The 285,489-nt window shown below is 40.8% G+C and overlaps 14 protein-coding genes and 2 long non-coding RNA genes across 41 annotated transcripts; 10 read left to right on the forward strand and 6 right to left on the reverse strand.

The window, feature by feature from the left end:
• The first annotated feature begins 388 nt into the window (after positions 1–388).
• cnr1 (cannabinoid receptor 1) lies at positions 389–22,030 on the forward strand. 3 transcript variants are annotated; one of them, XM_058057521.1, is made up of 2 exons: positions 389–2,162; positions 19,478–22,030. In XM_058057521.1, exon 2 carries the CDS (start codon positions 19,518–19,520, stop codon positions 20,919–20,921), a length of 1,404 nt encoding a protein of 467 aa, XP_057913504.1. In that variant the 5' UTR covers positions 389–2,162; positions 19,478–19,517; the 3' UTR covers positions 20,922–22,030. The 3 variants fall into 3 exon arrangements, with proteins under 3 accessions (XP_057913504.1, XP_057913501.1, XP_057913503.1); XM_058057518.1 differs by lacking the exon at positions 389–2,162 and adding an exon at positions 17,215–18,637; XM_058057520.1 differs by lacking the exon at positions 389–2,162 and adding an exon at positions 17,215–18,632.
• Positions 22,031–23,436: 1,406 nt separating this feature from the next.
• Positions 23,437–27,071, forward strand: LOC131107034 (akirin-2-like). Its single transcript, XM_058056666.1, has 5 exons — positions 23,437–23,940; positions 24,092–24,223; positions 24,973–25,122; positions 25,204–25,275; positions 26,580–27,071. Exons 1-5 carry the CDS (start codon positions 23,769–23,771, stop codon positions 26,588–26,590), a joined length of 537 nt encoding a protein of 178 aa, XP_057912649.1. The 5' UTR covers positions 23,437–23,768; the 3' UTR covers positions 26,591–27,071.
• Positions 27,072–27,745: 674 nt separating this feature from the next.
• Positions 27,746–43,795, forward strand: rars2 (arginyl-tRNA synthetase 2, mitochondrial). 2 transcript variants are annotated; one of them, XM_058056926.1, is made up of 21 exons: positions 27,746–27,912; positions 28,044–28,117; positions 28,188–28,290; positions 28,468–28,551; positions 28,617–28,717; positions 28,785–28,840; positions 28,905–28,988; positions 29,056–29,132; positions 30,427–30,585; positions 30,662–30,768; positions 30,846–30,941; positions 31,034–31,094; positions 32,205–32,281; positions 32,370–32,494; positions 32,652–32,719; positions 32,789–32,898; positions 33,010–33,105; positions 33,861–33,935; positions 34,029–34,092; positions 34,278–34,360; positions 43,762–43,795. In XM_058056926.1, the coding sequence occupies exons 1-21, from the start codon at positions 27,877–27,879 to the stop codon at positions 43,778–43,780; spliced, it is 1,755 nt and encodes a 584-aa protein (XP_057912909.1). In that variant the 5' UTR covers positions 27,746–27,876; the 3' UTR covers positions 43,781–43,795. The 2 variants fall into 2 exon arrangements, with proteins under 2 accessions (XP_057912909.1, XP_057912910.1); XM_058056927.1 differs by having other exon boundaries at positions 27,852–27,912; positions 28,192–28,290.
• Positions 33,435–38,944, reverse strand: slc35a1 (solute carrier family 35 member A1). The gene is made up of 8 exons (XM_058056931.1): positions 38,764–38,944; positions 38,394–38,574; positions 37,098–37,257; positions 36,857–37,009; positions 36,718–36,784; positions 36,474–36,650; positions 36,255–36,389; positions 33,435–35,607 (listed from the first exon to the last, which is right to left on the reverse strand). The coding sequence occupies exons 1-8, from the start codon at positions 38,771–38,773 to the stop codon at positions 35,474–35,476; spliced, it is 1,017 nt and encodes a 338-aa protein (XP_057912914.1). The 5' UTR covers positions 38,774–38,944; the 3' UTR covers positions 33,435–35,473.
• Positions 39,329–42,157, reverse strand: LOC131107175 (protein yippee-like 5). The gene is made up of 3 exons (XM_058056934.1): positions 41,962–42,157; positions 41,019–41,167; positions 39,329–40,464 (listed from the first exon to the last, which is right to left on the reverse strand). Exons 2-3 carry the CDS (start codon positions 41,157–41,159, stop codon positions 40,243–40,245), a joined length of 363 nt encoding a protein of 120 aa, XP_057912917.1. The 5' UTR covers positions 41,160–41,167; positions 41,962–42,157; the 3' UTR covers positions 39,329–40,242.
• On the forward strand, positions 43,762–58,855 carry LOC131107522 (phospholipase B1, membrane-associated-like). The gene is made up of 41 exons (XM_058057632.1): positions 43,762–43,815; positions 44,074–44,134; positions 44,205–44,239; positions 44,664–44,748; positions 44,808–44,859; positions 44,959–45,024; positions 45,656–45,715; positions 45,792–45,853; positions 45,961–46,036; positions 46,858–46,955; positions 47,051–47,156; positions 47,247–47,318; positions 48,180–48,254; positions 48,359–48,419; positions 49,162–49,220; positions 49,294–49,367; positions 49,454–49,497; positions 49,577–49,685; positions 49,829–49,880; positions 50,506–50,586; positions 50,665–50,730; positions 50,815–50,915; positions 51,175–51,256; positions 52,255–52,359; positions 52,439–52,534; positions 52,632–52,703; positions 52,798–52,875; positions 53,521–53,581; positions 53,668–53,726; positions 54,766–54,833; positions 54,902–54,945; positions 55,024–55,123; positions 55,308–55,359; positions 55,426–55,506; positions 56,061–56,126; positions 56,216–56,310; positions 57,252–57,333; positions 57,415–57,519; positions 57,986–58,081; positions 58,156–58,230; positions 58,326–58,855. The coding sequence occupies exons 1-41, from the start codon at positions 43,785–43,787 to the stop codon at positions 58,632–58,634; spliced, it is 3,252 nt and encodes a 1,083-aa protein (XP_057913615.1). The 5' UTR covers positions 43,762–43,784; the 3' UTR covers positions 58,635–58,855.
• Positions 58,856–59,008: 153 nt separating this feature from the next.
• LOC131107176 (uncharacterized) lies at positions 59,009–60,836 on the forward strand. The gene is made up of 3 exons (XR_009120219.1): positions 59,009–59,117; positions 59,185–59,249; positions 60,126–60,836. It is a non-coding gene; the product is annotated as an uncharacterized LOC131107176 (long non-coding RNA).
• A 563-nt stretch (positions 60,837–61,399) lies between these two features.
• foxo3b (forkhead box O3b) lies at positions 61,400–108,615 on the reverse strand. 2 transcript variants are annotated; one of them, XM_058056925.1, is made up of 4 exons: positions 108,461–108,615; positions 107,620–108,326; positions 65,751–67,209; positions 61,400–64,726 (listed from the first exon to the last, which is right to left on the reverse strand). In XM_058056925.1, the coding sequence occupies exons 2-3, from the start codon at positions 108,172–108,174 to the stop codon at positions 65,758–65,760; spliced, it is 2,007 nt and encodes a 668-aa protein (XP_057912908.1). In that variant the 5' UTR covers positions 108,175–108,326; positions 108,461–108,615; the 3' UTR covers positions 61,400–64,726; positions 65,751–65,757. The 2 variants fall into 2 exon arrangements, with proteins under 2 accessions (XP_057912908.1, XP_057912906.1); XM_058056923.1 differs by having other exon boundaries at positions 61,400–64,827.
• A 481-nt stretch (positions 108,616–109,096) lies between these two features.
• On the reverse strand, positions 109,097–136,185 carry afg1lb (AFG1 like ATPase b). Its single transcript, XM_058056928.1, has 13 exons — positions 136,045–136,185; positions 135,634–135,905; positions 131,561–131,615; positions 131,325–131,426; positions 130,965–131,092; positions 126,442–126,541; positions 123,126–123,184; positions 113,044–113,126; positions 112,463–112,533; positions 112,002–112,102; positions 110,864–111,076; positions 110,211–110,775; positions 109,097–109,712 (listed from the first exon to the last, which is right to left on the reverse strand). The coding sequence occupies exons 1-11, from the start codon at positions 136,139–136,141 to the stop codon at positions 110,930–110,932; spliced, it is 1,215 nt and encodes a 404-aa protein (XP_057912911.1). The 5' UTR covers positions 136,142–136,185; the 3' UTR covers positions 109,097–109,712; positions 110,211–110,775; positions 110,864–110,929.
• Positions 136,186–136,722: 537 nt separating this feature from the next.
• snx3 (sorting nexin 3) lies at positions 136,723–150,302 on the forward strand. Its single transcript, XM_058056933.1, has 4 exons — positions 136,723–136,923; positions 145,563–145,658; positions 145,920–146,044; positions 149,591–150,302. Exons 1-4 carry the CDS (start codon positions 136,762–136,764, stop codon positions 149,694–149,696), a joined length of 489 nt encoding a protein of 162 aa, XP_057912916.1. The 5' UTR covers positions 136,723–136,761; the 3' UTR covers positions 149,697–150,302.
• A 75-nt stretch (positions 150,303–150,377) lies between these two features.
• On the reverse strand, positions 150,378–160,959 carry nr2e1 (nuclear receptor subfamily 2, group E, member 1). 2 transcript variants are annotated; one of them, XM_058056930.1, is made up of 9 exons: positions 160,406–160,959; positions 157,842–157,987; positions 157,378–157,465; positions 157,053–157,288; positions 155,618–155,764; positions 153,007–153,103; positions 152,775–152,924; positions 152,597–152,702; positions 150,378–151,309 (listed from the first exon to the last, which is right to left on the reverse strand). In XM_058056930.1, exons 1-9 carry the CDS (start codon positions 160,461–160,463, stop codon positions 151,147–151,149), a joined length of 1,191 nt encoding a protein of 396 aa, XP_057912913.1. In that variant the 5' UTR covers positions 160,464–160,959; the 3' UTR covers positions 150,378–151,146. The 2 variants fall into 2 exon arrangements, with proteins under 2 accessions (XP_057912913.1, XP_057912912.1); XM_058056929.1 differs by having other exon boundaries at positions 152,775–152,927.
• An 18,494-nt stretch (positions 160,960–179,453) lies between these two features.
• Positions 179,454–184,531, forward strand: ostm1 (osteoclastogenesis associated transmembrane protein 1). Its single transcript, XM_058056901.1, has 6 exons — positions 179,454–179,887; positions 180,055–180,169; positions 181,066–181,163; positions 181,249–181,359; positions 182,752–182,917; positions 183,315–184,531. Exons 1-6 carry the CDS (start codon positions 179,540–179,542, stop codon positions 183,371–183,373), a joined length of 897 nt encoding a protein of 298 aa, XP_057912884.1. The 5' UTR covers positions 179,454–179,539; the 3' UTR covers positions 183,374–184,531.
• A 4,776-nt stretch (positions 184,532–189,307) lies between these two features.
• On the forward strand, positions 189,308–196,564 carry drc1 (dynein regulatory complex subunit 1 homolog (Chlamydomonas); the record flags this gene model as incomplete). The annotated part of the gene is made up of 13 exons (XM_058057633.1): positions 189,308–189,453; positions 189,522–189,705; positions 189,769–189,906; positions 190,620–190,706; positions 190,802–190,924; positions 191,393–191,514; positions 191,584–191,718; positions 193,305–193,608; positions 194,095–194,181; positions 194,269–194,346; positions 194,415–194,539; positions 194,609–194,761; positions 194,825–196,564. Coding segments are annotated over 13 exons (1,782 nt in total), but the record flags the coding sequence as incomplete, so codon positions are not given.
• Positions 195,081–247,571, reverse strand: otofa (otoferlin a). 15 transcript variants are annotated; one of them, XM_058055966.1, is made up of 49 exons: positions 247,231–247,571; positions 242,376–242,434; positions 234,492–234,580; positions 231,076–231,175; positions 229,335–229,534; positions 220,616–220,689; positions 219,777–219,903; positions 219,637–219,691; positions 219,201–219,332; positions 217,894–217,956; positions 217,735–217,819; positions 217,493–217,652; positions 215,327–215,513; positions 214,968–215,154; positions 214,222–214,445; positions 213,460–213,568; positions 213,201–213,387; positions 211,490–211,610; positions 211,132–211,232; positions 210,937–211,027; positions 210,721–210,837; positions 210,075–210,227; positions 209,798–209,990; positions 209,590–209,714; positions 209,374–209,505; positions 208,481–208,642; positions 208,166–208,237; positions 207,687–207,806; positions 207,459–207,620; positions 207,212–207,374; positions 205,886–206,052; positions 205,722–205,751; positions 205,457–205,594; positions 205,311–205,386; positions 204,708–204,853; positions 204,342–204,476; positions 204,127–204,264; positions 203,933–204,060; positions 202,887–203,057; positions 202,652–202,812; positions 202,435–202,577; positions 202,237–202,325; positions 201,302–201,400; positions 201,028–201,126; positions 199,892–200,133; positions 199,644–199,822; positions 197,990–198,090; positions 197,601–197,788; positions 196,052–196,201 (listed from the first exon to the last, which is right to left on the reverse strand). In XM_058055966.1, exons 1-48 carry the CDS (start codon positions 247,310–247,312, stop codon positions 197,608–197,610), a joined length of 6,255 nt encoding a protein of 2,084 aa, XP_057911949.1. In that variant the 5' UTR covers positions 247,313–247,571; the 3' UTR covers positions 196,052–196,201; positions 197,601–197,607. The 15 variants fall into 15 exon arrangements, with proteins under 15 accessions (XP_057911953.1, XP_057911956.1, XP_057911963.1 ...); XM_058055967.1 differs by having other exon boundaries at positions 204,708–204,823; positions 209,371–209,505; XM_058055965.1 differs by having other exon boundaries at positions 209,371–209,505.
• LOC131106693 (uncharacterized) lies at positions 207,232–213,636 on the forward strand. The gene is made up of 2 exons (XR_009120117.1): positions 207,232–207,389; positions 213,147–213,636. It is a non-coding gene; the product is annotated as an uncharacterized LOC131106693 (long non-coding RNA).
• fndc1 (fibronectin type III domain containing 1) lies at positions 223,081–277,254 on the forward strand. Of its 7 annotated transcripts, none has more exons than XM_058055981.1 (25): positions 223,081–223,207; positions 223,503–223,561; positions 224,214–224,284; positions 227,207–236,996; positions 250,302–250,490; positions 254,226–254,420; positions 256,130–256,198; positions 258,278–258,526; positions 258,707–258,802; positions 258,880–258,997; positions 259,075–259,262; positions 259,686–259,793; positions 260,180–260,368; positions 260,443–262,566; positions 262,654–262,763; positions 262,864–262,975; positions 263,044–263,379; positions 264,830–264,997; positions 268,420–268,656; positions 270,662–270,770; positions 273,405–273,484; positions 273,704–273,733; positions 274,656–274,817; positions 275,291–275,413; positions 276,344–277,254. In XM_058055981.1, the coding sequence occupies exons 4-25, from the start codon at positions 236,849–236,851 to the stop codon at positions 276,457–276,459; spliced, it is 5,256 nt and encodes a 1,751-aa protein (XP_057911964.1). In that variant the 5' UTR covers positions 223,081–223,207; positions 223,503–223,561; positions 224,214–224,284; positions 227,207–236,848; the 3' UTR covers positions 276,460–277,254. The 7 variants fall into 7 exon arrangements, with proteins under 7 accessions (XP_057911964.1, XP_057911967.1, XP_057911969.1 ...); XM_058055984.1 differs by having other exon boundaries at positions 254,229–254,420; XM_058055986.1 differs by having other exon boundaries at positions 227,207–227,268.
• The last annotated feature ends 8,235 nt before the right edge of the window (positions 277,255–285,489 follow it).

A 285,489-nucleotide genomic window follows, 5' to 3' on the forward strand; every position in this document is an offset into this window, starting at 1 on the left:
TTTTAGAGACACGTTTTTATTGATTCTGTTGGTTTTCAAAGCACCTAAAATGTATAAGTCGGTAATGAGACAGTGAAAAGACTTTTTAAATGGATGTACACAGGAAAGTGCCTCTTTATGTCTCTGGTGTGCAAAGTCTGGCCTTGGGGTCACTGGCGGCCTGCAGCTTGTTTTTTATTGAGTCAAGTCTTATTACAAAAAAAGAAATGAAACATGGCCCACATGACAACATTTCAAAGGATGACAAAAGATGAAAATATAAAAGGTTATGAGATGTTAAAATATTAGCAGTTTCTCTAGTATTTCAAATTGGAAGGGGGGGGGGGGTTAAAAAAATGTTTCTGTCCCATGGGGGGGTTGTGACACAAAATAATTGAGAAGCACTGCATTACTGTAACACTGCATGGAGTCAGCCATGGCACATCTCCGACATGTTAGCGTGAAAAGAAGTTCTCCTCCCATTCCATGTGGAAGTGGTAATTTTTTTTGGCTTCTTTGTCCTTTTCTTTCTGCTTCTTTGTCTGTTTTAAACCCTTTTTTACGTCTAGAATACAGTAAATAAGTTGGATGATAACTAATTCCTGGACGGATGTACCAAGGTACCACTGTATCATAATGGTCAGGATGAAGTACAGTAAGTTCTCCTCCCATTCCGTGGGGAAGTGGTACATTTTTTGTTTCTTTGTCCTTCTTTCCCACTCCGCTTTAAACCCTTTTTTTACATTTAGTATACAGTAAATAAGTTGGAGGCTAACTAATTAGCTCGCAAGCTTGCTAATGGTTAAAGCCATGGTTGTCTCTTGTGTCCCTGCACTCTTATGTGCATGCACAACTTGTAACACAATGATAACAAGGGTGTAAAGGTGACTATAGGGGTGTTATTTCATGTCTAGAGGACTCTAAAAACAGGTTTTCTATGCGGTAACAACAAGAATATTTCATATATTAATATTGAATCCTACTTTATGGAAAGTTCTTATTTAACTTAGGTACATTTTTGGCTTCTTTGTCCTTCTTTCCCACTCTGTATTCAGCCTTTTTTTACATTTAGTATACAGTAAATAAGTTGGTAGCTAACTAATTAGCTCGCAAGCTTGCTAATTGTTAAAGCCATGGTTGTCTCTTGTGTCCCTGCACTCTTATGTGCATGCACAATGTGTAACACAATGATAACGGGAGTGTAAAGGTGACTATAGGGGTGTTATTTCATGTCTAGAGGACTCTAAAAACAGGTTTTGTATGTGGTAACAACAAGAATATTTCATATATTCATATTGAATCCTACTTTGTGGAAAGTTCTTATTTAACTTAGTTTCTGTAGTTTGGGTCACCACTTGTCATCGGGGGGGCAGTTGCGAGCCACCGGCCTACAACATGGTTATGTAGAGCAACAATTCTTCAATTCATCGTCCTTCGAGAGTTCTTTGCCGGGGGTGCCATGTTGAACTTCCAGTGACCGGTATGAGAGGGTGCTAGAGCGATAACACCAAATTTAGCACACACACTCTGCAATCACACCTGAGACCTAATTTATATTTGTACTAATTTGGAGACTCCAATTAACCTAGCATGTTTTTGGAATATGTGAGGAAACCCGGAAAAAAACCCACGCATGCACAGGGAGAACATGCAAATTCCACACAGAAATGTCCAAGCGGAGATTCCAACCCAGCTCTTCCCGATCTCCTGACTGTGTGGCCTACATGTTAACCACTCCTCCACCGTGCGGCCTAAGTAGAAGAGTGTAATATCAATACTATCAATAATATTTTAATTCTGATTAGCAAAAGGCTAATAAATAACTGGGCCACACTTGGCATATCTGGAACTACTTTTGATTGACTGTTTAATCCAGAAAAAAAGAATATCAGCTCTAGTCTTCAATTTTTCTGGATGCGGCTTATTTATGTGAAGAGACTTGCCTCTCAAGTTGATCAAAGTGGCGGGTAAGTACACATTCCATTGCTGCTGCTTATTTATACTTTATACAACAGTAACAATGTTAAAATGTTACTTGACAGATTCCATGCTGGTCACAGTTGGACCCAGGGATAGATTAATTAAAGGAGGTTCAACTCCATGAAAGAGACAGACGAAAGACCAGTGGATCCAGGACGGAGCCCTGTGGGACACCAGCTCGCACCGCTTTGGACACATATGAGGTGAGTGAGCACCCTGCTGTGGCGGATTGAGAACATGTGAACCTTTAGTGGTGTGTAGCACCTCAGTGACAGCATGGAGGGCAGTTTTTGTGTTTTGATTCTCACCCAGAAGGTCATTCAGCAAGACAGATGGTCAAACATGACCTGAACCACCTCAGGCGTACTTTGTCGTCAATTGACAAAAACGTCCCCACCATTTCATGCATTCGCAGTTGTTGTTTTCCAAGTCTCGCTGCATTTAAATGTTATTCCAGCCTCAATTTACACTTTTAGACAATTTGGCTCAAAGTCCAAACATCAAATTGGACTTCCCACGTTGAAATGCAAATAAATGGAGATTGGTACCCTTCTGCTTGTTTGTACCACATTTTTGAAAATCCAGCAGCAGAAAATCTGATGTGAGACAAAGTGAGTAATTGATACATAGAAAAATAGATACTTTATTCATTGCCAAAACAAAGTAACAAAATAATTGGACAAGGGGGAAAGCAAATTTAAAAAAATGTGCAACACAACCATCTCTTTCTATTTTTACTTGCAAAAGTATAACGTAAAGTATTTTGCCCATCATTCCCAATCCTAAATTGAAACATGAACATATATTTCTTTCCCTTTTCTGTGCATTATAGCACAAGAAAACAAGTTAATATGAGCTGGCTAACAACGGACGTCATGGGAAATACGTATTTTGTCGCTAAAAAAACTCAAAAAAACACCAACAGTGTTATATTAACATAACCGACTTATATATATATTAACCAAGCTACGGCGATATTATTATTTTAGCAGCTAACATGATAAACTATGATCCGTTGCCTCGCTAATCACTCGTCTCGGCATCATTCACAGACAGAAGAGCGGATACCAAGCTCTCAATTTTGCGACTAAGATGTCAGCATTTTTTTTAACCTGAGGACTGGAGCGCACGTCATGTGCTGGAAGATACAGCCATCCCATTGAAAGCGGATATCGTAAGTGTTGTGGCTGCTGTTGTTATTGACAGAATTAGCATAAGTATGTGTATCAGTGTGCTTCAAAAAGAAGTTTGGGTATTGTTTTAAATCATCAAAATATGGCAAGATACTACAACTATTACATGTTATCATCAGTGTACGTGTTAATGCAGGATCACAGCATGGGTATCAAACTAGAGGGTTTTTTTAGAGGGCTTCATAATCGAAATAGGTTTATCCCAATGACAGCATTGTAAGCTAGCTTGTTTTCTCGTGTTGCAATGCATAGAAACAGGAAAGAAATATGTTCATGTTTCACATAAGGATTTTGAATGATGGGACCCCCCCCCCTCCCAAAAAAAGTGCAGTTCCCCTTTAAGTGCTGTAGTTTGCTATGTAGCTGTGGGAAGTTGAGCTCCATCCACTCAGACCTCTCTTATATGGCAGCATTATTCTGATCAATACATGAGTGGCCTTGAAACAGGAGTTCAGAACATTCAGTGATCCCATTCAAATATTTGGAAAATAACAGTTCATTTAAATATAAAGGACTGGTTTGATCTAAAATGTAGTTTTCAATGCAGTTAAAGAGATTTGACTCTTCACTGGCCCTTCACTCTTCACTTCCTTTTCTCTCCTTCCAGAACCTCAAATCAATCACTTGAGCTCAAACACGTCCAAAGTGATTTTTTTTGTCCGTTTGAGATGAAATGACACTGCCCCCGAGGCTTCAGACCTTATGTTTTGCAACGCCCCCATTGTTTTTTCCATTTAGTGTGCACAAATAAGCACCCTTCAGCATCCCTCCTTGTCAACTCTGTCACACCTCCGCCTCAGTCTTCAAAAGTTAGCCAAGTTATGCATACTTTACGGCGGGGGGGTTGGGTCGTTGGGGGGGGGGGGGGGGGGGTGACAGGCATCCCACCTATTCTCCGGCTTGTCTGTCATGCCACCTTCCTACACCAGCCTCCAGCATCACACAGCAACACTAAACAACCTCGTTTAGACCTCTTTGCACATGCTCAGTGGCTTTTTCAGTCACATCTTCTGTTTGTGAATACATGTTGAAAATTCCTATCGTTTCTACTCAAACTGCAGCATGGTTTTTAGTTCTCCCGAGCAACTTTGTCAGTACGAGACACAAGATTGCTGTAGTTGTTGATCCTTTTCCACGAATCTTCTTCAGTTTTAAATCAAATCAAATCAACTTTATTTGTATAGCACTTTTCCTGCAAAGACATGCAACACAAAGTGCTTTACAGAATTAAAACAATTACCACAATTAAAAGAAAAAAACAAAGAAACAAAAGAAAGCCCCTCCTTCCCACCCTCCATACTAGACACACACACACACACACACACACACACACACACACAATCACACAATCACACACAGTAGGGAGACATGGCATGGCACTGAGGAACAAGGAAACGCCCCCTTTGGGGCCGTCCACACTGGGAGGAGCCGCAGGCCGTGCCATCGGGGGACCAGCACCCATTAAAAGGAGGAACCCCCAGCCGGCCGGGTCGAAGGGACCCAAGGATGGCACCCCCTCAGCAGACCCGACACAGCCCCCAGTGTGGAGGACCCCCCCTGAGGAAACACTGGAGTTAAAAGCTGAAGACTAAGAGCATAAAATAGGACTAAAAAGATAAAAACATAAGAAAAAGAGATTTGTTGTCCTAATGACAGTTTGAGCGATATTCAACACAAAGATAGGCGCTGCAATTGTTTCTCATTATGATATCCGAGGTCTAATTTCGCAATCAAGAGGTATGTTGTCTATCTAATCACCCACCATTTCCAGTTTGTCGTCGTTTAATGTGATTATCTTAAACACGGGCAGTTGCTGGGGGTCAATGATTTCAAGTATTTTTCTTCTGCGAGCAGGAGTGATTGGCAGACGTGGATTTGTGCATTTTGTGCAACGTGTCACATGCTAGAACATTCACACGCCGTCCGTGTACCTTCACACGTTGGGATGGCTCTGGATAAAGATAGACAGGCTCCTCATCATCAGTCTGTCAACTGTAAACTTCGTCACACATTATTTCTTCTTTTCGGACTGAAATGGAGAAGATCTCTAGCTGTACTTGAAATAATACTCTGCATCATTTTTTTATTATTTTATTTTATTCATTCATTTTCTACCGCATTTCCTCACAAGGGTCGGGGGGTGTTGGAGCCTATCCCAGCTGTCTGCGGGCGAGAGGCGGGGTACACCCTGGACTGGTGGCCAGCCAATCACAGGGCACATATAGACAAACAACCATTCACACTCACATTCATACCTATGGACAATTTGGAGTCACCAATTAACCTAGCATGTTTTTGGAATGTGGGAGGAAACCGGAGTACCCGGAGAAAACCCACGCATGCACGGGGAGAACATGCAAACTCCACACAGAGATGGCCGAGGGTGGAATTGAACCCTGGTCTCGTAGCTGTGAGGTCTGCATGCTAACCACTTGACCGCCGTGCCGCCCGATACTCTGCATCATTTCTTTTATTCATTCATTCATTCATTTTCTACCGCTTTTTCCTCACGAGGGTCGCGGGGGGTGCTGGAGCCTATCCCAGCTGTCTTTGGGCAAGAGGCGGGGTACACCCTGGACTGGTGGCCAGCCAATCACAGGGCACATATAGACAAACAACCATTCACACTCACATTCATACCTATGATTAGCCTAGCATGTTTTTGGAATGTGGGAGGAAACCGGAGTACCCGGAGAAAACCCACGCATGCTCCACACAGAGATGGCCGAGGGTGGAATCGAACCCTGGTCTCCTAGCTGTGAGGTCTGCGCACTAACCACTCGACCACCGTGTCGCCCTATTTTATTTCGATCCAAAAATGTATTTTCTCATCTCTTATTAAATTCCACTGTTTTCATTTTGACGGTGCTGCTGTTGCCGCAGTGGCCCAGTTCTTCAAGTCTCTCTCCTTCATCTGCATCTCATCAAAGAAAAACTTTCATGTGGACGCTGTGTAGAGGAAGTCTGCCTTTTCAGAAATCATACCAGGACGTTTAGATGCAAAGTGCATAGTTATGCGAACGGGGAGAGTCTTCCTTTTGGTTCTAGCTGCAGGCCAAGACGTCATGTGAACACGTGCAAGTTGCGCTTGGAGCTGATTAGGATTCATGTCAGGTTGAACTGTTGAACATTCTTTATAAAACGTTGCTGATAAATTCAACCGTCCTCTCCTCTCCACACATTTTGGAACATAGAAATAGTTATGAAGTGTGCAACCTGGATAATGAGGATGCCCCATGGGGGGTGGAGACATACCTGACCATTCCATCACCTTCAGTTTCAGCTTCCTCAGCAAGGCACTCGATCATCTTGGAGGTGTGTTTAGGCTTCTCATCACGTCGGAAAACTGCCGTGCAGCTCAGTTTCCCAAGAGAGAAGATGCTCTGCTTCACAATGTCACAGTCCATTTTGGAATTTATGTATCCTCAATGAACCGTAGCTCCCCAACGCCGGCAGCGCTCATGCAGCCCTAGACTGACGTGTGACTAGACGTGTGTTGCCAGTTATTTCAACGATAACGGATGTGTGTTGAGTGATTTTAGTAATAATAGTAATTCTATACCAGGGGTCTCAAACACGCGGCCCGTGGGCCCGATGTGGCCCGCAGGACACTAGTTTGAGGCCCCCGCCTTGATATGAAAGTTTAATAGTTATCCGCCCTATCCGTGTGGAAGTGGTAAGTTTTTGGCTTTTTTAAGTTTAATGAAAGTGTAATGTTAGTGCGTCCCGGGCAAGTTTGATATGGATGCTAAGCATCAGGTTTTCCAAAAAAAAAAAAAATGCATTTATTAAAAACAGAAAAATATACAAACTTTTTCACTGCTTTGGTTCCGATTTTCTACAATAAAAGCTCTGATAAAACATTCCACTGTTCTCTAATATCTTACTTTTTATTTTTCTACACAAAATAAGATGAAAAATAAATAAACAAATCAAGAATAAAGAAAATCAATCAATCAGTAATAAATAAATATAATAATAATAATAAAACGGCAAATAATAAAAACTTAAGAAACAAATTATTTTTTTCAGATTAAAATGAACAAAGCATTATTAGAGCCCTGTAGACATGACAAAACACGACTATAGTCACATTTATACTCTTATTTTTTATTTACAACATATTGCGCAACTGCAGGGTCTTGAGACACATGCTAACTCGCAAACTAGAGATCTAGCGATCAAGTTATTTACTTTAAACTTAAAAAAACCAAAAACTTACCACTTCCACACGGATAGGGCGGATAACTATTAAACTTTCATATCAAGGCGGGGGCCTCAAACTAGTGTCCTGCGGGCCACATTTGGCCCGCGGGCCACGTGTTTGAGACCCCTGCCTTAAAGCATTGAGGGTAATTACTGCGGTCGGGTAAAAAGTACTATACTGTACACTTTGTACAGTACAGTCAGAACAGAATGAAGTTTGAAGCGATTGCTGCAACATTCAAGTGTCTTGACAATCCCCGTTTAAGTGGTGCTTTTGTTTCCGAGGGTCTCCATCTGGTGAAGCCTCGGGAGAAGGACTTGAACCCCCTCAGTGTTCCACTCCAACTAGGATCAGATCTCCATGACCGTGTCGGACTTGGAGGCCCGCTATTAGAGAGGATGATGGTTCACAGTGGATGCGGTTGCCATGACGCCAGTGCTTGGAAGAGCAGACGTTAAGCAGACTCTTTTCTACACCTTTTTCTTTTGTACAAGTTGTGTCCTTGCCTTTTGTCCACAAGAGTTCATCATTTCTACGTCGCCCGGTTGTCGCCATAGTGAAAGATATGGAATTTTCACCCACTCCCACGGTACACAGAGGCTGAGGTGTTCTTGCAACTCTACCGATGTCATTGGTAAAATAGTCTCAGGACATTTTGTTATTGGCCTTCTTTGTTGGTACGCTGCTCTGTCGTCAAGTCTTTCCCCGTGGAACAAATGATGATGTTCTCTGGCTTTGTTTGTGCTCAACCTTGGCTGTGTCATTTAGCTCCTCTCTGGTTGTCATGCCAACGGCATATCTAAGGCTGTGGTGCCAATTCATTGGAGGGATGGGATGGTTGCTCTTCACAGACGGCCAGGTACGTGCAGTCGGTCGGTCCAGGGATGGAAGCGGGCCAGAAGTTATTGGCAAGATGTTGTGAGGAATTGTTACAACTCCACTTGAATTGTTTTTCAATTGACTCTCGTTACACACACGCCGTTTAATTTATTTAAAAAAATGCATCCATTAGTGCCGTTTAGGCCTGAAGCACATAACAAATACAAGACAAGACAATTTAGGACTGCTAATGAGACTGGAACACCTCAACACCGATGGGGAGGGGGGATAGTGGATGCTGCAGTTTCACTCAATAGAACATTCCTCTAGATCACTGGTCTCAAACATGCGGCCCGGGGGCCAAATGTGGCCCGCAGAACACTAGTTTGAGGCCCCCGCCTTGATATGAAAGTTTAATGTTAGTGCAGCCCGCTCAAGTTTGATATGGATGCTGTATGGTATCATGTACCCAGAAAAAATTATTACGTTTGATTAATGTTCATGTTAAAGGTTAAATAACTGTTAATAGTTATCCTCCCTATCCGTGTGGAAGTGGTAAGTTTTTGGCTATTTAAGTTTAAAGGAAATAACTTGAAGGCTACCGTTTAGGTCGCTAGCGCTCTAGTTTGCGAGTTAGCATGTGTCTCAAGACCCTGCAGTTGCGCAATATGTTGTAAATAAAAAAAAGTATAAATGTGACTATAGTCGTGTTTTGTCATGTCTACAGGGCTCTAATAATGCTTTGTTCATTTTAATCTGAAAAAAATAATTTGTCTACCCACCAACTATATGTGGTTTCTTAACGTTTTATTATTTGCCGTTTTATTATTATTATTATTATATTCATTTATTACTGATTGATTGATTTTCTTTATTCTTGATTTATTTATTTTTCATCTTATTTTGTGCAGAAAAATACAAATTAAGATATTTGAAAACAGTGGAATGTTTTATCAGAGCTTTTATTGTAGAAAATCGGAACCAAAGCACTGAAAAAGTTTGTATATTTTTCTGTTTTTAATAAATGCGTTTTTTGTTTTTTTTGGAAAACCTGATGCGGCCCAGCCTTGCCCAGACCCTAGCTCCAGTGGCCCCCAGGTAAATTGAGTTTGAGACCCCTGATCTAGATAATAGTTGTTTTTTTCTGACAATTTCAAGGGCCCTTGACTACGAGGCACCACAAAATTATTTTTTTGCAGGGGGGGGGTTAAAAAAAACTTTTTTTGTGTGTGGTCAAAAAGGAGTAGGAAGGAGCAGATCTTTTTTTAGAACACTAATCATCTGTCAACATTCTGTTTGCTTTGGTGCTGTTATTGTGAGAGATCTGACTTAATGATTTCGAGCCTCGTGTATTCCCAGCCCAGATGGAGCTCACACTCCTCTAGCACATCCCGGGCTAGCTGCAAGGTCGGCCTTTCTTGTATAGCACCTCAAACAGGATGCGCCCAGAGGAGACCTCCTCACCAGCTGCCCTCCCCAGCAGGAAGCGGCTGCTAAACGCACCCCCGTAATTCCATCAGCGGTCTTAAACTCTGATGTGCTGGTCCTCATCCAAATCACTTCTGTAGCTGTTGTGATGGTCCAATGGAAGCTGGACAGATGGACATCAAAGTGATGGTACTATTGTCTAAAGCAGGGGTCTCAAACTCAATTTACTTGGGGGGCCACTGGAGCTAGGGTCTGGGTGAGACTGGGCCGCATCAGGTTTTCCCAAAAAAAAAAAAAAACGCATTTATTAAAAACTAAACTAAAAATAAATAAAAACTTTGCTTTGGTTCCAATTTTCTACAAGAAAAGCTCTGATAAAACATTCCACTGTTCTCAAATATCTTCATTTTTATTTTTCTACACAAAATAAGATGGAAAATAAATAAACAAATCAAGAATAAAGAAAATCAATCAGTAATAATAATAATAATAATAATAAAATAATAATAATAAAAGGGCAAATAATAAAAACTTAAGAAACCACATATAGTTGGTGGGTAGACAAATTATGTTTTTCAGATTAAAATGAACAAAGCATTATTAGAGCCCTGTAGACATGACAAAACACGACTATAGTCACATTTATGTATACTCTTTTTATTTACAACATATTGCGCAACTGCAGGGTTTTGAGACACATGCTAACTCGCAAACTAGAGAGCTAGCGACCTAAACGGTAGCCTTCAAGTTATTTCCTTTAAACTTAAATAGCCAAAAACTTACCACTTCCACACGGATAGGGAGGATACCTATTAACAGTTATTTAACCTTTAACATGAACATTAATCAAACGTAATCATTTTTTCTGGGTACATGATACCATATAGCATCCAAATCAAACTTGCGCGGGCCGCACTAACATTAAACTTTCATATCAAGGCAGGGGCCTCAAACTAGTGTCCTGCAGGCCACATTTGGCCCGTGGGCCGTGTGTTTGAGACCCCTGGTCTAAAGCAACACCAGATGCATTCACTTTGACTAGCCAGGTTGTGGAACCTTTTAACTCGTAATCATGCATCCATCCATCCATCCATTTTCCTCCGCTTATACGGGTCCGGGTCGCGGGGGCAGCAGTCTCAGTAGGGAAGCCCAGACTTCCTGGTCCCCGGCCACCTCCTCCAACTCCACCGGGAGGACACCAAGGCGTTCCTAGGCCAGCTGTGAGACATAATCCCTCCAGCGTGTCCTAGGTGTACCCCGGAACACCTCACCAGGGAGGCGTCCGGGAGGTATCCTGACTAGATGAAGTTTTTTTAGGCGGCAGTGGGGGTTCAACTATAACTGATGCAGTCGTCCTAAATTGGTGCCTGCGGCCCACAATGCATTGTACGTTCACGTGCAAGTATCGCAAAATTTCATCTTGTGTGCCAAGATGGCGGTGTAAACAAACTGGACTGTATTTTGGACAGAAATACAACAAAATGTTGGTTGTTAACCAGGGCGGACTTTAACCAAGGTACCACTGTAATAAGATGCGACAACAAAACTCGACTTACCTCACAGGGTAGAGATGGAACTCGAGGGCCACCAGAAGTAGTATTGATTCAATACAAGTTAAAATAATATTAACTAACTGCTAGCGTATTAAATGATGTAAATGATTGTAAACAAACTGGACTGTATTTTGGACGACCAAAAATGTTGGTTGTTAATCAGGGCGGACTTTAACCAAGGTACCACTGTAATATGATGCAACAACAAAACTGTGTTAAATGATTGATTCAATTCAAGTTAAAATAATATTCTAACTGCTAACGTATTAAATGGTGTTTTGACAGTTGACAACACCGTATGGTTGAGGTTGTTCCGGTTTATATTGCTTGTCTGACTAGCTGTCTTCCGGAATGATCTTCTGGATGAGAATCAAACATGAAAATCGTCTCACTGAGGTGCTGCACACCACCGAAGCTTCACATGTTCTCATCCCGCCACGATTGTATGCTCACTCACATCGTACATGTCCAAATCCTTTTTGAGGTGGTGTCCCTCAAGGCTCCGTCCTGGATCCACTGGTCTTCTGTCTCTTTCGTATAGCAGAACCTCCAGAAGAATAGAAAATTCCCCTCAAAATTGCAGCTATATAATATGTTAACAGCAGTTTTTGAAAGCTGATGTCTTTTGTCTGCAAGTAAGCTTTGAACATTTTAATGAGCTAACACCGTTCTTATGTTATCACATCTTTTGCAAAGGCTTTTCATTTAAATACAGCTTGCAAGTGAAGGCCACAACGCGAGGTGAGGCATTCAAGTAACACAGCGTACTAAATCTATTCACGATGTGTGCAAGGATGAACACGATGAATATGTTGCAAGCCACACATGTTGAGAGGAGATGGCGTGTGTTAAAAATGGAAAACAAGATGTCTTCTCTTGCGATAGCGAGGGTAGGAAAGCAGCCGTGAATGAGAGACGCAGTATGGAAATTGCCTGTCCTCGAAGATGGCAGGCCATGTTCTCATTTGGAGGAACGCAGGGATGAATGAGCTGCTCTGGAGTGAACTGAAGTCTATGCTGACCCACAAGTCCCCCATTTTAATCAGAAGCAACGTCCATTGGTTGCCAGAATGAAAATTATTGAAATATTAAGATAGAAAAGTTGGTATGTCATGATGAAAAATAGGAGTACAATAAAGATGAAATATAAAAAAAATACATTTTTCAAGACATAATATGATAACAAATAACCAAAACAATCAATAAAATAAAAATTTTGGAATATTAGGTGGGGAAAAATTTAATGTTACAATAATTAAGTCAAAGCATTATGGGAATGAATTATGAGAAGAAAATTTGCAAGTTGAAATAGTTGGAAAAATTAAAATAAAACAGCAAAAATGAAAAAATCTGTAATTTTGTAAGAAGGTTGGGGGGTGGAAGTTGTAATATTACATAATAAATAATAAATCAAAAATATTATGGAAACAGTCATAATATGAGAAGTACATTTACAAGGATTATTAACAAGAAAGTTGAAATATTTGGAAATTAAAAAAAAAACTGGGCGGCAAGGCGGTCGTGTGGTTAGCGCGCAGACTTCACAGCTAGGAGACCAGGGTTCAATTCCATCCTCGGCCATCTCTGTGTGGAAGTTGCATGTTCTCCCCGTGCATGCGTGGGTTTTCTCCGGGTACTCCGGTTTCCTCCCACATTCCAAAAACATGCTAGGTTAATTGGTGACTCCAAATTGTCCATAGGTATGAATGTGAGTGTGAATGGTTGTTTGTCTATATGTGCCCTGTGATTGGCTGGCCACCAGTCCAGGGTGTACCCCACCTCTCGCCCGAAGACAGCTGGGATAGGCTCCAGCACCCCCCGCGACCCTCGTGAGGAAAAGCGGTAGAAAATGAATGAATTAATGAAAAAAAAAACTGCAAAAATAAGGAAACAAGACTGAAGTCCAAACGAATCATACCTTTTTATCTTTTTTTTTTTTTACCATTTTATACAATTTTTTCCACCTACGTATATCAACAAAGCTAAACTTGAGTATTTCCTTCTTAGAAGTGATACCTTCTTAGCATATCTGCATGTGTTACTTTAAGCCTAAGTCAAAGCTGGTCTGTGTGCAAAAAAAACCCAGAGGGGCTGCTCCTAACCAAATTGTAGTAATACAAGTAGAATCAGTGATTTTTAGTGCAAAATAACACAACAGAATGCTTTATAAGGCAGCACTTGTACCATTACACCACCAGGGACTAACAAGAGAGTCTGGTGAATGTGCAACCAACTGTGAGATTAGTCTTTTCTATCCTGACTCGGGTTGACTCGGTGCTCTTTGCCTTACCTCGGGATCAGCAAGACGGAAAGGATCCTTTGCGCATTTGCACTGAATGCGCCCCCTATGTTCTGCGTGTATGCATAAGTGCACGGATGGATGGACGGTGGATCAAATTAAACCTATGGTCAAAACTGCATATTATTACAAGTTGATTAAGCTGCAGCATGAAGCAGTGGATGGGCTGCTCCAGTACTGCCAAACACTTCCTGTTGTGTGTTAATGGAGGCGCCGCACAGAAACACATTTATCAGCGGTTCACCAAAATAGATGAGAAAGTAACATGTGGAAAATGAGTTGCTCCTGCACCTGCTTAAAAGCGCATGTGACCTATTTTCAGGCAAATTTGTCTCGTGCACAGACCTTGTGAAAACCTTAATCATGGGTTTAGCCTATTTAGGAATAACGTAAGCAAACCCTCAAGATGCAGATCAGGGGAATGCCAATAAGGATAAAGATTCATGTAAACTAATAGAGGCTTTCAATGGGATGTTTTAGAAGTCAGGGCATGCTTTCAAGCTTCGGCAAGCTGAAGAATTGATGCAGTGGAACAACTGTGGGCCTCATTGGGCATAATGTGAAGCCACAGGCAAGGAAGGAAGCACTTTATGTCATAGAGCAACCTGTTCCACCTCTGGATTACATTCCACTAATGTTTACTTTTCCTTTTTCTTTTTTTTTTTTGACACCAAACAGCGATGCAACATTACATAGAAGCGTGTGTTTAATGCTAAACTGACTGCATTGCCCCCCCCCCCCCCCCCCCCAACTGATCCATGGAAGTGAGTCAGCGGAGGACAAAATGTTATGTAGCGCAGCTGAAAGCCAGATGGCCCGAAGCTTTGCCTGAGCCACCACTCATTGCTCACTAACAGGTTAGCATGCCAACCAAATCGGTGAAAACTGTCACAACATTCAAACTGCTCCGTGTGCCCAAATATGCCATCAAAAAAAATATTCAACTTTTCATTTGGAGAGGATACAGTACCAGACGGAAAATACTGTATACTAAAGTAGCGTATAGGGAAAAGTCGCCTAGAGAGAACCTGTTTAGAACCTTCTAATTAAGTTTTTTTTTCATTATTAGAAGCCCTCTAGACTTGAAATAAACCCCCCATGGTCTCCTTTACACTCGTATTACCCAATATAGTAGACATAATAACGGAAAATAAACCATTAAGACATAAATAATGCTAGTGTATGTTGCTATAAACGTGTTCTGGTGCTAGAATGGGAGGAGTGGCTGACATTGGGGGTTCATAGTTGGCTGCAACAATAGCTTGTGTTGTAATTATGTAATAAAAACACCATTACTGGTACCTAGTGACCAGTGAGGAATACTACATATCATCACAACGTCTTTCAATGACATATTTATTATATTTCATATAGCCATTTTATGCTTCAAAGCCTTGATTGAGGCAAAAAAAAAATGCAGAAAGTTTGCTTAAATATACATATTTGTTGACTTCATGCTCATTTTCCGCCCTTTGTATTGGGTTGTGTACTCCTATAGAGCAGCTACACACAATAACCCGCACAGAAAGCTTTCTAGATCTTTAAGAGTCTGCACTTAATTCCAGCTGTATTTGCTTGGATTTCCATGAAGGTCTGTTTTCATTTATTCCACCCACACTCACCTCGCTGTGATTGGTCCCATTCGGTGTGTATACGGGCACGCCCATAAAAAGAAATCAGACTCACTGTGATGTCACAGTGAGCTTGTGTTAGAAAAAAAGTCTCTGAAACGAGCATTCAGAGACATCCCAAACTTCTTTCAGTGTTCACTTCCAAATACACAAACCTCATTATCTGTAACTTCGGCAACGTTCCCTTCTAGTCTTCCCCCACATCAGAATGCAAATGGTAGATTCCTAACAGCTTGATACCTACCATTAATATCCATGAAGCAGTTACCATTCTGCTAACTTTAAAAAAATAGGATATAATAATAATAGTAATAGGGATGCACGGCGGTTGAGTGGTTAGCGTGCAGCTCACAGCTAGGAGACTCGAGTTCAATTCCACCCTCGGCCATCTCTGTGTGGAGTTTGCATGTTCTCCCCATGCATGCATGTGTTTTCTCTGGTTTCCTCCCACATTCCAAAAACATGCTAGGTTCATTGGCAACTCCAAATTGTCCATAGGTATGAATGTGAGTGTGAATGGTTGTTTGTCTATATGTGCCCTGTGATTGGCTGGCCACCGAAGACAGCTTGGATAGGTTCCAACACAGAAAAGGAATGAATAATAGTAATGGATTTTTCTTTTATGGGGGGAGTGAATCAGCAACTTCCTTACATGGCACCCAGGACAGTTTATATCAGACTTCCAAGACCTTGGTGGAGGTCATTGTAGTTACTATCTAGCGTAGGGGTGTTGATGAAAGCAGTGACCCCAAACACATGTTAATAAAAATAAAAAAGATCATTATAATGGGAGTTGAACGTCATCATCTGGATCTCCACAACTGACTGCACATGATTGACAACAAGCATCACAAATAACTAAGTGGCTGAGAAATTGTTCCCACTGGGACTCTTCTTGTCCATCAAAAGGGTTGTGAATATTTACACAGGTACATGTGGGAATGTAAACATGTAATATTTCATTGTATGAACGAAACCCTTTTCAGGACTGTACCAAACAGTACCAACAGTGTTTGCCATGGGATGTGTACAAATTCAATGCACGTGTCCTGTAGCATCATGTCATGAAATAAACAGCAGACAAAGTCGGTCTAGACGTTAAAAGTAGTTCATGTGGGGTTGCCATGGCGATGACATTCTCCCTATTACAACCACGTGCGCAATGAAAATATTGTTAAAGCTGACATTTTATTGTCAATTCACACAGATTGATGTTTTAAATTGGTGGACAAGCCAGGACAATTACACGTTTAATGCTGAGTAGTTGTTTATTGCGCACCAAAATGGCAGATTGAAGGTAAGGGACATTTCACAACTACAGTGGGAGCCCTTGAGCAAGAAAACTATTACTGATGGTGGCTTTTACAGACTTATTATTATCATTACTGTATTATTATTATTTATACCCTTTTTGCTGTGGATGATGTGTTTCCATCCTCATAGATGGGCACCAGTGATGGCAAATTAAAATTTTCATGCAAGATGGTGGTCCTGTTGTTTTTGATTGGCTTTGGGTTGGTTAAAGGAGCAAGTCTACTCCACCAAACCAACAAATTTGGAAGAACTTGAAGGGCGAATGTGAGACGTTATGGCTTCCATCCCACAAGAGGTCCTTGTGAAATCAGTTGATGTGGTTGCTAAGCAGCTTCAGATATGCTGTACTATAGCATACTAGGCGACTAGAGGACTCTAATAATGTTAAAAATCATATTTACATGGTCAAGAACAGTGGTCTGACTACGTAAATATTCATTTTCTACCGATTATCCTCATGGGGGTGCTGGAGCCTATCCCAGCTGACTACGGGCGAGAGGCAGAGCGGGGTACACCCTGGACTGGTGGCCAGCCAATCACAGGGCACATATAGACAAACAACCATTCACACTCACATTCATACCTATGGACAATTTGGAGTCGCCAATTAACCTAGCATGTTTTTGGAATGTGGGAGGAAACCGGAGTACCCGGAGAAAACCCACTCATGCACGGGGAGAACATGCAAACTCCACACAGAGATGGCCGAGGGTGGAATTGAAATCGAGTCTCCGAGCTGTGAGGCCTGCGTGCTAACCACTCCACCGCTATGCAGCCCACTCTGTAAATATTCCATTCATAAATAAGAAACCCTGCGTCTTGGAAATTCACTTATCTCAGGTCCAGACGGTCAGGGTGTCAAGAACGGATTAATTGGATTTACATGATTTTCCATGGGAACATTTGCTTTGGTTACAGTCTGTTTTGGTTTGAGTCGAACCTTCTGCAATGGATTAATGATGTTAACCAAGGCACCACTGTATATTAATATTAACACCCGGGAGTCTGCATTACAGCAGGGATAGGCTCCAGCACCCCCCACGATGTATGGATTTTCAATTATTTCTAATGGGGAAAATTATTAGAAGAAGATTTGTGTTTGACTTTGGAGGTTCCACTGTCATAATCTCAACGGATTCTCATCCTGAAGGTCAACCTCAGCCATGTCTCCTTAGAGTTTGCATCGCCGATTCAGCCTTTGTGTCACAAAAGATGTCAAATATTTACCAAATGAATATATATGGAAATTAGATGCAGCTGATAAAGGTTAATTGGTGGGTTTTGCTGGTGTGTGTGTGTGTGTGTGTGTGTGTGAGGAAAAACTTGAACTTATTCAAACACAGCTTGGCAAGAGTTTGAATCTCTGGTGTTCCCCCCCAAAAAAACGCATGTTGGGCTAACTCGGTGCTTCTTGGAAGCATACTGACTGATTTTGCATGCTGAGTAGGACAGATTCATATACTGTATGTTGGCAGGTCTGCACTGATATTAAAAGTCCTCCCTGCCTGTCATGGCACGTCTGTGACCCTAATGAGGAGTCAAATGACTCAACAGCGTGCATGCTGGTGAATTACTGGTAGAGCCGTTAATTATTCAGCTAAACAACACCGAATGTTAAGTAGCAATGCTTACACCCTTTAAAGAAGAACTTCCTGCAAAATAACACAAACTGTGCTGTGATTATTTATTTTTTATGTTTTGTTCTGGCTTGATGCGTCTTTGTCTGAGCTTGGTTGTCTGCAAAGGAAGTGGGGAGCTTTGGGAATTCAAATGATATCTTTGTGCGTGTCCATCTTTGTGCGTGTCCATCTTTGTGCAACATGTGCACGGTGACAGCATTGTGAAAAGTGGATGCGGTAGTCACGTGACGTGGCTTAGAGGGAACGACGCCTTATAAAAGTGAGAGGACTGTGGAGAGAGAGAGGGTGTGTGTGTGTGTGTGAGTGTGAGTGAGTGTGTGTATAGAGGGAGTAACCAGCGAGCGTCTGGACTGGAGCTCACATCCTCAACGGGAGCAGCGAGAGCACTTACTTCCACACATAAAAAAAAAAAACTTCAATTTTTTTTCTGCAGAATTCCAAAAAATGGCTGCAAAGGCTTGTTTTTATTAAACCACATTTATTTTTTTTACATTTTTTTTACAAGTGCATTGGAGACTGGATGTTGCACTTCTGACTTGGATTAACGCACGGAGATAAAAGGGCGGTTCTGCGCGCTTGAGGGAATTATGTAAGGTAAAAACACACACAATTTAATCATTATTTACAGTTTTATTTTAATTCACACATCTTGTCACTAAAGTACACTATTTTCAGTTATGCATACATATCAATGAGCATTTTCAGTGGGTTTTAAATGTGGTTTTGCTGTGGAAAGTGCATGCATGGTGCAAGGTTTACATTCACTGTCAAGCTGGGGAGATTTTTAACACATGTAAAACTTGCAATTGTACAAAAAATGAATTTAAAGGTTGTCAATTGGGTTTAATTGAAAATGCACCGGGCGGCACGGCGGTTTGGTGGTTAGTGCGCAGACCTCACAGCTAGGAGACCAGGGTTCAATTCCACCCTCGGCCATCTCTGTGTGGAGTTTTCATGTTCTCCCCGTGCATACATGGGTTTTCTCCGGGTACTCCGGTTTCCTCCCACATTCCAAAAACATGCTAGGTTAATTGGCCACTCCAAATTGTCCATAGGTATGAATGTGAGTGTGAATGGTTGTTTGTCTATATGTGCCCTGTGATTGGCTGGCACCAATCCAGGGTGTACCCCACCTCTCGCCCAAAGACAGCTGGGATAGGCTCCAGCACCCCCGCGACCCTTGTGAGGAAAAGCGGTAGAAAATGAATGAATGAATGAAAATGCACCAACCGGCCACAACATTAGGTACACCTAATGAGAACCAAAGTAAGACAATAATGTCATAATTGCGGTGAGCTATCAGGATGCAAACTATGACCACAATAACATCTGAGTGTTTTTTTTTTTGTTGTTGCTGCGCTACTGTGAATCAACAATTTTCATGTTGTTATTTTTTGCCCGACATGTCTTGAGATGTGTGTCGTCCGTTGCCAGGTTGCTGTAAGCTTTGAGCGCCTCTCCTTCACACGCAGCCATGAAGTCCGTGCTGGACGCGGTGGCAGACACCACCTTCCGGACTATCACATCTGGTTTACAATATCTGGGCTCCAACGACGCCAACTACGACGAGCCCGTCAGCGATGTAGACTTCAAGGGTGCCTTCTCTTTGCAGAAGCCCCTGTCCGCCTTCCGCAGCAACTCCTTCCCCGATAGACTCCCCCCGGATGAGGAACTGATCCTCAGAGGGGCACCCTTCTACCCCACCAACGCCACGGAGCTCTTGTCCAATCGGAGCACGTTCCGAGATGAGAGCAGCAACATCCAATGCGGGGAGAACTTCATGGACATGGAGTGCTTCATGATTCTGACGCCCAGCCAGCAGCTGGCCGTGGCTGTCATGTCTCTGACCCTGGGGACCTTCACGGTGCTGGAGAACCTGGTGGTGCTTTGCGTGATCCTGCAGTCGCGCACGCTCCGCTGCAGGCCCTCCTACCACTTCATCGGCAGTCTGGCCGTGGCCGACCTGCTGGGGAGCGTCATCTTCGTGTACAGTTTTCTGGACTTCCACGTGTTCCACAGAAAGGACAGTCCTAATGTTTTTCTCTTCAAGCTGGGCGGAGTCACCGCGTCGTTCACCGCCTCCGTGGGCAGCCTCTTCCTCACTGCCATCGACCGCTACATCTCCATCCACCGACCTCTGGCCTACAGGCGTATTGTGACTCGAACCAAGGCGGTCATCGCCTTTTGCATGATGTGGACCATCTCCATCGTCATCGCCGTGCTACCTCTGCTGGGCTGGAACTGTAAACGTCTCAAGTCGGTATGCTCGGACATCTTCCCCTTGATCGATGAGAACTACTTGCTCTTCTGGATCGGGGTGACCACTGTGCTGGTTCTTTTCATCATCTACGCCTACATCTACATCCTGTGGAAAGCGCACCACCATGCCGTGCGAATGCTGAGCCGCACCTCCCAGAAGAGCCTGGTGGTGTACTCTGCAGATGGCACCAAAGTGCAGACCACACGCCCCGAGCAGGCCCGCATGGACATCCGCCTGGCTAAGACCCTGGTGCTTATCCTGGTGGTGCTGGTCATCTGCTGGGGCCCAGTGCTGGCCATCATGCTCTACGACCTCTTCTGGAAGATGGACGACGACATCAAGACGGTGTTTGCGTTCTGCAGCATGCTCTGCCTCCTCAACTCCACCGTCAACCCCATCATCTATGCCTTGAGGAGCAAGGACCTGCGACACGCCTTCATCAGCTCGTGCCACGCCTGCAGGGGCAGCGCCCAGCAGCTGGACAACAGCCTCGAGTCGGACTGCCAGAACAGAAACATCTCAGCCAACAGGGCGGCGGAGAGCTGCGTGAAGACCACTGTGAAAATAGCCAAAGTGACGATGTCCGTGTCCACTGAGACTTCTGCGGAAGCCGTCTAGCTGTCACCTCACTGGGTGCAAAAATCTCATCTTTTTTTGTTTTTTTTTCTTTTAAAACATAATAAACCTGATTTAAAATGTTCCACATGCAGGAAAAAGTGACATTTTGAGTTATTCTACATTAGCGTGTGAGCACAGAGTGTGCCAAAGTGCCAAACTGGTATTACAAGGTCATAGGCGGGACTCATCACATGGAAGAAATGTGCGGTTAGTGAATGCATTTTATATTTTTGTACTGTGAATTCAGGTTTTGAAAAAATCTTCACGTTGGGGACAAGGGGCTACAAACAATTGTTCTACTGTGTCATTTGCACCATGAATACTCTCTCTCTCTCTCTATCTCTCTATCTCTCTCTCACTCTATCTTCCTCCGTGTATATTATTGTTTATTTCCTACACCGCTTATTAGAACAGGTCACTTTTCTACTTCTTTCGCTTGGAGAGTGGCAAATGTGTGTGAAATGAGTGGTGATTCATGTCGAGACAACACAAGACGTAAGTACATGCTTTGCAGTAAAAAAAAAAAAAAATCAAATGGTGATTACCAATCTTTTCTAAGTGTATCCATTTGTTTACTTGCTAGCTGTTAGAGAGTGTAAACTAACATCATCAACTGTACAGTGTTATTTGAAAAAAAATCTAATCAGGGATGGGCATTTGATTAAATTACCTTGATTTAGTCCCTTGATCAATTTTAAGAAATATTTTTAACAGGGGACTCTGAACTCAGCGTTAGCTTCTTTTGTTGACTCAACAGCGCCTCTGCTGGCTACAGCCAAACGGTGCATTCCCTTTGCCTCCCATGTTGTAATGCCCATCCCTGGTTGAAATCCAAACTCGTCAGCTATATTTGAAAGCCTTTCATAAAACAACGAATTAAGACACAGCGTGCTGGCCACTACTGTGCAGAGAAAAAAATATATGAAGTGGCTTCAAAATGTGTGCTTTTACTAGATTGTATGTAAGTAATGTTACCTTGTGGCTTAGTGATAATATTTCCAACCCAAAGCCTTTAATTAATCATTGCAGTGAGTCGTTTTAGTGCTACTGTTGCAGGCAGGGTGTCGTTTTTTTTTGTTTTTTTTTGTGGCGAAAAATATTTTTAAAAAGCCCACCCATGCACAGACCTATAGTGAAGTACTCTTAGCGTAATAAAAAAAATAACCTGTTCATTTTTAACTGTCAGAAACAAGGAAGCAGAACATGCTTAAATGGGAGAACTTAAAAGAATCCCAGAAGATGTGATATTTATTTTCAAATAAGCAATGTAGTACTTTTAAGCACAATCGTTATGTAGGCTTTTTCTATCAGTGTGACGTTTATCCATGACAGCCGTGTAACCAGTAACGCTGTCGATGCCTCTTGTATTATTGAATGGTGAAGATAAAAACATGTCAAACGTCAAGTGGCTTCTGTACAGTGATGGCAATATCAGGAATACGTGACCTCAAAAAGAACAAAAAAACATGGGTCAAGTGTTTTTAGCATTACTGTTTCAATAAAGTCGCAGCTGATTGTCATTCTGGTTATTGTTTGTTGATTATTATGACGTCGATAGCTCAGGTGTTCCTCTCGGCGAGGATAATACAGTTTCGGGAGCATATTTTATGGGATTTTACATTCACCCCAGACTGTCTCCTCCTTTAGGAAGTAAAACCGATTTAATTTTGCCTTTAAAGTTAACTAAACTGGTTTGAAAAGACCTCTGTATTAGCCAGGTTAACGAAGAAAAACCATAATTGATGTTTTAGTGCCCTCTAGTGGAGCTCTGGTGGAACTACTTCACTCGCCGATAACATCACATTACATGTTACATCACATGTTGTCTTTTTTTAATCAATTGGCTTAGAAAACTGTCCACACTGGGTTTTGTTCATTTATTTACAATCCATGCATTTTCTAGGGTCACATGTATGCTGGAGCCTATCCCAGCTGTCGTTGGGAGAGAGGCGGGATACATCCTGAACTGGTCGCCAGCCAATCACAGGGTACATATAGACATGTAGTTATCTTTATTTAACAGAATTCTGCCACACACAAAAAATTCATAGTGCAGTAGTGCTTTTCAGGATACTGTAATTACATTCATTTAGCAAAGTATAAGTATAAGTATATTACACTGGATGTGTAATTAAATACAATTTTATTCAAATTGAATACAGGCATTGAAAACTGTCCATAGTGCAGCATTCAGGAAATGCGTAATTTAATTTAAAAAAATCAAAATAATTGTTCACATTTGAATTTATAAGTGGTTTATAAGTTTATTTCAACATTTTCCGTGTTATTTGTGTTTATGTTACACATTTCTCAAACAATATTTAACTTTTATTCATGGCGTCAATCAGCAGTCACTATCAGTGGCTTCTCCGCCTTTTGTGGTTTGTTGCCAAACAAAACGAGTTTGAAAAATAAAACATTGCTTGGGTAATCGGGAAATGTAGTATTTAGGTGTGTTAAACAATACCACTCATTCCGGATTAAAACTACAAGTACCGGCATTGCTGGTCTTTTTTTGAGCATGCGCACACCAGAGAAACATTGGACGAGTCAAAGGCAGTGAGCCTTGCGTCGTCGTCTGTCGTTTTGTGGTCGTGGAGAAACATCTTCCTTCATCTGACAATACGCCATCGCTAAAACGTATTGTTTTGGTCACTTTGGTTCTAAACATATTTGGGAACATAAGACGCATGAGATTTTTTCAACGGAAATAAGTCGGGGACAATAAAGTGCTTCTGTACTAGCTGGAGTAGATTAGCTAGCAATAGCATTTCACACCGGTAGCTCAGATTAGCAGATAACGGAAATAGCTTCTCTCGTTGAGCTTTTGGGGATAATTTTAGCGTAATGGCTTGTGGAGCTACTCTGAAAAGGACTCTGGATTTTGACCCGTTAATGAATCAAGGTTCCCCCAAGAGGAGGAGGTGCACCCCAATTAGATCTCCTGTCTCCTCACCTCAGAAATATCTCCGTCTGGAGCCTTCACCGTTTGGACAAGTGTCTTCCAGGCTCACCACAGGTTGGTAATTTGTTTTCAGATTTACAAAACATTTTATTTAGTGCGTTGAATCTGAAATCGATTGGATTAGTCTAGCCTAGCAGCTCCATATATGCTTGAATGATTGACTAAAAACATCCAAACTCCTCATATGTGTGTGTTTCTTTTACAGAGCAAATTGTGCAGAATATCAAGCAGGAGTATAAGCGGCTCAAAAGACGAAACCTGGATAGTTCTGTCCAGCAAGTAGACTGTTTTGCTCCTCTGGACCTTCAGAATATTCCCAGTGGATCCTTCTTATCAGGTCTATAATGCTATGTTGTGCTATGTTTCCTATACAATTGCTTTGTCAAGCATGTTATAATATAAGTGCTTACTTAACAGTGTCGGTCCACAATAGCGACAAAATCTACAGTAATTTCCGGACTGATTATAAGCCTCACCCACTACATTTTTAGAGGAAAACCGATTTTGTACATGCGCAAGCCGCACCTGTATATAAGCCGCATGTGCCCACATTAAAACATGTAAACTTATTTACAAAGACGGTACACAGAGAGAGTTTTCAAAGTTTTAATAATATAACTTAACAATAATAATAGCTTTTTTCGTCTTTTTACATTGCTCCAGTTCTTCCTGCTGCCGTTTCCATCGTCTCACCATCGATTCGTTTATGCCAAGTTTACGTGCAGCAGCTCTGTTTCCTCGATTGACAGCTCGATTGCTTATAGCTTGAAAGCTGCGTCATATGCCTTTCTTTTTGCATTTTCCATGATGAGGGTATGTTCACGCTAATTTAATTTATGCACAAGACAAGAAGTTGCAGTCTTCCTCGATGCATATATTCCACCGGTCTTAATCTTACCTTTTCTACTCGAGAGCCCCACTGAATAAGCCGCAGGGTTGAAAGTTTGGGGAAAAAAGTAGCGGCTTATAGTCCGGAATTTACAGTAAATCAGGTAGCAGTTGCAGCCATGGAAAATTGACTTAGTGCTGGCTTTTCTTTGCTGTGTCATCCTTTTCAATAAAACATGAGATTGTTCCTCCTGACAGGTTCTTGCTCAGGCCCGTCCTCTCCCAGCAGGAAAGAGCAGCCCTTATTTTCTCTCAGACAGGTCGGGATGATCTGCGAAAGACTACTGAAGGAACGGGAGGATAAAATAAGAGAGGACTATGATGAGATTCTTACAACCAAACTAGCAGGTATGACGCCGGAAGGGTTGCGGTTTGTTTCACCTCCATTCGTCATATCTCATTTATTCAACGTCTGTCCACTCCCAACAGAGCAGTACGATGCCTTCGTCAAGTTCACACACGATCAGCTGATGAGGAGGTTTGGAGAGCAGCCTGCAAGCTGTGAGTACTCGTAAAAAAAAAATCTATAGCCTCTTTCACAAAGATTTTGCATAATCAGTTGACTACAGCATATTATTAGTCAGTAAATTTGTATACTTACGCAAATTTTATTCATCCAGAGTATCCCAAACATGCTTAATGTGTGTTGTGAGTACGCAAGTACTGGGATGCTTTTAGCATTGGTGCAGATCCTTGCAACATGATGTGATGGCTATGGGATGTCTGCATTTAAAATGGCAGCAATAAAATGTACCTCTGTTACGGTTATGGGCAGGCAAATGTTATCGACAATGAACATAGCTGAAAACATTCCAGTTTTTACCTGTTTGGGATGCTCTGGATCAGCGTATACGGTACCTTTTTAAGCAGATACTGACTTCTTTTCAGATGTTACCTCCAGTATATGCAGGGTCAGGCAAAATGATCTGACACATTTGTAGGTTAAATAAAAGGCAAATAATGTAAAGAAACACAGTGTTTTTAATTATTAAAAGTACATATAATGCCTTTCTGTTTTGTTACTGTATTACGGAAAGCAGGAAGTGAACAAATTTAATGGTTACTGATTGTATAAGTACCAGATGGAGGGGTAGGATTTAATAAGCTTTGCTTCTTCCTATTCCTTTTGGACATGTGGAACCGTGAACTGATTATGCAGTGCACTTAATTGTAATCTGATGCATGTTCAAATGAAATAAAACCATTACCATTTATGTTATGTTAAATTTATGTTAAAATTAAATCAGTTCTGGCGGTGCGAGGTTGGCCGGTTGATTTTGGTTTCAATGCAGATCCAGTAGCTCTGAAGTTGGTAACCTATAACAAAATGGTGTTTGGAGCTGGTACGGGATCATGTCTACCAAGATTGAAGTGCAAACGGAACGCTCGTTGTGTTGCAGTTACAGATTTGTTTGTTTTGATAAATGTTTCCACAATGAAAGCGCCATGCCGACCAGTCCAATTCATGGCAGCCACTGAAAATGAAACGCAAAACAATGGCATTATATGTACGTTTCGAAAATAAAAACACTTCTTTTTTTTTTACTTTATTTGCGTTTTATTTAACCTACAAATGTGTCAGATCATTTTGCCTGACCCTGTATAATCAGTGTTAGAACTTAAACCACTCCATTTATCACCTGCTTCCAATGCTCTCTGTGCTTTGTCAGTTAATGATACACGCCTTGTCGCTATGTTTTAGTCCTATGTTCGGTTTAAAACCCAAAAGGAACCACAACTTAGACACATTTTGTGTGAAATGAAATGAAACATGTATTAAATGGAACCCTTTCCCTCTTTCTTAGATGTGTCTTGAGTTGCAAAATATTTCCATCCGATCTGCTGAAATCTTCTCGAAGGACTCAGTGGTGTTGTTGGACTTTCCTCCTAGCTGTGCCATATCTCCTCCAAGTGGACTAGTTACCCCGGGAATCTAGTTGGTGGCTTCTATATTTCCAGCTTGGAGGTCTCCCTGCTGTCCACGTATATATAACTCCACCAGTGGCCTCTGAATATTTATTTGGCTTTCTTCTTTGGATGCCTTCATATGAGGCTACTGTCACTCTAGCCTTTTCAATGTTATTTTAATACTGTACATTGTTCTTTTGTATATTTTGGAAAAGGGATTAAACATTAAACAGCATTTGTTTTCCCAGCTGTTTTAAACTGTACTGGCATTTAATGCGTTTGTATTTGTATACACTGTATTTTTGTTTTTGCTTGACTTTTATCCATTATACCAAAACTTGTTGAAGTAAAAGGGGCATAAATGAGAACTAATAAACTGTTTTCACAAATGTGCTTGATTTTTTATTTAATCTGACATTTTGGAACAAATTAAGGACGAAAACTAAGCTTCTATTGTATTTATGCAAAAAACGTACCTGGAAATAAAAATTAAACGTCTTTAATTTTAATTTAATCTTTTAATGACAAGTTGATCACTATTGAACACTTCAAAAAAGTTAAAGGGTTTCATTTGGTTTCCATTCATTGGTAATTTGTATTTTGGGCTGCATGGCGGACAAGTGGTTAGCACACAGGCCTCACAGCTAGAGTGCATGTTCTCCCCCGTGTATGTGTGGGTTTTCTCCTCCCACATTCCAAAAACATGCTAGGTTAATTGGCGACTCCAAATTGTCCATAGGTATGAATGTGAGTGTGAATGGTTGTTTGTCTATATGTGCCCTGTGATTGGCTAGCCACCAGTCCAGGGTGTACCCCGCCTCTCGCCCGAAGACAGCTGGGATAGGCTCCAGCACCCCCCGCGACCCTCGTGAAGATAAGCGGTAGAAAATGAATGAATAACAAAAACGCGTATTTATGGATTACTGTTACTGATTACTGTGTACTCCGTTTAAGGCACTTGATGTTAGTCGGGATTAATGGTAGATAAATCGAACTAACCTTTTTGGTCCGTGACGTCACAAGAGCGAGTCCTGTGATTGGACGACTCACAGGAAATGGCTAGCAAAACAGGAAATGTACTCTAAATTATCATTGCCAATGGGTTGGCACCGAATCATGTGTATATTTAAATAATTCTTTTAGTTTTACTCTTTTAAGTTTATTTTCTTGGGAATTTTTGAACATTTCGTTGACATGGCGTGTTTCTTCCGACGAAGAATAGCAGAGCAGGTAATGTTTAAAAAGGAGGTGACACTCCGCTATTGCTAGGTTGGAAGCACGACTGTCCTCGGGGGGCAAGTGACCGGAAAATGGAAGTTTCTGTATAAACTGTCATGTAATTTATTGTTTTTGTTCTGTAGCTTGGCAGGACCACGCAGCAGTGTGAAGATGTATTCATACCAGCTTTGTCAGCTGTCCCAGTCTTCAAGAAACAGTTAAGTATCTTGTATCTTCACACCTTAAACTGACCCATTCATAAGATACTCAAACTGTTTCCTTTTCAGGCAGACTGCTGACTTTAGGCTGTCAATCAGTATGTTAAGAAATAATGGACTTTTACCATCCAGTGGAGACATCCAGGCACAAACGGAACACCTGGCCCATCAGGTATGATTTATTACTGTGGTTACAGCTCAAAAACGTCGGTGGTGGAATAAAAAGCTATTTTTGTTAAACATTTTCCCATAAAATAAGTTGATAATATATTTTTTGCTGCTTATTAAAGTCAGTTTTAAGTTTACTTATCTAAAAACCTACCTGGAATTGTGATGTTTTGTCTTCCAGCTAAAGCAAGATGGCGTGGTGGAAGAAATAGCTGCTGGATCTGCCGTAATTAACTTCAGAATAAACAGCAAACTTCTTGCCCAGGTTGTTGATATTCTTTTAAAAAAATATGAACGTTTTTCTTTAATCTGACTGTTTTTGTGTTGTAGAAAATCCTGGAACCTTTTGCAACGGGGGAGAACAACAAATTTGGGCTTAATAGTGAACTTTTAAAGTCCCTAAAGCGAGGAATAACAGTAGTGGAGTATAGGTATGTTTGTGTATGGTCTTCTAGCTTGTCTAATGGGTGATGCTGTGTATTTATTTATATCTCGTAGCTCCCCAAATATTGCAAAAAAGTTCCATGCTGGACACTTACGATCTACCATTATAGGTGAGTTCATGTTGTTGTGGCATAAAGAGAAACCCACAAAGGATGACGTCAATTCCTTTTGCAGGCAACTTTATTGCCAACCTGAAGCAATGTCTTGGAAACAAAGTTATCCGGATGAACTACCTTGGAGACTGGGGCATGCAGTTTGGTGAGGCATTATTGGAAGTATCTTATTCATATATTATACAACAATATTCCTTTTCCTCATATTTCAGGTCTGCTGGGTGTTGGTTTCAATCAGTTTGGCAGTCAGGAGCAGTTGAAGCAAAACCCGTTACAGCATTTGTTTGAGGTGAATATGCATGATTGAGTGACACGCTGACCTACTTTGATCACATGACAGTCCAAATAGAGCTCTTCGTATGATGCAGTGAAGTACCCATCCATACATTTTCTACAGCTTGTCCTCAGCTGGAGCCTATCCCAGCTATCTCAAGGGGGAGAGGCGGGGTACACCCTGGACTGGTCACCAGCCAATCACAGGGCACATATAGACAAACAACCATTCACACTCAGAGTATGTGATATTTTCCTCATATTGTACTGAGTATGCAGACATGACAGTCGATTCCATATCCACTTCTATGGTTACTATCACTATTCCGCGGGAGGATGATAACAAAAACTAGCTAACTAATAATAATACAAATTATATATGACTATTGGGCTACGAGTGGTTAGCACGCAGGCCTCACAGCTAGGAGACCCAAGACCCGAGCCATCTCTGTGTGGGGGGACTCCGGTTTCCCCCACATTCCAAAAACATGCTAAGTTAATTGGCGACTTAATTGTTTGTCTATATGTGCCCTGTGATTGGCTGGCCACCAGTCCAAGGTGTACCTCGCCTCTCGCCTGAAGGCAGCTGGGATAGGCTCCAGCACCCCCCGTGACCCTCATGAGGATAAGCGGTAGAAAATGAATGAATGAATATAATAATATTTATCCATTCAACAGTATTATAAATGTAGTTTCAGTCTTTTTTAATATATTTTCCGAAGAAAAAAATTCCTGAATTTCCTAATCATATACAGGAAAGAGACTTAAAATGAAGCTGTCGTGAGCGTCTTTTCCGGCTGAGTGTATGTCAGCATGTCGTCAATAATAGAATGTTGCATTTATTATACACCCTGACTGTATAATGTTTTTGAAAATACGTGTGACATTATTCTTACTCATCTGTGAGTAAAATACATCAAAAGGTCGTACATGAGGCACTTTTAGTACCTCTCTGTGTCTATGGGGGGGTACGTGAGCTGGAAGGTGCTTGTCATTGCTGTCTTTCCACAGAGTGAAAGACGGGATTTTTCTTTTTGTGTGTGTGTGTGTGTGTGTGTGTGTGTGACGTCAGCAGTTGCTAGCAGATAGTCAAATGTATTCAATATATTTTTATGCTCTGGTGAATGAACCAAAGTGAATTATTCTCCTCTTTATTCTGTTAATGAGTAACACATATTTACATAAAACACACTCCAAAGGTGTGCGTGTGCTTCACTGGTACCTTCAAAGTGATTTTTTCCCCTCAATAGCTCAAATAAAGAGCATCGTCAGTCACCATAGCAAATGAATTTGCTCAAGTTGTTTGTCAGGTTTATGTCAAGGTGAACCAGGAAGCGGAACACAACGAGGACATGAGGCTGGCGGCCAGAGACTTCTTCCGACAGCTGGAACAGCATCAGAATCAGGCTGTGTCGCTATGGCAACAGTTCAGGGACATCACGGTGAGGGAGTATCGGCACGTTTACAAGGTAGGTTCGCCACGTCACCGCTGTAAAAACCACCGATATGTGGACTTTATATTGGCATCATATGCTTGGCTGTTAGCGTTTAGGGGTCCACTTTGACGTCTACTCCGGGGAGTCTTTTCACCAAGAGAGGGTCCAAGAGGTGGTCCAGCAGCTGCAAGAGCAAGGCCTGTTGAAGACCACCGAGTATGTGTTGGCTTATTGCACACAGAGAACAACCGCAAAACAACCACAATGGAGTCATATAGAAGTTGTCTTCTCAGGAAGGGGACCGGCGTTGTGGATCTGTCAGCAGCTGGAGACATGAGCACCTTCTCTACTGTGCTCCGCAGTGATGGGACAAGTCTCTACATCACCAGGTTGGTACCGCTTTTAGGAAGCTTTAATTCCACTTCAAATCTTTAAACCACAGCTGCAAAAAATGTTGTCTTTTGCGTTGTTTTGGTTTCAGGGACATTGCGGCTGCCATTGATCGGAGTGAAAAATACCATTTTGATGAGATGATTTATGTGGTAAGATCATTTTTTGTGGAAGATTTGGACTCCCACTACATGTTATTTCAGCACACATTTTAACTAACAACAACGCTACCCCCATTTGAAATGACAAATTCTTCATTCCTAATATAAAACGTCTTTTATTTCCAGGTACGTTTTTGCACAAATACAATAGAAGTTTGGTTTTCATCCTTAATTTGTTCCAAAATGTCAGACCAAAATTCTAAATCAAATTACTCTTTCCAGACACCCCAAAATATTAACAAAAATAATATTATTCATTCATTTTCTACCGCTTATCCTCACAAGGGTCGCAGGGATGCTGGAGCCTATCCCAGCTGTCTTCGGGTGAGAGGCGGGGTACACCCTGGACTGGTCGCCAGCCAATCACAAAGCACATATAGACAAACAACCATTCACACTCACATTCATACCTATGGACAATTTGGAGTCGCCAATTAACCTAGCATGTTTTTGGAATGTGGGAGGAAACCGGAGTACCCGGAGAAAACCCACGTAGAGATGGCCAAGGGTGGAATAGAACTCGGGTCTCCTAGCCATGAGGCCTGCGTTCTAACCACTCGTCCGCCGTGCAATTATAGTTTCACATGCCGAAAAATAATGACCAATGAATGGAACTATTTGTTGATGCAGATTTTCCCTCCATCCTGGTGAGATGGAATTTAATATGGAAGCACTGGCCCATGCAGCTTTCTTTGGCCCCATGGTGGGTTATATTGCTGTCGCACTCGATAAAAAAAGCAACATGTAGGGTACAGGGCAAAGAGGCTAGTTTCTTTCTTGTGTGTGTTTGTGACAGCAAGAAAAGCTCTCGCTCTGTTGCATGTATAACGCGTTCTACATTCTATCTGGGTCAATATTGAGCCATTTTAACAGTGGACATTGGTCTAGTGGCCTTTTTCTGTTTGCGTCTGTTTGTTTGCTCCAACAAAAGTATCTACCCACAGTTTAAAAGCCATTGGAGTGGAAGACTTGATGCAAACACGTTTGACGAGCGAGCAGCTAGTTGATATTTTTCTAATGCTCATACATGAACTGGAACACACCTACTGTACAGTACTTTGTTGTACCAACTTCACATGCTTTTGTCTGTTTTTTTTAAAGACGGATAAAAGTCAAACAAATCACTTCCACCAGTTGTTCCAGATTCTGCAGGCTATGGGACATTCCTGGGCTGACAGGTACAAAGGCTATAGTTCTACTCGCACCAGGTCATTCCTGTATCACAGTATTTGTGGAGTATGCTTGTTGTTGTTGTTGTTGTTGCAGGTGTCATCACGTGAGCTTTGGCCTAGTGCAGGGCATGAAGACCAGAAGTGGGGAGGTGGTCTTCTTGGAGGATGTGCTGGCCGAGGCCGGTGCCAGGATGCTGCACAATATGAAGGAGTCAAAAAGTAAAACCTGCTTCACGGGCGACACCAGACTTTTCATTAGATGTCATTAAACACATTACGCATACTGAACATTTTTCACAACATATGAGATATAATATTACTATTGGTGTCACGAGATCAAGAATCTTATTGCTGTCTCCTGTTTTACATCCTGCAGCGACAAAAGAAATGGACGACCCCGAAGACACAGCACAGAAAGTGGGAATCAGTGCACTCATAGTCCAGGTGAATTCCAGTATAAGAGTGGAGCCTTCTGTGTGGGGAGAAATGACATTTGGTTGTTGTCGTTGTTAGGATTTTAAAGGCCCCCTTCAGTCGGACTACAAGTTTGACTGGGACAAGATGCTCCAGGCTCAAGGTGACACGGGTGTTTTTCTCCAATACACGCACGCTCGGATCTGCAGGTGTGTTATTATGGGATATCGATAGGAATATCGATGGAGCATTTATTATTTTATTATCAGAATTCATTTTTTCTGGAAGCAGCTTCTTCATGATTGTTATTTTTAACGCAGTTTAATTCGGGCCAACGACAACATCGACACAGCTACGTTCAATCCATCGCTTCTGACTGAGCAGTCAAGCATCGCCATCCTTCAACACCTCCTCCGGTAAGTTTAAAAAGAGAGATGTCATGTCCGTGGCACGTTCTAAAAATATATTTAACAAGAAAACTCCAATTTAAAAAAAATAAATAAATAAAATCTGCAATTTTAATAAAAATGTCAAATTGACAGGAAATAACAGACAAAGTCATACTTTTACAAGAACAACGGCATATTAGGAAAAATAACGTAATTTTAGTAGCCGATAGTTGAAGTATTGTTTTTTTTTTTTAAGTTGTGATTATTAAGAAAAAAATAAACTTTCCAAAAAATGGAAATTTTGGAAAATTAGGTTTAAAAAAATTATATTACATGAATAAAGTAAAGATTTTTAAAAACAAAAAACAGCTGCAAAAGTCTATTAAGACAACAAAATAATCTAAAGACAAAAAAATAAATTCCTATGATGAGGAAAAATTTAATTTTAAAGAAAAAATACAATATTTTGAAGCCTTATGAAAAGACAAAATAAAGTTGTGGTTTTTTTTAGGTTGGGTGAAAAAGTTATAAAATGGGAATGAAGTAAAAATATGACAGTAAAGTAACTAAAAACAAATCTATTAAAAAAGGTGGGGTGGCGCAAATTGCCCTTTGACCAATCTTATTATTATTATTATCTTATTTAATATTTTTTTCCTCAAAATATATATAACTTAGCATATTTCCATGGGTTGGTTCACACACATTTTGTCAGTATGTGTTTGGACCCCACCCTCATTTTATCAACTGCAAAACTAACCACTGTCTTTGTCTCAACACAGCTATGACGAGGTCTTGTACCAGTCGGCCCAGGATCTGCAACCCAAACACCTGCTCAACTTCCTGTTGAAGCTGTGGTAAGGAACAGGATGTGTGATGTTCACTGACTGTATGCCATGGAGCCAATACTCCAGTGTGCATATGCTAAAGAGGCATGGCCCTTCTTGCAGCCACCTGATCGCCTCAGCACACAGAGAGCTGCCAGTCAAAGGGAGTCCTCAGGAAGTTGCACAGGTAAAACATTGTGTCTGTCATAATGATAAAAGATAATAATAATAGACCCTTGGCCGTCACCATTTTGTTACTATGAGGCTGGGATCTGTAGAGCTTCCCATCTTCAGGTCCAACAATCACTGTACAGTACACCTCATTAGCTTCAACAACCAAGTGAACTTTTGTCATTTTCTGAACACTAACAGGCAAGGCTACGACTTTTCAGAGGGTCCTGCTCTGTTCTGGCCAATGGGATGAGGATTCTTGGCATCACACCAGTTGACAAAATGTAAATATGAATAGAATTATCTAATTAGTAAATAAAATAATACAAAAGTGTAATTTGTAATTGGCTGGTTTTGAGCTGGTAAGACAAATCAACAACCGGTCACACTGGTTCTACTGGTTTGGCCGACTTCTCAGTCCTCCAGTTACCTCGTTCCTTCCCTATTCCCATACATTCTTGTCATTAGAATCAATTCTGTGGCAGCTTTTTTTGTAAATGCATGCGTTTCCGTTCAGTTTTAATTTTTAAAAAAATGCTGTGACACAAGACCACAGAAGAGATATTTACAATTGTATCGATATTTACAATCCTACAAGTATGAAAAGCATCACACATTGTCAAGTCTTCATTTATAGTCAATAGCATAAAAGAATCTGGGCAGACTGACGAGGTAAAAGTCAGCTCCTAACAATAATATAAATTATTCCACTGCTATTTGAGGACCCTCAAACCCTTTCTTAAACCCATGATCACTGATTTCTATGGACGGGTAGTAGAATATTTGACCCATTAATCTAGTTTAAAAAAAAAAAAAGATTGTCATTGTAGTTGTTGGTCCTTATTGTGTCTTAACGCTTCAACAGTGAGCTTTCCATAGAAATGATCAGTGTCACAACTTCAGTCTGCTTGTCACAAGTTCAGGCCATATCCACACGGATAATTTCATAAATGCACATTTGCCCCCAAATTGGAGTGGGGTGAAATGCGGCAAGCGTCACAAAAAAAATATTGGTGTGGACATAACCTTGAATCAGTCTTCATGATTCCAAAGTGAAAGACTCAGTGCTTACTCTGGTTGCATCTGCCTGTGCAGTGCTACAGTGCTACAGTGCTTCATTTTCCAGTTAGACTTCTTGCTTTACTGCTGCCTGTTTGCAGTGAAATCCTAACATGCTGTGGCTCTTCCCTCCAGTTTAAACTCGCACTGCCCCTGTAAGAGCAGGTGAAGGCATCAAAATACCAGTCATGTTTGTATTCATATCAGCTGTGTCTTCAAATCATCTTGATTTTAACAAAATGTGCATTAACTGGAGCGAAAAAAAAAGTAGCAAAAAGGTAAACGAAGAAAAAAATCTCTCTACTCAGTCCAGGTGGGTTCGTTGTCCTCAATGGATCTCACACAGTAATCAGTTTCTGTTTGAACTCCTTGTCACCGTCTTCCCGAGTCAGCTTGCTTACGTCCTGCTTTGGAAGGCCGTACAGATAGATGGACACACACACCAAGATGGCTCCAGACGCAAACGTGGTCGCTGCGATAGAAGTAACAGAAACAAGTTGATTAACTTTCATTCATTCATTCATTTTCTACCGCTTATCCTCGAGGGTCGCGGGGGTGCTGGAGCCTATCCCAGCTGTCTTCGGGCGAGAGGCGGGGTACACCCTGGACTGGTGGCCAGCCAATCACAGGGCACATATAGACAAACAACCATTCACACTCACATTCATACCTATGGACAAATTGGAGTCGCTAATTAACCTAGCATGTTTTTGGAATGTGGGAGGAAACCGGAGTACCTGGAGAAAACCCACGCATGCACGGGGAGAAAAATGCAAACTCCCATGCAAATGTAACCCAGGTCTTTGCAATCGCCCGACAGTGTGGCCTACATGCTAACCACTCGTCCACTGTGCGGCCACTCTCCCAAATCAAAAATTATTTTAAAAATGTTACAGTATGAGTTTTCACAGTTAGTAAAGCCAATCTTTTCTTATTGCAACTAATGAACTGGTATATCGAAGGCAATTACACAGGCTGTGATAGTAGTAAAGTACTATTCCATAGTAAAGGTTGTTTCATTAAGGGTACTGTCGGTGCCGGTCCGACTACACTAACCTCTCACTCACTCACTCACTCACTCACTCATCACAATACACACAATGCATCAGATTAACTTACTTATGTGCAATCCAAACAAGACTACGGACGCCACAGTGGAGAGAACTATGGCAGCCGCAGCAGAGAAGCCCTTCATGATGTTGTCTGTGTATTTCACCACCACAGACGTGTACAGACCTCCCACGCTGGCGAGGACTGGCAGCACACAAAAGAGGGAGAGTGTCACAGACGTCAAGCATAGCAAAGAGTGCAAACAAAGCTTTCGGCTATTGTACTCACATATGACAAACAATACCCAGGGCGTGTAACCGAAGAAGAAGCCTTTCTCTAAGACCTTCTCGCCGTCGGTCAAGAGCACGCCCATCAGGGTGATCGCAATGCCTGATAGGTACATCTGGATGTTTCTCACCCACAAGGATGTGTCAGAACTCTTCAGGACCTTCTCAAAGTACACACCTAAAGTACAGGGGCATAGTAAGAACCAAAGCAAACTCCTCAGGTTGAATCAGTGAGTGATGACTACCTGCAAACCCAGAGCAAAGGACGGCAACAGTAATGGCCATGAACCCAAGAGAAGGGTTTTGCTCAATCTGGACACACAAAAGAAAAAAATGATTGACACAAATGAGAACAGGTTGCTATGGTGACATTTAGAGCCGTACTGGGACTTTGGTGGCATCTGCAGGCTTCCACTGCACAAGTATGACCCCTCCACAGAGCATAAAGATGGAGAACCACTGCAACTTGCTGAGAGAACGCCTCAGCATTATGACCATGCACAGCGCTGTGCACGGGATCTTCAGCTGATATGTCACCTACACAGAAAAGAAAATAGGACAGTCCAGTGAAATAACAACAGTTAAACTGAGCATTAATGCATACAGGAAGTGCTGCGCTTGATACCTGATAAACTGCAGCATCCAGATTACTCAATGCCAGAAAGGCCATGTTGTTCTGGATGGCGTACACGACCGAGGGGATGCTCAATTTCAGCAGCTCTCTTGGGTTGCAGAACACATGCTCCTTGATGGTGCTTGCCATCTTCTTTGGACTACCTGATTCTCTGGTCATGCAAACAAGTTATTCCAGTGAGAAGGGGACAGTTTAAGATCTGCAACTGAAATTGCCACATTTATGGTTTCACTATAATCCGGATTTTTCAAAAGTGTATTAAGAAATCATGCCGTTTTGTGTTTGAATGCTGATTCTTAGTCAAAACAAGTGATACATATTTTTGGTCTTAACCCCGGGCTCACACTGAATCCGTTGCGACCGCCGGAAGCATTCCGCAAGATTGAAATCCCTGTTGTAGGCTCACACTAGCTCAGTGCGGTGTAGCTCCACCTCCGGCGGCCGTATGGCACGAAGGAAAGAGTCCGTTTGGGGCCTAACTTTTTTTTTTTTCCAGACGCCGGAGCACTCTCTGGTCAAGCTGAGGAAACCCACAGCTTGACCAGAGCTAGCTGCCGGAGTCGGGGTGAGCCAGGGGTTAGACTTTAAGCATAAAAATGAACTAAAACATAAATATAAGGCATTCAGAAGGTGCATTCAAATACTTTTGTAGTATGCTACACTGGTTAGTAGGGTTGGGCGTCGTTTGAATATGAGCGATTCTGATTCCTAACGATTCTCGAGTCTGATTCTTTTCAGAGGGAGGGTCATAGAAAGTTCTTGGATGAAATGTCTTTTTTTTTTTTTTAAATAATATGACCCTTTTATGAATGAATTCCTCCCAGGGCTATTAATAGCCATTATGAACTATCAACCATTGAACATGAACATAAATATTTATAAGACTCTTAATATAGGAAAAAACTGTGGCACATATCCTGTTCATGTGTTGGAGTGTCTTATGATGCAGAATAGATAAAGTAACTTAACCATGTTAGTTAACTACGTTAATGTTAACTGCGTGTAGTTGGCCAATCACCGAACATAGGCACCGGAAGTTAAAAAAATGAATGGTTCGATGGAATCGAATGTCAGAACCGGTTCCCAACCCTACTTGTGGGCATGTTTCAGTTATGTTACTGTAAAGTTCAGAGAGACAAGCATGAATACGACACATTTCTAACAAAAAACACGGACAAAAGCTTTAAAAAAAAACACATTTCAAGACAAACCTTAGTGTAATGAGAAAACAACTACCATTCCAAAAGTTTCTCATAATTTGTCATGGTACTGTATGTGGAGACTTACTTCGCCAGCATTCCAGTGCTGAGTATTAATTTCATGACCTCGGTGATGCACACGGCCGTGGTGGAGAAGTACAGATCCCCGGATGGCAAGGTCCTTGTGTACCGTAGAGTCACTGTGTATGTGGCGGCCACCAGTGTCATCACCGTCAGGCAGTACAGTTTGAACACCAGACTCACGTTCTCTAAAGGCGGGAATATAAACAATTATCTAGCTGATAACCACGCAGATATTGAAAAATATGTGAATACTTAAATAGATACAATTACATGTAGTTAACTACTTGTATGTTGCTGTGTCTAACACGGCGACAGCTACCATTAGCCGGCTAGCTAATTGACCAGCAAAAATAAAATAAAATAAAAACACTCACCGCCACTCATTGTTGCAAAGTTGTGTGGTAGTCCGCGTCACAGAAGAGTTGTTTCTTCTTCCCACTTTACATGCCATTAACACGGACACGCTAGTGGGAAAGCGCCGGTTTGAAGAAGGGTGTTGCTCGACCAGCGTCAAGCCCCCTTGACTACTCTTGTACTTCCTACATGTCCCATGATGCAGCTGGGCTCCGTAGACTAGGGTATGTTTGTTTTGTTAAACTTGAGCTACCGGTTCCTTGTTGTACCCTGCTTTTTTGTTGGTTATACGCCTACAAAAATCACACCGCTTGGCAACTCCCTACCAAAACTGAAGAATACCAGTTTGAACGCACGGACGATTTTTTAAAAGTTTCTTTTTAAAGGTTTCACACAAACAGAGAAACGGGAGGGGTGAAGCTTCATGACGCTTTGGGGTTTTCCTTCCAATTGTACCGGAACAGATTCGGCGCTTTGATGCGTCAATGAACTGTAACATTAGCGACATCTAGTGGATGAGTCTGTCCATCTACAGTCAGAGCAAAAACGATTAGACTTTGTTTTAGTTTCTTGTTCATTTTAATGCCTTGTACAATTAAAGGTACAGTTGTTTGAACAAATAGACCGACTACAAACAAAAATAGCTCATAAGAGTAAATATTTTTTGGAAATACAATGTAATAGTTATTCATGTAAGAATATAAATGATTTTGGCAAAATCACGAAAACCATGGAAGTTGCTAGATCTCATCTCTCAAATTAAACTCTTTTGAGCTATTTATGTTATTGTATTTGTAGAATGCTTTAGAAATTAAAGACTACAAATGCATTTCATTCTTTTATTGACAACAGTAATACAGTAATTATTTTTCATTAAATGAGGTATAACATGCACAATCTGCACTTGAGTATGCATTTATTCAAATACTACCATTACATTGAGCAACTGTCAAACTCAAATCAAGAGCTAAAATGTATTGGGTGAGAAACCTTTGCAAAAAAAAAATACTCTGGATCGTCATCTTATCAAAGTGGAAATGAAGATATAAAAAAACCCATGAACAATAGTTTACTGTATGACATTTATGTAGGAAAAATAAATAGTTTCAACCCTCACTTCACGCTGAAGGAATGTTGTGCAAAATGACCTTCACCTCACTTCATCAGACTGAACAGTCCAAACTGCCCCAAGCATGTATGCACGAGTGCACCAGGACATATCACTGTTTCTTGAATCCACCCAGCCCCCCCGATTATATCACACCTTGAACATCAAAGCCTGTTGAACACAATGAAATTCAAGCCAGTTTAAAGAGAAATTGAAGCAATGTTGTAAATTACTCTTCTTGTTAAACCCCCCCCTGCTCCCCAAAACTGTGATATATTATTTTGGCATCGTTGGGACTCTTCCTATATATGCAAGTCAGTGCACTGCTGTTTGAGGCGAAGCTGTAGTATGCACAGACTTTAGCAACTGTAACGCTAACCCGTGTGACTTTTCAAGAGTTATCCGTGGGAACGTGCACGAAACCCTCGCTCTCCCTCACCAGGGCCCTCTCCAGGATGACCCGGCCCTCCTTGTAGCGCTGGCTTTCCTCTGTGGCAAACTCGTACATCCAACCCAGCTTGCTGTTGCAGTTCTTGCAGCTGACATCCCGTACCATGTGTCTTCCGGTCAGCATGACCCGGTCTTGAACCTCGCTGTGCTGTAGATTGACAACCTGGATGGAAAGACAGAACATTTCCAACCTTTATTGGTGTATTAAAATGGCTGTAAAATGCCTGAACTATTGTGTGAAATATCAAGGAATGTTAATATTTAGTGTAAAAATGCCAGGGAACCTTTTAAGCAGGGTATTATGTAGGCTAACTATGAGGTAGGTATAATACAGCCGCAAATGGCACCTGTAAAAATATTATGCTTTAAAACACGGCTCACTCCTCCCCCCTCTATACGCTCCTGCTAGCTTGACGTTCTGCCATTTCCAGAGTCCAGTCCTGAACTCTCTCTCGCTTCAATGGCCATTGATCACTCACGATGTACAGCACACAACTATGGAACATTCAAGGACTGCTGAATAATGTGCGAAATGTCAACAATCAACCAAAAACACGATCAGTGATGCATAAAGATGTCAAAATTGTGGGCTTTTCTAACAGTGGCACAGGTACAAAGTACACTTTACCTGTGTAATCATGTATTTACAAATGACTACCGACTTAGGGTGAATGAACCACTGTTTGTTCATGGCTGTAGTGCAAGCATGTACTGTACCTTGTTGAAGAGGAAAGCCCGGCCAGTAGCTCCAGTGAAGCGTGTGGAGATCAGCTCTGCTCTGTTGGTCAGAATAGTGTCACAGTTGGCACAGGAGAAGAGGCGAGTGCCACCAATGTGATCCAAGAAGATTCGGCCCATATTGCTATCTGTGGATGACAAACCAGATTGGCATGATAATGATGCTACACATGGCGTCTACTCCATCTCCACACATTTGGGAAAAACATAGGAATGGATGTTAAAGGTGTTCATATCATACAGAGCATGTATGCATTAACATGATTCAAAAGTAGCTGTGTTGCCCTTAAGGCAATTTTCTGAATAAATAAGTTAAAGGGCTTAAATAAACTATATAAAAACATGTATATTAAAAATATATATGTATATATAAATATGTATATATTTGTAAAATTAAAAGTAATTAGAAGTTGTTTAAATAAGTAATTCATGGTTTATGCATATATATGTAAAAATGTTATCGCTAAAATGTACTTCCGATTTCCGAAGATGCGCTTCCGGTGTACTTCCGGATCTCGCCAGATGGAAAATATCGCTGTTCGAGACTGCAAGATAATGTATTTGATACCATCCACGTTGAATTATCACACAGGAATGCCTTTTCACCACAAATACATATAAAGGAAGGCAATTAAACGCTACAGTTGAACCCGAGGGTCTTCATTTGTGGTTTAGCTCGAGCTAAACTACAGTAGCTACAGTAGCTGCTTTTGCAACAAAAAGGCACTGTATATGTCTAATTAGTTATACTATATACATTGTGCTATCACTTTTTAGCAAACAACACAAATATAATAATATTAAATATACACTATAATGCTGTTTATTGTCCCAGTTAATGACGCACAGTTTAATGTATGCAGGAAAAGGCGCTCTAATCTACCAAACAACGACAGTGGGAAGAAGAGTCAGTCTATCCTACCTTATCGTATCGATATGTCTGTGTAAATCCTTGTGTCGATGCAAGATAACGAAGAAGTGATAAATGTTGGCAATTAGACAGGTTCGAAACCTGTCTATAATGTAACAAATGCCGTTTTCTCCTTTATGGACTATGTCAACAAAGACGACGTCGACGGGAAAGGCAGTCACACAAGGACGTTTGTTGACAACATGCAGACCACACTAGCTAATACGTCCGGCCTTTTCAGAGTAAAACAAAAGGGGGACGAAATGACGCTTTGCTTGGTTCCACATCCGTAAAATTGCGCGTTTAGTTTAAATTTACACATTTAAATTGATTCAAAATGAGAATGTATCAACACACCTTCATTTATAAAGTGTATATTTTTATTCACATCGTTTGTGGTTTTATTTTGAACTCTATTTTATTCGAACAGTGCCTTTATTTGAACACAAGGGGCAGCAGTGAGCACAGCCAATGGCTATAGCATATGATAAGCAGAGGAATTACAAATGTTGGTATCTCAAATGTTGGGCCCATACTGTTTAGCTGAAAACATTTCAAAATGATTGAATGATTTTGCCCATTGTTGGTCACAGTTACAATCAGAAACAAACAGCAGACATCAATTATTATTATTTGTGAACATTTTCTGTAATAGAATAAATCAATGTATTGTATTACATACAATTGTCGGTGAAAAATTGTACGGAGGTAGGAATAAATGTGTTTTCCACCCGCTCTTATAGAATGTAGGGCTTAGATGAGCATACTTTATATCAAGTAGACTGATTTTTATTGAGAGGGCTCATATCCAGTTTTTGTCCTTGAGGGGAGATAACGGTGATACACCTCATACTCATATCTCCATGTCTGTAATCATGATTGAACATAGTTGAATTTTGTGTACATTTTAACTTTCTTGTGTGGCAGCCCGAGTTAAATGTTTCTTTGCACTTGGAAAGTGATATGAAAAGTATGAGTTCATTGCGTCAAACATGATAAAAAATACAGTCGCAGTATTTGTTTTCTTAGCCAGTGTGACCCGACCTTAGCCTTAACAGGAAAGATTGAAGATAAATCAATCTAATCAGTTCTGTACACTGTGATGACACTACAAAGATGAGCTGATTATCTTCTAGCAGCATTTCAATAACACATGACACAAATGCACTAACCTCTGGTACTCACATTGTTTTGAATATTGCAGTCGTTGAGAGCGTCTGACGCCGATTGTAAACGTACAGCACATGAAGTGAAAGTCTGGCCTAATCACATCCGGCGACTTCAGTTCATTTGGCACGAGTGGGAATAATAAAGATAGTGCTTTTGTCACTTTAGCCCCATGTCATGATGTGAGGGGATGATCAAACTGGCCTGATTCCCGTCCAACGGGTCATGTGGATACACTGTAATTTGGCTGCATAATTAATATTTGACTGCATATTGTTAGATTCCACAAAGTCAACAAGCCACTTCTTGGTTAGGCCCACCCCTTGGACATATTTATGATACCGATGCGGTTATTGACTAGCCCACTGATAATGACACAGGCTCACAAACCCTACCGCGTTGACACAGCGATCCCAGGCTTGGACAACTTCAGAGGGTCAAGATACATGAGGATTAATTTAGTGAAAAGATCAAACAAAATCAAACAAACAAAGATGCTGTTTCTGGTCACTTTCCCAATATTCTTTTGGACATCAGGTTATTTGTTTTTTTAGTTACATTATTTGAGCTTTCCAATATAGACGATTTTATCCACGCGATGTGAGGTTTGAGTGTTGATGTCGGATTTTCTCTGCTGCTTTTCAGTTACTGGGCTGCCTTGTGATCAGATGCTCCACTCTCAGTCACCCCCTCTGAATGGTATGTCTTGGAGCACATTATACATGCAATACACTGCTTTTTATGGGCTTTTTTATGTTTAAGGCAACATTTTGTCATTTCTGGATGTAATACAAAGAAGTTAAATAAAACTAGAATAAAGTAAAACCACTCCTTTGTCATCACGATGGTTTTCATTCCAACTTTTGATATTTGAGACAGTTTGGCACATTGACCTCCAAATGGTATCACTCTTTTGGGCATTCAACTTTTTTGTATATTGGTGTTGGTTTTGTCCAGTAAACGGTGTCAAGCCTGCAGATGTGGCGGTTTTAGCCTCTATTGGACTACACATGCACAGGTGAGCTTTATTCAGTCGTCATTTCTTGTCAGACACTTTGAAAATACTTAGCATTTTCTTTTCCCTGCAGCAGCGAGTTGTCCACTGTGGCGTCAAGACTCCAAGGTGATATTTTTAACATTTATATATTTATTTAAACCATTTTATGTTCACCGGGTCCATAGACGACATATTATTATCAAGACTTCATTTCGTTTTATGATAGCTTTTGTTTAGTTTTGCATTATAATATCATACAGTTTGAACTAAAAAGCTTAAAGGGGACCTATTTTGCTAATTTTTCAACCCTTTGTATTGAGTTTTGGTCTCCTGTAGAGCAGTCACACACAGAAATCTAGATCTTTTAATTTTAATTTATTCCACCCACGCTCCGCCTCCAGACATGCCCACTCCTTGCTGTGATTGGTCACACGCCCAATTTGACCAGTTGAGAACCACTTATATACAATATTTTTACAGTTAAATTGAGTCAATTACTTACAGTAATGCATTAGGTACCTGGTTATTCAAGTTGTTGTCCCTCCATCAGAGCTGATGAGCATGTTCAATCCCACATTGATGAGTTCCTACTCAGGAGAGACATACAGTAATGCCCCTCATTACGGCGTACACAGGTAAATATATGGCTAACAATTCTTAAGTCACATTTTTAGCTAACACGTTCTGCTTGTAGCACACTTCTGGAGCAGGTAAAAGAGGTATCGAGCCACATCCAGAGCAGTCAGGTATGTACAATAAGTGCTCTGGTCAATTCATACATCAATTCACGCTCTGTTTCAATGGTCAAAATGATCATATTATATCTAATATTCTCTATATTTCAGCATTCTTGGAAGCTGGTGGTTGTTTTTGTTCAAATGGATCAGATGTGTGCATGTGACAATCAGAAGGTAAACAGTCCACACCAGACGAGTGTCTCTTGTGTATGAAGTATGATCACATGACGTGTTTACTCTATAGTAAACACGTACATAGTACTGTTTATAAAAATTATGGCAGTATATTTAAAATTTGAGTCCAGAGGAGAAACCACATTAACATTATTAGAGCCCTCTAGATATGAAATAACATCCCTACAGTCAGGGGGGGGGGGGGGGGGGGGGGGCAGAAAGTGATGTCGGGGTTTCAGAGTTCCAACAACAGTAGCTCATGTCATGGATTATTGTGCCCGTTGTGATATCAAAGGCTTGTTGTTACTGCGATCAGGTCTGGTGCTTGTGTGTCTCACTTGAACACCAGTGTAGAACGCAACATACCATCACAACGAATGTCTTCTCAATGCCATATATTTGAGTTGCCATTTCTATGCTTGAAAATGATTAAGTGAGAGATATGGCAAATTCAATTCTACATAATGGCCAGATGTTCCAATATTTTTGTCCATATCAGGTATTTCCAATCTGTCTTTTTACAGAGACTTTGTGCAAACCGTGCCATAAAACCTGTAGCACTGATCCTGATTGTGCTGACTCTTGACAGATAAAGAAAAGGTTCACGTTGGCTTTGTTCTTGCACTTTCAGTCTGTTATCAGATCAACCGTCAGGGAGGTGGATGCTGCCCTCCAGTTGCTGCATGCTCAGGTTTTGAAAATAATTTTCAATCAGTGTTGATATCTATTTGGTATCTGACTGATATCTGTGTCCATTTGTGCTGCAGCTAAAGCGGACCATTGTCAGCATTGCATTATGGGATGGAGAGCTTGATACGTTGCAGAGCAAGTACTGACTTGTTATTTAATATTCAACATACATGATTAGGCTATAAATGATGATTTATAGGTTCATATACTCACATTTGATGAGTGGGTGTGTTTTTTTCTTCACAGATCTTGTCCATGTTTGGAACTAAATCAACAGGGGGAGGTTAGAATTCAGAAAGCCATGCTGACCGCTGGTCTGCAGGTTTGTTGCTATTCTTCATTTAGTACAGGGGTCTCAAACACGCGGCCCGTGGGCCAAATGTGGCCCGCAGGACACTAGTTTGTGTCAGGCGTGACGCCTGTGTCAGGCATCACCAGTTCCATCCCGCCTGCACACGCTTCTTCACCTCCTTTTCACAATCTCCATTGTCCTGAACTGTTGACCCCAAGTACTTCTCCACCATCTCTCCATCTCTTCTCCATGTAACCTCACTCTTCCTTCTCCCTCTCATTCACACACATATACTCCGTCTTGCTGCGGCTAATCTTCGTTCCTCTCCTTTCCAGGGCAAACCGCCATTCTTTTAGCTTCTACTATAGTCATAATTAGGAGAAAAAATGTACAATAAGAAAGTGGAAATTGTAGGAATATTCTGACAAGGAAAATAAGTTGCAAATATCAAGAATAAACTTGTATTATGAGGGGGGAAAAATGTCATTTAAGCAGCATACAATTCCAATTTTACAGAAAAAATACAATGAAAACAAAAAACAAAGTTGTAATTATTTGAAAATTAAATTGGGAATAAGTTATATTTTGGGAATTAAGTCAAAATATTATAGAAATAAAAATGAGAATTTATCCAGATTATTTCAGAAGAGACTTGGCAAATGGGGGAAATAAATGAGCAAAGTTCATACCAACAATCCGCTTTTCCTCCCTATATCACAAAGCTGAACGTCTTAACATATCTGCATGTGGAAAATGTATGGACACCCCTGGTCTAACAACACAATTCAGACGATTCAAACCGCTTAACTAGCGAGGTTGATTTTCCCTTCTGACATGATGCCATTGAGCAGGCGTCTTTGGATGAGCTCCTGGTCAAGAAGCGCTGGTACAGTGACAGGGATGACTTCACGGTCATACTGCAGGATAAACCTCTCATCGCACAACTCACGTCTACTCATGTGAGTCAGCACACAGCTTCCTTTGAGACATCAACACATTTTGTGCTCATATTTTGTGCTCAAAAATGACTATATCGAAACTGAGCTGTACAATGTGGTTGGTGTCCTCTGTCCAGATTGGGAGGTCTCTCTCTGGGTCCGAAGCGTCACATGAAATTGATAAACTGACAGTGCAGTTGTGGACAAACCTGGTGAGGACAAATGTCTTTTTTTTTTTTTTGTCTTCCGATTTGATTTCTTTACACACACCGAGTCATTGTTGTCTGGAATATGTCTTTCAGTTGCAGCCTACAAGTGGCAACCGCAACACAGACGACAATGGAGACGTCATCACATTGCAATGCCCGACTGTGGTGAGTGCCTATACACTCTAAAAAGTAATTCAGAGTATCTGTTGACACCACTTGATTTTATACATGAATGCAATGTAAAAAATGTCATTAATTGATTTAGATAAACTTTCTAAGTTGCTAACTTTATTTTTTAAGTTATGTTCAAATAATAATGTTGGCTATTACATGAACTTAATTTAGAATGTCATATACACTCAAATTTTATTGTTGGTAAGCTTAAAACAAAATTCAGGTTGCCATGACTTAATAAAATTAGCTTGGTAACATAATATATACACACACACACACACACACACACACATATAGTGTATATATATATATATATATATATATATATATATATATATATATATATATATATTAAGTTACTGCTACTTAAAAAGTTGTGTGCATTGTTATTATAATTAAGTAGACAACAAATTAAACTACTTTGAATAAAATGATTAAGTCAGTTGACTTAACATATTTCTTTGAGTTACGAACTTAAAAACTTGTCCTTATGACAACAATTATTCAGTAAGCATTACTTGAAATAAGCTTTGAGTGAAGAGGAAAAGCTAATTTGTGCAATGCAATATTGTTTGTTGGTTCAAAGCAATTTCAAATTAAGTTGTCATAACTAAGAAAGACTAATGGAAACTGTTGCGTTGATTTTTTTTGTTGAGGCTAAACGTTTATTTTTTGAGTGTAGTGTGTTTATACTATACTAGTATTATAATAATTGCTTGCATTTATGTAGCACCTTTGTTTAATACAGAGCAAAATTAATGGACAATTCTACTTTTACCTAAAATACCTGTCAACCCCTCTCCCCTTTTAAGTACTTAAAAGCCAACTAACTGTCCTTTCAACCCTTCAAAGGACCGTCCCTTTGTAAGGACGGAGTGGAACTCCCCTACAAATCACACCAGCAGTGCCTCTCCTCTCTTCCACCCAGTGAGTGAGAGTCTGAGTGACTTGAAGCCAAAATGAGACCTGTTGCAGCATTGTGCGCATCTTATTTAGTCCTGAGTGTGGCTGTGCTGTGTGTGTCTGCTCAGACGACCGGCACACAGCTACACTGTGACCATGTCAGCCCCTCCGACTCCATACCCACTTCAGGTAAGTGAATGCAGCGTATTTTGTTAGCGAAATTGAAGATAACAAAATAAGGATTTTATATTTTGTAAGATATGCTAAGATGTTGTGTGTATTTCTCATCTACCAGCATCAACTTAGCTGTTTGTTTGTTTTGTTTTTTTTAAAATTTACTTTCTTTTTAAATATTTGTGCATTTTCTTCTCATCAAATTATGACCTTATTCCCGTATTATAACTAATTGTCCAACCAAATTTTTCTGTTTTGTTTTTGTTACTCATGAATTGCAACTTTTAAAAATTGCATATAAAATTGTGACATTAATTCTCAGTTTTTATTACAATTTTCAACCTAGTTCATCTTCTTGTAATTTTTCTTCTGGTAATTTTGACTTTTATTCCCATAATATTTGGACTTTACTGTTGTAACATAACTTTTTCCACAAACTCATTACAATTTTGTTTGGTTTGTTTCCATATGACTACTTGAACGTCTCTTTTCTTGAATATTCCAACTCTATGCTACTAAAATGATGTCATTTTTCTTCATAATAACTGTTTTCTCTAGTATTTTGACTTTATTCTTTTAAACACACTCCTGATTTTTCCATGTTTTCTTGTGAAATGATGATGATAATGTCATGGGCTAATAAAAAAAAACTGTTGGCCGCAAATGTCCACATGTTGGCCATCTCTGATATGTTAATTAGATGCAAACAAATCCCATATATGCTGTCTTGTTGTTACTTTGATGTTTTTTTTTTCAGTGCATGAACTCAGACCAGGAGATATCAGAGTGGTTGCTGCCGTGGGAGACTCTCTAACGGTCAGTAAAGGTGATCATAAAGGGACTGCATAACTCCTACATAACTACACTTACGTTGGTGGTCTGTTTTCAGGCAGGAAACGGCATCGCATCGAGCCCAACCAACATTCTGGATGTCTTGACTCAGTACAGAGGTTTATCATGGAGGTAGGTGCCTAAAACTTTGCTTGGCTCAACACATTTTATCCTCTTTTGGCCGCAAATGTAACTTCTTACGTCTTAATCTCGTCTAGTATTGGCGGCGATGGAAACCTCACAAATATAACAACTCTGCCCAGTGAGTCGTTTTGGACATTTATTAGATTTCGGAAAAAAATACACAGTGTATGAATTCCTTGTTTTGAATGTCATCATAGATATCTTGAAGCATTTTAATCCCAATGTGACGGGCTACTCTGTTGGAAAGGGGAAACAGCACACACATCAGGCTTTTCTCAACCAGGCTGTTGCCGGAGCAACAAGCCAGTAAGTCCTTTCCGATACTCATGTGATTGATTGCTCTTATTATCATGCACTACGAAGACAGCTGGGATAGGCTCCAATGCGCCCATGACCCCCATGAGGATAAGCTATACAAAATGAATGAATGAATGTGTGTGTTTAAATAGGGACCTGCCAACTCAAGTGCGCACCCTGGTGGCCAGGATGAAGAATGACTCTGTGAGTACGCCATCCCGCACTCAAACCAAACATTCTTAGTCTGTTAATAAAATATTCTTGAAATGGAAAAAAAAATTAAGAAATTGTTGATAGGAATAAGGAAGTTTTTTTCTTGTTTTGGATGAAAATGAGAAACCTTTGAAGTGAAGGATTGCGCCCAGTCGGCTCTTTGAAGTGAACAAGCTGACATTTTTTTCCCCCATCTATTTTTTCTTAAAGTCGCATGATATGATTATGGTTTTTTTTTCAAAATAATTTAAAAGTTCAGAATGTATTTGAATGAAATTTTCAAGAATGGTCGGAAATGGGGCCTGGAACAACTGATAAAATTTTGGGGGTGAGGTTGTTTTTTCTGTGTTCAAAATAACTTAAAATTCAAAATGTATTTGGATGAAATTTTCAGAAATTGTCAGAAATGGGATCTGGAACAACTGACTACATTTTTTGGGGGTGATAGGGATCACCGTCTATATCCAGGACTTTTTGTAACGGATTCAAAGGATTCTTTTAACATTGTGAGTGTCAGGATTCACGCTACTTGGTCTGCTTTAATGTGGACGAAGATGAAAAACTCCCATCACTGAATGGACAATGAATACTCCAACGGTATTCTTCTTTCATGCAGAGGATCAACTTTGAGTCGGACTGGAAGGTGATCACTGTCTTTATAGGTGGAAATGACATCTGTGAACACTGCTACAATTCTGTGAGTGCCGACTGGCAAATATGACCTATAAGGAGCCAAAAGGAACATTTCCATATTTCATTCTTTTCTCCTGTATAGCTACAGTACTCTGTGGAGAATTATGTGAAAAGGATCAAAGAAGGTCTGGATTATCTACACAAAGAGGTAAAGCAAACACAGCGGGACCGTTTCTGTCTCGGTGTACTAGCATGGTTGTGTGTTTACAAAGGCGGTGCTCATCTCTGCTAGGTACCCCGAGCTCTGGTCAACTTGGTAGAACCCATCCACATCACGCCTCTGAGAGAAATGCACACAGACGCTTCACTGAAATGCCCAACCTGGCTGGTTGAGTGAGTACACAAAGTTAAAGAAACAGTATGTAAAAGTGGACTTCAAAGTAATAGTATCAGGAAGAATTCCTGCAAAAAATGAGAATAGTCCCGCTACTTGTTGCTAACCTGTCTCTGAATTTGAGACTGACTTGGTGGTTTTTGGACTAAAGTTAGCACCTAGCAAAAAAAAGTAACAAAAGTGGTAGTACTTCACACGTCAATGTAGGCTCCAATATAATTTTGTCTTACTAATTCAACGTTATCTCACCTTTTCTAGGATTTTGTGTGCATGTGTTGTCTTACCAATGCCCTCGTCTACAGCTGTGGAAAAGCTGGAGGATTTCAACAAGAAATACCAGGTAATACAGACTGGGAAGTACACAACAGAGGTAAATTGCGGCCCTGGGGGCCATTTACAGCTTTCTACTGCACATTTGAAAAATATAATTTAACAAGAAAAATTAGAAAAATCAGTAATTTTACAAGAATGGAGTCAAAATGCATAGTTTTATGAGAATAATGTCCCAATATTATGAGGAAAAATTTAATTTTAGTAGAAACAAAACAATGAATAAAGTTCTAATTTTGGAATATTAGGTTGTGGAAAAGGTTATGAGAATAACGTCAAAAGTATGCCAAGAAAATTTTTAATAAAAAAGTTAAAATAGTTAAATTTTTTTTAAAACAGCTGCAATTTTATGAGAACAAAGTCAAGTCATATACTCACAAGATAAGGGTAGTAATTTGACAAGAAACTTGTAATATTATGAGGAAAGATGGCATTTTAGTAGCGTTTAAATATTAAAGAAAAATAATGTTTTTTTTGTCGTTTGAGAACCAAGCAAAAGAAAATAAAGCTGTAATTTTTTGAATGATAGGTTGGGTAAAATGTAATATAATGGAAATTAAGTGAATATATTATTGGAATGAAGTCATATTATTACAAAGATTTAGAAAATAAAAATACAGCAAAAAAGAGCAAAAACAGAAGTTCATACTAATACTCTTTTTTTATGTGGATTACAGAGGTGCAGTTTTTTTTATATGTATAGACTGTGTATATGTAACTCGTTAGTGTAACTACATGTTTTGCTTTTTTCCAAAATACTCCCTTGGTATAGAAGTTACAAAGAGATGTCATCAAGGGCGTCACTAGGTTCTGAGGACTGGGCGGGGCTTAGCCCCCTGGAGATGCACAGGATATGAATGAATGTAGTACACATTCAAAAAAATCCCAAAAAACAAATAATGAACAAGAACCTGCTTTTCCCCTTTATTACACGAAGCCCCCCTAAAATAGGCCTAATGACGCCACTGGATGTCACTAAATAACGGCTATATGTCCTCTCTCGTCCAGCTGGTACTGAGTGAACTTGTCGAGTCAAACCGTTACGACACTCGCCCGGACTTCACTGTAGTCATCCAGCCTTTTTTAAGAGAGGTCATCGTTCCCAGACTACCGGTCAGTAACAGTACATACATGTTTAAATATGGCTTATGTGTACAATATTTCACGGTCAGGACCCACTGTTCAAATACAGGATGGCCGCCCTGATCGTTCATTCTTCAGTGCCGACTGTTTTCACCTGAGTCAGAGGGCCCAGACTCAGATGGCTCGCTCCCTGTGGAACAACATGGTAGGGACCAATACCCTTTTTCATCCCTTTTCAGCTGACTTGAGTTTGTTTATGTGCATTTCCACTACACTACAATTCAGTAGCACATGTTTTCCAGCTGGAACCTCTGGGAAATAAGACAACCATCCAGGATTTTTCCACAGATATTGAGCTGAAATGTCCGAGCAAGGTAAGACAGTCTCTCGAATGAAGGTTAATGACTTCTTTTGATACAGTGCCAATGTGTGATGTTCAATTAATTATTTTTCCCACTTTGTTTACAGACTTCACCATACATCCGGACATATCGCAACAGCAATTACACATATGTCGGTCCTTCACCAACACCAGCACCAAATACAGTAAGAATCATATACTATATTATAGTATACATCGTAGAGTCCTCATAAAGGGATAGTTCAGATTTTTTCACATAAAGTTGTATGACATCCCCATCAGCATCACCCTCTGTGGAACACACATGTAAACAAAATAGCCACAAATAATCCACAAAGTCAAAGCCCACAAACGCAATGGCTCCTCATGCCAGTTATTAATCATAATCACTTTGCAAACTGTAAAGAAGCCACCATGTCACATGTGTCATAGGAGTGCAGGCCTACACTAATTTCAAGTGCAATAGTGATGGTTTGGCAGTGGGAGTGACCAGGATGGATAGGATCAGGAAGGAGTACATCAGAGGGACATAGCACGTTAGAGGCCTTGGAGATAAAGTCAAGCCTTGGAGGGGTCAGACTGAGATAGTTGGGACATGTCCAGAGGAGCGATAGTGAATATATTGGTAGAAGGATGCTGCCAGGTAGGAGGCATAGAGGAAGACCAAAGAGGAGCTTTATGGATGTACTGAAGGAGGAGATGAGAGAGACAGATGCAGAAGACAGTGTTGGATGGAGGAGATTGATTTGCTGTGACGACCCTCTGAAGGGAAAAGCCCAAAGAGAAAGACGATATAGTTTATAGTATAGTGATGTTTTCTTTCCCCCCAGAACTGGGGAAGTGACTTCTCCTGTGTGGACCTTTCCCCGTCTGACTCTGTGCCAACATCAGGTGAGCTGCATCATATCACTGCATGATAAAATAAACACTACCGGAGTTCACAAGGAGGCTCAACAAGGTTCTCTTACGCCTTATAGTTCACGAGCTGAGACCAGCAGACATCAAGGTGGTGGCAGCAGTGGGAGACTCCATAACAGTAGGTGGCATGTTTAGTTTTTTGCAAGAATACAGCTCCGTATTGGAATCCTTTTTGCTCTCAAAAGTGTCAGCAGCCACATGTCTACATTAGGGGTGTGAATCTTAGCACTGAGGACCATTCGATACACATCTCCAATGCACTGCCAGCGATACGATACTTTAACAATACATGGAATTTACATGCAATACGATTCACACTCTTCAAGATGCGATACAATACGATACAATGCAATAATCATTTAGTTCAAATTAAGACTAAGTGGGTGGAAAATAATCAATATGCATTGTGATCATTCACTGGGTATATATGCAATTGACGGGTGAAATCTAGATTCATCGCAATGCGTTTGTGTGTATCGGTAAAATCCGATGCAAGCGCTGTTTTTATTAATGTTCAACTTCACCCCATATGCTGTTCCCCAGGTGCAATGAATGCTCCATCATTATTTTGTGTTTTGTATTGAATATGGACGGAAGCCGTGAGGCACATACAACTACTAGTAAAACAGCATGGACTCGCATTGCGCGTTAATATCGATTATTTTCCACACCCTTAGTCTACATGTAAACGAACAATAAACTTGATGATGTTAACCATTTAGGCTACACGGCGGATGAGTGGTTAGCGTGTAGGCCTCACAGATAGAAGACCTGAGTGCAATTCCACCCTCAGCCATCTCTGTGTGGAGTTTGCATGTTCTCCCTGTGCATGCTTGGGTTTTCTCCGGGTACTCTGGTTTCCTCCCACATTCCAAAAACATGCTAGGTTAACTGGCGACTCCAAATTGTCCATAGGTATGAATGTGAGTGTGAATGGTTGTTTGTCTATATGTGCCCTGTGATTGGCTGGCCACCAGTCCAGGGTGTACCCCGAATGAATGAATGTTAACCATTTATCACAACTGCAAGATCGCGTCTCTTATCGGTTTATCTCGTTAGAGTTCCAATGTTTGACTTTTTTTTATGTAGAAGTGATGGATGATATTTGGCCTAACCGCAGCTTTTTTATCCACCTGTATCATCTCTACGCCTTTCAGGCAGGCACCGGTGCGAAGGCCAGGAACCTATTAGAGCTCAGTAGAGAATATAAAGGAGTATCCTGGAGGTAAACCACACCATGGATGCTAAATGATAGACATCACATAACTTGACAACTGACCACATTTCTTCCAGCATCGGAGGGGACCGTGCTCTGGACACTGTCACCACACTACCCAGTACGTTATCAGAAAACACCAAGTGACATGGCGGCTGTTTATTTCATTTCACTCTGTTTCCTCCTTGCACCTTTCCAGACATCTTAAGGAAGTTCAACTCGGCCCTCAAAGGCTTCTCTAAAGGTCAGGGGTCGTTCCAGAAGGGCTTCAACATGGCTGTGGACGGAGCTATGACCTTGTACGTACTAACATTGGATGATTGATTTCTCTACAGGGAACATGAAAGGGGTCCAAAACTTTTTTGATGCTTTGATTTTCTGATTTAGATGCTCCAGTATTTTTTTTTTGGGGGGGGGGGGGTATCTTTGTCACTGCAATATACAGTATGTGGTCTCTGCTTTAAAATATCCATTCCGTCACAGGGACATCCTAGAACAGATCAAAAATCTCATCACTGCCATGAAAAAACACAAGGTGAGAGCTCTGTCCCCATTAGACGCCATACGGTGTTGGAACGTAAACATGCATTTATTCATACAGGAGGTGAACTTTGACGAGGACTGGAAGCTTTTGACGATATTCGTAGGAGGAAAGGACCTCTGCCACTATTGCACTGACCAAGTAAGTGTCTCACAGGAGTGATATTTGAAATAGCAGATCTCCTCAAAATTGCAGACTCGGGTAAATAAGCTCTGAGCTCAGTACGAACATTAATTTATCACAATTAAATGGTTCCAGACCCAAATTTGATTGTACGATTGAAAGTAGGTTTGCTGATTAATGAATTGAATATTTTTGTAGTTGGACCATAGGAAATCTTTTTACGACCTTCTAAATATGCTTTTATCATTAGAGTCCACTCGACATTACGCAATGTCGTAGACATATTAGATATGAATAACACATAACATATACATACCAGTGGTTCTCAAAGTGTTCCATTTGTGTATGCTCCACTGTGTAATGTGCGTCCATATTTCCATGTGTCTATCTGCATTTTTCTTATAATAGTTTCAGTGGCTATACAGTGAACTTTATAGGTGGATTTTTTTTCCCCATTACGTGCATTCTTAGCTCCATCTTTTTAATTTTATGCAAGGTCCTTACAAGGACAACCGCTATTTGAGGAAGTCTAATACAACTGTTTCACCCATCCTACTTTGCATTTTCCGCAGAATAATCTGTCCCCCAAGAATTATAGTCGCAACCTGATGCTTGCTTTGGACAAACTTTACAAAGAGGTGAGTTGCATCCACAGCAAATCCATTCATCTGCTGTAAGACTGTTACTAAATATAACATCTGTCCACCTTTTTCTGTTCTGTTTTCAGGTTCCAAGGATGTTGGTCAACGTGGTGGAGATCATGCAGATGGACACATTAAAAGAAGTGAAGAAAAACACTCTCGGATGCTCTCTCTTGCAAAGGTTTGCTCATGCAACTCGGACTACAGTCAGACTTGATGACTTTGGACTCGACTTGACCATATGATCAAAGACGTGCAACTAGACTCAGGACTTGAATCAAACTTTTGTCTGATGACTTAAAAACACTTGGGATTTTCAGTGTGTTGCATAAAGTCCTATTGTGCACAAATACATTTATTTCCCTTAATGAGAGAAAACAAGTTAGTATGAGCTAGCTAACAATGCATGTCATTGGGTCCTGCCTATTTTATAGTGTTTCATACATAACCGAATTGTATATTAACCAAACTACAGTGATATTATTGTAGTAGCTACCACGAAAAAAAATGTTTACCTCACGGACGAACACAATGCCCCCCAATCACTCCTCTCAGCGTCATTCACAGACGGAAGAGCGGATCCCTAGTTCTCTATTCCACTACAAAGACTCAACAAGATGCTTGTTTGCAGTCAGTATTTGTTTTAACCTGAGAGCTGCAGCACACGTCTTGTGCTGGAAGACACAGCCATCCCAATGAGAGCGGACATCGTAAGTGTTGTCGCTGTATTTTGTGTGTTGTTTATGGAAGTAGTGTAAGCTCCTGGGTTAGTATGTGAAATCAACGCGCCTCGGAAATAGGCTTTGGTAATGTTTTAAATCATCAAAATATGGCAATATAGTGTATGTATTACATGTGATCATGATTACAGCTTGGATATGAAACCATAAAACGTTGTTAGCGATACCTCCCCAATGATGTGCATTGTTAGCTAGCTCATCCTAACTTTTCTTTCAAATGTGTTCTTGTGTCGCATAGGGATTGTGGATGATGGTCAAAATTAAAAAAAAAATAAGTGCAGGACTCAAAAATGTTAACTTTTGACTTGACTTGACCTGTCTTGTCTCCTGACGTTTGCTATTCAACAGCAAAATGTGAAGTATTTTTTCCTTGTTTCCTCAGAATCAGCTGTCCTTGTGTTATCAACCCAACTGAAAACTCCCCAGAGTTGGAAGAGATTAAACGGATTAATCATGAATACCAGGTGAATAAAAACCTCAAATTTTAAGTTTATTTTTAATTTTTTTTGAAATATTTTTCAATATCTTGTTTTGTTTCCCTCTAGGCTGAAATCCATAATCTTATTTCTGGACCTCGCTATGATTTAAAAGACGACTTTGCTGTTGTTCTTCAGCCATTTTTACACAGTTCCTTCATCCCTTACATTGGTGTAAGTCAAAAAAAAAACTTCTGTGTCGGCTGTTTTAGATGATTTTGACTGATATTTCAATATATGAACATGGAACCTACCAAAAAATATTGTTTCCATCAGAACCTTATTCTGTTCTGATTTTTTTTGAAAAGATACATTTCAAGCATAACTTCCACTTTGACACAAATATTTTTTGCCTTTGTGACAGCTTCAATATCTTAACTATACCACAACATGAACAATACCGTACAAACACACTTCTGCCACCTTGTGGCCGTTTTTATGGATTAAAATTGCTGAGATGTGACATCCATTAGTGGAGAGTTGCACCATCACTTCAATATATAAATATGCTGTTGGGATTGGGCGTTTGGGTTTGTAAAAACATAAAGCTATATCTTTGGGACTGAATGAGTTAAATACATATTTGAATGAATGAAGTATTTAAAAAATATATATATGAATAACTTTTTTTCTGGATAAGGAGGGGCATGCAGACACCAGTTTCTTCTCTTTGGACTGTTTTCACATCAGTGAGCGAGCTCATGCTGAAATGGCCATAGCTCTGTGGAATAACATGGTAAGCAAAAATCAGGCAAAGTCACCAAATTGTATGGGAATGTTTTTCCTTAATTGTTATTTTCTTGAAAACAGTTGGAGCCTGTAGGTCATAAACGGGCTTATAACAACTTCACATATGATCGCTCCAAGATCCAATGTCCCTCAGAGGTTTGTGAAAACACCGATCATGTTCTAAAAGCTAGGTATACTGTACAACACTGTCCCTATCAGTCATGTAGGTGCGCTTTTACTGTTTTCAATAGGCGAGTCCTTTCATCTTCACCAAAGTCAACAGTGTTCCACATCCACCTATGACGACCACAACTGCAATCCCTCCTACCACCACCGGTTCAAGCACCACCGGCACCACCAGTACGACACAAATGCCCATGTGTGCACCCCCACAGCCGGTATGGCTGCCAGTCATTGTGGGAGCTGTTAGTTTACTGGCGGGCATCGCCATTGCTGGGCTTATTTTCTCTTTCGTGCTATGTAAGAAAAGAAAAACTGAGTCTATAGTGGAAATACAGAATGCAGACAATGACAATGTCATGTTTGGCACAAAAATCTAAAGCGGAGGGTCAGGAAAATGTGAATTAGATTCGTAAATGCTTTCATTAGAATGCATTATTTGTGTTACTTCGTATCAGACGACTTGATATGAACAGGTTGAATTCCCCAATTCTTTTTTTGTACTGCTAGTTATCGAATATATTGAAATTTCTTTCCTCCATTGATGTAAAAGCAACTTGTGTTTGTGCCTCTTCCATGCCTTGAATAAAAGTTTTTCATGAAAAAGTGAACAAAAATGTACCTCTTTTGTGACATTTTTGGGTCCAGTCAGGTCCGGTGGTGTGGGTGTGGGACGTTTCCTGGACAGAAAATTGGCCTTGCTCATGCCCTCAAAAATATTTTGGTAACTTGATTGAGTCATGTGATTACGTGGATCCAATCAGGGTTTCACCTCTTAATCACATGACGCCGGAGAACCAATGAAAATGCTAACAGGAAGACGCTGAACCAAACATACGTGGGGAAAAACACTTGCCACGCAGGTAAGCTTGTAAAGTTTTTTTCACCGCAATAATTTGTTCTAATACTTCTGCATTCAATACATTGTAGGCACCAGCTACCGTGACTGGGGTCACTACCTAGGAGCATTTCATTCAAGCACATATACGGAACTGGTAAGTGTTGTTAATAGAATTATGAACATGAGAGGACGCGTGGGCTCCGTTTATTGAACACAACAGCGCTGGCCAAAAAACCCGCCAATCTCTCTACTACAGTCGCATTTCCTTGACGTCATCAGTGCGCCCATTCATTCTGTGAAATGTAATGCACTTTGCTATTGTATAGCATTCATATAAAATTATGGGATGAATAATATAGTGCATTATTATGTCATAGATTGACATACGTATGTTAATTGTTATATTCTAGATACTTTATGCAATTAGTGTTTTATGAGTATTGTGTGTACACTAACAAACACTATCACCGTCCACTGTGTGTAGTCTGTATAGATTAATTGCAAAGAGGGAAAAAAAACGACAAACATGTTTTTGCAACTTGTCAGCACCGAGGAAAACATCCTCGGTCCTAAATATTTGCATGCGGTTGTTTTGCGCTACAACCACGAGGGGGGGCTATATGATCAGAAACGTTACGAGCAAGTGAATTTAGATTGAGAGAAGAGTACATTGTGTATATTTTCAGTAACTTCAGGACATTTGTGGGGTTCAATTTGATTTGCAACTTGGATATTAGTATTATTAAAGACAGAAGTGGGATCGGAAAACGAAAGTTGAGGGCCACAAAAAGCTGAGAGTTTTTGTGCTGAGAGCTGAGAGTCATGCATTCTTGCTCCCCTAAGCATATCTTTAGTTATTTTAAAATATGCCAGGTTCTGTACTGTATAGCACATCTGCTTCCTGTGCAAACACTTACTTCTCACCTCCGCTGCTCTTCACACGAACACCATGCTACTCATCCTTGTACATTGCAAGGGACAAAAAGGCCCGGGAATGAAACTAAAGAGCATCTTCATCACATGATTGCAGCAAATTGGAACGTGTCGGCACAAGTGTTAAGCTTCAAATCAGCACCATCTTCCACTGCCGGCTCAAAGATCCACCAACACTGTGTTGCAGGGTGCTATTACACAGATGACATCATCCCACTGCAGCACTCACAGTGCGCGTGCACGCCACTCTTGACACAAAGACACATGCATGCACATGAACATGCATGTACTGGTAGATCCTCTTCAATAGATCTCCCTTCCCAACTACTGTACGGGATATACAGTAAAGCGGTGATTCTGCATAGCCATCGTTCCACAAACAAATATTGTGCAAGAGGTTTTCCAGGAATTTGAGAGGAACATGGAGTTGCTCTACAAAACGGTGCCAAAACCCCCACCCCTTCCTCCCTCCTTCCCACCAAACTCACACTAGAAAGTCATCTGTCTTCCAGAGAGAGCAGGACGTACGGTATACATTCGTTCTTGCATTGAAGAACTGTGACTCACAACGGCTAGCTGTGTGGCAACTTGTGAATCAACAACAAACACTTTTTTTGTTGTTTTTATTCCTCACTGCTGCTCTCTGAGCCTTTGTGCAACTCTCTGTTACTCTATCTTCTTATCTACGCCGTTCATTTTATGGATCATTTTATGAAGGAAGTCTTGTTTAATGTGATAATGGAATAAAAATAACTTTTTTTGAAGAAAAAGTTAGAATATTACAAGAATAAACAAATATTTTCTTGATGAAAATAATTGTAAAAAATAACAGTAATTTAAAAAAAATCTGGGAAGGTCATAGTTACACAAAAATAATGGTGTCCATGTACAAGAAAAAAACTTTTTTTTTTTTTTTAAAGAAAATAGTCTTGTTAGGAAAAAGTTGCTATTTTTGAGAAGAGGTTTTTTAAAAAAATTTTTAGAAAGGTAATTTTACTGAGTTATGTGGTATTTTTATATATTTTTTGGAAAAAGTAGCAAACCTTTTTCGAGGGAAAAAAAAGGATGGACTCTTACAAGAATAAAGTAGTATTTTTTTTATGAGAAGCTCATAATTATATTATATGGTACAATTTTACAAACTTTTTTTGGGGAGGGGATAATTTTGAGAGAGAAATATACTGTGCAACTTTTTAATAAAAATTAAAAGTTAAACATTTTTTTGAGAAGTAAAAAATATAGTTTTAAATGAAAAAGTTGGAAAATATTTCCGAGACATTTCAGGTTAAAAAAAGGTATTGTAAAAGCTATCATCCCAGCTGAAAGTTTTCCATTGGGAGACTGTAGGGGTGTCGTACAAAGACAAAAAGATGGAGTATGCAGAGCCTGACCAAGCTTTATTTACATGCGCACCATTTCTTATACAAACTAGATTACAGTTCAAAAAATGACAACACAGGAGGAATACCCACTAACATCAAGTTGAAAAGATTAATAATACAGGACAAAGTTCAAAGGTCAGAGGGCTTTTTTTTAACAAGAAAATGAGGTGATGACAACGTTTAGTGGTTTGTATCTTCAGCTTTCGATGCGTGTTGTATGAGTGGTTGTGACGACAAAGTGTAAAACAATGAAATTTGCCTCGTGTACATTTTGTACAGTCAGTGTAGTTCAATTCAAAACGCTTCAACGCGGTTTAGCTTGATTACAAAAAAAAGGCAAAAGTGACACTGAACCAGTTTTTCCTCCACGACGCAGACGCATTTAATGGTCATGAAAAAGTGGGAGGATGGTTCGAGTGCTGCTTTGTCAAGCCCTGATTCAGCACATATAAACATGGTGTGTGAGCGCTAACAGGTGTCCTCTTTGTGTTACAATTCCTGTCAAGGGACGGCACCAACGGAAGATTTGAGTGGTTCCAGCTTGGTCGTGCACTAAAGCTTTCAAAAAACCATCTGTGCACGTGCACTCTTCTTTCTGCCTTGGCCTCAGTGATATAGATTTAAATGTATATATACACTTCTGTACACTATTATACACCAGCGGAGTCAAACCCTTCATGTCGCTCCCCCCCCAGGGCCTCCAGATGCTACAACAATGGTTACACAATCTGCTTCAAGGATACATTTGTGTTCCCTTCTACCTGCAACACATAACCTTTCTTCAACTTTGCGAGGTATCAAGGATCAAGTACTACAAGGGCATATCATGACCACATACAGTGAGTAAATGCATTTCACACAAGTCATAATGCATAAATACATACATGTTTACAGCTGAGGAGAAGGGCGGGATCACGTAAATAAACACACAGGAAGTAGCCTGCACGTCGTGCGAGGACGTCAAAAGGAGAGCCCTTGGATGAATAGGAAGGAGTAGTAGGGCCACACGTTAAAAAAAAGAATATTAAAATCAACTGGTTTTTAAGAAAAGCTTGTAATCTTGCCAAAACAAAGCCATATTTTTTTTTTGAAAGATAATCTTGAAAGATTTTTGGAGAACTGTCTTAATCTTGCAAAAACAAAGTCATATTTTTGGAAAAAGTTGAAATCTCGAAGGATCAGTCAACGCTTTATAGAAAAGTCTTAATCTTGCAAAAATAGTCAATTTTGGGTGGAAAAAGTTGAAATCTTCAAAGATCACTCAAGTTTTTGGAGAAAAGTCTTTGTTGCCAAAACAAGGTCATATTTTTGGGGGAAGCTTTGGGGGGAAAAAGATGAAATCTTGTTTTTTTAAGACAAAAGTCTTAATCTTGCAAAAATAGTCTTTTGCAACTTTTTTAGTTGTGATCTTACAAGAATAGTATGGCTTGTTTAAAATATTTTTAGATAAGTTGTAAACCTGCAAAATTAATCAATTATTTTTAGTTTTTTTTTTCTTTAAAATCCTAAGAATGTGAATAGTTTTTAGTTTTAGGTTGTTTTTTTTTTTTTTAGGAAAAAACATACTCTTGGAAGAATGGAGGGTTTTTTGTGTATGTGTTTGGGGGGGTGGGGGGGTAATCTTGCAAGAATAAAGTAGACGGTGCATCAACAGTCATTTTTCGGGGGGCTTTATATATATTTTGCCATGGAAAAAAATGGTCATCTTGCAAGAATAAAGTCACTTAAATCACAGTCACAGAAAGTGGAAATTTGTTTTTTGGAAAAATATAGTCCATTTATTTTGAGGAAAAAATTGGAATTTTATAAATAAAGTTGTATCTTTGAGAATTTTTTTAAGTGATCCTATTTGAATTTTTATATTTAGTTTTACAATTTTTTTTATTTTTTGCAAGAATGACATCAAAATTTTAAATTGCAGTAGCTTTGAGTAATTATGAGAATTAACTCAAACAGACTTAAATAGCTGTATTCGTCAAAGAATAAAATTAATTTGGAGAATTTTCAAAAAAAATTTCCAAGTATGAATGGGAAAAGTGTTTTTCAAGAAATATATATATATATTTTTAACAATGAAAAAGTACTACATAGTAAGCAGGAGGGGGTAAAAAAAAAAAAGAATAAAGCCAAGTGGATGTCAAAATTCCTACAGACATACAAATCAACCAATCATGGCTCCATAATATTTCTATTTTTCAGTGTGGCTGTAATACTCCTTCATAGCCCCCCCCCCCCATAATGTTTTTAATTTAAAAAAAAGGGAGGGAGGCAGGGAGGGAAGTATCTTCCTTCCCCTTCATCTTGACGGCCAAGAAGTTCACAGGTTACAAGTTCACAAAGCATCACGGTTACATTTAATCAAGGAAATGTTTACTTGAATGAAAACACCCTTAGAATACGTCACCCGACCTGAGTGTTTCTACGTTACGCATAAAAAGCCCCCTAAGCTGATGACAACACGGATCCCTGGTATTGATATATATTTCTATGTACTGATGTTATGTGCATACGAGTGCTGTGATTTTGGCTGCCAGCATATCCTACTGCTTGATTCAAGTCATTTGGCAACATACAGAAGAAGAGAACAGCTTATTGTTTCATGGAGAAATAAATGGCTTCTGGAGGAACCCAAACCCCCCAACCCCCCCGTTCTGTGCACATGGTCGGCCTCGCCCTGCTCCGAGTGGCTGTAGGTTTCTTGCAGGCGAAGGGCGCACAAAAGGACAAATTCAACACTGTTTACATAGCACCTGTAATGCTGCCGAAATGTTCACGCCCCCTTTTCGCTACATTATATGCTGTGAACGCCCCCCCTCCCCCCAAATTAATCCTTCTTATACTGTACAAACACCCACAAATGACTTTTTTTCTTTTCGGCGTTTGACACGTAGCACTCAAAGTGTCTTAAATTCAAGCCTTTTTTTTTTTTTTTTTTTTTAAGAAGAACAAGTGGACAACATCACTAATTTATTTCCATGTAGAAGCAATTGTAGACCAGGAAAAGAAAAAAAAAACACTGAACATTTAAAATCACAGAGGTAAATACACTATTACGCCCCCGCCCCCTCGCACAGGAAGCGCTTTCCACCACTCGTCGCCAAGCACGCCGTGCAGCCATTTGTTGTCATCATCAGTCTTTGTAGTCTCATCTGATGTCTTTTTCACAGCCGCAGAGGACACTTGCATAATTCCACCACTTTTTTTCTGTTATTGTTGTTTCACAGGAGGCTTTTCCAAGAAGTCTTCCCGTTTCATTGGCGAGGGGGGAGGAGAGGAGGCGTGGGAGCAAGCGTTAAAGCTCTCGAGAAGTCTTCCTCTGTAAACACAAGGTTGGTATTTGATGTGCTGATGGCTGGTTTTGGCAAATAAAAGGGTGCGTGTCTGGATTGTTGTACTCTTGTAACACACAGTTCAGACCTGCAGGGGGGGAGATTGGATGATTACCATGGAGTATTTGTAGTGCAGATTTGACATGATTTAAATACATATTTTTCTGTTTTTGAGCATCTTTTTTTGAGTTTCTTCCACGTGTATGTCTCTTTGTTGTCTATTGGAATCAATAAGTGGTAGAAAGTGAATGAATGAATGATTAACAGATAGAAATGGAGTGCAGTACTGGGTTGTAACCAGCAGAGGCGATGTTGATTCAACAAGTTTGCAGTTCAGAACATTCTGTTAAGTTCCATTGTAACTTATGTAATAATAGTTTTATTCTGATATTACAGCTTTTTTTTCCTGTATTATTGTAATTTTATTGTATTATCCTGATTTTGTATAATATAATATCAGAATATCAGAAATATTATACAAAAAAGTTTTGATATCAGAATAAAGTTGGAATATTACATGGAAAATCTGCAATATTTGAATAAAACTGTAATATTACCTGAAAGTTACAATTTTATCAGCATAAAGTTGGAATATTAAACAAAAAAAATTGCATTAACAATACAATTAGACGGTAATTTTACCTACAAAAAAGTTGCAATATTATCAGAATAAAACTTCAATATTACCCCCAAAAACATGATATAAATACATTTTTTCTGTTTCTTCCACGTGTATGTCACTTTGTTGTCTATTGGAATCAATAAGCAGTAGAAAATCAATGATTAACCGATAGAAATGGAGTGCAGTACTGGTTATAACCAGCAGAGGCGCTGTTGATTCAACAATTTTGCAGTCCAAAGTAGCACACATGACGTCTGTTACAGCAGGCCTTCACTGTTCTGCCAGAAACAGGAGTTCAGAACATTCTGAGAGGGACTGACCTAACTCTTAACAGCAACCCCAGTAATTTTTAATATTTTTTTTTATGGTAATTTCCATATAGTACGTACCTGCCCCTCAACCGGGTACCCAGCTCTGAGAAGCCTGCTTGGTGCTGGTGAAGCCGCCAACTCCGTTCATGTTAGCCAGAGAGTCAAAGTTAAAGTCCAGGCCGTCGGCATCCATCAGCTCGCTCCTGATGATGGAGTCCATGTCGCACTCCAGGCTGCCGTTAAACATGTCCAGGTCCAGATCCGTGGGGAAGCGATCCTGACAGACTCCCCCGTTGCTGCTCACCGCTCCGTTCAAGAATATGGAGGTGTCAATCTGCATGGAGGAGGAGCCATTTCCTCCCAAAGGTGAAAGGAGGAGCTGCTGCTTGGCGTTAGCCAGAGTGTTGACTTCATTGGTTAAATTCAGGCCTCTGTTGGTGGACCTTATGGAGCTCAGGTTGTGATTGTTGCTTTGGTGCATCTCCCCCTGGATGCCTTGAAGTCCTCCAGTGCTTCCGAACGTCATGATGGGATCGCTTCGAAGCATCAGGCCGCGACGTGAGTTCTGGGAAACGACAGCGGCGGCGCTGGCTTGGGACATCAGCGGGTCCGACTGTGTCATCATGACGTCGCTGTGGCTGTGGCTGTCAGAGTTGAGCAGGTCTTGTAGCGTCACGCTACCGAAGCGAGAAGTGCCGACACTTGAGAAGGACGTCTGTTTGTTCTCCTGGATGGTTTGCATGGGGGACGGACGCAGGGAGGAGCCCGGCGTGTGGGGGCCGAAGATGGAGTTGCTGTAGTTACCGCCGCTGTTGGATGAAGTGTTAGATGTGGGGGACGAAGCGGAGGATGGGGAGACCAGCCCGTTGGTTTTGGGGACAAATCCGAACCCTGAGGACCCATTTGAAGGGACTTGTACCGGAGTGGTTGGCACCAAGTTGATGTTATCCAGCAGTTCATCCATCATGTCATCCGTGATTCCGTCATTCAGGTTCATGGTACCAGCCAGGTCGGCCAGACGGGGCAGCTCCGTGGGCACGGCTTTCCCGTTAGGTGCGTTCGCCACATTCCCGGGAGACAAAGCTCTACCAGGACTGGCATAGAGCATAGGCGAGAGAGGGGGCTCATCGTCGGGAACTTCGTCTAACTCCGGGTTGGCCAGGATGGGGGAAAGACGGCCGCTCAGAGTGCTGGCGTTGGAATTGGTACGGGAGCGGAAGTCTGTCCAGGCGTCCAGCTCTTCACTGCTACGTGACGTCGGGCTCCCCGGCCACTTGGACAGACCAGAGGGACTGTCGCCGGCGCCTTCGCCCGCTGCGGCCGCCGCAGCTTGCAGTGCAGCCTTCTTTTTGGCGGCACGGCCGCGTGCCGACTTTGTGTACTTGTTGCTGTTGTCCATGGAGACTGCACGGCGGCGAGGAGCTTTCCCACCTTTTCCTCCATCGGGGTTGATCATCCACCAGGAACTCTTGCCCGTCCCCTCATTCTGGACACGGATGAAACGGCTGTGGAGGGAAAGGTTGTGCCGGATGGAGTTCTGCAACACAAAAGGACAACAACTGGTTAATGACTGCCACTAATATTGATTTGTGTGCTTCATTCAATTTGGCCATTAAATGTCTGCCATTAAGTCCAACAAAGGAGAAGAATAACCCCCTGATGTAAGCGCTTGTTCTTGCGGATTTGACACAAAAACAAAGCAATAAAGCCATTGTGTCCTCAAATTATAGAAACACAATGTGCAGCAGTTTGAGCTGATGCTTGCATTGTTTGCACAGAGAAGTAGAAAAGCCAGTGATCTATAATCACGCTTCTGCTGAATTATGAATGACACTCACAAAGGGCCTCTTTTGTTGCGCAAGGGCCGCCGGATGCAGTGACAGATCATGTGTGCTTGAGAGTACCTGTGCTCATGCGTATCGACATGCTCCAAACTCCTTTCCTTGTGGAAACCCCTGCGGCTTATCGAGGTGATTGAGAGCACATGACCGCCCATGTTACCGAGCATGACTTGTTCGTTTTACGAGCGTACGAGACCACATGGTGCAGAGAACCACACTACAACTCTGATCACATGTTGTTGACTGGCTGGGATATTGCAACTTGTTGACTTGAAATTTGAGCTCACACCAAATGAAATCTGGACGTGTCGTGAGGGAAACTTGGATGGAAATTGGATGAAAAGATACGTGCTGGATTTGTGATACACTTCTTATCCCATGGGAACACAAACATATATGAGAATAAAGTTGTATACGGTATATGTACATAAGGTTGTAATATTGTCAAAACGTTATGTTATACAAAATCAGGATAATACAATAAAATTACATTGCTGGAAAAAAGCTGTAATATCAGAATAACTATTACATAAAAGTTACAATGTTATCGAAACAAATTTGTAATATTATACAAACAGTAATAAAGTATTAAGTAACTAAAGTATTACCCAAAAAGTTATATAATCATAAGCATATAAAAAGCAATATAATCAGAATAGAACAGTAATATTACCCGAAAAAAGTTGCAATATTATCAGAATTAGATAGTAATATTATACGAATAAAGAGTTGCATTATTATCAGAATTAAACGGTGATATTACCTGAAAAAAAGCTGCAATATTATCAGAATAAAGTTGAAATATTATTTTTTAAAAAGCTGCAATATTATCAGAATTAGATGGTAATATTATACAAATAAAATTGTCATTTTATACAAAAGAGTTGCAATATTATCAGAATAAATAGTTAATATGAGCCGAAAGTTTTCAGAATAAAATTGGAATATTATACAAAAAAAGTTTTAATATAATAAAGTTGAAATATTATACAAAAAAGTTTTGATATCAGAATAAAGTTGGAAAATAATCTGCAATATTTGAATAAAACTAATATTACCTGGAAAAAGTTACAATTTTATCAGCATAAAGTTGGAATATTAAACGAAAAAAATTGCAATATTAACACAATTAGACGGTAATTTATCTACAAAAAAATCTAAATGTAGTGTAAAACTATAAAGTAAATATTTAGTTCCAAGTAAAACCAGAATCAACAATGTCATTCCTTTTTCTAAGAAGGCTTCCTCCACATGGTGGCTCTACCTCTAATACTTCTGCACCAAAATCTAAGAGTAACTTTTCAGTACAAACAAGTACACACTGAAGAAGTAATGGCATGACATCCAATGTCACACAATCCTGTTTGAAAACCAAAGAGGAAAAAGTGATGCATGTAGAAAGAGTAGATTCCTGACAGCTATCCTCTATGGAATGTGCTGCACGGCTTCTCTCGTGCCACAAGCTACTGAAGGTCTTTGTGAAATTCATTATTTTTTTCCCCCCCTCCACAAACACATAACTCTTACAGGACCTGAGGGATTTGTGAGGCCATGCTAATTCCACCCATTTTAAAAATCCACCCTGCAGCTTTTCAAAACACGGACACCATTTCTTTTTTTTTTTTTCCTTCATCTGTGTTTTCCACCCATGTATACATATTTTAACGCCATAAAACGCCACCGCCTTTCAAAAATCATTGTGCGGGAATCACAACATTGTTTTCCGCAAAGCTTTCCCGTATTTCCTGGGGTTTGGTTTGGATTGGCAGGACACTTACTTGAAGGAACAAGAGCGGGTTTCAATTACCTTTCTATGAATGCAGGGTGTGGGCAGAATCGGAACATTTTTTTTTAAACCCTCTGTGGCTTTGTGCGTTTGAACATTGTGCGCATACTCATATTTGTGTGTTTCACGTGGTCAAGTGGAAACTATTGTACGCAGTGGGTTTTTTTTCCTAGAAGGCTGTTTGACGCAAATCCATATAAGAATTGAATTTGGTGATATGTGGAGAACGTTAAAGCATGTCCCGTGTGTGCGTGTGTGTGTGTGTGCACCCTGTGCAATGAGGTAAGATGAGATACCAGGGAGACTAGTGTTTATCTTCTGGCAGTATCTCTTGTGGCATGACATAATGTTGCCTTATTATCGCACTCACACACACACATACAGTCCAGTAGGGTGAAAGGAGCTCTTGCTAGCTTTTTGCCCTCGCTTTTATGATGAAAGACAAGAGTACACACACATAAACACACTTATAGACTATAATGTACACTCTTTTCTATCAAAGATGCTTTTTCAATGTAAAGTGGAACCATAGTTAATGTCATTCATTCATTCCACAAGGTCAGACTCTAACCAAATCCCTTTTCCCTCAGGGTGTCACAAGACACGATACACGAGATGGGTCCGCCAGAACCAAACGAGATAAGATTTTAACTTTAGATTTCAGAAAAGTACAGTGAAAATGCATGAAAAGACAACTTATTGCAATTTACTACGTGTGTAGATGTGTTTTACGGCATCAACACACCGAAACAAAGAGAGGGTATGACTGTTAAAAGGGGCTCACTCCGTTCATGCTGTTGTTCTATGGAAGAAATGCACCATGGTGCTGAAACCAATGCACAGAGTGAACTCTCACTCCCACCCTGTTAGCATATTTATTTGACTTTTTGAGTATATAAGCTGGCTGCACGGTGGAGGAGTGGTTAGAGCACAACTGACACAGCTAGGACACCCGTGTTCGATTAACCCCTCTGGCATGTGTGGAGTCACTATGTTCTCTCGGAAAAACATGCTAGGTTAATTGGTGACTCCATTGTCCATAGATATTAATGTGAGTGTGAATGGTTGTTTGTCTATATGTGCTCTGTGATTGGCTGTCCAGGGTGTACCCCGCCTCTCGCTTCAAGACAGCTGGGATAGGCTCCAGCACCCTCATGATGGATGGCTGGAGGTATATAAGCTAACAATTTCAGCTAGACAAATCAGTAAATCGAGTTGCGTGTATTGAAATGACTGCCGATTCGGGAAAAACGGGAGTGCCCTACTTGGCTGCAACCAGCAGGGGCGCCGTTGATGAACTATGTCAACGACTCCAGCCGACGACATATTAGAACCGTACAGTCAATTCATCACATCCCATTATTTTTGACATAAGCTAAGCTAACATTGGAGTTCACGGCTCTATTTTTAGAGTCGCAACTGTGATAGAGTATATGTATGTGAGTATGCACACACTGTGTATATTTGTGTGTATCACTGTAGAGCTCCTCTGGGCTATTTCTCAAATAGCTCAGTGAGACATCAGCTCTGATTCATGAACTACGCAACCACGAGAGCTAAATAACACACCTACACACGCACACACTAATGTGCTCGCCGTTCTCAGCAGCAACCTTCCATGGCCTTCCGACACTGCTGCCGAGTAATGTATTTCGTCCCTGCGACACAATTTAGCATTTTTTCCCAGCTGTGTCATCAAGTTCATTTGCATAGCTTTGCAAATGAAGTCATTTGTCTCAAAGAGTTTTGTTTTTTTTTTTTTAGCCCCGTGACTGGTGCGGTATCTGAGCTGCATTGTTTCAGACACACTTGTTGGTCAATTATGTCATTCTCGAGGCCGGTCAGTCAGGTTTATCGGTGTTACAATTTGTCACACGTGTACTCGTGTCGTTGAACCTGCTTTAGGAAAATACAGCACAGAGCACATGACATTAATTTACATACTGTAGTGGCCTATACGTCATATAAAATGGGATTAAAGCAACCAAAATACACTATTTATACAGGTTGACCCATCATATTTTTTTTAAATTAAAAAAATGATAGAATTTAGTAAAAAAATATATATTTACCTTCTACTTTTTAGGAATATTTATTATATATTTTCATTGTTTGACTATTAGTAGTAGTATAGTCGTCCCTTGTTTATCGTGGTTAATTGGTTCCAGACCAATATAGATATTTGAATTTCCGCTAAGTAGGATTCAATACTAATACATTGAGTATTAGCGTCGTTAGGGCATAGAAAACCTGTTTGACCTTCTAAATGTGTTTTTAACATTATTATTTGAGCCCTCTAGACATGAAATAACACCCATACAGTGTTAAATACATATGTGGAGGACAGGAAGTGATGTTGTTTTAGCTTGCGGTGGGTTATGGCAGCAACAGTAGCCTGTGTTATTGTTCCTGTTGTGCGATACTGTAATTTAAAACCGGCAGTAAACGTCTGTTTTGCTGACAATGAGGAACTATACTGACACCTAGTGGCCAGTGTAAACACTCCATTCACAATTGGAATGCTTCTTCTGCCATGTATTTCAGTATTCATTCATTCATTCATTTTCTACCGCTTATCCTCACGAGGGTCGTGGGGGGTGCTGGAGCCTATCCCATCTGTCTTCGAGCGAGAGGCGGGGCACACCCTGGACTGGTGGCCAGCCAATCACAGGGCACATATAGACAAACAACCATTCACACTCACATTCATACCTATGGACAATTTTGGAGTAGTTTTTGGAATGTCGGAGGAAACCGGAGCGCCCGGAGAAAACCGACGCATGCTTGGGAAGAACATGCAAATTCCACACAGAGATGGCCAAGGGTGGGACCAAACTCGGGTCTCCTAGCTGTGAGGTCTGCGCACTAACCACTCAACCGCCGTGCAGCCTATTTCAGTATTATTGACCCATTTTGGAAAAAATATGTTTTTAACATCCGTGTTTGATGATGCTCGCTATTATCTTTGGCTCCTTTGCATAAATCCATAGATTCAACCCCAAATGTAAGACGGATGCTTTGTCTTTTTTTTTTTTTTTTACTTGTTTCTAAGGAAAAATGTTTTAGAAGTTTAATAATTGGGTGAATACAGGCTCTATCTAGCTACAATTAGCAACATATTGTACTGATAACGTGACAATATGTAACAGACCCTAAGCACAGGCTACGTTGACACCGCAGGTCAAGTTTCAAATGCTACTCAGGCCTAATTTGTATATACGTAGATATGTATCCGTATATATATATATATATATACATACATATGTATCCGATTACTGCAGTCCGACTGGTCAAGTCGCATATATCTGACCTATACGTCATTGAAGGGCGTGGTTTACCTACAAAAGGTACAAAAGTTTCACGGCAATGACGCAGCACTCCCGCTACCTAGAACAGACGTCACAGAATAATTTTGTTAAGAAAATATTGACTCCAGTTCCACAAAATCCTTGAAATGACCGTGTTGACACATTAAGGAGAGCACACAATGTGGCAATCATTACATCCGTAAACACACGGGAAAAAAAATAATAATTTTAACCCAAAAAAAATCAGAATTGTGAATGTAGCCCTACTTCAGCGGTCGCCTAAATCGATGTACCTGCCTGGACACCTCATATTTTGCAGCACTAGCGCCAGTATATTTAAGGTTTTATGTCACATTTTTGCATTCAAATGGAGCTGTTTTGAGCCTGTTAAACTCCAATCATGTGCTTTAGCCTTCATATCAAATGTGTCAACTGTACATGGGGCAAAAAAAAAAAAAACACACACACACACAAAACATCGCAAGAGTGTGCCCGCATAGCAACTGCACGATCAACAGCTGAGCACAGATGCCTTTTTGTCCATCAGCAAACACGTGGGAACAATTAATCACTGTCAGTCCTCACGCAAAATTCCCATCATTTTGTCTTTTTTTTTTTGAAGATGCGTAGGTGGGAAATCACATTTGCGTTTGTCAAGAGTGTCGAACATGTTTCTATGAAGGGATTACATCAGCTGGATAGCACTAGTAAATGTATTATAATGAATGCTACCAGAGAACACTCTGATTGGCTGAAGGGGTTTGAACAATCACTTCTAATTGGATGTAGCTGTGCAAGCTCCAGCAGTGGCGATTGGTGGAGTGAAATTGGATTGACAAGCATGGGGGAGGAAAAAAAAAAAAAAGGGAGGGTCTCGAGACGGTGTTGCAAGTGGATTTCATCAGCCAGCAACAGCGACGTATCTCAACCTGGATGTATGCACCGGGTGGACTTCTTCTTCTCTGGTTTCTTTCATCACCAGAAAATGGTGGGTTAGTGTGTCACGACTCAGGAGGTGAAAGTGCAATTAGGCTCATACACACGCTGGCCACGCCTCTTTGTCCCCGCTATCACTGCTCTGATTGGACAGACTCTGTGACCTGAGCCTCGCATCCTCCGCTGTACTTTAACACCCTAAGCACTTCACTGCACGTTATCATCTGTTACGTAAACTAGTACTAGTCTAATTTCAACGTGTATTGCATGTTGGATGGGTCAAACAATACACAAATTAAAATATATATATTTTTTGAATATCTTAATGCCTTACTTGGACTATAAAATGTTGTTAGAAGTAACATTATGGGTCAAACCACTGCGAGGTGTCAACACGCACATATGTGATACGTATGGAACGTTTTATAAATAAACACACGGCCTTGCCGGGGTTGACACTGCAGAGAGAGCACGGTTATTTATACTGTGGTCCCTCTCACACACACACACACCCACGATGTCCAGGTTCCAGCTGCCCTGAGCTCTGGACTACAGACAGAACATTCCATTCTCAACAATCATATGTGCGTCTCCTTGCAGGCTGGCCTGCTGAGCTTTTTGCGTGTAGATGTGTATGTGTGTGTGCGTGTTCATGTTGTGTTTATGTGTACACTAAAGAGGGATCTAGAGCTTGGCAGAAGGAATCCTGCTGTACCTCATTCCCCTTATAGTTGTGCTCTTACACTCCCTAATCTGCTTGAGAGAGAGAGCGAGAGAGAGAGAGAGAGAGAGAGAGAGAGTGTTGAATGTGTGCTCCAGCCTGGAGGTGGATTATTTTCTATATTCATATTCAAGTCTTTCCGCACATTACTCCTACAATACATATATGCTGTATATGTACATGACTTCAATGCAGTCCAGGGTGTACCCCACCTCTCGCCCAAAGTCAGCTGGGATAGGCTCCAGCATAGCCCCCGCGCGAGCCTAATGAGGATAAGTGGCATAGAAAATGGATGGCTGGATGGATGGGTTACAAAATTTATAATTTATACAGGAGTAGGAAAATGAGTGATTAATAAACAAAATTTAACACTGGAGTTTAAGTAGTAGTGGAACACTGAGGGGAAAAATGGTAACTGACAAGAATATCCCAATAGCATAATATTATGAGGGAATAAACTTGTATTTTTTGGAGAAAAAAATTGGAAATTATAACAATATTCATGATTTTAAAGTATATTTATGCATTTTAGCACAATATTAAGCCCGTACTGTAAAGATAAAATGTGAGTTAATGTGTTGAAAATACAACATTTTGAGAATAAAGTTGAAATGTGAAAATGCTACAATATTACAAGAATGAGATTGTATTTTATTTCAAGGAAAAAAAGATTGCAGTATTCCTGGAATCAAGTCATAATATTATATAATTTCAATCTAAAAATAGTGTCTATAACTATCAAAAATGTACAACTATTACTAGTAGAGCAACATTGAAAAAATATCCAAATATTCAGATTTTGCCAGAAGAAACTTGTATTTTTTGGGATTAAAAAAGAAAAATTACAAGAGCACAAAATCTGGGCCATATTGACAGAATAAAAATATTGAATTACAAGAAAAAAAAGTGAAAAGACAAGCATAAAGTGGCAATATTTAGAGAATAAAGTTGTATTGTATGATGTGAAAAAGCTGCAATATGCCAAGAATGATGTTGTGACAGTTGAGACAGTGCCACTGAGGAAAGGACAGGAAGTAGAACTGGAGGTAGCAGAGATGAGGATGCTGAGGTTCTTATTGGGAGTGACCAGGATGGATAGGATCAGGAAGGAGTAAATCAGTGGTGAGACCAGCCATGTTGTTTGGCCTAGAGACAGTGCCACTGAGGAAAAAGACAGGAGATGAGGATGCTGAGGTTCTGATTGGGAGTGACCAGGATGGATAGGATCAGGAAGGAGTAAATCAGTGGTGAGACCAACCATGTTGTTTGGCCTCGAGACAGTGCCACTGAGGAAAAGACAGGAGATGAGGATGCTGAGGTTCTGATTGGGAGTGACCAGGATGGATAGGATCAGGAAGGAGTACATCAGAGGGATATTACATGTTATATGCCTTGGAGATAAAGTCAGTTATCGGCCAGACTGAGATGGTTGGGACATGAGACAGAAGATGATTGATTTGCTGTGGCGACTCCTGAAGGGAAAAGCCCAGTGAGAAAGGAGAAGATGACAAGAATGAGGTTGTGTTTTCCTTCTGGACAAATGTTTGAATATTATTAGAATAAAATTCATCATATGTGAATGTCGTATTTAAAAACTAAATATGAGCATAAACATTTTTACAGTACGGTAAAAATTATTAGCGGTTATTAGCGTAAGTGTATCGTTTATCGAGTCTGGAGTTTGGAGAGCCGCTATCTTCCTCCCGAGTCTCCCTTTTCCTCTTCCTCCTCTCCCAGTACAGCATGTGCTTGTTGTGTAAGGCCACATGCTCACACAACTGTCTGTTTACTCTTAGATTTCCTCCAGTCGCTACGCTCGAGGTGGGGGAGTCGCCCGACCCATCCCACCTCATGCAGCCAATCAGAACGAGCCTGTTTAGTCAAGCTACCCCCCTCCCCCGTCACGCATCTTTGGGTCAGTGTGTTTTGATCAGTGAAAAAAATGCGACTCGGGGGTCACGGCGTGAAACGAGATACACACTCACAAGCTATAAGTCATGTGGAAAATCAATCAATCATACTATGATATCCAGAATTGTTCCAGGGATACACTGGACTCCACTAGCCAGTTGTTTGTGTATATATATATGTGTGTACTTTCACACTGTTTCTTACAGAGCCACGTACTGTAGTGTGTGTGTGTGTGTGTGTGTGTGTGTGTGCTTTGGAACAGCATGGGACATCCCCGTGAGGCGTTTCAGGACATGGTGTCCTTAAGCTTAGGCGGATCTGCACCTGCCAAGAACACACGCACAAGCACACACAAACCGATACCAGGAACTCCCTAACAAAGACGTTTCTAGATAAGGCAAACCGGGACATTCGGAATTGGAAGTGAGAGCAGCTGATCATGTGTGTTATGAGCATGGGTGTTGGAAAAGTCGAAGAAATGTATTGTACCCTAATGGCTATTAATACACTTTATGGAACACACAAAGATATAGGACAGGCTTGGTGGGGCGTGTACATGATTAATGGCATCTTTACATGATATTAGCAGCATCTATAAGTGTGGAAGGATGGAAGATCCCTAATGACTTATAGTTACCCGGAATGGGAATGTTGCTATTCCTGTGAGGAGACATGGTGAGCAATACGTGGGGTAAATGAGATTGCTGTCCACACCTCATTACAAAGGCAATGGAGTTGCAAAGTCGGAGGATTTATTTACAGACGATTTCACAAGAGCAATGAGTAAGACTGTAATTGATGGGGTGAGTTTTAAGCACAGAAATATCCAGGTTAAAGGCACAGTTTATGACTGTGCTACAGTTTTATTGCTCATGGTCAGATAAGAAAATCGCTACCATGCAGTCTTTAGCTCATTTGTTATCTTAGCCAAGCATAAACTGACTGGAAACCGAAAGCCCCGCCCAACTGATGTCATTGTAGCATTATTTAACATTGTTAGATCAAAATGTGAATCCACGGATGCTAAATTGTTACTGTTAGCATCTTTGTCCAAATAATTTGGAATAGAACCAAAACATCGGCAAACCTCAACAACAGGTGCAAGTTGTATTTCGGCAAGTCAGAACTGTGGATTTAATGCTGAATTTGTACACTTTACATATTTGTTTAGACCTAGAAGTTAGCAAAACAAGAGGCTAAATATTTGTTAATGTAACACAAATCAGTAGTATGTTAATGTACCACATTAATAGTTATTCAGCTAACTGTAGCCTAAACAACATAACTACTTTTCTTTTCGGGAGCATCTGTGTTCCGTCTTTCTATGTTGATGTTTACATTGGAAATTTTCAGTGGTACGGGAGTGATAGGAGTAGCGTACACAGGAAAAACATATATAAAAGTCACTCCGGAGTACGAGTTGCAGGACCAGGCTAACCACGAAAAAAAGAGCAAAATACGGTGGTACTTCTTCTAACATGCATCTTTACCAAGACTGAGCTATGTAAAAACCTATGCAACGCATGTAGCGCAAGCGTAGCTGCGCCACAGACGTAAACATCATATACATGAATAAATACAATAAAGCAACATAAACATATATAATGCTGTGTGTGTAGAACTGATTGGATTCCCGGTACAGATTGCATAACAGATATGATTTCTACTTGTTAGCTAATCTGCAGATGCTACACTTGTACTGTTATCAATTTTGTTTATACCCCAAATTCTATACAGCGCATTAACAGTTCCATAGCAACAGAAACTTAGCAGAACTCAACAGCAGTAAAAGAATTTCGGTAGACTTCCGGAGATGATTGGCTGCTACATGCTAACACTTTGTACTGGAAGAATGTAATTCTTTCGGACCGCAAAATTGGGTCAATACTGAGCATTTTAACTGAAAATGTGTTGGTGTTGACAGATCCAAACCCGTCTGCCAGTCAGAATGGTGCAGCATTCAAAGCACAAATCAGATGCTATACTGATAAAAAGCTAACAGTTGATATACTGTATACACATAATCATGTATGCAAATCAGTCACAGAGGCAGTGAAGGCTGGGTAGTTTAGATGCACACAGGGAGGCAAGGGGAGTTGACTGAGGTTTATGGTCTTGAACACTTAACACCAAGCGGCAGTGTGCATAGTTGTGTCTCCACTCAGGCCTGGATTGGTAGTTGTGCAGACAACCAATGGCAGCCATTAGGTAACTTAGGACAGTCAATTATGGAAACATTCAACTGAAATAAAAATATCCCTCTGAATCATTTTTGCAGAGCATAGCATTTCTCTTCAGATGGTCCATTTTCGCTGTTGGAATTTTTTTGTTGAATGACAGTAACAGTTGCCGTCATAAATCTATTTTCCAGGACAGTCAAAGAATGAAATTCCTCAACTGTCACCAAAAACGACTTTGTGTTTTCTGTTTTTCCCCAGATTTCTCTAACATACTGGCTACATTTAGGTTAACTGATTTAAAAACATTTCTATCTGGGAAGCTACTGCTGCCACTCAAGTCTTTTGGAGGACGAGGGCTGTCCTCAACCAAGGATTTTCATAGTTGAATCTGTCTATTGTCAATTAACTCATTCAATCCGTCCATCTCTGTCCTGGCAGTTTTTTTATTATTTTTGACTTAGTTTTCAAGGTTTTTTCAAGTTCTAGGGTTTATTCTACAAGGTATACACCAAAAGATAGATTAGAATCTTGCTAGCAAATGATTTACAGGTTGGATTTTTTGATTGTTTAAAAACAAAAATGTGTAAATGTGTAAGAAGGGCGATCCCCACAAACATTTCACAATTCATTTTTTTTGTGGGGGGGGGGGGGGGGGGGTCCTGTCCAGCCGTTGGGGCAGTTAGTAGTATTAATCTAAATGCCCTTACATGCTACACAGATTTGCACTGCCAGGGAAAAGTGTAAGCTATACCTTTCTTGTTATTCATTCATTTTCTACCGCTTATCCTCACGAGGGTCGCCGAGGTGCTGGAGCCTATCCCAGCTGTTTTCGGGCGAGAGGTGGGTTACACCCTGGACAGGTCACCAGCCAATCACAGGGCACATATAGACAAACAACCATTCACACTCACATTCATACCTATGGACAATTTGGAGTGGCCAATTAACCTAGCATGTTTTTGGAATGTGGGAGGAAACCGGAGTACCCGGAGAAAACCCAGGCATGCACTGGGAGAACATGCAAACTCCACACAGAGATGGGTGGAATTGAACTCTGGTCTCCTAGCTGTGAGGTCTGCGCGCTAACCACTCAACCGCCATGCAGCCTCCTTCCCTGTTTATATGGAATCTTATTTGGCTTTATTTCATGTTTTTGTTCTGGAAATTTGGAGCGACCGGACTGGAGCAGGAGGGGATTGAAAAGAAGAAGAAAACAAAAACAAGGGGGAACTAAAAATAGGTGGCTTTAACCTGACTTTAGTTAGCTCCACGGGTTTTGTTATGTTTTCTTGATTTTTCTCAATGCCTCACTTTGAAATACTGTATTCAAAAGCAAGTGGCCACGCTAGCTGTAGCAATACACGATGCCTACCTTCATTGTAGGAACAACAAAAAAAATCAATCCACTCATAGCTGATGTTAGTTCAACATGTTTTAACAAATGTTTTCTTTATTTTTGTTAAGCTTTTATGCCTCCCAGAAGTCATGCGGTACACCACAAAAAACAGATGCCTTTAAACTCTGGGGGTTTTGAGATACTGTTTTCTTTATTTTTGTCAAGCTCCTGTGCCTCCCCTGAAGACTTCATACTTCATACCATTCTTCAAAAGCAACCGTGTGGACTTTTTGCCTCCACGTGTATGGTGACACTTGAGCGTGCGTTTGCCGTCTTTCTGATCTTATGTTTCCACAACACAGACCCACTTTCAAGGCCTCACGGCTACATCCCAGTCACGCACATGTGACTTAGTTTGGGGCAAACAAAGGTCACATTCTCTCACCGGAGTCCTCTCCAAATCTTCGATGAGGTCAGCTGAAGTCCAGCTACAACCGCACCGACGTTTGCGATAGCGTGACACCTCCTCTTGTTGGTAAACTTAAAACGGCGAGTTGCAAATCTTGCAAAAAAAAAACAGTGAGCTTGATTGGATGGAATTTGGGACATGCCATTTCCTGTTTGCTGTGTGTGTACGCACACATGTGCGTGTGTGATGAAGTTCAGCATCTGGTCCAAATTAGCGTTGAGGCCCTGCTGGCATTCTTGCTGTGTCGTAATGATGCTAAAAACAGATACAGTCCAACAATTCCTAGCATATGTTACCAAAAGATGTACATTTTCAGGCTGTAGCCATCGCCATCACCACTCATGCGTTTGACAATACTACTCATAGACTCATGAACGTTCCTGGGAGTATCCGGAACCAGGTGGCTGGAGTAACTTGATGACCTTCTCCCCAGCAAAGCACTCCGGCTCCTCTTGGGGACCCCAAAGGCATTCCGAAGCCAGATGGGCTCCATAATCCCTCCCCTCAGCCTCTTCTGGTCCAGTAAGTGGTCCTCCTCCCAATTCGCCCACAACACCTCCTCACATAGACATCGTTATCAGACAAGCAGACTTAACCTCATCTCTTCGTCATTCTGGATGTATAGTATATCTTTCTCCACAACCACCCACCATCTCCATCTTACTTGTCAACAAAACAGAGAAAAATATGCTACGTCGACAAGTACAAGGTTGTACAAGCATTACAGGTACACTACATATAACCCCATCAGGGCTCTACATTAAAAACAAAAATGACTTGCCCATGGGGAATCCTTAAGGTGAGAACTACTTGCCTGAACTTACCCCATGTAAAATGAAAAGACTGCCATAATGATATCATATATCAATATATGCAGATAATAGTACTGATGCATTGTATTTGGAGGAATTGTGGAGATGTATGTTAACATGGCATGCCATACTACCTTACAGTAATAAGTAATAATAATAATACTAATAGTAATAATACAGTAGTAAGCAGCGATATTTATAAGTTGTGCACCACAATGAAACATTATTGAATAGACACATTTGTGTACTAGTAAAGTGTTTTTAATCCAGAAAAAAAAATGCTCAACGGTCAAACAATAATTTGTGAAGCAAAGGTGAGAAAAATACACAGAGAAATGGAAGCGCTAGATTTTGTAGCTTGTGCAAAATCAGCACTTGGTATTGGATCTAATGGGTGGTGTTTCATTGTGACCACTTCAAATTGTCACAGCAATGTGATTCACTCACCTGTGCCATCATTTGATTTGCTGCCGCTAATAAAATACTTGTTTAGGAGGAACTGTTTCATCACTTTTTGGTGTTTTCCTTCAGAAGTTGTTGAAGAATTAGACCATGTTGGCAGGGACGCCATGATAGATGTTTTCATAGTCAAACGATCGCTGATTGGTTGATCGCGAACAAGAACGGGTGTGGGTAAAACACGGACCGCGGTCTAAATGAACGATTCTGATTGGTCCATTTCAAGATTTGCAAGGATTGGTTTGCAAACTACCACCGGAATTACGCAGTCTGTGTTTTACCAACACCCAACAAGAACCGCTTTTAAAAAAAACTCTTGGCAGTATGGCATTCCAAAGTGCACTTCCCCGTCGGGAATATCACTGATTGGATTTACTTGCTCGAATTTTGTTTTAACTTGCCCCGGGCCATCGGTACATCGTTATTGTTGAGCCCTGCTCCATGGCCAATCACATTGCAGTTTTCCGAAAACAGGTCTTCAAATACTATGTTTAGTGTTGTTTTATATTCAGATTACTAGGGTTTAAAAAATGCATAAGAGAGTTTTTTTTTGCAGTTTTTCACATTGATGACAAAAACACACCGTTCTAAAACACTTTGCAAGATGTCGTGTTTTGCAGTGATCAGCGGTAGTACGGTCAACGCCTGCTGAGGCCTACCATCATCACATCATCCATAAATAGCAAAAAGAAGCCATACTAAAATTCACCCCTTGACAGGATGGGGCCACACTTCAAGTACATGGCTAACCATTTAGGGTTGGCCTGCCTGCCACTTCAAAATAGACGCGTGTGTAGATGTGTAGTATGTGCGGATGATACCTACAACACAAATACAAGGAGTTTTCTTTTCATCTATATTCCATTCGTCTAAATGCGCATATTTATTGACCTGTCTTTCTCACAGTCCTGATTGTTTAAACTTGCCTGACCCAGTCACCCCAAACAGTTCAGTAACTGGAGGAAAGTGTGTGTGTGTGTGTGTGTGTGTTTGCTGATGTCAGCACTTCCAGGCCTGCCAGCTCTCTTCCTCCTACACACCAGCTGAGCAGCAAGGAGACACTAAAAAAGGAGGCTGGGAGGGTTTTGCTTTAAAAAAAAAAAAAAAAGTCACACTGATACAATGGAAGACTCCATCATACACAAACATGCACAAAAGCTGTTCAAACACACACCAACAGGGACACCTTTGGAGCCTTTTCTCCCAGCAATGGTTAGATTTATCTGGCTTAGTTTTTTTTTTTAGCTCCACCCCCCGATCCTTCTGAGGACCCGCATGACTTCCTGCTTGGAGAAAAGAAGGAAGGAGAGCTTGGCTTTTCTGCCTTGCTGTCTTTTCCTCTTACTTTCTTGGTGTTAACAGTAAATACTGAAGTCTGGCTTGACAACATCCTCAACACTCGCCATATTAAAGGCTTTTATAATGCCCGATATTGCAATGCCAAAGACGATCATAACAACAGCTCATGATGATCCACTTCCTCGTATATGCTAAAGCTTTATGCTCTAGGTCAAGGGTCATGCGAACTTTTTCTACACGGCCTGTTTTCCATTTTTGCTTTTGTTTTTAACTTTGAGAAATTCTTACTTTTTTCGGAACATTGAGGCTGTACTTTGGACACCCCTGCTCGAGGCTATTTTCCATAGGATTACTTTATGTGAACCCCCCCTCTCCCCCGACAACCCCAACCTGCATTTTACTTGTCTATAATAATAACAATTAAAAAAAAATAAAAAACATAATACAATGTTATATATAAATGTTAAGCATACATTATACAACTATCTGCTCAAAAACTACAAAATATAAATATGAATTTAAAAAATACAATAAATATTGCACATTATTATTTTATATCAATAATATTTCAGGATAATTACCTACTTTTAACATATTATTCATTGTATTTATATTATTCTTTATAGATTGGCTGATAGAAATCACATGGTTTCACTGCCCAAGAAGGCTACATAAAAACAAGATAGAAACTAAAAATGGAAGACAATCAACCTGCATTTTACTTGTCTATAACAATAAAAAAAATTCTAGATTTGTTAAACTACATGATACAATGTTATATATAAATGCTAACCATACATTATAAAACGATCTGCTCAAAAACTACAAAATATAAATATTAATTAAAAAATACAATAAATATTGCACATTATTATTTTTATATATTATATACATTTATATATTTATATATATATTTTATATATATTTATATATTATACAACTTTCTGCTCAAAAACTACAAAATATAAATATGAATTTAAAAAAATACAATAAATATTGCACATTATTATTTTTATATTAATAATATTTCAGGATAATTACCTACTTTTAACATATTATTCATTGTATTTAATTTATTCTTTACGGATTGGCTGATAGTAATCACATGGTTTCACTGCCTGAGAAGGCTACATAAAAACAAGATAGAAACTAAAAATGGAAGACAATCATCACAAAATATCACTTGTGGCTACAGTTAGCCATAGCATTAGCATGGCATTAGTGTAATTGTATTTTTTACCGATTTGAATTTATAAATCTAAAACATGATTTTTCAAGTTCAAGCTCTTTAAATATGCATCAGGCACCTCCTTTGGACCCTCACGGCTTGAAATGAACTTCAGCGCCATGGCAACCAAAGTGGAATTTCATTAGCAGCACAGGCAGACTGTATATTGTTATCAAGTATTTATTTTAGGCCCAAGGACAGCGTGAACTTAAATACCCCCTAGCTATGACTGGGGTAGGGTGGGGTGGGTACATGTATGGGCATCTAAGCCCTGGCCTCCCCCCGGGTTCACTGGGGACATATGAGGCCCTCTATCCCAGCCTTCTTTGTCCTAACTCTCTCAGGCGCTTGTAGCTTTGTGCTGTGGTTCATACATGACAACGAACTCGCACAAATGCACTTGTTCACATTCAGCCTGACATTTTCATACACCCCCCCCCCCCCCCCCGCGGCGCCTTGCACGCACCCGTGAGGACACAGCAGCCGTTGAGTCAGGTGGACTCGCATCACCTCAGCCACAGGCAGCACTTAAGTCTTCTATGAATAGATAAATGGCGGCCTATAACAGCCTATATGGTTTATGTGTTGATGCGTGCGCCACTTTTACCGACTTTCAATGCACTTCTCCTGACCTCATCTGGCGAGATAAAATAGCAAGCATGTGGAAGCGCACGCCTGCATTATATGCTATTACAGGCTGTTTGGAGGAGGAGGATGGAGAGAACTGGATGGAGGATTGGAAGGGCGGAAGCTTGCAGCTGCGCCAGCTTGATGCCCTTTAATCTCCTGTGCAGACTGTAGATGACTCCCTATATGATGTACTTTGAGCCAGGGGGTGTGTCTGCAGTAACTACAATGTTAGTGCAATATTCAAGTGATTATCCCTTACGAAAATAAAATATATTTATCAATATATTAGTTTAAATATATTGTATTATATTATAATATATTATTTTTCCATTATATTTTCCAATACATTATATATTATAAATACATGGAATAATATATTTTTGTACATATATTATACAATATGGGCGGCACGAGTGGTTAGCACGCAGACCTCACAGCTAGGAGACCAGGGTTCAATTCCACCCTGGGCCATCTCTGTGTGGAGTTTGCATGTTCTCCCCGTGCATGCGTGGGTTTTCTCCGGGTACTCCGGTTTCCTCCCACATTCCAAAAACATGCTAGGTTAATTGGTGACTCCAAATTGTCCATAGGTATGAATGTGAGTGTGAATGGTTGTTTGTCTATATGTGCCCTGTGATTGGCTGGCAACCAGTCCAGGGTGTACCCCGCCTCTCGCCCAAAAGACAGCTGGGATAGGCTCCAGCACCCCCGCGACCCTCGTGAGGAAAAGCGGTAGAAAATGAATGAATGAATGAATTTTTTTTTTCATAAGGGTATATTAGCGATGATGCAACATACTGGAAGCAAAACATTGTGCATCATTGATAGCTTTGGGGTCTCTTATTGTGACTCTACGCATTTGTCATCTCTCACGTCTTAATCATTTTTCTGCCTCCCCTTTTTGGCTTCTTTCGAACGTTGCATGGTGGCAGCACTTGGCTGTAGGCCAGATCTCTTTTCGCTGGGGGCAGCAATCACTCAATCTTAGCAACCGCCCACCCTCACACACACACACACTCACCTCGTCTCTTTTCACTTTTCACCCACTTTCTTAAAGTAGGTAGCGAGCCCAAGTTCAACACACACACACACACACTAGTATTCTGTGAGGTGACTGTGGAGCTTGAAGGGCTCGGTGCCTCCCTCCAAAAAGAGTATTTTTCGTAATCCTTTGCAATTTGTGCGCCAAGTCCTTGTAAAGCAAAGAGGCAAGGGAGCGACAGAAGTGAAGAATGAAAGAAAGCACTGACGGGCTTTTCAGCAAGGGTGGGCCTCACGCTGATAGCAAGAAGGCGCAGCACCTACACTTCCTCTATGCTGATGGCAAGAAGGACAAAAGAAAGCACGTGGACTGTTGGTTCACACACTACACTGGCCTTGAAGAATAAGAAAATAGGATGAGAGAATCGCTAAGGGAATGTTCTGAACTCCTGTATTAAAGCCGGAGGATATTTTGGTGCCATTGCTGAGATGTATGTTGTTGGAGCTAATTGGATGCGTTTTTTGATACCTGTTGCAGCCAAGTACTGCATTCCATTTTAGATCAACCATTTCACTAAATTCATCTTTAAGCTGATTATGATGCCAATCCCTGGGAGATATATAAACCTCCTCATTGGTCTTCCTGTATGCCTCCTACCTGGCAGCATCCTTCTACCAATATATTGACTATCTCTCCTCTGGACATGTCCCAACCATCTCAGTCTGGCCGATAACTGACTTTATCTCCAAGGCCTCTAACATGTAATGTCCCTCTGATCTACTCCTTCCTGATCCTATCCATCCTGGTCACTCCCAATGAGAACCTCAGCATCCTCATCTCCTGTCTTTTCCTCAGTGGCACTGTCTCATGACCAAACAACATGGCTGGTCTCACCACAGTTTTAGCTGAAACTCTTCTATCACACATCACGCCTGACACTTTTCTCCACCCGTTCCATCCTGCCTGCACACACTTCTTCACCTCCTTTCACAATCTCCATTGTTCTGGACCGTTGACCCCAAGTACTTAAAATTCTCAAATTTCAGATTGTTTCTTCATTATTTCTTTCATTAAATTATTAAAAATGGACGTCACGGTTAGTGCGCAGACCTCACAGCTAGGAGACCAGGGTTCAATTCCACATTCGGCCATCTCTGTGTGGAGTTTGCATGTTCTCCCCGTGCATGTGTGGGTTTTCTCCGGGTACTCCGGTTTCCTCCCACATTCCAAAAACATGCTAGGTTAATTGGCCACTCCAAATTGTCCATAGGTATGAATTTGAGTGTGAATGGTTGTTTGTCTATATGTGCCCTGTGATTGGCTGGCAACCAGTCCAGGGTGTATTCCGCCTCTCGCCCAAAGACAGCTGGGACCCTCGAGAGGAAAAACGGTAGAAAATGAATGAATGAAATTATTAGAAATGTCTTATTATTTTAAAATTTTGTTGGCATTTTTTTAACTGACCATTTTATTTATTTTTTCTTTAATTTTGGTCAAGTAAAATGGAAAAAAAAAACTTTCAATACTTGCCCGTTTTTTCCCTTTTCTTGAATAATTTTTTTTTTCCCCCTCAGCCAAATAGCATGGCTCATTTTGAAATTGTGAATCATCTAAAAAAATGAACCTCAGTAATTAAAATCAAGGGATCTAAATGTGAATAAAATGTGGTGGTCCTCCAAATAAGCTAAACTGCTTTGAAATCCTGGCCTAAACCATTACAGCACAGCGAAAAATACATATGCATGCTTACATTTTTGCACAATTTCCTGCAAACGCCCTTGTGAGATCACGTCAAGCACAGCTACTATGGGATAGAGTCATCAGTCGTTGGCTAAAAATAAAAAAAAAGGGAAGTAATGATATTACGTTAGTATAGGTTGATGTGTTGCTCCCCGTGTCTAGTCACGCGATGAACGTGTCAGTGTGTTGCAATTTGAAAAAAAACGGCTCCTGTCTGGATGTATGCATGTGTGTGTGTGTATGAGACATACACTCATTAAATCGCATGTGGTGTACATCTGTCCCCTTTAATTTTTCAGTGGGCCGCATGATTCGAGTATGTGCTCAAAGGTGTGGTCATACTATATTACACACTTAAACTGTAAAGTTGGTACACAAAAAAAAGGCCCAATGTAATGCGTATCTGTGGGCTTGTGACAGGTAATGACATCCACTTTGGTGAGGGGACTGTTTGTTGTTGTTTTGCTTAGTTTTCCCAGAATGCCCTGCAGTAAAAAAAAAAAAAAAGTCTGCCGTCCGTCTGGTGCTCTGTTCCTCACTAAATGGGTCAGTGGCTGGCTCAGTATGAGGGTCAAGTTGGGCTGAAGTCACGATGCATGTTTGTGTGTGCGTGTGCATGGGTGGATAAGGAAGAATGGTCCGTGCCCATCGTAATGAGTTCAAAGCCGGGACACTGAGAAAGAAAGGTTCAGTCAGAGAGGGATGTTGATGACAAACTGCTACGGGGGGGCATCTAATGTGAAAGATGCAGACAGACATGATCTTTTTACTTGTTTGGAATTTTTCAGTCTGCTGATTGTCTGGGTCGGACTACTACGGGCAACGCCCAGGGACCGCCACTTATGGGGTGTGGAGGAATTTAGGTTAGCGTGAATTATTCACCGGCATTGCTGCTTTCCTCCTTAAAAGCCTGCCCCAAAGAGGACATGTCGCCGTGGCGGAGTTTCATGCAGCACAATGGGCTCACTGTGTCGGTAAAAGTCACAACACAGCAGATTAGATAAACCAGAGAGTCGCTGGCCGTGTCATCTATGGTGCGTGCTGGATTGTATATACCCTTTATGCGTCTTAACATGACATTAATATTAACATTAACATTGACATTGAAAATGACTGAAAATGATGTAATTAGTGGGCGGGGCCAGTAGTTAAGCAATGTCTCAGCAGTGAATAAACTTATGAGGCTGTGTGAAAGTACATTGGTTAATCCAGTCATTTTCAACAACTGTGCCGCGGCACACAAGTGTGCCGTGAGAAATCGTCAGGTGTGCCGTGAGGAATTATTCAATATCACTTTTTTAATTAACATGTATTAATAATTTTCTGCAAATATTATGTCATTGTCGCGTGTCATTGGTGTAAAGACTGGCAGAGCAATGTAATATTCGTCCGTGTGTCAACACGTAGCTGATTGCCTCGTTCCTCTAATAGACTTAGTGATGCACGTGAGAGGTAGTGGTGACATTTTGTAATATTGTTGTTTAAATTAGTATGCGGATCAAAAGGATCTGCTGTGGCGAGTCCATAATCAGGAAAAAGCTGAAAGAAGCAAATAATGTTGGTTATTGGTGTGCCGCAAAATTTTTCCAACGTAAAAAACGTGCCGTGGCTCAAAAAAGGTTGAAAAACACTGGGTTAATCTAACTCCCTGTGTTGCTCACCTCTCATTTTGTGGGGTTCGGTGGTTTAGGGTTCGAAAAACCAGACCGCACTGAAGTGACCTGAATGCATCCTTACTGTGCAAACCCAGCCTAGTGTCACTTTGAGACCTAATGGTCTCACCAAGAAGACACGGTACTATTGCACTGCTGAGTGCAACAGGGCACCCCATGTTAAATGTGATCCCCCCTCCCCTAATCCAACACCACCACCTCCTCTTCCGTTCGCCAACTTCCCTTCCTCTTTTAACCTCGCTTCATCCCTCATTCTCCGTTCTCGTCCTCAAGACTCTCTTGGGTTTCGAACTTGGAACGCGGCCAATTAACACAACAGCACCGAGATGTTGGAGGAGGGGGGTTGGGGGGAAGGGAAGGCTCGCATCGCTACACACTGACCTACATACACTTCCACCCAGCCGATTGAATCCCACACTGAGGCCCGCGGCCAATCGCGAGTGGAGGTGGAGCGCCGGCCAGCCAATGGTGGCGAGCGTTCGCTGTAGAGCCACGGCGCTGTCTCTGTACAGTTTTCAGTAATTATACAGGGGGGCTGAGGAAAGAGACTGAGGGGAGTCACAGCGAATGAGCAGAAGGAAGAGACAGAGAGGGAGAGGCAGGCAGACATGGAGGCCAAATGAGGCTCAGACGGACAAATATAGACGCTTGTTCCTTCTGAGTTTGCTGCTGGCCTGCTCGTCTTATGGCATAACAACTGTTGACAGATGAAGCTTGATGCTAAAGAGAGGATTGACATCCCATATTTGGCATCGGTCTTTTATCGGGCCAGCAAAGTTACATGCATATGGGAGTCTATATTCAAAAAATGAGGATGAGAGAGAGAGTGGAACCATCACCCGGTGAAAGTTCAGTCTACAGCAGGGGTCTCAAACATGCGGCCCGCGGGCCAAATGTGGCCCGCAGGACACCAGTTTGAGGGCCCCGCCTTGATATGAAAGTTTAATGTTAGTGCGGCCCGCGCAAGTTAGATATGGATGCTGTATGGTATCATGTACCCAGAACAAATTATTACGTTTGATTAATGTTCATGTTAAAGGTTAAATAACTGTTAATAGTTAACCTCCCTATGCGTGTGGAAGTGGTAAGTTTTTGGCTATTTAAGTTTAAAGGAAATAACTTGAAGGCTACCGTTTAGGTCGCTAGATCTCTAGTTTGCGAGTTAGCATGTGTCTCAAGACCCTGCAGTTGCGCAATATGTTGTAAATAAAGAGTATAAATGTGACTATAGTCGTGTTTTGTCATGTCTACAGGGCTCTAATAATGCTTTGTTCATTTTAATCTGAAAAAAATTATTTGTCTACCCACCAACTATATGTGGTTTCTTAAGTTTTTATTATTTGCCGTTTTATTATTATTATTATTATTATTATATTTATTTATTTATTACTGATTGATTGATTTTCTTTATTCTTGATTTGTTTATTTATTTTTCATCTTATTTTGTACAAAAAAAATAAAAAATAAGATATTTGAGAACAGTGGAATGTTTTATCAGAGCTTTTCTTGTAGAAAATCAAAACCAAAGCAAAGTTTATTCATTTTTCTGTTTTTAATAAATGCGTGGCCCCCAAGTAAATTGAGTTTGAGACCCCTGGTCTACAGCCTACTATGTCTACTTGTATGTCCAACACAAATACGTTCACATATACATTAAACAGTCGCTCTTTACTTGACTTGGGAGTGGTTTGCTGTGGTGGCAAAAAAAAGCAAAAAGGAAGTAGGAGGACAAAAAAACAAAACAATAAAAATGCCAAGAAAAGCAAAGGGAAGGAGAGTGAGCGAGGATCGGTGGGGCTTTGGGGGGTGGGGGGGGGGGGGCAGTGCAGCATGAGGCACACTAACCCATATTTACACAGTCGAGGCTTATACAGATCCCACAACTCAGCTGAGGCTGTGGAAATGATGGATTACGGGAATGCTAAATGTGATAATGTGGCTCAGAAGGGGAGGGGAAAGAAATAGGATTTTAATAAAGGCTAAAACGCAACTTGCAATGTGTTGTCCAAGTATTCCGATAGGAGACAGGAAGACATTATTATCATTATTAAGTGTGTTGGATTCCACTGTATTCATTAGGAATTGTAAACAATCAAAGCTACAGTCAACATCTCCTTGGTCCTAATTTGTTCCAAAACTTTGGACAGGAACTGAAAAACCAAGATTATTCCCATAGGAATCTGTTCCAGATACTCCAAAAATACACTTTTAGATTTACATTCAGAAAACAATGCAAATTCTAAAATGACGAATGCATGGAACCTATTGTTGATGCAGACATCCTGTTTCTCACCTCCTTTATCAAATACTGGCACTCGCTAATTTCTTTGGCCCCATGGCGGGTTATTTTGCAATCACTCTAAAAATGTAGGATGCTTGGTTTGGGCACTGGATGCCCGTAGAACAATGGTAAATTGACTAGTTTGTTGGAATGAATACTATACAAAATGTGTAGCAAAGTTATGGGGAAAAAAAGTGACAAAATATGAATTAAAAAAAAATCATATTTACCCGACACCATATACACTCACACATTCCTCAATTTATTTTCTATACCGCTTATCCTTCGGCTTGCTGGAGCCTATCCCAGCTGTCTTCGGGCGAGAGGCGGGGTACACCCTGGACTGGTGGCCAGCCAATCACAGGGCACATATACAAACAAACAACCATTCACACTCACATTCATACCTATGGACAATTTGGAGTCGCCAATTAACCTAGCATGTTTTTGGAATGATGGAGGAAACCGGAATACCCGGAGAAAACGCACGCGTGGTGAGAACGTGCAAAGTCTACACAGACATGCCCGAGCAGGGAATCGAACCTGGGTCTCCAAGCTGAGTGGCCTAACCACTCGTAATTTCCTGCAAATTATCAATAAATATCCATGCACCTCTTTCATCATCCATACTGTGTGCTTATGTGTTAATGCACATACCAGGATAACATGAATCTGGTTCACACACACACACACATGCATTCACACTGCACATTAATCTGACTAAAAGCTTTTCAACCACACAGTGATGTCACTGCAGAAGCCATAACCGAGCACCAACTGTCCTCAGGGGATCCGGTGGGCCACAAAGGTCAGTCAGAATGGTTTCGCTCAAAAAAAAAAACTCCTTTTAAGTAGACAGATGAGCCAATGGGAGACGATGGAGCTCCATTAATAATGCACATATTGACTGAAGCGCATATATATATATATATATATATATATATATATATATATATATATATATATATATATATATAAAAATCTGATCAATTCCTTTTGACCCCTGTGAATAAAAAAAAACAAAACAACTGCTGACACTGTTACAGAGCATAGCTTTAAGAGGAAAATCTCACGCCCGGTCTCCTGCAGGTGTCATTTCCAACACAGTGCATGTCTCGCCACCAAACCGCATCAGAAACTCTTGTCAGCTGCTTCCTGATGTCTAAATTTGGCATCGACAAAGCCTCTATCATAACCAAAGGGAAATATGTTTTGTTCCAAAATGTGCTTCCTCCTTTCAAATTTATGTCCGCCAGAGAAGTCGAAATAGCGCAATGCTTGAGCAGGAGATGTGAACGGACATGCAGTATGTGGGCACGTTTTTAAATGTCAAATGTTCATAACACCTTAGTGTTTATGGTGTACTCACACGAGGCAATCTGTGTTGACGCCAAAAGTCTAGTTTGTTTGACCTGTGTAAGTGCTCTGATCCCTATTCAAGTGTATTACACAGGTATGCAATAATCATCTGATAAAACCATTTTAGAGCCTAAAGACTTAGAGGTATTGATATTTCAGTAGCCACATTTACGTACATGAGGAGTTTTTCCCCTCTTTCCGAATGACTTCCGAAAACAATGGTATCCATGGAAAGGAATATTCAAATCTCCTGTCTACATGCGCCGCTATAATCAAACAGATTAGTCTGTTTGATTATAGATAGTAAAAAAGATTAGATTAGTAAAAAACTTCGTTTTGGTTCCAATTTTCTACAAGAAAAGCTCTGATAAAACATTCCACTGTTCTCAGATATGTTACTTTTTATTTTTCGACACAAAATAAGATGAAAAATAAATAAACAAATCAAGAAAAAGGAAAATCAATCAGTAATAAATAAATATAATAATAATAAAATGGCAAATAATAAAAACTTAAGAAACCACATATAGTTGGTGGGTAGACAAATTATTTTTTTCAGATTAAAATGAACAAAGCATTATTAGAGCCATGTAGACATGACAAAACACGACTATAGTCACATTTATACTCTTTTTATTTACAACATATTGCGCAACTGCAGGGTCTTGAGACACATGCTAACTCGCAAACTAGAGAGCTAGCGACCTAAACAGTAGCCTCCAAGTTATTTCCTTTAAACTTAAAAAAGCCAAAAACTTACCACTTCCACACGGATAGGGAGGATAACTATTAACAGTTATTTAACCTTTAACATGAACATTAATCAAACGTAATAATTTTTTCATGTACATGATACCATACAGCATCCATATCAAAACTTGCGTGGGCCGCACTAACATAGTGCCTCAAACTAGTGTCCTGCGGGCCGCGTGTTTGAGACCCCTGGACTAGAGGAAGTCACATACAGCCACCCTGACCATACACTTTATAAGTGAAGTCTGACTAACTGTAATAATGACACTTAAGGAAAACAAAATGCGAGTGGCATTTGGGATATTGTGTGGTCAGCCAACAGTCGGCAAAACATGTGTTTTTTTTTTTTGCTGTGTAACCTCTTTGTTCCACTTCCAAGAATACAACTTTACCAACATGCCACAACTTGAGTCTTTGCAACAAACTGACTCAAATCGATTCAAAAAGATAAGAATTTTGACGACGACGACCGATCCAAACGCGAGCACGTGTTCAGAAGTTTCCAAGGTGGAGTGTTTTTGTGTGGGTGTTAAAGCTCTCTCTCCAAAATAATTGAGCCATTATTAACAGTATAATGAAAGAGCGCTTTCATGCCAAGACGTAATGTATCCGGAGATGTAAGGCATATCTCCAACATCCCTGTAATTAGAGTCTCTTAAATGTAAAGTCAATGTCGCATGGCAGGGTGGGGACTGTGCATACTTTCCTGCTCACTTGACTATGCAGCCGGATCACATGAACACTGTAACCCCCCACCCCATCCCCCCCACTAACATTATGTCGGCTGAACATAGAGAAAGATGGTTGACCTGAAGGCTCCACACAATAGTGAAAGTTCGTTGTGTGGAGGGTAGAGTGGGGATAAAAGTCAGGAAGAGAAAATGTATGACAACAGCTGAGGCCGAGGGCTTTCCCTTGCATTAGCCCTGCCCCCCCTCAGGACTCACAACTATCACACACACACACACACACACACACACACACACGCCTACGTATTCATAGCAGGCACAAAGCCTTCACTGTAGATGGGCCCCCCTTCCACACAAAAGCCTTGAACCACTGACATAAGAGACGTGTGTTAGCGAATATTTCTCTTCTCGCTCGCTGGTTTCCCTCCAAATTGCGTGTGTTTACGTGTGTGTGTGTGTATTCCACGTTCTGTCCTTGCCCCGGAGCCATGTTCGAGATGCTACAGGTCTCAGGGTCAATGTCTGCGGGTATCGCTTACTCTCCTCAGCAGCACCAGTGATTGATGGGCAGATGGCTCACTTGGGTCGCTGTGGGAACCAAGGGATGCGCTGCATGCAGAGAGGAATCACACATGCATGCGCCTACCATGCATTCAAACAACACACAGCAAGAATGAAGTGATATATCAAATGCATGTGTGTGTGTGTGTGTGTGTAGAATTGAACTGTGTGTCTGGGCAGAGCGGTGCTCAATGTGCCTTGAGGCTTTGGAGTGATTTCATGCTCTCATAAGCAATGAAAGACAGAGTAACACACTATTGGGTATTTTCACTGTCCAATAGCCATACTAGTGATGTAGTACAAGGGCAGAAAGCAAAGAAAGGAGAAATGTGGAATGCTCATAGAGCTTCTTTACGAGTGCAAAAAGAATGCACATTCAGCAATAACTGTGTACTTAGAAATTCATTCACCGATTTTTTTTGACATACTAGTATTTCATCCAATGATAAGAAAATGGCTTCATGATGAACGCAAACAAACCAAGTTGATGACTGCGCACCACGGCGGATATATAAGATGAATGAAATCCTGTCATCATGAGAAGGAACGTTCGTGTTTGGAAGTATTTACTCGACAGACTGCTCAATCGTGGCACATAAACAACGAAAAATCCCCCCCCCCCCCACACCGACCTAAACAGGCCGGCGAAGGTTGACTGAATCATCTCTTAAAGAGCATGAAATGGAAGCTAGCTAGCAATGTGCGACTCGAGCTATTGTATATTTTCACCACATTGTGTTTAATGGCTTTAATGTGACAAAGTTTTACAGTACCCAATGATGACGAGTGGAAAAAATAAGGGAAGCACATTTATTTTTGAAGGAAACTCGCCGTAAATACACATTCTCCACACAAACTTCCATGACTGCCGTTTGCTCCATGTCTATGTAAACCAGGGGTCTCAAACACGCAGCCCGCAGGACACTAGTTTGAGGCCCCCTGCCTTGATATGAAAGTTTAATGTTAGTGCGGCCCGCGCACGTTTGATATGGATGCTGTATGGTATCATGTACCCAGAAAAAATTATTACGTTTGATTAATGTTCATGTTAAAGGTTAAATAACTGTTAATAGTTATCCTCCCTATCCGTGTGGAAGTGGTAAGTTTTTGGCTATTTAAGTTTAAAGGAAATAACTTGAAGGCTACCGTTTAGGTCGCTAGATCTCTAGTTTGCGAGTTAGCATGTGTCTCAAGACCCTGCAGTTGCGCAATATGTTGTAAATAAAAAGAGTATAAATGTGAATAAATGTGGATCTGCATTGAAACCAAAATCAACCGGCCGAGCTCACACCGCCAGAACTGATTTAATTTTTAAAACATAACGAAACAGCATTATATGTACTTTTTTGTTTCTTTACTTTATTTGCGTTTTATTTAACCTACAAATGTGTCAGATCATTTTGCCCGACCCAGTATCTACCTGAATTTGGCATTTGGAATCCCGAACCCTGTCAGTTCTCGCCACAAATATATGTCCAGCTGGTTGATGAATTGACCCATAACCTTTGTTATGGTCCAAGTTGTAGCATCGATGTTTTAAGCCTTCATAGCAAATGCAACACTCTTGTGATAAATTCCAACAGTGTCAAAAAAGGTGACTTCGCTACGCCACCTCTTTTTTTTCTCTCCGGGTCACTGGGACACCAGTCAAATTCTGACCTTTCTCTTCGTCGGCTTAAAGGTAAGACGTTCCCCTGTCCGCAGCCCTGGAGTAAGATTTCACTTACGCCGCAGTCTTCACCTCTCCAAGGGAAAGAGCTGGGTTAATTTGCAAGAAGATTCGGGCAGCTTATCGGCTTTAACGTCTTTTAGCAATCAAACAAAGTAGCCCGATCGTGCGGCTAAAGGTCAAGTCAGATAGTGCACCGTCAGCAAACACACAAGGACATACTTATTAGATTGACCCATATCGACTCCCTGCATATCTGCTCTACTTTATCAACAACGACCCCCCCCCTCCCCACACCCAACCACCACTCTCTTCTATAAAACACAGGTCTGCAAACACAAAGATTTACCTAGGTATCATAAACGATAACAGCTAAATGAAACGTGTGTCCATCTCCAGTTTCTCCATATGGGTTATGATACTTCCTAGTTTTTATGGGGATGACAAGTGGTCGAAACTAGGAATAATAACTAAAATAACTAGGGATTATATATCTCATCTCATTTCATATTATCTACATACTGTATTGTATATAACTCTGGGAAAAACTGTTGTTTTTTGTTAATACTTGGGTTGTTTATATTGTTTATTTTTCTATATTGTGTATTTTGTACTGCTTAACTGATTCTGTACTCTTGCTGCTGTGCAATACAAATTTCCCCACTGAGGGACGAATGAAGGCATATCTTAATCTTAATAAAATAGAAATATTGTGGTTTGTTTTCGTAGAAAAAGCTCCAGTAACATCTGTTTTTGCAGAGAACAGCACATCACGCACTCAACCCTGACAAAGAACTGTAAAAAAGATCAAGGGGGATGCCGTAGTGACTACCCAGAAGCATAATCCAAACTTTAGAGCAGAGGTTTTCAACTTTGGGGTGTGCCAAAAGACTCCAGGTGAGGTGATCTTCAGTTATGTTCAAAGTCTACATGAATCCATCCTGAGATAGATAAATAAAAGACAAAGTATGGCAGACTCCAACCGCACTATCGCTCTGCCACACTTGGAAAATCCCTGAATTAGAGAAAGCCAACTATAGATATGGAAGCACCCTAAACGACTACAGCGGTATTGTAGCCTCGGTGGCTCAACAAAGGCTTCCTTCATCCCCTCACAAACACACATGTACACATACTTCTGATGTCTGTGACTTTATGAGGAGTGGGATTAGTTACTTGTGTAGGACTATTAACAATGGACCACATTCTGTGGCGGAAAACAGCAGCGGGACATTGTTGGGAGTTATTATCAAACACACCAAAAGGAACCCTATATAAGAAACATTATTCCCTTGTTTTAATCATCCTGGAGAATGTGGAACACTGAAAGCCACCAGGAGTCGAAGAGCTGTAACACGCACTACAACAGGGAATGCCTGATATAACAGCCCGACAGTCCTACTGTAGCGTTCCTTAGACAAGAGAATCCTGTGTGCTCAAATGTGGGCGGGACAGGTGGTGGCCAGGCTCAGCAATACTGTAGTTAGAAGTTAGTTAGCTTCTAGAGATAATACAGAGTTTAGATCATGGGTCTCAAACTCAATTTACCTGGGGGCCACTGGAGCTAGGGTCTGGGCAAGGCATCGGGTTTTCCCCCCCCAAAAATGTATTTATTAAAAACAGAAAAATATACAAACTTTTTCAGTGCTTTGGTTCCGATTTTCTACAATAAAAGCTCTGATAAAACATTCCACTGTTCTCAAATTTTCATTTTTCTGCACAAAATAAGATAAAATTAAACAAACAAATCAAGAATAAATCAGTAATAAATAAATATAATAATAATAAAACGGCAAATAATAAAAACTTAAGAAACCACATATAGTTGGTGGGTAGACAAATTATTTTTTTCAGATTAAAATGAACAAAGCATTATTAGAGCCCTGTAGACATGACAAAACACGACTATAGTCACATTTATACTCTTTTTATTTACAACATATTGCGCAACTGCAGGGTCTTGAGACACATGCTAACTTGCAAACTAGAGAGCTAGCGACCTAAACGGTAGCCTCCAAGTTATTTCCTTTAAACTTAAATAGCCAAAAACTTACCACTTCATAGGGAGGATAACTATTAACAGTTATTTAACCTTTAACATGGACATTAATCAAACGTAATAATTGTTTCTGGGTACATGATACCGTACAGCATCCATATCAAACTTGCGCGGGCCGCACTAACATTAAACTTTCATATCAAGGCGGGGGCCTCAAACTAGTGTCCTGCGGGCCACATTAGGCCCGCGGGCCGCATGTTTGAGACCCCTGGTTTAGATGATCTGCTATGCAATGCAGACACCTCCACATAACCATGAACAGCAGCTGGATTAGTTCAATTTAGTAGGCCTCAAAAATAGAGGTGTCCCAATATCATGTTGATATCGGGCCGATAGCAAGAACAACAACAAGAGTTTCGGATTATAACTGATTCCATGTAGAGAATAAGCCATGTATTTTTTGGGTAAAGACTGGTGGCACCGAACCAGGGAAGTTTAATATGACCAAACTCATCCAGCATCTGAAGCAGCGTTATACAAAGAAACTCGACAACAAGAAGTCATTAGCAAGAACAGAAAAGCTGACCAGCCCCTGTTGGTTTAAGTCAGCGCTTGGCTATAATATTCCTTGCAGTCACTACATTGTAGATAAAACTATACCCCGGAGGCATTAAAAAGTAAATGGATGGGTTTCTCTCATTCCTACTGTGACTGATGATTGTTCTGTGTAATATCACTTGATCAAGCCTTTAACATTCCACATTATCAGATTGATATCCGTATCCAAATGACAAAGCTGTATCAGTACAACCCGACTACAAAACAGTTCATCTAACATAGAGGTCTCAAACACGCGGCCCGCGGGCCAAATGTGGCCCGCAGGACACTAGTTTGAGGCCCCCGCCTTGATATGAAAGTTTAATGTTAGTGTGGCCCGCGCAAGTTTTGATATGGATGCTGTATGGTATCATGTACCCAGAAAAAATTCAGGTAAAGAGCTCTCCAGTTTGCGAGTTAGCATGTGTCTCAAGACCCTGCAGTTGCGCAATATGTTGTAAATAAAAAAAGTATAAATGTGACTATAGTCGTGTTTTGTCATGTCTACAGGGCTCTAATAATGCTTTGTTCATTTTAATCTGAAAAAAATAATTTGTCTACCCACCAACTATATGTGGTTTCTTAAGTTTTTTTATTTATTATTTATTTATTATTATTATTATTATATTTATTTATTACTGATTGATTGATTTTCTTTATTCTTGATTTGTTTATTTATTTTTCATCTTATTTTGTGCAGAAAAATGAAAATTAAAGTAATTTGAGAACAGTGGAATGTTTTATCAGAGCTTTTATTGTAGAAAATCGGAACCAAAGCACTGAAAAGGTTTTAATAAATACGTTTTAGTTTTTTTGGGAAAACCTGATGCGGCCCAGCCTTGCCCAGACCCTAGCTCCAGTGGCCCCCAGGTAAATTGAGTTTGAGACCCCTGATCTAACATAACCCGAATCATCTGATGCTGATCTATCCAAACTCAAACGGCAATGAACAATTATATTTTGGACTGTGAAAGCATCATCCATCCCTCTACTCTGCTTGGGAGCCGATAGCTTGGTAGCGATGGAGGAGTGCGACAAGCAAGGGGCCATTCTTTAGCAATGTGGTTATCACAAAAAATTGCAAGCAGATTTAGAGCTATGTGAAAATTTGTGAAATGCTACTGTGTGTGTGTGTGTGTGTGTGTGTGGTGGCCTGTTATCAGTTATCACTCCAACTGCAAGTGCCCCCATCCTGCTTGACAAGCTATCAGTCGCTATGGAGACAAGCAACACCCCATCCCTGCCTGTTCCAACACAAGTACACTACATTTATGCATGCTCATGTATGCTCCAGACAGTCGTTAAGGTTTTCCCCTCAAATAGTTCAGCTAGACTGTGCAAAAGCGCAAAAAAAACCCCCAAAAACACACAAATGTGGACTTCAAGTGTAAATTCTGCACATACTATTATGAATATGCATAAAATAACTACAGGTGTCTACATGTGGTTTGCATATGACTATTTGCAGAGGTGTCGTGTTTTGACAGAGCAAACAAGGCCGCTATGGTGCGTGTCAGCGCATAATTGCTGGGTTTTTACATGTTTTATTTATTTTGGCCAACGACAAAGTGACTGTATTGGTGTAACCTGATTATCCAGCTCGAGCACTATTTGGTCGCGGTAGTATTCTGAGATAATATTGACTCTGATGTAAAATCTGGGGTGGTTTTTTTTTTGGTCAGTTTAGAAGTAGTAGAGCTACTATGTAGGCACACATAAGAGATGGAGGAAAATAAGGAAAAGCTGACAGTTCTCAGTTAAAAATGTAAACAGATGAGTGAGATATGTAGCCACAATGCAAACCTGGATTGGTTATCTTTGGTCTCGAAGGCAGAAAATGTCTAAGATGTCGAGTATGTAAACATGGGGGCATTTACAGAGCTCACTCCAATGTCGGTAACATCATTTTAAGGACTTTTAAGTGCAATTAGAGTGGGCTATATCTAAGGTCGTCAGTTAGTTAGTTAGAGACAATGCAGGTTACTTCTCATTGGAGGAGACCAATTTTATCCAAGAGGAGATTGAGGGCACCAAGAAAACACACAAAGACAGCAAAGTCTTCCGGTTGTGCCGTTCCGTCCATTACCATTTCATGGTTATGTTAATTAACTCCGGTCCATACACCCTGGACTAACTTGCTTCAATACGCGCTGCATACCGCAAAAAAATGCACTTTTGGTCTTGGTCAGGGGTCTCAAACACGTGGCCCGCGAGCCAAATGTGGCCCACAGGACACTAGTTTGAGGCCCCCGCCTTGATATGAAAGTTTAATGTTAGTGCGGCCCGCGCAAGTTTGATATGGATGCTGTATGGTATCATGTACCCAGAACAAATTATTACGTTTGATTAATGTTCATGTTAAAGGTTAAATAACTTAATAGTTATCCTCCCTATCCGTGTGGAAGTGGTAAGTTTTTGGCTATTTAAGTTTAAAGGAAATAACTTGAAGGCTACAGTTTAGGTCGCTAGCTCTCTAGTTTGCGAGTTAGCATGTGTCTCAAGACCCTGCAGTTGCGCAATATGTTGTAAATAATTTGGAAAACCTGATGTGGCCCAGTCTCACCCAGACCATAGCTCCAGTGGCCCCCAAGTAAATAGATTTTGAGACCCCTGGTCTTGGTTGTTTGACTGTCATGTCTGTCATTGAAGGTAAAGAATTATATCCTTTCTTATGAAAGAGACAGTGATTATTATTGATAGAAATGTTGCTTGCACAATGGCTGGAAGACCACAATCAACACCGAATTGGTCGATTCAGAATGTGATCCGACCTTCTATTACCCCCCAAAATTCACACTATTATTACAGTTTCATTTGATTCCTGCACATGATGAAGTGTTTAATTACTGAACTTTGTTATGTTCATGTGTTCTGTGTACAGCGTGAGTGGCTTAGTAGTAAATTTTAGCATAAATTTGACTTTGGTATCGAGGACCACCTGAAAACAGTGGTTTTACATCATCCGGCATGCTTGAAGTACTTGAACTACTGTAGTAGCTGCTTTTACTAAAGTAAATGTGCAAATAGAGCAATGGTGAGCAGTCAGGGGAATCTACCTGCACTTGTATTTTTTTTCTTCCCCCCAGCTTCTGCACTTTGCTTCAATTACAAGGCCCAAAACTTTCATGCATCAACAGTGGAAAGAGACTGGCGTAATCTGCTGCATGAGTAAACTGCTGATCCGTGGCTTTTGAGCGGGGAGGGCTTGCTTTGACAGCAAGTTCTGTACCGAAATGTACTGATTCAACAGGCTCCAAATGTACTGCAAGATGTTTTCACTTTTAATTTGTACAAACCAAGCAGCAAATGAGTGGGAATCTGCTGAAGCATTGACTCTGTAATATTCTCTAAATGAATTAAGATGACCACAGCCATTTTTAGCATATAATCAGGCTGTGATATGCTCATGTTTATATAATAAATCTTGTCCTACTATCAATTCCATGACCCTTCTAAACACATTATTAGTAATCTGGGTTTTCAGAAACTACTTCATTAAAAATAATTCCTGAAAGCACAAGGTCTGTATGAGGACAGCTTTTTTTTTTATGCTCACCACAGCGTTTTACATGCAGACAAATGAGGGCAGAAGCAAAAAAAATAATGAGGGATGGGAAGCCAGCAAGTACGAGGGCAGAAAAGGAGAGACAGACGCCTCAAAAACAGGAGCGCCTTTAGCCAAGAAAAGCTCTTAAAAATTAATACAGCGTTCTGAATTCCTCCTGAGCGCGCTGAATAATTGAGAGGCGTCTTTGAACGCAGCAGATCTTGCCGAGAGGGAAGTCTGTATTCTTTCACCGGGCCACTTTATTCCAATTAATAGTGTGTATGCAGTGCAGTATTTTTTTTTTCAAGCTTATGCGCTTGGAAAGGGTGCCAAAAGACTCGACCAAAGCAAATAGCTGCCAGGGTCTCAAATTAGCACCATGTCGGAAAACAATGTGGCTGTAGGCAACCTCCTCATGTATTTCACTCCAAAAAACGACAGTATTTGAAGTATGATGAGTTGTCTGCATCTACCTCTGCATGCACTTTAAAAGCAGTACAATACAGCATTTTCAGTTAATCACTATGACAACATTGTGAATGTTTTTCTGCCTGTGCGTGACTGACTGTTGATCTGTCCAGGGTGTGTTCCCCGCCTCTTGCTCTAAAAGTCAGCGAGAATAGGATCTAACCCCCCGCCCCCACTCCGTCCTCCCTCCTTTGGGACATAGTGTATAGTTCTGTCATATAAAAGTCCACTGTGCCCATTGATTGCAAATGGAACCAGAACAGAGCCTAGAGGCTGACTGTGCTGGGTGACACTATTCAGTCTTTTGGAGGGGTGCCTGGAGCTGGTGGGTTCCCATAACCCAGTGCACCCCCCACCCCCCCACCTCCATTCTCCCTCCTCGTTTGGCCCCACACACCCTCACAAACCACTCCATTGGGAATCACAGCCAGAGGGCACTTGTATTACACCATTTTCACAGCAAAGCTTGTTAATTTCCCTCCGCTAGGCCACCCCTGACCTCTCCAATGCTTCAGTTTGTAACGGGAGAGAGACCATCTAAATTGTGCATTTTCTTCCTCCTTCCAGGTGTTTTTTTTTTCCAGCTGCAGAAATAAATGAATGATTAATTCACAACCAGGGCCCACATTGTCTCACTCTGCATTCACCCTATGAAAAGCAGCGCTCTCCTTTGTCCAGCCTGTCTCACTCTGCAAGGAAGAATTCATCAAAAGAATCAACACTTTCACTGTGCTAAGACATTAAAATGACCATGTCAAATTACTGCTGGCCTTACAAGGTATTGTTCTTCATATGAGGGTCACATTTATATACAAATGTTTATGCGTTCTTTTTTTTTTTTTTTCCTCCACCATCTTTGCGACATAGCCACTTGACGGGTTAAAGTCATTTCAGAACCATGAACCGTTGGTGACAAGTCTGAACATGACCAGATGACTGTGGCGTATATGTTTGTGCATGTCTGCCTGCACGGGGAAGTATGCAAAGGTTAAAAACACGCGGTGCAAGCTCAGCTGTCGGTGTTATCGGAAAGCAGGGGGGGGGGGGGTGCGTGTCGTGTTAATGCGGGTGCATAGGGCCGTTAGAGCCTCATAAAGTTAAATTAGAGAATAGAAGAGACCTATGTGTGTGTGTGTGTGTGTGTGTGTGTGTGTGTGTGTGTGTGGCTGTGACATAACTTGGTCTTGGCCTGTGGTGGGCAGCTGCTGGGAAAAAGCAGCCAGTTACAGCGGGGTTAAGTAACACCAGATCACAAAGTTCACTGCAGCCAGTTATACTTTCTCACACACACACACACACACACATGAACTTGTGTACGTACATAAGTACACACAGGTGCACCTAATCTTCTGATTAAAGACACACAAGCACTTTCACACACACACACACACACACACCGAATGTTTCAGGCGCGTTTACAAATGCTATTTTGAGATTTAGCCCGCCTCCCCTAACGCTTCTCTTAGCACACATTTCAGCAGCTCCAGACTGGACCTGCCCTTCTTGGACAGAACTCCACTTGGGAGGGTGGGGGGGCAGACTGTGCTACTAAAAAAAGGTGACTTATGCCAGTCTCTTATTAATGGGCTTATTGGTATTCCTATGTGGCAATAAGCAACAATAAGAGACAATGTAATCTTAAAGTGGACCTATTTATTTTCCACTTTTCTGACCTATAAATGTAGTAAGAATTTTGTATTCTTGTGTTAAAACAATGCCAAAGTTTCCGATAATGATGTTTGCGCAATTGGAAGTGAGGCATAAAAAGTTTAGGATGGCTCAAAAACCTTGGTTGCAAAAAGGCGTGGTAAAACTGACCCTTTGTGATGTCACAGAGGGGTGGACTTCCTTATATGGGCGTGTCTGTAAGCCAGATAAGCTCTGCTCCTCTGTTTACTTGCTAGCAATGGCTCATACGGGAGTTCCTGATTCCCTACCAGCAAAAGAAATGCATTTTAATCTGCCAACGGTATTTTGTGAACATGGGCCAGTATGTAGCTGGACTAACTGACAGATTTTACTTGGTTGTGTGCAAGAGTCAGAAGAGCAAGCAGTAACAATAACTGTGTTTATTTTGTGTAAGTCATGGAGCAAAAGTGCTTGTATGCAGGAAGTGGGGTTGCTAATAGCAACATAACTAGTGGCAACATTATATGTTAGCGATGCTATAGAAAAAAAAACACTAAAATGCTAAAGCTAGTTATCATTGAGAGACGTCTTGACGTCGCTTTTCTTGAGAAAAGTCGGACTGCCCAGTCTCTACTTCCGGATCGGATTCGGAATCCAACATATAGTACGGCTGTACGTTAAAAACTGTCATTTTAAAAAGATACATCGCGTAAAAAGCACTGCAACAGCACTGCAACCTCTGTAATTTCCTGTAACCAGTAACCAGCAGTGACCCCTGTGATGTATCGACTAACAGCAAGGATGAATATTTCAAGGTATGTTTCCTTGTCTTAACCTACTTTTGCCGAGGTTAATGTTTAACTGACAGAGATATGAAGCACGGTGACGTGAAGTGTAAACCCGGGAGAAAAACCTAGCGGGATTATTGGGATTTGCTCAGAAAATCTCAACAGAAGGTGCTCGAAATACACTCAAATGGTTGCTTTTAAGGTTTTCATGACATCATGAAGGAAAAACCTTCTTCTCCTTCGTCAAGACGATACCACGTCTAACCCGTTCCTAGCTAAATAATTTGCGGAGGGCAAATTCGCACAAACAACAAAACAGGCTTCGCTACACATTCATTCATTCATTCATTTTCTACCGCTTTTTCCTCACGAGGGTCGCGGGGGTGCTGGAGCCTATCCCAGCTGTCTTCGGGCGAGAGGTGGGGTACACCCTGGATTGGTGGCCAGCCAATCACAGGGCACATATAGACAAACAACCATTCACACTCACATTCATACCTATGGACAATTTGGAGTGGCCAATTAACCTAGCATGTTTTTGGAATGTGGGAGGAAACCGGAGTACCCGGAGAAAACCCACGCATGCACGGGGAGAACATGCAAACTCCACACAGACATGCCCGAGGGTGGAGCTTCGCTACACATCTTAAAGTAAATCCTGGAGTTCTGCAGACTTAGGAGATGTAGGTTTTAGTATAATGTACAACATAGGCATTTGAGCCACATACTCAGGCATGGATAAACACAGCTCATTAGCATTAAAGCTACAAACAAGCCAGTTTAAAATGTCCAAATTCCAACACCAAGCTGGATTTCTGGCAAAACACTTTCATTACTGTGGGACCGCTACGACGTGAAAGATAGTATGGGACCTTTAATGTACAAGAGGTGTCTGTCATTCGAAATAAAATCTTCATCTTCACTTATTAGTGATGAGAGTAGGTCCTAAGAAAACTAAAAACAAAGTCTGCCAAGATTTATGAGCAGATCACACGTAACCCTAAACCCCTGGCCAGGCCGTCATGCCCAAAATTCCAGGAGCGACAGTGAACCTGGCTTTGACACTGGGTGTGTGCTACACACACTCACACATAAACACGTTAAGTCACTACCAGATCACATAGCAAAACTTGAGAAGCAAAATATGCTCCACATCCCACGGGAATGCTCCCTCAGCCTCGAAGGGGTGTTAATCACTGCGCTCCTGACCTTCTGCGCCTCTTTTTTTTTGCACAAGCTCCATGTCTTGGGAAGAGGCGGGGGAGGCACCAGGCCGTTGCTTTTAAAAGAAGCTTTACCCTTAAAGGTTCACCTAAACTCCCAGCAGCCCGGTTGTTACGTAATAATTCCCCCTTGGCAGCACCCTGTTTACCTGACAAAAGAGACTGACAGTTCTCTGCCAGGGTTTACATAACAAACGTTAAGCATGTATACATATGGCGTATGAATAGAAACGCAAAAGAAGTGTACTTGAATGACCTCTTTGCCTGCGTGAGAGGACTTCACATGCTGTATTCATGGTTTACGTTCTGCCCTTGTCTTATTAATGGATTAGCTGCTGTTCAGTGAACCGTCTGACGTCCTAAATGGGCGTTGTGTCACACTAAATAGGCTACTGTGTTTTCCAAACAAACCGGTTCCAGCGCCTCTTCTTCTTCTTCTCCCCTTTATTTTTATTTTTTTTTTATTAGTGTGCCGTAATTCCAGCTGTGGCTGCAGGCTCAGAGGACTGTCATGTACATGGCTTGCACAGGAAGAGGAACAAAGAAGGTCTGCATTCACGTCATCAATGGCCACATGATTAGGCATACCCTTATAATCATCCACAAAGATAATAGTGGACACTCCATTAAGATTCATTCATTCATTCATTCATTTTCTACCGCTTTTTGATTATTATAATTGACGTCCTTTAGAATGAATCATACTGAAAGGTGCACCTAATATTTTGATAACCACATGAGGGGCTAAATATTAGAAACACCTCTTGATTTTACACCAATTATGATGCAATGTATTGTTTTAAACAATTACCTTAGGTCTCTGGATGCATAATTTTAGCACAATGCTATACTGTAGATAAAGATTACCTATCAAAGTGGTGAGTGACATTCAGTAAAGATGTACCCAAAGTATTTCTATCTGAGTGTACTTTCCACCATAAAGAAATAAAGCTTTAAGACAGTCCCACTGTGGGCTGTGTTGTGTGTACAAACAGAAGCCACATGCTTTTTTGTTTTTGTTGTGCTGGAGAAAGGAGGGGTGCTGGGGGCTTGAGAGAGTGTGCGTCTCTTACCTTCCATCCAGCCGAGCTGTTGCTGTCGCCTTTGTCCTTAAAGTACGGAATGGATCTCACCATCCAGTCGTAAATCTGCGACAGTGTCAGTCTCTTATCCGGGGCGCTCTCGATGGCTTTGGTGATAAGGTCGGCGTAGGAGAGGTTCCCCCATGCGTTCCGGCGAGACGAAGCCTTCCTCGGGGTCTGCTGGATGGCCAAGCCGCTCGGGGTCAGCGCCCCTGAGGTGGCCGATGGAGAGTGCGAGGAGTGCGGGGAGCCTCCGCTCTCTTGCCCGGGAGAGGAGAGCGCGCCGTCGGCTAGCGGGCTGCTGCTGCTCTGGTCGTCTGTCACCACACCAGAAGCGTTCACTCCGACCACCATATGCTGGTGAGCACCGTCCTCTTCGTCATCCTCTTCCTCCGGGATGATATCATTGCTCTCCGGTTTCACGGTGCTAGAGTCCGGACGCGGTAGCGGCCAGGTGCAAGATCTGGGCCGCTGCTGGGGCTCGAAATCTGGGTCGATGGCCACGTCGAGCTGCGGCAAGGCGTCGGGGAGAGCAGCCTCGGCCATGATATTCCTTGCTGGTTGGCAGTAAGAAAAAGTTACAAGCGACGACACCGAGACCTGTCAAAGTCGCGTCCCATGAATGCGCGCTCCCGTTCTTTGTTGCTATTCCTCTGCAGAGACGTGCACTTAAATCGGAACAAGTTGTCTCTGAACGCCTGTGGAGTACACGGAGGACATTCAAACACACCACCGACACCATTCAGGCGTAATACACAACAGCACCGGTGCAGGATCAATGCGTTGAAACTAAACACTTAAAATATGAAAAACGTTCAGTAAATGAGCTTACTTGTGGAAACAACGGAGACTTTTAAAAAATCCCGGATGATCCGTTCAGAAGTCGTTCACACGCCATCGCACCACTCCTTTCCCTCCAAGTTCAACTCCTGCTTGCTTGCTTGCTTTGCATTCGTCTATGTGGAAAAAAAGACTGCCACCTCACTCCGACTTACTACTGTAGCTGCCCTCTAAACACACATTGCATGTACACACACTCAGAAGTACAGACACACACTTATTACGCAGACAGACACAAACGTGCGAGTTGATCAAGGTCCCGCCCCCTGGATCGTGTGCATGGCAACGCCTTTTAAAGAGACAGTGCATAGCCGGGAACACGTCTCAACATGTCAGTCGTGGGGGGACAGCACATTTAAAGTCATTTGCTGCATGAATTTTGCCTCTATATTGGGATTAAAACACTTTTATTATATACACATTGAACAAGAGGTTTGGGATTATTGACAATAGCTGACTTGAAGTGCTGGAAATTGGCCATTTCGGGGCAATATAGCAAGGTTTATTGATTTACTATTCGTTTCCATAGCTTTATAGGAGACATCACTTTAAACATAAATATCTGTAAGCCTACGTACATAAATCCTAAGTTTATTGACAATACATAACTATAAATCAACTATTTAACTCCTATATATACAGTTTAAATGTAATAACACTACTGTAAGAGTATAAAATGTATTTTGTGCTGGGGTATGACAATAGAAAAGGTGCATGGACCCAATTTAATTAATTCATATTCACATAATAGAGTTCAAGATACCATTTATAGATTAGCATAGTTGGCGAAAATATTCACAATAAATTATGCTCTTATGTCCGAAAACACTTCAAATATAGGAAATGTATGGCTTATGTCATGAATAAAAGGGTTCTAGATAATGTCTATAATATAAACATTCTTTAAAAATCAAATGGCGTCATTGAATCACCCAGCATGTACCTTTAACCTGCTTGTCAATCACTTTGGCAGCACGCTGTGGCTCCACCCCCTTTCTCTTCTCGCCCCTCCTTTCTAGCGCCTTCCACCTGGCTCAGGATGACGTCATCGCACTGAGTGGCCAGTAATAAGGAAGGAAAGAGAGAGAAATGGCTCTTCTTGACTCCGCTCTCAAATCCATGCGGCTTGACGCTGCGTGGATCAAAACAAGCTTCTTTGTCTCCACGCCGTGCACGGTTCACGTCCACCTGTGCAGGCATGCGCGTTCACGGGAGACCATTAAGATCACCTTCTATGAAGAACCCTGTCATTGATGAGACATAATCATTATGGAATGAATATTTTTGTGTTTTTTTATGTCAAACTGGCATTGAATGTAAGGAATGGTCCGTTCCAATACGAATCATCCAATACAAGAGCTGCTCATGTTTAAAAGTCTTGTAAGGTCTGTATTAAACCAGCCTCACCCTAAATGCCTCTTTCAGGACAGAAATAGCATAACACAACAAGTAAACACATAAGGCTTGTTATAATCCCAACTTTACATCTTTGGACAGGACATGACACCATATGACCCTTACTTAAGTGGGTTAATCCGCTCAAAAAGATATGGCAGCCATATTATACTTGATGTTTGGCCAGAACATTTCCATTTCATTAGGGACGGATGCTCTTTGTAGTGTATGTTTACATTATTTCAATTCATAGACTGATCTAAGACATCATGCATTCATTTCTCCCACTAATCTTTTGCAAACCTTCTTTTGTGTGTGTCATAATACTGTTTTCTTGGAACACTCACCCCGGAGAACATGTCCAGAAGCAGTAGAATTGTTTGCCAAGGCAGGCTGGCCCAGAATGGTGTGGTGCAGAAGGATGACCTCATGCTTGGGACAAGCTATAGTCTTTTCATGACATTGGTTGCTCTCTGCTGCCACCTACAGGAATAAAAATTGATTTTGCCAAACACCAGAAGATACAATATACCAATTTCTGGACCAGGGGTTTATTTCATTAATCCATTTTTGTACCTCGTCTTCATTAGGTTAGGCTGGAGTCTATCCCAGCTGACTTTAGATAGTAGGTAGGAATTTATAATTTACAGTTTTTTAGGACATAAATTGTATGTTTGCAGACAGTATTAACAATTTATTCATCTGTATAATGGTCTACAAATACGAAGAGACCAATAAAGATTAATCCACTGTAAAATAAATAGTTTATTGCCTGCGGTACCTCTCTATATACAGTAGTCATAGTGTACACCTTGAGGGCTTTTCCCAATTTCTCCACTAGAGGGTAGCAACGCTGCACTTGGACTCCACTCTTTCTTTCACGTCATCTGGTTCAATAATGGGATAAGCCTCCTAGAAGATGCAAGAAAAAACATCTAACACTTAGTAAATAAACACTCCTTGGTACTACAGTATATGAGGAAATACAGCTTTATTGTACTTTGCTCTGGCAGAGACGAATGTTTGTTGATATCGAGTGCACTTATCAGGTAGTCACCGCTGGCAATTATGTATGGAGATGTCTCTCCCTAATGCTGCGATCTCCCTTCATCCAGTACGTCTCCGTTTGCATCTCCGTTAGCCTAGAAACAGTCCTCCGGAAGGCAAAGATCTCCTCCTCGGCTGTAAAAAGAGTTAGACGTCCCGCTGCCTCCTGAAGTAAGATAAGCCAACATCCGGTTAGCAACAAAATACAACAAGAGGCGAAGGCGGTTGTGTTGTGTCTGCACCTTCACACTGTTTAATAAATGCATCTTCCATCAAATAATGTTCTCTGTTTAACTAGACAGTACTTTCCACTTGTATAAATCAGCACCACACTTCAAATAGAATCCTTATTTTTTCCCCTCAGGAAAAAAATAGGTTTGACCACTAGGTGGCTGTAATTGCCTTTACTATGACTGATACCACCAAGCGACCCAACAGACTAATGTATCCAAACACCTGTAAAGCAGACATGGCATCTGTAAAGCTGATATTTAGGCTTTTAAGGGATGAAAGAAGTTTAATCAAACCACTTACATCATTATTCATGTATTAAAATACATATGGCGGACGAGTGGTTAGCATGGAGGCCTCACAGCTAGGAGATCCGAGTTCAATTCCACCCTTGGCCATCTTTGCATGTTCTCCCCGTGTATGCGTGGGTTTTCTCCAGGTACTCCGGTTTCCTCCCACATTCCAAAAACATGCTAGGTTAATTGGCGACTCCAAATTGTCCATAGGTATGAATGTGAGTGTGAATGGTTGTTTGTCTATATGTGCCCTGTGATTGGCTGGCCACCAATCCAGGGTGTACCCTGCCTCTCCGCCCGAAGATGGCTGGGATAGGCTCCAGCACCCCCTCGACCCTCGTGAGGATAAGCGGTAGAAAATGAATGAATGGATAAATATTTTGCAGCCTCCACTCCAATACTTGACCATTGACCAATAATTAATGAGCGCCACACGTCAAAGAGATACCACTAGGTGGCTGTAATTACCTTTACTGCTACTGCAATACTGTATATATTATTTTAAAGTCATTAAAAAATATATTTACGACTAAAATATAACTTAGTTAAAAAAAAATCACTCACCCTACCACACAGCTCATGGAAAGTACAGTCTGCTATGGAGCCACAAGTCTTTTCCAGGGTGACTTCTCTGCCCAGAACAGTGAGTACCTGGGGACCTGTAACTATGGAAACACACCCCAACAATGACCCTCGGTCACACGGTAGAATCATCCAATGCATCATTAAAAAAAAAAAAAGATTATATTATCTTGTCTTACATGACGTAAAACTCAAAATATAGCTTATTCTTTCAATGTATGGATGTTCAAAGCAGATTAAAAAAAAGACATAAATAAGGGGCATCCTGGCTGGCCCATATTATCGACCACTTAAGAGTACATCCAGGGACACCCTGGCACAATTCTTCTCATCACAACCCACCATCATGACATTAAAGCGGTTAATTAAGTCAGTTATTTTATAATGAGCGCATACTGTACTGTTGCATGAAAATTATAAACATCAATTTCTCATTTGCTCACTGCTCTTTTGTGCAAACGCCAGCTCTTCAAACATTGCGTCCAAGACAGCGTCTGCATCAGGCTCTCCAGTCCTGCACACACACACACACACACACACTCAGCAATAAAGAGGTAATGGAATATGAAATTAATAATGCTGAAGTGGCCACATCAAACATAAGCAGCAAGGAACACAGTGGAGGAGAAAGGGTACTTAGCTTTACACGCAATGAGAGGGAGAAAAACAAGATGCTCGACTCGAGCATTAGCCACTGAATGCGTGTCAAAATGAGATGCGTGTGTGCTTGTGTTATGAAATAGCGTGTGCTGCTGCTCTTTGTTTACATACAGTGAAAAAAGGAGAGCGCTGGTGTGTATCGGGGGAAAAACAAGCTTTTAAAGCTGTGCCATTTTGTCACATTCTTGTGATGAAGTAGAAATCCATCATTATCCTCCGATTCATCCACCAATGTCTCTCTCTACATTACAAGCAGTCTTGTTATTTATGGCCGTGCGGCAGATGTAGGTTGACATCTGATCTTTTCCAGACCTGCATGGGAGCGAAGAGAAAATGCACATAATAATGGGTATGTGGGTCTTACAGGAAGTAGAGTTTCCCTCCTGTAGCCTGCTGCAGCCTCCTGTAGTCAACCCCGGAGTCGAGGCAGACGATGTGGCAGTTCTCCTGAACATACACAAAAACACTTCATAATATACAAGTATTAGGGCTGGGCGATATATCGATATTTCTGTTAAGCACGATATCAAAAACAAGCATATCATTCTTATAGGTTATCACATGGTTTGTCTGGTATCAGCCCGAGACCGAAGGTCTGATACCAGACAAACCATGTGATGATCTTATTATCACATACTATTTAATCATGAGCTTATTATCACGTACTATTTCATCAAAAGATCATTTTGTTTCCAGAAAATTTTCAGTTTATTACATGTATTATATCTAAACAGTGTAAACACAACAATTGCACTCGTGTGCTATTCTCTGATTGGTTGTTTTACGGGCACGATACCAGAGCAGCGCGCTCTGAGTGGACAGCTACGGGGGCTGATACTGGACATGGTTAAACTCTATATTTTATCAGTATCACTGCCCTGGGCTTTGACACAGTATCATTTCGGCCTTTTCCCGTATCATTCATGGGCGGTTTCTAGGGTACAGGGCCAATTAATACTGTAGTACAGTAAACCTCGGATATATCGGATTCAATTGTTCCCACTGGTTTTGTCCGATAGAAGCAAAATCCGTTATATGGGGATACCGGAAAATGTCCGTTTTACGCATATATCGGATTTATATCCGGTATATGCGTAAATCGGATTTTATCCGTTATAAAAAGGCACTTCCTTGACTATGTTTCCAATGTACCTGGACTGGGCAATGAAAAGAAACGTAAGGTAATGAGAATTTAACTTTATTGGACTCTGAGGCGGAGCGCCACGATGCGGCCATCCGATATATGCGAGGGAAATTTAATGGAAATGCATTGGAACGGGACTGGAGATTTTGTCCGAAATAGGCGAAATCCGTTATAAAAAATCCGATATATGCAATGAATTTTTATTGGAAATGCATTACAGAAAAATCGGTTCTTTTTTATCTGTCCGTTGTGAGTGAATTTCCGATATATCCAAGTCCGATATATCCGAGGTATGTGATAATTATAGGTTATCACATGGTTTGTCTGGTATCAGGCCCGGTATCATGCTCCCCAAGCGTCTCGACCTTCGGTCTCGGGCTGATACTGGCACGCCATGTGATGATCTCATTATCACATACTACAGTATTAATTGGCCCTGTACCCTAGAAACCGCCCATGAATGATACGGGAAAAGGCCGAAATGATACTGTGTCAAAGCCCAGGGCAGTGATACTGATAAAATATAGAGTTTAACCATGTCCCGTATCAGCCCCCTTAGCTGTCCACTCAGAGCGCGCTGCTCTGGTATCGTGCCCGTGAAACAACCAATCAATCAATTTTTTAATGAGATACTGAATTTGGCTACTACAAAATCAGCAAAAAAATAAATACATTAGTGAAATATTTCTCGCTGTGTGCATGGTAAATCCATCTACTGTAATCCACGATTAAAAAAAAAATACACAAAATCTGGCACTTTTGTCAATAATAAAATAGACTTTTGCAACAACAACAACAGAGAGCAGAACTTGTCTGATCTCTGATTCTTCCTGAAGCTATTCACGGCGGGAGAAGATGTGATACAGAGTTCAAACTTTTGCATACGGTGTAAAATGTCAACAGGATTCATGTCAGGGAGGACAGTGCAAACTGTAATCATCATCTGCGGCATTCTTCGAAAGAAAAGAAATGAATGGCGTATCATCCCATCAATGTCATCAGGCGGCTTGCTGAGTATTCAAAGACGGCTCGGTGCAAATTATAAAATCAGTGAATTTCTGCTACTGGCCCTCCTTAAGCTGCAGGATAATTAGCAATCATAAAGCAAAGGGGACGGAAATACTCCATTCTTCTACGCTGTCAACTTTTTATCAGCGCGTCCGCTCACACAAATGAAGTTCCCACTCTCAGCCAATTGGCGAAATCAGGCTTAATAACAACCTGACAAAGTCGCCTTCCCCCACGCACAAAAGGGAGGTGTCATTTCATCAACCTACTCTGACCCTGCCAATGGCGAAATAGTCCCTGGAAAAAAGGTGATGACTAAAAAAAAGGAGAAAAAAAACATAAAAATAACCTCACAATCATGGCTATATTATTAGATTGAGTTTGGCTTTCATGAACTCCCACACATAACGGAGAGGGAAGACGAAGAAAGAACAGCAACACAATCAATGATGATTCCCAGGGTTTCCGCTACATGTATTGGATCGTGGCGCACCGCTACAGTAAAACTCATTCACTACGAAAGACATATTTATATGTCTTTTTTTTGCGCAAGAGGCACAAAGACTTGATGATGCAAACTTTTAAGACAAAAAAAAAGCATCTTTCTTCTTGAAATATATGCTACGTAGCAACCAAGAGGTGAAAAGGGGTACACCCTGGACTGGTGGCCAGCCAATCACAGGGCACATGTAGACAAACAACCATTCACACTCACATTCATACCTACGGACAATTTGGAGTCAGCAATTAACCTAGCATGTTTTTGGAATGTGTGACGAAAAACCCACACATGCACGGGGAGAACATGTAAACTCCACACAAAGATGGCTGATGGTGGAATTGAACTTCGGTCTCATATTTGTAAAAAAATAAAAAAAAAATGTCTCCCCTTGTTTTTGTTGAGAACTGATATTTTGCTGAAACTACTGCTGGATTATTCAAGAACGGAAAAATGTATAAAACTTTTTTTTTCCCCGATGAAAGATGAGAGTCTAATCTTTCTTTTGGTAAACACAGTATACCATGTCTATTTAGCCCAAGTGCCTTAAAAAAAACAAACACAGCCAGTACTGAGATGGGTGGGACGGCTGGGATTGAATGGGTGAAAACAATGTTAAGTACATACAGTGTATGAATGGAAATACTAGTAAATTCTACAGGATCCGGCAAAATTATCTGACACTTTTGTAGTGTGTTAAATAAAAGGCATATAAAGGAAAGAAACAAAAAAGTGTTTTTTGTTAGTTTTTTTTTGGAAAGTACATATAATAATGACATTGTGTTTCGTTATGTTTTAAAAATTAAATCAGTTTTGGCGGTGCAAGGTCGGGCGGTTGATTTTGGTTTCAATGCAGAGCCAGTAGCTCTGAAGTTGGTAATCCATAATAAAATGGTGTTTAAATTATTTGTACAAATTACTGTTTACGCTGTACAGTGTTCATATTTGATGTCATCTATTTATTCTCCACATTATTATTATTTATAATCTATTATCATCTATTATTTATTATTTATTATTACACGAGAGCCAGGCAATGACATTTCGTTGGCAATTTCACTGCTGTGTTATTGTGCAATGACAATAAAGAAAGTCTAAGTTTCGAGCTGGTACGGGATCACGTCTACCAAGTGCAAACGGAACGCTGGTTACAGATTGGTTTGTTTTGATAAACGTTTCCACAATGAAAGCGCCATATGCTCACCAGTCAAGAAATAAAGCAAAATGGCATTATATTAAAAAAATGGCACTATATGTACTTTTCCAAAATAAAAACACAACCTACAAAAGTGACCCTGTATATCAGGGGTGACCATGATGACAATGTTGCTCGCGTGTCACCTATCATAACACCCGTGCTCTAAAGGAATTCATTGTTTTGCATAAAAAGTTGTCAGACCTTGTCACACATTCCCTAGCTCCAGATTTAATTTAAGAATTTGACAGTGGTGTGCTTATGGAATTTGCACACTGCAAATGAAAAGCTGACGAGGGAGATGACAGCCGTGCAAGAAAGTCACAACACATGTAGCTCCTCTCATGTCATTGTCCGAACTGTCCGCTGATCTCTCGGGGTAGGCATTTAGCATTATTAAGAAAAAAAAAGTACCTTTTTATTTTTGGTGACTACATCTCCTCCCCTCTGTGCCTGCTCCCTCTATATCCGTCATATCTTTTCTCTGTCTTTTACTCCTCAAAAAGTTGCTTTTGAGTCTTTCAAAGAGTGCGGTGCCATTGAGCGGCAACAAAAGCCAAGGATAGCTGACTATTGGGCCTTGATGAGGTCCACTCCCTCATTACCCGGCAGTAGAAAACATTTGATGCTTTTTTTTTTTTTTTTGTTTAGCCTGGAGAATTGACCGGGCCTCAAAGAAATGTGGGGTGGGAAGGCTGAAAAAGAGATGAGGGAGGGAGAGGGGCAAGGCTGTCGCCCATTCAAGCATGTGTGTCTTCCAGCCTTATGTGGAGGGATGGAAAGAAAAGAGGGGAGGCAGGGATAGAGAGGTCGAGAGAGAAAAAGCTTAAAACACTGCCTTTATGCTGGCAAGTTCTGGACGACTCTTGTGACATCAAAGTGTTTTCACTAACTACTGCAGTGCGTGTGAGGGAGGGGGGGAATAGGGGGTGGTGGTATCTAGTGATTTTATTCATTCTTGCACAGTCGGGGGGTGGAGTGGAGGGGTATGTGACAATGCGAACACCCTAATTACACCTAATGATCTATTCCCTTAAAATGTGACCGCCTTGGGCCAGCCGTGGTTTGTTCTGCGGGGTCGTTCTCACAACCTCTCCCTGCCTCTGCTGCCCCTCTTGGGGAAACATCTATTGAGACGTATGGGCCACACGTTTCAAGATTTTGGACCCCCCACCCTCATGCGGCTTTGCAGTGCTTTAGGCCAGAAAGGAAACCATTAAAAAAACTGGAAGAGGGTGGTAGTGGTACCTCCACCTGGCCAGTAGAGGCTATATATACATACGGCTAACAGTCCGGTGTATTGGAGTAGTATTTGTCTGTGCATTTCACACAGAACCCAGCGAACAGTGACACGTTAACAAGTGTTTAAATACATTTAAACATCTGATTTATACACAACAAAGTTTCATCTTTCAAAACCACCACAAATGAATTTGATCTCATCGTATCTGTAACAGCAGGACTGGAATTTTATCACCTGTACTTTTTAAACAGAAAGCTAAGATGAATATTGCCATAAATGTGTGCATTTTCACACATCAACTCAACTTCCCACAGTCAGTTGATTAGATGTGTTCAGCGTTACAGTATGAAAAGGGACTAATTGTATAGTCCGGGGGTCGGCAACCCGGCTCTTTAGGGCTGCCCTAATGGCTCCCTAGAGCTTTTTGAAAAAAATTTGAAAATGGAAAAAGATGGAGTAGGGAAATATTTTCTGCTCTAACTACAAAAATATTGTGTTCATTAATATTGATTGACGGCACGGTGGTCTAGGGGTTAGCGCGCTGACCTCACAGCTGGGAGACCAGGGTTCAATCCCACCCTCGGCCATCTCTGTGTGGAGTTTGCATGTTCTCCCCGTGCATGCGTGGGTTTTCTCCGGGTACTCCGGTTTCCTCCCACATTCCAAAAACATGCTAGGTTAATTGGCGACTCCAAATTGTCCATAGGTATGAATGTGAGTGTGAATGGTTGTTTGTCTATATGTGCCCTGTGATTGGCTGGCCACCAGTCCAGGGTGTACCCCGCCTCTCGCCCGAAGACAGCTGGGATAGGCTCCAGCACCCCCTCGACCCTCGTGAGGAAAAGCGGTAGAAAATGAATGAATTAATAATATTGATTGATATTGTTGTGTCCAGAGCCAATTAACCACGATAAACAATTAAGGAATGACTGTACTTTTGTTTTTTTGTTTTTGTTTTTGTTTTTGGTGTCATGAGCCCTTTAATCACAGAATTCTGACATTTGCAAGAACTTGTGATAAAACACAAAAACATGGTATAAAAAAAACAAGGTAACTGAATCAATGAAGAGTAAGTATACTTCCTCCCTATACAAAACAATGGTTTCATCTCCATTCATCATCTCTTAGACCTTTACAGAAAAGCTCTGCATGTGTCACAGCCCTGCCATTAAATTAACTACAAGGTAATGTCCAAATAGCAAAATCTATTTCATTTGAACGGGCAAGAGGCAGCCTCTTCACTGTCAGTCCTTCTACCCAAGGTCTTTGCTGGAGGGCCGTTGGCCTCTACCTATTTCTATTTGAATTTATATATTTAAGAATTGCACACACACACACACACACACACACACACACACACACACCGCCAGTGTTAACAATAATATTAAAAAAAAGAACGGTTCATAAGAGGCTAAACAACAGGAAACTCATATACAGTGAAGAAAATAAGTATTTGAACACCCTGCTATTTTGCTATTTCTCCCACTTAGAAATCATGGAGGGGTCTGAAATTTTCATCGTAGGTGCATGTCCACTGTGAGAGAGATAAACTAAAAAGAAAAATCCAGAAATCACAATGCATGATTTTTTAACAATTTATTTGTGTGATACAGCTGCAAATAAGTATTTGAACACCTGTGTATCATCTAGAATTCTGACCCTGAAAGACCTGTTAGTCTGCCCATTAGAAGTCCACCTGCACTCCATGTATCATCCTGAATCAGATGCACCTGTTTGAGGTCGTTAGCTGCATAAAGACACCTGTCCACCCCATACAATCAGTAAGACTTTAACTTGTAACATGGCGAAGACCAAAGAGCTGTCCAAAGACACCAGAGACAAAATTGTACACCTCCACAAGGCTGGAAAGGGCTACGGAGCAATTACCAAGCAGCTTGGTGAAAAAAGGTCCACTGTTGGAGCTATCATTAGAAAATGGAAGAAGCTAAACATGACGGTCAATCTCAATCGGAGTGGAGCCCCATGCAAGATATCACCTCGTGGGGTCTCAATGATTCTAAGAAAGGTGAGGAATCAGCCCAGAACTACACGACAGGACTTGGTCAATGACCTGAAAAGAGCTGGGACCACCGTTTCCAAGGTTACTGTAGGTAATACACTAAGACGTCATGATGTGAAATCATGCATGGCACGAAAGGTTCCCCTGCTTAAACCAGCACATGTCAAGGCCCGTCTTAAGTTTGCATATGACCATTTGGATGATACAGAGGAGTCATGGGAGAAAGTTTTATGGTCAGATGAGACCAAAATAGAACTTTTTGGTCATAATTCCAATAAGCGTGTTTGGAGGAAGAAGAATGAAGAGTACAATCCGAAGAACACCATCCCTACTGTGAAGCATGGGGGTGGTAGCATCATGCTTTGGGGGTGTTTTTCTGCACATGGGACAGGACGAGTGCACTGCATTAAAGAGAGGATGACTGGGGCCGTGTATTGTGAGATTTTGGGGAACAACCTCCTTCCCTCTGTCAGAGCATTGAAGATGGGTCGTGGCTGGGTCTTCCAACACGACAACGACCCGAAGCACACAGCCAGGAAAACCAAGGAGTGGCTCCGTAAGAAGCATATCAAGGTTCTAGCATGGCCCAGCCAGTCTCCAGACCTGAACCCAATCGAAAATCTTTGGAGGGAGCTCAAACTCCGTGTTTCTCAGCGACAGCCCAGAAACCTGACTGATCTAGAGAAGATCTGTGTGGAGGAGTGGGCCAAGATCCCTCCTGCAGTGTGTGCAAACCTGGTGAAAAACTACAGGAAACGTTTGACCTCTGTAATAGCAAACAAAGGCTACTGTACCAAATATTAACATTCATTTTCTCAGGTGTTCAAATACTTATTTGCAGCTGTATCACACAAATAAATTGTTAAAAAATCATGCATTGTGATTTCTGGATTTTTCTTTTTAGTTTATCTCTCTCACAGTGGACATGCACCTACGATGAAAATTTCAGACCCCTCCATGATTTCTAAGTGGGAGAAATAGCAAAATAGCAGGGTGTTCAAATACTTATTTTCTTCACTGTATGTTAAACGTTGTTTCAGGGTTGTTGTGTAACCCCCCCCCCCCCCCCCCCCACCACCACCACCACCACCACCACACCAAACCCAAAGTACACACATATATCCGCAGCATTGTTTGCAACAAAATACCAAGGCCTGAATTTAGGGGAACATAACGCCAGCGAGCAGAACAGGAGCGTAACAGAATAAAGAGCAGGATAAAAGGTTAGCGTGAGGATGGGCAATGAAAAGTGGAGTGGAGCGGGAGGACAGTTTGGGAGCGAGTGCGTCTTGGTTACAATACTGGCAGTGTCCATTAATAAAAAGCCCTTAAACCCTATATTTTCCGCAACTCTGAGCTTTGCCATGGCTACAAAGAAAAAGAGGCCTTAAAAGTGAATAGACTTCCTGATGGAGTCTGCAGCAACACTAAAGATGAGGGAAAAAGTGCCCAAATGACAGGAAGAAACAGAAAATGCACCAAAAGTGAAGCCAAGAATGTTTAGGGTGACGTGAGGAAAGGGGGTTCCATCTAATCAGGAGTCAATAGTTAAATAAAGATGTCAACCCAAGCAGACAGAAAGGGTGGATTAACCTCTTCCACTTCAGGCCAGGTGACGGGGTGGAAATGTCACAGGCTATCTTTAAAAACACAACCCCCTCCTTCCCACCTATTGAGGCACAATCAGGCACAGACATACAAGAGCGACATGCATCGGGGAGGAGGCCCCACACCCCTGGTCCCTGCAAGCATTAATTCCATCCATTAAGGGTCAGCTAGTTAGCGGCGTGACCCCGCTAAAAAACACGCTTTAACTCTCCGCAGCAGATCACTATAGAGGACGGGGTGAACTTTGCCGAAAAAGAGCCCCGACCCCAAAAAGCCAGATGGCTTCACAAAAGGAAACATGGAAGCCTGAAAGGGAGACAACGGGCATTCAGGACCGTGATGAGGGTGGCTTAAAGAGGGTAAGGCTGCTGATTGGTGAATGGGTGGGGAGCATTTGGACCTCTCCAGGTGGCAGAAATGTGACATTACAACCAAACATTACAGTTCATCTTGCTATTGTACATTTTGGAACGCTAAACAAAGCTGACAAAAGATAGGCCGTTGACTGTACATTCTGGGTTTTGAGTTTTCTACCTGCAAACCAAGAGGTGGTACCCAACAACTTGTCCCTGAGCAAGACAGAGATTTTGCCCATCATTCACAATCCTTATGTGTACATGAACACATAGTTTTCTTTTCTGTGCATTACAACATCAGAAAAACAAGTTAATTTGAGCTAGCTTACAATGCTGTCATTGGGATACACCTATTTTGACTATGAAGCCCTCTAAAAAAAAACCTCTAACAAAGTTGCATGGTTTGATATCCATGCTGTGATCATGCATTAGCATGTACACTGATGATAACATGTAATAGTTGCATTATTTTGCCGTATTTTGATGATTTTTAGGCACATTGATACACATATGTATGCTTGTTCTGTCAACAACAGCAGCAATGTCCGCGTCTTCAGCACATAACGTGTGCTCCAGTCCTCAGGTCAATAAAATGGTTTTTCATGTGAGCTGCTACAATAATAATATTGCTGTCGCTTGGTTAATATACCAGTCAGTTATGTAAATGGAACACTGTTTTTTTGTTTTTTTTTGGGGGGGGGGGTCAAAATAGGTATTTCCCATGACACCCGTTGCTAGCAAGCTGATATAAACTTGTTTTCTTGTACTAGAATGCACAGAAAAGGGAAATAAATGTTCTTGTTTCACATAAGGATTATGAATGATGGGCAAAATTTCAAAAAACATGCAGTTCCCCTTTAAGGTCGTAGCAGACGGACATTTTCACTAAATACCAGCAAAAGGTGCAAGAATGCCGGCCTCAGCTGTTGCAAAATGCATCACAACAAATGATTATGCAACTATTTATGATCAGGATCACTCCAAACGCATCAACATTCATCTGGGATGCAAGGTGGGATAATGGCGCCGGCTGCTTAAAATTGCAAAGCAGATTATTCGCTACGGATGCAAACGGCCGCATCTTTGCTCTTGTGCCCACCCTCATTTTACTTTTGAAATGCAAGCAGGGTGGGTCACTCATCTGGTCCACCTTCCGTGTTACCTGGATTTGCTTTTTTCCCTGCCTATCTTTGCTCTCGTTTCTTTTCAGCATGGCTTGTTATGATCAAAGACAGCTTTGTGACACTGTGAGAGGCAACCAGGAAGCAGAAAACAAACTACTAAAGAGAAACTGGAAAAAAAAAAGATGGGCATGTGTTATAAATGCACAAATATATTAGCAACACAAGAGAGGGATGTGACTTTGTCTCTACCTTCAGCACGTCGATGAAAGGTAGAAAGGTGTCCCTCTGAAGTCCGTTTTTGTACAGATCTGAAAGAGGGGAGGGCCTGTATTAGAGGTGCTGTTTAGCCTCCTAATAATGTCATTCCCTCACCACAGATTGGCACATAAAGTGGCTATTGATGAACTGAAGGATGAGGTTGGGGAGACGACAAAAGAGCTCGGACCAGGGGGAGAAAAATGGATTTCTCTACCGGCAGAGCGGCGGCAACATAAAATTCATTACATTCCCAAACAATAGTGGAAAGAGAAAGGACTGTCGCCTTTTCAGCGCAGACAATATCCACAGCGGCTTGTTGAATGGCGGTTTCAATTAGCTCGGCTGAAACAAATTACATCTGAAGTAGCATCCCTGATAGACAGATAAAACAGGTCGGGATTCACACACAAACCTCGGACAAAGACGCGCATACATAGACGAGCGCACACGCAAACAAGACAAGGCTTAAGCCCTCCAGCTGCGAATGCAATGCAACTGGTTGTTGTTGATGTTTGGGTTTCAGCTTCATACAATAAGACCAGGATCTCTCTATTAGGCACTTCTATACCGAGATGGTCTGCATTAGAGGACTCATTACAAAAGTTTGGACTTTTATACATTAGAATAAAAAGCTCACTTTTACCTTCATTGAAGCCTTGTTGGTGAATAAGTGTGTATACTTCTCACTTAAACTTCATTGGAAACTCCAGTAGCAGGTTCAATCATCATTACACACACTAGCCGGTGCCCCTTGGACCAGCTGTTAAAGGTTACTACTTTTTGAATTCAAACGTGTCCAAAATACATCCCAGGGGCTATTTTCAGCTCGCACATTGTTTTTTTTAATTAGCCCTTAGGACAGAGGTGGGGAAACTACGGCCCAGGGGCCACATTTAGCCCACTAAGCGTTTGAATCCGGCCCGCCAATTGCTTTCTGAGTATTTCAACTTATAACATACAAGCTGGCAACATGACAAAAAAAAAAAAACCTGTTAAATTAAATTTCGTAGTTTGATGTGGTCTGGTGTTTAACGTGCTCCTGAAAAAAGGGACATGAGAAAATATCGCTGATAGTATGACACTTACAGATAAAATTAGACAAATAATTCAAGGCAGACTGTTAGAATTATAAGCATAAAATTGTGTGTGTGTGTGTGTGTGTGTGTGTGTGTGTGTCAACTTATAACGTACAAGCTGGCAACATGACAAGTTGGATGTCTTATTCAGGAAAAAAAAAAGAAAAATTCAATTTCGTAGTTTGATGTGGTCTGGTGTTGAAAAAAGGGACATGAGAACATATCGCTGATAGTATGACATTTTTACAGATAAAATTAGACAAATAATTCAAGGCAGACTGTTAGAATTATAAACATAAAATAGTGTGTGTATTAAATATATATTCTGGCCCCCAGGACAATTTTGTTAACTCTACACGACCCGTGAGTCTGTTTCCCCACCCCTGCCTTAGGATACTCTAAAAACAATTAATTCATGAGAATTAGACATAGCTCTCCATTTTGTTGCATTGTTGTGGTTTCACTTTTGAGTTCAGTCTGTACAGTACATACAGATAAATGCATAAAAATCACTTTCTTTAGTATTTCAAATTGGGGGGGGGCATGACAGAAAATAATTGAGAAGCAATGGCAAACACTGACCTACACTAGACTAGCTTTAGCATCGTTAATATGCAAAATGTATCAGTAATAGTATAAGTGACAGACCCTCAGCAGCATAGAAAATGACTTGTTCTGTATGAAGTGCATGTTGCCCGCAGTCGCTACATGCTATAAGTGTTAGACAAGCAATGTAAACTTTAGGTTAATCAAACATTTATACCGACACAACCACAGTCAATAAAATACATAAAAGCAGCTGGACACAGTTAATGCAAACGGCATATGAGAGGCACCGTACTAATGGGTTTTCCACACCAAAGACACCATTTAAACCTTCAGCCCTTCTTACTTGTATGAGTCTCCATTAGTATATAAAACAAAAAACAGAAAATCTTCTTTATGTGCTCTCGCTCGAACCTATCACCAAACACATTGAGGGGCCTTTTTATAGTGGCATCTCCACATCAATAAAGACAGCAAATGTATGCCTTTCATGTTCAGTTTTCTCTGTCGGGCGTCAGTATTCCATTAACCGTGCAATTAATACCAAGTAGGCTCTCTCTTAAGTTTGCACCGTTTGGACGCTTTGTTGTTAATAGCTTGTAAATATTAGCGATGCAAGTCTTTGTCTATGTCCATGTTTCCGCTCAAGCTTTGAGAGAGCAATAGGCCTTCCAGGAAATGCATGCATTTACGCTCTAAAATACATGGTAAGTGTACCAGGTCCGACTTACTGAACACTGATCTCTCCCTAAAATGTATAAACCGAGTCTTGAAAGCGGCGGACTTGATTACATGAAACAAGTAAATGACATACAGTAAGTAAATACATCAAAACTTCCATCAGTTTGCCAGGATGAATGCATGGACAATATAGGCCACATAGGCACTCCTCCCACCAGTTATTGATGATAACCACCACATTGCGTAATGAAAATAAATAGAAAGACTTCAAATAATCCACAAGCCCACAGCAAATGCCTGCTCACTCACGCATTTTTTCATATAATTAATGCAATCGTTTCTCTCACCCGTGCTTAATGATGACATTGCAAAATATAATTAAAAACACTTATATAACAACTTATATAAATATGCGACTAAGTTATAAATATTTAAAGGCGCTTTTTATGTAGTGTTGGAGCAGCTACACACGAAAACGCTTTTTTGATCTTCCAGATCTTCTGTTTCCATAGACTTCCTGCTTCCGACCCAAACGGTGTGTTTAATTGACTCCACTCCCAGCCCTCCTCTCGGTACAACCACTATGTCATGATTGGTCACACTCCCAAGAAGAGCTCCTGAGGACTTCCAGATACAGCGTTTATTGAGTGCAGGCAATCTGCCAGCAATCTCCCCCCATTGTTGCCGTTATTATTTAGTTTTCTATTAATTGTGCTTCCATATTTGATGTGACGATATCATATGTAATAGGCTCCAAGCACTCAAATCTATATTTGTTGCTGAAAATTAGCATTTTGAGCCCCCATTGGATGATAAGTTAGTATCTGATTGACGTAAAATGTACAAACAACACAGGAAAAGGCACCATTTTGGTGGGGGGTTGTAACCGAACTCTTCCTTGGGAATTCATCTCATTGCCACCGACTAAATCCTTACAAAATAATCAATAATAAAATACTGTGTAAACAATATGTAAAATAAACAATGTGTGCAGGCACTCGTACCGTGAGGGGGTCTGTTGGAGGTCGCCACCACCACCACTCCGGTTTGGAACAACGTTTCAAAAAGCTGCCGCAGGATCACAGCATCAGCAATGTCCGTCACCTAATGTAAAGAAGACGATGAATTACATGTTCCTTTTCACACATTCTTCATTTGAGCACGACATATAGGTCAAACCAAGCCATCAACACTCCATGTTGATTCGTGTCATTCAGGTGAGCTCATTCTCTCCTTTTGTGTAGTCACGGCCACACACACTTAAAGCTACACACGCACTTGAAAGGACTGCAAATGGTGCTGAAAGTTGTGGTGAGAACAAGGCAACAGCATGATGGCAAACAAGGCTAGAAGCCCAAATAAAGTCTTATGAAAGATAGCTGTGTGTGTGTGTGTGTGTGTCCCATGAATGCCACAGAACACCGCCATAAAACACCATTCAATTATCCACTGCCTTTTTCATCCACATCATTTCCACAATAAGCAAAGGTCGATGACGACGCTGAAACAAGGCCGTTTGTGAGCTGCTGGTTATTATGTGAAGGGCTCCGACCTTTCAATCAGCGATGCAGTGCTCTCACTTTTATTCTTAATTCTCTCGTCTCTCGTTTTTCACCTTCACAGCACAAAATTAAAAGGAAAAAAATACAATGTATGTTCCAGTAATGTGCAAAAATCAAAGCATCCTTATAACCTGTCCGACGACTGATTGAGGGAAAGAGCAAAGAGAAAAAACTAACATTTTCAGCTCGGTTTTCTGTACAATTATTTTTTTTGTTGAAAATTTCCCAAAACTGGACCTCGGTTTTCATACAATACTGCACATAACAAAATAGTCAATTCGCCCTGTACATTGTCCGTACGACTGCTGAACAGTTATCTTCATTTTGTAATGCATTTCTTCGCCGCAGTGCTTCCAGTTGTGTGTTAGATTTTTTTGTCCAAATAATATTTCAGCTTCTATGTGTTGCTATATCTGCAGAGGGCCTTGAGAATGATATTCTCGGACATCCTGGCAAGGTCGTTGTCATGCACAGTAGCAAAGGGGCTGTCAATCATAGTTCTGATCCAAATGATGAGTTGCCTCAAAGCCAGCTTGCAAGCTCTGACTGGTTGATCAAGTGGCAGGCTGCCTGTCCTGATTGGTTGATCGGTGCAAAACTATTCAACATGATAATTTACTTATTGATCGTGAACTACTTCAGATGACGACATAGTGTACTGTAGATGTTTGGAGTTGCCCCCCCCCCACCATGAATCATAACTTCATTAGCATTTCACTGTGGTCACCATTTCACTATGCATACTGATGAAGAATATCAAGTGGAATTTGTCCGTCAAAGGTTTGTAAAGTAAGCAGGACCATTGACAGCTTTGGCTGGGCCCGGGACAAAATAATCTGAATGTGTAAACTTGTAAATACAAGTTAACGACCCTATAATAAAACTAAAATAAAGCAAAACCACTACTCGTTGAAAATGTTTGTCAAACATGATAACTGAAAGAGAATAAGGTGTCCAAATTTCAGATACTTCCTCATCCATGGAAAATAAAACTCATTTGTCATGTTGGACACCTTATCAGAATCAGAATAGGTTTATTGCCATGTATGATCAAACACATACTAGGAATTTGTTTTGATATAGTAGGTGCAGACACATCTATTAAAAAAGAATGAAAAATACAAAATATACAGAATAACAGTATAAATATATGTACACAGTCTGTTTTTTGTTTGTTATTCCGGAAGTGCAGTCTGATTGTTTTTGCCTAAGAGTCCAAACTGAGCGTTAATGTAACGCATATAATGAAAGTGTCAAAGTGGCAGGATGAGGCAGAGGTGGGGTGTGAAGAGTGTCAGGTGGGGTGTCGGGTCTTGTTGATGAGACTGACAGCAGACTATTCTCTTTTAATTATCATGTTTGTTAAATATTTTCAACAAGTGAGTGGTTTTGCTTTATTTTAGTTTTATTGTATGGCAGTTAACGTTTATTGACTTTAACTCAACTTTCTAGTGTATCGTTAGGCAAAAGTTGTGTGTATCGTGACAACAATGATTTAAACTTGCAAATGTACACACAAATGTTGGGTGCAAAATGGAGAGGTAAAAATGTCACGTTTTGGAAATTAATATTACTTGGGAAAGTCTTGAATAAATGTCCTGCCCTCTCCTCTTACCCTCAACTCACCTTCTTTCCTCTCTGTGACAGGCACTTCTAATGGCCATATCCACAGCATATGTCTCCTTTCATAACCTGGAGAGTCTTCTGCTTTTTGCATATTAGCCTCACTGCCCTTGCCAATTCTTGATTACCATGTGTGTTAAAGCCTTGATTTTGTTAAGGAGAGGTGCCTCGGGGCATCAAATTAGTGTGTGTGATTGTGCGCTCTCGTAATGAGAATCAACAAAAAGCCAAGGCTCGGCGTGTCTCTGAAACCCCCCCCCCTCCCCCTAGTTTCCTCTGACCGCAGGATTTTATTTTCATTTCAAAAGAATCATTTAAAAATGACCTTTTATACAACCTGGATTTGTTTATTCATGTCCTCTCAACATGGGTATAGTATGAGGGGCAATATTGATTGCTGAATGCGTCATATGGGGAGAAAAGAATGGCACCCCAGAGAATGAGAAAAGTGGAGGGGCCTGATGTACCACTTGTGGAAGACAAAAAAAAAATGGCGCAATCTCCGTCCTCCAATACCAATATTTAAATGAGCATCCAATTACTCAAGCTGCTGTGCATTTACAGCGACACACACGGGTGCCACATTAAACCTCTTTTGATGTTACACCTCTTCATGTACACAACCTATGAGCCATTTCAAAAGTGTGTGTGTGGGGGGGTGGGCTGTTGCACACTGACTGAGCCCCCCCGCACCCGAGACAATGGTGCACAATCATTTTCTTCACACTCCCGTCCTTCCTTTCCCGCTCTTCGCCTATCCTGGACTTCACAATGGCGAGTATTCATTAGGGGAGCCTTGCAAAAAAGGAGGGAGGGGGGGGGGTACAAATTACTGATAATGGCACGGCGCTAATGAAGAGAATGGAGAAATGTCATTAGCATTTAAGAGGATAAGATCCATCTGACCCGCCGCCACCGCCAGTCGCTTTCTAGCTCCACTCACTTAAAGAAGCAGGAGAGTGCGACTGATACCCGGAGCCTCATTTGCATGGCTGAGTGGAGGAGGATGCTGATTGGTATAGGCCCCCCCCCCTCACCGCACACACACACACACACACACGCTTCTCTCTCTCTCTCGCTCACTCTCAACGCCACCTCCAACACTCCCCAACCTTGCAACCTCTTGTTTATGCATCACAAACAACGCGCACATGTCTGCTTGTTTTCCTCCCCCTCCATTCAGCGCCAGCAACAGTCGACAACAGCAAAGCCGGCGACGGGCAAACAAAAACAAAATCAATGAGCGAGCACAAACAGCACCGCAGTTTGAAATGTGAAAGAAGGCGCGCATGAAAGGAGACGCTCTTGATCCTCGCACGTGCACAGACAGTGATTAGAGAGAGCGACCACACCTACGGTGGCCTTTGACCTCCTGGCTTTATAGCTGTAATGATATCAGAGAGACGAACCACATTGTGCTGCAAACAGATGTGCTTGGCTCCGTAATTGCAAAGACAGGAGCGCACTTATGCTGTACCAAAATAGAATAGAAGAGAGTCTTACTCCAAAAGATCAAACTAACGAACCTGTATTCAGCTCTAATTGCTCTAATTGCTGCAAAACCTTGTTTTGGATCCAATAAGCAATCATTCGGTAAAGAAAGGTTGCTCTAATATTACACCTTTCTATTGGTACAGAGACTTGAACAACTTCAGCTTTACATTACTGAAAGTGATGCTGAACTCATACCAGCCTATGCTGTATTTACAACGACCACTAGGTGTCCCCACTTCTGTTTTTGTTGCCCTGTTGATCACACAGTTGACCACAGAAGGGACTGAACCACACACACACACACACACACACACACACACACACAGGTTAGAATACTATGGAAAACAAATCAATGAACAAGTTCTGTGCAGTATCAGTATTTGTATATAACCCTGGGTAAAATTGGTAATTTGTTAATATTTGGGTTGTTTATTTTTATATTGTGTATTTTGTACTGCTTAACTGTTCTCTTGCTGCTGTGCAATGCAAATTTCCCCACTGAGGTACTAATATATGCATATCTTATCTTATCTTATCTTATCTTATATCCCTGCTGCAAATTGCACTTCATATTCATATTAATGGACATTCATTTTAACAGCAGAATCATAAATGCCATTTTCAACAATATGTTTAATTCATTGAACTTTGGGAACAATGTTCCTCATTGTAACCTTTTGTTACTTATTATTTTATTATATATTTTATTATATATTATTTTAACGTTGTGTGAAATTGAGGAAAAAAGTTCTTGAATGTGTATTCAGACATTGCAAAAAAAAAAAAAACATTTTAAAGCCGCATTGTTCATTTACGCCGATAAACACGCACGTAACACAGACACTCACCTGAAACTCGTCAAAACACAAGAGGAAGGTTTCGTGGGAGATCTCCATGGCGACCGGCGATATGGGGTCATAGGTGAACATGTTGCCCAGCTTTCGTTTCGGCAGGCTTTGTTTCTGTCGATGGATCCCTTTAAGCAGCAGACAAATGTCACACACATCTTAAAGCACACCTGCACGGATCAACCCAATACATACCGACAATGCTGCGTAAAGGCAGTAATTTCACCAGTATGCATAATAGCGCACAATTAGGAGCAGAGATAAGTATAGGATAGAGAGAGCTGGACGGGTCGGGACACTTCTGCTAACTTTGTTGTAAAGCTAGGAGTTGTTGCAGCGTTGTGGGAGGAGAGTACTAACTTTTGTGGATGTCCAACATGAAGCCGTTGAAGTGGACTCTCTTTTTCCGATTGCTGTGCACACACGAGTAAAACATGTCCATGAGCATGGTCTTCCCTGTGCCTGATAGGAAGACACATAACAGGAACCAACATTGGCATTACATCATACCGAGACCTCTATTCAGGGCAAAAACATGGAGCGCACCTTTTCATAAAGCTTCTATTAAAATGCAGTGTAACTCTGTATGATCTTACCAACTTCTCCATAGATATAGAAGCCTTTTGGCGGGGGCGGACAGGCGTTTTCTTCCTATATGCGGGGAGAAATGTCACAATGAGTAAAATAATAATACAGTAATGCCTTGTTTATCATTGTTAATCGGTGCCAGTCCCACAATAAGATTCTTTATCTAATATTTCATAGACTGAGCATAGAAACATGTACATGACCCTTTAAATACTATTTTTTAACATTATTGGAGGCCACTAATAATAAATAACAGCCCTATAGTCACCATTACACTCATTCATTCATTCATTTTCTACCGCTTATCTTCACGAGGGTCACAGGCGTGCTGGAGCCTATCCCAGCTGGATTCGGGCAAGAGGCCGGGTACACCCTGGACTGGTCGCCAGCCAATCACAGGGAACATGTAGACAAACAACCATCACATTCATACCTATGGAAAATTTGGAGTCACCAATTAACTTAATTTTTGGAATGAGTACCTGGAGAAAACCCATGCATGTAATGGAGTACCTGCAGAAAAACCCCGCATGTACGGGGAGAACATGTAAACTCCACACGGAGATGTCCAAGGGTGGAATTGAACTTGTGTCCCCTAGCTGTGAGACCTGCACGCTAATCACTCATCTGCCATGCAGCCACCATTACGCTCATACACATAAAAGTACATATATAAAGACATTAATGTTTCCCAAGTGGAGGGCAGATAGGAAGTGATGTCAGGGGTGTGTGATTCAGCTTACGGTCACAAACTGATGGCCAGACGTTTTGGTTAACAACCGAATTCATTCCAAATTGATGCCTTCAATTAAAGAAAGTCGTCAAGGTAGTAGTAAAGCAGCCCCAGAGCATCACACTACCACCACCATATTTGAGTCTTTCGCTCAAATGCCGTGTTACTTTTACACCAGGTGTAATGGGGGACACGGAATATTTTCCCAAATGTCCTTTTGGTCATCTGCGGTTTTGACTAAGGAACTTGCATGTTGAACACGCCATGTGTAACCAGTGTCATTCTCATAGAACAAGAACACTGACCATAACTGAGGCAAGTGAGGAATATGCAGTTGTTTACATTCTTTTGTGACCTGTTGCTGTGCTCTTGGAGTCATTTTTGTGGGAAGGTTTCACCACTGTTCCATGTTTTCTCCATTTGTGGATCTCATCATGTGGATCTTTCAGTTTTAAGTCATCTCTTAATTTGACAGGTCCGGCACTCATCAAACATGTGCAAGTGTGGCCAGTGAAATTAAACTAAACTTTCCAAATAAATGTGATTTGCCGCAGGTACTTCATGATTTAATAAAAGGGGGGTTGGGTTTGGAAAGTTAGTTTTTATTATTAAATAAATAAGAGTGATTGATGTTCTAAAAACATTAAGGTGTGACAAATGTGGAAAAAACGTACAGAATCAGGAAGAAGGCAAGCTTTCCACAACTTTATCAGTCATTATTAACACAAAGATGTACAGTAGGTTGTTTTTTCCTTAAATACACCTTCACTGGATTGGTTTTAGTGCGGTTAACAAACAAAAGGTGAAGAATATCCAAGTGCCCCCCCCCTCCTGTATCTTTTAATTTGAACTAAAGCCATGCATGCATGAACCCCACTAATAAAAGCCTGAGTGGGATGTAGCTTCCACCCTGAAACTAAACTTTGCTATATCCGTCACCGTAGAGGCCTGAACCGCCGACTCATAAACAAAGTATTGTGAGGCATTAAGCCACCACTACAGTTTGAGGTTTCTCATTCTCCAGACTAGCCCACTGCAGGGGAGGAAGACAAAGGGGATCTAATCAACAAGACAAGCCAGGGTTCCCACGAAAGAAAAGCATCATCAGAGGAACAATGGAGGGATTTGTCAGACAAAACGGAGAGGACTGAATGAGGCTCCATACGAGATGGACTGGACTTGTCTGTGTGCAGCCTGTTTAGCACTGCTAATTGTGATACGGTACTGTTGCATTGAGGTGCTGCTGGAAGTCATTGTGCTGCCTGCCTCCTATCATCAAAAGGTCCCTGCTTCAAAAAAAGGCTTCTATGAGACCAAGCTGCGCATACTGAGTAAAGCCAAATACTATGTGCAAAAGAAGGCCTGGGCTATTTAAATGCAAGTGTCATCAGTCTAAACATGACGAGAATTACTACTGCGTCTCATCCTTGGGCAGAGACAAACCACATTATTATAAGATTTAACAACACAGGTAATAATCCACAAATCACGACACTGGTCACCTTACATATTAAAACATATTAACCAATGTAACGTTTAAACAGTCATACAGCATTTTAAGAAATTCTTCTATGACTAAATAAAACAAAAATACTCAATATGGATGTGTGGCAAACACTGATAATCATGGAGAGTATTACTTCCTGTGCCTTAAAGGTAAGTCCCTGCTACATTCATTAGGGATGGATATTAAAATTAAATTCTATTGACTATAGAAATGTATTTATTTTTTTTACTTTTGAAAAGTCATGGATCTTATTTTAAAGAACAACATTTTTGTAAAATTAAATGCCATGTAATATAGTAGCAGACATCAGCATGACCTTCAAACTATATGCATTTTTCCATAAATTAATAATTCTATGACTTTATAAGCATTCAGCTTTGGAGGTGTCACTGTATTTATGTCTGTAACCAAGCAACCTTACATTACTTTGGTATGAAATCACCACATTGTGTTGTCCTCTTCAGTTTTAATTTATCGACTGTTTCATGGCAACAGCACTCGGGTGTCCACCGCACAAGGAGCACTTGACTCTGTGGTAAAGTTAGACAATGGCTGAAATGGAAAACAAACTTGTTGCCTATCCTCTCTTGCTCTCTCCACCTCTCTCAGCTCCTCCCCTCCTCTCCCGGAGAGGAATACTGGACCGGCAACAAGCCTTCCCTGTCTTCCCCGGCATAACAGTGTGTGACTTCTCCCTGACTTCCCAAAGTGTCCCCTGGCGTGGTGAGCTACTAGCGAGTTGTGGCTGGAAGCCATTCTGCCATGCCAGAGTGGAGAAAGACAAGGCCGTCCCTCAGACGTTCTGTCTAGCGGAGCAAAGTGGTCCCATCTCATCTCCCGTGGAGGATGGGTGACGGCGGCACATGTGGGAAAAGTTCACATTCGGGACGTGGCCTCTTTGGTTTGGGAATAATCATTCACTCAGCTAATGTCAAAACTGATGTGTGACACATTGGAAGTGGTGGAACTGCAGTCTACATATAACTCAGGTTTGACTTGAAGAAGGTGGTTCTCACCAGACAATGGCCCATTGTTAGTCGACCATCCGCAAAACCACGCCACATTGGGTCAATATTAAGTCAAGTGTACTCTCTTCAGAGAATAGGTCAGTTAGTGAGGACAATGGCGGCACTTTTACAAGAGGGAAAACACACCAAAGGACAGTGTTATGACCTGATTCAAACCAAAGTAATTGTCCAGCCATTGTATGTGTGTGTATGTGTGTGTGTGTGTGGGAGAGAGAGTAGGGAGGGGGTGAAGAAATAAGGTGCAGATAGATGGGAGACGATGGTGGTGTTGATAGCCCGACACCAAAGTATTTGTCAGAGTCCCAAATCAAAAGCAAAAAAAAAAGGACAAAAATGGCCCAGATAATGGGGATCCCCCCCACCTCATTACTGCATGAGGATGGTGAGAGAGTAGAGCGGGTTGCCGGGACAGGCCCAGCGGGAGGTCTGCCCCAGGCTGCCTTCCCAAATCTCTGCACTAACATCATGTGTCTGTGCCAGCCAAACACACACAAAAAAGAAAAAAAATCCCAGCGCCAAACACTAGACAGTCATCTCCCCCTGACCTAAAAACAACAACAATCCCCAACATTACACCGCTCTGAAACTCACAGGCACAATATGCTTCCCAGACCCCTACCCTCCCTTTGACCTATGCCCCCGTTGGTGATTTAACCGTACAGTATAGCCCCTAGTATGTTAAATGTAACCGAGGCTTTCTTGTATAATGACAGTCCAGATCGTGATCACAATGACAAGCAAATGTATTTTAATTAGATTAATATGAGGGAGTGGAAATCATCATTCATGAATTTAATAGAAACCACTGCATACCTCACTTGTCTTGAAAACCGATGGTCCAGTAATGCGGGGCTGTGTCATATTTTGGAGTCCATAACAGTTGGGGTGTATTGTGGGAGGAGGTGGGTTCAGGAAGTGGCTGTTATTGTAGTTTTGCAGTGACTTCTGCAGTTGAGCCAGGCGCTGGAGAACATGCCGCTGAAGAGCATTTTCCCTCAAAGATCCACTCTGAACCAGGCTGTCGTATTGCGCCACAGTTTTACAAGAAGTCACATTTGAACAGTGCTTCCGCCAGCTAACGTATCCTTGAGAAGCGATAACACAAATGTAAAATAACTAATAAGCAGTGCTCCACAATTACACGAAATTGTAAACACGTATAGCCACAGTCAGGCTGCACGGCAATAAATCACAATGACTTGACAGAAAGATAAGACAAATTACCTTTAAACTGGCAGGTATCTCTTAGAGTGAGAACATAACTTGACGGTACAAATGTCACCGAGTGTCGTAAAGCTGTGGGAAACATGTATGCCGCCATGATGCTTCAAAATGGCGAAACTTTATTGACAAACTGGAAAAATAATGTGCGGAAATGTAAAATTGACAAGTAATTGATGAATTTAAGTATATTGATATTGTTTGGTCAAATACACTTCCTTTTGAACAGTTTTGAAGAATAAACCCCCAGAATGACAAACGTCGATTTCAAACATATTATCCACCAGTTATTATTTCGTTCCATACTGGATCATGCGTATATTTATATAAAGTATATTTATAATTTCGGTATTACCACTGTTCCAATGTGACGAGTAGTAAACAAACCAGGATGCAGTTCTTTGAACAGCGGTCAGCTGAACGTCAGCTGATCGGAAGTGGTACTTACATACTTTTCAAATCACAATTGTAAGCGACACATTACCACCACAAATGGGCGTGAAACTATCACATTGTTATTTACATAATATTTTTTGTAATTTTGGGTTCTTAAATTAAATAAATGACAGCAGTTTGATTAGTAAAACACGCTAGTTTTTAATTTTACACATATTATATTCCTTGAGCATTATTTTATTTTGAAAGTCAGAACCAGAATACACATATTTCTTTTCACGTGAATTTGACAGCACAGCTAGCTTCGAGGAGAGCAGGGCAGAAATGGCTGACACCATAGCTGATACAAGAAGGCTTTTTACCAAGCCTCAGAACCTAAATGACGCATATGGACCGCCGAGTAACTTTCTTGAGATTGACGTGCGCAACCCCCAGACTATTGGGGTTGGAAGGGGCAGGTATACGACGTATGAAGTCAGACTGAAGGTAAGCTTTCAGTACCATTTGCTAATGCCGTTAGCTTATGAGCTAGTTACCTAATGCTAGCCTTCGTCTCTTAACAGGTTAAATAAAGGTTATTATCGTGTGACATGATTCGATCGCAATGTAAATTGTGTGCTTAATCTTTCTGTATGAATATGAACAATATTTAATGGATATGAAACAAGATTAGATTGTGATTAGCGCCAATGGTTGCTCTCGAGCAGGCTAGCTATTAAGACGTCAGAAGTAGCTAATACCGTTTAGTGACAGTATCGAGGCTTAGATTAAGGACGTAATATGAGGTTATGTTGTTTTATATCACTCGTCTCTAAAGCTACTATAAAGTGTTGCTGTCAGCCAACAACCACCCATTCCCATTGCATAGAGAGACAATTTTGTTTACATTAGCCTCAGGTAATCCTCCCCGTTACAGGAAGTGACACACCTGCAGTGGCATTGTCAGCCACCGTCACAGGAACAGTAAAGCTTGACTCATAATCATCTCATTTCTTGCGTCGAAAAAAGAAATGTTGACACTCTCTCACTCCACCGCACCCTAGGTTAAACTGGGAAGACTTTACTTTGGATTTCGAATGGATCTTTTATTGCCCAACTGTTTCTTCCCAGCCATCTTGTTTATGTTGTAATACCAGGTCAATGGGGAACACACTGAACCAGTCAGCAGACAGGATGCACCCTGATCCTCTTGCTCACCTCCCTGTTAGACATTTCCTTCCTAGTGAAGACATTGCAGGGAGGAGAAAGGCTGTTGTTTTCAGGCAAACTTCCCCTGATGCCTTGCTAAACTAGTTGATGAATGACTAAAAGGCATGTGTCCTGTCTCATGCTAGAATCGTAACAGCTTGCAAATTGCTGTGTGCAAGACTTATTATACATTATATAGTACATGCCTATAAACATGACAGTATTGTGTAACTCCAGTTGCAGCAAACACTTCCACTTTTTGTAAAACACGGACCCTCAATCCATACCTCAGTCAAAACTCATTACTTGTACATACTTTTAAAGAGCAAACCATTACAGAATTACATGAAATGATAAGAAGCATGGTCAATCACAAGGTATCCCATTGATACGGGAAGTAGTATAACACATCAGTTTCCACTGATTTTAATGATTGATTTGCTTTCATCTTGCACATACCTAATCAATTGAATGACTTAAGCTGCTGGACGCTCCCTGCATCTAAATAACCAACATGTAGGCCCGGTTAGCATTTTTTCAGTTAACTTTGAAAATGTACATATTTGCCTCAGGTTGCGTACAATATGAAGTGCATCTTGTTGCGTTATTAGTGCACTCCTTGAGTGCGCGAAGCTGTGTTATTAATATAGTTTTTAATCACAAAACACAGCTTGCTAATACAGTCATCCCTCGTTCAATGCGGTTAATTGGTACCAGACCTGACCAGGGTAATTTAATTTCTACAAATAAGGATTTGGTAATAATAAACTGGATATTTTTGTAGTTACAGCATAGAAAACCAACTTGTGACTTTCAAAATAAATATGGTTTTAGCATTATTAGAGCGCTGTTGTGGTCACCTCTCTATCGACTTCTTACAATAAAACATATATAATATAGAAAATCAAACTAACTGAACTTTGAAACTACTATATATAATAAATACTAATGATTAGCATTTCACATTGAGTACAGGTAATCAAAATAGGTGATATCACGCAATAATTTACAATTCAATTTAGTATGGCAATAAAGATAATTAAACATTGTTCTTCAATATTTCTGTACATAAGTCAAAATAATTATGTAGCGTTCATTAAAAGCCACAGCTCATGTATTACATCAAGTTAACCTTTGCTAGCTAACATTACAGATGTACAAGAAATTAAAATGTGTACGCAAAAGACGGCAAAGCAACATATTAAAAAGATTCCACAAATGGGCCCATTTTCCAATTAAACATGAAATAGTAGTTTCACAAACACAAGTGCAGATAACACCCATTTCCATAGTGGAGTTCAGAATGCAAACAAGTGACTTTTTTTCATATACATCTGGCTACAACGTGTTTTATTGATGTATGCGTCTTATAGCTGAGCTAGTTTATCCATAATCGTAATGATTAAGATGAAAGGTGCATTTCTCTGTGATGCTTGAGATTCACCGCATACTTTGCTGCGGAGGCACAACAGTGAAACAGTGCATCAGGAGGGGAGCTTAATGTCAGCTGATTGATGTCATATGACCTCTACAAAGTGATGACGTGGGTGACACATGCAGTCGACCAATCAAATGGGCACCCCTGTCTTAGAGCCTGTTAATGAGCCCCAAAGGTGAGAAAAATGTATCATATCCCTCACTTCCAAAACATTGAAGAAGGGATAAGGTTTAGTGCATCTAGTGAGTGCTAACACAAAGTGCTAACACAAATCACACAGCCAAACTGTCCTATAACGTCTTCCTTGAATTAACCCTTGTATTATGTTGAAAAAAAATTACATTGATTATGTTGCGGTTCATTTTGACCCATACTATGTAAATCCACTCAAAACAGTCAAAAAATCAGGATAACCAATAACAACTTTATTTTAGATCATATAAGCATTTAGAAAAGAGACATACAATACATTTTTAATACCAACACTATGTTTAAAAACTATTTAGTTAAAGTTTTTCCCTCTTCACAAACACTTATTTTCCATTTAACTTGCCCCATTTTCTCAGATTTTCAATGTTCAACAGTTTCAGTGTTCTCCACATGATGGACAGAATGTAACTATGTGCTTTCTGCCGATGTAATTCTTGCATTTCACACAAGAGGTACTTGTTTTACTGTCCTCTCGGAAAGGGACAGACCTGGCAATCAAAATACAAATAATTGGGCAATCAAAATAAACTACATCAAAGAGACGGAGTTTTTTCTAGATCTGAACAGCTATATACCCACATTAAAGTGTCCGGGTCAAAATGACCCGCAACATCGTCTTTGTATACAAACTCAGCACAGACATACCACAACACATCAGAGTGTCCAAATTTTACACACCTGTTCATGACCCTAGATGAGGAAAAGTCACAAAATTTAATTAAGAAAAAGAAAGGATAACCAGTACTTTGGTCAACACAAAAACTGAAACGGGTCAAATTGACCCGTAACATAATACAAGGGTTAAAAGACCCTTTGCCAAGAAGACCTTATGGAGTGACCCAATAAAACTAACTGAGGATATTTATTCAAGTATTCACACTAGTTTGGTTGAACCCACCGACCAAGTGCAAACCACTCACTGGTCTTATCCGATTATCTCTCTGAATTGTCATTTCAGTTGACTGACACCCCTGTAGTTAGTTGCCTACAGTATTTAGATTGGTTAACCACCCTGATGGATTAATAGGCTCTTTGTATCTTAAAGTAACAAGGAGAGAGAAGCGAAGCTGTCTTCAGGCGTCCAGAGTTGAATATAAGTGTACTGTACTTGATCAGCGTGTTATAATTTGCATATGCGTGTAATCAGCATTATTTAGCCCCGTGTGACCCTGCTTTGCATAAGACCACAGATGAAGTGGCACATCCCTCGCTCAACAAATGTGTCAACTTTGCTTTGCTTCTCCTGTCTTTTCCGCATCCTTTTGAAGCGTTCCACCTTCCTTATTTGCAGCCTGATAAGAGCAAGTAATGCTACAGATTTTGATTGCTTTTTGCACAACTTATTGCTCTCAATATGTGGAACCCAGAGATCATTTTCTGCTTAAGCTCATTGCCATCCTTGCCGCATGTTCCCACTGCTGTCCCACGTTCCACCCAAAATCGAGAGAGCCCTTGTGGTCGCTCTGAGTGAGAGTCCGCTTAATCCTCTCATTGAGAGGGGGAAAGAATGAAATAGGCCAGGGATGTGGGGGGGGGGAGCTGGAGCGTTTACTGCCCAGCCATACCCCCTCAAAACCCACGGAAGGGTATAAAGCCACCCCTTCTGCAGCCTTGATCCTGTTTCCACTTATCCCATCTCACTCTCGACTATGTGCAGCCACTGAGCTCATCTATAGTGTGCTGATAACTGTAGATCGCCAAAGCGAAGTTTCATTTCAATACAAAATGATGACATCCACAACGAGTGTTGGCTTTTTTTTGTCTCTGAAAGTTAAGAAATGGTGGTGAATAAAGTTGCGTATGGAATCCACCCCTAAAGGAAGACCAACTGTTTGCACTGGCACTCTCAGTCAGCTTGTAGTCACTTGTTGACAGGCAGGCTTACGTTCGTATTTAAATCAATGGGATCAATCCAAGCCCCATTCACTTAGGGAGATGAAAGCTAACTCAATGCTGAAAGGAGATGGATGTCTCATTTTTCCCTGAGCAGACTTGTAATGTCGAGGTTTTCATTGAAGAAGTCGACTTTTGTTCTCATTCAAACCCATTTGTTTTAAACTGGAATCAGAAATACCCAATAGACTAGGCGGAATTCGGTGATGGCTGTTTTTCCATGATGTCAAAGTTTTTTTTTTTCTGTGTGAAATACCGGTAACATTGAGAAATTGTAATTGAAATCTGAAACGTCGACGAGACTAAGGGAGATGTTTTTTGCAGATGCTAGATGCTAAAGTGCTAACAATAATCAACTGGTCGTAAACTGTGACCAAAAGAATCAGTATCCCATGTTTTCCAATAATTTATGCTAAAATCAAGGCATGTTTATAGCGTTCGCTAATTCATGTTAATCCCGTGATGATGATGACATTATTAGATTGTCCATTCTCTCCCCTCGCTCTTCCCTGGATTCCCTGAGGGTCACGTTCAGAAGACTGAACTTTGGGATCTTACTTTGTTTACAGATAGGAGCACATAAAAGGCTTCTTATACTTCTGTCCTCTACCCCTCCCTTTTTTTTTTTTTACTCCCATAGCTTCTCCCTCTCTTTCTTTCTTGTTTCAATTTGAGCTTTTAGGCGGGGGACTTTGGTCATTAATAAAAATGAGGAGAGATGGGGGTGGTGTGTGTGGGGAGGGGGTGCTTGTCAGGCACAGTCAAGTGTAATCCAAAGTCTACAGCATCCTCTTGGACAACTATTTTAATGGAAATGGGGAACATATTGTATCAAGGCTACCATATCCTACTTGAGATGACAGTATCAAAAGTGGGAGTTGATACTATAGTAACAAAGCAGCTTTTTGCCAGCGTGGCGAGCCAGAGAGTGGATAGACTGCCAGACCGCAGGGGCCAGCAAGCGAACGAGTGAGAGCGAGAGTACACGGCGAGACCCGTCACCCCAAAGCTTTTGTTCCCGGCCTCTTCTTTCCCCATTTTGGAATATGATGCAATGAGATGGTATTATGTTGCCGTTTTTAATGCCATTATTTGAAAGGGGGGGAGGGTAAAGTGGGTGCACAAAAGCGGGTAGGTTTAGGATGCACACTCTCCAACTTGACTTGATCTATCCTGCTAAAAGCTAATGCATGGTGGTCTTGAACTGTTCTCTCAGCAGATGAGTGATCTTTGGCCCCTCTCTCCCTCTTTTCTCCACCAAAGCTCTTTTTTTAAGGCTTCTGCCTCTTTTCAACCCATTTTCAATGAAGCTAAGGTATTGTGTCCCACACATTATGACTCACTCTCTTCCTATGGAGCATAGATTGCGCCTTGTACACTCATAATGGAAGGTGAAGCTAGAAGGCCCATTTTCAAGGGGGTACGTGTCGCTTTTTAGTAGTATCCGCTTTCATTTATGCTTTTAATATCACCAATAATCCCCCACATGTTTATTTGGCTTTCTCCAAGATTTGAAATGTCATTCTCTGCCATCTTTAGTTTGTTCCGCCTTCCATCTTTCCCAGGATCTTTTATTCAGTCCCTTTTTAGAAAGTGAGAGAGGCAAAGAGTGCCTTTGAGACACTTTTGCGAAATGCTGACACCTTACAGGGTGAAAGCTTCTTCCATGTCCCGGTCGGCACAACGGCCAAGTAAGTTGAGGTCCAAAGCAGCCGCAAAGAGAACAGAGGCAGGGGAAACCTGATCTTTGACTCTGAGAGCTCTCACGCACTGCCTCTTTCTGAGTGAGTGAGACCTCTCACTTTTCACTTTTGTCGTTTTCGGTCCTCCCCCTGTCCTGCAGGAGCAATCTCTTAATCACAGGGTTGGAGAGGGTGAGAGGATTTAAAGGCCAGGTGACTTTCTTTTCTTAAACTCGCCTTGCTTGCTTTATTGTCTGGAGATCAATTGACCCAGTTCAGCTTTTTGTCTGTGTACAAACCGTCTTGAAAGCTATGTGCCTGGTCGAACGGCTGCGCAACACCTTGCACACAACCATTCTTCATAATGCGTCGGTGCGTGTGCGCGCGCAAGCTTGTGCACGGTTAAGTGTTTTCCAGTGTGCACATGATGGGATTAGAGTCACGGCGGTGGCAGATTACCTGTAACTGTGATCTGTTGTGGTGGGGATTAACTTTGCGGCACTCCTTGCTGTGAGGTAACATTACGCAGCAGGGACAAGCGAGTGGAGTTAATGCCAGAGTAGTGGGGCAATAAAGCTAAGATAATCCACTTCTCTTGTGACCTGTGAAGATTCGGAGGGGGACGGGGTCATAGAGAACATCACCTATCAGAATAGCTCCTCAATAAAGGAACATTTGCTTAGTTTTAGTTAATTTCTCATTGAACGGACTGGCTTTTTTTTTTTTTTTTTCAAGGCATTTGGATGGAGGAGCACCGTTTTGCCCTACACTAGGAAGGTCCTGGTTTCAAATCACAGCTCGATTAAAATAGGTGTTTATCAGGTTTTGAGGCAAAATTCACAGAGTAGTCCGTGGTTCAGTTTAGTTTGGTTTGACACAGTATGGCTTTGCTCGGTAAAGTCTGATTTTAGGTGTGTGACAACGTCACAAACTATCCAACTATCCACGAACTGAAGTCAAACGCAACACCGTACAATGCCGACATTTAACACAACCATTCATCATAATTCACTGCATCTTATATAGAGCTGCAACAATCAATCTAATAACAATTATCCAATAAATTGACATATCCATGAATTGTTTTTTATTTTAAAATGTAAATATTGATTACGATTGCAGTGACCCATCATCAGTTGGGTAAAACTGTGATCAACAGTTCTCAATTAATCGACTAAGAAAATAATCACTAGTTTCAGTACTCTTAACTTTCCATTGTAACGCAGAAGTAAAGGTTATCTGTCAGCCAATCAATTCAGTTATACTCTTCACAAATATTGTATAATAAACATGGAATAATTGTCTACTGTACCCAAACGGTCTGACTTTGTAGTACCTTTTCATTGGGGGTGCTGTGGTATGTTCATAGACGGCAAATCTTTACACACCGCTGTATTTTGATTGGTTGACAGACAGTTGTCCACCTTCTGTGTTTTAATCACTGAAGTAAATGGACAGACAACTAATTACACACAAATCATGGTTTGCCCATTTCAAACAGAATTGAAATATACCACTCTGTGCAAATGTGACTGTAGGGTCTTTATTTACAAGAGAGACAAAAACCAATGCTCGTGTTTTTTCTGTCGAAACATCACAAAGACTCTCAAAGGCAGGAAATCAGGCGCATTATCAAAGACTGAAAGGAAGAGACCATGAGAGCAAAAAGACCTCCAGTTTTACCCCCCCATTTTCCTTTTTTGTGCAGCCATTTACTCAGCCTTCTCCATGCCCTTTACTGCACACAGTTGTAGACATCTGCCTATTGATCGGTCTGCTGTTCATATCTGAATTTATGCTTCATCTACTTGTTCAATTGCTGTGCCATTGTGGCGCTTTCTTCCATAAATTCTGACCTTCTGTGAATGTGGCTTACCATTGAAAGTCCTCATTCACCCCCTCCCTGTTGATGCATTGTCATGGGATGGCCATGTGCTGTCAGGCCTGGTGAAGAGGTTTGGCATTGTGCTGTAATTTGCTGTTTGCGCCAGAGTTCTCTGTCAATGTCGAAACATCTCCCCTTTCTCTAATGTGAACTCCACTCTCGAGTGCTCGTCAACAGCAACTGAAGATTATGTGCGCATGTCTCCTCCGCTCTTGCGTTTGGGGTGAAAAAGAAAAATGGCAAAACAGTCTGAGTGCGGCAGACCTTGGTAAGCAAAACATAAGTGATTTTTGTCTCCGAAAAAAAAAGCAGTGGTTCACTCTTTTGTTATTCACTTGGGACAATGTCAACTGGCTCGTGTTTTTATGAAACCGAAAGCTTGTCTTGGCTGTTCTTTGTTGAAGACTTTTTTTATTGGAACCCACAAACAAGCCTGTTTACTTTATAATATATATGTAAATATACAGGATTTCTTATGTTAATTAAAGTGTGTCCATTATTGTTGAATGTTCGCGGACATGGTGATGACAAGACCTGCTGTTCATCCATGCAGACTGACGACTTACCATTGCACTACTCATTCTGTTTTACACTGGTGTTGAAACAGGAGTTTAAAACATTCAGATTCCCCTCTTTGATTTTTGATGTTTTTAAACATTTTTTAATACCAATTGTGAATATCCTACTTTTTTTTTTGGTATATTGCTGTTTAGTATTCTACTAGCAGATAGAACATATAATAATTGAAATGTTTTGTCCTTCATTCACTATAATGTTTATTGAAGCCCTTTTTAAATGGGTTTTTCCCCGTTTTTTGCGCTGTTCCCAGACTAACCTTCCCATCTTCAAGCTGAAGGAGTCGAGTGTACAGAGGCGCTACAGTGACTTTGAGTGGCTCAGGGCAGAGCTGGAGAGGGAGAGCAAGGTGAGGAAATACGTGTTTTTTTGGTAAACAACAAATGCATATTTTGTGTGTTTCCGAAGCTCTGTCAATGTTTCTAGCCTTCCAGATGTTAGCAGTACTGAACACTCTCTGGTGCATGTCTCCTGTATGTGTGTTTCTACTAATCTCATCCTTTGTAAATTAATGTAACTTCAAGATACAGATTTATGGTATTAATGTTTGTAATAATGTTTATGCCCCCTGTGCTGCTGTGTATTTTATCTGGCTATTCTTCTACCTCAGGTTGTTGTGCCACCTCTCCCTGGGAAAGCTCTGATCCGACAGCTGCCGTTCCGAGGGGATGATGGGATATTTGATGATTCGTTCATAGAGGAGAGGAGACAAGGTCTGGAGCAGTTTCTCAACAAGTAAGCCACCCCTCACCGTTTTGAGCCTCTTTTACACAGAAGTCCTGCAAATTTTGAAGCATTAGAGATGTTGGGGTCGACCCGCCTTTTTGCAGAAAAGCCACAAAAAAACAAAAGTGTGATATTGCAGCAACTCCACCTTCAGCGACGGCACTCCATCAGCTAATTAGATGTGTGCCGTCTAAAGTACTTGTGCAATAGAGACAATTACTTTCAACACAGTAAAAATTAGGAGTAGTGAGTGTCTGGTATTTTGAAATAGACATTGGGGTTCAACTAAAGCAGTGGTGTCCACAATCTTTAGAACAATAAGGTCAAATGTCGTACTACCTCTTCAGGTGTAAAATGGTCAAGTCGGCAAAACTTCAGCCCCCATTCTATATCAGAATTTACCTTTGCTACTGTCTGCTTTTACTTGGTGTAAAAGGGTCTTCACACCGAGGCTTCAACTTCTAGAGTCAAGCAACAATGTTATGAATATTGTTGACTAAGCCATATTGCGCTACATCAAGTCATTAAAAACAATATTTGTCATAACAGAAAAAAATGCAGATGCACCAATCCTCAAAAAGTCCTGTTGTAGTTTGGTTAATATGATGGTCACATCATGTAAATGGAGCAGACGAGGGCTGTCCCATTATGTGGATTTTTAGCTGTGTATTTATATACCTTTCAAACGCATATGTATGTTCATGTCTCACATAAGGATTGTGACCGATTAGCAAAATGTTTTCTAGTTTTCCTTTTAAAGATGTTTACTTTGCAAGGTTCCACTGCAATTGCAACCATCTTAGGAGTGGTCTTTTAAAGCTTGGCAGACCACAAATACTTTTAGCAAGTCGATTCAACGTTTTTGTAATTGCCTCACAAAGCTCAAGAAGCAGCAAGGACTCAACATAATTTCACCCATATTTGTTTTGCATCTAATTTTAAAGGGACCTATTATGCCTTTTCCCATTTTCAGACCTATAAATGTAGTTGGAATTCTCATGTTAAACCATGTCAACGTTTCAGATAATGAGGTTTGCACATTTGGATGTGAGCCATGAAAGAAGTTTGGGATGGTTCAAAATGCTCAGTTTCAGAGAGCGTTGTAAAACTGGAGGTTTGTGATGTCACACATAGGCAGGCTTCGTTTAGAAGTAACCTCTTTTCTTGAGAAACTTCTCTACTTCCGGATCAGATTCAGGATCCAACACATATGGCTGTATGTTAAAAGCAGATATTTTAAAAACATTTATAATCAACTCCTATAAATTTGGGTTTGCAGCTAGGGCACAACACCTGAAGTCCTTCTAAGCACTTGGGAGTGTGATCAGCCACAGCGGAGTGAGGGTGCCTGAAGGTGGGCCGTGGGTGGAATACATTAAAACAAACCATTCACACAGGAAGCACGAAATCCAAAGAAATACAGCTAGAATAGGTGCAGATTCTGGAAGAACTAGAAAGCTATCTGTGCTGGTGATTATGTGTAGCTGCTCTATAGGAGTCCACAACTCGATACAAAGGGCCGAAAAATTAGCATAATAGGTTCCCTTTAAACTTCTGTTCAATTTATGATAATTGCAACTAAAATTACAGCAGGTGGTTTCACTATGACGCCATGTTTTTTTTTTTTGTCTGTTTATTCTCTCGTGTTCCAACGCATCTTTTGTTCTCAGTTGCCTAACAATAAAAGTTACAGTGCAGTCGTAATTATTTGCTTTGAGACGTGGTCATTATCTTTGTTTCATGTGCAAATGTTTCAGTGCACCCGTTTTGAGCGTTAAGTGCAAAAACAGTTGAGAAAATTGAAATTCATATTCTCTTTTTTTTATGATGACAATGTGTGAGTAATTAGGATGTTGATGTCTCAGTCCTGTGAATAAAACCCTTCTGTTAATCATATCATTGTTCTGGCTGCTTCCTCAAACATGTGATTGAGTGCATCGCGAGGGCCGATTTTCCCTCCAAACAAGTGGCAGGGAGGAGACGGAAGACAAAAACACTCGTCCGACATGATTTCTACTCCTGTGGCACCTCGGCCTCAAAACTGACTTTGTCTTTCCGGCTCCGAGCAATTTTTTGCGTTTTCTGAAATATTTCCGATTAAAGGTTAAGATGCGTCATGTTGAACCCACTGTGGGTCCCAGGTGCACTGTGTCTTGTGCGTCAATCCCAAAGGACACTCAGTCAAACCTGATGTCAGAGTGGCTTTGTGAAATAACATTTCCCAAAAATGTTAATGGAAGTGACATAATGACATGTTTCTTTTTTAGTAACTTATATTTAAAGTTATATTGCCTTTGCTCGTTGACTGCATGTTCAACCCCTTCCAGAAGGTTCCTAGCAGATTACACATGACAACTATTAGCTTGAACTTCAGTGTGATGAGTTCACCTATTCTAATTTTCCGAAAAGTACCGTATTTTCCGGACTATAAGTCACACTTTTTTTCATAGGTTGGCTGTTCCTGCGTCTTATACTCCAGAGCGACTTATAAATGGAAAAGCTGTTTATGTTACATAAACACTGGACACCTTTTCTATTCATGTTTATTTTTCGTGTAGCTGAATAAGCATTGTGTTAGCATATCTTACACCGATTCAGCCTGTTCTCTGTTTTTTTTATTCATGTTAGAACTTGCCTTCTTGTCAGTTTGGGTCAAGTAGTTTGTCAAATAAATTACCTGGAAAAAATGCGACTTATACTCCAGTGCGACTTATGTATTTTTCTACCTAATAATGCATCTTTGGCCTTGTGCGGTACTTTTAGTCCAGAAAATAGGGTATGTCTCGTCACCAGACCATGTACTTTCACATCGAAAGACTCCTTAAAAAAGGTGTCACATCCTCTAACTTTCACGAGTGATATATGTTCTCTTGGAAAAAGTAAGTACAAAATGTTTTTGCCTAAATTATCATGAATGCGTGGTCCCCTGCCAGTCAGTTGCCCTTGGAATTGTCCTCATTTTTGAAGGAAGGTGAGTGGTTATTGACTGGTGACCAGTTCAAAGTGGACCCTACGTTTCGCCCAAAGTCAACCGGGATAGACTCCAGCTCCTGATTGTACTACCTCTACTAGGACATACCTGTCGGATCTCTTACTCCCTTTTCCCTTTGCTTCACTCCTTTGTGGTAATTCATTCATGTTCTACCTCTTATCCTCATGAGGGTCACGGGGATGCTGGAGCCTATGCCAGCTGTCTTCGGCCGAGAGGCCGGATACACACTGGACTGGTCGCCGGCCAATCACAGGGCACATATAGACAAACAACCATTCACACTCACATTCATATTCATACCTATGGACAATTTGGAGTCGCTAATTAACCTAGCATGTTTTTGGAATTTGGGAGGAAACCGGAGTACCCGGAGAAAACCCACGCATGCACGGGGAGAACATGCAAGCTTTGTGTTTATGTTGTTAAAAATAAACAAGGACATCTCGATCAACAATACTATTTTCCCTATTGAACGGGACAAGGGAAAGAAGGAAACAAATGTGCATGTATGTCTCCTTGTGAGCTCCCTTTGACACACTGCCTGTTGTGGTCATGTGTTACAGAGTGGCCGGTCACCCTCTAGCCCAGAATGAACGGTGCCTGCACATGTTTCTACAGGACGCATCCGTGGACAAGAACTACACACCGTCCAAAGTCAGACAAGCTTGAAAGGATGGCCCAGGCCACCCGGCCCAGTTTTGATTCTCAACCCACCAATCCCAAAGTTTACTCTCTCTTTCTCTCTTCACTGCTCTTCTCAGACAATGAAACAAATATTTCCCCAAATATATATCACCCACTTACCTCTTCTTGCTCCCCCGCCCCCGTCCTTTTTTTAATAGCAGAGAATATTCACAGCATCATTGGTCTAAAGTAATATCTCTTGATGTCTGGAAAATGCCACTAATATGGGTGTATAATTGTATTTATCATTAGCCATGTCTTGAATATTTTTCATTTATGTAGTAACTTTCCATGTATGCAAAGTTCTTGTAAGAGCCACAGCCATTGTATAGTAAATATTGGCATGTCGCACTCTTAGTGGGCCGTGAAAGTCAATGTTGTTTATCCCCCCCGAAAAAAAGGAAGCATGTGTGTGTCCCATCAAGCAGCACTTGCTCAAGTTATCGCATCGCTTTTCTAGAAAGTCAATTTACACAGAGGGAACTGCAGTATTTCTACTGGCTATATACGCATTTTGAGATTTATATACTGCTGTGCCATTAATGTTTATTTTGAAGATTTTCCAATAAAATAGGCGAAATGTCAAGTGTATATGTGCATATATGTTTTCTTTTTTAGGGAAACTGCAATGAACAACACTAGTTTTCTACCAATTTTCAATTCAATTCTTTCTTGTCTTTATTCATATGTTTTCACCTCTAAATAGTTATAACTCCAAGTATTTACAAGGGAGGAAAACCAACATATTATTCCACAAAACAGCTCCAAGTGCTGAATATTAATTTTTTTTTTTCATCCATGTTAGTGTCTTAACTTAAGTTGACCTAAACCATTTAGCATTGTGCCTGGACAGATACTTAAATACACACACCATCTTTAGCTGCATGTTCATATTAACATCCCCCTTAAAAGGCTTCCCCATCTCCATATATACTAGTCTTGGACTCTTCAGTTGCTCCGTACGTTTCATTTCAGCACCTGATGGAGGGGGGCAGTGACTGACATCGCCATTTTTTTGGTTTCCTCCACTGGGATTGAACACAGCAATAAAATATTAAATTGGTCGTCCAGCTCATTGGTCTCACAGACACTTTGTAATTGTTTTTATATAATACACATCTTTGATGATCACTTTTCTCCATAGTCTTTCGTCATCTGTTTGTATGAATATATAATGTATAGTTGACCTCTGCCCACCCCAGTGCTCTTTTTGTCGTACAAGTAAATCTATGATAGTGGTTACACTAATCCTTTATACTAGAGTGACTGTTACCAGGCTACTTGATGTGTTGAAGTGTCTTCTTTCATGTCACCCATTGCTTAAAGAAGCAAAAAAAAAAAAAATACAGATGTTGTGCTAACACTATGGCCTGCTGGGTGGGTCTCAGAACCCCCTCAGCTTCAAGTCTTTGTGTTCTCCCCAAGCAGGCGAAGCTCATATGTCGCTGGATTTGTACATGTCTGAAAGGAGCCTGGTGATGGGAACGTTGCCGATGGTCTTCTTGAAGAATACCTCCTCAATTGTGGATGGGCTGACCGAGCGCAAGGCCGGGAGAAGCAGGAGCAGCTTTCCGAATCGGCATGGCTGAGTGGGGTACCTGCAACACATCATTGGGGTTCAACTAAGGCAGTGGTGTCCACGGTGTATTTAGAACAATAAGGTCAATTCTGAGAAAACAGTGTTTTGTTTTTTGCATGTTTGACAGATCTTTCAGATCATCAAACAAATTGAATAGTCAATGGCGACACCACTGAACACAAAATGCATTTTTTTAATGAAACTTTATTTTTAAGACTTGTGAAAAAGTGATTGCCCCCAAAACCTAATAACTGGTGGTGCCACCAGTTTGCGATAACTTGCAATGAGTCTCTTACAGCCCTGTGGAGGAATTTTGGCCCCCTCATCTTTGCAGAATTGTTGTCATTCAGCCACATTTGGAGGGTGTTCCAGTTCATGTCTTTTTAAGGTCAAGCCACAGCATCTCAATAGGATTCAGGTCAGGTCTTCACTTTGGTTTTCTCCAGCCTTTCAGAGGTGGACTTGCTTTTGGATCATTGTCCCGCTGCAGAACCTAAGTTGGTTTCAGCTTGAGATCACAAACCAATGTCCGGACATTCTCCTTCAGGATTTTTTTTGTAGACAGCAGAATTCATGGTTCCATTCATCACAGCAAGTCTTCCAGGTCCTGAAGCAGCCCCAGACCATCATACTACAACCACCATATTTTACTGTTGGTATGATGTTCTTTTTCATGAACACGCATATTCCAAAAAGTTCCAACTTTTGTCTTGTCTGACCACAGAGTATTTTCCCAAAGGTCATCAATATGTTTTTTGGCAAAATTGAGACTGTTTTCATCTTGGCGATCCATTGGAGCCCATGTTTGCCCACTGTCTTTCTTTGGATGATGTTGTGGGGTCTTTTGTGACCTCTTGTATGAGTCGTCACTGCACTCTTGAGATCATTTTGGTAGTCCTATGAAGGTACACCACTGTTCTATGTTTTCTCAATTTGTGAATAATGGCTCACACTGTGGTTTGCTGGAGTCCTAAAGCTTTAGAAATGGCTTTATTTTTCATTTGAACTCAGGTGTGATAAACCATGGTTATTTTTAGCACTTTTTCACACAGGGGGAGGTAGGTATGGATTTTTTTATTCTCCCTTAAAAGTTTCATTTAAAAACTGCATTTCGTGTTCAGCTGTGTTGTCATTAACTAATTATTTTTAGATAATATTTGGATTTGCAGGTAAACAAAGTATATTCATAGAAAATAACTTGGTGTTGTTTTTGTGTTGTCTGTCTGTGTGTTAATTAACAGCTACTTCCTGGTTCCTAGACGCTAACAGTAGCATGCATCCGAAGATCTAACAGGAGTCATCATACCTGGTGTGAATGTAGCTGTTGAGTGTTAGTTGTGCCTCATCTTGTAGAGCAGCAATGGCGCTGGCGTTCCGGAAACTTCTTAATTCTGTGTTCCCGTGCGTAGGAACTGAAACACAGGAGCAGGGCCTTAAATGATTGTTTCTTAACCACTGATGTTTACCATAATAACGACTCTCACCAGCTTTGAACGTCACGATACATTTCAAACAGGCAAATTCTGTGGCGTCCAGCCGCATCTGTCGGAATCTGGTGACCACCTCTTGGAGCGCTTGGATCTCGGACATGATCTTGTTCATCCGTTGGGATTCCGTGTTTTCGCTGTTCATCCCTGCTGATGACAGGATGTTACTAAAGGGGAAGGAAGGTAAAAGCAGGAAGAAGACTAAAGAACATCTCTGCAGTGTACATACCAGAAACGGCGAGTAGAGTGGTGGAGTCTACAGGAATAGCCCACTGTGCGATACCCAGGACGAATAATTCCCTCCAAGCATCCTCCAACAGAATCAACTGCAAAGGCAAGTTTTTTTTTTGAGTGATTTGTGAGGTCATTGGTGCTGTAGCTGAAGGCCTGCCTCACAATTTCTGTTAAAGTTCATCTCAAAAGTGCCCCAAAAATGCTCAGACGTCTACTAGAAGTGGAGTTTTATCGTTCAGCATAACAAACCGACGGAAGAATGGCTTCACCAGGAGAAAACTAAGAGCCCGGACCTAAATCCTGTTGGAAAATGTATGGTGTGAGCCAATATCGAACAAGTCCAGATGTGCTCTTCTCTGCAAGAAGGCTAGGATTAAATTAAGGTGACCACATTTTCATGACTGAAAACCAGGACACTTAGCCCACCAATAAGATAATCAAATGATTCTCCAAGTTTACTTGAATACGTTAGTACGCCTCTTCTTGATTGATACAAAACAAAATTAAATTAAAATATTTCATATAGTTTATGTAAATTTTGATATGTAATAACTAAATTAAATAATTACAATTAATGTACTCCGGTTTCCTCCCACATTCCAAAAACATGCTAGGTTAATTAGCGACTCCAAATTGTCCGTAGGTATGAATGTGAGTGTGAATGGTTGTTTGTCTATATGTGCCCTGTGATTGGCTCGCAACCAGTCCAGGCTGTACCCTGCCTCACGCCCGAAAACAGCTGGGATAGTCTCCAGCACCCCCGCGAAAAGCGGTAGAAAATAAATGAATGAATGAATTACAATTAATGTCGTATTAATTACAATAAGATATACATTTTATTATATGTATAACATATAACAATTCAGTTACTCAAATATTTTATTAGACCTAAAATAATCTCACCTGTATTTGAAACATCAAACTGTGAGAAAATAAAACCTCTCTTTTTAAGTCTCATTGAACAAATAATAATGATGATGATAATAAAATAACATGAGCTTTTATGCTGGTTAATCAATGAAAAGCAACAAAAACAAGGACATTTTCATCAATTTCTAAACAAGAAGACAAAGACAGGCCTGGGAAAACATTCCGTTTGGTCACCCTAATGAAATAATATCTTTCTTCCGATACTCCTTTTCTGGCAAGTTGAAGTGTAGCCATGTCATGTTTCAAATCATAATAACTTGAGATGCTGGGTATTGTCATTTCCGATACTGATATCAACTGATACCAAATATCGGCATTCATTCATTCATTTTCTACCGCTTTTTCCTCACGAGGGTCGCGGGGGTGCTGGAGCCTATCCCAGCTGTCTTCGGGCGAGAGGCGGGGTACACCCTGGACTGGTCGCCAGCCAATCACAGGGCACATATAGACAAACAACCATTCACACTCACATTCATACCTATGGACAATTTGGAGTCACCAATTAACCTAGCATGTTTTTGGAATGTGGGAGGAAACCGGAGTCCCAGGAAAAAACCCACTCATGCACGGGGAAAACATGCAAACTCCACACAGAATTGGGTGGAATTGAACTTGCGTGTCCTAGCTTTGAGGTCTGCGCGCTAACCACTCCTCCACCGTGCCGCCACGGTTTGAACAACAACAGAAAATCTGATATTATTTGATTTCATATCTAATTTTTCAAGGCACCCAAAGCACTTCACAATGAAGTGAAGCCATTATTCATTCACACATGTGTGGTAAGTTACACCTGTAGTCACAGGTGCTCTATATGGCATTTACGGCTTCTCCAACCAACAGCAAACATTCATACACCATGTGGGGGCAGCACTGGAACTTGAACTGCCAGGCTACCTCTTGAGCCATTTCCGGCAGATTATGATTATTATAGACAATTGAAGATTTTCAGATACTAATAAAATATGTAATTTTGGAAAGGGTGGAATTGAACCCTGGTCTCCTAGCTGTGAGGTCTGCGTGCTAACCTGCATGCCCAAATATCGGCATTTCACAAATAAACCGTGTTTGTCCAGATTATAACAAATACTGCAATGCCAGTTATAGAAAAGTGACATTTACTTATTACTTACTTATTACTTATTACTTATTTAAGTTCCAACAAAAGTCACAGTCAACCAAAATTATGTTCTTCATGAAAGTTGCACATTTCTATGTGGCACCAATATAGTATAAAACTCTGGACTAATACAACCAGTCAAATTGTAAACTGGGCGCTTGAACGCAGCATGAATGAATGCAAATTGCATGTTTACAATCCAAAGGCCGAACACCCGGGACATACTGAGCTAGCAAGCTTGTTGCTGTGTGGAACACGACATCACTCGTGCGGCGACATCATTATCAGACTGAATGTTGGTTTCAACACTTTACTGCTATTTTATTCCAGATTACTTTGAATATCCACTTCGTCAAAGGTGTCAATTGTTGATCACTTCTTAATACTTGTGTCAATAAGGTGCATTGCACATTCCCTCGACTTATGTCCACTAAAGGGATCATGTTTGAACTCCCTGGGGCCTCCAAGGTTAATCACGCTCATTAATCCACCCCTCGACACCCCCTCCGCCCCTGTTTCCCTTAATTCCCGTCACGCGTGGTTAAACTCTTTAACCTACCTGGTCAGATAAGGGAAGCGTGGAGAAGGCGGGCACGCTTTTTGCCCACTTGATGCTCATGAAGAGGAGGCGGGCCGCCGATTCGCACACCGACTCCGTGGCTACCTCATACAGGTACATAGGGGTACCGTTGACCTCGTGGGGGTACTGAAGGAGAGACACACATGTCATCATCGTGATGTTTTTGGCCCTCGTGGAAAACAGTCGGGCTCATTGTACACGGCAAAGGTCAAATTCCAAGCCATGGCACCTGGTTTTATGATTAGTGTTGCTTTGCGGCAGATTTGCAGTGAGAAATCTAATTGGCGGATTTGGACCTCTTTACGGGCTAAATCTGGACAAGAATTTCAACTTCTAACCCTGGAGGAAAAAATTATAATCTTATTATTCTTATAATAACTCAAATGCCCATTAAATATTGAACTTTAAACAAATGATCAACGTTTTTGCATGCTGGAAATTATAATTCAAGCAGAACAACAACAATACAGAAAAAATGTGGTGTGTGTTGACGTTAGAAAGATTTTTCTCTCTCTATGGCCAGCGACTAAATGTACCATATTTTTCATGATTTCCTACCATATACTGTATAACTAGCAATTGAAGTCTCTATGAAGCACAAAAAAGCAAATTCCTGACTAATTAATAACCCTGTGGTACCAAAACGAAATTCACCATTTAGCAAACAGGCCATCATTCGCTCGATAAACACTTAAAAAGCAAATTAATTCCCTATTTATAAACCCTTCAATATATTACAGTCCAACCTTGGTTTTCCTTCACCCCAGTTTGTTATGATTTGGTTTATGTCCAAAATGTTACCTCTGTTTTGGTACAATAATGCACTTAACTACAGTATGGTAGTATTTGTAGTTTTCGCCCTGTACTTTATCGTTCTGCAAAAAAACAAAGCACACTATACGTTGCTTTTTGCCGAATGTGACTATACTAAATAACCTGCCATGGGGCCCAGAAGGTGAGAAACACTATTGAATTCAATCTCAGCAGGATATATGGGAGGTTTTATTATTTTGCATTGTTTTCTGCATGTAAAAGTAGAGTTATTCTCTCTAAAAATATACTTTTTGGGTCTGGTATGGATTAATTGGATTTGCAGTGTTTCCCATTGGGAAAAATTGCCTTGGTTTTTGTATGTTTTGGTTTACATCTGACCTTTTGCAACATATTAATGTTGTTGTATTGTTCTGCCATCCCCACCAAAGGTAACCCACTATCCAGTTGAGGCAAATGGCGACCCCACCGTCCGTCTTAGTCCACTTCAAGGTTTCTCCTAGCGAGAGGTGAGTTATTTGTTGCTATTGCTTGTTCATGCGAATGTAATATCAGACTCCATATGTGCAATCCCGAATCTTGACGACTTTATGGTATCGATAATGTAAGTCCAAGTCAGTAGAACGTACAACCAGAAACTCACCTTCGGGGTAGGCTGTGCCAGGCCCACGATGGCCTGTCTCTCCGGCGTGCTAGCTACTGCGCTCATCTCCAAACTGTGAGGCTCCAGTTGTGTCACCGTGGTAAAGAAGGGGGGTCCCGGCAGAGAGGAACCCGGGAAATGTGTGGACGATCCGTTCACCTCTTTATGACCTCGGAAATACAGGGCCACCTGTTTTCGGATAGTGGATGTCCGGGGTCCTCTTTCGTGTTGAACGGCTGTGAACGGCACAGAAGAACTGTATTTACAAATCTCAGTTAAAAATGCTATAGTGTCCATTTTGCTGTGTTTATTTAAACATATTTACCATCTTTATTCATATTCACTTCCAGGCACTTTTTCAAACGACATGCTCTGCATTGGTTTCTGTGAGTTTTATCCACAGGACACCCCCCCTGCACACACACACACAAGGCACAATGTGAGTTAACATCTAATAGCATCATCATTCAAAGCTCCTTACTATTATCTTCCCAGGAGGCCAATTTTTAAGTGAAAAAAATAATCATGCATTTATTGACCTCCCTCTTTCCACGGGAAGAGGTGGGTGGAGTGGGGGAGGGTGGGGGGGGATAAGTACTATCCCGCCCACTGCTCCTTGAAACCTCACTTTCATCACATTAGATTGGATTACACCTGATAAATTACAACACAACTAAATTAAGCCATTTCATGCTGCAGGTGTGAGGCGTTCAGGCACAGCTGGAAAAAAGAAACAACCGCAGGTGTAATGGTGTAATTCACGACGAATGCTGGAAGGGAATGGCTTACCTGAGAACCAGATTTGCACACATAAGTTCTGTTTCGACGGATGCTCCTCTTGAAAAAACCCGAGCAGCCGTCACAGGCGTAGACGCCATAGTGTTTGCCTGAGCTGCGGTCCCCGCACACTTTGCATGGGATGTCCAGGATGCGACCTATAAAGGAGACCAGCACCCACTTTTAGCATCTTTTTTCCTTCAAAACTTCAGAAAATTAGACAAATAAATGACACACTTTTTTCATCCTTCATTAATCTTATTTTATATATTTTTGTGATTTTTTTTTCATTTTAACCCTCATTTATATCCTTAAGTTACGTTTTCAAATATTATTCTATCGCAGTTCTATTTAAAATAATAAAAAAAACATTATAATTGACTTTCATTGCGTTTTAATCTCATCTTTATTGATTTAAGAATAAACTTCATGCAAGTTTGAGGGGGGAAAAAGAGCAACTAAAGTCACCAGTAATGTAAAAGCATTCGATTGTACCCATAACCATTATAATTTACATTTCTTGCATATCGTTGATTGAATTAATAATAATAAGAAGAAGAAGAAGATTAAGATTAAGATATGCCTTTATTCGTCCTTCAGTGGGGAAATTTGTATTGCACAGCAGCAAGAGTACAGAGTCAGTTGAGCAGTACAAAATACACAATATAGAAACAATATAAACAACCCAAGTATTAACAAAAATCAACAGTTTTCCCAGAGTTATATACAATACAGTATGTAGATAATATGAAACGAGATGAGATATATGACCAGTCTATACACTGAGATCTTGTTAGAGAGTTAATATGAGGCATTATGGAAATACTAGAACTTAGTAACATTAAAACTAAAAGTTTTTTGTGCCTGTTTTTTCCCTATTTTAATACTCTAAAAAAATTACAATGATGCTCTATTTATGGTAAACACCATCATTATTATTATTACTTAATATTTAATAAAGTAATACAGTAATCATTTTTATTTCTTGACTTTTCCTGAAAAAATTACATTACAGTGTTGTTTATCATTTTTAAATACAACGACTGTCGAGGGAAAATATTAAAACGAGTTATTTCAGTGACAAAGAAAAAAAATGAACGAACTATCTAATAATGTGGGTAAACTCTTGGGGGGGGGGGCATTTCTACTTTTTATGACCAAACAAAGTTTATCGCATTTTTAAAAATTGTAACACACATTCAAATTGTCCTACTTTTATTTATAGGCTAATAATGATGAATTGTGACTTCCCTATATCGTATTTGATTAGAACTATAACAGCCGTCCATCAGTCTATCTAACTGTCCCACTAAAGTTGTTTTCCACTCGCTCTCTCTCTCTCACTCTCTCACTCACTCCCTCACACACACACACACACACACGGTGGATGGACAGTGCTCCTCCGACCATGGGAATTCAGTGCACACATTTCCAGAATAAAGGTAGGCCTCGTCATAACCGGGCCTGGTAAGACAATGGTCCGAGTCCTCCACAATGGAGACATTAGGGGGAAAGTGTTAACTTAATGATTTTGCCCCATTGAAGCTCGTCTGACTGCCTGGATCTCGACAAGCTGCCAACTCCCCCTCATAATGGGACTCGACAGCTGCTTTATCCCGCAGGTCTATAGGCCCCGGGATTAGGGAGTGACACTGCACCATGAGAATAATGCCGACCAACTCGTTTCACCAACTCAAATCAAGTGTATGGAAATGGACTCTGGTGTTAGATTTATTTAAAAAAAAAAAAGATTTTTATTTTGTATTCAAATCTAGTGGAGCTTTTATTGTGGAGGGGGTGTGGGGTGTATGTAATTACACTGACGCTTTCCCACCTGCTCATTGATTCACTAGTGACCCTTCCAATAGGGGAGCATGAGAATAACTAAAACTTAATTCTATATTAATACTAATCAAAATAAAAACTATTACATTGTGCTCACTATACTGTATATATTAAAATAATTATCATTTCTATTTAACACATTTGTTATTACAACCGCCTTATTGAGGAGACAAAAACACATAAAAAAATACATGCATTGGCCACACATACGGTGGCATTCACGTGCCCTGGTTTATTGTAAATGCTACTTTCACTTTACATATTATTATAACAATACTGCTATATATTTGGATGTGGTACATGGAGAAATATTGTTAGTTTAATTAGCTTGAGGCCCAATTTAATATACAACCACGAGGTATTTATTTCATAATATGATAAATTTGATAATGTATATTTTAATGACTTCAAACACACAGGTCGATATTGTTATATTTATTTAAATAAATGGACGTTTTTCCCCATCCCACCAAATAAAACAATAATTTATGTGTTAAATTACAAAATAAATACATTAAACACGACTATGTTTTAATAAGTAAGGTTTTTTCAAGTAGTTTTTAAACGCACACGCTATTTTTTTTTACATTCATTTTCCCCAAACCAGTTTGGATTCCAGTTCATTTAAGGGAACAAACCGACAGTATCACTCAAAATGAGTTGCCCAATCAATAATGAGGGAATATTTTTAATATAATTGAGTCCAAATGATAAAGAAAAGTGACACTTACTTGATTTGACATTGATAATATCCAAACAGCCACTTGTTGAGCCGGCAGGTTTGCTCATCGTAGATTTGCTCAAATGATAAAAGTTTAGGGTGAAAGTGTCCCTTTTTTATTGTAAAAAAAAAAAAAAAAAAAGTAATAATTCTTGAACTTTTCTTTTTAGACTTTTTAGATCTTCGCTTCGTGATGATGGCAAAGAGGCGCCAAACTTCTTCCCACAGAACCTTTATCCGCGCTCCAAAGTCCACAATCAGTATTGCATGGTCTCCCTCCAAGTCCAGTGGACCGGACCGGACCGTCTCCGACCTCCTCACGAGCCCGGCGATGGTGACCTGTTGACGGCTAGGGAGGCGGCGCGCAACAGGCAGTGAGTCAAGTTGGAGGTGCGTAGAAGACTTGGAGGAAAAAAAATAAGCCTTCTTGTTCTGGCTGGACCGGTATCGAACTGGGGACTGATGATGGGGGTAAGTTCTGCCAGGTGTGACTTTGTGCTACGCCTTGGCCCAAATAAAGCTTGCTAAAATTGAGGAGAAGTGTCAGGGGGAGGCTGGAGGCTGGAGGCTGGAGGGTGGAGATCTCCACTTCCTCCATCCACTTGGCTTTCCACTCCAAACTCCAGCATGACGTCACCGCCCGTGTGTGTGCGTGCCTGCCTTGCTCATTGATCCCAGGGCACTGCCCACAAACCACTCCAGTGCTTTTTTCCCCCCTTCTTCTTCTTCCTTGCAACGTAGTGAACGTCACACCACACAAAAGGCTGCAAAAATGCCTAATGGAAATAGTTTAACATAAATACATAAAAATGAAATTGAATCTTCATTATTATGAAAAAAAGATTACTACAAAAAATATAGTAAAATGTGACATTTTCTTCTTACATACAGTATCTATGCAGTACATTATTAAAATATGAATAACTAGTCATTTGCAAAATTACATATTTTATTAGTATCCGAAAATCTTCAATTGTCTATAATAATAATCAGCCGGAAATGGCTCAAAGAGTCATTGTTGCCTCCAGTCCTGCCCCCACATGGTGTATGAATGTTTGCTGTTGGTTGGAGAAGCCGTAAATGCCATATAGAGCACCTGTGACTACAGGTGTAACTTACCACACATGTGTGAATGAATAATGGCTTCACTTCATTGTGAAGTGCTTTGGGTGCCTTGAAAAATTAGATATGAAATCAAATAATATCAGATTTTCTGTTGTTGTTCAAACCGTGGCGAGTGGTTAGCGCGCAGACCTCACAGCGAGGAGACCAGGGTTCAATTCCACCCTCTGCCATCTCTGTGTGGAGTTTGCATGTTCGGGGTACTCCGGTTTCCTCCCACATTCCAAAAACATGCTAGGTTAATTGGCGACTCCAAATTGTCCATAGGTATGAATGTGAGTGTGAATGGTTGTTTGTCTATATGTGCCCTGTGATTGGCTGGCCACCAGTCCAGGGTGTACCCCGCCTCTCGCCCAAAGACAGCTGGGATAAGCTTCAGCAACCCCCTCGACCCTCGTGAGGAAAAAGTGGTAGAAAATGAATGAATGAATGAATGAATGTTCAAACCGTGAATAAACCACAAATAAACCCATAAATAAACCCATAATGAAAAATGTAATTTTGGTCAGACCCCCTGAAGAATTATATTTACGGCTCATCCATCAATAAGGATCAAATCCCATTGTAACTTGGACGCTGTAAGGGGATGACCAGGAAGTGTTGAGTAATAATGTCTTTACTGCAAAACCAGGCTGTATTGTTAACAGACAATCCCAAAACTCTTGAACACAACACATACGTACATAGCTGCTAGGTCACAACTGTATCCTTGATGTTAAAGGATCTAATCCTGTGACAGTGACAGTAAAAACTAAGCAGCGATGGAAACTGTCTAATTATGTGTACGTTCCAAACATGACTGGCGACCAGTCCGGTGTAGCCCTCCTGACGGCTGGGATAGGCTCCAACTCTATCCCGGTTCTTCTTATCCTCATATCTTGACCTGAAATGCACCTTCGGGAACCAAAAATGGTTCCTTGCGCTTGTATTGTATCAATTCTTCCACTGCTTTTACCCTCATAATGTTGTTTAGACCACAGATGTAACTATAATAACAGGCTTTTAGTGTTTATTTATTTACCTTGCACGTGCACTTATAGAAACAAAATGGTTCATTGCAGTTGTATTGATGGTTTATGGTTTATAATATATGAATTTTTGCTGTTATGTGGACTCAAACACTCAAGTATTTATGTAATAAGGACAAGCGGTATAGAAAATGGATATACTATGGACAATTAAATACAAATAAATATTTTTTCTTTATTATTATTCCCTATAATCTCATCATTTTTCTGCTGTTTATTCACAGTAACCCACTGAAATGTAAGTACCTAAAAACAATTAGATACCGATTTTTTACGTTTATGAGCATTTTTAAAGGGATCCATGTATGTCTTGTACATTTGTTATTATTATTCCAAAGCTTTTAATACATTTTGGTGACTTTTTAGTGTGTCTCACCCCCCCCCCCCAATTTCACAATCTTTTCAATTCTTTTTACATTTTTTGCCAGACCACCCGCCCCCCTTTTTCCAAAAAGACCACGTTGGACTCTTTCTGACACCCTGACCTTGACAGCTTGCTGTGCTCTCCCCGGGTAACTCCAGAAATCCATATTCTGTTTTTAATTGTCTTTCTTCCCACGGTGCGCCGGAGGCCATATGGCCGCACAAAGTGTCGATTTAAGCGGACAAGGGGCGAGGCGGGGAGGCGTATTTAATTGCAATTAACTATTGTGGTTGGTGTCTCTCAACCTTCGCTTTATCTGGACAATTCGCCAGAACCGTCTCTTTGATTTGGACCCTCAATGGTTGAAGGAAGAAAAGAAGACTTGGCGGACACAACATTAGGTACACCTGCACGAGGCTAATGAGAGCCAGTGCAAGTGCTGAGGAAAAAAAAAACTGCCCTTAAGATAATAATAATAACGCTCAATTTTGATTATTACCATGTTGATTGGAGTCAATTTTCATTTCGCACAACAATAAATGACATTGTCAACCAAAATTGAGCATTGCTGATTTTTTTCTGGCATTTTTTTTGTAGAGCAAAAAAAAAACCCACACAACTTCTTCCCCCCCCATGTGATTTAACAATTTATTTTGGGAAGTGTTCTAAATGGACACAGGATGCAAACAATATGTGATGTGAGGGGAAAAAAGATCAAAATAAACAAAAGAAATAAGAAAATAGAATATTAGTATGACATAGATATGTAAAAATGTCACAAACTGTAAAGAAACTGTAATTTAGTTAAAGTTATTAGTCTCGTCAGTGAATGATATTAAATATATATTTTTAAAAACATGAAAAATTAAGGTAAATAAATACACAAATAAATATGTATAGACTAAAATCTGAAATCTGAAATCTTAACTGATTCTTAAGGGGTTCAAATATTTATTTCAAAAAGATAAAATAATAACAGAATGCTAAATTGTTTTAGAACTGTCACAAAAGTTTTTAAAAATAACAGATATTTGTTATTTTTAAAAAATATTATAATGATGTATGATAATAAATATGATGGTGATGCATATTTTAGAATGTCACAAAAGTAAATAAATAAATCATCCAAAATAAGTAATATACTCTTGAGTCTCTTCCATTTTAGGGGTTAATATTTCTTAATTTTTTTAATATACAAATAAAATACAAAAATTATATAATATGATATAATTGTTTCAGAAATATACCATATTTTTTTAAATAATAAATATAGAAGTAATTTATAGGCAAATACTGTAGCTGAGCGCTTTCTCACCTGTTTCCAAGTGCGTGATGGGCTCGTGTGCGTGGCCGCATCGCGTGTGCGCGCGTGTGCGTGGGTGGCTGCAGCACTCTGAATGGCGAATGTTTGACATAATCTCCTTAACGCGTCCTAATCCTCGTCATTCACTGATAGCCTTTACACAAATATAACCAACATCATGGTTGCCCGGGTTGCCTTCTTTCTCTTGTTTCTTCTATGAGTGACTGACTCTCTTCTCCTCCAGCAGTCAATGAAATGTTGCCACCAACAATGGATGCACTCGATTGTGTATCTTTTTTTTAAATATATATGTTCAGAGAGGCTGTATATATTTATACAGACTGAACCAACACGGAAAAGTCCTTGCAGGTGCAATGAAGTCAAACTTAAATCAAACTTCAAGCAGAATTAGTGCATCTTTTCACTAATTAATCGTCACTGCCAACGTGTTGCTTATCACTGCATGTGTAGGTCCCTATAAGCATCCGGGCGGAAACCAATTGGCTTTAGCAAGAAGTCACTAAGCACCAGGGTGCAAATAATGGAGAGATTTCAAGCCTGGTAAAAAGCCAGTGAAGCTCCTTTTAAAAGTGACTTGAAGAGATCTGACTGTTCACGTGTTCAATAAGTATCTCCCATGATCGCGTATAGTGGATCATATACCTGGAAACAAATACGTAGCATCGTTTCAGCACCGTGGATAGTTCCATTACCTGTTCACTTGCTTGTTTGAGGGAGGGTTGGACCCACATGATATGTCCTTATTTGCCCCATAAGTGGGGGGAGGGGGTGTTTGGTTCATCAACCCCCCCCCCCCACCCCCACTCCCACCCCTGAGCATTTTCTGCTTACCCTTGTTCACACTATCACTGTCATTCTGCTTTTCAATACAGGTATCTTAGCATGAAACATAAATGTACAGTCGTCCCTTGCCACTTCGCCCTTTCAATTTCATTCATTCATTTTCTACCGCTTTTTCCTCACGACGGTCGCGGGGGGTGCTGGAGCCTATCCCAGCTGTCTTTGGGGGAGAGGCAGGGTACACCCTGGACTGGTGGCCAGCCAATCACAGGGCACATATAGACAAACAACCATTCACACTCACATTCATACCTATGGACAATTTGGAGTCGCCAATTAACCTAGCATGTTTTTGGAATGTGGGAGGAAACCGGAGAAAACCCACGCATGCACGGGGAGAACATGCAAACTCCACACAGAGATGGCCGAGGGTGGAATTGAACCCTGGTCTCTGAGAGCTGTGAGGGCTGCGCGCTAACCACTAGACCGCCATGCCGCCGCCCTTATAATTTTTGATATATGAATCAATAAATCATGCTATTTTCTTATTGAATACTGCCAATTATTAGTCAAAAGCATGCAAGTTTTTGACCTGATTTCATCATTTTCAAGCTTGAGAATGTCTAAATCAAGAAGACATATTCAAAGAATGATACTGTATGTTGTATTCTACACCGATGTCAGTAATGTTTATTGCAGGTTTGAATTATCTCACAACAGGCACAAGAAGAATACCTGATTCAAATCCCAAATAAAAACATGGGCCACTCAACACAACTCTGAACCCTCGACGTCACTTCCTGTCCGCCACTCACCCTGCTTCACTGGGGAACACATGTCACGATCCGGCTTGATTGCTTTGCGGTGCGACCCCAGGATGCAGAGAGCAGGACCAAATGCAGGTAAAAATATTTATTGTTTGCAATATTAGTAGCAGCGGGATAAAGGCAGACAAACGATAATGATCCCACACGGGGAGAAGCACACACCTGAACTAAATACCAACACAAATTAGGGACAGATGTGGGTGATTGGGGCAACGAAGGAAGACAGGGCAAAACAGGAAGTTAAATACAAAATAAGAGTCCAAAACGGAAACCAAAGCCCAAGAAGGTAACTCAAACTCAACCTGTCACATGAGAAACCCACACAGGGTGTGACAACACATTTATAGTGACACACTTTTTCTATTACAGTATGCTTACTATATTTGATAATAAGAGTGTAAATGTGATTATAGGGGTGTTATTTCATGTCTAGAGGGCTCTAATAATGACAAACAGGGTTTCTGCGCTCTAACTAGGAAAATAGTCAATTTATAAATAAGAAATCTTACTACTTGTTCGGGTCTGGAAGCAGTGTATTCCTTTTTTAGATGATACACATTTTTAATTTTGATTTGATGTACTTCTATATAGCTGTAACAAACGTGTTGTATCGTGAAGTCACATTCTTGCCTTCCAGCTGGATCATTTTCTCCGCTCCAAAATGGAACATCTCGGAGGAGCTCATACTGCTGCTGGCTGTGATATAATTTCATCAGGTATGCACATCAGGATCATGCAATTCTAACATCAAATCAAATTATAGAGACGAGCGTAGATTATCACAGGTGTGCGTGGGGGCAGACGGGACAGGTTACACCAGTATTGATTGCAATGAGACAGTGGTTCGAGTCGATGACCCTCGTGGGTGAGCGTTTGGGTACCTGCTGTCAGTAAGTAAAAGAGCCTCTGATCGTTTCTGCTTTAGCCCAAGCTCGCTAAAATATGTTTGAGACTATATTGCTGTATACTTCAGATTCAGTTTAATATTACCCACTTGGGGGCACCCATTTGACACACACCTCCTGACCTGATTCTGCTGAAACAGTGCTAGCTTTAGCCGCTAACTGGCCGGCATATGACTTCTTACATACCTGTTAACACACCTGTTTCCCTGGGGAACTCCTTCTCTCTTATCTTCCTGAAAATATCCTGTTCTTCTTTTCATTGTCCTGATCTCCAAGGACAATGGTTCAGTGGACCGGCAGTGGACAGTCGGGTGTTTTCTTGGCCCTCGGCCAGATATATTATTAGATATTACACTAATTTGCTTTGTCAGCTGACACAAAGCTAGTATGTGGATGTTTTGTTCACATAGCTTAGCATATATTGACCTACATAGCATCTTTAATGTACAAAATGTATTGAAGTGGCCCCCTGATTTCATCAGTCGTTCTGTGTGTGGCCCCCGGGTGGAAACATTTTGGACTCCCCTTGCCGGCATGGAAGTCAACAAGTGTTGACCACGATGATGACGCACGTACTGCTGCAACAATCTAGTTGTACGTCCTCATACAGTAGCAGCAGTGAGCTTGCATGAGGCAAATCTGCACACTCATGACTTGGACCAGAGGTCCCGAGAAGGACCAGTGTCCAGAACCCAAATGGGTTGGCGCGGTGAAGTTTGGACGCTCTGACAAATCTATTTGGGGCAAATTGTCAGTGAGAAACTTCCGCTCGAACTGCCTTGGACAAAACTGACTGTTGGGGAGAGCAAATCCCGCTGCATGAGGGAGGGGGACAATGGGGGGCGAATGTGTTGATGTGCGGCCGGTGGCTGGGGAGGGACAATGGACGGATTAGTCAGTCCCCTGGCTGACTGATTTGAGATGGCTCCTCTCAGCCTCTCACCGTGGGGAGTCCCATTGTCCCGCTTCTGATTCCCACTTCTCACAAACTCCAAACAAAAGTCAATCTCTTTCTCAAGGGTTGCTGCTGGTGGAGGTGGTGGAGGGGCGGGGAGGGATATCGACCCGGCCTCGGGGAAAGTGACTCAAAAACGCAAAAGAGTGACGACTTGACTCGGTATCACCATATTATTTTGGTTTCTTCATGTGCAGGCCGGTGCTGCAAGATAGTGAGCCTCTCATTGAGCCCTGCTTTGCAGCCTCAAGTGCAGCAGCAGCAGCAGCAGCACCTGTTGGAGGCTTATAGAGGCCCGGGGGTCATTAATATTAAAATATACAGAGATGCCATCACTGGCCGCTCTGAAATTGGTCTGATGTCGCCCCTGGGTTCCCTCTCAGGATGAACCTCTGCTTTCAGTCACTTTGTGAAGAGCCGTCTTTTCTGCTCTTTCCGTCCTGAAAAGACTCATTAACAAATTATGACAGCTGAGTAGAGGGGCTTAGCGTGTTGACACTGCCAAGACAAACACGTGAGAGCTCGCTCGGAGGGCCTGTTTGCAAAGAAACAGGTGCACGCCGTTGCTCGTCTCATAAATGAAGATGATAACCATGATAACTCGGGCTCTTCTCGAACTGGCCACCACATTAGGCACACCTTCATATCCAATACACCACTAGCCACGTTTCTGTTTATAATACTCTAACTTTAGCATCCAAGTTTTTCTTGGCTTCGCATATTCACGACGGCAGAGCATCAGGAGCGAGGTCAAAGTTCAATGGCAAGGCGATGTTAAACGTGTCTAATACTACATACGCACATGTTGGACACATAAATAGAAAACAAATAGATGGCCTGAAGAAGCTGGTTCAAGGTCAAAGTTCTATTTGTAGGAAACCACCTCAGGTCATACATCAAAAGTCTTGGAACAGTGAAGTCAGCTTTTATTTCCAGGCATTTACATCTGGATCAGATGCACCTTTTGTGTGAACCCACCCCGTTTTTTTTTATGTGAGCAAAAGGCAGGAAGGTAGGGAGTCTTATTTCAGTGTGAATTCTCATTTTACAAAAAGGTACACAAAATACAGTGGAAAAAATACTGAGGAACACATAACATAACTTTAGAATAGTTATTGTGGGACCAATGAAGAACTAACGACTAAAGCACACAAATTTACAGTCGTTACTGAGGATCCTAAGAGGAACTAATGAGGAACCAATGACCAAGACACATATATTTTGAGTTGTTATTGAGGAACCAATGAAAAACTAATGACTAAGGTGCATACATGTACAGTAGTTATTGAGGAACCAATGAAGGTGTAATGAGGAACTAATGACTAATACACATAAAGTTAGAGTAGTTATTGAGGGACTAATGAAGAACTAATGAGGAACTAATGACTAAGACACATACATTTAGAGTAGTTATTGAGGAACCAAAGGTCTAATGAGGAACTAATGACTAATACACATAAAGTTAGAGTAGTCATTGAGGAACCAAAGAAGGTCTAATTAGGAACCAATGACTAATACGCATAAAGTTTGAGTAGTTATTTGAGTAGTAAAGCATTTAGAGCATTTAGAGTAGTTATTGGGAACCAATGAAGAACTAATGACTAAGGCACATACATTTAGAGTAGGTATTGAGGAACCAAATGAGGTCTAATGAGGAACAAAGGACTAAAACATACATTTAGAGTAGTTATTGTTGCATCCCCCTTTTACTAAGCCTGTCTCCTACAGTTATTGAGGGACCAATGATGAACTAATGAAGAACTAATGACATAGACACATACATTTAGAGTAGTTATTGAGGAACCACCAAAGAACTCATGAAGAAAGCAAATGCATTTACAATAGTTATTGAGAAACTAGCGAGGAACCAATGACTAAGACACATATATTTAGAGTAGTTATTGAGGAACCAATTAAGAACTAATGACTATGGCTTATACATTTAGAGTAGTTATTGAGGAACCACTGATGAACTAATGAATAACTAATGACAAAGACACATACATTAACTAACGGCTAAGGCACATATGTTTAGAGTATTTACTGAGGAACTAATGAGTAGTGGTTATTGTTATGGTTAGGTAAGTTTGTTCCTCATTAATTACTGTGATTTTGTGTATCTTATTGTAAAGAGTTAGCGGGTGTAAATGTATTTTGGCCATTTGTCCTTTATTTTCCAGTTTGTAAATAGTTTTTGCTCCTTTGTGAGTTGTTTTTACGCTTTGGACTAACATAGCAAACATCATCTGAGCCCTCAATGAGTTGAGTAGAGACCCGTCATAACTGTTCATAGAAGCCTTCATGACCACAGCTACACCCCAAAATGCCAACCACTCACAAGCAAGTAGAACAGTGCCAGTAAAATTACAAATGACACCTCAGTAGACGGCTGAGTCTGGCCTTTTCACCAACAACCTTGGGGAATGTCAGAATTGACCTTATTCTTCCGGAACATTTCCCTTATTTTGGCGGCACGGTGGTCGACTGGTTAGCGCGCAGACCTCACAGCGAGGAGACCAGGGTTCAATTCCATCCTCGGCCATCTCTTTGTGGAGTTTGCATGTTCTCCCCGTGCATGCGTGGGTTTTCTCCGGGTACTCCGGTTTCCTCCCACATTCCAAAAACATGCTAGGTTAATTGGCCACTCCAAATTGTCCATAGGTATGAATGTGAGTGTGAATGTTTGTCTATAACAAACAACCATATCTGCCCTGTGTGTCTATATGTGCCCTGTGATTGGCTGGCCACCAGTCCAGGGTTTACCCTGCCTCTCGCCCAAAGACAGCTGGGATAGGCTCCAGCACACCCGCTTGTGAGGAAAAAGCAGTAGAAAATGAATGACTGAATTTCCCTTATTTTGTAATGCAAATGTTGACATGTATAGATGGAGAACCGGAGTAAACCCACACAACAACTGACCCACAGAAAGATGGACCTCTTGAGTGTCTCTACATCACTGTTACCACCACGGGTAGAATCCCACTTGCCTCATTCAGTTATAATCTGTTCCACAGCCCCTGTCACTTTTGCATGATTCACTTGACCTGATGTTTGCCTGCTGGTGCTACCGGGTGTCACAGATTGAGGAACCTGAACCTAATACACTCTACTTTGCAGGATTGCTCCTGTTTACACTTATAACTAATCAACTCAATGTTCTTGACAATTTATGGATAATTTTACAACATGTTATGTGCTTTTTATAATACAATATTTTGCCACCAAAGCATCAAAAGTAGCCCAGAATATAACCTATGTACATTTATCACTCAACTCCATGATTGTCACATCAAAACACAGGAAGTGAACATTTTTGGCATGCACACTTTTTTTCTATGATGCCCTGCTGTTTTTATAATATGCAATATGAAATGTAAAAAAAAAAGTCATATTAAAAGAAAAAGCAGCTGCAGGGGTATGAGGTCCTTGAAAACCACCCATACTGAGGCCAAAGAGCCACTTATTGTTTTTGTCATATTCACCTCCCAGCAACTCTTTGGCTGCTTTCCCATCCTTAAATTTTCCTTCTTGGAGATGTTTGAGATGCTCACAATTCCACAATACCCAGATGCTGCCCTTTACCCGCCCCCCTGACCAAACCCCTCCCTCAACCCACGGCTATCATTCATAACCTGGGAGAAAAAGAGGTGGGACGGCGAGGGGGGGCGGGCGCGCGGAGAGCAACACGGCAGCTTATTTAGAAGACTTCCTTTATTGGAACATGTGCAAGCAGTTCACACACAAAGGACTTAAATAGGATATTTTCTGTTCCCTATAGTTGCTTTCCCCTTTTAAGTGCTGAGGCAAAAAAAAAGTAAGTTTACAACTCCCTCCTCAATGGGAGCTCTTCACTCTCAGGTTGCGGGGACCTGAGTGACCTAGGAAAGTTAATTAGGAGGCCAACAAAGAGCGAGCTGGAGCAGAATGCCTCGCCTCTCCTCCAGCCAAAGATGTCATCCATTAATTAGGAAAATCTTTAAGGTGGCCTCATTGAATTTACAGAAAGCCCTGTGGTTGGCGGGCAACAGTTTTTTGATCAAGCCCTGACTCAAACAATGCCTTTCTGGGGGTTAAGAAAGAAGAAGAAGAAGAAGAAGGGAGGAGATTGGTGGCTGCGGCGTAAGGAGAAGAGAAGGTGGAAACGTATGGGGCTCGGCGGCGGCGGCGTACAGTTTAATGGTGGGCTGGCTGCCGATTGTGACAGCTCAGATTCACATGGGTGTGGGGGGGCATAGTTTGGGGATGATGTAATGCAAAGGCAACCTGGGGGCTTGGGAAGTAGGAGGCGGGGGGCAAGGGGAGCACTCAAAGTTAACATCGCTGCTTGCATCTGGGCCAAATCCTTGAGAGCTTTTCTTGACTCCTCCTCCTCTTCCTCCCCCCATCATTCACAAATTACAGCTAACTTTAATGCTAAAGGACGAGCTAGCAAGCCTATATTCATATTTAAAGGGGAACTGCACTTTGGAATTTTGCCCATCATTCACAATCAGTATATTTCTATCCCTTTTCTGTGCATTATAACATGAGAAAACGAGTTAATATGAGCTAGCTGACAATGGAGGTCATTGAGACACACATCTTTTTCCACTATGAATTCCTAAAAAAAAACATGTTACAACGTTGCATGGTTTGATATCCATGCTGTGATCCTGCATTAACACGTACACTGATGATAACATGTAATAATTGCAGTATTTTGCGTTAGTTTGATGATTTAAAACACTACCCAAACTGCAGCGACAACACTTATGATGTCCGCTGTCATTGTGATGGCTGTATCTTCCAGCACATGACGTGTGCTCCAGTCCTCAGCTCAAAAATGGCCACAGCTAGGTATCCACTCTTCCGTCTGTGAATGACACCGAGACAAGCAATTAGCGATGGCTTGTGTTAGTACGCAAGATAAAAATAGTTTTTCATGTTAGCCGCTACAATAATAATATAGCTGTAACTTGGTTAATATACAAGTTTGTTATGTAAATTTAACACTGTTAACGTTTTTTAGGGTTTTTTCCCCCATGTCGGCCGTTGCTAACTAGCTTATATTAACTCATTTTCTTGCCCTAGAATGCACAGAAAAGGGAAAAAATATGTGTTGATGTTTCATATAAGGATTGTGAATGATGGGCAAAATTCCCCCCAAAAGTGCAGTTCCTCTTTAATTAGCATAAAGGCATATTGTGAACAAGGTCCCCCCCCCCCCTTTTTTTAAATTTTCATTTATTTTGATTTTCCACATATTACAACTTTCTCAATTTATCTTTATAATTTCTTTGTCAAAATATTTTGACTTCATTCCCATAACTTTTACCCAACCTAATTTAAAAAAAAATGACAACTTTATTTTCTTTAGCTTCCCATACTATTCAGACTTTTTTCATCAATATTTCAGTTCTATGCATCTAAAATGACATTATAATGACTATTAATATTACATCTTTATTCTTAAAAAAATCACATCCATTTTTTTTTTTACTTTTTTTCTTCTTTCTTTTTAGAAATAGTCTTCACGCAGTTTCCCATAATATTTTACCTTATTCTCATGCTATTATAACTTTTTTCCCAACCAAATTATACCACAAATTGCAACTCTATTTAGTTTATTTCTCATAATATTATGATTTTAAAATGTCTTTTTCTGGCATATTCAAATTTTTTTTATATTTCACATAAAAAAAACCAAATGTTTCCTCATATTACATTATTCTTGTAATATTAAGATTTTTTTTCTCTTGATATTTTTACATTATTCTAGTAAAATTACTGCTGATTATTCAATTTATACATATGTACATAATAATACATAATATGACGCTGATTTTTCCATTTTTGCTCTGCTGTTGTTATTTTTTTCAGTTTTCTTGTGGTACAGGCCAACAAAAAAAACGGACACCCCTGCATTAGATACATATCAATATAATGTGCTTTTCTGTTATTAAATCTGGTAAACACAAAGTTTGAGATTAAAACAACCACAGATTCCTATGTAACCCCAATCTGCTTTCTCGTGAGTCACGTGGCGCCCATTCGGACTTGATTTAAAGCGAGTTAACGTATCGGTCATGGATCATTTCTTACCTTTTACATTTTGTCTCTTGAATGAAGTGAGACTCTCCTCTCTCGGACGGAAACAAAGGTCACCTAATGGCACAATGGAAGTGGATTAAGTTTATTTGCAAGGGAGGGGAAAAACAGGCTGCCTCTCTGACCTTTGACCCTTTCAATGACTCGTCAAGATGGCTGCATGCGTGCTGATTTTGGCACAAATACGCAACGTGTTGATTTTGCTGAAACATTTTCAGTGACATGCATGTTGATGCTATCTGTAGGCATGCGGCCGTGTCCACGCCTCCCCTTGGGATGTGACCCCCTCACCCCATCCCCTCCTGGGGGACTAATTTGAGGGGAGGGTCCATGTGTTTTGTTGCCTGCCAGAAACAACCACCCCAAGGCCCATTATGTTGACAGCAGCTTTCAACCCCTACCAGACCCAAAGTTGATGAAAATGTGCCATCATTTCCACGTCTTTTTTAATTAAAACTGTTAGATTAAAATGAATAACAACTTGATTGAGCGTCCCCCCGCCGCCCTTCACCCTCCCTTGGTCTCCACCACGGCCCACCCGTCCTCTCTGTTCTGTTTGGGCACTGGAGGTTGTCGCTCGGGGTTTATGTCCAGTTCAGTGGAGCTGAAAGAAGTCAGTTTGGTGTCTTGTTATGGAACAAGACGTCTGGGCTTCTCGGGAGCCATGAGAGGTGTTCTGGGCGAGCGGGGAGCTGGGACCGTCCCCCTCCAAGGCGACCGGCAGTGAGGAAGTCAAAGCGGCTTTTGTGTGGCTGCAGTCGTCTGCGTTTGGTAATTATCCCACCACCCTCTTTGCCGTAGGAGCACAGAGAGCGGCTCTTCCAGGAGGGATCCGACCCAAGTGACCCGCGGAAGAGTGCACAACACTCCGTCAGCAACCATTAACTTCTAGCGGTGGCCGCTGAGGTGCCTGATTGGGGGTGACACAGTCAATATGTGAACTCTGGTGTTGTGTGACGCTGATAATGGGTTGTCAGGTTGATGCAAAGCACTGCTGATGGTGTCGTTAACTCATATACATGTACTTACATATGTACATATATATATATACACTGTGTATATACAACATTGTTCATTATCATTACTGAGGCAGCACCTTAAGGCTGAGCCCCCACACCATCTTCGCCTGTGTGATTTTTTATGTAAAATTTTGACAATAAAACAACCCTTTTTTGTAGCAAAAGCAAAAAATATGTGTGTCAAAGTGAAAGTTGTGCTTGTTTTAGTTGGGAAGTGATATTTTCCTGAAACTTGCCGATGTTATTCTGCTGATTACTAAAAAATGAAAAAAGCGAGAACCAAACTTTTTTTTCTGATGAAAGACAGGAGTCTAATCTTTCTTTTGGGTAGGTTCCATTTTATTATTATTAGTTGATTATTATTATTAGTCTTTTTTAGGGATGTCTGATATTGGCTTTTTTGCCGAAAACCGATATGCTGATATTGTCAAATTCTCAATTTCCTGTACCAATATGTGTTGTACATAGTATTTTTTTTAATATCGGTCTTCATGATCAGGAAAAAATCTGATACAGATATCAACCAATATCGCATTTTTATGCTGATATCGGGACGATAATTATCAGACATCTCTAGTCTTATTAGAATCAAAATGTCTATTTTTTTCTTTTTATGCTATGTTGCTGTAGTTTTTGGGGGGTTTAATTCTATTTTTAAAAATTGCCATAGACCAATCCAAAACAAAATTAAGCTGCAAGTTTTGTAAAAAAAAAAATTGTATTTGAAGGTAAAACTTTATTATTAGTCTTTTTAGTGTCAACTTTTAACGCTTTTTGCTCTTTTTACCCCCTCAATTTTTTATTATTTTTTGACGCCATTCCAGGGTGTACCCCACCTCTCGCCCAAAGTCAGCTGGGATAGGCTCCAGCATACCCCTGTTACCTTAATAAGGACAAGCGGCATAGAAAATGGATGGATGTTTGTTTTTATGTCAGGGGCCTCCATGCTGCACTTTGGACACCCTTGAATGCAAATGTATTTAACAGTAAGAAATAATGTCTTAATTAGTCATAAATATTGTTTAATGTATTTAAGATTTGAGTTTTTGTAGTGTGTGGCATGGTCTACATCCACAATAGAAGGCTAATATGAACAATAGTGTGGATTAGCATCAAGGCTAATGACCTGCCATTGTTTTTATTGCATTTATTTTAGTTTCTTATGCAATAACTAACTCCTTTGTGTGATTCAGGCATAAAGGTCTCATCGGCCTCCCTCAAGGCGTCATGGTCACCTCTCGCCTACATGGCTCGCTAGAAATAATCTGGCAAGCCAACAAAAGCAAAAAATACGCAACCTGAGCTGTCTCAGTTCATTTACGGGAAAGAAAGTGAAGAGCATCACTTCTTGTCCGGTCCAACTCCATTTCAACTCCACCGAGCTGGGTTTCTTTTGAAAGACACAGAATAGGCCTGCCTTGATCTGCGTCAATTGTCATCCCCGGGTCCAGGGGCCACTTCGGCGACCAGTATAGCGGACGAAGTCAGGGCTAATCCCTAGAAAAGAGGAGAATCACGGGAGAGGAGCAAAGCAACAATAACCAAGTCAAGCGTATAAAATGAAAGCGAAATCTCTATTATCACTCGCCGCGATTCCCAGCAAAGTGGTGAAAATCAGGGTTAGTTTGCGATTCGAGTCAGACGCCGAGGGAAGAATATGGGGGTCCCCGCGGGTTGGGAGACTCACACGACGAAAAAGGCCGATATTGGGGGAGAAAAGGGGGAAGAAGAAAGCCCCTCTCCCATCGCGACATAACCATTAAATGCAGTCTGACTTTATGTTGTATAGCGAGGGGGGGACAAGAAAGGAGGCACAGTTCTCCGATGAAAGAATGAGGTTTTGGGCGGATTAGGGACGGCCCGAGGGATGAAGAATAACTTCTGCATAACTTTACAGCTACTTTCTCTCCCCCACGCCAAGAGCCAAGTTGAAGGCCGCGGGGAGTAAACCCGTGTTTGATAGAAGACGGAGAAAGCATTTAATCGGTAAAAAAAAAAAAGCAAAATAATAAACAGGACGTGGCTACCTTTGGGCAGGGGGAGGTGGCTAGTTTAAAGCTTAAAGTTGGGGTGTCCAAACTGCTAGCGAGGGCCACTTAGTGGAAAATGAAAGGGCCACTTGACATGTTGTGTTGTAAAGCAACACATTATTATCAATTTTGGTCCCCCCCCCCCAATTTGTTTCTCATTATATTATCGCATTCAACTTTTTTATTATTACTTTCATAATTCATTCATTCATTCATTTTCAACCGCTTTTTCCTCATGAGGGTCACGGGGGTGCTGGAGCCTATCCCAGCTGTCTTTGGGCGAGAGGCGGGGTACACCCTGGACTGGTCACCAGCCAATCACAGGGCACATATAGACAAACAACCATTCACACTCACATTCATACCTATGGACAATTTGGAGTCACCAATTAACCTAGCATGTTTTTGGAATGTGGGAGGAAACCGGAGTACCCGGAGAAAACCCACGCATGCACGGGGAGAACATGCAAACTCCACACAGATATGCCCGAGGATGGAATTGAACCCTGGTCTCCTAGATGTGAGGTCTGCGCGCTAACCACTAGACCGCCGTGCCGCTACTTTCATGATTTTGTGACTTAAAAATTAATTCATTCATTTTCTACCGCTTATCCTCACAAGGGTCATAGGGTGCTGGAGCCTATCCCAGCTGTCTTTGGCCGAGAGGCGGGGTACACCCTAAACCAGCCAATCACAGGGCACATATAGACAAACAACCATTCACACTCACATTCATACCTTTTTTTTTTTTTGGAGTCACCAATTAACCTAGCATGTTTTTGGAATATGGGAGGAAACCGGAGTATGGAGGGGTAGGATTTAATAAGTTTTGCTTCTTCCTACTCCTTTTGGACATGTGGAACTGTGAATTATGTTCATTCAATCATTCATTTTCTACAGCTTTTTCCTCACAAGGGTCGAGGGGGGTGCTGGAGCCTATCCCAGCTGTCTTTTGCCGATAGGCGGGGTACACCCTAAACCTGATGCATGTTCAAATTAAATTAAACCATTACCATTACCATTCTACTAAAATGGTAAATGTGTGACTTTCAGTACAAAATCCAGTCAGTTCTTAAACTGCCTCATCTTATATTCACATCACACAATCAGTTCAATTTTAGTGCATGTTTGCCGTGGTGTGGCATACATCTGGAGGTGTGTACGGAACTTACACATGTACTTGCAGATGCTTAAATGGCTGGAAAATAGCCCACTATAAACGTAACATTGAGGTTTGTATCATTTCCTTACACTATTGGGAACAGTTTACATTCATTTCAGTGGTCATTTTCTGCACTATAGTAAACTTAATGTACTTTTTCTGTACAATACCTTGGATTCTAAGTGTATGTCATTTTCCTCGGCACTTTTCCATGTGCATAAAATCAAAAGAAAGTTCAAGCCTCACTATGTATAGTTCCACAAGAGCTCTCATCATCATCATCATCATCTATTTTATCAGTCTAATTGATGATTTTTGTCCTCTTGGTTTCTCTATCTAGCACATGCTAATGAATGCATTTTTCCCCCTCCACCACCATCTGACAATAACGGTCATCTCAAATAATCATATGCCGATTTTACTTGGTGCTCTCCTGATTAGACCAGTAGAGGAAGAGAGGCAAATAATACTGTAATCAGGATGAAACCTACCCTACCACTGCCTTATATGTCGTAGTCATGCTCAAGTTACTACTATAATGATGCATGTGATAATAATGGTTATCACAGCTGTCATTTTTAGTGCACGGACGTCCACAGCTGCTTATAAAGAACAACAAAGGGCTGCAGTTGTTTTGTACTGAGCCCAGCTATAGAAAATGCCCGAGGAATGAGGCAAAGTCTGAACAATTAGTTGGTCGAGGGAAGAGTTAATGAGCTGTCGGTGTGGTGTGCACTGAGAGCAACATTAAGGGGGCTCAACTCCATATTTACCACTGGAGTGGTGCACGGCCATTAGAATAGGCAGATGATGTCGCATGCATGCTCTCCCCCTTATTTTCATTAGTCGCTGATGGCTGCAGAATTGATGCGGCCTGCAACTTATCAAAAGCCACTAATTTCACATTAATGGCCATTGACTGCGGTAGCTTGATTCAAGGGCTTTATGACAATTATCACAATCAGGAAGGGGGCCCAGATCGTTGAAGCGGACTCTGATTATTTGCAGCAATGGTGTAGGATGCAACAAATAGATAGCTAGATAGAGTTAGCATGCATCCACTTTGAAAGCTGTGTCTCTAAAACATTAGCATTAGCATTCAAATGCTTTTAAATTCAATATTCAGGACCAACCATTGTTAATATATTGGTAGTTTTATTGCAAAAATAGTGACAAAACAAAAATGAATATAAATTCTTCTTCTTCTTCTTCTTCTTCTTCTTCTTCTTCTTCTTCTTCTTCTTCTTCTTCTTCTTATTATTATTATTATTATTATTATTATTATTATTATTATTATTATCATCATTGTTATTATTATCATTATTATCATTGTTATTATTATCATTATTATTATTATTAAAATATTGTACACATGTATGATATCAAACAATGTAAATAAACCCTTATTGTCATTTTAATGCAGTTGTCTGCTGAGGTCTCGCGAGAGTAGGAACAATCACATGATCCCACTCAGCACAAACGCGGAAGTCATGGGTTCTCTCACGGGAACTAATTGAAACGAAGGCAGCGAGCTGTCAAACATGTCTCTTTATCAACAAAACACACTTTTAGTGGTGTTGCTGAGCTATATTTACGCTACTGCGTCAAGCGAAGAAGCTAACGTCACACTTTCCGCTTCGGCAGTGGTCAATTCGCCCGTTTTCAAGCCCGCGGAGGTGGACTCTTCCGCCTCGCTTCGGCTGTTGTCTACTTTCCCGGGCGACTTGGAGATCAGCGACTACTGCAGCGAGCTGCTTCGCATTTTTGGTGAGCGGTATGTGGCCTATGTCAACTGCCTGGTTCCGTCGGCACGGCCGGTTAAAGTGTGTCAGAACTGTTTCGCCAGCTATGGCAGCCTGGTGACAACCTACGCGAACATCTCTTCTGAGGTACCAAAACAGCAACACCAGTGTCACATGACTCACTAGTCTGATGCTGTTTACTTCCTTCTTGCGTCTTATTTAAGGACAGTCGTTCATGTGCTCATATTCCTAATCCCACTTACTCCAGTTTAATGTTGCCAAAATTGCAATATGCATGGCTATGTTGTTTATAGATGGGTCCTGCCAATGAGAGCTGCAGGGACAGTCTTCTTCGAGGAGATCGACTGATGATGATTTATCTACTCTTCAACAACCTGAAGGACCTGTGGATCAAATCAGCCTGCGATAGTAAGTGCATTTAAACACGCCATGGTTAGTTAAATGTCTTTCTAGAAAGTCTTGATAACTTATTATCAAAGTGTACCCGGCAACCCCCATTTAGCTGCATGCAGCCCTGGATAGAAATACTGTAGTTGCATACAAACGGTTGGATCCATTCAGTGTTGAACAGCCATGTGACTTTCTCTTTAGTCACTGTTGCTAATCTGGCAATGTGTATCTATTTCTACATTGTCCTGTCCCATGACGTTCAACCATGTGCAGGACATGATGCAGTGGCTGTTTAGATAAATGTGGATGCTTCCGATCGGCACATTGTCATTTGAATTGCATTATGTTAGCACCAATAGTTGTTCCATTAAAGTAAAAGTCCCATTTTTAAACTAATAGATACTGTAAAACATTGGAAATTGTTGAAAGTCTTCACTGTGAGACAAATAAAGGGTCACTCACAATGTAGTCATGAATAGAAGTCAACTGTTTCAATGTCAACTGAATAAGTTTTATATAAAAATAAGTTTTTAAGTGTAAAAGAAAGTTAGCCACTGTATATGTATATATTAAAACACAGGGGTTGCATGTTTTGAACCCCGCGGCTTAAACAATGATGCAGCTAATTTATGGCTAAAACAGTTCCCATGGTACTTAGAGTACAGCTTCAGGAAGTAGTCAATTGGACGTAAATATCATATTTTGTAGTCTAATGCCATGATTGTGTTGATCTGACAAATCTTAAATAAGTTTGATCAAGTGTAGAATTACGACAACTTCTACTTGATGTGCATGGACCACGGCAGCTGAGGATTGCATCGACGGCATGCAGGATGGCATAGGTTTATAGTATAGTCGGCCCAGATATATATAGATTCACCCACCCACTCAAACTGGTGATTGTTTCTTTGCAGACTGTATTGTAGATGGATTCCAGAACCTAACTAATGACTCGCTATACTTCATATCCACCCTCAACCAAACTCTCAGCTGCTTTGAGAGATACCAACAGGTATGTTGCAAACGGTTTGTATCCCTTTCACATATTCCCGATCAGATGCTAAACTTGTGGACCTTTGCGTCCCATGTCTTCACAGGGGAACCACACCGAGCTGTGTACAAACTGTAAGAGCGTCTACAGGAGCCTCAATGAGCTATACAGCAGCATGGAGAAGAACCAGACGTTGTGCATCGACATTGAGGATGGGGTACGTGTGTCGGAGGATGCAGTAAAACACAGGTTTTAGTGTTGATTATGTTGGTTTGTGTTCTTTGAGTTCACCAAAAATGTATAATTTGAACGTTTGACGGGGAAAATGCTAAAAAAAAAATAATTAAATAGTGTGTTATTATGTAAAGTTCTTATATACCTGCATTTGTGAGCACCATACACCTAATTGATGACTGGTACTCAATGAAGTTGTATAAATAAGCACCTCCAACCACGAAGCGAGTATACACATTTCAGTAAGGCTCAAGCATGTAGCAGTAAGGGACACAGTTACTGTGACAAACACAAGTAGTTTTATTTCCGTCTTAAATAGCTTATGTACTGTTATTATGTCTGCTATATTGCATAATACGAGAGTAAATCCATTTAAAGCTGTCATTGCAATACACTGATGAGAAAGTAGAGTAGAGACAGTAGAGTAGAGACAGGAAGTACGCTGTCCAGAAAAAAACAAGGAACTACTAATAGTGTGAGTCTGTTATTTTATTAATGTCTGATATGTTTTATTTCCTCCGATTATATCAGCTATATTGGGTAATACAAATGTAAAGTTGACTATAGGGGGGTTATTTAATGTCTAGAAGCCTCTAGTAATGTTTAAAAAAAAACTATTTGGAAGCTTGCAAACTACAAAAAATATTATTTTTATTAATATTGAAGCCCACTTTGCCAAAATTTGCTTATCACTGTCGGGTCTGGAACCAACTAACCGTGATAAACGAGGGACGAGCATACTTGCATTAATGCATATCAGATATTATTACAACTTTGCTGAATGAAAGTTCATTCATTTTCAACTGTTTATCCTCACGAGGGTCGTGGGCATACCCCTGGACACCCTGGACTGGTTGCCAGCCAATCACAGGGCACATATAGACAAACAACCATTCACATTCACATTCATACCTATGGACAATTTGGAGTGGCCAATTAACCTAGCATGTTTTTGGAATGTGGGAGGAAACCGGAGTACCCGGGGAAAACCCACGCATGCACACAGACATGGCCGAGAGTGGAATCGAACTCAGGTCTCCTAGCTGTGTGCCCTGTGCACTAACCACTCGGTTTCCGTGCAGCCTTGAATGAAAGTTGTGACAGACCAAACAATTCTAGCATTAGGATTTGAATGTGATGAACATTTTCATTTTTGCTCATTGTTGCACATTTGAACGGTGTTGAAGCTGACAACAGCATTAGTCTATATTCGCTTTAGTTTGTGTAGGCTCTGCCGTGTCACATGAAGCGTCAATAACTGCAGAAAAACAACAAATGGTGGCTTTCCAAGACGGGTCGACTTAATAGCAATATCGTGCCGTAATTGTGGTCATTTGAGCTGAAAGCTTATGTTGGAACTTTGCCTCCTTCTCAGATGAACATGACCCGCAGACTGTGGAGTAAGAATTTCAATTGTTCCTTCCCCCGGGAGGAGACGGTGCCTGTCATCGCCGTGTCCAGCTTCATGCTCTTTCTGCCCATCATCTTCTACTTGAGCAGCTTCCTTCACTCGGAACAAAAGAAACGCAAGCTCATACACCGTGAGTAACCAGCTTAATTCCCCTATTGTCACATCCAGATATTTTGACAGGGTTTTGAGGGCTCTTTGTGGGCTTGTAAGGAGAATGGGGGTGGGGGGGTATGTTGACTGACTGTGATAGTGGAGTTTTTCCTTGGGATGGAGGAGGAGGGGTGGTAAAGACTGGCCTCGGTACGTTCCAATTTGGTCATATCATGGCCCACGTAAACTGGTTCAAGTTGAATTGCTGTACCGTAGAACAGCACAAGTGCAAGGACGGAATCGCACCCAAGTCCAGCACGGATGTGGAGCCTGTCCTCAGAATGCACAAGAATATGGAGATGTCTGGTGGGATACATCGTGTTGTCATCTACACTCACATAGCAAAGTCACTTCTCTCTTTCTGTGTCCATTCGTAGCCAAGAGGGCGAAGTCCTACACCTCCAGTCTGATGAACATCCAGGACAAGCAGAGCTGATAGAAGCCAACTGGGTGAAAATTGGCATTTTGGAGGTTTGACTCTCTTCACAGCAGGTTGTTTACAGGCTGCATTCACCTGTTGATATTTAAAGAACACATTCACTTTAAAATTGAATTCCCTGGTATTTTCAATGTACATCGGTAACACCATTTTCCTGTCATGTATATTGTACAACAAGCACACACTGTAAACTTGTCATTAACTTAAGTTACCTTTTTATTGCAGTTGTAACCAGACATTAGGATTTTTCACCCTTTAAGTTTGATAGTGCGGTACGTTGTTACATATACAATACACACATTTTACACACAGATTGTGATTTGATGTAAACTTAATATACAGGAGGTTGGTATTACTTTAGGGCTTTTGGGCCTTGGCGGAGGTCTGCACAAGTCCCATTCTACTTCAAGATTAAACTCATATTGAGCAATTTAATAAGTCGTTATTTAATCTTGATGTGTAAGAGGCCGGTTACTTCCTAGTATGTGACTATTAATTACACATGTTGGTGCACAAAGATCCTACCCCATCCGTGTGTGCATGTTACACATGACTGAATGAGAGTATGTGCTCTGGTTATGGATGGAGAAATGGGTTTTATGTCTGTAATGCATGTTCAGAAGAGAGCCACAGAAAAAGGAAGCACTTGATGTCCATTAGCGGTGACATGTGTCTGCTGCGTGAAGAGGGTGCACATCACTGGGTGTGTTTTGTTATTAGGAGGGGAAAAAAAAAACATCACAAGACATAAGTCATGAGAGCAGTCAGTAATGCACTAAGATGTTACCTGCCTCCTGAAATCAGTCATTAATGGATTCATTCATTTTTTTAATCTAATTTGTGCTTGTTTTTTTTAATGTTTTGTTAATTTAATTTACACATTAGATTCATGAGTGGTGATGAGCAAAACAAATATTAGTCACTAATGTCTCATCACTGTTTTAAATGCCTACATTTCCTCAATGATTAGTGTGGAAACCCATGATTTTTTTATGGCTGTGCCAAAGTCTTATTTAAAATAGGATTATCTAAATATAACAACCATTCTATGTATGAGGTGTGTTATAAAGCTGAACCGTTGATATAATGGCTGGGTGATTAAAGGTGCAGACATGTCCCAAAATCTATGTGTTTTGATCTGACAAATCTTAAGTAACTTTGATCAAATGTAGAATTACTACACAGCTTATACACCATAGGAAGGTTTGAAAATTTGTTTTTATTGTTTTCAAGCTGCCCCCCCCCCCCCCCCCCCCCCCCCCGAAAAACCAGTGTATTAGATCGATACTGTAACTGCACTCATAGGCCAAGGTACAGGGCGTATAAAGCCGCTCTTCCTCCACACAGCAGGGACCCTTGTTCCAGGTGCTTAAACGTGGTTGCCCTCCAATTTCTTGCATCAGGGCTTTTCCTCCGTCATTAGCAGCTAATCGCTAACAGTGGGATAAAGATACTTGGCCGTTAAACTCATTTTTGGCTTCTTGGTCTTATGGAGTGCAGCCACAGCGGTCCATCAGCTAAGAGCATTACGCACACGCCAAGTCATATGAGCCCCTTTGCAGCCAGCGTGGAGTGTGAAAACACGATGTGTTACTTACGGGTGTGTGTGTGTGGGGGGGGGGCTCAACAATGACAGCTTACATTCCCGCTAATCTTTGCGCCAAGCCAGGTCCTTAAGCGGGCCTGAAAGTCAAACACCACACCCCCACGAGGGCCCATGTTGTGCAGCCACCGGCCGCTCAATTTGTTACTGCTCAATTTGACACTGTTGTAGATCGTGGATTGGATTTTATATAGCGCTTTCCAAGGCACCCAAAGTGTTTCACTGGGGTGGCCAAGTTGATACCGGAAATGTCTAAACTTCTGCAGGATCAAACCACCGACCTTCTGATTTGCAGACGACCTGCTCAACGTCCTGAGCCACTTCCGCCCCAACAGGTGAACAATATGTAGATGTTTGTAATGACGTATTGTAATGTCAAATGACTTTTCACCAGTTGGGGGCACCATTTCATTTGTCCATTTGTATTAGCAGACTTAAAACAGCGGAATATGAAAATGTTGGAAAGGAAAAACGCAGACTGGATGTTAAAATGTATGAATTATTACAGCAGGGTCAAGAATCTAACCAGCAACGATGGGGTTTGGATAAAAACCATTCGACTTCTTGAGTTATGTCACCCAGGTAAACAACATAAATGTTACAGTAATGGAAAACGATTTTACCCCAGTAGGGGGCGTCAACTAAATTGCCCATTCATTTTCTACCGCTTATCCTCACGAGGGTTGCGGGGGTGCTGGAGCCTATCCCAGCTGTCCTCTGGGGAGAGAGGCGAGGTACACCTGGACTGGTGGCCAGCCAATCACAGGGCACATATAGACAAACAACCATTCACACTCACATTCATACCTATGGACAATTTGGAGTCACCAATTAACCTAGCATGTTTTTGGAATGTGGGAGGAAACCGGAGTACCCGGAGAAAACCCACGCATGCACGGGGAGAACATGCAAACTCTACACAGAGATGCAGAGATGGCCGAGGGTGGATTTGAACGCGGGTCTCCTAGCTGTGAGGCCTTTGCTCTAACCACTCCCATCAAATTTATAAAAAAAAATAGAAAACACATCATAGTACTAATGTCTTACGCACTTAAAGTGACAGTAACATTTGTCCAAACATAATGTGTTTTTGTCTCACATACAATGCTTAAACATATTTTAAGTATTTAAAAAGGGCAGTTATGATTAATTTCCATTGGATTTTTTTGTTGCAAAAAAAATCTAATCCCGAGGTAGGCTGCACGGCGACCGAGTGGTTAGCACACAAGGCCACACAGCTGGGACACCTGAGTTCGATTCAATCCTCAGCCATCTCTCTGTGGAGTTTGCATGTTCTCCCCGTGCATGCGTGGGTTTTCCCCGGGTACTCCGGTTTCCTCCCACATTCCAAAAACATGCTAGGTTAATTGGCAACTCCAAATTGTCCATAGGTATGAATGTGAGTGTGAATGGTTGTTTGTCTATATGTGCCCTGTGATTGGCTAGCGACCAGTCCAGGTTGTACCCCGCCTCACGCCCAAAGACAGCTGGGATAGGCTCCAGCACCCCTGTGACCCTCATTAGGATAAGCTGTAGAAAATGAATGAATGAAATCCTGAGGTAATCATGGCCTAATGGCACACATAAAGTAATAACTGTCCACCTAATCCACTCCAAAGCCATTTGATGTAAACAATTCATTGTAATTATGTGTGCTGGATTAGAAGTCAAGCAAAAAAAAAAAAATGTGCTGAGTTTCAATCTCCTGCGCTGAATTGTCACATTACATGAAGCAACACTAAACCTGACCCACTCCAATGAAGAAAACCTCTTCAAATTAAGGGAAAAGTGAGATGCGAAAATGCATGTCCCTATTTTGCACACTAACAATAGTGCTTGCTCATTGTTTCCCATTGACCTTTGTGCACACTGTATACATCAGTTATGACAACATAGAAACTGTTAGTTGGATGTTATGCAAGCCCCTAAACCCTCCTGCAACCACCAGCAACACCTTAATCTGTCACTTAGTTAACTAGCTGGAGGTGCGAGCTGAATATGATTCTTTGTTGACTAAGAAGTAAACATATGCCCTCGGGGGGGTAGGCATTAGCACGCACACTTACACATGCATCCATGCAAGAGTGAATGGGGTGTATTATACACCTGCAAGAGGGGGTCAAAGTCTGTCAATCCCAAGATTATGGCATTATAATAGCTTATGGAATCACTCTCTAATGGCAGTCATTCGCTTGGTTAAGCTATAAATGTAAAAAAAAAAGCACTTTGTGTTCTAGTAAGAAAATGAGCCTTTCTCCTCACTTGTCCCTCACTTGTTGCACAAAGATCTTATGACAAGTCAGCTGTTGGTGACATCACAGATGCTGGCTGGATCATATGTCGGAAACCTTTGCTGGGCCTGACTTAACATCCCTCATAGGGGGCAGAGGCGGGAGGCCACTTCAGGTTCAAGGAGTGGTGAGGGGGGGTCTACTATTTCAGGGCAGGAACATCTGACCCCCTTTTGTGAGTTTTGTGTGCCATCATCTTGACAAGACAGTTATCATGTGTCTGTGCCAAATGTGGCCTTCTGTTTTTGGTCGGTCTTCATATTATAGACAATAGATTTTATTTCAAGTCAACAGCGCCATCTGACGACATTGTTTGGAACTGGCTTGAAAGAAAGCTTTGCTACATTGCATATAGTATAGTGACAACAACCGTATTCATCCATTTTCTGTACCACTTATCCTCACGAAGGTCGCGGGCATGCTGGAACCTATCCCAGCTGTCGTATTATTTATTGTAAAACAATGATCAATTTGTTTATTATCTTTTATTATGATCATATTACTTATTTTTGGTTGCATCGTATTTAAATACAAATACCAGCAGCAAATCAGATGTTAAGAAATCCATACTAGTACTGGTAGTACTACTACTACTAATTCATATTTACATACTAAAGTCATATAATAGGAAGAATTATCATTGCATTATTATTATTATATTATTATTATTAGGATACAATTAATAATAATAAAATTAACCTAGTATTTTTTCTATAAAATTATATTTAGACAAGTCCATGTGTTAAAGGAAGTCAGTGACAAAATCTTTCTGTATTTATATGAAAAATATTTGTATAATATATTGTTCATTGAATGTCAATATTAGCACTATTTTTATTTATTGTCATATTTTTTGTATGTATTATTTTTATTATTCACTAGAAATTGTTACATATAAAATAATCTTTATAGGAAACTAAATATATTAATAATAATACATTAATAAATGTATGAATTACATATTTAAAAAAATACCTCTATTGTATGAATGAACCATATATGGGAAAGAAACATTTGTTACATGTCTTATCTAACCACTTCCTTTCGAAGGCAAAATGTCCGTGGGTCCCTGACTGTAACACGGCTGCGGGCTGTGTCGTCATAGCAACAGGTCGCTAACGTAGCGCGGTGATAAAATACCGGCCTGCGACTTCGTCATTCGGTGCGAAACTTTAATTTAGCACATTGCAAATATGGAAACAAGTAAGGAAGCGTATGGACACTTACATTTTTCCAGAAGCAAAGAAACAGAAAACAGGTAACGTTGTTGTTCAATTCAACCAACCATGAAACTTTATTTTCCATGTAAGGATAATTCAATTGTATATTAAATGCAACAGGGACATGATCATATTTAGGCGTTCACTGTATTTATATATGTGTAGTTTTGAATAACCATTTTATTTGTGCACCGTAGTTTGTGTATGTAGAGTGAAGAAAATGAAATAAAATAAGCTGTCACTGTTCAGATTGTCCCAGCAGGAGGTCAACAAAGGGAGCCTGACTCAAGGAGAAGAACAAGATGGAGGGGTTTGTATGCAAATCACTTATGATTAGTTTTCATTTTATATTATTAATAGTATAATTATTATTATCAATTGTAGTAGTATTAATAGAGCCTGGGATTTCACTTTTTTACACATTGTATTGCATTCTAAAAAATGAAATGCATAGGTTTATATTTCAGTATACTATATTAATTCATCTCAAGGGACAATGCTGTGGAAGTGTACTGTACACTGAGTCAGTGTACCGCTTAGAAACTAGTATCCTCAGTGGCAGCTGTGACTACAGATGTAGAATACCATCACCAGTGTGTGTAAATGAAGAATGGGTTCGTAATCCATAATCCATTATGTTAGGCACTTTGTGCTCCTCCATCTTCTGTTGTTCCTTTCATGAACCTACCACACTGCTAAGCATAAGCAGCTAATTCCACCGAATAATGGCACTGTGTTGATAGTAAATGCTGCGACACAAGCTGTACACTGACTACTCTATTACTACTTTATTTAACATTTAACATTCTTTTATTAATGGGTGTTTTATGGGCATCCCACCCGTGTGCAGAGGATTTCCCAGCTGGAGAGACGTTTGTTGGAATTAGTGATCAACATCCAAACTGAAGCTGACGCCAAAGAATCAATGAGAAGGTCGGAATTGGAGGAAGCGCGGAGAATCAGGTGATGATGAAACACAGAGCGCAGTACAGTCCCGTTTCTAGCTAGCATGCCTGTCCCGCTTGATTCAGATCAGAGATGCTGCAGAAGGAAGCCAAGTCCAGCCAGGAGAAGTTTGAGGAGATCACCAGTAGATGGTCCCTTGCCGAGCAGACTGCCATCCCTCAGGAGCTGCAGGAAACTTTGACCTGGCAGCAGCTGTTGTGTGCGGAGCTCATTGAAGACAAAAGGAAAGTCATAAAAGATCTACAGCAGGTGATGGAAATACAGATTTATAGATATCAGGATATATCGCTTCACAATCCTTTGACTGAGCAGGAGTTGAAATTTGGAGATGATCGCTACGTGAAGGACTTGAGGAGGCAGGCGGAGGAGATGGATGCGATGATGAAGCGGTCCGAGGAGCTCATCAGTACGCTGATTCAGGCCTACAGGGAGGAGCTAGCCCACATTGAGGTAGAATTGTATCCCACATTCCTGGAAGGAAATACTTTCCTTGTAGGAAAGTTGCATTGTGTTTATTTACAGTACGTATATATTTATATTCCACCCTCGGCCATCTCTGTGTGGAGTTTGCATGTTCTCCCCGTGCAAGCATGGGTTTTTCTCCGGGTACTCCGGTTTCCTCCCACATTCCAAAAACATGCTAGGTTAATTGGCCACTCCAAATTGTCCATAGGTATGAATGTGAGTGTGAATGGTTGTTTGTCTATATGTGTCCTGTGATTGGCTGGCGACCAGTCCAGGGTGTACCCCGCCTCTCGCCCCAAGACAGCTGGGATAGGCTCCAGCACCCCCGCGACCCTCGTGAGGAAAAAGCGGTAGAAAATGAATGAATGAATGAATATATATATTTATATGTGCTGTGCTAAAAATGATTAGCAGCTACTATAAAAAGTACAAAGTTCTTGCAATAGTTCAATCAGAGGAGGCCATCCATCCTCATTCTGAGTGCATTCAGGCACATGGAGGCCATACATGCTACTGAGTCACATGATCGAATTCATTTGATTTTGCTTTCCAAAAATCATTCCGACCTTATTTTGTTCTAAAGGAATCACAGCATGTATTGAATGAAGTTGGAATGCGTACAAACTAAGCTGAGTAATGTAGCTGCTAAAAAAAAAGCGTTATTGTTCTGTATGTCACTAATGGTTGCCCCTCTATAGAGCGTGTACCAGCAGGAACATGACGTCTTGCTGACAAAAGAGCAGACAGAATGGGAGAACTGCGTCAAGGAACTATGGGACAACCAGGTCAGCAGCACTGGAAAAAAAAAGGGGGGATGACAATGCTCTTTTTTTTTTTTTATCAATCGGCTATGCTTTGAATGATTGTGCTTTGGATGCAGGAAGTGAGGCTGATGGAGAGGAGGAGGGCGGTGGAGGAGTACGAAGCAAAGATTCATAATCTGATGATGAATCCGGAACAGAAGTACGACGCCATGAGGGCGGAATACGATGCAAAGTTTCAGGTATGATGATGCACCCTCGTGGAGTGGAAACACAACAGCAAGATAAGAAGCTAGTATCCAGTCATCTTCTTTTAATGTAGATACATCCAGTTGTGACCTCACAGCTAGGAGACCAGGGTTGCATGTTCTCCCTGTGCATGTGTGGGTTTTCTCCGGGTACTCCGGTTTCCTCCCACATTCCAAAAACATGCTAGGTTAATTGGCCACTCCAAAAATGTCCATAGGTATGAATGTGAGTGTGAATGGTTGTTTGTCTATATGTGCCCCGTGATTGGCCGGCGACCAGTCCAGGGTGTACCCCGCCACTCGCCCGAAGACAGCTGGGATAGGCTCCAGCACCCCCGCGACTCTCGTGAGGAAAAGCGGTAGAAAATGAATGAATGAACATCCAGTTGTGATAAAACCGCTCCCAGTAAAGAAAGAAAAGAGCTACAGCGCACCACTGAGTCCATATTCCGACTTCCTTAGGATCTGGAAAGGGAACATCAGCAGATGTTGGCCGACAGCATGATCAGCAACATCAAGCACATGAAACACAAGGCTGACAGAGATGGGTCCAGCCTGGCCCACATGAAGAGCAGGATCACCAGGTAAATGTTGGATATACGTACGTTGTGGCAACATTAAGCTCAGCTCTCACGCTGTTTTTGTTGTCCTAGTCTGCAGACTGAACTGAAGAACCTGAGGAGCAAGTATACCACTCAGCAGAAACGGTCGGAAAAACAGAGCAGGCGTTTGTCCGACGACTACAAACGTAGCATTGAGCAGTATGAACGAATGCAACTGAGAATCAAGTGAGTCGTTCACACGAGCCCATCCTGCTATTCTTCGGTCTGTTTAATCCCTAGTTACCCCGGGGTAAATGCATGTTTACCAACATGAGGTATCAACTAACTTATGTGTTGTATGGTTACATGTCTAAAAGCAATAGATAGCGATACTGACCATGCTAGACTGTGTTCTGTTCCCTGATTATTACAACTTTAATCTGATTTCTGCTTTGATACTGCTGTTTCCACTGTGTCTACCTCTGGTGGACAAATGGTAGAATACACTTTTAAGTATTTTCACTAATTCTGACCCTTGGAAGGAGGTGTTTTTCCAGGTCACTTGACATGTCTCACTTTACAATAATCCATCCAGCCGTTTTCTATGCCGCTTATTCTCATTAGGATCCTCATTAGGATCACAGCCTCACAACAATACGGTACACAAAATACAATAGCTACTGAGGAACTAATGATGAACTAATCAGTATTATATATATATATATATATAAATACACTCTATAGAGTAGTAGTAGGAACTAAGACACATACATTTAGAGTAGTTACTGAGGAACTAACAAATAACTAATGAGTGGAGTCGTTACTGAGGATCTAAGGCACATGCATTTAGAGTAGTTACTGAGGAATTAATGAAGAACTGCTGGGTAGAGTAGTTACTGAGGAACTAAGGCACATAGATTTTGAATAGCTATTGAAGAACTAATGAGTAGAGTAGTAACTGAGGAAGTAATTAAGAACTGCTGGGTAGAGTAGTTACTGAGGAATTAAGGTACATAGATTTGGAGTAGTTACTGAGGAACTAACGAGTCGAGTAGTTACTAAGGAAGTAATGAAGAAGTACTGGGTAGAGTCGTTACTGAGGAACTATGGCACATACATACATTTAGAGTAGTTACCGAGGAACTAATGAGTAGAGTAGTTACTGAGGAAATAATGAAGAACGGCTGAGTGGAGTAATTACTCAGGAAGTAAGGCACATAGATATTGAGTAGTTACTGAGGAACTAATGAGTAGAGTGGTTACTGAGGAAGTAATGAAGAACTATTGAGTAGAGTAGTTACTGAGGAACTAATGACTAAGACACGTAAATACTGAGGAACTAATGAGTAGAGTAGTTACTGAGGAACTAATGACTAAGACACGTAAATACTGAGGAACTAATGAGTAGAGTAGTTACTGAGGCACTAAGGCACATAAAATTAGAGTAGTTCCTGTGGAACAAATGACTAGAGTAGTTACTGAGGAACTAATGAGGAACTATTAGGGTTCCTCATTAACTACTGTAATTTTGTTTACCTTTTTGTTAACCTTATTAACCTTGTTTGTTTACCTTATTACTATGAAGTGTTACCCTATTTGTCATTCACTACTTTATTATATCTTATTCTTACACACAAGAAACAAGTAGACACTATATTAGATACACTGTCATTTCCCATTTTTGTTTTTGTTTTTTTTGCAATTTGTATTGAGAAACGTTACATCTGTTTGGTTGACGCTAATATAATGGAACCTCCCATAGACGGGCTAACGGAATGACATTGGGATCATTGGAAAAAAGTACTGAACAGCTCCTGTTAAAATTGATGCAGGCACTTTGCAGCGACTGACGCCAAGCAATTCGAGGAAACGTGGCGTATGCTTGACAAGGAGATCAGGCAACAGGCCGAGAAGGCCGTCCTCATCGACTCACTGATATGCAAGCACCACCTCGGTCTAGCTTGGGAGAGACCTCGGGGGGACTCCTTTGTGGGTCCAGTCCATCTTCAGAAACAGACAAGTATGGAACACGGGGCGACAAATGTCAACTCTGATGGGATGGATGCGGCATCAGAGACGGAAAAGGTCTCCATGGAGACGTTGAAGGAGCTCATGGAGCTGCTGTGTGATGAGTCGGTGAGCAATATATATTATTAATATGAATATCATTTAGTTTAATACCAAAAAAGTCATTGTTTTTGCTTGGAAGGTTCACCGTTCGCAGCACAATATCACTTAACGTTCAACATTCAGCCATTTTCTGTATGATTTTTTTTGTATTGTCCAATTTCATTTAATTTCCAATGAGCAATCAAACAAGGTTAAAAATCAGGTTGCAACAAACCACACTGACTCGTATATCAAATTCAAGGCCATAATGACGGCTTTCCAAATATATGCTTATTATGTCAATGTGACCTTATATGCTGACATAATGATCAAAAATCCATTGGATCGCCATTCTCTACTGTTTAAACTGTGTATTTAAGTCAAATCATCACAATTTAAAATAAAATATGAATAACCTGAGAGATTATTAGTAACCAAAGTTCACAGGAAAATACAAAAGCTTACTAAATTATCATGATAAAATAAAATGTACTCATTTTTTTTCTGTTACAGGGCTTCCTTGTGGAGGACAAAGTCCAGCTGCTGTCTACCTTGGACAAGGAAGAACGGAACGTTGTGAAGCTGGACGCGCTTCTCTATGTGGGTTAATGTCCACGTTTTTATCACAGCAGTAATTTAGAGTCTGCAGTGTCAGTTTGAAATTCCCAACTGTGTTCCCACTTTTAGGCTTTTGGCATAGAAGAGGAGGATATGCCCAAATTGGCTGCCTTCCTTCTAAATGACCACCAGAGGGAGTCCTATCATGTGAGGCTGCCATGTACAACCGTGATCACTATTCCATCATTCATATATTTTTTTTTTCCTGTCTGCAGGATATTAGCACCAAGACACAGGGAGGGGCCACCAGCTCCTCATCTAATCTGACCTCTGACCTCATCCAGCCAAACCGCATCATGCCTGCTCTTAAGAACTTCCTCAAGCAGCACCACCGCTTCAGGTTTAATATTCAACATTCTTAAATAGTTTGCAGTGGTGCTTCTAATGTTTGGATGCGGTGCTTTTGAAGGAGGATCTCCACCTCTGAGCAGCCTCGCTACTGGAGTGCCGACATGTGGGATTCCTCAGCAGATAAAACCCACTGGGAGAGTCTGGCCAACATCATCCCTGAGGATAAACTCAAAGTGTGGGATGCAGCTGAGATCATACTAAAAAAGCACTTGTAGGTAACACACACACACATAAAAGAACCATGTATTAGCAAGTAACTCCATCTCTTCTGCAGGGCTGTCCTTACAGAGATCTCAGATTGCATGCCTGAAATTGAGGGTCTGGAGCAGCAGAATGCAGAACTTCGTATGCTGCTGCAACAAAACAACTCATGAGTATGTGCATTTCTCATTATTCTTCTTCGTTATCTTAGTTTTAAAGCTCTAAAGTGTGAAAAAATGTGCAATGACTTGTTATTAAGTCAAGCATAAAAGGATATCTCACCACCACAACATTGTCATACATCAACATAAATAACCACCGACGCAATGTTGTTGTTGTTCTGTTTATTTCAAAACTCAAAAAAAAAAGTATTGCACACGTTTGTATAAAGTGAAACCCATGGTAAAAACAGGCAGCTTTAGTGCAAACAGTAAGTGTGTCGTCGGTGAACACTCGGATCACAAACAGCAGGTTGAGTACAGGCAGGCATAGAAAAACACACACAAAAAAATGTCATCTGATTTTGGGTGGGGCCGACAGTTCCCATCCGTTTCGACCAAAGACCTATGTTGACGACGACAAAAGAAGCTTTATCAAGACATGCTAACATGCGACCTGCATGCCCTTTGATGTATACGGCCACATTTGTGTGCAAAGAAAGAAAAATTGTTTTTAATACAATACTTCTATTTGCTTGACGCCAGATTTATGAGAGCTCATTGTATGAAATAATACTAATTTTCTAACTAAATAAATATTTTAGACGTCTTGGTTTATTTCCTTAGCAAAATAGACATCTGATTTCTTTTTCTGGAATATTTTCTAGATGTGTGCAAACACTGCGTGAGCTACACTTGATTTAAAAAAAAAAAAGCTTTAAAGTGGAAATGTAACAATTCCACACTATTATACATTAAATTACACCTGTATAATAAGAAAATGAAATCATCCTTGTTGGGACATTCCACAGTGGGGGCTACCTCAGAGATTTATATAATGTAAAACATCATGTGGACCAGCCAGGACACCTCATGTTTGATTAGCAATTGTGTGCATTGTACAGTCTTGGTCAAAAATATTGTCATACCAAATATGTGAATATTTCTACCCATGACTGTACGTATTGAAAATGGAACAAAATTCCACTTGACACCTGTAGGTGGTTCCCTAGAGCAAGATAACGAATTATTCCCGATGTTTGGAGAGTGAAATGAGAAAGTAATGTATTTCCTCGCTCCCTGCGGCTGATGGAGAGAGCCTTCCACACTTTCAGGCGCCAAGCAGTTTCTTGACAAGGTAGCCTGGCATGCTGTAGAGGAACAGGCCCAGCATGACGAGCAGGAGCAGGGCCAGCACAATCTTGATGATGAGCCACTTGTAGCGGTTGCACACCAGGTAGCGGATGGCTTTCAGCGGGCTCAGGAACCACAGGAAGGTGGTGTCTGGGCGGCTTGACGAGCGGAAGAGAGGATGAGAGACACTTAATATGCATCATATTTAGAATGATTGAAAAATAATTCACAAGGTGGTGCGGTAATGCAGTGTTATGAAGTGATGGCACATGCTGAGTTGCCAGACTGTGGGTCATTTTTCTTTACTATATTGTTGTGTCCGTTCATGCAATGGCCCCACTGTGGGCTACTTAGTACCTTATATATTATTTAAAGGCACATTTAAATGCTACCATTAACTATTTTAAGCACAGTTCAAAAAGTTAATCCAAGAGAAATTTCAAGTCATGGTTTCTAACAGTGGTTAAAATCATCCCGGCACACTATTATTACTGTACTGATGTCAATCGATTATAAAAGCACATTATTAAAACCTTTAAATGTAATATTTTTACAACAAATTTGGAGTCAATTAAGCTAACCTATTTTGGAATGTGGGAGGAAACCGGAGTACCAGGAGAAAACCCACTCACGCATGGGGAGAACATGCAAACTCCACACAGAGATGCTCGAAGGGGGAATTGAACCGAGCTGTGTGCTAACCACTTGATCACCGTGCGGCCTTGTCATTATAAAATACTACATTAATATTAAATATATACTGTAAACACATTGGGCAGTTGTGTGGTTAGCGCGCAGACCTCACAGCTAGGAGAACCGGGTTCAATTCCACCCTCTGTGTGGAGTTTGTGTGGAGTTTTCCAAAAACATGCTAGGTCAATTGGTGACTCCAAATTGTCCATAGGTATGAATGTGAGTGTGAATGGTTGTTTGTCTATATGTGCCCTGTGATTGGCTGGCCACCAGTCCAGGGTGTACCTCGCCTCTCGCCCGAAGACAGCTGGGATAGGCTCCAGCACCCCTGTGACCCTCGTGAGGATAAGCGGTAGAAAATGAATGAATGAATGATTATTCATTCATTTTCTACCGCTTTTTCTAGTTCTCGACTGGTATGAATGATTATATACACATTAATTAAGTACGCTGGGTGAAAACAATGTAATACACAGGGCACACATACGTGGGTCTCGACCCACACAGCACGTATTAACAAAAAATATATGGCTCAAATTGATAGCTCTGCTTCACTGATACCCAATATCTTATTAGCATCACAACTTCTCCCCTGTTTGCTAACTTGTCCGACCCATGAGACACATTTTCCAGGCATGTATTTGTGTTTTTCCGACTAAATGTGAACTGATCGTATTTGTTGCACTTTTTGTGGTGCTGTGTGGTGTATTTAAAAGATGGAAAGAAACATCAGGAGTTGAAGACAAGACATAGAAAAGCTTCTACGGAAGGAGTGAAACTTTGCAAGTACATGAGGGCAGGGAGCAACAAGGACAGAAGAAGCAGAGGAAGACGTGGTGGGGTTGGTGGAGGGAATAAGGCTACCGGCACATCAGGCCCCCAGCATCTTCTTCACCAGGTAGCCAGGGATGGAGTAGAGGAAGAGGCCCAACATGAGCAGCAGCAGCATGAGGCCCAGAACCTTGAGGATCAGCCAGCGATAGTTGTGCCACAGGAAGTAGCGAATGGACTTCAGAGGGCCCAGAAACCACATGAAGCTTGTATCCGGGCGACTTTTAAAGAAGCGGGGATGCGAGAAGGCAGACGGGAAAAAGTAAAACACAGAAAAAAAGGTAAGAAGACACAAAAGGGGAGACAGTTGAAGAAATGGAGGAGAAAGCAGAGATAGAGAGAAGGAATCCTGAGCGGCAAACTAAATGGAATTAAATTAACCATGCAGGTCTACACGACCAGGAACCTTGCTGATGTCTCACTTTGGTTTCTCCAGTGGATCAGGCTCGTTTCGTCCCAGTCCCACAGGGCTTTTCTCCGCCTCTTCTGCAGTCACCAGATGAAGTTCAGCCTCCACTTTACCCTGGAGAGGTAACGGTAACCATAGATGAGGTATAGCTGCACAAATAGGATGGTTCAGTTCACTCACGCTACTTGCACTTACACTGCTAGTGAGTGCTAGCACCAAATTAGCCTAGTCAGAAATCATATGCTAACATGAATGAAGGAATAGCAGAATGAACAAGGTGAGCGCCTGAACACCGACAGACACGGACGGTTTTCTCACCTGGAGGAAAAACAATAACCCATGGAGGTGATGCGTGCTCACTACATTGCAAAATATAATTTTGACAACTGTGTCAAGCTACTGTGGCTCACACAGGTACCGTATGTGAATTACACCTCATGAAAATCATCAAAAAAAATGACTATCGACGATAATTCGTAGCATAATTCAACCAGCAAAATGTGTTACGATACAAAAAAGTTGCAATTTTCACAAGAACAAACATGTAATAATGTAATTTCATTTCCCTGACAAGCACAGCACAGCACAGCCTACCTTTGGCCTAGAAAAATACAACTTTTTTGTTAATATTTTGACTTTTTTTCCCCATTTCTGATGCTGTTGTTTTTTGGGGGAATTTTCCAACTCCTTCAATATTTTCTCCTAATTAAGACTTCTATCCCGTAATATTTGGACTTTATTCTCCTAACTTCCACGCAACCTAATTTTGCAAAAATGACAAATTTATTATTTGTTTTTTTTAAATTTGATTTTTCATAATATTCCAGGGGTCAAGTGGTTAGCGCGCAGACCTCACAGCTAGGACGACTAGGGTTCGATTCCACCCTCGGCCATCTCTGTGTGGAGTTTGCATGTTCTCCCCGTGCATGCGTGGGTTTTCTCCGGGTACTCCGGTTTCCTCCCACATTCCAAAAACATGCTAGGTTAATTAGCGACTCCAAATTGTCCATAGGTATGAATGTGAGTGTGAATGGTTGTTTGTCTATATGTGCCCTGTGATTGGCTGGCGACCAGTCCAGGGTGTACCCCGCCTCTCGCCCAAAAGACAGCTGGGATAGGCTCCAGCATCCCCGCGACCCTCGTGAGGAAAAAGCGGTAGAAAATGAATGAATAATATTCCAGTAGAAAAAAACAGATTTTTCTTGAATCTATCATTTTCATCCTACTCAAATAAATACTCCTCTATTTTATTACTTATTACTAATTATTTTATAATTACTCCTGATTTTTTAAATTAAAAAAAAAGCTTGACGTAAAAAAAAAAGTCAGCACCAGTTGTGACATTAGCCATGTGACAGGCCTACTTATACTGTACATATAATGTTGTGTACTATAACTTTCCTCACTTTGTTTTGTTTATTTGAAGTCATTCTGTTTCATTTCCATTGTGAAAGCTGGTGTTTATCATTAATAACTGGTTGAGGGACCAATTGCATTACGTGAGTGAGCGAGCGCACTGGCTCTGTGTTTCTATTATGCAAGGTATTAATAACTGGCAGGAAGAGTGATGGCACTGCCTATATGACGTTTGAGGTCACCCTGACATATATTGCATAATTTATACATCTTTTTAAAATCCTTTCATTATCCTGCTGTTTCTGTCTTACCGTCAACTCCATCTCATCGTTCTCATCCCGGGCAACAAACGGCCACCATCCCTTCACCCTCTTTTGCTTGAAGATGGAAATAGCAGGAAGTTCCTGCTCATTTCGGATCATGTCGATGGAGCACTGCTTGGACGTCTTCGCCCCTCGAGGGAACCGGTTCAGATCCAGCTCGATGGCACCTGGAAGCGATTCAAAAGTGAGGTAAAAAGTGCAATCACTGTTTAGGAAGCAACTCGATTGGTTCTTACCGAGGAAGTCATCAGCAGAGAAGTGGTCGGCGTCCCACACCTGTAACGTGAGGCGAGGGGGGATCTTATATTCAGTCTCGTCCCAAGAGAACATCGATTCTTTCTTGGAGATGACGATCTTTTCCTCCGCCATGAGGTAATCGAAGGGGAAGACAAAGCGCCAGTTGAAGTTTCCCTCCCCGGTCAGGGAGTGGTAGTGGACATCCGTGTCCTGTCTGTCCTCCTGCTGCCCCTTCAGCCACCTGCGTTGAAGACCAGTGAGAGCACGGATCAGTCCCTGGTGACTTTAAGGATCTGACTTTAAGGGCGGGGACAGGTTCCTAGAGGCATGCATAGTGTTGGGAATGTTGGTTAGTCATTGAATTCCATTTGGTTGCTTTAATCCAGGAGACCAGGGAACTTCACTTTATTTTGCAGATGTTAGAACAAGAGTCAAGAATACATTTATCTAGTTTTTACCTCCTGGGGCGCCACCTACTGCTGTGTATTATGCCAATATGTTAGCTAAATGTATTTATATTTTAGGTCTACAGATTTACAACATGTTGCGCCAAATGACAAATGAGAGCTTTTCTTCCTGTCACTCACGACACAGGAAACTGAGGCTCTCCAGGTGAAGTTATGAAGCTGATTTTAAGAAATATACGATGTTCCTCCTGGTGCTTATATTAGTTTCAATTCTCACTTAAAGCAACACACTGATTATTTAAGGGAGACGTGCAGGAATAAGTAGATTCCAGAAAAACCCGGTCATCAATACCAGAAAAAACATTTCCCAAGCAAGCACTTGAACATGTCTGTGTTCATTTAAGAAGCATTAGCGTATAACCTTGTCAAAGCAATGGAGATGCACTCCAGGCATGCAGGCTCTGTGCTGACAAACATCCATGCAACAGGCAGGACATGTTGCAAAATGTAAAGCCACCATATACCACACAAGAGTCATACAAATATGTTCAAGAAAAAATGGGCTATGGTTTTTGTTTCTGACTGACTTTATTACGTCTACAGAGACAAGAAGGGTCCGTGCTGGATGGAGAGTCAAAACAAGATGCAGGATAGCAGAAAAAAGATTTAAAGGGACGTGAAAAAAAGAGGAAGCTGTGCGAGCCATGCGATGGAATTGTGTGTTTTACCCCCTGACATAGATGTCAGACATCTTCTCTCCTGTCAGGAAAGCATCGTCCTCTAGAATTACGTCATCAGTGTTCCAAATAATAACACGTAGCTCAAAGCTGGACACAAGCAGAGACACACCACAAACACAAAAAAAAATGGACACACACCACAAATGGAAACAAAAAAAGTAGTTAACTGCAAACAAAACAAAAAAGCACTCTACACACGACACTCAGCTTACACCCACGGGACGCGGCACCACGTGGACGGCTGCTTGCCCGCTGTACCTACCCCCTGACAAATATGTCACTGGACTTTTCCCCAGTGAAGTAATCATCGTCCTCCAGTATTACTTCGTCTGTATTCCAAATAATCACTCTGAGCTCATATCTGGTAAATGGGGAGGAGGAAGGAACACATGTACATACATAGTTGCACTGCAAATGGAGAGCTCAAAACGGATCAGAAAAAAATAACCAATTCTTCCGTTATATAAAAAATAAATATATTATATTATTATATAATATATAATATATAATATATATATATATATAATATATATATAATATATAATATAATAATATATTATATAAAAAAAAATAAAATATATTCATAAAGTAACATTTGCATGGTATACTTTTGTTGTATCACTATCATTATTTACATATTTTTAGTTCATTTTTGTTTTCAATTTACAATTTTTTTGTTTTAAAGTACAGTTATATTATTTTAAAAAATTTTTTTGCTTTTTTTAAAATGAGTCCAGTGTTTCCAACAATCAATTTTAATTAAATTTTTGTCTAACCATTTTTAAAATCATCCAAAATATGTTTCTTATTTTAATATTATTTAGTTTGTATTTAATTATTCCAATATTTCCAAAAATCAATGTTAAAGATAGATGTTTTTTTTATATATATACATACAGTGACTCCAGTATACATAAAAACGTTTCAGTAACAGCTATGAAAATAACTGCTTCAGCATACATTATAATAGTAGTTGTCATGAGAACACATTGCATTTAATCATGATGCTAAGTTACGTTTAAATCTGGTTTGATTATATCTTAAAGTATATATTTCTAATAAACATAATATAATAATGGGATTATTGCGGTACACTACCTCAGTGTTGCCACTGAAAATGATGCCAAATCCCATCATCCCACGCTGGTAAAATACATATTTTAAAATTGTTTTGATTAAAAAAATAAACAATCTTACCTTTTAGGCTTTCGGGGTGATATGTCGATGGCAGGTCCAGGAGCTGGCATGTCCATCGGAAACATGTCCACCCACATTTCGATACGACCCTTTGCGCATGATAGCATTGTAATGGTTTAGTTTTCGTTGACAAAGTAGGAAAGTAACACTGTACCATCAATCTTAATACACACTTTTAATGACTTCAAAATGTCTTACCTGCTCAATGCCTGGCTTGTCAGGGTTCAGCAGGGGTCTTGTCTCCACGTGTTCCGGGACGAGCCGACAACCCACCCGGGGGACCTCCTCCCAGTGGTTTAGCACGGTCAGAGCTAAATGTTCTTCTGTTTGCTTCTTCAGACCTTACAACAAAGAAGGAAGCAAAAACTTAAAAAAAAAAACATAACCAGAAAGTTTGTAACTATTCCCGTCCTACCGTTTTCATCCTCGATCTCTGTTGGTCCAATGAAGATCCGGTTCGCCACCTTGACTTTTCCTCCAGGGCCGTATTGAGGGGGGTCAATCTTGCCCTCCTTACACAGCTTTGCTAGGATCTGGCTGGGCTTCATGGGATCACGCCACACATTGTATCCATGGCTAACAAAAACACAAACATGGAAGATTTCTATTTGTTCAGCTGCTTTGAGTGATGTCATATTGGTGTCGCTTACAGGGAGTAGCTGGATGAAATGCCACAGGTGGCTCTGTATTTACTATAAAAACGATTCTCCAAGTCGATCTTTGTCTCTCCAATCAGGTCGTCTGTGCCGACAAGATCCCAGTCGTAAACGGAAACCGTCAGCATGGACTTCATGGGGAATGTTGCTTCGATGTCAAATGACCTGCGTGGAGTGATGGGGAACGGAGACATGAATTTCGGTCAGTTTAATGAGTCGTCTTCTGGTTGCTTCAAGACATAAAGACGAGGAAACATCAACTCGTGAATACAAACAGCAAACCTACATGACTGCCAAGTTTTGATTGACAACATTTGTTCACAAATCTCCCCAGGTATAAATGTGAGACGCTAACTTCAACAGCTTGGGGAACTCCACTCCATTCTCTTTTCCAGGCGGTGAATTCATTCATTCATTCATTTTCTACCGCTTTTCCTCACGAGGGTCGCGGGGGGTGCTGGAGCCCTGTCTTCGGGCGAGAGGCGGGGTACACCCTGGACTGGTCGCCAGCCAATCACAGGGCACATATAGACAAACAACCATTCACACTCACATTCATACCTGTGGCCAATTAACCTAGCATGTTTTTGGAATGTGGGAGGAAACCGGAGTACTCGGAGAAAACCCCGGAACATGCAAACTCCACACAGAGATGGCCGAGGGTGGAATTGAACCCTGGTCTCCTAGCTGTGAGGTCTGCGTGCTAACTACTCGACCGCCGTGCAGCCCGCGGTTCAATATTGCAATATATCCATCCATATTCTATACGGCTTATCCTCACTAGGGTCGCGGGGGTATGCTGGAGCCTATCCCAGCTGACTTCCGGCGAGAGGCGGGGTACACCCTGGACTGGTCGCGCAATATATCCAACTTTTTTTTTGCATTGATTCGACTGTGTTGGCTTTGTAATACACAGCCCGTCTAGGCAGTTAAAAAAAGCCCACACTTTTTAAAAGTTTATGTCTTTACGCTTGTTGTGCATACCATAACTGACAAAAAAAATGTTTTATGCTCTTTACTTTGAATCCGGAATGACTCACTTGCCAAATACAGGATTTAGCTGCTTGGAGATGTAGTTCTCTTTGTCCTTGACCTCTGCCTTGCCTAGCTTGATGACGATATATGGGTCCGCCTTGCCGTTTATGTCTGCAGGATGCAGATCTGTGGCCTGAAGTCAAGAACAACCATTAGCGCTAAAGTTGGCATCAATTTATCCAGCAAGAAGCTAACGTACCCTGACCACATACACTCGAACAAGGACATTGATGGGGTCATTATGAGGAATGCTCTGGAACATGCCCATGTTTGGATCAAATCCCGCATCTCTTGAGATCTCCTCTGACAACGGCAGCTTGTACATACACAGGGAACCCTAAATCACAGAGCAATGTTATGGAAAAAGCTCACATTTAGAACCTTACATTACATTCAACTATGGCACAATATCACCTTAAATCGTCCAACAATTCTGTCGTCATCTAGTGTATGTTCGTCGTCATCACCGGCTTTTCCTCTGTACAGGTTGAAAGTGTGCAGCCAGTCTTCAAAGTCTCCATATTCGGTCTCCAGTTCCTTGTTGTACACCTGAGCAAGCCAAAAGAAAAACACAGATTGTGAGTTTGCACTCGTTAAATGACAAACTGATCAAGAAATACAATTTTAAAATTTGAAAATTTATTCTTATATGTAGCCCATGGTGTTCCTCAAGGGTCTGTTTCGGGTCCGTTATGTTTTCTATTATATGGTTATTGTCCATCCTTATGGACATGCTACAAATATTTGTTGCTAGTGTCACAATCCGCATTAAATACTTACCACTAACTCGTCCACTTTTGCTTTAATTGTAGGTTTCTCCACTCCATCCACAGCATGACCCCTCTTCTTGTCTTTGGAGCTTTTCTTGTCCTTGTACTTTTCCCTTGTCCTGGAGCCTTTCCGAACAAGGTCATCAGATTTGATATCTGACCAGAGGGTTGATTGGAGGTGGAGGAAGGATGGCATCATGGGGTGAGGTGGAATTGTGCACAACACGCATGAATGTCATGATTGCCATAAGGCTTGAAGGACATATGGCACATCAACTCACATTACATAGGCCAAAGACTGGGATAAAAGAATGCTTATATTTGTTGTAAATTTCCTGTGTGTTGCAGTGCTGCGAGGTTATGGGGTGATTATGAACATGACGATAATTCTGATAAAAATGACTTATGACATCAGTTGTACACAAAAAGAGAACATAAGTGCAAGTTCCCATCGTTATTCATCCATCCTCATTAGGGTCGCAAGATAGCTGGAACATTTCGGACACAGTTTCACACGCAGACAATTTTGAGTCTCCAGTTAACCTAATGTGCATGCAACCAAGGGGAGAAAATGCAAACTCCACACAGTTATGTTGCATAATATTGATCATACCTGCCGCCTCTATTGCAATCTCTAGGTCTTCTCTCTCCTCCGCTTCAGCCTGAGCTTCTTCCTGAGCTTTGAGCATCTAAAGAGGCAACATTTTATTAATCTCATTAGGTTGTAAGGACAACCATAGAATGCTGAAATAGACAAACCTCTTTTAATGTCTCTATGGAAGCAAAATATTTGGACCACCAATCTAACACGCTTTCGTCTGGCTCTTCCTCTTCCTCCACTCCTCCCTTCTTTTTCTTCTTCTTCTTCTTTTTCTCTTTGTCACTCTCTTCCTCAATCTGTAGACGCAGTTGAGACTCTGAAGCGATTCTGTGTCTCATCTTAGTACTGAGGTACCAGTAAAACTAAAGGATAATGCTGTACAGTATTTTCACTGCCAGGTTTCTATAGGAACAATGAACTCACCATGTCAACTTTTACAACAGCGTCAGACGTCTACAACAGGGATTAATACAGGGATTAATAACACAGTCATGCATGCAAGGGAAGAAGGCAAAATACACACATATAGTACAAACACACCCTATAGAAATTAGCAGGGAATGCTATACTACAAAAAAAAATCTTACAGCTTCTAGCTTGACAAATGTATCCATTTTGCGAATCGCAGGCTCCGGCTCCATGTTCACGATGATGTCACCTGTGGAGCGAGAGAAAGTGCGCGAGGAAACACTGGGTGAGAAGCGAGGCTGGGAGCCACCATTGGTTAGGACCATGTAGCCATTCATTAGTTTAGCTGTTTGGATGGAGCGAGGCCCAAAAGCGAGGAGAGACAGCAGGCAGCAGGAGAGCAGAAGACAGTCCATGACATGCAAGACAAGCAGAGAGAGAAAGAAACGCAATGGAAGGAAGATTAAAACACACACACAAAAAAGCCCAGCAGCCCAAAGCAAGCGTCGAAATCAGCAAAGTTAGTGAAGGAAATTATTATATTTTTTAAATATATACTTTAGCAAACCCCCAAATTTATACATGATTTTCACACAGAGAAACCAACAATTCATGGGTGACCATGGGATGAAATAAATTTCCCTTAAATCAGTTACCACTGAAATACTGCACATTTTTACTATACATTAAAAATATGTGTTCATGAAAATAAATCAAATTAAAAAAACAAATTTTGAAAACTAAAAAACTGCACTTTTTTGGAATTTTGCCCATCATTTACAATCCTTATGTTAAACTGAATACTTGAATACTGAATACTTCTTTCCCTTTCCTGTGTATTCTAGCGCGAGACAAGGAGTTAATTTCTGCTTGCTAGCAACTGACGTCATGGAAAAACTCAGAAGAAGAGAAGAGTGGATACCTAGCTCTTGATTTCACTACAAAGACTCGACAAGATGCTCGTTTCCCGTCAGCATTTTTGACCTTGTGCTGGAAGACACAGCCATCCCAATGAGAGCGTCATCGTAAGTGTTGCTGCTGCTGTGTTGTTGACAGAACTAGCACAAGTATGTGTATCAATGCACAGAGAAAAGAAGTTTGGGTAGTGTTTTAAATCATCAAAATACGGCAAGATACTACAGCTATTACATGTTATTATCAGTGTACGTGTTCATGCAGGATCACAGCATGGATATCAAACCATGCAACATTGTTAGAGGCTTTTTTATACAGGGCTTTATAGTCGAAATAGGTGTATCCCAATGACAGCATTGTAAGCTAGCTTGTTTTCTTGTGTTATAATGCACAGAAAAAAGAAAGAAATATGTGTTCATGTTTCACATAAGAATTGACATTGAAAGATGGGCACATTTTTTTTAAAAGTGCAGTTCCACTTAAAATAAGTAAAGTAGGGTGTTCCTCAGGGCTGTGGTTTAAGTCACAACGTGTTTTCCTTTTATTCATATCTGATACATTATCTCTCTGTGCATGTGAATGGGTCGTACCTGCACTGCCCCAGTTGTTGGACGACTTGTCTGGAGCGCAGTAGATGAACCGCCTCAGACATGTGACAGCATGGGAGCCAACCAGGGTGTTGCGACCAAACGCCCGGCAGTCCACCACCCTGATGTTGAGCGGAGGGTGGAGAAGCTCATTCTCTGGGAGGTCCTAATGCGAAAAAAGGTACACATAATATTTGCCTGAATTCTTATAAACCTAAAAAGTTAATCTTGGTCAGATGGTGTCACTCACCACTTCAAACCATTTAACCAAAGTGCTGAAATTTGGGTTCTTCTTGTAATTTTGGATAAGAACAGACTGAACACCTCTTCCCGCACACTCAATGTCCACACGGGGCCGATCCACCTGGGCCAGGTTAATTCTCTTTAGGTCCCTTAGACCCCAAAACAAAACCTGAATCGGACAAAAGCAAGATATTGCAACAAGAATATCCCAATTGATTCAGCTGTCAAATCTTACCTCTATGCGGTAGCGACTCAGGACAGGCCGGATCCCCAACGGCACCGGGACAATTGGTCCTCGCTCTGAGTCTGTTGGTCCTTCAAGAGGGGGAAGGTCGGCTGTCCCTCCTTGACCAATCTAGTGCGGGTGGAATAATTCTTTATTTCATGCTGCATAAGCACTAGCTCTATTAGCTGTGGTGCTGTGATGGATTTCACTACTTGGCAGCAACCTATTAAGTTTGCTGACATCAAAACAAAACGTTTGATGTAGGGTTACTTTGAATCAAGTTTGTTATACATACGGCAATTTAATATGTAGCATATAGACCGGTGGAAAGTGAATGCAGTGAAGTTCCCTAAGTTGCACTTTACTTTCGGATTTCTGTTATTTAAAGCTTAATTGCCTTGATTGAATTAAACAACGATGGGCAGATAAGTGTGAAGGAGACAAAAGCTTGAGGAAAAAATGCTGATGGTTGGAAAAAAGAAAAGCACCTTTATCTGAGGAACAGCAAAGTTATGGACAGCAATCAGAGCTCGCCTTATCTCCTCGCCATCGAAAGGTATCTAGAGGCACCAGGAATGGGGGGTGCAAGAGGGTGGAAAGGGATGGATATTTCACAGGAGGAGGAAAAAAACGGAGGAACACCCAAAAAGTTTGTTTACAAATGGCAAAACAGTGGTATGAAAGCAGGAACAGAATATATGATCAAGATCAAGAAAATGAAGAATACAGAATGGAAACTCATATTGACCACTCTTGTAAATGGAGAAGTATGTTATCCCTTATCATTTAAGCTTATGAGTTACCTGAAGCAGCTCAAAAGCAGCAAGCAGTTCTCCTGCAGTGCAGTTCCCTCTGTAAATCTGATAGTACTCCAACTGTGGTGGAAACCTCGGAGGGCCGTAGTGCTCATCACACATCTTAATAGTCGGTTTGGCGAATGTCCGACCTATGAACTCTGCCTTTCCCTGGACATAGGATCATAATAATGGGCAGTGGAGACAATCAAGGGACAAAGGAAAAGGAGTTTGACATGGATGTGGGACGTGCAGTTATTTACTGGAACCGCTGGATGGCAGTGTTGCTTAAAGGCACATAGAACATGGATGGAAAAAGCCTGCAAGTAAAAATTGGACTGGAAACGCCTAAGCTTGAGAAATGTAGGGATTTTTTTTATAGTGGAAAACTTTCCATGAGATTTAACAAAGATTTACTGTGAACAATATGGGAAGAAAAAAGAAATGTGCACATTCATGTTTATATATTTAATGTCAATTATAATCAATTCCCATGGAGAGTATTCAACTTTGAATATTTCTCAAGCTTCCCAGTGAAAACTATTGGAAATATTCCTATATATTCAGCTTCTTATCGGTGCCAATAAAGTAGAGCTCCTTCTGTAATGCGTGCAGCAATGGTTGTTGAAGGACTGCATGCATATTTTTGTATACATTTTCAGGTTTGAACTGCAGCAGTTCATGCTACATCAACTGCTAACTCCAATTCAGTGTCTGCAGAGCAGTGCAATCACACTCTATTGGTGCATGAAAGAGCAAGGCCGGTGTTCATATGAGGGACAGGATGTAGGAGTGAGTACAAAAGGTCAGAACATGAGGAATGGAGAAGCAAGACATTTCCATGAGCATAAAGCGTTGACTTTTCTTTCCGTGCGAGATGCTGTTGGGTATAATCCTACCACAGTGTCTTGGTCGTAAATTTCAATCACAATGATTGGCGGGTCGTCTCTCAGCTCACTGGCCTCCCCAAACAGTTCCACGTCGTCAAAAACCAGCAGCTGGTCCCACGTAGGGCAAAGGGTCTCGCTTAGAATCTGCAGCACAGGTAGTACATGACATGCTTGTGTGGAAACATGCCTAAAGTAGAAATGACAAAATAAACACATTGTGTTCCTTACCTCTGTGACCTGGCTATGCGTGGAGAAGAAGACTCTGGCGAAGGGGTCGGAAAGTCCGCTGTTATCGGCTGCAAACAAACTTCGAGCCTGGTACATGTGCGCTCTCAACTGGAAGACCTGTTTCACTGTTGGACACACATTTAGCTAGATGGGCGTATCCTTGTAAAAAGCGATCACCGTAACATGGATTTAGGTCGTGTGTACATACTGTCATACACAAGGCTGACAGGGGGCGCGGAGTGAAGAGAAGGGCCCGCTTTCGCAACTTTAACCTCCTCGAAACCATTAGGCAAACCGCTCAGGAATTCATTCTTTTGCTTCTTGAGGCCGAGCCATAAGTACAGCTCAAGCTTAGCCTGAACGGTCCAACCAGCAGGGCCGAAACCTTTTTTACCAGGTAACTGTGAACACAGACTCAAACAATCATTTGTATTCTGACACAAACGGCCAACTAACGAGCATGAGAGAAAAGACAGTGGACTCACTTTGAGAAAAACGGCTTTGACTTTACCGCAGTCTTTTCCTGTCTCCTCATCCACGACGGAGTAGAGAATGTCTTTGGAGGGAATTCGGGCGTACGCAATGCGCTTATTGTTGCTCATCATCCACACAAAGACATCAGGGATGCTGTGCTGTGGCTGGATAAGCATCACATAATGAGCTAATAATGAGCAATTAAAACGATAATGCTAAACAGGAAGGCTAAAATGACTCTACTGTAATAGTAATCACACAGTATCAATTACCATACAAAATATACCCCAAAGGTGGCAGACATCAACCAATCAGAGGATGGAAAAATACTGACCTTAGCTGGCCCTGTGAGGTGAATCTGAAATCTTATTGGTCAAAGATTTTGCTAATAGAGTTAAGTGACATTGGGCCAGCACTCCCAATACTGAAGGCTCGGGCAGATTACATTGACATGGCAACCTACAGAAGCTGAAATCTGAAGCCAAGAGACATGCTACAAAATAACGATAATACATTGTTGGGAATAAATTCATCTAATTTCATGGAACAAATACTAGAATTTGAAGTTGTAAATGTAGGTCAGTGTTCTGAGTGTGTAGGCCAGCACAGAAAGCCTTGCTGGCTTTCTTAAGCTATGTTCTACATTCAAACATTTACCTCATCAGCAAGGAAGCGAAGTCTCTGCAGGAAGTTTTGTACAAGCTTTAATTTGTCTTTCACCGTGTTTTTCTTCACCTGCGTCCTCATCTGTTTGGCTTGCTGACCCATGTTCTCCTGCATGAACAACAATAACTGCTTAAGACGCTAATACACTACAAGAAGAAGTACCTTAAGGCAATTAAGGCTAAAAAATTATTGCATTGTTGTTATTACCATTTCTCTCATGCAGGACTTGAGTCTTTCTCGGTCCAGTTTGGTTCTACCTGTCTGGTTTATGTCCTTGTTGGCTAAATGTACAAACCGACTGGGACAGAGCAAAGAATACAGAAAATGAAAAGCATAAAAACACTGTATAAGGAGTGATTTCATTGCTAGATGGTGAAAAATGTTGATTGTCTCGGAGCTTGCCTGCAGCCAATATTCAGTTCCTCCAGAACTCCCCTGAGTCGGCGCTCTGGAAAAGCTTTTTCTGTCTTAATGATCTCCTGAACATCATTTAGACCCTCTTCCTGCACAGGGAAACATATAACAGCTTAGCAACTAGTAGGACCTCGAGGTGTGTGACACTGTTAAAAAGTTACATCAGGGTTTCTTCTCTTCTGAGCTGATTGATGCTTCAGTCAGCAAGCTCGGGGCCACTATTACCGTGTCATGGCTTAATGGCAAGTCTATGGACTGTGACTGTTATTCTTGGCTATCTGAAGGAGCTAAATGACTGCATATTTAGTTTGTCCTAAAATATCTTTAGAGACAACTGTATACTGACCAGCTTGTCTGCAATCTTGTCCATCATGTTGGAGTTGTACAGTCGGCGTCTCTGGTCCTGCCACCAGCTCTTGATATACACACATGGTTTCTTCTCAAAGTATGGAAGGTGGAAGTAATTCCTGTCAGGTCCAACAAGCATAGACAATATTAAAACCTTTAAAACATTAAGGCAAGAGGATTTCCATCAATATGTGGAACTTTGGTGAAAATATCTGATGGAAAAATGTATCTGTTTTCACTGTTTTGAGTCCTAAAAGTAGCCCGCTATTTAACAAACTGATGGATGGATGGATGGAGAAACAACAAATAAGGTGGTGTGTGTGATTTATTAGAGACTGATTTGAGTCATTGTGGAACTGTTCCTCCTGGCCAAGAATCAACAAACTAATTGAGTTGGTTACAGCATTCATCATCGTTCATGAGCCAGGACGTCGCTTGCTAGCTAAAAAAAAATAAATGAACACACACAAAAATGTTTTAAAAAATGCTGTATGTGGTATATTTCTATATATCAGCTAAAAGAGGGAAACTTATCTCTTGTTTGGGTGGCTTTTTTTGCACAGAGGGCAGCGACATCTTTTCCCTATCACAGCGACAGCTCAACTAAACACACTTATTCTAAATACGTACATACTTCACAGATGTCGAATACCTTAGCGCCATCTAGGGGCATGGAAGTGCAACACATGACAACTCCTTAACACCATCTATGATTGGGTCCCAGCGATCTTTCCTTAACATCATTCGATATCCTCTATGAATTGAAAAGTAGCCTGCTAGCTAACATATTGATAGATGGACAAACAACAATAAATAATGTCCTCTGGTTATTAAAGTCACTCTGGAACTGTTTTCCCAGACCTAGAATATAAAATTAGTTGAGTTGTACATCTTACGTCATCGTCCATGAACAAGAAAGTAGGTAGCTAACATACCACAGGACAGCAAAGACAAATATGGCGTCTATGTTTTTTTTCCCTCCAATACAGTACATTTAGTAAGTCCCATCCCACTATATTAATACTAATATTATTTATCTCCCCTATGTTCCACTCTCGTTAGAGATTTTTTTCTTTTCACCGTTTTGGTGACTATGCAACTGTTCCCCTTGGCCTAGAGTGCAAAATAGTAGTGTGCTAGCTAACTAATAACTGGAGGTAAAAACGAACCAAACCAGGCAAGTTAGGAACACTGGGTATGGTCTTATTGCCGAATGCGATCCTAATGCTAACAAATTGATAAATTGAAAAAAAAAAAATACATATATATATACATAAAAATATATAAATACATATATTTTTGACATGATGAATGATGTTACCCCTTCACAGAATACAAATGGTACAGTCCTGGCCTAGCCTATTCAGTCTATTCATTCAGTCTAGTCTAGTTCAGTGTAACATCCTCCATGAGCCTGCAAGCTAACACACTGATAGACAAACAAATTCCAAATACACGGCTCCGCAATTTTTTCCATTTTACTTGAGGTTTTATCGTTTCTTCTCTTAGTATATCTCTTTAGTATAGTCCTGTTGTCATACGCTGTAATCCGTCAACCAGGAAGTGCTACTCTAATGCGATACGACGCGTATATATTTACTACATTAGCAAAAAAGGCTGTATTATTCCATCTTAAATGTGACAGTGTATCATAGGTTCATCACAATCCCGCCCCCAACCCCTTCATCTTGTGACCCTCGACCTCTGACCTGTCTGTGATGACAGGCCGCATGAGGGGGGTAGATGAGATCGACACCAAGTCCCTTTCCTCGTCCGCCTCCTCGTCGCTGGAGTTCTGAATGAGCTCGCTCTCTTCTTCATCACTTTCACCGTCTTTCTTCTTCTTTTTTGATGATGACGGTTTGCTTGTTCCGTCTATCTGGTTGCCATAGTTACCTTTTTGGGAGACAGCTCACTGGTAAATGGTGGTATTGTTAGCATTTTTGATTAGGCCAGCAAAGACTTTACCAATTGTGATCTCAAAAGTAATCGACTTGTCCCCAATTTTTCGATCAATCATGGTAGCCTCCAGGAAGGCACCGAAGAGGAAGAACTCCTCCATTTTGCCCGTGGCGCTCTGACCAGATGAAAAAACGAAAAAGAAGCAAGAAGGACAGACAGGCAATAAAGAAAACATAAAAATTTTATAGTTGCCTTTTATTGTTGCCCGGTGCCAGCGGTAAGAATTACTGCTTCTTTTTAATTCCTCACTCAGATACACGCAAATGAAAACACATTTTAGAGAGCCTACATTACATTTAAGACTGGAGGAATCAATATTGTTATTTTTCCATTGCCAACCATATTGCAATTGTTATTTATTATTTCAGTTTATTTGACTCTGCATCTGCCTGCTTGGCCAGGTCTCCCTTGCAAAAAAGACCTTTGATCTAAATTGGACAAACCTGGATAAATACATAACAATAAACCATCTAAGCAGTAATATATAGTAAAAAAAATAATAAAATGTATATAATCCATACAAATATATCAATATAATGTATAAAATGTATTTCCCCGGAGTCACAGCAGTAGCATCAGTTAGACAAAAGCTGCGCCAATAGAGCAGTGAACTATGGAGCACGAAGTCTATTGTAGGGTCAGAAAGGGTCATGTAGCGTATTGGTCACATGGCTCGCTGCTCATGTTAAACAGCTTTGACTGTTAATTAACTGGTTTAGGTTTTACTGATGAAGCACTTATTTTAGTGATATACCCAAGTTCTCTTACCTCAGAAATGTTGGAGACAGACTCCATCTGCACATCGGTGGAGCTGATGATCTCTGGAGATGTTGTGTCCAGGATCTCCACGGCAATGGAGAGCAACAGCCGGGCACGGAAGGAAACGCCTTCTCCCAGGCCGTCATTCAAGTCCTGGTGCTCGTCCATGAGGGTGTATTGACGTGTGGAGCCGTACATATTGACCCAAGCTGGACCCAAGGTGGGCAAGAACCCTAGAAGCAAAATGAACACAATACATACACAATATTGCAGTGAATTGGTTCCAGTGAATTTCAGAGTTATAGCATATAGAACTTGTTTACCGCCTTCTAACTACGGGTTTTAACATTATTAGAGCCCTCTAGACATGAAATAATACCCCTATAGTCAACTTTTCCAATATATAGTATATGAGGTGGCTCGGACATCTAGTCCGGATGCCTCCCGGACTTTTCCCCAGTGAGGTGTTATGAGCATGCCCAGCTGGGAGAAGGCCCTGGAGCAGATCCAGGACATGCTGGAGGGATTAGGTCGGGAACGCCTTGGTGTCTTCCCGCCATTTACACATCTGAGTGGGTGTGGATGACCCAGGCCAATTTATTTCCAGTATTTTTTTACTTTAATTGCACTGTGACTAACACATTTTAACTGGACAAGAATTTGTATTGGAAAAAAAGAGGATTCATGTATTTATAGTAACAGCTAATCAATGGTAATTTGTTTTGCTCACGCCCCCGACCCTTGATTTAACCTACCTTTGTCGCCATCATTGGATATTTTACGGAGGTCAATAAAGTGGGTTCCTATAGCAACATCATTGACCTTATCGGAGTCACGGATTTGGACCTTCATGCGTTTGCAGAGCGGAGGGAATAGCTCGGTGAAGATAATTTGCTCGTTCCAGATGGGTTCATAACTGCTTTTTTGGACTGAAGTCTTCCCCTAGGGACACAAAATCACATTGGGACATCCAGCATATTACAACCACATAAAATATAAATGGAGGAAAATATCTTTTTCCATGCACACCAACTATATATGGACATTGGAAGACAGGTATGAAACTATTCCCTCAAACAATGAAAGGGGAAAAAAGTGAAATGGAAAGCTTTACTTTCTGCCCAGAGAAGTGCACTTGAACGTAAGGATCCACCAGGTCTCGGCTCTCTCCTATTAGGGCCTTCTTCACATTGGCCATGATGTTGGTGTTCATTTTTGGAAGGCCCTCAGCGCGGTAGATTTTCACGTAGAACCTCGCCCACTGCCGCTCTGCAGGGATGCCTTCTGGGAGAAGAAGGTTGCTGGACAAAGGAAAGTACAAATGCATGCTAAAATGCGAGTGATCTTGAGGAGAACCCTGCAGATATTCCGTCTTCCCTCGCTATATTCGAAAATCGCTTCCCCATGGTTTAATTTAAATTAATTCATAAATTATAACTGTGCAATAAACTGCTTCAAAGATTCGGTCCAATAACCGTGCAAGAACCAACATGTACACAGCTGTATATAATGCTTGATTAGTATTACCTTGATTTTGCACTTTACCTTGATTTCGCCAACTGTTGTTGGCGGAGATTACATTACCTTAACTCTGCATGCAAACTCATGTCCGACATGAGTTTAGAGCAGGGGTGCTCACACTTTTTCAGCATGTGAGCTACTTTTAAATTACCGAGTCAAAATGATCTACCCACTACAAAAATGCAAAACATCTATTTATTTTCAAATGTATTGAGGATTATTTGTACGTACAATGTATGTTGATGTACCTTACATAACCAAATGAGCCAATATTGCAAAACACACATAATTAACTATTAACATTTTTTGTAATTACCTGAGTTTACTTTGATGACTTGCACTGAATTGAACCAGCCAGGGATGCATAGTCCGGACAGTAGCTGCTGATAGCCAGCCTCAAGCACACTTCCAAATGTTTATCAGTCATGGATAATATCCGTATCACAATATCCGTATAATATTACATATCCGTATGGAAGTGATATGTTTTTTGCCTTTTTACTTGGTCCAGTTTTTGCCTTTTTACTTGGTCCAGCTCCTTCACTCATTTTAGTGACCATAAACTTTAGCGAGGGCTTTAAAATCTCGCAATTCGCCGACTAGCTTAGCACTTTGCATCGTTGTTTACGCATGAGCGGTGACCTAAAGGTCAAAATTCAGTTGTCATCTGATTGGTTGTCCTGTATGTCAATCAAGTAACGGGGATGGATGATAGGCTGACATCGTAAGTTCTGCTGCACTTAGAGACGTTGTTTGATTTGATTGGTCGCCCGAAGGGCAACATTCTGTTGTCATCTGAATGGCTGCCCTGTATATCAATCAAGTGACGGCATTGATGCTAGGATGATATTTTTTTAATGTCACGCCGCGATCGACCAGCGATCGACCAGTACCACCTCCGCGATCGACCGGTAGCTCGCGATCGACTTAATGAGCACCCCTGGTTTAGAGCATATAAATTGGAGGCTAACTAGTTAGCTCGGTAGCTTGCTGTACGCTATGAGTGGTGGCCATCCCTTAAGTCCCTGCACTGATCCTTAGCCTGCTCATTAGTGTCGTGCAATGTGTTGTAAAAAAAAAATAATAATAATAGCATTGTCAAGGTGACTATAGGGGTGTTATTTCTAAAAGGCTCTAATAATGGGATGAGTGTACTGGATTAATCAATGTTCATTCATTCATTTTCTACCGCTTTTTCCTCACGAGGGTCGCAGGGGTGCTGGAGCCTATTCCAGCTGTCTTCGGGCGAGAGGCGGGGTACACCCTGGACTGGTCGCCAGCCAATCACAGGGCACATATAGACAAACAACCATTCACACTCACATTCATACCTATGGACAATTTGGAGTTGGAGCAGGAAAACCCACGCATGCACGGGGAGAACATGCAAACTCCACACAGAAATGGCCGAGGGTGGAATTGAACCCTGGTCTCCCAGCTGTGAGGTCTGCGCGCTAACCACTAGACTGCCGTGCTGCCGATTAATCAATGTTGGTCGATAATATTTGTTTTCGGAACACAGGTAATACTTTTCTTTGGATCCTATTCAAGTTTGGTGTGTTTCTAACCGCGCTTGAGATCTCAACATGGACCAAAAAGGATATGTGATTCTTCAATTTTGTGAAAATACAACCCGATGATACAGCTACATACATCATAAACAATGGGACGATACAATGTGGTCATCTACAACAATGTATTTCTGAGTAACCCCACTGCTAACAAGTCAGTGTTGCTCCCACACTATTCATCTTCTTACCCTTCGATGTCATCCTCGTCGGTCTCGTTGGCCTTGTGCGGGGTCTTGATGTTGTCGCCCTTCCCGACCACCGCAATGTCACACTTTAGATATCCTTTGCAACCCGCCGTGATGTCATCAGGGTCAGAAAGGATAGCCCACTTGTGGTAGAACTGGTGTTCTGGTATCCACATTAGTAAATTAGCCCAAGACAAGACATACATTTGCATGCATTGTTGCATTATTATAAATCTAAATCTTACCAGGCTGAGAGTAAACCGTGCCAACATCCATCTTGAAGGTTCCCACCAGTGTTCCACTCCGGAGAAGGTTTTTAGAGTGAATAACCTTGAATTGAAGATTAAGTTAAGCATGAATGAACATATTTAAATCATTCAGGAAATGATGTTAACGATACTTACCGATAACTTAATGATCTTATCAAACATGACATCAGGAGGGACGTGGAAGTCAAAGACAAAATACTGCAGGCAGAGAGCAGAGTTACTTCAAGAACACATTTTCTCATTCAGAGGCTGAAACGTTAAACAGAAGGCTCATTCCTAATGACGAAACAATCTTTTCATTATGGAGTCAGGCTAGTGCTGCAGAGAGATGGTTGATGTAATCTTCCATTTCCGTTTGTAAAAGAGGAGCCTCCTGATGCATAGCACCTCTTTTCATTGCTCCATAGATATCTATGAAGGATAGAAAACGCTGTGGAACGGAGGTAAAAAACCAGGACAGAAACTTTACTTTCCAGTCGGTGTACCCCCAGGGGGTATTGTCACAAACAAAAGAATCAATAGCAGACTGACTCGCTTTTGTCTCTCCACGGGGCTCACAAGGTTGAGCTCTGCACGACGCTCAGCTGCTGGAGCTCTTTGGGAACACTTTCAAATGAAGTGCAGAAGCACCTGCTCTGCATTGTGCATTGTGTTGCTGTCACTTATAATAACATAATGAATACCTGCTCCCAATATGGGTAATATGCTGTTAACAGATTTATGAAAAGAACCAAAGCATAACAATGTATTGACCTGAATATACAGTGTATGGGCTGCACACAGGCCACACAGCTAGGAGACCCGAGTTCCATTCCACCCTCGGCCATCTCAGTGTGGAGTTTGCATGTTCTCCCCGTGCATTCCTCACGAGGGTCGCGGGGGGTCGCCTATCCCAGCTGTCTTCGGGCAAGAGGCGGGGTACACCCTGGACTGGTCGCCAGCCAATCACAGGGCACATATAGACAAACAACCATTCACACTCACATTCATACCTATGGACAATTTGGAGTGGCCAATTAACCTAGCATGTTTTTGGAATGTGGGAGGAAACCAGAGTACCCGGAGAAAACCCACGCATGCACGGGGAGAACATGCAAACTCCACACAGAGATGGCCGAGGGTGGAATTGAACCCTGGTCTCCTAGCTGTGAGGTCTGCGCGCTAACCACTCGACCGCCGGGCCGCCCATTCCAAAAACATGCTAGGTTAATTGGCAACTCCAAATTGTCCATAGGTATGAATGTGAGTGTGAATGGTTGTTTGTCTATATGTGCCCTGTGATTGGCTGGGCACATATAGACAGCTGGGATAGGCTCCAGCACCCGTGCGACCCTTGTGAGGATAAGCGATAGAAAATGAATGAATACAGAATACAATGACATCGCATATAAGACGCCAACCCTTTTTCAAGACTCATTTTTGAAAGCTTTTTGTGGACTCACCTCATTGTAGTAGGGACAATTGGTTGACTCCTTCATTGACGTGTACTTCTTCTCCTCTCCAATCTCCACGCACACCACGGGGTCCATGTTCAAACCAATCAGCTGCCGCGCCTCCACAATTGTGATGCTGATCTGTTTGGAGACGTAAAAATCGCGAGATCATACAAGCCACTTGGTAAAACTGGAAAAAGATTCCAAAGTATAGTAGGTTGACCACCTGGAAGTTGAATAAATAAATCACATTAACCTCAATCAGTCTTTCACGTAATCCAATCATCCTCCTGACTTCCATTTTACAGTGACATCTCCCAAGGCTAAACTAATATAACATTTGAGGTATCTACTCAATCTAACAATTAGCCTTTAGAGGAGACGAGTGAATGAATATGTATGACAAACATAAATCCTCTGTAATAATGTTGCGATTGTTAGAAACCTGGTAATCCACTGGTCGTCCAGAACTCGGCTCCATTTTAATATCTGGCTTTGACCTGTACAAATGAGCACAATCAGTCATTAAAAAAAAATAATTCAGATTTAATTGAATTTGTGTATGTTCTTATACAGATATGAGACCTCTTATTGGAGATGTTTGTGGTGACAGCAGTGACTGAAGCTAGTGAGATAGCATCTGGTTCCAACATCCCAGCGAGACGCATCGCCTTCTTGTCCAGATCCACCATATCCAGGACCGCCGGCTCATCTAGGTACAACATAGTATATAAGTATAACTATGTAACCCAGGGGCATCAAAAGTGAGGCCCATGTTGTTTTTTTTATTCTTAAAATATAATTTAACTAGAAAAGTAAAAAAAACAAACAAAAAATGGAATAACTGCAGTAGCTATACAAGAGTAAAGTCACAATATTAAGAGAAAAAGTTGTAATACAACAAGAAAAACATTGTAATGGTACAAAATTATGTCATTTCAGGAGCATAAAGTTGAAATATTAAAGAAAAACATATTATTTTTAAAGTAAAATAGGAATTTGAGAAACAAAACAACAAATAAAGTAATTTATTATATTACTTGAATAAAGTCAAACTATTATGCAGATAAAGTCATAATTATGAGAATAAAATTTCGCCCAAAACATTGAAATAACGGTAAAGAAATGGCTCTAATATTACGTGAATAAAGTCAAAATATTAAGAGAAAATATAAACGAGAAACACACCTAAATGTATCATAAAGCATTTTTAGCTTCCTAGCATATGTACAGTACTTGTGTTGCTTTACAAAATATGAAGGTGTAGTATCTTTTTATCATTCCCACTCATACTATGATGGACTGAACTGTGCCACTTGGTAGGGAATTTACAGTATCTTGGTACTTTGCATATTTTGACAATGGAAGTGCTTACTTTGCTGGGAAATTGGATTCATTTGTAAATACGGGGTCAAATATTTTACCTCCTTTCTTGGGATCATCTTTGGAGCTCTTGATCTTTCCAAGCTTCATGACTGAAGACATTCCCCTTGCTGCTCTGTTGGTATAGTGAAGACAGAGACAGAGAGATGTAAGCGATATTATGAACACGCCGTTGATTGTCTGAACTTGTGTCCTTGAAGGTCACTTTCCATCAGCGGGCCCAGACCCGTCAGTCGCTCTCCGACAACCAACTGGCAACCAAACACCAAGAAGTCCAATCAAAGTGACTGGCCACGACATTTAACTCCCGACAATATAAGTCCAACTCATCACCAGCCACAATCCTCCAAAGCCATGTTCACAAAAACAACAGTGTCCGGTTTCTCTACATTTATTTGATCTGGATCAAATAGCCCGACGACAACAAAGACTTGTGATGTCACCCGCGGGAGACCACAAACGAGAGGCCTTAATAATTGAAGAATGTGTGTGACCATCCAATTTGCTGTGGATATGGATACAGGACAGGAAATTGATGAATAAGGTTTTGCCTTTGTTTCCTTAAGCATCCAGAGTCAGGTATACTGTAACAGGGGTCTAGTTTCTTTTTTGATCCCCGCCTCACATGTGGAAAAACAACAACAACTGAGAGTTTTGAACATATATGAAGCATATTATAGAACAAAACATCATATTAAATGAGTTGTAGGGCTCCTCATACAGGTGTATTTACAGACTCCAGTAAATATACAATAATCCCTCGTTTATCACGGTGAATTAGTTCCAGACCTGACTGCGATAAGTAGGATTCAATAGTAATAAATTGAATATTTTCATAGTTAGAGCATAAAAACCTGTTTATGACTTTCTAAATGGGATTTTTGACCATTATTAGAGCCCTCAAGGCATGAAATAACACCCCTATAGTCACCTTTACACACATATTACACAATATATTGGATATATTCAGAGAAAATAAGACTCATGCTCATGAGTGATACAATAAATGTCTTCAGAATGTGTGGACAGGAAGTGACATTGGGGATTCAGATGACATTGACTCAGAACAGTAGCCTGTGTTGTTATTATATTGCATTAAACTGTATTTGTATTTTAGTTCATTTTGAACATTTTTATGCTTGAAAATGCTTAATTTAGGCCAAGAATATTTGCTTCAATATGCATGCTAATGATAGGCCATAGTCAACCACAAAATAGCAATTAATTTATTAATTAATTATTTGTAAAATGCAATAGAGTGAAGAAGTTCACCAACAAAGACTTAAAAAGTCACACCAATGAATGTGCATGCTAAATGCTAGCAAAACTATATAATGCCTTTGTCTTGAAATGCAGCTAAACATTAGCGATGTCCTGGCTGGTCCGCCAACATTATAGACCTCTAAATACGAGACAGTGTACCATAAACAATCTTTCAAAGCTGTTAGGTTAAGGATAAATTATTACATGTTGTTGCTTTAAAATCAAAAACTGTAAATAAACATTCAACCCTTTACAAAAATGCGGGCAAAAAGCTTGCACCATTGTCAGATTTTGACCATTAAATATTGCAGGTATAAGCAGTTTTTCCATTATTATTTATAAAGTCTATCAAAAATGAAATGCTAGTTTAAGATAATCATGACATCTCCATCAACAAGACTTAAAGAAACTACTGTATGTTCCTCATACATACCACATGAAACACGTGTCCAAGTCTATTCAAATGAAATGGAAGGTCATCAAAAATCCCTTTTTTATCAACTTTTAAATTAACATATTTGAAGTCTGCAAGGTCCTGGAGCTCTGAAGCAATGCGTGGGTGATGTGTGGATGGTAGTATTGCTGGGGGTGGGTGGCTGGGTGGGAGATAATGAGGGGAGGGGAAAAATGGATGGGTAGCTGTTACATGTGACGCAACTGTAAAAATATTCAATTATGTTATCATCATATAATCAACTTGCAGAATCCCTTTTTGTAGATTTAATAGAATTACATATCAAGTTACTTTTAAAAGTTTTAAAATAATAATTCATAATATTGATAATACATACATATTATACATAATTAAATCAAAAATTAATATATGCATTTTTAGTTTTCTAATGTTAACATGTATTAACTAAAATTTTGTAGTTTTCAGCTAATTGAAGATTAATTAATTTTTAGCAGAATGGCAATGATGGCGCAGTGTTTTGCAACATATTTTTGCATTTGCTGCAAATAAATGAAAATAAATCAAATGTCCTATGTAATGTCCTATGTAAACATAACACAGTGTGAAACAAATGGTCACGACAGAGCCCTTGACACATTTTTTTGTTATCTGCTGCGCCTCTGTGAAAAGGCTCTTCATAGGTCTTTTTGAAATACAAATGCTTGTAAATTGGTTCATAGCAGGTAAATAAATATGTTAAAAATATACAGTATAAATATTTAAAAAATCAAAGTGAGACGTGGTCCCTAAAAAGAATCGTTTCACTGGCAGCAAGAGTGAGTGATCATCTCCCTATTAGACAATCTTTTTTCATCTCTCGTTGAAGCCCGACTTAGCAAGGGCCGAAACAAAAGTTTGAAAAAGCTCATAGAAGATGTGCTTGTTCTTGTTTGAGCCTTGGGAAACCTTCGCCTTTGTGAGTATATATGTGTACAAAACACTTAAAATAGCGATGTCAAATGTTCCTGAAATATGAATATGTTCGTAAACTTGACGGTTTAGTCTAGCTGTTAGCAATGTATCCATGTGTTTTAGCTAGCTACGGTTCTTTAGCATATTTAATGTCCTGTACATTTATACACAGTAATTGCATACAGTTACGGAGTTGTGTCGAGGCAGGGATAACAAGGACAAACAGTATTACAGGCTATGGTTATGGTTATGACCAACTTAAAGACGCTGGATCTTATTTTTTCCACTTTATTTCACAGGTGTCTTGTCTGCTTTTTGAATGAATGCCCAAAGTCCCTCTGCACTTACAAGGTTGAAGGTATAAATGACACCAATCCACAATGCAGTCAAGTTCGTTCAGACCTTGTCAGGCCCAGTATAGTTAATGACTGCAAGGTACAACACTAAATAGTTTCTGCACACGCAAGTGTGAAGACAAGATAAAAATGAACTGAGCAGTTTATAATAGTGTGTGCAAATCAATAATAGATGACAGCAAGGATAGATTGCCTTGTAGCGCATGTAAATTGCACTGCAGATGGACGCTCTAAGGTTGCCGTATTCCCACGATATTGCACCACAAACACCTCTCTCATACAGTAGATGTGAGTTTATCTGTGGAAGTACTTACGTGGACATCTACAACATGGCAAGCTTTGAACTTGACAGTGTCAACAGTAAGGAAGGAAGAAAAAACTGGCAATGATCAATAATTCATTCATGTGTTCTGCACGGGGGGCTTCGCTGAATAGTGTTTGACACCATGTCTGTTCCCTCTTTTGTGATCACATGCACATATTTAAGCACATTCAGCATCACACATAGAGGTTCTATTCTTACACATATTTAAATAATACTGGAAGAGTGTGCAGTTCTCCACTGTAGCCTGTAGCCTATTGGCAGGATCATCCCTCCAAATATTTCCAACTCCTGATATTCTCTTTGTGTCCGTCTGACTTCATATTTTATAGAGCTCCTGAGTGGAAGTTGAAGATGTACTACATAATGCAGACCGAGGCAGCAAGGAAAGAAGTAACCCAGAGTGAGTTGAACACAATGTATCAATGGGAATCAGACATGATATTTTTCCCTCATCATATTATACACATGTTATATCATCACACAATAAATGCACACACAGCACTCCCTGCATCCACGTGTCAGGTATGGGACAGAAAAACAGCACAATTGCTGATATCATCACTACAAATCACAGAGAAGAGGTCCTTCACGGAAATGTGTGGCAAGGAAAAGATGCTCGTAGTGATATGTTTTCATGCTAGTCTATACAGGATTTAATAAAAGCTGTTAAGTGTCAGTCTTGTGATCATGAGTTATATAGCTGACCTTTGACGTTTAATATGACATTACTTTGTGAGCATTTATGTCATAATCAGCAAATCCTAAAGTTACTGAATGGACAAAATGTGAATGTTACCGTCTGCTGCCAGAATGTCATCCCTTGATGGTCAATGTGGGCATTTCAACTATATAGAACAGGTGTGTTCTAAGTACAGCCCGGGGGTCATTTGCGACTTATGTCTGTTTTTTTTTTTTTAATTGGTATGCGGCACATTCTGAAAATATAATTTAACCAGAAAACCAAATGACAGCAACAGCAAAAAGGGAAAAATCATCAGGAATTTTAGAAAAACTAAATAAAAAATATTAAGAAAAAAAAAATTATTTTATGAGAAGGTTGTAATATTAGGAAAAATTACATAATTTTAGTAGCATATACTTGATATATTAAAGAAAAAAGCCTTGTTTTTAAAATGTTGAGAAACAAATGAAGCTAAGTTGCAAAAAATATTGTCATGTGAAAATAAAGTCAAAATATTATGAGAATAAAGTAATAATTTCAACTTACAAGAAATAACTAATAACTAATAACCTAATACTATGAAAACAAAATTTCCAAATATTATTTAAGAGGAACGTTGAAATTCAGTTTTCCCTTGCAATGTTGTGGTTTGATTATTACACCTCCGCTATATCGCGGTTTTTCAGATTAAATTAATCAATAAATGATCGCTGTTTCATGATAAACTATCATGAAACTGTTTCTAATTAGCCAAAACATATTGAACTACAAGTGATATATCATATTCTTGTCACTAGGTGGCAGTAATGACAAAACATTGAGACATTACATTATCTTAATATTACATGAAGTCAGCCTTGGCATTTCCAACTTGATAGAGTGAAAAAAACTTCTCTCATTCCATGTGGAAGTGGTAAGGTTTTGATACAGAATGAATAACTAAGCAAAATAATTCCTAGTATCAACAGTAATTCTATAAGACAAAGCCAAAAGAAGGATTTTAAATAAACATGGTCATAATTAACTGCATACTACATGTGATCCACAGCAGATCTCTTAACACTGCAGAGTGACACTAACCCACTTTGGAGGTGATATATTCATTAGGGATAACAAAACCTCTGCAGAGCCTTTTCACCAAGGCGCAGCAGATAGCAAAAAAAAACTGTGTGAAGGACTCTGTCGTAAATCATCATGAAGGCCGAGAGCCTACATGGGGCCAGGTAGAGAGGAGTTTCTCGCCTGTGGCAACTCGCGGTGCAATTTCTTTAAATTTAGGAGAAGATGATGAAATGGTATGCCTTACAAGCTGCCTTGTAAAATGAATTTAGATTCCCTCATACTGGCCCAAGTATTTGGAAAGGCGATTACATGACCTTTAAGGTCTCAAAAGTGGAAAGTCAATTCTGGGTTTATAGTTTGTGTATAGTTCATTTGAATTTCTGTCCACAACATTATGAGCTGTATCAAAAATGATGCTTTTACAAAGGTAATAATGCAAAGTATTGATATAAAACATAATTTCACAATTGGTGTTCTTTTTTCGTGTTACCTAAAAGATTGTGATGTTCTTTTTCAGCTTCAGGGCATGAGTGTCCTGTGTATTTGCATGTTGGTTTATGTATAACAGCACCAGAAGAACACAGAATTATTGATGTCATACACTTCCACAGATGATGCCATAGCGAACCGTCTCTCAACTTTGCAATGGTAGCCAGCTCTAAATCTCCTGGGGCGAATTGACACCGTCGAACAAGACTACTGCCCGGGTTGATGTTTGAAACCTCCCTGGGAAGAACATAGCTGCTTTTGTGGTTGTTTTATTGACAGTTGTAACTAAGTGTAGTATTATGAAGGTTGTAATGTACAGCTTTTGTTACTTCCTGCTTGTTCTTCTGACTCTTGGACGCAACTAAGTAACATTAGAAAGGCGTCGGGCTTCAACAGTTTGTTAGCTAGTCCAGCTGCATACTAGCCCATTTGGACAGTGTGAATGCCGTTGACAGATTATTTTTTTTCTTTTGCTGGTAGGGAATCAGGAACTCCAACCACTTCTTTCCTTATGTTTGCCTCGTTAGGAATTGTAAACAAATTTAGCTTTCCCTTACACCCGAAGAAACACTTCCTCTGAGACATTGTTAGCACCGTAAGCAGAGCTTGGGGGAGGGTAGAGAGTGTATCTGCCCTACATCGCACGCCCATATAAGGAAACCCGGCACTCTGTGACATCACAAACCGCCAGTGTTACAACCGAGCGTTCAGAGCCATCCCAAACTTCTTTTAGGGCTCAAATCCAAATAAGCAAAACTCATCATCTGAAACTTTGGCTTTGTTTAACACAAGAATACAACATTCTAACAACATTTAAAGGTCCTAAAAATGGGGGAAAATGAATTTCATTCTTAAAGTCCATATTTTTAATAGTTAAGACTATTCCCCGCTTCACGTTCAGTGTTTAATCAAGACTTTTCTGAGAGAATTTCAAAAAGAGTACAAAATTCCTGAAGCTTAAATGTAGAAAAAAGTGAGTCGATGCTGTGTTTCAATTGGATGTGAAACATTCATTGTCTCACCATATTTACTCTATTTAACTGTGTATGCAACCATTACAAGTGTGGTTACATTTGTATTTTTTCACAGTTGAATGCAACTCGGAAAGGTTAATACCTAAATGCAGATCACATCACCGCCATTGCATCAAGGTGAGTCCAACAAAGACTTCAGTCAAGGCTACGTGGCGTTGCAGGTACGTTTCAGTTGACAGTGCCTTCACTTCTGCCCATACTGGTGTATGAATGTGAATGAATGTCAGTCTACACCAGGGCAGATGTGTGAATGAGGAGTGAATGAATAATGGGTACATTGAAAAAGACAATCAAAGCTAATTCATTGTTGTGATAACAGCTAAGGACTATTCGTGACTGTGATACATGATGATATCATCAATAAAGTGGTGGATTTGTACTACAGAAACGTAAAATCTCTGCACCGAGACAAAAACCTTGGTTGGAAAGCAGGTCCATATATCACTCACACAGAGTCACCAAACTATACCATGGATGTATTGTTTTTTTTGGGCCTTCTCAAACCATTCATTGATTCATTTTCTAGCGCTTATCCTTACAGAGGTGGGGTACACCCTGGACTGGTGGCCAGCCAATCACAGGGCACATATAGACAAATAACCATTCACACTCACATTCATACCTATGGACAATTTGGAGTCGCCAATTAACCTAGCATGTTTTTGGAATGTGGGAGGAAACCGGAGTACCCAGGAACTCCACAACAGAGATGCCCTCGGGTGGAATGGAACTCGGGTCTCCTAGCTGTGTGGCCTGCGCGCTAACCACTCATAGACTGTGCAGCCTCTTCTCAAACCATTTGGAGACAATTCTGATTCAACCATTAAAAGTGATGAAAACAGGCTAGAGATTGTTGGACCTCATCTCAAAAGCATCCAAGATTGAATAAGTCTGCCTCCGATATAATGGTGTCTGATGCTCTGATCCTCGCGGTTCCCAATTTGAAAAAGTCTTAACTTTGAGATAAGGTCACTCTATCATTGACCTTATCTGTGCCTTGAAGGGTCCAGACAACCAGCGCAATTAACATCAAATTTTCCGCATGGATAGTTTGAAGTGAGGAAACTATTTTCAAGACTTTGGATGGACTTTTTCAACAACTACAGTACACTCAGGGACATGAAGTTAGTAGAGTGGTTGGCAGTTGTGGGGAACTTTGTGTAAAATTGGACAAGAGCCAGTTACATGCAGGCAGATTTCTTCTGGGAGAATACCGTCTGTTCATGTCAGGCCTGTCTCGAGAGAAAAGAGCTGGCAAGATTTGGTGGACTTTTATTCAGTGGACACAGATCAACTGTTGGATGTCCTGGATCCATATGGATGAGAGTCCCTTCCACAGCCACAACGGTGCCACTATATGTGCAAAGGTTTTACAGACTTATTGTGGTTTCTATTGTTTGTCCATAAAGATACAAAATGAAAAGATAGAGCACGCTGAAAGCTACAAATATCCAGGCCAAACAGTGATTGAGACTTAAGGCTGGCAGATACAAAGATATCCTATGCAACAAAAAAGTTCCTGTTGTCCACAGAAGAAGGACCTTTAACTAATTGTACTACCGACAATGACTTACGCATGTGAAACCTGGACAAAGTTGGCACGGAACAGACGGAACAGTAAATGTAATTGTACAGAAATGCTATGCATATTCGAAGGGCAAATAATCTTTTTCATATCTAGATGGCAGCTACAGGTGCTAATGTTTTACTGCACATTAAATGGTGGCATCAAGTACAGCGCAGCATAAATGGATAAAAATATTCTGAGCGAGTCTCACAATTATTGTATACATTACCTTGGAGGGAGTAGGGTGTGTAGGCCTCCATGGCCACAATGCTAATCATGCTTAAAGGCCAAAGGAAGAAAAACAGACGAATAAACCTGCACTGCAAAGGCTGCAAAGCACCAAGCATGACAATTGGAAATGTACCTCAAGGCAAAACGGTAAAATACATTCTCTTTATTCATCTCTTCTCCTGCTCTCCCTTATAGAGGAGTTATACCAGATTAATGTCAGAAGCACAGTCAAGAACTTTCAGGAAGCAATGGCGCACAGTCGGAAAACCTCTCAGTCAGAAGTACAATGAGGAGAGGGTAATACAGGAAGTATTGAACCCAACCGACATCAGCGCCCGGGCAAATATTAATCCGACAACTTTTACATTGTGCATGTTGGACTCACTTTCTGAATGTCGCTATGGATCCTTGTAAGGATCGCCCCGCAGATGCACCTGATCCGTGGCTGTGTCCGGACAGCAGGCTCTCTGTCTCGAAAGTAAACACCCCATCGCGGTCATCAGGAACATCCAGGAGCTCTCCGTTATGCCACATGCCCATTGTGCCTTCCATCGACTGATATCTGATGTCTATGGTTACGCTGGTCTGGAAAAGAAGAGGAAAGCTCCATTATACACGCGTCTTTGACCAGAATTGGTCCGAATGACCCCAAATATAAGACCGCCTCACAATCATTTTCAAGACCTGTTCTTGGGGAAAATATTTAATGACAAATCAAAGACATATGTAATCTTATTTTAAAATTGGGTTTTCAATATCAGTAAAATAAGCACGAGTAGGTTAGAAAATAATGGCTACAATGGCTTCATGATTATCTTCAAATTGGCATCATAGCTCCTCTAATCTTGGAGCTACTTTTTCTGAGGCGTCTCCGTATCTGCAGTCCTGGCGTGTGTGCATGACGGGCAGAGAAGTCGCGGCCTTGGCGCCACCTGCTGGTTTTTTGTAGACCCCGAATATAAGACAACGGTCAATCACATTACTAGACTTGTGACAAAATGCGTATCCTGCAACTGATGAATTTTTTGCCATTTTTGTGGTCTGGAATCGACCATTTTCATGGATGGATGGATATTTACTTCTTTGCCAATCACAGTTACACTATGGCTTAAAGCTGTAAATGTCCTTTATATACCTAAACCTATGATTCTTCCTAGTGCTGTGTACAATCACACACATTTTACACCACCACCCTGAGGCTAACTTGTGTAACATTTCAGATTTAATGAATTAAATTGTGTGTGAAAGCAGCTGTCATTATAGGAAATGAACTCTGCCAGTGCTATAAATCATCTCCACGGTGCCTGCTGGGCTAAAAATTAGGGTGACAGTAGTTTAATCCCCTTCAGAAACAATGGTGACACTGAAGTTTGTCTTCTGTGCCTCCTATGGGGTTTGTTTTGACTGTTTATTCTCCTGGCTTTTACTTAATTTTTGTAATGTAATGTTTTCGTTCTCTCTCTTTCTGAGCATTCCCTTATATGTAATATTCTCACAGGGTAGTCAGTGTAGCTTTATTTTTTGTTACTATAGCAACCAGTGTTTTCAGTATTTGCAATTGAAAGGGTTAACCTTGGGCTTCGGTTCTTCACACCACGGTCTTCTTAATTGTCTGTATGTGTGCATGCATGACTCCCCTTCATGTGTATGTGGTAAGCCTTAAAGCGCTCCCACGGTGTGTGTTATGGTGTGAAAAACAATCCCATCAGCACGCCCAGATCCACCAGCACAACTGTGCACTACAGGGAAGCTTTAAACCCACTCCATTACTGGTCTTATTCCCACATACATAGAGTATGAGACCTATAATTTGGAAAAACGTGCACCGACCCTCTCTTTGTTGTTCCAAAAAACAGTTTCACTCAATAGCTTACTGCAAGAGTACAGATGATGCTAAGAGACTATGTTTGTTTCAAGCATTAAGGATAATCATGTGTGTGCAAAATTTCAAATGTCTGAAAAGGAGGAATCCTACCCCTTCATGTTTGTTACTGATTTTTGCATCTTGACACTTGCAAACACTTTGTTTACATTTTGTCATTTCGGTTTTGGTCACTTTTTGCAACATTCTCATTTTAAAAACGCTCGCGATGGCCGTCACTGGTAGTGTGCAAGCGCTGACTCACATTTATGGATGTGTTGTTATCATCTACGAGTGTGTCAGTCAACTCGAGCTGCCCCTCCTCCGCCACCTTCTGAAGCACCATGCAGAAAGTCCCCACCAATCTACAGGGGGGGAGAAGAAAACAGCACCAATCAATATGTACCATTATGTGTGTCCACCACAGATTAACATGTGTTGTCCTGCTGTTGGCAGTAAAGACATTTAATCATTATCACAGTTCCGTTTGAGGCATGTACTCGACTCCCTCGCTGTAAGATGGTGAAGAGTGTGACAGCCATGGCTGTTGAGGAGGATGAGCTGTGACAAGCGTTGAGAAAACTCTACGCTGCTCTATCAGTTCATTTTCTTTGACATAGAGGCCATTATAAGAATAATAAACCGGTTTGCTTGTCGTCACAATTAGGCATACTCTATCCTTGCTAGATTTCTGCCAAAAATAATTGCGGCAACAAATATGGTAGATGTTTGCGTTATTCCAGTGTCACCAGTTTTTAAATAACTGTAATACTATTAACATTTATACAAGTGGAATCACAAAGTAACCAGAATAGGTGTAAAATACAATACAATTTAACTGTGGAACACTAGACCAGATTTGGATTTGACAAACTGTACCTATTGATTTATCTTAATCAAATATCATGACGTTATTACTACCACATCACCGCTATCAGAGACATCCAATTGACATAAACACTAGATATTATGAGGCCTGCCAACAGCTTAGACAGTGGACTCTTCCGCCACACTGAGGTGCTTGTTACTTAAAATTAAGTCAAATCAAGTAAAAACACATTCATTACATCCTGTTCCGCCTCCAAAAACATCCTTCCATCTATTTTCAATACCGCTTATCCTCACTAGCGTCGCGGGCATGCTGGAGCCCATCCCAGCTGTCTTCGGGCGAGAGGCGGGGTACACCCTGGACTGGTGGCCAGCCAATCACAGGGCACATATAGACAAACAACCATTCACACTCACATTCATACCTATGGACAATTTGGAGTCGCCAATTAACCAAGCATGTTTTTGAACATGGAATTGAACTGGGCTCTCCAAGCTGTGAGGTCTGCATGCTAACCACTCGCCTGCCGTGCAGCCCTCCAAAAACATATTGTTACAAATTAGGCGAATACATGCAGTTATGATTCTACACTGTGAGTCACCTGACCTGGTCAATTAGAGCTCGTGAATAATTTAAAGCGCTTACCCCAAAAGTGATGCCCACAAAGTAAGGTCACATACAAAGAACACACACAGTACGGCCACACTGAACCACAGGCTGAGCCATCTCCTGCTTGCACTCTATTATGGCCAACATAAACATGCAGTATAAGCGACCATACAGGAGTGTGCATATTCATTAGGACAGTCATCAGATGGAAAACACAATCACCCAGTGGGAAAAGCCTGCAGGGAGGAAAAATCTCGTAAAAGTAGCACGCACAATCAATATTTGAAGCACTTAGCAGACATAGAAAGAAAATCTCAGAATTACAGAGGAGGAGGAGGCTATACTGTATTCATTCGTTCATTCATTCATATTCGAGCTGACTTCGAACGACTTCGAGAGGCGGGGTACACCCTGGACTGGTCGCCAGCCAATCACAGGGCACATATAGACAAACAACCATTCACACTCACATTTATACCTATGGACAGTTTGGAGTGGCCAATTAAATGTGAGATGAAGCTGTAGAAAACACAAAAGGAGAATACGTAAGATCTCTCACACAGTGATGCCCAAAGAGAGATTCAAACTTGTGACGCTAACCACTAGTATATATACCACTCTATAACCACTTGTATATTTAATACTATGTAGTGCTGTCAAGTGATTAGAATACTTTTTTTTGCCTCCCGCACAAAGTCAGCTGGGATAGGCTGAGGATTAAGCAGCACAGAAAATTAACGAATGAATTAATGAATAATCACAATTAATTTGGATTAAAAACAACCTCTATTATCATCTCATTCTTTTTCATCCATATTATTCCTGTTACATTTTGCATGAGCAAGGAGACTTAAGAAAGAATGGAATAGAAATTGGTTCCAGATCCAACCGCCATAAGAGATGGCTGCTGCTCATACCATATGGCAAGCTACCAATCTAACAAGTTTTATTTTAAAAAGACAAAGTGAGAAGCCATAACGTACCACATCCACATGGAATGGGAGGAGAACTTTTTTTCACTCTATTATGTCGGCCATGGCTGACTACATGCAGTTGTAAGGTAATGTAAAATAAACTAATATCTCATCAGTGTAACACTACTGATTCCTAGCGGCCAGAATACTACATATGACTTGTCTTTCAACATTTTTTGACTAATAATAGGCCGTGGTCAGCCAACAAAAAGCAATTATTTATTAATTAATTCTGAAAAAATACAATAGAGTGAGGTAGCGAGGGATGACTGTGTATGCACTGAATTCTTATTTATTAACATATGGATATAACCCCTATGCTCAGCAAAAAATAAGTACTTTGACACCACCTGTGGGTTTGCATGTATGAATCTCTAGAATGTAAGACAACCTGCCATTTTGTGGCTTATTTTGAAAGAAAAACTCTTATATTGCAGTCAGCTGATGGATCTTAGTGATGTTTTAGGTGGTCATTTCCTGTTTTCCGCTTTGAAAAACGTCCACCAGAAGAACTGTGGTGGCAATTACCAGTGCCCTTCTGTTGAACTGACAGCACATCTGTCAACATGGCTACCACCAACTTTTTTTTCTGAGGATTGCCAGTGGACACACACATAAAGACAAAAACAGTGTTTAATAGCTGTGTGGGCGACATGTGGAAGCATGCGGACCAATAACAAGCAGCCGTTACTATCTGGATGAAGCTGAGAGGTGGAACAGGGAAAGTAAAATATGACAGCAAATATTAATAGCTGTGATTTTTTTTCATTAGTTTGTGTCAATACAGTGTTACAAACACACAATAATTAAAGCATGAAGCAGGCTCCACATGACATTCCACTTCCATCATCTATCACGTCACCGTGTATTCATCATGATTTGCTAGTCAGGCCCATTACGGACGATCTAATCCACTTTCAGAGTTCTCCTGATGGGAAACTCATTGAGGACCTGCTGGTGATGCGAAGGAGACCACCTAAATCGAGCCAGAACCAAGACAATAGTGCAATTGTGAAACAGGGCATTAAATGAGAAAATGCGATCAAAGATTGGATTTAAGTACTGCGACACCAGAGAAGGCTTTGTGGTCTGCACACTATTGCACAAACAAGTGACTCAATTTAGTACAAGCACTTTGGGGCTTCGTCGTTTCTTCCTCTTTAGTTGAAGTTGTGTCATTTATAACCAATCACATGCTGTTGTAAGGAGGGCAGAAACAGAAACAATTCTATGTTGGAATCATGCTTGATGTGATCATCACGGCTATACCTGTTAGTGAAGACTTTGCTATAATTGTACACTTGGATCTCCAGCATCTCGCTTCCATCCAGGCTGCTGGCAATCGGCCATCGAAACGTCTGAAAGAGGCACAAACCGAATAGTTAAAAACATAACAGAACAGTAACCAATAACCAGTTTTAATATGCTTGTCCAGTATTAGGTCTATACCTTTATTTTGGGCGACACTACTTGATATTTTATTACATTAGAACATCTGAGGTTGAATAAGGTGTTCTCTGCAGGTCATACGCATTCTCCATTGTTCCACTGTTCCAAGATGAAGGCTGAAAGGGTAATTTAAAACCCATTTAACGTCTCCTGCTGTTGTTGGCCTCTCATTCATGAAAACACTGCAGGCTGTCAGGCAGGCGATCCATCAGCCTTTTGTTTCTCTCATTAACCAAATCCTGGGGTTTCCCACCTGCTAATCTTTATGGATCCAACAAACAACGACCATATGCACACTCTGCACAAATTTTTCATGAATCACAGCACATGTGGCTAAAGTTGAGTAAATGATACACACAATCATACACACCAGTAGAAACCTAATTTTGTTAACACCTACAGACAATAGAGAGCCATGTTAATTTCCCCAGAGTAAAAAGACAGCAACTCACTGACAATAAATGCACTATATGTGCAGTGTGTTTACAGGCTTCTCTGCACACGCAAAGTCACATGCACTAATTCAAGGATTCTGCCTGCAGGTTGTTGTCATCGTATATTCGTACTCGTACCCCAAGCCATGCTGCAACACTGAAACACACAAGCATGCAAAATACTGACGTTACAGTCATGACAATTTTATAAAAAATAAAGTTGCAAACTCGTTTGAGATGATTGCAAATTACACTATATTCACAGAATAATACATTATTTTCTGACCTGGAAAATAAATTATAATTTAAATGTACTTGAAATGTCCCACTAAAACCAGTGCAAAACAAATGCGGTCTTTGATGGATATCAGCCTGCAACATGCTTCAAAAGTTAACATTTAAATCCCCATGATATAAAAGAAATGAAATCTATAACCCTATTTATAGAACCAATTTAAAAGATCAGTATGTGTTATTGCTGAGTGAACTTCTTCCAAACGCTCAAAACCAAATGGCTGAATGGCTGACAACACCATTTCCGCAAGACCAATTTTATGCACTATAAAACACAAATTAGTTTTGCACAGGTGTTTCCCTTTAGTTATGAAGGTAATTGGGTACTTAGGAAATTCTAAAAAATCCATTTAGGGAAGCCGTGATGAAATAAATGATGTCCCGTAAGTGATGTGCATAGATTTGGGCATAACAGGCTCCCAAAAGGTGATCATTCAATTTGATTGTATACTATATGATACTGCGCTGTCATTAACATTTCTTCCAAGTCCAGCCACACAAGGCTTGTGTCATGAAGTATATGCGAGAACAAACACAAAAAAGGTTTGACAAGAATGGTGACCCATGTTTGGAAGCCATTTATCATTTATGTGAGCAATGAACGGGTGGAAAAATCCTGCATTGTTAATGAACGTAACAAAGTTAAGTTCAGTACCTTTATCTAGATTCACATAAAAGTTTCCTTAGCTATTGTCTCAATCCTCTGCACTATGTTGTGGAAAGAATTTTACACGCTGAGACACACAAATAAACAAAGCCAAACAAGACAAGCAACAGGATTTGACTACTAGAGTTTGAGACAAAAACACTGTACAGTACATTTAACCGCTATCAAACCCATTCCAGGCAAAATACAATATATCACAAAAATAAGCGCTTTACTCAGATTTCAGCAACCAGTTCATTATATGTTCTCAGTGGACAATACTATAGAAATGAAACTATAACTTAAGCATAATCAGCTTGAAAAGCAGTGTAATTCACCTTGCAGGCCATCATGCTACCACCACCATGTTTTGACTGTGGACAAGGCCCAAGTATTCACTTATATTTAGACAGTAATGTCTATGTGCTGGTTACGTTCAGTGGTACTGCTATACAAACTGTATACTAACAACTTTTATTGTCTTTTTGAGAGGATATAACAAACATTATGGTAAAATGAAAACAAGCAACTGACTGGTTGAGTTTTACAGTTATCTCTTTTATCTGGGCTGTCAAAAATGGCTCATTACTACTCAAAGATGTTGCCCTGAACCATCCGTACAGTACCACAGCCTAATTGGCGCGGTGGCGGTGTTCTCATTAAAAGTGACACAGGTACGATCTCAATAACCAGAAGCCGTGATGTCACATGCTGTCTATCACGAGAGCTATGTGCTCAACAGAAGCGTGTATTTTACTGCTGTGATCCTATTATTATTGTAACATGGCAATGCCGGGGCAATCATGTCATATCTTAGGACTGTTGCCATGGTCACAGAGAAAGAAAAGACCTCAATAATTATGGTGTGTACTTCTTTTTTTTTTGCAGATGAATGGCAGCACTTTGAAAAATGTCATATTGACAGCAACCCTACCTTTTATCTGGGTAGAGGTGAGTGCTTGTTATCTTATACTCTATGACATGCTTTTTAATCCGAGCCTTCAGGTGTTAGTGTTTTTTTTAAAGGATAAAAGAGATGAGGATAGACTGTTGTCGGCAGCCAGTATTGGTAGGAGGTAAATTACAATCTTTGTTTTAAAGTCATTCAGTCATATTCTTATTAGGAAGTGGAAGCCACTTTCTCATTGGGAGAGAACTCATTCATTAGTCATGGCAGATCATTTTTTCATGAAGTACAAGAAGCCACAATCTCATGAAGTAGAAACCCAGAATGGCCCCTAAAGAGACTGTGTGCAGCGGATCCCTACAGCTACCTGGAGGAAGCCAAAATTTGAACGCATGAATGGTAATGGTTTAATTTAATTTGAACATGCATCAAATTACAATTGAGTGCATCACACAATCAATTCACAGTTCCACATGTCCAAAAGGAGTAGGAAGAAGCAAAGCTTATTAAATCCTTCCCCTCCATCTGGTACTTTTACAATCAGTAACTGTTACATTTGTTCAATATAATTTAAGTTTTTTTTTTATTATTATTTTGTATTTTTCTTTATTTTTTGCCACGTACCGAAGTACGAGGTGATATGACCATACAATGACATAATGGGTACCATAGTAACTGTCAATATAGTGATATATATAGCACATCATGACTGGTTCAAGACTCTTCATTCTTGTATTTAACAAACATCAACTGCTTGTATTGTTTCTTGAATTGGCTCATCGTTGTGCATTGTTTGAGGTCCTTACTCCATTATATATATATTCCATAGTTTGATTCCACATACTGAAATGCTATGGCTTTTTAACGTTGTCCTAGCATATAAGTGTTTCAAATTTAGTTCTTCCCCCGAGATCATATTTCTCAGTGAGGATAAGCGGATGGATGGATTTTTGTAGCTAGAGCATAGAAAACCTGTTTATGACTTTCTAAATAATTTTTTACCGTTATTAGAGCCATGTAGACGTGAAATAACAAACCTTTAGTCACCTTCACTCTCCTAATATTATTTGTTTACAACACATTGCTAATGTGCAGGCTACTGCAGGACACAAAAGATGGCCACGGCTTTAAGCATAGCATGCTATTGAGCTAACTACAATGCCTCCAACTTATTTATTCTAAACTTAAGAAAGGGTTTCAAACAAAGTGGGAAAGAAAGAAACCAAAAAATTACCACTTCCACACGGACTGGGAGGAAGACTCTATCATGTTGGACATGCAATGCCTGACTAAGGTAATCTTTTCTCATGTCATGTCTTGTCAATATATAATTATCCTCCAACATTATCGACTAATAATGGGCCATAGTTAATTTACATGAAAACCTTTTGATGGACAGATACTGTAACTCCATTAAATTGTACTGCCTTTGTAAGATGGACACCAAAACATTCTAATAGGCACCCTAGATACTTATGTGTACACCATATAATGATGAAAAAATGCTTGTCAGGACCCAGAATTCCTCGAGAAAGACTAGCGCCGCAGGATACCAACAACATTTAAATGCTTTTCAGCTGAGACAGCATTCTTTTCACTGGAATAATTTTACTTACTTGCATATTCTGCTCTAATAATGTTGTTAGACGCATTGTTACTGCTGAGTTGGACTTATTAAAGCCGAGCAGGTCCAAGCTGTCGCAAGTGGGTTCAAACAGACACACTAACTTTACATCATTATTAAGTTTTAGGTCAAACACTACAATATTCGGTTATACAGTATATGTGAAACCCCTGCTCATTTGGCCTGCAATAATAATAATTTGTAGTGAATTTTCTTTTCAGTGGTGAACTGGCAGAGAATATGTTTCACTGGGCTCGTCGTTTATTGAAGATACTGAGATAGAAAAGAGATTAAAAAAAAAGCATCTCACTGGAGCAGCCCTGGATTTTTAAACTAATGTATGTAGTTTATCAAAGATGTTGGCAGTATGCTTGTTCACATCACAGCAATGCTGTAGCGCTTCAGTGATCAGTGGGGTGAAATAGAACCTCAGAGTGATGTGTTTTAATGATGTGATGATGATAGAGCCTGTCAGATTAGCTATGCACGCCTGCATCTGCCTCCAACCAACCAGCTCTTTGTCGAGCCTGATGTCTCATTTTGACCATGGGACTTAACCCTCCCTCTGATGAACATTTATAAAAGGTGGTGTTTATCATGAATAACTGAGTATGAAAGATTGCATTACAGTTAGTCGTGTCAGAGGAATGGAAGTGTACCAAATCTGAGCATGAATCAGAGCGCTCACAAATGTGGTGGACTTTAAGGGCCCTAATTTCATAAACCAGGCGCGGCACACCTGCCTTGTGCCACGCCAACGGGGTGTGGCCAATGCACTTTGCAAATTTCGCAAGCAGCGCCACGCACCTACGCCTCCATCCCCCCAACCCAAGTGGCAAAGAGGGAGGAGAGAAGGCGTGAGAACTCCCCTCATTGCCTTTAAATGCACAGGACTGGACTGCGCATCAGAGGCCACCATCCACGTCATTCACCACAAAAACACCATCTTGCTGCGCTTCGCCTGCGCCCCGAATAGTTACAGCTGCCGAGCTTTTCTCTGCACTTTGCTGCACTGTTTTCTCGGCTCAGTCCAGTCTACCAAATTGGCTGCGCACAGTGGTACACTGGGCCAAATTACCACCGCGTGGGCTGCCCCACGCTCCGCCACCCTGCGCCACAAAATTAAAGCCCGAAGTGCTAAGTGGGCCCAAGCAGCGCATAATTGACCTAGTGCGAGTACCCCCATAGGACCCCTTCTTGCAGCACCCCAATTAAACTAGACATGAGATCCCATAGTTCTTACTCCTGTCAGAACTGGTTATTAACTTTCAACACATTTCCAGTTATTCAGTGCTCTTATGAATCACAGGATCTGGCGTGGCAGGTCCAACTGAAACCATCCAAAAAGAAGTAATAACATTCAGTCTTGTGTGACATAATCTCAAGCTTCTTATTAAAAAGTCAAACCGCAGCAGCTGGACGCTCACTCATGGAGAAGGAATATTGGCGCTTCATCATTTTTGCATGAGGTCAAAGTCAAGTTTTTGGACATCTTTTTGGTAAACTAATATGCACCTCGCTATCTCATACACACACACACACATACTTTCGGAGCGTTGCCAAGCATCCAAACTTCATATAACTTGCAGGCTTGGCTCTTCTCTGCTCTACTTCTGTCTTAACTAGTGAGGGGGAGGCAGTGGTGGAGGCTGTTGCTAAAAGCTAAATCCCACCATGGGATGAATAATGAATACGCATTCCCCATCCAGGCATTCGGCATACAAGTTCAAAGGCGTTCTTGCTAGACCATGCATAAAGCAACAAGACTCACAGCTCTATGCTAATGGGCCCTCAACACCAGGGGGCCTGACTGAGCTTACTGAGCCATGCAAGTGTTGCAGCGCTATGTATGAAGTAACGTTTCGGTAATTCACAGAAAGGCTACAGGCCAACAGGACACTATATATACAGACATGCTCTGGCACCAGCGTACGAACAAACCCCCACATATACAAACACACAGGGTCTCGGGAGCCACTTGAAGCCTATCTGGACGTTTTATTGATGCTGAGTGATGCTAATGACTCCTCCGGCACAGAGGCAGACAAGAGAGCAACAAATGAGACACTGTCACAAGAGATCAGTAATAGACGCTCAGTTCAAGCAAGGGATAATGTCATCATAGATATTTCTGACACATTTCTCCCCTATGCCTACTTTTCTTGCAGTCATGACCCATGAGGATAAGAACAGATCGAGGAAATCAGCTCCCTTATGGCTGAATGTTAAACCCACATTTGTCAGACATACCTGAAAATGCATAATCTATCATGATCGTTTCGACTGCTCCTCCCTCCCTCATACAGTAGACTATTCCATATACTATTACTGCACATACACGGATTGAGCAAAACTTTTTGGCGGAATTGTAGTTTTAGGCATGAAGTTGAGAATTTTCATTATAAAGATATGAGTATTCAAGCAGTTAACTATGTTGAATGTTGCGTAATGTTCAATTTAAGCAAAGTGTCCACTTGGTGGGTAATATTAAGCCTCCAGGAGGATTTTAAGGACTTTATGTAGCTCAGGAAAACGGATAATTTTCTCATATTCACACATAACATTGAAGATTTAAAAATCTTTTTGGTCAGTGCAGTACAAGGATGTGGAGTGCCTGATTTTGTGTTTCCGAAGAATTGTGGACTCATTCAACAATGTTCCTGATTAAACCGTAAACAAAAAGCTTTGGTTATCAGTTAAGGAAACAGCTCCCCCTTCCCCCCTGCAGACTGAGAGGCCATCAAAGGCTAAAAACCTTTCTGCATAAAAGCAAAGCATGGCAGAGATGAAAGCGATTGGGATGTTTGGTTACTCGTGAGAATCTACTTGGATTGTGTACGCAAATTGGTATTGCAGTGTACAGTTGTGAAAAAAGCACTTCTATTCCGGAAGTGTTGCACACCAAAGAGTGAACTTTTGTCAAAACATGCACCCCAGCTGTGTTGCCTCTGCTATTACTTTTCCAGGGAACTGAGGTTTTTGTGCTAAATCATTTTGAGCTCAACTCATAAGGGGCAAATGTCAGTCATGCAAAAAACTATCCATTTATTTTCAATACTGCTTATCCTCACTAGCGTCGCGGGCATGCTGGAGCCTATCCCAGCTGTCTTTGGGCGAGAGGCGGGGTACACCCTGGACTGGTCGCCAGCCAATCACACGGCACATATAGACAAACAATCATTCACACTCACATTCATACCTATGGACAATTGGGATTTGCCAATTAACCTAGCATGTTTTTGGAATGTGGGAGGAAACCGGAGTACCCGGAGAAAACACTTAGAAACTAGAGGTTGGCATATTCAAATTAGACTGTGGAAAAAATAACAGTTGGAAGTGCCTTTGAGCAAAGTATCAAACCCCGAACTGCATGGAGCAACCTCCATCTCTCATAGTCCATGTCTATGGAATCTGATTGTGTCTTGAGTGTATCTCTGATCTTTATGCAGCCTGTTCAGTAACAGACTGAATTTCCCTTCAAGGACACAGATGGACTCATGCAGTATATTTACAACACAACAAGATGCGCACCTTATTGTACGCTAACAGGAGAGTGCACTTTTTTTGTTAACCGAAAACACGCTAACCGAGGTTCCACTATACTTTTAATCTTGTTTGTAATCAACAGTCGCCATGATAATTGTTCCATTGCGAGTATGCCATCATTAATTTGACTGCAAGTTGGTCTAATTTGTTTACAAACAAACTCGTATGTTAAATCAGGGCCTTGTTAACTACATTACAGTCTGGAGAATTGCCCATCTGTCATGATGGAGTAGGGAAATAAAAAGATACAAACCTCATTAAAGTGAGCCACCTCCTCACAGTTGACCACCACATGGCTGTAGAAGGACAACCCTGAAAGGTAAAGAGGAATTAAGACGTCAGGTTAGGTCACGCGGTTGAATAGCCACATGGCAATAAATGTCGTTGTTGTTGAAGTGAGCCGTCCCGTTTGTATGACACACAATTGCATGCAATCAATTGGAGGTATTTCATTTAATTTGCTCAATTTCGGCATTCAGCAAATACAGATCACTTTGTGTATAGTGAGCGATAACTATGCATATAACAATATTGTTTGTGACATTGTTAAAATGGATCATACAGGTGTACCTAATGAAGTGTCCAGTGAGTGTTTACATAATGTAGACGGCAGAAAATTGCTCATGGTCACCTGACTCACTCGGTGGAGCTGCACCTGGTTGCTTTGTGATGCTCATGAATGGCGGCGGGTGTTTGTGTGTAATTGTCTTTGTGCAGCAGTTTGTTTTGTGCAGGTGTTTTATGTTTGAGGGCAGACACACAGCTCATGGAACTAGTTGGGATCCAAGTAATTTATACTGGCAGAAAGACTATAGGATGATACTTGAATACTGTGATTTTTTGGGGGGGAACTAGCCTGTATTCCAGCCCAGTCGGTGGCGGTAATTACGCTTTTAGCTGATTATCTGCTGCCAATCAAACTTCCACTCAAGAATAAATAGTTACATTTTAATGTCAGTTTTAACTGCACTTAAATGTTATTTTTCCTAAAGTTTTCTACCTAGGCCCCTCACGCACCAAAAAAACACATCCTTTTGATTTGTTTTTCAAGTTAACATCACTTAAATGCCAGAGAGGGTTATGAAATCCCTCCTACATTATTCAAAACAGAAGCTTTGCTGCCTTCACAATGCATTTTATTCCACCGAGATGTGGGTTTGTGGAAGTAGATGGTGTGAAGCTTATGTAAGGTGCCCCACTTCAAACTAAAAAAAAAACGTCTGCTAATCACGGCGCATTATGGCCTTGCCGGCATATAAAGACGAAAGAAAAGTACCAGGGGAAGAACGGAAGATTTTTTTATTTGTGCAGACAAGCATGAAAGAAAGAACTTGCATAGACGTACCGACATTCTTCTGTTTCATCACCAAATCCTGAAAGACTTATTCATCCTTTTATGCTTCATATTTGCCATTTTTGTGCTATTACATTGTGCTGCAGTATTGTGGCATCACTTTATGATACAACACTATATTACTGCAACTTTCCTGACTTTGAGTTGTTCTGTTACTTTTGTAGAAGGTGGTGGTGGTTATCATCAATAGCTGGTGAGAGCTGTGCACGTATGTGCTCAAACATGAATTGATTGTGAATGCAAAATTGAGTAGAAGCAGGAGCTAAGCGAACCACAACATTCCCAGCGGCTGTTAAAAGCAGAATGTCTAATGTGAACTCTAATGTAGTTAACTCTTTAACTATGTGTTATACTTCAGGCTACTGTGCAGCTGCTGAGTAGAAGCATAGATAATTGCCACTGTAGATAAGAGGGTGGGCTTGTCAAAGTCAATGAAGTTATGACGTCTACTTTGTTCAGTGTGTGTCTCTTATCAAATAACAAGCTGGTTCAAAGTTCTCTGATAAAAAGACGATCAATGCTCTGCTTTCCGTGTCTTATTCAATGAAAGTATGACTTGTTTAATTCAGGATTATGTCTCTATAGGGTTGCTGTACTTGTGGGCCTTGTGGCAGATAGGAAGTTGTCATACCTCACAGGCATTAGGGGAATAATCAATTATCTGCTGTGTCTTGCTCGTAAAGCATATAAATTCTCCTCATTTTCTTACAGTTTTTGTATATCCATCTAATCAGGAATTGCTTATCTCTGGTCAATAAGGGGAGAAAGTCATTACATAATTTGTGATGCAGTATGATAATTCATTTATTCACTCATTTTCTACCGGTCATCCTCATTAGGGCCGTGGGGGTGCTGGAGCCTATCCCAGCTGTCTTCAGGGCGAGAGGCGGGGTACACCCTGGACTGGTGGCCAGCCAATTACAGGGCACATATAGACAAACAACCATTCACACTCATTCATACTTATCATTGTCCATTCATACTCATTGTCCATTCATACCTATGGACAATTTGGAGTCGCCAATGTCGCCAACATGTTTTTGGAATGTGGGAGGAAACCGTTGCATCCTTGGTAATTTGAGTGTGAGTAGTAAGCTGATGATACATACTCAACATTTACATACTCAAAAAGCATACTTTAGCATACTCAAAAATAGCATACTGCCAGTGTAGACACACTGCATACTCAAAGAGTTAGTATGAGTAGTAGTTAAGTATGCGGTTTCAAACACAGCCTACGTCTAAGTATCCTTGGGCAAGATACTGAACCCCCCGTTGCTCCTGATGTTGCGTCATCAGTAGGTAAATGGGACAGTGTCAAAGCGCTTTGAGCGCCCTGGAGGTGGAAAAGCGCTATACAAGTGAAAGAACAGTTACGCTACATTGTTTTACAATATGTACAGTAATTAGACGAAGAAGGTAAGACCTATAAAACATTTTACAAAAGAAAGGCAGCCCCTTATTGCTAGGTTCGACTTGAACTGTGCTCAGATGGAGGAACAATTGCTTGTTAGAACAAAACACGCACTCAAGGAAGGCAGTTGAATTGTAGCAAACAGTCTACATCTCTGCGTGTACCACTAAGAACCTGGTGAATTTGCTGCAACACCAAAAGCCTCCCTCCCTTCACCAGCGAACACACTGAAAACACACACATACACAAGCAGGACAAAGGAAAGGGAAGGTGGTCCTGTGACATCCTTATATTGATGTTAAGTCTAATCAGTCAATCAGATACAAGCCAGGACGTCTGCTTTTGACCTGTGGACAAAATGCTCTCCTCTGACACACAGCTACTCACACACACACACACACACACACACACACACACACACACACACACACACACACTGTCCAATGCTGATGGCTGTAATCCCTGTACGCAACACTGATTCTTGGTCTGTCTGACAGGATGCTCGATGCAGGTCAAGTCAGGAAAGGGATGAAAACCCTAGTTTCTTTAAAAATGGACTCAGCTTTTTATGAGAGAGTTATCAACAAAAAATAGAAACTGTCTATATTTTTATAAGATACCTCTTCTACTCCTGAACCGCTGCACACAAAAAGTGGACAATTTGGCAAACATGAACCCCTACTGTGTTGTCTGTGCTATTATTTTTCTGATAAATACACTACACAATAGTCACGTTTACATGAGGAGTTTTTCCTCTTTCCGAATGGAATCTTTCTGAATGACTTTTTCGAAAACAATGGTATCCATGAAAAGGAATATTCCAATCTCCTGTCTACATGCGCTGCTATAATCAAACAGAATAGTCAATGGGGCATACACAGTAAACCGTAAACATCAATGTCACGTGATACCGACTTCCCCGAGTTTTTCTTTCACTTGTTGGATTCCGTATTGTGAGTTTTTCGTTCGTCCAGTCTTGAAATTTAGTTTGGATCAAAAACAAACTTTCCACAGCAGTCCAGTGCCGATTGCTCGCCTCCATTTTTGAAACTGAAGAACATCTCGAGCTGCGTGTTACGTCACATCTGAGCATGCATTGAAAGAACGCACCTGGGATAAATTTAAACAGGAAAAGATAAAATTAAATCTTGCTAATATTTTACGATTAAACTCGAAACATGTTTCATATGGATATGAAACATGTGGCAGTAATGCACACCGAAAGCTGCTTGCCAACCGCCAATAAACAACAGAAGAAGAAAAACATGATGCAGAAGAACGCACCCTGACAACTTTCCGTTTGAGCGGGTACAAGATACCGCAATCGGATTGGGGAAAGGAATATTCCACCCCTGTGAATCCAATTATATGTTCATTTGCATTGGCACTTTTGTTTGGAAATGAGGTGTATACAAAGGTTAAATTCTTTCCGTTTGAGCAAATAAACCGAATGCAATTGGAATATTTGGGTCCATGTATACGTGGCTAGTGTCACTGTTATTAAACACCAAAGTTTGACCCCGGAAGTTGGTTTGACTTGAAATTTCTCACAAAGCTCAATGCGCTTGAGCGTTGAACCGTTGAATCGCTACCAAAATCGGTACACACTTTTAGAGGACTGACAAGTATGTGTATGTCAAATTTGAGCAAGATTTGTTGGAAAAACATGGATACTATCAACCATGTCATTGACCATTTGCTAGCATTATGGTGATATGGCAACACATGGAAGCTGAAATCTGATTGGACAAAAATGTTGTATACACAAGAGACATGCAATAAAAAATAATAATAATAAAATAACAAATACTAGATTTTAAGTTGTAAGTGGATGTCAGTGCTTCTCATAGTGTTCAGGGCTAGCAGAGAAGGCTCCGCTGGCCCTGATGGCGCACTACTGGCTTATAGAGGTTATGTTTATGGTAGCTGTTAAAAGCCTTGAGTAACACTAACGTGCATTACCACAATGCACATATAAACACACACACCTCCAGAGCCCAGTCCGTGTGTGATCATCATGTGACCTCATCATTAACAAAATCTAAGCAATTCCAGATATTAAGGTCTCATATTGGATTATTTTTCAGAAGTACCACAATATTGTATTCGAAAATCTGATTTTTCTCACATTTGTTGGTCATGAACATGTACAAAGGACAGGTATTACTGGTATAATATCATTAATAGTCCAATTTGCACATACGGGATAGAGGTGGAGGTCTCATATATGTACTCTATCTATTAACACCATAGATAGAGAAACTGAGATTCCAATTTGTTCCAACTTTTTACGCAACACAGAGCAAAAATAACTTTCTCCACTCCACTCCATCCACCTACCTCGAAATGTGACTTTGGCCATGCGGTCACCTTTCCCCCTGAGGTTGTTGACCGACTTCAGGTGAACCGTGAGGGACATCATGAGTCCGCCCGGGCTGGGGGAGTAAGATGTTACTCCACACGAGGAAACTTGAACCTGCCGCTGCTGGCAATCTGGTCTTTGAATGAGCCTCTCCTCCTGAGCGGATCCTCTGGAGTCTTAAATCCTTTTCCATGCGCGCAGCATGGAGATTCAATTGTGTTTTTCTTGTCTTCTGTTTTGTATTTCTAGTCTACACACAAGCGAGGAGTGAGTTTGCTGCGTGTTCAGTTGCTCCGCAGGCTGCAGCATGCATTGAGCATCTCCTCGTTGCTCCGGTGGAGGGAGGCAGGGTGGGTGGGGACAGGGGAAGTAGTGTTGGTGGGGGGGTGAAGTAAAGCTTCCCTGTAACGCAGCCGCTCAACATACATTACACCTCGTGACGACCTATATGTGTGTTTTTGTGTTTACAGAGATAACCATGTTTGAAAGGCATTGTCACTGGATTTACTGTAATTAAACAACAGTTATATTGTTGCCGGTTCGATCCTCGCTCCCCCCACCCATCACTGTTGTTGTGTCCCTGGATAAGACTCTTGACCCACCTTGGCTAGTATGGTGCCCACACTGGTGTATGAATGTCATTGAATGTTTGGTGATGGTCGGAGAGGCCGTAGGTGTGATTTGACAGCCATGTTTCCATCAGCCAGGGTAGCTGTGAAGCACTTGAGTGCCTCAAAAAGCTCTAAAACCGAATCCATTGTTATTATTATCCTTTTACATCACATCAAATTTTACAAGTGACCAGTATGTGTATACCTCTATAATATTTTCACTGCAGGATATTGAACCATGTGGATTTAACAAGACAAAACAAAAACTATAAAAGTGATCATTGTCCCTATTAAGTGACTTGCTTACTACGTTGCTTCAGTTAAACTTGTAATGAATGAGCTGTAAAAAAATGTGCAAGGATTAAATGGCTTAGACAGATGCTGACCAGTTGCTAAGCAACCAATTTCTCACTTCTTTTTTTCCCCCCTTATCTATGACAGTTCTGGTCATGCAGGAGTCAGATCAGGTAAGCCTTGTCAACTGGACTATGGAGTTTTTTTTATTCTCCAGGCAATTATTATCAACCAAATCTAAAATGTACTTTTTATTTCCTAATATATCTATATGAACTGGTAACCAGTCATTCACGGGGCACAAACAGTATACTGCAGGCTTCTACTCACCTGTGATAATCAACAATGTAAAAAAGGGAGGGAAGCTAACCAGATTTGTTATCATTTTCCAGAAATGTGCTGACTTTCATACTCCAATCTTGTGCATGCATCTGCTGTATGTGACAAGGCATGGTAGGAAAAACCTTTCAGAAATTCAAATATTCAGACAGATAGCACCACTTAAGAGCATTGTGATGTTTCCTTGAGGAATCTGACAGACAGGTCACATAGAACTCTGCTCTCTGTAAAAGTACAGTATACAATACAATGGATTATTTTGCTATATACAGTAAATGACGTAACGTAACGTAAATGACCCAGGGTTCCCAGGGTCAAACATAAAACCTTTATGAACCTTCAAGGCAATCTCTAACATATTATTTGAATATTATTTACCTCTCATGCAATGCAGTTTAATGACAAATAAGAGTGTGCATGTTTCATCCTGATGACGACCCTGATGAAGGAAAATCCAATGTACTCCTTTTGTTGCATTGTCTCCGGTATGTACAGTAAGCATTGCTTTAAACTTGTTTTTTATGGACACAGTGTTGTTTCCCGTTGTGTCATGGCTTGTACAAGTCTTAATTTTACATCACTCTCTCATTTAGGGTACTGTATACTATGCAGTACCGTATAGGAGTGCCAGTGTACATGTATTTTGTGAGTAAAGTGTATTCTTGTGAGGACAAGCTACTCGTATCGGATTATTCATTAGGTCTGTGAGTTGCAGACTTGTTTCAAGGGTAGCAGTGAAAGTAGTAATTAGTGTGAGACCACAGTGATTACTATTGAGGCTGGTGTCTACAGACGTGTAAGACTGCCTTGCAGCATCACCTGTCCATTCATTAGGTACACCTGCATTATCTAATGAGATCCAATACAATAACTATACTGAACTCTTCTCTGTATGGAACTTGTTAATTATTTAAGCAGCATTACATCCATCCATTTTCAATGCCGCTTATTCTCACGAGGGTCGTGGGTATGCTGGAGCCTATCCCAGCTGTTTTTGAGCAAGGAGCGTTGTACACCCTGAACTGGTGGCCAGCCAATCACAGGGCACATATAGACAAACAACCATTCACACTCACATTCATACCTATGGACAATTCGGAGTGGCCAATTAACCTAGCATGTTTTTGGAATGTGGGAGGAAACCGGAGTACCCGGAGAAAACCCACACACGGGGAACATGCAAACTTCACACAGAGATTCGAACCAGGATTTTCCCTATCCCTTGACTGAGTGGCTAATAATGTAGCTGCTGACATGTCAGTGCTTTATAGTGCAGATAAATAGTCACACCACCAGAGGGGGTGTGACTATTGGTCTGACTACAATTTGTCTTTTGGTTGAGGTACATGATGTACCTCCTTGTGACCACAACCTGAAAGTTTGCTAAACTTGTGAATCATCTGCAAATGTTTTATTTATTTTGTTATTATGTTGTTGTTTTTTATTTCAATGACTTTTAATTTGATTTTTTTTTTAGTATTTTCCTGATTTTCATTTGAACTTCATTAATATGATCATGCTTTTAGTTAGCAGTAGTGTAAAACAGTGAATAGATGAGAACAACGGTTCATGTGGACCTTTGAAAAAGTGCCTTAGCACGCCATCTAGTGGGCGTCTTTGCCATTGTGCAGCCTTAGTGTGAGCTGTTTCTCAAATAAGGCTCACAACCAAGTTATATCCCACAAGGTACGATGCATTATGCTGATGCTTATACTGAAACCTGTTTTTAAGCTTGCATTTTAAATGCAAAACAATATTCCTGTATCTATTTATGATAATTTCATCTCACAAAACAAAAAAAAAAGTTTCTCCACAGCGCAAGAGACTCCCAGTGGCTGCTAATGGGAGGGTCACTGAGTTCCAGCCCCTCTGCGTCTGTCTGCTGGTGCGTCTCTCCTTGCAGCTGTGCGCCACACGCACCATGGCTCTGTGCACAAGTAGCACACTCCTGGCGCTCCTTGTCGCTTTCTGCACACCTGGACGCGGATGGACAGGTAAAATAACCACTTTATCTTTGCTATAATCAGCTGCACTGTGTACAAGTTCATGTTAAGAAATTAATGACAGCTCTTATATGGTGGACTTATGGACATACAGGGTGTAAGTTATGAATTATAGAAGTGGTGGAGGAAGAATAATCAATGGACTTGCAGCTTAACATTAAATGCTGGCAATTTTGGCTTGAAAAGTTCCATTTCATGGATGCTCAAGTTAACTTATTGGAACTTATGGAAAATTTCTGGAAGATTTTGAGAAAAAAATCCATAGGAAGTACATTTTCAGTTGGACACCACGGGAAATAATGGATATTTACTAGAAATTTTTGTATTATTATCATTATTATTATCATTATTATACAGAAAACAACTGTAATCCCAAACAGATATGGATGCAAATACTATTTTTAAAATGTGACTAATTTTTTATCGAGTCACTTTTAATTTACTTGCTGATTTTTATTCATGATTAATGTTATGTTTTATATACCCCATTAGCCAATACTGTGCTGCATTACTACATGTATGTACTCTTAAAAAGACAAACCTGACATATTTCAATTTCTGAGTTTATTCCTGTTGGAATAATGCAGTGCTGCTGTCGCCCCTTCCTACATGTCCAAATTGATCCAACTCAGCATGGGTTTGCTCTTATTTGCATCACAGCTCTCCATTTTGTTGCATTTTCCTGGTTTCAGTTTCGCGTTCAGTCTGTACAGTACAGAAAAATAAATAAGTATGATCAGTTTCTCAATATAATTTCAATTTCGGGGGGCGTGGAAACATACAAATGACAGAAAAGAACCGAGATCCACTGTGATTCATTGCAAAACTATCCTTTAAATAACACTGCAACAAAAGCAACAATGAGACTGTCTAAAGCAGTGTACTGTGGAATTTTGTCAAAGTGACTAAGCAGTGCTTTTTCCAAGTCGACATTCCTCTCCGGTCCTCAGCAACTTTGTGTTGGTCTTCTTTATTTTTTGTACTGATTCACTGCTCACACATGGGAGCTCCTTAATGCAATTTCAGGTCACCGCTTCTTGGCCTCTAAGTGCAGTTCATAGTTAAAAGGCTGCCTCTCGGGACACTTTTACAGTAGTTGTTAAGGAAGAAGTGAGCCTTGCTCATTGACTTTCTCTATTCACATGTCATCGGGTTGTCAGTGTATTATTTATCAAGTCATTTAATGAAACCGGGCCTGTGGGTGTATCTGGACACCTTGGCAACAAGAGAACAGAGGCATAGTGTATTTGGATAATGTCACTGCGCCTCCTCCTGGAAAGTGGGAAAGTAAGTGAGACAGAGCGGGTGGGGGTGTGGGGGGGCGATCATGTCCTTGCAAGCCAGTGGAATTTAATTTCCCTGCCCCACTTAACATGCTGGAATCCCGCAGCTTTCTCCATGAGAATCATTGGAATGAGGAATTTTAGCGACTTTTACTGTGTTTTAATAAAAAGGACTGTACTATAAGAATAATAATCTTTCCACACGACTTTAGCAACCCGACGACACCAAAAACCACCTGCAACTTGAACGCCGGCCAAAACTGCCAGCAATGACATGTCTTTGGTTATGATGTCATGTCAAGGCAACGGTCCAAAGGTTTAAACACGTACCACCTGGGCCGCAAACACACCTGTCACTACACTGATGATGTCAGAAAGATACAGTAGAACCTTGAAAGGTTGAATGCGGTTCCTTCTGGAAGGCTGTTAAACCGCTAATGTGTTGGGATTTTGAGGTAGTTTTTCCCCAATCATAAATACTGGAAATAGGAAAAACATCAGTTTCAGAGTCATACTGTCACCGTCATACAAACTATGCTAACTTTAATGGCCGTTTTTTAAAGTCACAGTCTTACTTACAGTTTGCAATATTAAGACTTCTGTCTTGTAGAAGAATGTCAAAAATGTTATTATTGTAGTATTGACTTATTATCAGAGGATTCTGAGTTATTTCTTCAGTAATTTTCTTCATTATAACTATTTTCATTCATTTTTGGACTTTATTATGGCTATTTCAACTTCATTGTCATAATTACAATTGTGTTCTCATAAATTAAATTGTGATATTTTGGCTTTATTTCTGTAATTACAACTCTCATTGTGTAATTAAAATATGGTAATATTATGATTTTATTCCCTTATGAAGTTATATCATTATATTATCATGATATGTCATTTTCTACCGCTTTTCCTCACGAGGGTCGCGGTCTTTGGGCGAGAGGCGGGGTACACCCTGGACTGGTGGCCAGCCAATCACAGGGCACATATAGACAAACAACCATTCACACTCACATTCATACCTATGGACAATTTGGATTCACCAATTAACCTAGCATATTTTTGGAATGTGGGAGGAAACCGGAGTACCCGGAGAAAACCCACTCATGCACGGGGAGAACATGCAAACTCCACACAGAGATGGCAGAGGGTGGAATTGAACTCGAGTCGCCTAACTGCAAGGCCTGCGTGCTAACCACTCAGTCAGATACATTTTCATAATTATGACTTTATTCTAGTAATTCTTTGACTTTGTTGTTGAAGTATTTTTGAAGTACTTTTTCCTCCTAAAATAACCAGGATATTGTGATATTTCTGCTTCATTTTTGTAATTACAACTGTATTCTCAGATTTCTATGACTATATTGTTGTAATATTATGACTTTTACTTTCCATGATCATAATTATGATGTTATTCTCATAATTTTACACCTATTCTTGCAATAGTGAGACTTCTTTCCTCATAAAATTAACTGTAATATTTCCACTTTTCTCCTAATTCTGTGACTCCTTTATCGTCTTAATGATTCAGCTTTAGTCCCATAATGCAGACTTTATTCTTACTGTATTATTTTTTTCCTCCTACTTCTAGTTCTCTCATGCATGAAAGCATCGGGCACTGCTAAAACACCCTAGGCTGTTGCTTTACCTTACTCACAAAGCAATCGGATAAAATGCCAACATTTCTTCTGACAGTGTACTGATTGATGTGCTGGTGTTAATGTCTGCAGCCAGAGGGCAACAATCACTCTTCGTCATGAAGTACCGCCATGTTGAAAGGAGTTAACTGAGGGTCAGGTGTGAGGGAAGCCTTGCAGAGGTGCAATAAGGAATTCTGTAGCCTCTGGCATGATTTGACATCCAACCCAATTTACCAAATGATTAGAAATTGTGACACAGTATGCACATTTTAGAAGCATTGATTAAACAGAGACAGGTTCACAGAATCTAACGTTCTGTTGTTGAACCTACCCAAAAAGACAGCGACATCATTGGTGTTCAGGGTGAGTAATTGTAGTTTTTAGTTATGTTATTAGGGTTAAAGGCAAAGTCATTTGGGTTGAGCTGCAGGTCAGCACCTATGGATTTTTGTGGCAAAGTGAGAGGTGCTCTTGTAAAAGTTGGACTTCAGCAGGCTACCGAGTGTTTTAGAAGCCTTTTACAGGCCTGTTTTGACCTCAGGGCTTACCTGAATGTGCTTCTCCTTGTGTGGGCATGTGTGACCCATATCCTTTAGCCTTCAAACACACTCTTTCACCCAATGTATCATCATGTTAGCCGCTTGAACTGAGGCTCATCTCAAGAGTATTGAGTTAAGCCAGCTACTATAGGTGTGCCATTGATGTGGTTTTATCACAACATTCATTTGATACTGCTTTTGTATTGGACAGCATTATCCAATATGACTTTTTCATGGCAACGTATCCATGTCTGATTTGTATTCCAGCAGAGAAGCCCTTGCGGTCGCATAATGGGAGGCCGACTTCAATGGATAAGAGCCCGAGAGAGAGCTGGGAGCCTTCTATTCTTCTGGATGGAAGTCCCGTGGACCGCTTTGTGGTCGGCTCCAACAAACCAATGAGAACTCACCGCTACACGAGAGTCGGCAAGGAGAGCCGCTCACACCCGGTGGAGGATGTAGGTAAGATAGTCACTGAATGGCTGACCATAAGATGGCAGGAATGAAGAATAAGAAAGTGCTGGTAGAGGTTTGTTGTGCTACAGTCCTGGTTTGCACTGCGTGACCAGCAAACTAAGCACAGCAGACATTGGTTATTGTGGTCTTCAAGATGAGAACATTATTCCTTCAAGATGATCTTAAATTATTCCCAACCGTGGCCTGTTGTTACTTTACGAATACTTACTGTGTGGACAGTATGACCTGCTGTGATCGTGATTCCATTTTGTTTCTTTGGGAGTCTTAGCCGTACTTCAATAGTGACTGTTGCCAGCCTATCCTCTGTTTCTCTGTTTGCTGTGCTCACCGAGTAATGTGTCTTCCTGGAGTTTTAAGGCCACTCAGAAAAAGAAAAAAAATGTAATATTATGAGGAAAGAGTGTAATGTTGCAAGAGTAAAATCAAATTCCAGCCCAGACTGCGATAGGTGAATTTTTGCTAAGTAGGATTCAGTATTAATGAAAGGAATATTCTCAGAGTTAGAGCATAGAAAATCTGTGTATGATATTAACATTATTAGAGCCCTTTATACATGAAATGACATCCCTATAATCACCTTTATACTCACATTACCTAATATAGTAGACATGATAAGTAATAATAAGACTCACATAGACATATACTCCCAGAATACTATCTTTGTTTACAACACATTGCGCACCGCTTTTGCGGAGACTATGGGATCTCTGAAGTGATACAAGAGATGACTGCTGCATAGGAAGGACAAAATAAGAAACCAAAAACATACCACTTCCACATTAAATGGGAGGTGATTTTTTTTCACTTTGTTGTGTGAGATTCACTGTTGCAGAATACTAGTCGTATTGCAAGAATAACATTTTCAAATTAAAATCTTAACATTTCAAGAAATATTGGTTGCATTGTAAAAAGTTGTTATGATGTTACGAGAAAAAGCGCTACAAGGGTTAAGTTATTTTCAATGCAAGGCACCATTGCAGTCATAAAGTATCAAAAAGAGGCTTTTTCTTTGAGTTCACGTGTCCAGTGTGCAGTGGTGTAACCTGCCATCCCTAACACCCCCGTAGCCATAAATGTTTTGTATTGTGCCTTTCTGAACACCAACCCCCCCAAAAAAAATCCTTACAGATCGTGTGTTAGTTGCTAAGCAGCATCATAAATAACACGGCCGCGTTAGCCTTTGCATCATAAAAGTGTCTGGAAAGCTACTGTTGCTGCATCAAAAGCAGATTTGCTTTGACTTAGTAGGAGAAAAATGGATGGGGAGAAGTAGAGTGGGGGAAAAAAACACTGAAGGAAAACTTGTGACGAATTCCCAGAAGGAAACGGTTTGTACGGTGAAGGTTTTTTTTAGCACAGTGATGGCGTACCAAAGTTATACTGAACACCACCCAAAACTAGGTAGAAAAATTAGGTAGACCTGTAGCCTACAATTTAATGAGATCCGACAGAAGAGCTGTATGTGAAGGTAAAACTCACATATAATTGAAACTAATTGCCTAAAAACTGGGAATATTTGTTGTGGTATCAGGGATTTGCTTTTTACTTCTCATTCATTGTATTTACTAGGAATTGCAATTTCCATGAATATGACATTTATTATTGTGTTAGTTTTTAGTTTTTTTGTTTAGTTTGCAGTAGTATATCACCACTTTATATTAGCAGACAATTTTACATATAATTTTTACTTTTAGATCCCGAATGGGTAAACCTTGACGGCTTTGCTGTGCTGAGCGCCGCACCTGTCAGCAACTCATCAACAGGTAACAGCCCTAGTAGTATTATTATATAATATTATAATAAAGCAACACTATTAGAGCCCCACATGAAATAACACTTGTAATAGTCTCATTTACACATAATAATAGAAAATAAGGCATAATATAGACTCATACAGGTTACCATTTTTTCTTTTTATACCACCGGTACTTCCTGCGGTGGCTATTGTCTCATAAATGAAAAAAAAATGTATGTAATTTTGCTGAAACAGGCATTGTTGTTGTTGTTTTTTTTTGCTAATAATAGGCCAGTCATCCACGAAACAGCAATGATTTATTAATATATTTTGAAAAACCATAATAGAGTGAAGCCGCAAAATTGTTCTGTACCACTGCAGCAATCTAATGACAAACAGTTTACAAAAGCCAAATTTGACACAGCTCTAGTAGTGGATCTCATTACATTGTGCCTAATATTGTTACGAACCAAACTGTAAGCACAGGACATCATCATTAATGCCTTTCATTCACTCATCACCTGAATTATACAGTAGAGTTGTTTCCCAGTTTTTCCCTATCACATCCCTTTGCTTCCTGCCCTCAATATACACTCACTCTCCTACGCTCATTACTTCATCCCACCTTCAAACTTCTTGCCTGCTCTTAGCTCCAGACAGCTCATTCATCTCCTGCACTCACTCCCCTGCCACGTTTCTAATTTTTTAACCCTCATCCCCCTCCACCTAAAATAATGACAAAACACTGCCCTCTTGGATCCAATAAGCTGTCCACTATTGACGTCACTTGTCAAACACTTTCCGGAAACAACAGACAGAACAATGTGGAATCAATGATTTAGTGGTACGCTAAACTATTCACTTGGATGGTTTTTCAGAGAGACTTTTTGTTGAGTTTGTGGTGCATAACGTTACAGTCTGATTAAAACCAAATGGGAGTGTTTATGATTAGATTCAAACGGGAATTTGAGGAGGAATGGAGGTTTGGCTATATTATTTAGCTCAGTTGCAACTAGAAGAACACAGACCAATCAAAGCTAGTGACCATGGCGGTTTGTTGAGCAATTTGCAGTGAATAGTAGATGTATACCGTATACTGACAACTCTAAAGTATATCCAAGTTTAATTTCTATTTTATTGTTTCTTATGACAATATACTGAAATAAAATAGTAGCATGCGTTGGTTTCCTCCCACATTCCAAAAACATGCTAGGTTAATTGGTGACTCCAAATTGTCCATAGGTATGAATGTGAGTGTGAATGGTTGTTTGTATATATGTGCCCTGTGATTGGCTGGCCACCAGTCCAGGGTGTACCCCGCCTCCCGCCAGAAGTCAGCTTGGATAGGCTCCAGCATACCCCCACGATGGATACTGTAGCATGATACATCATAAACAATTGTCAGTTCCAGATATCTGGTCCCGAAGTCTTTATGCTGTCATAGCCCATATCCGAATTGTGCCACTTAAAAGCAAACAAATCAAATTGATTGTGTAAATACATAGTGAGTGCATGAAAAGTTGGCCTGCCCAGCTGATTTTTTCGCGGGGAAATCAAGCAACACATTTGAACTTCATTAAAACCACTTTGTTTACTTGTTCGCGCTCACCCAGCATGTGTACTGTATGCATATGTTCTCCAAAGTATCTTATGCTTATCTGACAATGATTATGAGAAGTGGGGGGGGGGGGGATTTCTGGGCGGCTACATTGCTAACGGTATCATTTAGAGCTCTTGCCAGATCCAGAGGATTGATAGATTCACTAGAAGCCTGAGTTGTTATCAGTGTGAACTGTAAATCAGTTCACAAGTAGTAAATTGTCCATTGGTGTGAATGTGAGTGTGAATGAGGGTGAGTGAGTTTGTGCCCTATGGCGGAAAAAAAGTCAGTCGGATAAGTGGATTCCATTTATCACTGAGCAGTTGTGTGTGAAGTTGAGTTCAAGTGTATACTGAATGACCATTGGTAGTGGAGTAGGTCACATAAGCTGATTTTTTGGATTTGACCTTAGGTTTACCCAGCTTAGTATTTCAATTTCTAGTATAGCATACCTTTTTTATGATATTTATAGTTGTAAAAACACCTTTGTCTTTTACCCTGTTCCAGGCCCAGCCAGATCGACATATACAGCATCCAGGAATCAGACCTTTCTGAAGCGTGCTAACAGAGTGAACAGAACAGCTCACCGTCCGGGTGCCTCTAACCCTAGGACATACAGGAGAAGGGCTCCACAGTCCTCCTCTGGACCTCGGCCACCTGACAGATTTCTGACAAGGACAACTTTACTGGAGAGGAGACACCAGCACCATACCAAGCCTCAGTCTGACCAGAGGAACCGTAACTTGCCCAAATTAAGTAAGACAACCCACCTATTTTACATAGTTAACATACAGATCATTATGTCAGGGCGAACAGAAGAATTCAGCTACAGTACATTCAGAATCAGGAATGTGATGACTGTAAACTGTGTTTGTTCAACCTTTAGTGTCAATAGTGTAAACCCTGGTCGTGCCTGGTATCCCTTTCTATTCATAGCATCTGAGTCCGTTCATGTGGTGTCACTGCAGGCACAGAAAGCCCTGGGTCAGAGCGCTCCTGCTAACAGAGCGGCAACCAAATTAACCACACCAGGTACAATGCACAGGCTAATTCCCAATATAGGTCATTTTCATACATGTTGAGAATGTACATATAAATGTGCTTTCCAGAACCTCCTGGGTATGAAGCTAAGGACATCAGTGTCAGGGTCATATCTCCTAAATCAGTCCTCATCTCCTGGGTTGACCCTGCTGTAGAAATGTTGAAGGTTGAGTCCAGTGAACTCAGGTAGTGCAAATATCAAAAGCTTTTAATCAATAATATCCGTTTTCCCAATTACAATGAAAACTTGCTTTGTTTTTTAGATTCTACACAATCAGGCACAGAGAGAAGGGAGAGTCAGCACGCTGGGAGTACAGGAACACCACCCAGCGGAGACTGATGATAGACACCCTGTATGCAGATAGCATGTATGAGTTTTCCGTCAGAATCTCAGAGGGGGGAAATGAAGGAAAGTGGAGCGTATCTGTCTTTCAGAGGACCCCTGAGTCAGGTATGAATGCTTTCTGACTTTTTGTATTATAAAGATAACAGGCCTGAAACACAGATTTCTTGTTGTGGACAATAATCAAACCGTGCATTAATAGAATCGTCTTTCGTGGAATCTCTTTTTTTACTCAGACCACACTCACTTCCTATTTTCCTTTATGTTATGATTGGATTCTACTTCGGACTGCAGCACATTATGCAGTGGTTCACTGCAATGTCAGCATTAACTTCCTGGCTTTCAGGCGAGTTCTCCGTCCAATTCCTTGCGTGATCTCAAAGGAACGCACAAAATGTATGGCAGCAATGTTTTCCTTGGGCCCCTCGTACTGGTCCACTTTCTAGTTTGCTGCGCTTTGAGGAAAAAAATGTCTTTTTCTCTTGTTGCGCCCTACCTCTGTTTCTGATTTGTTCTTTCCTTTCTTATAAGCTCCATCTGGGCCACCGGAGAACTTTGAGGTCAAACCACTACGGGGGAAAGGGACTGCTGTGACCGCCACATGGGATCCTCCTGAAGAAACCAATGGGAGGATTCGAGGTATGGACTAGAAGACCAGTAAAGCTCTGTAAAAGTCTAAGTACCGTATTGGCCCGAATATAAGACAACCCTGATTTTTTTTCCTTGTGTTGTTTGGTAGCTTGCCCAGCCTTTGGTACACTTTTTCCTCTCCAGGTCAGTGGTGTGTGTGAGTGTCAGTAAGAAAAGCTCTGACTCAAAACTCCTAGGCATTTTTTTTGGCCAAATATAAGACATCATGTCTTTTTCAGACTTTCTTTGTAAGGGCAAAATACTTTAAATATCTTATTTTTGGGCCCATATGACACTCTTTCATTGCCAAGCCAAGAATGGGAATGTTGTGTGATACCACTGCACCACCCATACCAGAGATCTCAAAGGGCTGTTCCAATTCTCCCTCCACACAGAGTACATCCTTTCTTATGCACCCGCATTGAAGCCATTTGGAATGAAAAGTGTGACATATCGTGGCAGCACAACCTCAGCTACCATAGATGGTCTCACACCTGGAGATCGGTACATCTTTAAGATCAAGGCCACCAACAGGAGGGGACAAGGACCACAAAGCAAAGCCTTCAGTGTTGTCATGCCAGGATGTAAGACAACTTTACTATAAATTTGTGAAATGTGGTTCCACTCTAAATTTGAGACATTTCTCATTTGTTGCCAGCCAGCAGTGCTGTTTCATCATCGTCAAGAACCAAGGCCAGCCAGAGAACGAGCCACAAGCCGTCCAAATATGATGACAAATCAGACCTCCAGTCAACAGAGGAACCAGAAGAACCAACCGCACCCAGTCAGCCGCGCAAATCTGCCCCTGTGACCCGATGGCGACGCCCACTTTCTCAGACTCGTTCTTATCACAGCATCTTCTCCTCTGTCAGAAGTTCAGTCAGGGGTGGAGCAAACAGAGGCAGAAACTCAGGCAGAGACGATGAGGATGAAGATGACGAGATGACAACCTTGCCTCCAGAAGAAGAAATGACAACCACGGTGTTGGCGACAAAAGAACCATATAATGAAGTTTCCCCTGAATCTGAAGACGAAATTGATAGTGAAATGGATGAGCCCCCAACTCCTGAGACACCCAGCCTCAAAGTTGTTACACTCTCCCCAACTAAACCTGCTTCATCACAGCAAAGAAAACCCTTCAAGATTAGAGTCCATCAAAGGGGAGGAGACCATACTGGTTCCTCCTCATCCTCCTCTTCATTTCCCCCTAAATCACCATCAATTTCTACTATTACAGAATCAGATGCCAATAGAAGGAATATAGCTTCTACTTATCACCAGAGCAAATACATTTACAATAAAGCCAGTATAACAGATAGCAAACCTACCATTCCAGCTATAAAGGAGAACACCCCACCGCCGCCTCAAACAGAGGATAGAGCTGTGGGTAAGGGTTCTACTTCATCTGCACGAACCAGCGGGTCTGGCCTCGGTGGTAGGTATGGTTATGGCAGAAGGAATTTCGGACTTCCTTTTAGAGGAAATTCAACCAGAATCATGAATGGTTACAGACCTAGCACAACATTATTGTCACGTTTGCCGAGCAGAATTCAGCACCAAGCAACATCTCAGTCCACCTTACCAGACCCGTCTCACAACAAACAAACATCAGATGTAGAGAACAACAACAAAGCACTATCAGACCCATCTACTTCAGAGAAATCACAGTCAACATCCACATTGAATAGTGCAGATGCAAGCAGCAGGAATACTAACCCTTCTATGTCACAGAGCACCTCACACTCAAATCCAAATAGAGGATCTCAAAGCTCTTCATATAACCCAGAAAATAAAGGGCTGGAGACAACCAAAGCTGAAGAGCCTACTTCAAGCTACAAAGAAGAACCCACAGAAGAGGCTAAAAAGGAGGAGAGCCCTTCTGAAAAAGATCCTCAAACACAAACTCGTCCCTCCCTTGCTGAGAGATTTAAATTCCCAGGCAGGTCTAGTCTAGGAACGAGACTGTCCTCCTCAAGGCCAGGTGGCAGGACCCACATGAGCAGAGTTTCATCCTCCATAGGGGCTGGCAGACCCATTCTGAGGATACCCACAAGGGACTCGGGGACCACAGGCTCTGCTGGAGTGTCCTCAGTACAGGAGACTAGCGAAGATCCGACAGCCACATCGACGCGTGACTCACTAAAGAACGAGATGGTGGTGGATTCCTTAAAGCCGTCATTGACCAGTAAAAATGCAGACTATAGTGACTCCAGAAATCCAACTTCTCCATCTCCTTCATCCTCTGCAAGATCTTCCAACTCTGACTCTCGCCATTCTATAACCTCTAATGAAGACTATCTTGATAAGACTAACAGTGGGATAAATAAACATGTTGATGAACCACTGGACCAAAACCATCCCATCCTAACATCAGCTGATCCCCACAGGAACACAGAGGAGAACGAGAGTGTAGCTACAAGAGAAACGCCATCAAGGACTGGCTCATCTTCTCTGATCCCACCATCTTACCGTCGTCCTAATCTCGGAGTAAACGGAAGGATACGCTCCCCTCTTTTGACAACAAGACAGTTCGGTGGATCAAGACTTCCCACCAGATCGCATAACTCCAGGCCGGGTTCTTCATCCTCGTCGTCTACCTCATCTTCATCAACATTAACCAGGGTCACTCCTCTAAAAAGGGCTGGCGAACTCACGGAGTCCCAGTCTTCGTCACCATCTTCATCTCGAGACACCTTGAGAAGCCAAGGGAGTAGAAGTCGCTATCCTATCCTCAGAGGGAAAACAGCCAACGGAGGAGCTCTTATGCCTGCCAATGGAAATGGTAAAGTCAAATGGTAAAATGCATGAAACAGCATCATAGGTGACACAGTAAGACAATGACTCTGCTTTAAATCATGTCATTGTTTAGGTAAAAATGAACAACCGAATTTGACAGCAAAGGATAAAGTGTCCTCCACTCATGGAACCAGCAAGGCAGTCGGTCAACGGTTGATTACCGGTCCCGATGGGAACAAATGGGTAAAAGTCATTGACGTGAAATTACGATATTAAAAACAGTGATAAAATTATCATGAGTTTAAAGACCTGAAACTCCTAAATTTCCATTTTTGGTGTCTAGATGGTAGATTTGGAGTTGGGCATTCTTATGAATCAAGATGGACAAGTCCTGCAAGATTCTCAAGGCAAACCCAAGAGAGTTGTTCTTGGCGCGGATGGACGCACCATTTTTGGTAATACAGTATAATTTAGAACACAATCTCCAGTTTCCATGTATAAAAATGTCTTTATTCATCATCAGACCACTTGGGAAGCCCCTTGTTGAACCAGGAAGGCATGGCTTTGTTCGGCCACGGTCGCGACAGTCGCCCTGTGGTCAACCCCAAAGAGAAGATCCTTATGGTTGGAGGAAAGCCGCTGCTTGGCTTGGACTTGCCTCGCCTCAGGACCACCACTACCACCACCACGACTAGCGCTCCCACTACTACGCCTGAACCCACTACTGCTGAGTGGACTACAGAAAAGTATACCACTGATGAACCCTACCCTACGTGTCCACCCGGAACCTTCTCCAAAACAGATGATTATGGCGATCCAATGTTTGACTCCGAGGGAGTATTAAACTGTTACACGGAAGGTGAGTCTTTGAAAGACTAGGTACTATAGACATCTACTTTTGAGATCTCATGGTTTCACCATTGTTTGCCCGTACTCCTTGTCTCTTTGCTATCATGTGATTTTGATATTACAGTAGTCCTTTTCTGTTTTGGATTTGTTTGATCCTGCTTTATTGCTGCGTTATGGTTAGGTTCTTGTATCTACGAACGCAGCCAAACACAAGCTGTTTTGGCAGATGGGAAGCGTTGGATTTCACTTTCACAACATGTTTCTCAATACATGTGCTGCACATGGGGTAGCATTTGCACTTTTCGATTTTTTTGAGGGGTGACAGAGTACCACAGAATCATGGTTTTGAAGACTTCTACATGTGTTTTGGCAATGATGTAATACCAAAATCTGCATTACGCTGCAGGAGTAGAAGCGATAAAAGAAGAAGAACCCGAATCCTGTCACACTGAATTCCCCGACATTTTTCATCCTTCATTGTGTTTGTTGATGTGCCCACCATTTACACGCACACTAAAAATTTGCACTTTACTAACCATTACACATGAATAAAGCTTGTGTGGGTCTGTTTGAAATAATTCCATACAGCTGCCTCTAAATGAATCCATTCTGCTTGACAAGCTTCATGGTAGACATTACAAATAATCAATGATAAAGTAGTGTGGAGAACTGTTTGCCTTTTCCTGATTTCTTATTTTTTGCATGTTTGTCACACTTAAATGTTTCAGGTCATCAAACAAATATAAATATTAGTCAGTGACAACACAACTGAACACAAAATGCAGTTTTTAAATTAAACTTTTGGTTACTAACCGTGAAAAAAAACATTCAAACCCTGTGTGAAAAAGTGATCTTAGCCCCTTAAACTGAATAAGTGTTAGTAGCAACAACTGCAATCAAGTGTTTGTGATAACTTGCAATGAGTCTTTTTAGAACGCTGTAGAGGAATTTTGACCGACTCATCTTTGCAAAATTGTTGTCATTCAGCCATAGGATTCACGTCAGGACTTTGACTGCCACGCCACCTTGAGGTCACGAACAGATAGCTATACATGCCCCTTCAGGATTTTTTGGTAGACAGCAGAATTAATCGTTCCATTTATCACAGCAAGTCTTCCTGGTCCTGAAACAGGAAAACAACCCCAGACCATCATATTTTACTGCAGGTAGTTGGAGTCCTGCAGTTGTTTGGATGTTGTTGTGGGGTCTTTTGTGACCTCTCGGGGTCAATAATAAAAAGTTTAATAGTAAAAAAGTTTTTTTAAATGCATTTTGTGTTCAGTTCTATTGTCATTGACTAATATTTAAATTTGTGTGATGATCTGAAACATTGAAGTGTGACAACCAAGCAAAAAAAACAAGAAATCAGGAAATCAGCACTGTACATCAAGATCTCTGGTTTAGACATAAATCTTTGATATCTGTTTTTAGCAAATGTTCATTCACATTCTTGTTGCTAGATGAGTTTATGGTCCAGACCACCTTGCCACCATCCACCACTACGACACTACCAACGACAACCACCGCCAGCCCCACCACAGCGATCCCAACTCCAGAGCCTGAACCCACACAGTCTGGACGAGGACCTTCATCTGAGTTTGATCTCAGTGGGAAGAGGCGATTCACAGGTATTCACTGCACAAATACAGATTTACATGCATGCAGAAAAGTCTGCCATCCAGTTGTTTCACACGTCTTTGTTAAATCTAATAAAAAAAATAATGTTGGATTATTCTTGTGCTAATGCTGACAATCCATGTTCGGTTTTGAAATTAGTAACATTGCATTGTCAGCCATTTCATGAAGGTTTCCTTTATGATAACTATATTTCATTGTTGACAAGGCTCTACTTGCTATTGATGCATTTTCAATAGAAAACGCAGGCCTTTTAGTGTCTGCTCAGCTAGGGTTTTATAGCGTTCCTAACTAATACTCACTGCTGGTGCAGTGTGCGCTAGACAGGCAGTATTATCCTCCTTATTGTACCTGTTGTGAAGTAAATATAGGGATGCCTTGTTTTCCTTTATTGCCTCTTAATGTTGCTCTTTTTGGCTGTAATGTTCAATGTTAAGCCTACAAGCTAAAGCAAACCTCATTCCAGATTATGTATTCTCAAAACAATTTAAACAATTATTTAAACACATGCTACAACATTTGTAGCATGTGTTTAAATAATTGTTGCAAAGTGGCAGTGGCAAAATGAATCAATAATCACGGCTCAGTCTAATCGGATCATCACAATTATACAGCTCACTGAGGCCAAGCTGCTCCACATTACTCCCAATTTTAACCCCCCTGCTTCCTCATGTACCATTCATACATGCTTACTTTAGCCTCTCAGTCCTTATCGCTCATAAACTGGTTGCAAAAACAGACTGAAATAGTCTCTTGGTTGCCATGAAAATAACATCTACAGTATTTTATATTGCTTTCTCTAGTTTAGACAATTTGCAAAGGCTTTAAAACAGATTTGATTTTTACAGCAGATAAATATGTAATCAAAGCAAGTATTGATGGCCAAGGCAGGAAGCATCTAATCTAGCCAAATGTCAAAACATAACCCACAACATGAAATCACAGAAACCACACACCAAGACATGAGGGGTTGTTTTTCCGAACAACACAAGTCCCAATTTAAGCGTCTTGGAGCAACCAAAAACATGAAAAACTATGTGGCACTAGCATTTTAATCTTTGGACCTGGGCTTCTACCCAAAGAAAAACAACAGACTTAAATGGCAATTAGCATTATCTCTACTAATTCTGGTGTTATGGTCTGTTGCTGTTTGCACATTATTGCTGTTGTTGCTGCAGTTCTGAAAGCCTGATCATTACATTTCGAACATGTTGAAATATCTGTGCTCGACTAAATAGAATTGTAATGACTATGCTAGCATACAAATTAATATACAAAAGGCATCCTAACCACTGAATTATATTTGAACAAGCAGTTTCTAGTTTTGAGTTGGACTGAATTTGACACCGATGGGAGTGGATGTGCCGGTCCAATTAAACATGATACTAACTTTTTGAGTTTGGGAGTATGAAGTTAGAACGACACGTCATCAACACAATGGTTCAAATTGATGCAGGGGGAGCCCGGATAATCTGACTTCAGGTCCTCTGAGTGGTGAACCTTGAAAAACGACACAACCTAACCAAAGCCAAGATAAACATTCATTGAAAACCACATAAAACTCGAAATGATGTGAAATCGTGACGAAGCAGCAGCCATGCAGTTATTATAGATAATATGTGTAGATTCAGACAGTGAATAATACAACTTGTCGATCACAGTGTGATAATCTTCCCCGAGCCAAACGATTAAATTCATCTGCTCCAAAAGCAACAGTTGTTACCGTGGACACAGTTTATCTTGGTCAGCAACAAGGCTCATGTGATCACTCGGCACCATCTGAACGTTATTATTCTTTCTCCCATGTGCAGCGATTAAAAACATGCATTGAATAGCGAAAAGCGGGATAAATACTACTGAATCTATGACCAGGTAGACGTGCCCATACGTCTTAAGTACTTGTATAAATCTCCTTTGCAATATGTTACATGTAGTTTTTTGTTTTTGGGTGAGTGTAATTTGTGTCCTACTAGTTTCCCAGTAATTTTTCATCCGTGTTGGCCACATATGTCTGCATGTTTGGATTGCAAGTGGAAGACACACATTCTCAAAATGTAGTTTTCAGAGCGATTTTTAACTGTTGTTTTTTTTTTCATACAATAAGTTGACATGGTGATCATTTTGTGAATTGAAAAAGTTGTTTTCGGCTATATGGGTGTCCCTTAATTGGTTAAAGACAGGGCCGTGATAACTTAATATTTGCAATATAGGATTCAACTAACACCCTTGTTGTCACGTTTACACTCCAATTATTCATCGTTTACACCACATTGCAACAGTTATGCTGCAAGGACTCGAGATGGCCACTAGTTAGCGATCTAGCAAGCCAACCAGTTAGCCTTGAATTTATTTCTTCTAAACTTACGAAACCATAAACTTACCACTTCCACACATAATGGGAGGAAAACTTTTTTTTCCCATCATTTTGGACATGCAATGACTGACTTCATGCAGTTTTTAGGTAATGTAAGGTAATGTCTTGCGTCATTACTGCCACCTAGTGACCAGAATACTCCATATCACTTGTTTCTCAATATGTTTTGACTAATAATAGAACATAGTCTAACACAAAACAGCAATAATTTATTTATTAATTAATTTCTGGGGGGAAAAAGCGAGGGAAGGATAATTGAACCACAACATTCTGAGGGATGATGGGGCCAAATAATGCGTTATATTGCAATTTATTGTAAGGGATTGCACATCTGCACCGATTTTAGGGGATAGTTACATGACAGTTTAACAGATAACTGAAAAATTCTAAAAACATTGATGTTTTGGAAAGCAAAACTGAGGAAGAAAACAGTTGGTCTGTTTGGGCGTCATCGCCTGGCATGCATATTTTGAGAACAGTACAAAAATCGTACTGCAAAATACCGTACAACGCTTTAGTTTTTGTACAGTCTACTAAGTTCTGACATTTTGACGTGTCTTCGTAATAACGTCTCTCAGCATCATACAACGGATGTACAATACATCAGTGTTTGGAATATGAACTGCAGGAGTTTTATGATCCCACATAGACACACAGTACAGTGGGAGCTCACAGACAGTGGTATGTAGATACTGACACGTGGAAGGGCCAGTCTTCTGCAGAGGTGGGAGCCAATCCAGGCTCCTGTGGTTCTGGTTCCCTCCAGATCCCAGATACACTCGGAATTCACAGCTGTAGGTCCAGCTGGCCCTCTCAAAAACTCAGAAAACAAAGACGGGAAGAGGGAGACAGCGGAAAGCCTTGTTTAAGATCACATAAGTTCAGCATGCAAAGTCCAGAAATCAACCCACTAGATTGACACGAATATAATAATTCTTTGTCATTTTTTCTACAAAGTCATTAATCCTAAAATGTGTTTCTAAAATAGAAATGAGTTGGTTGTCATAATATCATTAATCACTTAGTTTATTCTGCCACCAGCTCCTTATGTGAACTACATTCAGAAGGACCCAGGAGCTCCGTGCTCCCTCACAGAGGCTCTGGAGTACTTGCAAGTCGACGTCCTAGAAGACCTAATCAAGAACGACAGTCTCTCCACCAATCAGAAGGAGCCTCCCAAAAACAAACCCCATAATCTCACTGTGGTTGCCATGGAGGGATGCCATTCATTTATCATCCTGGACTGGGGACGTCCATTGAAGGATGATATGGTTTCAGGTGAGAGAGACTTTTTTTGCACTGTACTACTCATGTTTTCGTTTAAACCCTGCATGGGAAAACCCTAAATGTGGCCAAATTTAGGCTGAACATTATAATTGATAACATGATTATGAAGAAGTTGATCAATGTTTTGGAACTGATTAAACTTAAAGCAATTGACACAAGCAGAAGCACAGTTGATTGAATAATTGTAAAGTTTCCTCATTGCCAACAAAGGAAATGTAGTCAAATAATCATTCCTAGAATTCAAGTTTTGTTTATTAGCAAAGTGGAATGTGGATTACTGTTATAGTAATCCCATGTTTATCTTAGTTGATTGGTTTTGGACCCGATCGTGAAAATACATTTCTATGAAGTAGGATTCTTTATTTGTAAAGGGAATATTTTCGTAGTTAGCACATAGAAACACAGTTTGCAACCTTCTAAGTAAAGTTTTTTAGCATTATTAGAGTACTCTAGACATGAATAACACCCCTATAGTCACATTTACATTCGTTTACCCAATACCACAGAATAATAATAGAAACTACGACATCTTAGACTTAAGACCTAATATAGACTCATGCGTTAGTAGTAATAGCGTACTTCTTGCGGTGGCTATTGTCTTATCAATATTATTTTGCTAACCCCTGTTGAATACTACTGTAATGACGCTGTTTGTGGTTCAGGACAGACTCACGATGCACTTCAATCCCTATATAAACAAGCAGAGAACACATATGCAGTGAACATTCACACAGGAACTGCTGCCGGCTACAACTCAAACCAGTCATTCGCACTCTCCACACTGCTGACACTCTGCTATACACAGTCAACTCTCGCTAGCTGACGTCGCACACCTCACTTCCCAGGCTCCACTCCCCAGATATTACACTACATATCACGTCTTCTGAATGCCTTATATTTGTATTTTTGTATTTTTAACATTTTATATGCTTGGAAATGCTTAATTTAGACAGGAAATGCTTAAAATGGTCTTAAAATGTGCATTTAGTTTACTAATAGCCACAAAACAGCAATCATTTGTTAATTTATTTATGAAAAACAACAATAGAGTGAGGGTGCAATGTTTGATCCGCGATTTGAAAGCTCATTTATCTTATCTATTTATAGTTGATAGGTTGATACAACATGATAAAAACTACTACTACTCATCTGGGTTGGGTTTCTATAGTTACTCAGGGAAAATAAAATCTCTGTGATAAAAATTGGCTAAAAATAAGGATTTAAGATTAGGACCTTCCGTGTGAAAAGTGGTGCACTATCTGAAGTTAGCATTTTGAATGTTTTACTTGGCAGGCACACACACAACAGCTCTTAGTGGTATTGTAGACCAGGCTGTCTGTCTGATGGGTAAAACAGATAGTGGGTCTCTGGTGCCACATTTTGACGATGGGGGTTGTTTTCTTTCTTTCATCCATGAAGTGCTTCCTCTCTGCTCGTGTGCACTCTTTGCTTTACGTTTTTCCTTTGGGATCTCCAACAAGTGACTTTTGTTATTTTGCATAGCATACTGCAACAGAGAATTTGCAGTGTGCATTAGGATTTAAGGGGGCAAAACTCCACAAAAAGTACCACCTCTGTTCTGTTACAGACTTTCTTATGAACGTTAATGTGTTTGGAGATTTTTAGAAGGTTGGGAGGAACCAATTTCTCGGGGAACATTTCATTCATAGCTGGAGTAGGGAAAGGCAGAAGAGGGTATGAAAAAGTAGAAAAAAATCAAGTATTTCCCTCTCCCCCTGTCTACAGACAGCTGTGTTGATGCGTTCCAGTAAAAATAGAAACCCCTCAAAATCCAGCAGTCTGATGTGGTGCCATCTATAGTTTCCATACAGGTTTAGAGGGAATTTTCCAGAGTGCATGACCTCGGGTCACTTACCGGATTTGGGAGCTTCATCTTCACGAGTCAGAGGAATAAGAAAACCAGACGCCGGCTGAAGTCGAGCCAACAATAAAAGGCAAATGACACGCCATTTTTTTTGTGTATGGTACTATGCAGGCTACATGGTGCACAGTGCTTCATATGACGACGTGATCAACAATAGATGGTCTTCTAAACCCTCCAGCGGGACACATCTGGCTGTGGAGAATCTCAAGCCCAACTCCAGGTAACGCATAAACACCTTGTAGCGCTTATGCAGGGAAGAAATAAACATTTCAAATTGATTTTTTGCATGGATTTGAAGAAAATGCATAACAAAGTGGAAATAACTCAAATTAATGAGGACATCTTGTCTTCAGTTGATTTATTCGTTGCATCTTTGTCTCATGACTTGTGCATGATGTTATGAAAGGTTTCAGCCTCTGGTGTTAGTTCTTGGCTCTCTCTTTGCGCTGTTTATTTCTGTTTTGGGATTGTCAGAACAGGATCCCATCATCACACAACGCGTAAAATATGCATGTATTTGTTTGTATGAATTCATTTGTATGGGGCTGATGTCTCGCCTTTATGAGGGGATGCTTTTAGGTCCAACTGTTACATCAAACCTGCTTGATAGTGATCCAAGCACATTGAGTCAGATGTTTGGACGACAAGAAAAACGTGTTTTGAACCGAATGTGGAAAAACAGGTCTGTTGATTGTTTCCATTAACAATTTTTATATGGTTTAAAAAAAGAAAAGAAAATAACATTTATTTGTTGGGCATACCGTTCAAGTCCTGTTCTTGACTGTAGTGCCATCTGTTGGATATTCCGGGGCACTGCACCATTTGTCCACGATGCAAGTGGACTATAATGACCACTTAAAAGCATGTATCTCCATTTTTATATCGAAAAAAATATCAAAATACAAGAAAAGACACAAATTAATAATCTGTGTGTAAAAAGTACAGTGTACATAAGAATAATTAGATTTGTGATTTTTTTTTAAACAGAATTTCATATCCCAGGTATTTCATCTGAGCCTGTTGACAACCGAGTACCTGATGGGGAATTCTAACAAGCTCCAAGTCAAGCTGTGCTTCACTGTGACTTTTTCCAAGAGTTTATAAAGCCCCTCCTTAGTGACCAGTGTGTACCCAAGCTGGCACGTCTGTCTTGGTTACAGTTGCTGATGGGATGGTTGGTGGGACACTGTTGGCATTTCTCAATACTTGATTCTCTCTCTCTCCTTCTGGTTGCCAGGCGCACACACCATATGTGGACATGTTTCCACAATGTGTTCTCCTCATTAGATTGAATCATATATGTATGACGTGTCACCTTGCAGAATTTGCAGAATAATCTATTTCTAAGTATGTAATAACAAAAAATCCATCTTGGACCACTCAGCTGTAAGTCCGTAGATCAGGTTGTTATGAGGGTTTAAAGCTGTTGTTGCCATAGCAGACGTTTTATCAGAACTTGATAACATTTTATCACTAGAAAAAAAAGCAGATAACTGAAATGAAGTTTTTTGTTCAGGTCACTCAACATTTAATTTGTGAAATTAATTTCTTTAGGCGGCACGGTGGTCTAGTGGTTAGCGCAAAGACCTCACAGCTAGGAGACCAGGGTTCAATTCCACCCTCGGCCATCTCTGTGTGGAGTTTGCATGTTCTCCCCGTGCATGCGTGGGTTTTCTCCGGGTACTCCGGTTTCCTCCCACATTCCAAAAACATGCTAGGTTAATTGTCCATAGGTATGAATGTGAGTGTGAATGGTTGTTTGTTTATATGTGCCCTGTGATTGGCTGGCGACCAGTCCAGGGTGTACCCCGCCTCTCGCCTGAAGACAGCTAGGATAGGCTCCAGCATACCCGCGACCCTCGTGAGGAAAAAGCGGTAGAAAATGAATGAATGAATGAATTTCTTTAGGGAAAAATGGCATCTTGTTAATTTTAGCCGTTTCTTTTGGGTAGGCTCTCTTTTACAGAACCTTTTTTTATTGCTTAAGTTGATTATTTTCTGACTCATTGATCCATTTCTATACCACACAGAGATGTTCCGATGGCGATTCGGACATGCTAATCTTGAAGCCCCGAGTGAAAATCATGCACTTAGCTTGACTGTGTAATGTTTTGTAGTATTTATATTCTGGTTCAAATTTTCTCCTCCCCTCCACCCCACACACCAGCCAATCACGTCTTTCATGACATCATCTCTCGCCGCATCTGCTTTTCTTTCCTCTGTTTCCCTCTGTCCACTCTCTCTGGTTTTCTCTGGTGATATAAACTGTATATTTTGGTCACTGTTGTTATGTGGCTCTGGTGATTGGATCCAGCAGGCCTGGTGGTGAAAGCTTTTGGCTACAGACTGATCGGCCCATGAAGTGACTCTACGTGACCTCGCACACAGCTTTCATGAATGGACTCACACTGTTCCTTCTTGAAGTCGTGATATTTCCAATAATTCCACCACCACCCGGAGGCAAAGTTAGCGAAGCCCACATCTCAGATATGAAAGCTTGTGTCTCACAGCTAAGCAATTTCTCTTTTGAGGTCTTGTCCAAGTTATCAGTCGCCTTCACTTTTCATCATTCTTGTACTTGACGCTTTCCACATGCTTGTCTCTTTCGTTTCCATCCTCCGTTGTTATCTCCTAATCGCCACTTTGTCCCTTCAGCACATTTCCTCCAACATATCCGCTGCGCCCCCTTTGGATCTATACGAATAGGAAACAGACTTAGTCCTAAATCAGGTCGAGCAAAGCCTGCTCAGTCATCTGCTACGGTCATTAGCATTTCCCACACTTTCACAGCGCTACTGCAGAATAATGCTAAATCCTTCTTGAGATTCTTCAGTGCTGGTTTGTTTTCTTTCAGGTACTACTTCAAAGTCCAGGCCAAGAATGTATTTGGCTTGGGACCAGTCAGCGATACACTCACCTATGTTACTGAATCAGGTAAGCAGCGTGGCAGTGAATATCGCTCGGACACAACTGCTTGTAGCATGACAATATCTAAGTGGGTTATTTATTTTGCCGCAAAGTAATGATAATCAAATAAAAATCGTCCATCCTTGAAGAGGTGGGCGCAGGCCACCAGATGTGTTTGTGTGTCAGGTGAACACATTACACTCAAAGTCTGTCTTTTTACTTTTTCCTCCGCATTCTTTCTTTTAGATGATCCTCTTCTCATCGAAAGGCCGCCTGGTAAGTTCATATAGAACTTTGGCTTCATGCCTTATTGAACATTTGCTGAGTCGTGTTAAGAAATTTGTTTTATGTACTGTACAAACTGTAACACATCCCTTTATACGGAACCATAGTTACTTAAGTCACAATATAACACCACACACTTTACTATAAGACAGCAGAAAACACTCAACAAAGACAAGAAAAAGTTGGAATAAGAAAAGTATGATGGTATAAAACCAAAGTACAAAAATTCTGTGGCCATATTTTGTTTAACTACAGTGGTGCCTTGGTTAGTGTCATTAATCCGTTCCACAAGGTCCGACTCAAACCAAAACAGACTCTAACCAAGGCAAATTTTCCCAACGAAAATAATGTAAATCCATTGGAGACACCCAATATTTGAACACAAAACACATTTTATAAACAATAATTATAGTTTTACATACAGAAAAGAATGCAAAAATAATTACAAATGTCAAATAAATGGACAACTGAACATTTAACATCACTTGGGAGGCGAGGGGATTATGCTTGGGGTGCAATACCTGTTTTTTAACAGTTACTGCAATTATGTGGCACAATTAAATCTATGCAGAGGTCTGCTAATGAATGGAAAACACAGTTTTCCATTCTTATAACATATGCCACAAACATGAAATGAAATTTCATGTAGAAATGAACATATTAACATCATTTTTGTTAATACAAAAATAAACATGGTTGGCAAAGGGTAAGGATGGGCGGATGTTAACCGAGGTACCACTGTATTTCAATGAGCACTCAGCCTTGAGGTGCACCAGCATTGAGGATAAAAATGTAAAGCAATTATTATTATAATAGTATCATTAATTCAAACATCACTGGCTCTAGGACTCATCCCTGAGGGACCCCATCATTGCGCTATTTGTTCTAACGCTTTTGCAACCATGCTCCACAGGTGGAGAACCCATATGGATTCCCTTTTCTTTCCGATATAACTCCGCCCACAGTTCCTGTAAGGGCAGCCAGTACGTCAAGCGGACATGGTACAGGAAGTTTGTGGGCGTGGTTTTGTGTAACTCTCTGCGATATAAGATCTTCATGGGAGACGGTCTTAGAGGTAGGTTTGAAGCCTTATGGCAACCATGTTAATGACATCATATTGAGACGAAGTATTCTGACCAAAAGATAAACATCAAAGGGGATTATAGGTGAAATGTATGTTTATGCTTACAAATCAGTTATGTTTTACAGATGTCAGTGGTCATGGTAAAGACCAGCCCCAAGCAGGAGGGAAAAATATCTCGATGAAGAATAAAACAAAAGAATCAAATGTAATGCAATTTCAACTAATCCAATCACTTTTCAGAGGAAGTCTTGTCTCTAATCCTTCGCCCAAGGAAATGACGGAATAGTAAACATAAGGTGAACAGGGGGGCAGAAAACATAGCAAACCAATGCAACAAGGAAAATTTCATTTTGAATGAAGTTTACCAAGACGTGACATGAACCGATGAGGAACAAAAGAACCTTGACAACAAGTCTTGACAACACAAATAAATAGATGAGCACTCTCCTCTTTATCTTCTGCAGAACCCTTCTACAGTATAGGAGATACATTTGGACAAGGAGAGGACCATTGCCAGTTTGTGGACTCGTACAGGGACGGCAGGACTGGTCCCGCATATCTCTCAAGTACTCTACCTTCAGCTCAAGGTAAGCGGCTTCAATGGTACATGCCGCGTTCATAGCTTTCATACCCAGACCTCATTTTCCGTTAGTTTTGCTGGTTTTAAACTTACGTTTCTTTTATGTTTTTCTTATGTATTTATGGGGGCTAGTCCCTGAGAATCTTTTTGGAATGTTTTCCAAAAAAACTCATATGATGGTGTGTATTTGTATTTTGTTGTTTAATGAAGTTATTTAAATTAATTACCGGGAATTCTTGGTAATTATTTAATAAATTAAACAATAATCATCCATATTTGAATATTTCCATAGTCCCCTACCTTGGGGGAAACACAGTTTGGAAATGTTTAACATTTAACACCCCCTTTTCACATCTTTTCAGCAACTTTTTCAACACACACAAAAAAAATCACTATCCACAAATAAAAAATAAAATCTCAATAATATCATAGCTACTATATACAGTTATACCTTGGTTTTTGTTATTGATTTGTTCCAAGACAAAACATACAAAAACCAAGGTCATTTTTTGTATAGGAAATCATGTAAAACTTACAGTATAAAATAAATAATTATAGTTTTACATGCAGAAAACAATGTAAAATTATTATAAATGACAAAGGAATATAACCTATCATTAATGCAGACTTCTCATACATTCTGGAGAGCTCAAATTTAATAGTGTTTCTCACCTTCTTTATTAAAATGCTGGCATTCAAAATTGTGTTTGGCCCCATGGCGGGTTATTTAGTATTTGCACGTAATAAAACAAATGTCCGGGCAATGAGTCATGACGGACAGGACACTTGTGGCACCATGCAGTAAATGTACAAGTTTATCCCGTGCAATATTGTATGAAAACTTTCAGCGAAAACCAAACCGGGGCGTACGAAAACCGAGGTTTGACTGTATCATTTAGCTTGAAGATGGTTACTAATTACCATATTTCATTCCCAGGATATTATCGTGCCTACAGACAGCAGCCCGTCACGTTTGGAGTTATTGGCAGAAGAACAGCCCACCCGTTTGTGGGTTGGTATGAATGTGGGGTGCCTATCCCTGGCAAGTGGTAACGTAGGGTGGGGGGCGCTCCCAGCAATCACACACATGACAAAAAAGACTTTTGCCTAATCCCACTTCAGCTTCACATGAAAAGAACATAATACGTTTATACAAGCAAGTGTATCTTTGTAGTGTACTTTTTTTTATTAACATAAAGCGGTCTGTATATGAGGGGAAAAAGCATGTGTGTTCTTGCTTTGTATCATTTTTTTTTCAACCAAACAACAGGTCCATACGCAATATTATTTATCTCATCAAAGCACATTCATAACAATAGGCAATTAACTTGTGTATAGATTTGTTCATTTTCAGTCTGAAAATTGATATATTGTTTATTATTAGTTTCTGACAGCTACTTTATTTTTACCACCATGTTACCCTGTATGTTTTTTTTATATATGCAGACCACATAACTGCTCAGGAGATCGAATAAAGGGGCCTTGGAAAACCACAGCAATGAAAGATCAGCATCATCTGACACATTTCTTTAATTTGTATTTACTTAATCAGAGCTTGATCAAGTTCTACTTGATCAATCCAATGGGAGATATGAGTCATAACATTTTCTTTAGCCAACCGGAGCAGTTAAAATTCCAACTAAACATCCAAAGCAACATGTTGTGCGCAGATGCACGTGAGAAAGAAGAAACGTGCATACAGTAAAACTGACGTAAAATCTTACCCCGCAGGACAGAATGCCTTTGTTTTGTACCCAAATCAGGATACAATATTTCAAAGGGACAACAATAAATGTGTCGCTCAGCTTGCACTGCTGAAAAGTAACAAATGAAAGGAAATACTTTGCTTGTGATGTGTCGCAGCCACCATAAACCCGGTGGAAAATACCAGTAAATGAGAGGAAAAGCTTTGTTATGTACTTTTTGCCAATTAAATCATTACATCATGAGATTAATTTGTGGCTCAGGGAGCTGTTGCCCATTCCAGCTCGCATAGTTCAGCTGTTAGTTTGGACTTGCTGAGGAAAAGTAGCAGTAGTCAACATTCAGCAGTCCTCCTGAGCAGAAAGCGCCAGAGGCTCCTGTCAACATCCTGTCATTATGCAATCCATATATCACCAAGATACATGATATACCTCATCTATTATGATATTTATCCTGACGTTAACCAAACCAAAACGTCCAACTTGTAATTGCATCTGCAAAGCATCTGTGATGTCACTCCCCTTTGGGCAATGATGGAGAGATGAACGCTTGTTTCTGCAGTCACACCGTAGCCATTTGTCAAGACTTCCCATAGGGAGTGATGTAACAAGAAATAATCAGTTCCAAGGTTAAACCTTGACTGTACAGGCAATGTTTTAGGTTAGATATTACCTGTCATAGAAGAGTATAAATTGGGCCGAATGGAGAGAGAGAATTATTATCAAAAATGTTGAAAATGTTCTTTCTCTTTCGGCTTTTGCCTTCAAGGGTTGCCACAGTGAATCAACCCCCTCCATCCAACCCTGTCTTCTTCATCTGTCTTCCTCTACACCTCCTACCAGGCAGCATCCTTCTACCAATATATTCACAATCTCTCCTCTGGACATGTCCCAACTATCTCAGTCTGGCCTCTCTGACTTTAACTCCAAGGCCTCTAATATGTAATGTCCCTCTGATGTACTCCTTCCTGATCCTATCCATCCTGGTCACTCCCAGTGAGAACCTCAGCATCCTCATCTCTGCTACCTCCAGTTCTGCTTCCTGTCTTTTCCTCAGTGGCACTATCTCTAGGCCAAACAATATGGCTGGTCTCACCACATTTTTTAACTTCTAATTACACTAAAGGACTCTACATTAACTTTGATAACAAGTAATGACTTGCATGGTGACGCTGAACTCTTACTTCTTTGAATCACCTACCAAGACAAAGAGACTGTATGCTATTGTTCAGTGTAACAAAGGACTGAAATTTTGAGTGTCCTTGACAGTGTACTTCCTGCGGTGGCTGTACTGGCACCTAGTGACCAGTGTAGAATACTACATGTCTTTGAATGCGTCTTCTTTATATTTCTAATTTTGCTCATTTTTATTATTGAATTAATTTTGGCCAAAAATACACAAGATGTGTTGAAATATGCATGTTTTGTAACTAATGGCAGGCCTGAGTCAACCACAAAACAACAATCATTTATTCATAAATGTATTCTGATAATCCGTGATCGAGTGAAGCCGCAAAATTCGAACTACAAAGTGGCGAGGGGACGACCATATTGGCGTTATTTCTTATGGAAAAAAAATCCAACAATGCGCTCATTTTTACCACAAATCCAAATAAATTTGAAGCTGTATTTATATTCTCTGAACTTTGACTTTATACTTGCTAAATGAATCAGAACAGACACATCTGCGCACGAGGCCCACTGAAGTCATTTTGAGTGTCCATTTTTTGATCATGGTGGTCTTGGTGGTCCCTTGTGGAAAAAACTTGACACGGCCGGGAGTTTGGCCAGAATGATGACCGTCACTGATGCTGCTGTCCACATCTTTACGTCTGTCCTCCATGTTAACATATGACTTAGTCTAGCTCAGACAGAAAATAATTAAATGGTTACAGCCGTAGCCATCAACTTGATGATTATCAACACATCGCCTCATGAGATGCTGCTATTGTCCACTTGCCAAACTGACATTCATTTGCACTGACAAGGCACCAAAACATCAGCTGTCAGCTATTTTCCAGTATGTGTCAGAGCCCCTGTAATAGTTTTCATGCACCAAAGTGAAAGTCAAGGTCTGTGCATGCAGCAAAACACAGATCTTTTACATAAAAAAGGCCAAGAAGCCATGCTAGCTTGATTAAGTCCAGGCCGAGCTGACTTTCCACACGTGGATCTCACATTATGAGTTCAAACTGCAAAAAAAAAAAATTTTTCATTGTTGCCAGTAAAACCTTTTTCATTCTTGGCGCCAGATTTAAAAGCACCTTTCCACTCCACAAAAGAAATGTGTTTCATTTCAAAATGATTGAAATGAAATGAACAAACGCATGTAATATACTTATTAAACATATTAGCTTTGCTCAAAAGCTTGCATGTAGGTAAGAAGTTATCATATTCATTTTCTGCCACTTATCCTCACGAGGGTCGCGGGGGTGCTGGAGCCTATCCCAGCTGTCTTCAGGCGAGAGGCGGGGTACACCCTGCACTGGTCACCAGCCAATCACAGGGCACATATAGACAAACAACATTCATACGTATGGACAATTTGGAGTTGCCAATCAACCTAGCGTGTTTTTGGAATGTGGGAGGAAGTCGGAGTCCCCGGAGAAAACCCACACATGCATGGGGAGAACATGCAAACTCCACACAGAGATGGCCGAGGGTGGAATTGAACTCGGGTCTCCTAGCTGTGAGGCCTGCTTGCTAACACTCGGCCGCCGTGCAGCCAGAAGTAATCATATTCATTCAGTAATTAGATTTAATTACATGTTGACATAGACGATATTAAATAAGTGAAATAATCACACAGTAAATAAAAATGTATGCAATAATTTTGCCAGCCTCAATATCCTGCCATGTGCATGCATGTCTGGGGGTTCACACTCTGTATTGGGTTCAGCACTTTGGCACGTTGGTTCCATAAAACAACGGCATGAACAGAGTGAACCCTTTCGGCAGTCATACAGTCTCTGTGTCTCGCTGGGTGGAGGCGGGTCCACTAACATACACATACAAGGTAAAGAGTGTAACTTGAGAGAAATTCAATTAGTAGGTTGTTAGACAGTTCATTGACAGTGCATGGATAGTTCATGTACATTTACAGTTTTTGGACCTTGTGATGGCTGACCGCGCATCTTTTTGTATGCGTTCATTTGTTGCTGTTCAAACTCCTCGTTTTTGAAAATTTACACCCTTTGTGTGAGTTCCCAGAACGTGAGTCACTTCAACAAAACCAAAAAGTTGTTCATGGTTGCTGCTGCAACTGAAGGAAATCCAAGTTTTGTCCAAGACAAAATCTCTGAAAACATCTCTGATTTACTACACTGGATGGATACAAAGAACACACATGTAGACATTAAAAAATGCGGTTCAATAATTATGACCATTTCATTGTGCCGCATATTTCAACAAGGTCATATTAGAATGCTGGAACAGACGTATTAATAAATTATGATTAAAATTTGTTTTGGCTCAAGTGAATAAAAAATTAATTAAAAAAATACTCTAGTGTCATCATAAAGGCATGAACCTATTCATGTGGCGAACTAATAAATCTTAAATAAATCTCTTTTGGCCAAATAATGCTTTCTCAATGACGAGGGAAATAAAAATGGTTTTAAAAGGATGTATTCGCACTTTTGCAATATCATAGTAGAGGGTTAGTTTTGTGATAGCAAGCGTCATTTATTATTTTAAATAAAGTTATTATATTTAAATCAGTGATTGGCAGTTTTATGGTGTTTATTTTAAAAGAAAGTCTAAAATTTCATATTAGCTGGTTAGCTAGTTTGTTAGCATATATACTTTTATATATTAACTTATATTAACTTATATATAAGTTTTTTTCTAAATCTAAAAAGATTCCCTTGCTTGAAAAAGTAATTATGTTCCATGATTGACTGCTTTGTGTTGTTTATGATAAGGTTTTAGTCTTAAATGGAAGTCCAAATTGAAAATGCGAAGCTAGCTTGCTTATTAGCCGCTAGCTAATGAGTTAGTTTGCTAGCAAAGATAGAAGAATGTGAATGAACTGTTTTTAGACAATACCCTTGACTCTAACTACATCGTAACTCACTATAATTAGTTGTTTTCTAACAAAATGTCCCATGTTCATGTTTTTGATTGTTAATATTCTTGAACCTTCTCCCAGCATTGTCTGTTTTCAACTGAATGATGTTATATGATTGAGGAAGGACAACTCGTTCAACAAAAAAGGTGAGTATGGTTCCATTGTGTTTTCCAAAGAGAATGATTTGTTTAATATGTGCTCTGTTGCGAGCCTGTCAACAAGAAATACGCAAAAGCTTAATCTTGTTATAATCAAAACCTTTCTCTTATGTGCTCTTACTTCATTGGAAAAGTCCCTGCTTAACCTGCTAATCCAAACAAAATATTGGCAGGTGCCTCGGCCTTTGTCATGTATTGTTTTTGTACTCAGCCTTAAGTGTAGTGTTGACTTCTTAGTAATATATTATCTTTTTATAACACCACTAGAGCACAGCCATGCAATAATATGCCAAACGGAACATCAGATTTGACCCATAACATGTTTCTGTTCTAAGTGCTAGAACCTTTTTCCAGACAGACAAACAAAACAAAAAGCTGTCTGCATTTCTATGCAGTCACTTTTGAGCAAAGATGGTAATCAGCTTGCTGCTTGCGGTTTGCGTATGGCAATTTATACCATTTAGAAAGTCCAGATTTATTTAAGCACAGTGAGATGGTGACAGATGTGGGAGAGACAGAAACACCAGTTCTTCCTTCTGTGGTCGCAAAAGGCTTATCATAGGTCTACCTTTTTCAGCATCATACCAAACCTAAAGTGCATAGCGACCGACAATGGCTGGTCGTCCAGTGCTATGAACTCATAACATGATTTTCCTTGCTGCCTGGCTATTTTGCTCCGGCTAGCTTTAGCTTGACTGCTAACTGTCAGTCTGGTAGCGGCTAACTTTCAGTCCATGTGAAGGTCGATAAGATCGGAGGATAAGATCAGTTTTATATGTAAGGATCAGCCGATCGCCGTTTCCCCAAAATGAAAGAAATCTGCACCGTTTTCCTTCATTTTTAGTGTTTAGTGTTCATCTGAAAGCATGGCGGCGGCACGGCAGTCTAGTGGTTAGTGCGCAGACCTCACAGCTAGGAGACCAGGGTTCAAGTCCACCCTTCACATCTGCACGGCTTTAGTAATTGTAAAAAAAAATTATATTTAGAAAATCAAAACCACGGCTGCATGGCGTCCGAGTGGTAAGCGTGCAGGCCACACAGCTATGAGACCAGCGTTCAATTCCAACCTCGGCCATTTCTGTGTGGAGTTTGCATGTTCTCCCCGTGCATGCGTGGGTTTTCTCCGGGTACTCCGGTTTCCTCCCACATTCCAAAAACATGCTAATTAATTTTGGCAACTCCAAATTGTCCATAGGTATGAATGTGAGTGTGAATGGTTGTTTGTCTATATGTGCCCTGTGATTGGCTGGCGACCAGTACAGGGTGTACCCCGCCTCTCGCCCAAAAGACAGCTGGGATAGGCTCCAGCACCCAAAACAACCATCATGAGGAAAAGCGGTAGAAAATAATTGAATGAATAAAAGCATGGCACATTTTGATTGTTGACTAAATCAAATCAGTGTTGACCTTTACAGATTTGTGTAAAATAACTGCCATGCTACTGCAGGAGAACGACTCTAGTGTGCTATTTTTCAGTCACAACTTGCAGACATAACAATACTCCCATCCAAAAGTGACTGTTGGACTAGTTTGTAATGAGAGAATGGAAAGAGACCCAGATGGAGGATCTGAACCAAATGAGAGGATTTAGTGTCGACAAAGGGTGTGTTGAAACAGTGTGAAATTAGTGAAGACATTAGGACTTATTTTCTAAGACCCGTTAGTCACCTTTCAATGCATCTGTTTTGCAATACGGCATGGAAAAATCCCCCGGTAGAGTGGGTATTGATCCCTCATATGACTCCATCCTGTCCACAATCATACAGTACATCTGAAGACGCCACTACTGGTATTTAAATGTGTTAACCTTCAGTTTACCCTTTAGTTTTCCACAATACACTAATACTCTCTTTTGACCCTGTCATCATTTTCATGCTGATGTCAGGTCCAGATGTTTCATGTGTAGATACGCTTAGACAGACAATGAAACAAAACAGACCACAACAATGAAAAGATTCTGAAGGCTTCTTGCACCATTTGTTCTTTCGAGCATGATGTCACTTAGACTGTCAGATGGGAGCCAGCAGTTTCAGTTTTTCATAAAACGTGACCTTCATGGCATCATTGAAGCCTACTGTGTATTGCGTGGGGGTTCCCAAACTCAGGGCCCACTTGTCCGCGGCCCACCTTTGTCCTATAAACAGTACATAGAAATGCTGCGTTCTCTGAACACTTAACTTATTATTATTATTATTAAAAAGATTCAGGATTTAAATGAAAGCAGGGGGATAAAGGAAGCCAAAACTACACCCAAGACAGAATTAATTCTCAACTCTTTTTTTCTCAACTGTGCTCCATTTTTCCCGCCACTACATACTACATGCTCCTCCGTTAATGACCCCCTGGCATGATGACCAGAGAGCTATGTTCAAATCATAAACTATATAAGGTTCCTAAAATATTGTGACAGGTCAATAACACTCAATGGGTTATTACTTAAATATTTTTTTAATTGTTTTACAGTAAAAATAAGTAAAAAAAATAATATTTGCGGCGGCACGGCCGTCTAGTGGTTAGCACGCAGATCTCACAGCTAGGAGACCAGGGTTCAATTCCACCCTCGGCCATCTCTGTGTGGAGTTCTCCCCGTGCATGTGTGGGTTTTCTCCGGGTACTCCGGTTTCCTCCCACATTCCAAAAACATGCTAGGTTAATTAGCGACTCCAAATTGTCCATAGTTATGAATGTGAGTGTGAATGGTTGTTTGTCTATATGTGCCCTGTGATTGGCTGGCGACCAGTCCAGAGTGTACCCCGCCTCTCGCCCATAGACAGCTGGGATAGGCTCCAGCATCCCCCGCGACCCTTGTGAGGAAAAAGCGGTAGAAAATGAATAATATTTGCAAAAATGAATCATATTTTTAATGACCTGTAATGGCCCACCTGCAGTCCCACCAAGGCCCATTAAGTGGCCGCGGCCCACACTTTGAGTATCAGGATCAGAGGAATGGTTGGCGTCGATGATTCTTGGACCACAAAGGTCCAAAAATTGTTTCGATATTTTATGGTATTTTTTCTTACAAGACACTTACTACGTGGAAACGTGGCTTTAGTAAAGGTATTTGCTAGTGTCTGGATGCAACTTTTACACCTCCGCAGCATTAGCTATCAACCAATACAGACATCATCGCAACTCATACATATTCTGTTGTATGGAATGTATGGAACAGAAAAATAGCAACAATAGTTACTGAGCCATATACATCCAGGGTGTAGTTTTAGCCCCAATACAGTGATAGCTAGGTATAATATAGCGAGGTGTCCAATTAAGCCTTTACACCCGATATTATTCACCAATTTTTGCCTTTCCGTGGGAGTTACCCGTGTGATGAAACACAGTTTTAGATGCAGGTGGACATAATTCAATACTGGGCTTTTTTGCTTATCTTTTTGTTGTAAATACAGCTAGTTAGTGGTACCATAATATTAATTTAAACATGGTGTCTTCAAAGTGGAGGCCACTGTTGGAAATACTACTTTCCTTTTTGTTTTTCTTTCTACTATCTGGCAACATCAGCCCTGAGTAAGGCCTTTAAGTACACCTGGAAGTGAATGAGGAAAATATTTTCACTTGAAGGATGGAATGGAAGCTATTTGTTACGAAAAGCAGCCAGGTGACACTGCTCCTTTCCAATATGGCCGTCAAGGACGCAGTGCCCTGCATTCCAGGGCGGCTTATTTCCTTCTAAATATTCAGCATTTTGGTTCTTCTCCAGTTGCTCTTCACTTCTCTTTAGCCTCTTTCCCATGACACATCCCTTCGCCTCCAGCCAAGCGCTGCTGTGCGCTGGCAGCGCGGACACGCCTGCTGAATTTTTACAGAAAAATCCATCCGCTACTATGATTAAATCCAAGAGGAGTTTTACTTCCAAATTCAACAAGCTCGTTTGATAAAATGAGTAATACAGAAAGAGAGGTGGTTTATTTTGAAACCAATGTAATATGCAGGTATTGTGTTATGGTTACAATAACTCGTTAACCTCATATTAGCACCAATTTAAATGCACAATTATTAGTAAAACAGTCCTTAAACGGGTCCAGTGTAAACTCACATGACCCCAAGTCTGCATAGTTTTAGCACACTGCTGTCTGAAGGACATCCTTAAGTGTTACATAACTGCAAAGACCAAACTATCCATGGTTACACCCTCTTC

This window comes from Doryrhamphus excisus, chromosome 19, assembly GCF_030265055.1.
Source record: "Doryrhamphus excisus isolate RoL2022-K1 chromosome 19, RoL_Dexc_1.0, whole genome shotgun sequence".
NCBI classification, from domain to species: Eukaryota; Metazoa; Chordata; class Actinopteri; order Syngnathiformes; family Syngnathidae; genus Doryrhamphus; species Doryrhamphus excisus.

Coding starts and splice junctions, on each gene's coding strand:
- rars2 (XM_058056926.1), top strand. CDS start 27,877: ATGGCGTGTTTCTTCCGACGAAGAATAGCAGAGCAG. Junction 30,769..30,845: donor GGCCTGTTGAAGACCACCGA/GTATGTGTTGGC, acceptor TTGTCTTCTCAG/GAAGGGGACCGGCGTTGTGG. Junction 34,093..34,277: donor GTCCTCAGGAAGTTGCACAG/GTAAAACATTGT, acceptor GAACACTAACAG/GCAAGGCTACGACTTTTCAG.
- slc35a1 (XM_058056931.1), bottom strand. Junction 36,785..36,856: donor CAGATGCCACCAAAGTCCCA/GTACGGCTCTAA, acceptor TTGTGTGTCCAG/ATTGAGCAAAACCCTTCTCT. Junction 36,390..36,473: donor CTGGGTATTGTTTGTCATAT/GTGAGTACAATA, acceptor GTGTGCTGCCAG/TCCTCGCCAGCGTGGGAGGT.
- LOC131107522 (XM_058057632.1), top strand. CDS start 43,785: ATGCTCCACTCTCAGTCACCCCCTCTGAATG. Junction 52,360..52,438: donor TCATCGTTCCCAGACTACCG/GTCAGTAACAGT, acceptor GTTCAAATACAG/GATGGCCGCCCTGATCGTTC. Junction 55,124..55,307: donor GTGGACGGAGCTATGACCTT/GTACGTACTAAC, acceptor ATTCCGTCACAG/GGACATCCTAGAACAGATCA.
- nr2e1 (XM_058056929.1), bottom strand. CDS start 160,463: ATGAGCAAACCTGCCGGCTCAACAAGTGGCTGTTTGGATATTATCAAT. Junction 157,289..157,377: donor AGTGAATATGAATAAAGATG/GTAAATATGTTT, acceptor TGCCGTTCACAG/CCGTTCAACACGAAAGAGGA. Junction 155,765..157,052: donor TGGCACAGCCTACCCCGAAG/GTGAGTTTCTGG, acceptor TCTCTCCTTCAG/TACCCCCACGAGGTCAACGG.
- LOC131107034 (XM_058056666.1), top strand. CDS start 23,769: ATGGCTTGTGGAGCTACTCTGAAAAGGACTCTGGATTTTGACCCGTTA. Junction 23,941..24,091: donor GTCTTCCAGGCTCACCACAG/GTTGGTAATTTG, acceptor TTTCTTTTACAG/AGCAAATTGTGCAGAATATC. Junction 24,224..24,972: donor CAGTGGATCCTTCTTATCAG/GTCTATAATGCT, acceptor TCCTCCTGACAG/GTTCTTGCTCAGGCCCGTCC.
- foxo3b (XM_058056925.1), bottom strand. CDS start 108,174: ATGGCCGAGGCTGCTCTCCCCGACGCCTTGCCGCAGCTCGACGTGGCC. Junction 67,210..107,619: donor ACAGCTCGGCTGGATGGAAG/GTAAGAGACGCA, acceptor TTTGTGTTGCAG/AACTCCATCCGGCACAACCT.
- fndc1 (XM_058055981.1), top strand. CDS start 236,849: ATGTCATATCTTAGGACTGTTGCCATGGTCACAGAGAAAGAAAAGACC. Junction 250,491..254,225: donor ACCTGGACGCGGATGGACAG/GTAAAATAACCA, acceptor TTTGTATTCCAG/CAGAGAAGCCCTTGCGGTCG. Junction 263,380..264,829: donor ATTAAACTGTTACACGGAAG/GTGAGTCTTTGA, acceptor TCTTGTTGCTAG/ATGAGTTTATGGTCCAGACC.
- afg1lb (XM_058056928.1), bottom strand. CDS start 136,141: ATGGCGGCATACATGTTTCCCACAGCTTTACGACACTCGGTGACATTT. Junction 135,906..136,044: donor AGATACCTGCCAGTTTAAAG/GTAATTTGTCTT, acceptor TCGCTTCTCAAG/GATACGTTAGCTGGCGGAAG. Junction 111,077..112,001: donor TCCATGAGCTGTGTGGTAGG/GTGAGTGATTTT, acceptor ATCTTACTTCAG/GAGGCAGCGGGACGTCTAAC.
- cnr1 (XM_058057521.1), top strand. CDS start 19,518: ATGAAGTCCGTGCTGGACGCGGTGGCAGACACCACCTTCCGGACTATC.
- snx3 (XM_058056933.1), top strand. CDS start 136,762: ATGGCTGACACCATAGCTGATACAAGAAGGCTTTTTACCAAGCCTCAG. Junction 136,924..145,562: donor CGTATGAAGTCAGACTGAAG/GTAAGCTTTCAG, acceptor CGCTGTTCCCAG/ACTAACCTTCCCATCTTCAA. Junction 146,045..149,590: donor CTGGAGCAGTTTCTCAACAA/GTAAGCCACCCC, acceptor CATGTGTTACAG/AGTGGCCGGTCACCCTCTAG.
- otofa (XM_058055965.1), bottom strand. CDS start 247,312: ATGATGTCCCTCACGGTTCACCTGAAGTCGGTCAACAACCTCAGGGGG. Junction 205,387..205,456: donor CCATAGAGACATTAAAAGAG/GTTTGTCTATTT, acceptor TTGCCTCTTTAG/ATGCTCAAAGCTCAGGAAGA. Junction 197,789..197,989: donor GATCCACTGGAGAAACCAAA/GTGAGACATCAG, acceptor CTTCTTTAAAAG/TCGCCCGGATACAAGCTTCA.
- LOC131107175 (XM_058056934.1), bottom strand. CDS start 41,159: ATGGGCCGAATCTTCTTGGATCACATTGGTGGCACTCGCCTCTTCTCC. Junction 40,465..41,018: donor GGGCTTTCCTCTTCAACAAG/GTACAGTACATG, acceptor CTTTCCATCCAG/GTTGTCAATCTACAGCACAG.
- ostm1 (XM_058056901.1), top strand. CDS start 179,540: ATGTCTCTTTATCAACAAAACACACTTTTAGTGGTGTTGCTGAGCTAT. Junction 179,888..180,054: donor ACGCGAACATCTCTTCTGAG/GTACCAAAACAG, acceptor TGTTGTTTATAG/ATGGGTCCTGCCAATGAGAG. Junction 180,170..181,065: donor GATCAAATCAGCCTGCGATA/GTAAGTGCATTT, acceptor GTTTCTTTGCAG/ACTGTATTGTAGATGGATTC.